Source organism: Trachurus japonicus, chromosome 14 (genome assembly GCF_045865225.1).
Source record: "Trachurus japonicus isolate A0001 chromosome 14, Traja_1.0".
Lineage (NCBI taxonomy): Eukaryota > Metazoa > Chordata > Actinopteri > Carangiformes > Carangidae > Trachurus > Trachurus japonicus.
The window spans coordinates 2,609,248-2,864,177 of NC_140920.1; the positions used below are offsets into that span (position 1 = coordinate 2,609,248).

General features: G+C 38.5%; 10 protein-coding genes and 1 long non-coding RNA gene across 18 annotated transcripts; 6 read left to right on the forward strand and 5 right to left on the reverse strand.

The window, feature by feature from the left end:
- Window positions 1-21,847: 21,847 nt before the first annotated feature.
- taf9 (TAF9 RNA polymerase II, TATA box binding protein (TBP)-associated factor) lies at window positions 21,848-29,467 on the forward strand. The gene is made up of 7 exons (XM_085796994.1): window positions 21,848-21,888; window positions 23,710-23,791; window positions 25,237-25,373; window positions 25,458-25,592; window positions 26,672-26,753; window positions 27,059-27,172; window positions 29,197-29,467. Exons 1-7 carry the CDS (start codon window positions 21,853-21,855, stop codon window positions 29,355-29,357), a joined length of 747 nt encoding a protein of 248 aa, XP_085653120.1. The 5' UTR covers window positions 21,848-21,852; the 3' UTR covers window positions 29,358-29,467.
- A 2,636-nt stretch (window positions 29,468-32,103) lies between these two features.
- Window positions 32,104-221,356, reverse strand: LOC146974014 (uncharacterized). Its single transcript, XR_015037584.1, has 2 exons — window positions 221,056-221,356; window positions 32,104-33,557 (listed from the first exon to the last, which is right to left on the reverse strand). It is a non-coding gene; the product is annotated as an uncharacterized LOC146974014 (long non-coding RNA).
- LOC146974015 (arrestin red cell) lies at window positions 38,359-75,190 on the reverse strand. 4 transcript variants are annotated; one of them, XM_085797053.1, is made up of 17 exons: window positions 74,968-75,190; window positions 55,119-55,149; window positions 54,926-54,986; window positions 54,784-54,828; window positions 52,492-52,589; window positions 51,511-51,609; window positions 50,737-50,796; window positions 49,186-49,253; window positions 48,335-48,470; window positions 47,034-47,118; window positions 45,565-45,637; window positions 45,296-45,433; window positions 43,573-43,656; window positions 41,800-41,826; window positions 41,042-41,118; window positions 39,637-39,691; window positions 38,527-38,755 (listed from the first exon to the last, which is right to left on the reverse strand). In XM_085797053.1, exons 1-17 carry the CDS (start codon window positions 74,988-74,990, stop codon window positions 38,668-38,670), a joined length of 1,248 nt encoding a protein of 415 aa, XP_085653179.1. In that variant the 5' UTR covers window positions 74,991-75,190; the 3' UTR covers window positions 38,527-38,667. The 4 variants fall into 4 exon arrangements, with proteins under 4 accessions (XP_085653180.1, XP_085653179.1, XP_085653178.1 ...); XM_085797052.1 differs by having other exon boundaries at window positions 38,527-38,758; XM_085797054.1 differs by lacking the exon at window positions 41,800-41,826 and having other exon boundaries at window positions 38,359-38,758; window positions 74,968-75,163.
- On the reverse strand, window positions 84,452-111,230 carry ap4m1 (adaptor related protein complex 4 subunit mu 1). Of its 3 annotated transcripts, none has more exons than XM_085797050.1 (16): window positions 111,182-111,230; window positions 109,996-110,054; window positions 108,385-108,470; window positions 108,125-108,231; window positions 107,770-107,866; window positions 106,502-106,612; window positions 105,960-106,037; window positions 105,153-105,215; window positions 104,327-104,393; window positions 104,184-104,237; window positions 103,744-103,850; window positions 101,961-102,052; window positions 94,412-94,456; window positions 93,143-93,193; window positions 86,995-87,112; window positions 84,452-84,671 (listed from the first exon to the last, which is right to left on the reverse strand). In XM_085797050.1, the coding sequence occupies exons 2-16, from the start codon at window positions 110,051-110,053 to the stop codon at window positions 84,480-84,482; spliced, it is 1,326 nt and encodes a 441-aa protein (XP_085653176.1). In that variant the 5' UTR covers window position 110,054; window positions 111,182-111,230; the 3' UTR covers window positions 84,452-84,479. The 3 variants fall into 3 exon arrangements, with proteins under 3 accessions (XP_085653176.1, XP_085653174.1, XP_085653175.1); XM_085797048.1 differs by lacking the exon at window positions 111,182-111,230 and adding an exon at window positions 110,613-110,959 and having other exon boundaries at window positions 109,996-110,057; XM_085797049.1 differs by lacking the exon at window positions 111,182-111,230 and adding an exon at window positions 110,613-110,956.
- rbmx2 (RNA binding motif protein X-linked 2) lies at window positions 111,263-117,598 on the forward strand. 3 transcript variants are annotated; one of them, XM_085796996.1, is made up of 7 exons: window positions 111,263-111,315; window positions 112,228-112,343; window positions 112,440-112,491; window positions 112,778-112,907; window positions 113,844-114,030; window positions 115,674-116,283; window positions 117,534-117,598. In XM_085796996.1, exons 1-7 carry the CDS (start codon window positions 111,311-111,313, stop codon window positions 117,589-117,591), a joined length of 1,158 nt encoding a protein of 385 aa, XP_085653122.1. In that variant the 5' UTR covers window positions 111,263-111,310; the 3' UTR covers window positions 117,592-117,598. The 3 variants fall into 3 exon arrangements, with proteins under 3 accessions (XP_085653122.1, XP_085653123.1, XP_085653124.1); XM_085796997.1 differs by having other exon boundaries at window positions 115,674-116,273; window positions 117,554-117,598; XM_085796998.1 differs by lacking the exon at window positions 117,534-117,598 and having other exon boundaries at window positions 115,674-116,300.
- slc13a2 (solute carrier family 13 member 2) lies at window positions 128,919-142,997 on the forward strand. The gene is made up of 11 exons (XM_085797046.1): window positions 128,919-129,070; window positions 131,208-131,344; window positions 132,996-133,255; window positions 135,251-135,431; window positions 136,723-136,845; window positions 137,855-138,067; window positions 138,772-138,872; window positions 139,028-139,143; window positions 140,860-141,021; window positions 141,667-141,804; window positions 142,798-142,997. Exons 1-11 carry the CDS (start codon window positions 128,972-128,974, stop codon window positions 142,924-142,926), a joined length of 1,659 nt encoding a protein of 552 aa, XP_085653172.1. The 5' UTR covers window positions 128,919-128,971; the 3' UTR covers window positions 142,927-142,997.
- Window positions 158,152-190,661, reverse strand: unc119a2 (unc-119 lipid binding chaperone a2). Its single transcript, XM_085797057.1, has 5 exons — window positions 190,524-190,661; window positions 162,288-162,401; window positions 160,586-160,685; window positions 160,318-160,490; window positions 158,152-158,338 (listed from the first exon to the last, which is right to left on the reverse strand). The coding sequence occupies exons 1-5, from the start codon at window positions 190,645-190,647 to the stop codon at window positions 158,226-158,228; spliced, it is 624 nt and encodes a 207-aa protein (XP_085653183.1). The 5' UTR covers window positions 190,648-190,661; the 3' UTR covers window positions 158,152-158,225.
- Window positions 201,031-204,297, forward strand: LOC146974020 (beta-crystallin A1-like). Its single transcript, XM_085796763.1, has 6 exons — window positions 201,031-201,075; window positions 201,420-201,483; window positions 201,625-201,743; window positions 202,270-202,411; window positions 202,617-202,759; window positions 203,885-204,297. The coding sequence occupies exons 2-6, from the start codon at window positions 201,445-201,447 to the stop codon at window positions 204,030-204,032; spliced, it is 591 nt and encodes a 196-aa protein (XP_085652889.1). The 5' UTR covers window positions 201,031-201,075; window positions 201,420-201,444; the 3' UTR covers window positions 204,033-204,297.
- Window positions 205,734-220,041, forward strand: LOC146974021 (Golgi SNAP receptor complex member 1-like). Its single transcript, XM_085796999.1, has 9 exons — window positions 205,734-205,838; window positions 207,868-207,991; window positions 208,185-208,257; window positions 208,974-209,081; window positions 209,175-209,266; window positions 212,203-212,277; window positions 217,474-217,503; window positions 217,792-217,874; window positions 219,528-220,041. The coding sequence occupies exons 1-9, from the start codon at window positions 205,808-205,810 to the stop codon at window positions 219,650-219,652; spliced, it is 741 nt and encodes a 246-aa protein (XP_085653125.1). The 5' UTR covers window positions 205,734-205,807; the 3' UTR covers window positions 219,653-220,041.
- Window positions 221,357-222,301: 945 nt separating the features above from the next.
- Window positions 222,302-223,982, reverse strand: LOC146974022 (trafficking regulator of GLUT4 1-like). The gene is made up of 2 exons (XM_085796764.1): window positions 223,539-223,982; window positions 222,302-222,539 (listed from the first exon to the last, which is right to left on the reverse strand). Exons 1-2 carry the CDS (start codon window positions 223,980-223,982, stop codon window positions 222,402-222,404), a joined length of 582 nt encoding a protein of 193 aa, XP_085652890.1. The 3' UTR covers window positions 222,302-222,401.
- Window positions 223,983-226,841: 2,859 nt separating this feature from the next.
- Window positions 226,842-232,132, forward strand: LOC146974023 (uncharacterized). The gene is made up of 3 exons (XM_085798911.1): window positions 226,842-227,119; window positions 227,637-228,096; window positions 231,986-232,132. Exons 1-3 carry the CDS (start codon window positions 227,103-227,105, stop codon window positions 232,130-232,132), a joined length of 624 nt encoding a protein of 207 aa, XP_085655037.1. The 5' UTR covers window positions 226,842-227,102.
- The last annotated feature ends 22,798 nt before the right edge of the window (window positions 232,133-254,930 follow it).

The following is a 254,930-nucleotide window of genomic DNA, read 5'->3' on the forward strand; positions in this document are numbered from 1 at the left end:
GCATAAGCCCCTCAAAAAGTTTTCAGATAAAACACAAAACCATTTTTTTGTGTGTGTTTTTTTGCACCCCAATATTTGTTAATTCATTTACAAAAGACATGACATCAGAGAGGGGGAATCAAAAGAATAGAAAGACAAAACTCATACATGCACGTACACACACACACACATTTGTTAATTGATGCAGCAGTTGAGGTGTGGTGTCCAAAGGGCGAAGAGGAACACTGGGCAAATAGAGCAGGATCCTGCTATCTGCTGCAGTGTGTGTGTGTGTGTGTGCGTGTGCGTGTGCGTGTGTGTGTGTATGTGTGGTCACGTCGCTTCACTCAGACCTTTGTCCTTCTGAGTCTTTCTTCCTCCAACAACAGTCCTATCTCAACACTGATAGAGACTATCAGCAGTGTGCATGTGTGTGTGTGTGTGTGTGTGTGTGTGTGTGTGTGTGTGTGTGTGTGTGCGTGTGTGTGTGTGTGTGGCGGACTTGGGCGGAGGAGCGCCATCTTTGAACTTCAGGTCAATTTAAAACGGTATCAAAACGAAAATCAATAAGTTGTGTGGTCTTCTTTGGGCTTCAATCAAACGCACAAACACACAAACAAACACACAAGCTGCTCTTACGGTCTTTAAATGTATTGTGATCTAGAATTGAGTTATTTATTTTTACAGTTTCACAGTTTCATATTTGACTACATGGAAATATGCGGTGGAGAAGAGGCCCCGGGATGGAGCCCTGAGGAACTCCAGTCCACTGGTCTCTTGTACACTCAGGGCCGGATCTACTAAGATCCCAGATAGCGGGCGCTGTTTGCGCCCGCTAAAATATTGCGTGTTTGGTTAGTGCACACAAAACAGGTGATCTGTGACCTCAGTATTCAAATGAGGGTTTTGCGCGTGGACAGAGAGCTGGATGGACGAAGGGACAGAATGACATTTGATCCGATGCCGGGACCGGGAGTGAGAGATTGCAGCCAGGTACTGGAGAGGAGAGGAGAGGAGAGGAGAGGAGCGCATTGCAGGACAGACGTGCGGCGTGCGTAACGGCGCGTAAAAGACTTTTAACACGGCTGAAAAACTGTTAAAGGGATAGTTCACCCTAGAATAATATTTCGCTCATTATCTACTCACCCTCATGTTGACTAAGGGCTGGAAGAAGTTTCAGATTCCTCCGTGGCTTCTCTGAGTTACAGGGGGTCTCGGCATAGCAGTGCATGTCCATATAACGGTTGCAAAGGGACACCGGAGCTCTTCGTAAAAAAACACACACAAAAAAACATCCAAATACCTCCATGATGCTCGTATGTAATGTCCGTCTTGTGCTGAAGCCCCAAATTGCGTAATTGTCCCGAAAAAAATTAAATAAGTCTATATTTTAAGCTTGTTTGCTTCTCGAAGCTCCTCTTCCTGGTCCGTCCAAATCTCGCGTGATTTGCGCCGGCGTCAGCATGCGTCAGTGCGGTTACTGCAAATCACGCGAGATTTGGACGGACCAGGAAGAGGAGCTTCGAGAAGCTTCCGCTACAAACAAGCTTAAAATATAGACTTATTTAATTTTTTTCGGGACAATTACGCAATTTGGGGCTTCAGCACAAGACGGACATTACATACGAGCATCATGGAGGTATTTGGATGTTTTTTTGTGTGTGTTTTTTTACGAAGAGCTCCGGTGTCCCTTTGCAACCGTTATATGGACATGCACTGCTACGCCAAGACCCCCTGTAACTCAGAGAAGCCACGGAGGAATCTGAAACTTCTTCCAGCCCTTAGTCAACATGAGGGTGAGTAGATAATGAGCGAAATATCATTCTAGGGTGAACTATCCCTTTAAAGAATTACCCAGATGTGAGGAAATGCAGAGATGTAAGATCATGGGGCTCTGACAGGTATCAAAACAATAAACGCATACATTTTGGCAAAGTTGTATCAGTTAGTACATGGTTTTCAGACGTGGTAAATAAAGACGCAAAAACAGCCACCGCAATCTCTTCCTGGTTTGGTAAATCACATTGCACGCGCTAAATAAATCATTTTGCATCTACTCCTCCCAGTATTTTGCGCGTTCTGGCAGAAACGCCCATATTTACATATTCATCAAGGCAAACAGGCTAAATGGATCGCACGTGCTATTTTGCCCGTTTGAGAGATGCAATCCTCGGTGCGCCCGGTTAGTAGATCAGGTTCCACGTGTGTTTGCGCGTGCAATCACGTTTGCACACGTTTTAATACACGCAAACCTTTAGTAGATCTGGCCCTTATAGTTTCATGTTATTTCTGATTCTATCTTTTATAGGCCTACTTTGGTAATTATCCACAAGTTTCCGAACGTCATCTATGGTTAAAACCGGAAGCTGGTTTTGCATTTCCGGTGGAATTGTACGTTTACGTTTCCATGGTTTTCAGTCGTTGTCATAGTTGCGGTTAACGCTGGCTTTTAACACCGATGTCAATTTGTGTGATATCCATTGTTAAAAGCTGGTGTGATGATCCATGTGTTTTACAGATTTCATTGACAAAAAAAAACAACAAAAAAAACATGCATTTACCGCGACTACCGAAACCATGGAAACGTAAACATAAAATTCCACCGGAAGAGCAAAACCGGATTACGTTTTTGACGTGCGGAAAAAGGTGGATAGATGTCATTAATATGCAAATGAGGGAGTGACATCAGCTTCAGATATTTAGCTACTTCCTGCTGAAAACACTTTGGACACAAACTGAAACCAACACATCACAAAAGTTTTTCTTAAAACTTCAGGTAACAGAGAAAGTCTGATATTTACACTACTGGACTTAATATTTCACAACTCATTATATTATAATTGCGTTATCTTTTATATAGACAGAGATATTGTAACACAACACTTCACATTTTTCATATTTTCATATTCTTGTGCATTTACACAAATGATAATGTTGGATCTGTTGCAAAATTAGCTGCATGTTTTATCAGTTTTCTTAAAGACAGAATCGATTTATTGTGTCCATCATGACAGAACGTGTGCTGGATGGACTGAAACAAGTTAACAATTAATGTTTTTGATTAATCCATCAAATCAAAGTTCATAAAAGTTGACATTCACAACTCAAAACTAGTTAGACTGATGGATAGAACTAATTTACAAAATCTGTGTCTCATTAATGACACAAAACAAACCTAATGAAGAAACTGCTGCATTTTATTACATATTTTTCATTATTAAATTGATTGTAGTTTTCACCCTGTATTGAATAATCTTATTTATTTAATTGTCTATTGTTTGTTTTTCAATATATTTCATCCAACTTGATAGATAATACTAACACCAATACTTACAACAATAACAATAATGATAATAAAAACAATACTGCTGCTAGCCTATGTGTCACTTGTTGAACCTCATTAATTAATGATTCTATAAACATTCACACAGATGTCTTTATGTCTTTCTAAACGACGGAGTGAAAGCGTCCTCCTTGTGAGTAGCAACTGTTGCATCGTGTCTTATTTTTGGGCAAACAGAGGGTAATGAGAGCAGAGCTGCAGCCATAAACTTTATTGTGGGGGGGTGGACGCAGTAAAAAAAAAAGGTTTCACCACAGAAACGCAGGTATGTTTGCTGAGGAGGCGTGAGTAGGATCCACTGCTGGAGTTTGGCCAAAGATGTTTTCAAAAGGTTTTTGTCGTGTGGAGAAACGAAACAAAGGTAAGGTCAATTAAGTTAGAGAGAAAACCTTATTCTACAATCTACAATCTACACTAGCCGTATTCAAAGTGGCTTCATCCAGATGTTTAAATAAAAGGATGCTAATTCTTTAATTAACCAGCCAATTAAATCCACTCTACTGCTGTCTGGGAAATATTTGCAGCTTCATGCAGTCGAGATGTAAATGTTCATATTGGAGCTCCATAGTGTATAAAAGATGGTTTTAAAGGGATAGTTCAACATTTTGGCAAATTTGCCCATTGCCATAATCCCTATAGTCATAGCAGTAGGTTCGTTACCTTTAATTGTCGGTGCAAGCTATTTTTAGAACGGCGGAGCAGAGCCGTGAGCTGCTCAGAGCTACGCTACAGAGGCTCATTATGGGATTTCTTGGTTTCACCTCATCAAACTCATCAAATACACAATCCAACAACTCCACAACGCTCTGGTGGACAAGTTGTGAGCTGCACATTCACCACGCTATGAGATAATAACACAACGTTACCACACAGAGTTGTTTTAGAGGGAAATTCATGCAAAACCGCTGATGCGTGTTGCCTTCAGGGACAGTTTTTCATCATCAGTCTCTGTATTTCCCTCTAAAACAACTCTGTCTGGTAACGTTGTGTTATTATGTCATAGCGTGGTGAATGTACAGCTCACAACTTGTCCACCAGAGCGTTGTGGAGTTGTTGGATTGTGTATTTGATGAGTTTGATGAGGGAAACCAAGAAATCCCATAATGAGCCTCCGTAGCGTAGCTCTGAGCAGCTCACGGCTCTGCTCCACCGTTCTAAAAACAGCTTGCACCGACAATTAAAGGTAACAAACCTACTGCTATGACTATAGGGATTATGGCAATGGGCCAATTTGCCAAAATGTTGAACTATCCCTTTAAGGCCCATGGACCACAAGCCCAATAAAAAAAAAAATTAAAAAAAACAGCCATCAGGACTTCTGTGACTTTGTGATGTCACAACAAAGCAGCCACAAGCCCCGCCCACCTGGACCGACCACCTTACACTTCCAGGATTTGGTTTCTCCGAGTGTTTTCCCTGAAATCGTCTCGTTTTTATAGGAAAACTCATAAAACAGTGAGCCAATCAGAGGAGAGGCCTATGTTTGTTGTAACTAAAGCTAGAGAGATCTAAGATAGCCTAGATGGTTTTTATATCTCAGTTTCATCAAAATAAAACATGGAAGATGCATCGAGGAGCTTTGAGCCGCAGGTCGGAGGAAGTTCAGAAAACAATTCTGCCTCGATTTCAAGTGTGAAGCTGCTCTGAGGAAGCACAGAGACTTTTTATGGCCTTTTTTTTTTTTTTTCCGCTCTGTGACTGACTGTGTTAATGAGGAACAACATCCTCGCCTCTTATCAGCCAGGTCAAATGTTCAGCCAGCGAAGAGCCAAGTGTCAAAGACGTCGGATCAACTGATCGACTGATAACGACACAAGAACTTACGTAACGGGGGAAAAAAAGGGTGATCGTCTTATTGTTTTAGGCTTTTCTTTTTCTTTTTTTCTGCAACAGTTATGACTTTCAGCTGTTGATATCAGTCGTATCATTATCACTATCCAATAGTCCTTCCTGTCGGGAAACCATATAGTCCCATACTTGTCAGTGTGTGTTTGAGAGCGGACGCCTCCAAACAACGACAGACGGCAGCCATTTCAGGACGCTTTTCATCTCCCAAACAAAATGGCCGACGGCTAAAACGCCGCCGTGTAGAAACTCTGAGCAGATCCCTAAGGCCTCAGGTCGGATGCAGCATTTATACCTCAACTAAACCTAAATAATAATGAAAAATCCAAGCATTCACATTGAAGAGGTTTGACATTAAACATGTGTACATTGTGAGACTGAGAAACGCCTCATTAAAACTTGTTTGCAGCCAATCAACTATCCTCAATTATCATCTGTGTGTTCGTCAACACAGATGATAATTAGAGCAAATAAAAAGAAAAAAAAAGAGCAAATAACTCTCACCTCTCGTCAGCATCCATAAACACTGGGGGAATCATCCCTCGCAAGCAAGCAGCTCATCCAGACTTATACAGCCGCGTGTTTATGGGCCATTTTACCATAAACTTTCATTTACAATACGCGCTTACTGCCCCTAATACGCCCCTGTATTGGCCACATTGATTGTGGATAAACAGTGGAGTTGTAAAGAAGCAGTATTGGAACGGTAGTGCGCCGTAAAGGGCAGATAATACTGAAGACACGACGACACGGCGGCCGAGACTAGACTACTGGTATTCCACCAAGACGTAAAATAACCTGCAGCAGTTTATCAATGAGGTTTGAAAACAATGCTACTTTCAGGAAAAACTGAAAAAACAATGACGCTAAACACATCTAAATGACATTTTATATGTAATTTTATGATGAAATCAATATAATGCAGCAGTTTTTTTGTTTTGTTTTTTAAGTTTGCTCACTTAGTGCAAAAATACAGCTTCTTGGGTGACAGTATTGAAATAATTACATTAGATAAGCATCTGAATTTAAGAATAAAAAAATATTTTTTGACACAATTTTTACGTGTAAAATATGAAATGTTATCAATAAGATATAGTAATTTCTTAATTAAGTTTAGTTGAAGTTACTGATGAGACCGTGGTTTATAAATTACAATCACTAACAGAACAAATGAAAATAAAAATTGATATTAGTTTGCAAGTAACAAATAATGGACAAAATTTAGTTACGAAAAGGCATAAGTAAAAAAAGAAAAGAAAAGAAAATTGACCATTGTATAACTGTTAAAATATCAGATAACAGCTCTATAGAGATAATAAACCAAAATTAAGTATCACAAAATTATTTATAATTAAGTCATAATTTACTATAATCGTACAGATACATTTTTTATTTATGCATTTTTATATGTTTTTTTATTTCCCTAACAGAGTGCATTAAATATTTATAAACAACGCAAATTGTACCGTGATATATATGTTTTTACGTTTCTATATATTTACACATCTACTGCTCACTTTCTCTGTGACATAAAATCCTCTGCACTCGAGTATTCTGGTTAAACAAGGAGTTTTATGAACGCAGTGATTGCCGTCAGTAATCAGCTCGACAGGTTATTGTCTCCAATTACATGTCATCATACAGTAAACTGCTGCAGCCCCATTAACCTATATCGGACAACAAACACACACACACACACACACACACACACACACACACACACACACACACACACACTTCGAGTGTCTCCCTGTATCAACTGAACTGTTCAATTAAGTCATGTTTATAATGTTGAAGTGATGACATAATTCACTGTTATTTAGCCTAAGTCTAATAATAAAATCACAAATGAATACATTAACTTGATTCAGAAGAGTTAGAACAAGCATAAAAAACATGAAAAGGTTTTAAAAAATCTGATTATAATAAAGAATATACAGTAATATGATAAAATGAATGAATGAAATTGAATCAATTTATTAATTTAATTGATTTCAACCAATTTTGATCACATTGACCATCCAAAGTGAATAGAAAACATCAAATATGAATAACAAACCAACACAAAAAGAATAAAAAAGAATCAGTTATTTTGATGTGGTGACGCTTTAAATATAATTTTATATCATTTGACCTCCCAAACTGCAGCTTTTTAATGTTTGAGACGTTTCACTCTGCAGCGCTTTAGCTTTATTTGCTTAATTGTGAGCAGCTGTGGGAAAAAAAAGGAAGAAGCGTGTGTGTGTGCCGGGACAATGTGCACTAGCTGTTATAACATCCATGAGCAGCAGCCATAAACACTGCACACATGTAAAGTGGTGAATAAACACCGGGCGACTCGGGAGCTGCAGCCGCTTGGTGCTGAGAAGTTTTTTGGGTTCTAGAATCTTCGGTGGTTGCCGGGGCTTTCTGAGCGGTTGCTATGGTGATTCTGGGTGGTTGGTTGTTAATGTGTTGCTAGGGGCTGAAGTGTATTTGCAGAAGCTTTCAAACACCGACTATTTAACGAGTTAGTAATGGGAAGGAAGAAAAAGACAAGGAAATGGAGGATGAACTGTGAAATATTACATTCATATTTTATTTATTTATTTATTTAAAGGTTTAATAATCAGGGTCAATGCACATTACAGTAATAAAACATTTTAACAATTGTAAACATGCCAGAATTAACCAAAAGGCTATTTTACATCCGCTGTCCCTGGACTGATGTTAAGTAGCCTAGCTGGTCACCCTAAAAGAGAATAAAATGATTTAGTTATAGACATACTGTAGCGTACAAATAATAGGCCTACATTAAAGGATTAGAAGGCTAAATCTGAAACTATGCAAAAGTCCATTCACAAGCTAACATAAAATTACACAAGAAACACTAACAAACTAGCAGGTCACAAACAAGCACAACACTAAACACATTAAAAACCACGCACAAAAAGCAACAGTAGCTACAATTAATAAGCTGATAGACAACATGGCGGATGGCATCAGAAAGCACCGACAGGCAGAGCAGCAAATGTGTGGGGAAAATTAAAATCTAATGTTGACAGCTTTGACCACTAATTAGCCACTTAAAAAAAAAGAAAGATGCATAGTTTGAAAGATTTCTAATGTGAGTTGGAAAGTAGCCTAGCCTACTTTTTCTGAACAGGAACACACTGTTAAAAGTGTCCCCAAAAAACCTATTACGTAACATTGACATGACTGTTGTTTCCAATGCCCTCCATCCTCTGAAGGATAATCCAAATGTCACGTCAAATAATACAATCTCTACTTCATTTAATGCCTTTGTGCAATTTTCAATTGAAATAAGTAGAAAAATCTTCCAGTGAAACAAGTTTTTTGCGCTTGTAATAAGAAACTTGCTCCACTATCAGATTTTTCTACTTATTCCAAGTGAAAATCAGCTTGAAAGAAGTAAAAAGTGTCTAAAAACAAGCTACTTTTTAATGTGATGAATTAGATTTGTTTTGACTAGAAATAAGACACATAGCCTATTCTCGGTAAGATTTTGAGTTTTTACAGTGCGATCAGACTCTGATCAGACATTTTAATCCAGCCATGATTTGAAAATGTATTGATTATTATTCCTTTCCATGTATCCTTGTGTGATCCATTGCACTATGGTCCATAGGGAACTGGATAAATAAAGTTGATTGATTGATTGATTGATTGATTGATTGATTGATTGATTGATTGATTGATTGATGATACGTCCTCTGAAAGACACATCCTCTGAACTAAACACAGCTACACAAAGTTACTAAAGCCATCGCTGAATTTTTCAACACATTCACCGAATTTGCTTGAACTTGACACAGATTCTTAAACTTCATCTACAGGTTCATTTCAACTCAGTATGATGAATATGAGTCAGTCATTCATTTGCTTTTGCAGAAACGTCTCAACTTTACAGTGCAGCAGAAAGATGAATGAATGAATCACATCGATTCAGGGAAACAACGTTCAGCCTTCAGTCAGTTTCCATTCTGCTGCTCTGACCTGCATTTACCTGCAGTTAAAGCAGGTTTACCAGAAGGTGTGTGTGTGTGTGTGTGTGTGTGTGTGTGTGTGTGTGTGTGTGTGTGTGTGTGTGTGTGTGTGTGTGTGTGTGTGTGTGTGTGTGTGTGTGTGTGTGTGTGTGTGTGTGTGTGTGTCCTTCCTGCCTTACCTTTCCCCCTCATTAACCTTCGTCCCTGTTGATAGCGTCGAGGGTTTCGACACGACATTGCAGAACTCTGATTCCTCTCCAAGTTCATGTTTGGCAACGACGACTCAACTCAACTCAACTCAACTCAACTCAACTCAACTCAACTCAACTCAACTCAACTCAACTCAACTCAACTCAACTCAACTCAACTCAACTCTTCTCCTTCTTGTTGCTTTACACATATAACCTGAATATATAAATATACTGTATATAGCGTGTATAGCATATAGCGTGAATAAAACCCAGAAATGTTGGAAATGCTGAATATAAATGAATTTGAACGCTGCTCAGTTCACCCACAGGTCAATGGGTCAAGCTGATAGCTGACGGTGCATTTGAAACATTAAATAATATGACATTTGAATATGAAATGTTTTAAAAAGCTGCAGTTTTTTCAGTTCAGTCACAGGGTGTGTACTGTACGGTATCTAGAAGGACAATATGGCATCTCAAGAAAACACAAGGGTGATGGGCTACATGGACTTTCAATCCAAAATGATGTTTTTTGATCTTGTCAGTTTTCTGTCTTTAGCATTTAGCTAAACTTTACTTCACTTTACTTTACTTTATTTGTTTATTTAGTCAAGACAGTGCATATTAATGGACAGTGAGTGCAAGAGTTCGCACTGTAAATACACTGGATTTAGCACTAATGCTAAATTACATCCGTAGCCCCCAAAACAATACAACAATTAACATAAAAAGTCCATAAAGACAGACAGAGGACCGATGGATAACAAAATAAGTGCATTTACATAATTGCAGGAGGATTGGACATAATTCATTGAAATATAAAACTATATATATCCATACAGTTGCGTTAGACATGATTCATTGAATTATAAAACATACAATTACACAAGCTCCGACTATAGATTTACTACGGTTGTATAACATTAAGTTCATAATGTGTTTTACATTTCTTCTGTGTCTTTCACAGTAGCTGTCGTTGACTCTTTTACAGTTTTATGTGACAGCGATGTCCTCGGCTCGACCCCGGTTCAGTTCATCCACAGCTTCGTCTGTGTGACTCAACGTCGGTTTGAAAAGCAGAAATCATGAGGCTTGTTCTTGTTTGTTCTCTTGATCTGTTCTGTTTGCAGCAGCAGATGGATGGTTCATTTCTACTGAATCATCTGAACCTGACAGTTTCTAAACTCACAAACACACAACTCTGAGTGTAAGGCTGCATGGAGTAAATGTAGAACAGTGATTCACTTTAGATAGATAGATAGATAGATAGATAGATAGATAGATAGATAGATAGATAGATAGATAGATAGATAGATAGATAGATAGATAGATAGATAGATAGATAGATAGATAGATAGATAGATAGATAGATAGATAGATAGCCTAGTTCTATTCATTTTTTATGCAAAATATAATGTTCACAAGACAAGGTTTTCAAATAATATTTAAAAAAATTGTGAATTCTTGTCTTCTTTCATCATAGAAATTGAAAAATCTACATCTGATATTTACAGTCCAGTTTATTTTTTCCTCTTTTTTTTTCTTTAATTGAAAATGTTTAGTTAATTTATTTGCTTATTATGACAAATAATGTGCAATGTTCATGCCTGTTCTTGTGCTGAACCCAAATATCAGCGTTTTTTTACCACAGTGTCCTGGTTTTAAAATGCAAAGAAACCATATGACACATACAGTATGTCCCAATATCATGAGTCACATTTATACAGCTACTGGGTATATTATGTAACTTTACTGTAAATCATATAGATAGATAGATAGATAGATAGATAGATAGATAGATAGATAGATAGATAGATAGATAGATAGATAGATAGATAGATAGATAGATAGATAGGAAGCAAAAGGAAATCTGCAAAGCAATTAGGCCTAAATAAAATACAAAGAGGCATAAAATATAATCCTACAATGTCTAAAACAATAAAAATATAAACTACTAGTGCAAAAGGAACAACCAAGACATAAGTAAAATACATTACTACAGAATTAGAATACAAAATATAATTGAAATACGATATAATACTAGTGTAAGCATGATATAAAAAGGGCATATATTATTGTATCATGTATTATTGTTTGATCCAGACTCATTATGTTCACCGTGAACCTTCATGTAAAGATAAAGATAAATCTGGTTCAGACGTTATTAAGATCAGTGAAGTACCTGCTACACACACACACACACACACACAAACACACACACGCACACGCACACACACACACACACACACACACACACACACATAAACACACTCATTAGCGACATTAAAGATCAAAGCCACGACCCCTCCCTGAGTGTACAATGTCACAAATTAGTTATGAATGTTATAAAATATATGATTGATTCTCTTTCTCTTTCTCTCTCTCTCTGTCTCTCTCACACACACACACACACACACACACACACACACACACACACACACACACACACACACACCTACACACACACACACACACACACACACTCATACACATCAAAGCGACCCCTCCCTGCTGTGTGTCAGTCAATGAGGCTCCATGAGGTTTCTATCTGTGTGTGTTTGACCAGAAAATAAATACTGTGAGTCTGCTGTAATCTCATCTTGTGGTTCAGTTTGTGTGTGTGTGTGTGTGTGTGTGTGTCTGTCTGTGTGTGTGTGTGTGTGTGTGTGTGTGTGTGCCCTGTAATAATAATCTCATAATTTCACCTCTAACACATTTCCCTGGGTGACACTTTAACGACTCTTCTCGTCTTACCTCACTCCGTGTTAACGCGGTCAAAGGTCACGACCCCGGTGTCGACCGAGGAACTGAGCGCTCGCACCTCTCGCTAAGAGAAGATGCTAATGGCTAATGACTCTTCTTTCCCCTTTAACCCCCTTCAGCTTTAACTTCCCTGCACCATTGTTTTTACCCAGACTGCACCTGGGGAGTGCTGGCCGAGATGCAGCGTGAAGTTTAACACTATAGGACAGAGGAGAGACGGAGAGAAGAGAGGAAGAGGCACGAGGACGTCGGATAGATAGATAGATAGATAGATAGATAGATAGATAGATAGATAGATAGATAGATAGATAGATAGATAGATAGATAGATAGATAGATAGATAGATAGATAGATAGATAGATAGTTCTGTTCATTTTTTATGCAAAATATAATGTTCACAAGACAAGGTTTTCAAATAATATTAAAAAAGTTTCATCATATAAATTGAAGATAGATAGATAGATAGATAGATAGATAGATAGATAGATAGATAGATAGATAGATAGATAGATAGATAGATAGACAGAATTTATTCATCTCATAGGAAATTCTTGCACTTTGCACATATCATACATCCTAAATGAAAAAGTGAATTCTTGTCTTCTTTCATCATAGAAACTGAAGATAGATAGATAGATAGATAGATAGATAGATAGATAGATAGATAGATAGATAGATAGATAGATAGATAGATAGATAGATAGATAGATAGATAGATAGATAGATAGAGAGATAGATAGATAGATAGATAGATAGATAGATAGATAGACAGACAGAATTTATTCATCTCGTAGGAAATTCTTGCACTTTGCTCCGAAAGGAAATCTGCAAAGCAATTAAATAAAATGCACTAGGAGGCAATATGATAAGTATATCCTAAATAATAAAGTGAATTCTTGTCTTCTTTCATCATAGAAATGGAAAAATCTACATCTGATATTTACAGTCCAGTTTATTTATTTACTTTTTTTTCTTTGATTGAAAGTGTATAGTTAATTTCTTACTTACTTTCTTTATTATGACAAATAATGTGCAATGTTCAAAGTTCAAAGTCATTTATTGTCATTCCACTTCATGAACGAAATTTGAAACCAGGTCCCAGATAAAAGTAAACAAATATAAAAACTAAGAACAGGCACAATCTAAAAACAGACATTTCTATAGACAGACACCTAAAAAAATATTCACAAAAATGGCAAATGGTCGGTGCAAGAGAGGCAGCATGTCTGTTCTTGTACATCTCAGTTCCCTCCTGAACTGGAAATGAATTACAAATCACACACATAACATGAGTTGTTATATTATTATGAGAGTGAGACTAAATGGCAACAATAGGAAAGATGAACCCAATAATCAGCGTTACATTTATCAGTATGGTTTTTTTTTTTTTGTTGGTTTTTTTTACCACAGTGTCCTGGTTTTAAAATGCAAAGAAACCATATGACACATAGGCTACAGTATCAAGAGTCACATTTATACAGCTACTGGGTATATTAAAGCAGAAGTAAGTGATATATTTGTGTTAATATAAGTCTTAAATAGTTATATCTTCCGACAGCAATCACTTCTATAGAGTGTTTGGACTGAAACACGGGTCTGTCAGTCACTCTGCTCTGCTCTGAGCCGAGGAGAAAACATTTATCGTATCCTACAGTTTTTATCCAATGAGGAGAGAGAACGGCATGCAGGGCTGTGTGTGCAGCCAAGGAACGCCGTGAATGTGGCGACGTAGGGACGAGGACTGTTATGGTGCGTTCAAGGAAACTCGTATTTTTCCGACCTGTGAAGTGGTACCAGTTCGATCTGGTACGAGTTCACCGGTCGGAAGTTACGAGTGGCCGTTATAGTGACTTTCACAGGTAAAACAGGTCGGAAAAACACGAGTGGGTTGCCTGGAACGCTACAAAGTCGTAAGTTGTGACTTGAAGCTGTAATTTACGATTTCAAAAACCTGCCTGGAACGCAGCATTAGCCAAAATGACCGGACCACTTACTTCTGCTTTAACTTTAAATCATGTATGAAATACTTAATACTAAAATAAATGTGTACACTTCTTCTACAAAATATCTAGGCTATATAATCATTTTTAGTGGGAACAGTTTAACTTGACATGACCACATTCAGCACATTATGACATGACTGAAATGTATTATAGGCTAGTTTTTATACAGTTGTAACTTTTACAGTTTTTTTTTTTTAATGTCCATTTCCGTAGATAGGCTAATTCATTCTATATTGTATTTTTCATTGACAAGATATAGTTTTATAATTTGAATGGAGGGGTTATTCGGGAGGATATGGTGAAGCTAAGCGCAGCGAAAGCTGCAGAGGAGACGGATGAATAAAAGAAAAATGGCATAAAAGGGCTCTCACACCATCCCAACAAATAATAAGTACACTGGACTTTTGCTCTCTGTCGATTGGACCACCTTGTGACTTTGTGACATGTCAGGCTACAAGATGAGACTGTTGTTCACTCATGACGGACTAATATGGACACATGTGCAGACACACGTAATCTGTATGTACTATAGAGCTAGACTTCAGCTCTGTTTACTACCTACTGCTGTAACATGTTATGTCTAAATGTCATAAGCAAAAGAAAATGTTATGTCAAAATGTAAAAAGCAAAAGAAAAGAAAAGATTATGATAAAGATTTTTATTCTGTGGGTAATGGAGGCGGGACTAGATCAGCTTTTGCTTCTCCCACTTTCCCTTTCGGCCATGTGTGTTGTATTATTTGATGAAGTGTGATGATGATGATTTAATGGACATGCCCGAAATAAACAAATTGATTGACTGATTGATTGTTATATTATTATTATTATTCACATACTTGAAATGGAGCACTGTGACTTAACAATTTCCCAATAATCTGATATTTTGTCTATGAAGGTAAATGTAAATGTAGATGAATTATGTTTGACTTGTGTGTGAATCTGTGTCACGTCGTCGTCGTCCATCTTTTCTTTTCTTTTCCTGGAGCTGGTTTACGACTCTGGGAGCTGAGTGGGATCGGAGCTGTAAAGGTTAAACATTGTAATAAACACACACACACACACACACATACACACACACACACACACACACACACACAGACACACACACTCGGCGGTGTACAGTTGCAGAGGTGTTGTGGTTCTCATGGCTTTATGGCGTCGATGTGTGTGTGAATGTCTCCATAAACGCTGCAGGTAAACACACACGGACGCTGCCCACCATCACCGTCGTCGTGTGTGTGTGTGTGTGTGTGTGTGTGTGTGTGTGTGTGTGTGTGTGTGTGTGTGTGTGTGTTTGGTGAGGAGATAATATTGATATTCGGTGGGAAAGGCAACACGTTTCATCACACACACATAACAACCACAGCTCAGGTTACAGCCGTCGGCACAGAGGTCAAAGGTCAAACGTCCACTTGGTGTTTTTATTATATATGGGAGAATAAATCTGACTCTCATCTTGTCTTGTATCACATGATGAGCAGCAGGCAGGTGAAGTTGTGTGGCAGCCATCTTGGACTTTCCAGTCTTTGTGCTTTAGCCCACATGTGTTTATTTATTTGTTTAAATGCAACTTTATTTTGTTTTGGTCTTTGTTTTTTTTGCTGGTCAAAACATGGCAACTTAAAGGGACAACGAGGAGTTTGTATTCGGTTATAAAAAAGTCTCACGTTAATGTGGATGATCATAAATGTAGTGTGAAAACACTTCGCTTTTCCAAAACTCCTCATTGTCCCTTTAAGAAGACACATATAAACTCAGAAAACATTGAAATCTCCAAGGGACTGGACTGTGTAGTCACGATCACGACTACACAGAGTCATAGCATCATCAGACAAAGAGCAGGCCTACATATGTTTTGCACTAGAATATTTTTAATTTATTTTATTGTAGACTATTTACATTTTTTTTTTATCACTTTTTCTTTCTTTTTTTTTACCTTTTTTTGTGCCTTTTGTGTCTGCACCTGACACCACGTCAAGTTCCTGGTGCTGTAAACTGACCTTTAATAATAATAATAACTTGTGTTTATATAGCCTAGTGCTTTAACATGTCTGATCCAGATTGAGGTTAGAAAATATTAGGCTACCAAGAGACTTGTAAAGCAATAGGGAACAAGCAAAAGAAATAGGTGGAAATGATTAGGCTACAAAGAAAAGAAATAATAGAGTATAAGGATTTTTTCTTTATTCATTTTTCTTAAAAATTTTACACATTGCTTCGCCTCTACATCTAGTTGGCTATTGTATTTTTAGCCAGCATCCTTACAACATGCAAAGTCTTTGCAAGAACAAGGATACAAATTGTCGTGGTTGCTAAGCGACAGGAAAGAAATGCTGCGTTCCATTTACCTCAGAAATCTGAATTCTTAATTAGGGATGACGTCACATCCGAGTCGACCATAGATCGACCACGAGTTGGTATTAGGAAAAGCTTTGTTGACGTTAAAGCTTCAGTTGGTAACAATTATTCAGTCATATTTGCTGGAACTGTCACTATATTCTGATGGTCAGACATTAAATGAGTAATTTAGGACAAAATCCAACTCCTCTGGCTCCACCTACAGCCTGTAATCGTATTTGCCAAAATCCACCGCGCCCGACGATTCTCCACCAGTCAGGTAGAGGGAGCAGGAGGAGCAGCCAATCGCCGCTCCTGCACGTCGTGCTATGGATACGGTACATCTTCTGTGGGTGCGTTTATGGCTACTTTGTGTGTGTCTGTGTGTGTGTGGGGCGCTTGGCAGAGGCAAAGACGGTTTATAAACTCTTTGGCAGAGGTTCATAAGGGGACCTGACGGAGTATTGTCTTGAAATTTCCGACCAAGTCGCGGAGTTTACTTTCACTTTCGTCAACTTACCAACTGGAGCTTTAACACCAGCAACGCGTGATTTATTTATGCCTTTATTTCAAACATGTAAAGTATAAAACTGAGACTGAAAATAAAATAAAATCAATAAATTATATTCATCAACAGCCTTAACATGCTTGAAAGGGAGGAAGAAGCAAAGAAAAACTTTTATGATCCTACCCCTTGTCCTTTTTATAATAGCCTATCCTCTAATAATTACTATTGTCAACATTAATTACTTATCAAGATAAAATATATAGGCCAATATAGAAATCTATTTGAAACCTCTTAGTCTACAGCCATATGCAGACCTACAGTACATTCATATTCAGCCAGTATGCATCGATGTACAACCCAAATAGCTATATGATGATTGTTTGCCCATGAAATAACATCTAATTCGTCTAATTAATTACGCACTGCAAAAACTCAAAATCTTTCCAAGAATATTTGTCTTATTTCTAGTCAAAACTAATCTCTTTCCACTTAAAATAAGACTCATCACTTAAAAGTTGACTTGTTTTTAGATAATTTCACTTATTTCAAACTAATTTTCACATGAAATAAAAATCTGCCAGTGAAAGCAGGTTTTTTGTGCTTGTAATAAGGAAGAAAAACTTGCTCCACTATCAGATTTTTCTACTTATTTCAAGTAAAAAATATGTTTGAAAGAAGTCAAAAGTGTCTAAAAACAAGCTATTTTTTTAATGTGATTTTACGTATAATGAGATTTGTTTTGACTAGAAATAAGACAAATATTCTTGGTAAGATTTTGAGTTTTTGCAGTGTGTCATCTTACATCTTAATGTGGTTCCATCTGTCAAAGGCAAAGCACTTTGTAAACCCTTGTTTTTAAAGGTGCTAAGGCTCTATAAATAAAGGAATTGTCATTATTACTGTAATCAATCCATGTTTAAAAAAGAAAAGAAAAGGAAAATAAAGTGTTGTGTCTGAACATATAGTTATAGCCCAGGGCCGTTGTATAGGGGAGAAAGGTGATGATAATTCTAGGGGCCCATAAAAAACCCCAGTAGTCTAATCTTTGTATGACTGATTTATTCTGCGTAAGACCCTGACTAATACTCATAGTACACTGTAAAAACTCAACATCTTTCCAAGAATATTTGTCTTATTTCTTGTCCAAATGTCTCATTTCTAGTCAAAACTAATCTCTTTCCACTTAAAATAAGACTCATTACCTAAAAATTTACTTGTTTTTAGATCATTTTCACTTAAATTCACAATAAATAAAAAAATCTGCCAGTGAAAGTAAGTTTTTTGTGCTTGTAATAAGGAAGAAAAACTTGCTCCACTATCAGATTTTTCCTACTTATTCCAAGTGAAAATCTGCTTGAAAGAAGTAAAAAGTGTCTAAAAACAAGCTACTTTTAATAAGATGTGTCTTATTTTAAGTAGAATGAGATTTGTTTTGACTAGAAATTACATTTTGACTAGAAATAAGATAAATATTCTTGCTAAGATACTTGTGTTTTTGCAGTGTAATGCTGCATTAGCATCAAAACAAAGAAGGCTAAATAAAAAACAATAATACATACGTAGTCTAAGAAAAAAAAAAAGGAAAGGTTAGGGGGAGGGGCCCACTTTAGTATTCTTTAAGGGCGCCCAGAATTCCTAGCAACGGCCCTGCAGCCTGTAACATTTGTGCAGCAGTCTGTCCTGTCCTGTGCTGCTGCTGTTTGTAGCCTCTAAGTCAACATCTTTTATCATCGTGCTCTAACCTCGGCTCTTCTGACTGGAGGAACAGTCATCTGAGAGAGAGCCGCGGCGCTTTGTCCTCTGTTTGCCGAGGAGCCGATAAGACTTCACTCATCGTTTATGACTTCTGAGAAGATCTCTTATCGATGTGTCACACTGATCATCACGGCTTCATCTGCATCATTCACTGTAACTCTCCTTGATACACGTCCATGAGAAAGATATGGCTTATATCATAGCCTGTATACATGAACAGGGCCGTTGCTAGGAATTCTGGGCCCCCTTAAAGAATACTAAAGTGGGCCCCTCCCCCTAACTTTTCCTTTTTTTTTTTCTTAGACTACGTATGTATTATCGTTTTTTATTTAGCCTTCTTTGTTTTGATGCTAATGCAGCATTACACTGCAAAAACTCAAGTATCTTAGCAAGAATATTTGTCTTATTTCTAGTCAAAACAAATCTCATTATACTTAAAATAAGACACATCATATTAAAAGTAGCTTGTTTTTAGACACTTTTTACTTCTTTCAAGCAGATTTTCACATGGAATAAGTAGAAAAAATCTGATGGTGGAGCAAGTTTTTCTTCCTTATTACAAGCACAAAAAACTTACTTTCACTGGCAGATTTTTCTATTTATTGTGAATTTAAGTGAAAATGATCTAAAAACAAGTACATTTTTAGGTAATGAGTCTTATTTTAAGTGGAAAGAGATTAGTTTTGACTAGAAATGAGACATTTCGACAAGAAATAAGACAAATATTCTTGGAAAGATGTTGAGTTTTTACAGTGCACTATGAGTATTAGTCAGGGTCTTACGCAGAATAAATCAGTCATACAAAGATTAGACTACTGGGGTTTTTTATGGGCCCCACTGGGCGCTGGGCCCCTAGAGTTATCATCACCTTTCTCCCCTATACAACGGCCCTGTACATGAATCTACTGAATCCGTTTTGCTCAATTAGCCTTATACAAGTGTTTTTTGTGCATATTTGTAGGGAATTGTTCTTTACTCCCAATGCAAGTTGCTTAAATTAATGAGAAATTTTAATCAGTTGTGAAGGCATGGTAAGGCAAGTTTATTTTTTATTTATTTTATAGCACATTTTCGCAACAAGACAACTCAAGGTGCTTTACATATTAGCAAAATAAGAACATAAAAAACAAACATTATTTGAAAACAGACAAGAGAAAGAGAATTAAAACAGATATAAAAAGAAGTAAAACAGAAAGGGAGACAGAACAACTAAAACATAGTAAAAAATATATAAAATAACAGAATAAAGTTACACTGCAGTTAATGAAAGGCATCAGCAAACATGAAAGTCTTCAATGTTGATTTAAAGGCACTGAGGAACTAAATGCTGCCTCACCTTGTTTACCTCTGACTCTATAGATAGAAGACCAGATGATCTGAATTACAAATTAATTCTTCAGAGGTTTGAGCTTCATGTTTTGAAAATTGCTTTTCTCATTTGAGAATTGAGCCAAAGTCAATGAGAAAATCGCAACAGTTCAGACTGAAAGCAGGAAGAGTCTGCTCAGTCTCATTGAAGCCCCCTAATGGTATTAATATACCTGCCACACAATTATAGGCTATATAATATAATCATATTGGCTAATAAAACACTTTGTTTGAAGTTGATCGAGTTTACTTCTCTGCTTTCTCCTGAGACTTTGTGGTTTTGTTATTGTAATGTTTCAGCAAAACACTGGAAAGAAAGAAAGAAAGAAAGAAAGTAAAAGACTCTCATGGAGTTCAATGTGTTTTATTGTAGCGCCACCTGCAGGTTTTCTGTTGTTAAAGCTGTTCCAGTGCCACTGGAAACACTCAATACTTTATCAAAAGATTCCAGATGTAATTCAGATGCCATTCATGACTTTTTTTTCTCACTTTACTCACTTCATTTCATAGATATATTTATCCAGTATTTATTATCTCATTGCACTCATTGTTTATTGCACTACCAACTGGACACCTTTATTCCGCCAGCCACTTAACGTAATTATAGGTCTCTATTCCTACTTGTATGTGTTCTCTGTTGTATTATTCCTCATTCTGTACGTCTTTATATAGTGTGTGTGTGTAGCTTACAAGCGGGTGGATAATCCGGAGTCACAATCCTTGTATGTCTGCAGATACTTGGCAAATAAATGTAATTCTGATTTAATTTTTACATCGCGCTCTAAGGCTCATACATGTATTAGGCCTATGTATAATTTCATCCACTTCAAGTTTTATCAATGTTATATCAGTCACCGTTTTAATGTTGCCCTTATCATAAATGTAAATTATTCTGAAAAGAAGCCAGTAGCATCAACAAAATAAAAAGTTTAGTAATGAGAGTAAAAACTACATTAAAACGTATGCATCTGCACATGCACACAGAGCATGACCTGCTTGGGTTGATATTGCTTTTACTGTATATTGTTTCCTTGCACTTATATATGAAGAGTTCGTTTGCAAAAGCAGATAACTCTGTTTTAAAAAAAAAAACATATTTGCACATTTTTAATTATTATTTACACCAGGTGATATCAGTCAAACCAAAGATGAGTGGCTTTGACCAAGCAGATGAGATGTACAAAAACAGATGTAACTCAAAAAAATAAAGCTTTATTGAAAACAACACTATGTAAAGAATAATTCAAAAGCATCAGCTCATTTTTTTCAAAATGGCATTTATCTGCTTTTGCAAATGAACTCTTCATATGTTTTTTTGTATTTTTTATTTATTTATTTATTTTAATGTTCTTTGCTACTACCTGAGACAGACTGTCAAAATAAAATTTCGTTGTAAATGCAATGAATGACAGTCTATGGTTTAAATGTATGTTTATTGTCATTCATTGCATTTACGACGAAATGTATTTTGACAGTCTGTCTCAGGTAGTAGCAAAGAACATAAAAAAAAAATTAAATACAAAAAAATACAAAAAAACATATGAAAAGTTCATTTGCAAAAGCAGATAAATGCCTTTTTTTGTTGCTATCAGCTGTATGGGCATGTATGGTATGTATTGTATGTGGTAAATCTCGCGAGAGTTGGACCATACTCTCCCTGACCAGCGGGCGTCGCTAACGGTTTGCGCGGGAGTTGCTGCAGCAGAAGCAGAAGAAGCAGAAGCCGAGAGGCGGCGGCGGCGGCGGCGCTGTGGGAACTGGAGATCAGTGTTAAGATGTCTGCTCCCAAAACCATCCCGAAAGACGCTCAGGTAAACGCCGTTACCGCGGTCAGGTGGGCGGCTGTGTGTCGTTAAAAACTAAAACTAAAATTACACCTGGTCGCGATTTGTCTAAAAACCCCACAGTTTATCGCCAGAAACGGAGGAAGCTGCAGGTTTATCTCGTAGCCGCCAACGGCTGTTAGCCTAGCTGCTAACGTTAGCATCGAAGCGCCGTTCACTACAGTAGGAAACCGGCTAGCGCGTTAGCATGTCAGGCTGCTGCTGCTGCTGTTGTTGTTATTGCTGATTGATTGGTTGATTATGGAGGATTAGAGGTCGGTTTTGAAGTCGTTATATAAAACACAGCTGGACACTGAACGAGTTGTTTATAAGGAACAACTCTCTGACATCGGCTCGGTCTCTATTAGCTCCAGTTTAGCTCCGTGTTGACATGACAGCGGCGCATCGTTCACGCTGCCTGACTGTCCGCCAGCTGCTGCAGAGATGGATGCAACCACCGCTCCACATCTGGACACCAGAGGGTGGAGGGTTTCTGAAAATAGAGCCACAACACATTAATTAACTATAGATTAAGTTAAGATTAAGTGTTTTAGTCAAGACCAGCTAACCCGACCAAGACCAGAGCAATACCAGACCGTTTACCAGACCATTACTGTAACTTAGCGTATTCAGTACCAGTACTCATAATAATCATATGGATTGATATTTACATTATTCCCCAGATGAAAAGAATATTATAGAATTTTACATGAAATCTAAACCATATTTAATTGAAACAAAGTTTAGATCACGACAGAGACCAGAGCAAACCAAGACCAAACCAATACGAGACCATTTTCAAGACCATTAAGTTACTGTATTCACTAGCCTACCAGTACGCATAATAATCATGTGGCTTGATATTTACATTATTCCCCAGATGAAAATAATGTTATAGAATTTTATATAAAATCTGAACCATATGTAATTGAAACAAAGTTTAGATAAAGACTAAGACCAGAGCAAACCGAGACCATGACCATCACTGTATTGAGTACTTACCAGTAGGCATAATAATCATGTGGATTGATACTTACATTATTCCTCAGCTAAAATTGAGTTTTGTGTACCATTTTATATCAAATCTAAACCATATTTAATTGAAACAAAGTTTAGATCAAGACCAAGACCAGAGCAAACCAAGACCAAACCAATACGAGACCATTTTCAAGACCATAAAGTTACTGTATTCACTACCAGTGCATATAATAATCATGTGGATTGATATTTACATTATTCCTCAGCCAAAATTGAGTTTTGTATTATACATTTTACATAAAATCGTATACAGTATAACATTTTATGTAAAATGTAAACCATATTTAATGTAAACAAAGTTTAGATTGAACAGAGTAAGTTTCCTCTAGCTGTCGACACTGGTGCTACCAAGGTTTTCAGATGGTTACTTACACACATGCAGATACTTTTGTAGGACATTTTTATTTATCCCAAAGTTATTGAATTATATTACATAAACCAAAGTGAATGAGTGACAGAGAGACATTTGTGGTCTTGAGAAGAAATCCAGAGTCCAGCTCGACCGAGACAAGACCAAGACTTTGAAAACATGTAGTCGACATATAGTTAGCTCATTGGTTGTAAACAGTCTGAGGTGGTTTCAGGCGGTTATGTGATCTAGAGTCGGCATTTCTGTATTGTGTGTTAGCTAATTGGCCAAATGTATTTTATTATTTTTGCACAATTGCCCCGTGGCCAGCTCCTCATTGCTCTAATAATAACTAACTAACTAGCTAACATCTCATCTGTGTTTGTCATGTTGATTCTTCATCCTGTGACTGTGGTTTGCAGGTGATGATCCAGATCCTGAAGGACATGGGGATCACAGAGTACGAACCCAGAGTCATCAACCAGATGCTGGAGTTCACCTACAGTAAGTCAGCAACAACCCTGCTGGAAGTACGGTGGCCCCGAGGGTTCAGCTCACCACAACTTCAGAAAACACGTCGTGCAAAGACACGAAGATGTTACAATTTATGCTCTGCAAAAACTCACAGCACAACAGAAGTGTTTCTAGAGACACAAAAGAAGCGACAGACCCGTCGATGCTTCTTGACTTTAGAAGTTGAGAAGGTCACAATGACTGAAAGCTTGCAATAAATTGATATAATATGTGTTTTGCACAGTGTTTTGAATGTGCATTTGCTATTTTGTTGTTTTAGAAGTTAAGAAGTTAAAATGGATTAGATTAGATTGTGTTTAATTCATCATGTTGATTCAAAAGGGTTGTAATGTTTCAAAAATGAACAGTAGATGTTTAAAACTCACATTGAAGTCTCTTATTACAAGAAGCCGTAATTTTAGGAAAAAAGAAATAGTGTAACTTTACCAGGTAGGAAGTCACAGTCTTACACAAATATCGTTATTTCGTTATTTTACTCGCATACAGGTGCATCTCAATCATGGAAAAGTTTATTAATGTCAGTAATTCACTTCAAAATATGAAACTAATACATTATATAGCTCCATTACACCCAGAATGAAACATTTCATGTCTTTTTTTTTAATTGAATTTGTTTTATTTCTAATGATTATGGTTAATGAAGACCTAAAATTCAGTATCTCAAAAAATGTGTAGCCTATATTACAAAAAAGCATTTTTAATATGGAAAACTATCTCCATCTGTATGAACCCAATGCTTAGGGCTTTTAGACATAATATACTTTTCCATGATATTCTAATTTATTTTAGTCACATTTTAGTTAAAGTTAATTATAGTGTATATATATATATATATATACTGTATATATATGGGTATGTGACATAAAAGCCAGAAAAAAAGTTTTTTTAAAAACTTCAAATATTATCCCTGAAAATTACTTTTTTGTGTTGTTATGACTCTTAACTTTACACATATCTATGTGTTCTTGAAGATTTTGCATCATAATAACCATTTTTTCATCAATTTGCTGTATCACTGCCTAAAATTGTCATACGGTGTGACATGAAATCTATGTTATATAAAATGAAAATGGGGTACTTTTTTCTTTTCTAACTGACTTCATCATACATTTTAATCATGACTGATTTGATATTTAACATTTCCTCGTGAAAATTCACTATATTTTGGATTATTTTTCAAAATCATCATGCAAAGGAGGACATCACTCCTCAATCTTTCAAGATATTTTAGAATAATTCTGTTAAACCTTGTAATAACTCTAACACAATTATTGAGACTCTTGCTAGTTCTATTTTCCTTGTGTTCTATGGATATTTTCACAATTTATCACTAACAAAGCTGTTTTCTTGTCACAATTGTCAACGTCACACCACATGACATTGTTGCTCAGCTGTTGTGTGTCTCTTCTGTGCAGGATACGTCACAACTATAATCGAAGACGCTAAGATTTACGCCACGCACGCCAAGAAGTCCAACGTGGACGCAGACGACATCAAACTGGCGATCCAGTGTCGCATGGACCAGTCGTTCACCTCGCCGCCACCGCGAGACGTGAGTTCCCTCCCACATTGTGTTGTTCTTGTTCTTGTTGTTGTTGTCGTCGTCTGTGCTGATTGGTCGGTGCTGTGGTTCCAGTTCCTGCTGGAGGTGGCGAGGCAGAAGAACCAGACTCCTCTTCCTCTGATCAAACCGTACACCGGACCTCGACTGCCCCCGGACCGCTACTGCCTCACGGCGCCCAACTACAGACTCAAGTCCATACAGAAGAAGGTACTCGCCGACCAATCACACGTGTAGAGGCGTATTCTAGGGCTGCACAATGAATCGAACTTTAATCGCGATCACGATTTTGGCTGCCACGATTAAATTAAGATGATCGTTGCGATATTAACACATTAAAAAACGGGCTGTGCTGCATATCAACACTATAGTCTGTTAATTAAATGTTTTTAATTCGTTCCAAATTGCTGCTGAACCGTCCGTGCTGTGCTTTGGGCCATGCTGGACAGACTCTTTTATTTGAGTAAAGAATCGAGTTGAATCAGCAGCTACTTCTACCAGATTTATTTTTTATTTTTTTGTTTTTTACACAAGTATCTGTAGGCTACTGTACAGAATGACACCTCTGCACTCTGCAATGGCATTTATTTTTCGCTATAGCCCTTTGTCTTGGGTAAATGTTATTTTATTAGGCTATTTATTTTTATTTTACGTTTCATTTTGAACTGAAAGCCTTGTTCACATAGGCTGTTGTTTGTTTCAAATAGAAAGTGCGATAAAAACATGTTTTATCTAACATAATGTATAATCGTGATTTCAATATTGATAAAAATAATCGTGATTATCATTTTGGCCATAATCGTGCAGCCCTAGCATATTCTCTTCAATCTGGTAGAACTTGATATTGGTACTGCTAAAATTTCCAGAGTTATTGGGCTTTTTATTTTGCTGTCTGTCCATCCAAAAAAACACTTTGAAACCAAGGCAACGTGCAGCATCTGCAAAGAGTAACTGTACTCCCTACATCCTATAATTTACTCTCTATTTCCATTGGAGTAAAACCAAGGCAAAGTGCCGTATCTGCCATAAAAACGGTCAAAATTGGTCAGAAAAAGAAACTACAGAATACATTTAATTCAGTCCACCTTTATATAATCAATTATAGACTTGGTAGTTATTCATAATTTGATGCTTAAACCTGACAATGAAAAACACAAAAAGCTGTTTTTCTCAGTTAGTTATCAGGGGATAAATAAAGTTTTATTGAATTGAATTAGAAAAACAAGAAACAAATACCTGTTCCCCTCGTTTAATTCTCACACCTGTTCTTTTATTGTTATTTTTTCCAGGTGTCTTCGTCCGCTGGCAGGATTTCAGTGCCGCGTCTCAGTGTCGGCGCCGTGTCCAGTCGACCGTCCACGCCGACACTCGGTCAGTGTTTCTTTCTTTCCCACCAACTGGTTTCTTTCTCTGCCTTTCCTCCCTCTCCCTTTATTTTTTCATTTTCTTCATCACTGCTTTTCTTCTTGTACGTTTTGATTCTATTTTTTTAATACAGTTATTTATTATATTTTATCTGGCTGCTGCTATGAGAGATTGCTGCTAAACAAAATTTTAGTTGTATCTCGTACAATTATAATCAAGATTCTTGTTCTTTTCTTGTTTTCTCACAGTTTTGTTGAGAATAATTCGACCCGTGTGACCGTGTGTGTGTGTGTGTGTTTCCTCCTCTGCAGGAACTCCTTCTGTCCAGTCCGTCTCGTCTAAAGTCGGAGCCCCGGTGTCTCTGACGGGTCAGAGGTTCACGGTGCAGATCCCCCCTCCCTCTCAGACCACCACCACCAAGACCAGTAAGACTCTCAACTGATGGTTTATCAGAATCAGAAACACCTTGTCAGTTGTTAAAGGGAAACTTCGTTTTTTTCCAACCTGGGCCGGGCCCTGTTTTCATTGTCTCAAATAGTTACAATGAGTGTCTGACAACAAACTAGAAAGGAGAAATGAACGTAATAGTCTCTACCTTTAGCTGGAGGTCGCTGTTTGCTGTGATCTGTGTCCAAATCTCACCACGCTAGAAAAAAAAACAAAGTTTCCCTTTAAGTTTACGTTTATATAAAACAGGGTTCCTAGGCAAGTATGGGAAAGGAAATGGAAAATGGAAACTATCATATGGAAATCTACTTATCTATATATCTGGGTTTGGTCTGATCTGAAGTTATTTGGGTTAATTATTTTGCGCTATTATACCGAGCTACAATCTCCTGGAAATTGTTAGTTGACATAGTGGCGCACAAATTCAGAATAAGGAAAACAAAAGATTTATTGCATAATTTATTTTCATGATGCACATCTAAAAACTCAAATGTCACAAATTATTAGATTTTTTTTAATTTTTTTTTTACAGAGTAGTTTGGTAATTAGGGTCTGGAAAAAGTATGGGAGTTTTGTAATGTCAGATGTGTAAGAACCCTGATAAAAAAAAGAAAAAAAAAAGTAAAATCAATGATAGGAAAAATGTATTTAATGAAAATAGACAAATAAGGTTGAAGCATCTGCAGAGACACACTGATCAACATCAACTCGTTTAATTTACACTGGATTCATCCAGGAAAACTAAGACTTCTGTTTAATTTAACATAAATAAATACACTTTCTTTATAAAATATACTTTTTCAGTGACACATTGATTGGATTTGATCTTTAATTACTGTAAATGGCTAAAAGTTGTAGCTGTAGTTTCCTTCACATTGATTTAAATGTTCATGTTGCCTAGTGACCAGCAGGTGTCACCGAGAGAAAAGGTTCATTTCAGTCTGCTTCAGTTCAGTCTCTTTCTCACAGACAGGACCTCTGATCAGTTATAAACCTGTTAAAGGGATAGTTCAACATTTTGGCAAATTGGCCCATTATTGGTAAAAGCTACTTTTAGAACGGCAGAGCAGAGCCGTGAGCTGTTCAGAGCTACGCTACGGAGGCTCATTATGGGATTTCTTGGTTTTTTCCTCATCAAACTCATCAAATACACAATCCAACAACTCCACAACGCTCTGGTGGACAAGTTGTGAGCTGCACATTCACCACGCTATGAGATAATAACACAACGTTACCACACAGAGTTGTTTTAGAGGGAAATTCATGCAAAACCGCTGATGCACGTTGCCTTCAGGGACAGTTTTTCATCATCAGTCTCTGTATTTCCCTCTAAAACAACTCTGTGTGGTAACGTTGTGTTATTATCTCATAGCGTGGTGAATGTGCAGCTCACAACTTGTCCACCAGAGCGTTGTGGAGTTGTTGGATTATGTATCCTCACCTCTTTTTGTTTATTTACTTAGTGCTGTTATCGTTATTACTACTTGTATTTTTACTACCAACATCTTCCCTGTTTTTTTCATCTTTTTTAAATTTTATTATTTCTATACCTTGCACAAGGTATGTGATTATTATTTCTTTACTGTGCTTCAATTATTAAGATGTTAGATCAAGGTGAGGTCATGTTATAGGCTAAGCCTTTCGGGTTTCAGACCTCACCTTGTTTTATTTTTTATGTGCAAATAAATAAAAGTCTAAAAAAAAAAAGTCTAAGAAACCAAGAAATCCCATAATGAGTCTCCGTAGCGTAGCTCTGAGCAGCTTGCACCGACAATTAAAGGTAACAAACCTACTGCTATGACTATAGGGATTATAGCAATGGGCCAATTTGCCAAAAATATTGAACTATCCCTCTAAGTTTTAGTTAATTTAAATCTTCTTTTCATTCTTCTGCAGCAGCTTTGACAAGAAAACTAAACTAAAAACAAAAAAAAATCAACGTAAAAGTTCGAATCGAGTCCCAAACCTTCTCTGTTTTTTGTTTTTTTTCTCGTCCCGACAGCGACGCCGTCCACGCCGGCCAACGTGTCCAACGTCCTCATCAACCCGTCGCTGATCGGCTCCAAGAACATCCTCATCACCACCAACATGGTGTCGCAGAGCACGGGCAGCGAGTCGCTGAAGAGGAAGCACGAGGACGAGGACGACTACGACGCTCTATGACGGCGCCGGTGAAGACGAAGAGGAAGACGACTGTTTTTAGAATAACCTTTTTCAACATCCTGAAAAAAACAAAAAAAACTAAACAAACCCCCACACAGTTTAAAGGGATAGTAGCATTTTTTTTTTTAAAGTGGGGTTGTATGATCTCCAAATAGCCCCTAAGTACTTTAATTGCAGTAGAAGACTCTCTGCACTCCTCCCGTTAGCAACGCCAGCCCATAATAGCCCTGCCCAGAGATTTACAACATACAGTGTTGTGAACAGACCCAAAGAAACGGCCTATTTTCACAGCCTAAAAGAGGTTTTACGTGAAAAAGTTCCATTGTTGGCTATAATATAATTTTTTCCAGCCCCTCAAAGTGCAGGAAAAACACAGTTTTTATTTGGACCTAACCAACTGCTGATCGGCGGGCGCTAACCCTGGGCGGAGGGATACGTGAGTTGGTTCGGTCCAAATAAAAACTGTGTTAAAAAAGACAAAAAGTAAAATCAACAAGGAGAAATGTATTTAATGAAAATAGACAAAAAGGCTGAAGCATCTACAGAGACACAATGATCAACATTAACTTGTTTAATTTACACTTTTATTCATCCAGGAAAACTAAGACTTCTGTTTAATTTAACATAAATAAAGACACTTTCTTTATTAAATGTACTTTTTCAGTGACACATATTGATTGGATTTCATTTTAATAATGAGTATAAATGACGAAAAGTTGTAGCTGTAGTTTCCTTCACATTGATTTAAATGTTCATGTTGCCTAGTGACCAGCAGGTGTCACCGAGAGAAAAGGTTCATTTCATTTCTGGAAAAAATTATATTATAGCGAACAATGGAACTGTGTATTTTTTTTCAGGTAAAACCTCTTTTAGGCCGTGAAAATAGGCCGTTTCTTTGGGTCTGTTCACAACAATGTATGTTGTAAATCTCTGGGCAGGGCTATTATGGGCTGGCGTTGCTAACGGGAGGAGTGCAGAGAGTCTTCTACTGCAATTAAAGTACTTAGGGGCTATTTGTAGATCATACAACCCCACTTTTAAAAAAAAATGCTACTATCCCTTTAACAGTAAAAGACTGACTGACTCCTCCCACTTGTCGCTAGAAATGGTTAAATCAGTTTTTAGTTTTCACGTTCTAGTCAGAGGAAAAACCTGCTGCGTGTGATTTACATTAAACTGCATTAAAATAAAATAAAAACCAGCCGTGTGTGTGTCTGTATATGTGTGTGTGTCTGTATATGTGTGTGTGTGTGTGTGTGTGTGTGTGTAAAAGTGTCGCCATGGTTGTTTTGTCTATTAGTTTTTTGTGTCTTTGATGGTCACAGCACAATACTGACAAATCCTTCAAAATAAAGGTTTGGGTCCATTTTTCGAACACTTTGTCCGTTATTTTGATGATTCTTTGATATTTGAAGCAAAAAATGTCTAATATCTTATTAATCTATTTATATAATTAATCAGCTTCTTTAATGTGACTGAATTGAAACTTAAGTTCTCAAATTGTTTAAAAACATAATGACCTAATTAATCGGTCATCTATGATCTATCGTTTTATTCAACAAGCCGGGGAAACATTTGGCATTTAGAATAAAATAATATTTAAAGAAAACCATTGAGAGGAATCAGCTGGTTTACAAGATTATCTATCATTAAGTTGTAATTTTAGGACAAAATAAAATTCTATGTAAATTACATAGCTACATATTTCTGATTTTGTGACAAAATGTGAGAAGTTAATATAATATATAATATTGGTGAACCTTCCCTGCAATGAACACACACTATGCTCTTGGTAATTTTCATAACAAATGTAATTAAGTGAGCTGATAAAAAAGCTCTTCTTCAAAATAAGAGTCCTTCACAGGAACCTGTAGGGAAGGCAAAACTAAAATATATTTGTATAAGTGTTGTGAAGTAAAAGTCACACGTTTCTAAAAATTCAATTAACATGTAAAAATAAAGTAAAAATACTTTTTATTAAAAACATCATGACCTAATTAATCGGTCATCTATGATCTATCATTTTATTCAACAAGTCGATCCATGTGCCGAGGAAACATTTGGCATTTTCCCATTTAAATTCTCTTTAATGATTTTCCCAATAACTTATGTCCATAATATGACAGAAGAAGAATAAAATAACATTTAAAGAAAACCATTGAGAGGAATCAGCTGGTTTACAAGATTATCTGTCATTAAGTTGTAATTTTTAGGACAAAATAAAATTCTATGTAAATTACATGCTTATTTCTGATTTTGTGACAAAACGTGAGAAGTTCATATTTTAAAAAATTGTGGGATTGGTGAACCTAACCCTGCAATGAACACACACTATGCTCTTCTTGGTCATTTTCAAAACAAATTTAATAACTGAGCTGATAAAAAAGCTCTTTTTCAAAATAAGAGTCCTTCTTCTTCAAAATAAGAGCCCTTCACAGGAACCTGTAGGGAAGGCAAAACTAAAATATTTGTATAAGTGTTGTTTAGTAAAAGTCACACGTTTCTAAAAATTCAATTAACATGTAAGTATTGGAAAAATATTTTTTATTAAAATTTGTGTGATGTGTAGATAGAAACATTTTTTTCCTGTTGTAATATGTATGTATATTGTCATTTAAAGGCTCAAAATGATTAAAAAATAATAATAATTTTTAAAAAACTACTGAAAAATCTACATTCATTCAACCTGAGTGAAGAATTAAATTAAAATGTAATAGTTGTAGACAGTGATCAGACAGCAGTCGGGTCTGTTAGTTCATTTTACCTTTAATAATAAAAAGAAAACTAAAATAGAAATCTCAAAATAAAAAATACATGGCAAAACAATAGACTCTTAAATGATTATGAGAATAATCATGGTCGCAAATGATGATACAGTATAAGTAATAATAATAATAATAATAATTATAGTCACCATAATAATAATAATAATAATAATAATAATCAGAAGCATTATAGTTGTAATTCTATCTTTTGTGGTGTTCGTCCCACCAGCAGAATTCACCTCCTGTTTTATAGACATTATGGTAAAAGCATCGCACAGGCCGGGGCGTGGCACTTGTCAAAAATATTTTCACACTTATAGCAAAGTTACCCCACATATGCACGACAAAATAAGGACAGAATCACAGCTCGTACGATTCACAGCACTGCTTGGAGAAAAAAAATTAATAAAATAAATCTAAATTAAAAAAAAAAAAAAATCAAAAACATGCTCCATGTTGGTTTTTCTTCTTATTCTTCGTCGTTTCTTCATCCCTTCAATAAACTGACTGAGTGAAGGAGGCAGGAATTTGGCAGTTTCAAATAAAAACTAAAATAAAATCATCAACATGGGTTTTTTTTTTGCTTGAAGCAAGTCGACATTAATGAACTTCGAAAACAACAAGAAGCTAGTTTTCAAATTGGCCAAGCATCGATAAGAAAACAAACAAACAAATAAAATAAAATAAAATAAAATAAAATAAAACAAAAACAGATCAACATTCTTTGTTTCCTGAAATAAACTTAAAAAACAAAATAACGTCGTCTGCAGTTCTGTGGGTTTGTTTGTCCAATGAAAAGTGCAGTGCTCCTGTGTTGTCTGAAATGTCATCTGTGCAGTTTGTTTTATTATATATCTTATTGAGAGAGAGAGAGGGGGGGAAAAAACAAAACAAATAAAACAAAAAAATGTTAAAGGGATACGCCAACTTTTTTTTTTCGTGTCTTGCCTCACTCCCGAGTCCATGACCAGCAGATGGACACCATCCTTTCGACTGTGCGTGAAGTAACAAGGGAGATAGAGCCACATCGCCCGTAATTAGCTTAGCTCAAACACTGGAAGTGTATGGGTAGTGTTAGCCTGCCTCCACCTAAAGTCGCTAATTAGCTTAGCTCAAACACTGGAAGTGTATGGGTAGTGTTAGCCTGCCTCCTACCCATGCTGAAATCAGCAGTCAGAAGCTGATTTCATTTTAGCTCTAAACTCTGTAAATATATCACTTTATCCACATTTCAAACATGTTTAGGTGAGAAAGTAGCCGTTTAGATCAGCAGTGTGTCGTTAATTTGTCTAAATACCAGCTGTTTACAATTTTGTTTGGACGAATTCGGCGCTACTCAAGCTAGCCGTTGTGACCAACGCACTTCCGGTTACTTTCACAAAATAAAACACCCGTTGCCCTTTACATACAGAAAACCATGACGATAGAATTTGTGCTTTTACTCTGAAATAGGAAGCTAACCTACCCTCGATGTAGCTAGCTTGAACCAAAATAAAGCGTCTTTGCTTGAACCCTCCGTTTTGACCGATCTCGTCCCGTTAGCGGCATTTGACTGCTCAAGATGCCTTACCGGAGAGTTTTGTCAGCTCTGAGACGAAGATCGGCCCGCCGGTTTCCGTTTAGAGTTGCTGAAGAGTTTCTCTGATGACTTTAGGTGGAGGCAGGCTAACACTACCCATACACTTCCAGTGTTTGAGCTAAGCTAATTAGCGACTTTAGGTGGAGGCAGGCTAACACTACCCATACACTTCCAGTGTTTGAGCTAAGCTAATTAGCGACTTTAGGTGGAGGCAGGCTAACATTACCCATACACTTCCAGCATTTGAGCTAAGCTAATTAGCGACTTTAGGTGGAGGCAGGCTAACATTACCCATACACTTCCAGCGTTTGAGCTAAGCTAATTACGGGCGATACGGCTCTATCTCCCTTGTTACTGCACGCACAGTGGAAAGGATGGTGTCTATCTGCTGGTCATGGACTCGGGAGTGAGGCAAGACACGGGGGAAAAACAAGTTGGAGTATCCCTTTAAAGAGTTTGACGATGATGACGTAGAAACGTTGTAAAGAAAGTGAACGTAGAGAGGAGACGGAGGAAACCCGAGCTGCTTTAAGTCCTTCACATCCGGTCCGAGTTTGACCAAGACAATTATAATGAAATGAAACAGGGATGGCGGTTGGAGGAGGGGGCGGGGCCAGAGGGCGAAGGGGGCGTGGCCATGTGGATCTGGAGGGAAACACTGGAGCTGATTGGTTTATTTCAGTCACATCTCGTTTTGGTTTTTCTTTTTTTTCTTTTTTGGCGGAGGAGTTTTATCATGGCACAAATAATTTCTTTTTAAAAATTTGGTCATTTTCTTGTTTCTACAGTGACTTTGTGCATCAAATATTAATATAATAACATGACAAAAATATTTACCAAGAATACATTTATCAGTCAAATCATGAGACAAAATAATTATTTGAAAAAATAATACATTTAATGAGCAAAATAGCAGATGATATAGCTTAATAAGGCAAAACAGTACTTTAACTTCAATTTACACATTGTAGCTGGATTAAACGGTTTTAATGTTTCAATAATAAACAACGGTGAATGTTAACAAAAAGTGTTTTTTTCTTTTTTTTAAGAATAAAATCATCACATTATTCAAAGAAACTGTAATTTTAGGAATGAAGAAATAGTTTTTTCCCAAAATTTACCAGACAGGAAGTTACAGATTTACAAGAATAAAGTTCATTTATTCATTTAAAATCAGGTAATCTGTGTTTTTTTTCTTTTTCCTTCTAACACATTTTGAAAAGTCATTTTGACACAAGTCACTGAGTCATTACTCGTCTTTTAGTTTGTTTCCTGTGATTTAGTGCCGAGCAACGAACAAAAAACAAAAAACAATGAAAAAAATAAAAATAAAAATCACAAATTCTGGCAATTGTCATGGCAACAGTGAGCTGGAGAAGGCACAGAGCAGGTTACCGTGTGAACGCGACGACGACGTGATGGAAACGATAATAAACCAAACACAACCTCAGTATTTCCCCTCGAACGAGGACGAGGAGGAGGAGGAGGAGGAGGAAGAGAAGAGGAGGAGGAAGAGGAGGAGGAAGACGAGGAGGACGAGGAAGAGGAAGAGGAAGAGGAGGAAGAGGAAGAGGAAGAGGAGGAGCTGCTGAGTCGACAGGTCGTCGTCGTCTGGTGTCGCCATGTTTTTCTTTCCATCAACAGAAACCTTTAAACCCAAAGTGAAGTGATGCAGGAATTAACGACTGTGCCACCTGCTCCACTAATAATAATAATAATAATAATAATAATAATAATAATATTATTATTATTAATGATGAATTTTAAGAAATCCACTTTGATTTCATCTTTTATCAAGAGACGAAGCTCAAGTCAAAACATCATGGAGATATTTTTTTTTGGTGAAACTGAGAAAATGGAATAAAAAAACTCCTGAAAACAAGAAGCTCCTTTATCCATAACCTCAAAACATGAGCCAAATTCAAATTTCTCAAAATATAAATGATAATTATTCCATCATCTTTAGAAAAAGAAGCTTCGTTATAACGAGTAATTGTGGAACGAGTGTCTCAAACGTGACATTTTTTCTCTATTTGAGGAACATTAGAGACAAGATTATTTTTGTGAAACTGAGAAAACATACTCAAAACTGTTCTCTGAAAAAAAAAGAAGCTCCATTATCCATAACCTTTAAACATGAGCCTTAAAATTAGGTAATTATCCAAATTCCATTATTCCATTATCTTTAGAAAAAGAAGCTTCGTTATAACGAGTAAATGTGGAACGAGTTTCTCTCAAACGTGACATTTTTTCTCTATTTGAGGAACATTTGTTTAAACCGAAAGTGAAGTTATCCAGGAATTAGTCGACATTACGACTGTGTCACCTGCTCCACTAATAATGATAATAATAATAATATTAATGATGATTTAATCTTTTATCAAGACACGAAGTTCAAGTCAGAACATTAGAGACAAGATTATTTTTGTGAAACTGAGAGAAAACGTACTCAAAACTTGTGTCATCCTGTTCTCTGAAAAAAGAAGCGCTATTATCCATAACCTTTGAACATGAGCCTTAAAATTAGGTAATTATCCAAAATTATCAAAATATAATCATCATTATTCCATTATCTTTAGAAAAAGAAGCTTTGTTATAATGAGTAGGCTAACTGTGGAACGAGTTTCTCTCAAACGTGACGTTTCTTCTCTATTCGAGGAACATTTGTTTAAACAAAAACGTCTCCGATTGGATTGTATATTTGATGAGTTTGATGAGTTTGAAACCAAGAAATCCCATAATGAGCCTCTGTAGCGTAGCTCTGAGCAGCTCACGGCTCTGCTCCGCTGTTCTAAAAACAGCTTGCACCGACAATTAAAGGTAACGAACCCACTGCTATAATGACTATAGGGATTATATAGGCAATGGGAACAATTTGCCAAAATGTTGAACTACTATCCCTTAAAGTTTTAGTTAATTTAAATCTTCTTTTCATTCTTCTGCAGCAGCTTTGACCAGAAAACTAAACTAAAACAAAAAAAAATCAACGTAAAAGTTCGAATCGAGTCCCAAACCTTCTTTTGCCAAAATGTTGAACTACTATCCCTTAAAGTTTTAGTTCATTTAAATCTTCTTTTCATTCTTCTACAGCAGCTTGGACCAGAAAACTAAACTAAAACAAAAAAAAAATCAACGTAAAAGTTCGAATCGAGTCCCAAGAGTCTTTTGCCAAAATGTTGAACTATCCCTTTAATATTAAATCATCTGTGTTTGTGCCGTGTGCCTTTAAAATAAAAACCCTAAATGAAGAACTCTGCTGCAGGTGCAAGTTTACATATGAACATGTGCATAAATATTTCAGTTTCTAAGTTGATTGATGGTTTTGGTGACGACAGAAAGAAAAAACACTGACGACCAAACCAGACTCGACCAAACTCGCTGGAATGACTCGGAGGGGAAAAAAGGAGGAGGAGGAGGAGGAGGAGGAGACGAATCATTTCTTTTCTTTTCTCTTTTTGAATTTTCTTTTTTTTACAAAAATGGACCAAGGGGGGCGGGGCTTAATAAGATCTGGGTGTGACGAGACGAGACGAGACGAGAGCGGGAGAGAGATGGATGCTGGTGAAATCAAACTTCAGTCGCTTATGTAAGACTGCTGTGTATGTATATATGTCTGTGTGTGTGTGTATCAGGGTTCCTACACATTTTAAATTTCCAAATTCCATACTTTTACTTTTACTTTATATCTTTACTTTTCCAGACCCTAATTTCCGGACTTCCACTGCAAAAAACTCAAAATCTTACCAAGAATATTTGTCTTATTTCTAGTCAAAATGTCATTTCTAGTCAAAACAAATCTCATTATACTTCAAATAAGACTCATCACATAAAAAGTAGCTTGTTTTACTTCTTTCAAGCAGATTTTAACTTGAAATAAGTAGAAAAATCTGATAGTGGAGCAAGTTTTTTCTTTCTTATTACAAGCACAACAATCTTGCTTTCACTGCTTTCATTTTTCTACTTATTTCAAGTGAAAATTAGTTTGAAACAAGTGCAAATTATCTAAAAACAAGATAATTTTTAGGTGATGAGTCTTATTTTAAGTGGAAAGAGATTAGTTTTGACTAGAAATTAGACATTTTGACAAGAAATAAGACAACTATTCTTGGAAAGATTTTGAGTTTTTGCAGTGTCTCAGTAAAAAAATTCAAATAATTTGTGACATTTGAGCCAATAGATGTGTTTCATGCTAATAAATTATGCAATTAATTTGTTTTCATTATTCTGAATTTGTATGCCACTATGTAACCAAATAATTTCCAGGAGATTGTAGCTAGGTAGCCTACAATAGCGCATACAAAATGTGAATAAGACTGAATAAGTATTAAGATAAGTATATTTCCATACAATAGTTTCCATTTTCCATACTTTTCAAGACCTGGAAATGTATAAAATCAAATTCCATATTATTCCATACTTTCCATACTTGCGTAGGAACCCTGGTGTATGTATATGTGTGTGTATGTGTGTGTGTGTGTGTGTGTGTGTGTGTGTGTGTCCTCCCTTTGCGGCCATGATGTAAAAAGCATCTACAGTATTTTACTTGAAGAAAAAACGAACAAAAAAAACGAACAAAACAAAACAAAAAAAAACCGGCGCTCACCACTGAACACAGACCTCAACTCGTAGAAGAATTATTTTTTTCTATGTTTCAAATATATATCCTGTTTGTACAAGACCGTGTTTGATCGAAAAATGGCGGCGACGGGCGGCGGCGACGACAACGGGCTGCTGCGGTGGCGGCGACGATGTGACGAGACGAATGGCTGAAGAAGCAAGAAGAGAGGAGGGAAAACACCGACCTCTAACACTCATCCATCCATCCATCCATCCATCCATCCATCCATCCCCTCCACCGGGGAATGTAACGTGAAGTGTGTGTGTGTCTGTGTGTGTCTCTGTGTGTGTGTGTGTGTGTGTGTGTGGTGGGTTTCTGAAGCGAGCGTTATGATGGGATGGCGAGCTCCTAGCAGTCCTCGTCCTTGTCGTCCACGACGCCTTTGAGCCGCAGGCGGGCGAAGTCCTCGAAGACGAAGTCGTCGTCCTGGGAGATGCTGCTGAGAGAGACGGACGGAAGAAAAAAAAACCTTCGTTAGTATCAATAAAGATTTTATAGTTTTTAGATGTTAAAGGGATAGTTCGACATTTTGGCAGATTAATCCCTATAGTCATTATAGCAGTATAGGTTCGTTACCTTTAATTGTCGGTGCAAGCTGTTTTTAGAACGGCGGAGCAGAGCCGTGAGCTGCTCAGAGCTACGCTACGGAGGCTCATTATGGGATTTCTTGGTTTCAAACTCATCAAATACACAATCCAACAACTCCACAACGCTCTGGTGGACAAGTTGTGAGCTGCACATTCACCACGCTATGAGATAATAACACAACGTTACCACACAGAGTTGTTTTAGAGGGAAATTCACAGTTTTTCATCAACAGTCTCTGTATTTCCCTCTAAAACAACTCTGTGTGGTAACGTTGTGTTATTATCTCATAGCGTGGTGAATGTGCAGCTCACAACTTGTCCACCAGAGCGTTGTGGAGTTGTTGGATTGTGTATTTGATGAGTTTGATGAGGGAAACCAAGAAATCCCATTATTAGCCTCTGTAGCGTAGCTCTGAGCAGCTCACGGCTCTGCTCCACCGTTCTAAAAACAGCTTGCACCAACAATTAAAGGTAATGAACCTACTGCTATGACTATAGGGATTATGGCAATGGGCCAATTTGCCAAAATGTTGAACTATCCCTTAAAGTTTTAGTTCATTTAAATCTTCTTTTCATTCTTCTGCAGCAGCTTTGACAAGAAAACTAAACTAAAACAAAAAAAAATCAATGTAAAAGTTTGAATCGAGTCCAAACTTAATTTATTATAAACTTTTGTTGTTTTTTTCTTCATTTTGTTGTTTTTGAAAGTCGTCTGAGATCTGAAACTCACTTTGTGTCGAACTCTATCAAGTTGGTGTCGATGGGCGGGTCCATCTCTGGAACGGCTGGAAAACACACACACACAAAACACACATTAGCGTGTCTCATAGTTGTTTCCATGGAAACTGCCTCTTCAGCCTGTAAACCTAAAGAATATCAAGAAGGATCAACGTGGACTGGGATGGTGTCTGTTTCCATAGTACCCAATGATGAAAGGTGTCAGGGTTATTATAGTTAAAGGGATAGTTCACCCTAGAATGATATTTCGCTCATTATCTACTCACCCTCATGTTGACTAAGGGCTGGAAGAAGTTTCAGAGTCCACCGTCCCTTCTCTGAGTTACAGGGGGTCTCGGCGTAGCAGTGCATGTCCATATAACGGTTGCAAAGGGACACCGGAGCTCTTCGTAAAAAAACACACACAAAAAAACATCCAAATACCTCCATGCTGCTCGTATGTAATGTCCGTCTTGTGCTGAAGCCCCAAATTGCGTAATTGTCCCGAAAAAAATTAAATAAGTCTATATTTTAAGCTTGTTTGTAGCGGAAGCTTCTCGAAGCTCCTCTTCCTGGTCCGTCCAAATCTCGCGTGATTCGCAGTAACCGCACTGACGCCGGCGCAAATCACGCGAGATTTGGACGGACCAGGAAGAGGAGCTTCGAGAAGCTTCCGCTACAAACAAGCTTAAAATATAGACTTATTTAATTTTTTTCGGGACAATTACGCAATTTGGGGCTTCAGCACAAGACGGACATTACATACGAGCATCATGGAGGTATTTGGATGTTTTTTTGTGTGTGTTTTTTTACGAAGAGCTCCGGTGTCCCTTTGCAACCGTTATATGGACATGCACTGCTACGCCGAGACCCCCTGTAACTCAGAGAAGGGACGGAGGACTCTGAAACTTCTCCCAGCCCTTAGTCCACATGAGGGTGAGTAGATAATGAGCGAAATATCATTCTAGGGTGAACTATCCCTTTAACTAAAACTAAGACTAAAACTAAAACTAGCAGTGAAAAAATAATTTACTAGACTGAAATAAAAATGGAAAAAACAAAATAAAAACTACAATGAACAATGTAAAACTAACTAAAACTGAACTGAATCAGCTTGGTTTTAGTTTTTTTTTTAGAGATGGTTAAAGTTGCAGGAAGAAAACGCCACAGCTCAGTGTGGACTTCCTCCTAATACCTAAAAAAAACTAAAACTAAAACTAAGACCTAGCTAATAAAAGCTAAATAAAAACTAGTCACTTCCTCAAAAACTAAACTAAAACCGCTTCACCATCACTTTTTGAACTAATGAAAACTAAACTGAAACAAAAAATCAAATTGGAAAACTAAATAAAAATGAAAAACTAATTAAAAAAAAAAAGTAAAACTATAATAACGTCGGTGTGTTGGCGAGGACTGACCTGACTGTGGGCGCGACAGCGGCGGCTCCACGGGTTTAGGATGCATTAAGATGAACGGCAGCTCCACCGACACGTCCCTGAAACACACACACAGACACACACACAGTCAGCGCTCCACAAGACGTAGGAAGTTTCAAATAAGTTTAAAAAGTAGTTTCTCTCTCATTAAAGCAACAGTTTAAACCAGATTTTTAAATTAATCTCTGGTTTAAACATGTTTAGTTCATGTTTTGTTACAACTTTAGACTTGTTTGTCAGTTTTTCCACTCAAATCAGTTTTAACTCTGGTTTAAATCCAGTTAAAACCACTTTAAACGCATGTTAATCCTTTGTTTTCACAAAACTTTGGGTTTTCAAGTCATTTAACTGCATCAATACAGTTATTAGTGGTTTCACATAACATAACAGAGGGGTATAAACCAGTTAAAACTTGGTCTTTTTTAATTGAAAACCAGTTTAAACCCTTTAATCCTTATTTAAATAATTCACCCCAGGTTTTCACCAGATTCCAGTTACAGAACTAGTTCAAACCGGTCTTGTAAATTACTCAGTTTAGCTCAACATTTATCTTTCAATCAATTTAAACTGGTTTTCAAACCAGTTTTAAACCAAACAAACAGACACCCAAAGCCTGTTTTAAAACTGGTTTAATCCAGTGAATTGAATCAAACCAGTTTTAAAGCAGTTTGCAGACAACAACACTAAAAAAAGTGGGATTGAGACTTTAGTGAAAAGCTGAGGCCGTCGGGCAGATTTACCTCTCCAACAACATGCCTCGCAGCATCCTGGAGGAGGGAGGGAGGGAGGGAGGGAGGGAGGGGGGGGGGGGGGGACACAAAAAGCCAAAAACACAGAGGGAGATGAAATGAAAAGCAGGAGGAGGCAAAACATCGACAACAAAACTACAACACACAGCAGCGCAGAGGGGATGAAGAGGAAGAAGAGGAGGAAAGAAGAGGAAGAAGAAAGAAGAAAGAAGAGGAAACCGGAGACTGAGCTGAGCCAAGATGGCGTCGATTTAACCCCAGAGTCTTAGAGATTAGTTTATACAGTTATCAATCAATCAATCAATCAATCAATCAATCAATCAATCAATCAATCAATCATCTGACAATTATTACGATCCGACTCCATATGATTAAAAAGAAATTAAAGGACAATTCCGGTGCAAATTCACCTCAGGGCTGTATTTTCCTAACATTTTAGGTCTAAAAGAAGGAATCTGTAGGTTTTCAGTTTAATGTCTCCTGTTTTGCGGTAGTTGTGTCTGTCCCTGCGTCGCCACGGCAGCAATGATGAATGGGAGCGGATTGAAGTTCTGCTGTTTAGGCTGTTTCCATCCCTCAAAGCCGCAGACAGCGTCAGATGGAGACTCAAACATGCAGCCAGAAGTTTATTTACTTCAACAAGCCGACATGTTTGTAAAACTAGATCTAATTCAAAGTCTGGCGGAGTCGAGACCCAAGTCGACGCTCGGTGTGTTCAGGTGCAGTGGGAAGCTCCCGTTTGTGTCAGAAACACAGGAATATCAACTCTTGACTTGCTTGAAGTAAATAAACTTCTCGGTCAGGGCTGTGATGATACGCTTTTCTCCCGATTCGATTCTTCTACGATTTAAATTGCGATTCTATCTCGATTTTTAGTCTGCATTTTTAACACCAATGAAACAGTTGAATGATTATGATTGTCTACAGACTATTCCAGGAACCATATTTCCCCCAAAAGTCAGTTTTTAAGATTTATTCAGCAGCAATATACATGTTTACTCTCTTTTCAAAAGCCTGGACTGCATAAAAGAGGCAAAAATAAAAGAGTATAGAAAAAACAGGCTTCTGAAACCTTTCTGACAAAATGAGATATAGACTGAGGCAAACTGCTACATTTTAACATTTATCTGCACACAGACACTGTAGGAGCCTATAAATTAACATACTCCATTATAAAGTGAACTTACATAAACCCGTTTCAAAACCTGGACTCTCTGTATGTAAAAAAGGCGAACAAATACAAATGCACAAAAAAATAATGAATAATCGATTTTTGAATTGATTTAAAAATCGTCAAAAAATATATTGCGATACTTATGTGAATCGATTTTCTCGGTGCATGTTTGAGTCTCCATCTGACGCTGTCTGTGGCTTTGAGGGATGGAAACAGCCTAAGCAGCAGAACTTCAATCCGCTCCCATTCATCGGTGCCGTGGCGACGCGGGAACAGACACAACCACTGCAAAACAGGAGACATTAAACTGAAAATCTTCAGATTCCTTCTTTTTTAGACCTAAAATGTTAGGAACATACAGCCCAGAGTTGAATTTGCACCGGAATTGTCCTTTAATCCTGTTTTCATTGAAGTTGTTTCGTTCTGGTTCAGCTCAGCCACAAACGTTTTCATGGTTTGTACAGGAAACACCGAGAGGACAGGAAGTGATGTCAGAGTGGAAGGAGAGAGAGAGAGTGTGTGTGTGTGTGTGCGTGAACGTGTGTGTGTATCTGTGTGTGTGTGTGTGTGTGTGTGTGTGTGTGTGTTACCCTCCACGTGAGACCACCAGCTTCACTTTGACTCTGTAGGAGACCAGGATCCCCAGAACCTCTTTGTTGGTGACGTCCTTCACACTGCAACACAACAACAACACAACAACAGCTCAACAACAGCTGTGGTCATGAGACTGCACCAACACATCTGTGCACATCTGTGTGTGTGTTTGTTAACCTTTATTTATTCTCCAGAGACATTGATTGATTTTCAATGCCGTCGAGTTACAAGCCAAGATACAAGACATAGGCTACATTGAACAAGAAACAGGAAATACAACCATTTAAAACAGCTACAACCAGAGACACAGCTACGTATCCATAACCAAGCTCCAAGAGTTAGGTAGGTGCATCATAACAAAAGACAGTTTCACCAATACTTGTACAGACTCGAGGAACTTAAAGTAGCAGCAATAGGACGAAACTACTTCCTGGTAGAAAACCAGCATTCGAACAATAGTGACGGACGAGAGTTTCTCTATATATATCTACTTTTTCATGTCACTATATCACCGTTTAGACTAATCTGATGTTTGTAAAGTCTATACTGCGCCTACAACGCAAGAAAGGGGTAACTCATTTTTTGTCAAAAATTAGATTTTGTTATTTTTGGGACATTTAAGGTCTGCTACGTCATGTGGATAAATATCTTGACTCAACATTATCTTATTTGGGATATATTTGTGGGTGGTTTTCACAGTAACTCCCAAAAACTGGGGTGAAACAACAAGAGAACACAGTCACTAGAGTCACCTTTTTCTCTCTGTGTATAGAAAGCACAACAGGCCTACTGTACAACAGGCTGCTACCATTTTAGAACCAATGGGAGTTAGTTTCCCCTTTCTTGTGTTGTATGGCCAGCTTATATTTTGCCTCAATGCACAAACAGACAGAGGTAACTCTGAAATAAGGGTAAAATGTTAAGTTTGAGTTAAATATTTTTACACAGCTATAGACTACTACTCGCAAAAGCAAAACCAATTTTCAGAATCCTAAGTTCAATACAGTTGACTGGACAACAAAAATACTTTAAACTCATTTTTCTCAGAACTGCACTCTGAGGAGTTTTACCCCTTTCTTCCATTGTAGGGCAGTATAAAACCAATGATTGGACAAACATTACTATTTCTGTGTGCACGTTTTTGTAATTAGTCATGGTTATCATAGATTAGCCGGGCTAACGGTTAGCTACCTGTTTAACTTTAATAACTCAGTGACTCAATAAACGGTCCATGAAAAAATATTTTCTCCAGCGGATATCTGAGTTCCAACATGACTGAGCTAACTGGAGTAGTTTCATGTCGTGTCCCACAACGGGAGGGTTTTAACAGCTGACGTCCTGGTGTTAGCTTAGCTACCGCCGTTAGCTTAGCTACCGTTAGCTGTCCCTGTCAGCTGCAGCCACTGATGCTTTCTAGACACTGTGATTCCCCCAAACTGAATAAATACAACACATAGCAACACAAAACACACACACAGAAATAGTAATGTTTCTTCAATCATTTCAGATTTGTCTAAACGGTGATAGGGCCTGAAAAATATGATATATAGCTAAACTCTCGTTTGTTACTATTGATCTCATTCAAATTACGTGCTGGTTCTCTACCCGGAAGTAGAATGTAAACAACAAGGAGATTCGGTCTATACAGTATAAAATTATGTCATCCGCATAAAAATGTGTGTGTGTGTGTGTGTGTGTGTGTGTGTGTGTGTTGGTTACATGGTGGACGAGGCCAGGTTGGTGTCTTCGTGCTTGAGTTTCCCGTCCAGAGCGAGTCCTCTCTTCTCTCTGTTCTTGTCAAGCGTCGGGGTGAGAGTGTAGACCTTACAGAAGGTGGAGCTGGACGACACCTGGTCGCTATGGAAACACGACAACACGTCTGTCAGTCACACTGCTGCACAGACTGTAGGTGTGTGTGTGTGTGTGTGTGTGTGTGTGTGTGTGAGTGTGTGTGTGTGTGTGTGTGTGTGTGTGTGTGTTGGACTTACTCTGCCTCGAGTTGAGCCACTGGACATTTATACTGGGCAGTACTGAAGAGGCAGATGTCTGCATACTGACGCACTGAGGGAGGGAGAGAAAGAGAGAGGGAGAGAAAGAGAAAGAAAGAGAAAGAAATAAAGAGAGAGAAGGAAAGAAAGAAAGAAAGAAAGAAAGAGAAAGACAGAAAGAGAGAGAAGGAAGGAAAAAAGAAAAGAGAGAAAGAAAACAGAGGGCAAGAGAAAGACAGAAAGAAAGAGAGAGAAGGAAAGAAAGAAAAAAGAGAGCGAGAGAGAGAAGGAAAGAAAGAAAAAAGAGAGGGAGAGAGAGAAGGAAAGAAAGAAAGAGAAAGACAGAAAGAGAGAGAAGGAAGGAAAAAAGAAAAGAGAGAAAGAAAACAGAGGGCAAGAGAAAGACAGAAAGAAAGAGAGAGAAGGAAAGAAAGAAAAAAGAGAGCGGGAGAGAGAAGGAAAGAAAGAAAGAGAGCGAGAAAGAAAGAGAGAGAAAGAATGAATGAAAGAAAGAAAAAAGAGAGAAAGAAAGAAAGAGAAAAAGGAGGAAGGAAAGAAAGAAAGAAAGAGATAGAAAAAGGAGGAAAGAAAGAAAGAATGAAAGAGGAGGAATGAAAGAAAAAGGAGAGAAATGAAGAAAGAGAGAAAAGGAGGAAGGAAGGAAAGAAAGAAAGAGAAAAAGAAGGAAAGAAAGAGAAATAAATAAAGAGAGAGAAGGAAAGAAAGAAAGAGAAAGACAGAAAGAGAGAGAAGGAAGGAAAAAGAAGAGAGAAAGAAAACAGAGGGCAAGAGAAAGACAGAAAGAAAGAGAGAGAAGGAAAGAAAGAAAGAAAGAAAGAAAGAAAAAAGAGAGCGAGAGAGAGAAGGAAAGAAAGAAAGAGAGAGAGAAAGAAAGAAAAAAGAGAGGGAGAGAGAGAAGGAAAGAAAGAAAGAGAGTGAGAAAGAAGGAGAGAGAAAGAATGAATGAAAGCAAAAAGAGAGAAAGACAGAAAGAAAGAGAAAAAGGAGGAAGGAAAGAAAGAAAGAAAGAGATAGAAAAAGGAGGAAGGAAGGAAAGAAAGAATGAAAGAAAGAAAGAAAGAAAGAGGAAGAATGAAAGAAAAAGGAGAGAAATGAAGAAAGAGAGAAAAGGAGGAAGGAAAGAAAGAAAGAGAAAAAGAAGGAAAGAAAGAAAGAGAGAGAAAAAGGAGGAAGGAAGGAAGGAAGGAAAGAAAGAAAGAGGAAGAATGAAAGAAAAAAGAGAGAAATAAAGAAAGAGAGAAAAGGAGGAAGGAAGGAAAGAAAGAGAGAGAGAAAAAGGAGGAAGGAAGGAGAAAAAGAAAGAGAGAGAGGTAAAGACATTACTTTCATAATTCAACAAAAGCAACAATATAAAACCTGAGTTGAGCTGGACTTTCAAAATAAAAGCTGGAACAGTTTCACCGCCAGAATAAGACAAGAGGTGTGTGTGTGTGTAGACAGACACACACCTGAGATCTTGACTCTCTTGACCGTCTTGGTGGAGTTGTTGGTGACGTGAACATTGACGCTGATGGGCTCGCCGTGGTAATACAGCTGCAGCACGGAGGAGAGGAAGAGGAGGAGGAGGAGAGGAAGAAGAGGAGAGGAAGACATTTAAAACTGTGTATTTAGTGAGACAATGGTCTTCCATCGAGCTGTACAAGCATTCTACTGTGAAGCCGAGCATGTTCAGCCTGTGTAATAATGTTTCATTGTTCTCTAATGTTACAGCTAACACCCCTGATGTTGTTGTTGTTAAAGGGATAGTTCACCCAAAATTCAAATTTCACTGAGTTACGGGGGGGTCCGCGCAGCAGTATTTGTCCATATAATGGTTGTGAATGGATACCAACTTCTTCGTCCAAAAAGACACACCAAAAGTGTTCGTAGTGCTCGTCTGTAATGTCCCTCTTGTATTGAAGCCCCGACATGAGAAATTGTTCCGCCGGTCAGTGCAAATCTCCACAGGAAGAGCAGTGACCTGAGACACTGGGAGCTTCTGCTACAAACAAGCTTGAAATATAGACTTATTTAATTTTTTTTTCGGGACAATTTCTCATGTCGGGGCTTCAATACAAGATGGACATTACATACGAGCAGCATGGAGGTATTTGGATGTTTTTTGGTGTGTCTTTTTGTTACGAAGACAGTTGGTATCCATTCACAACCATTATATGGACAAATACTGCTGCGCGGACCCCCCCGTAACTCAGAGAAGGCACGGAGGACTCTGAAACTTCTCACAGCCCTTAGTTGACATGAGGATGAGTAGATAATGAGTGAAATTTGAATTTTGGGTGAACTATCCCTTTAATGAAAAGCATAAAGAGGTGCTCATTTTGGAGGTCGGCTGTCCCTTTGATTACAGCCTTGAAGAGGCCTTTCTAACCAAAGTGCTAAAATACCAGCAGCTGAAGCAGATCATCTCTCAGCTGGGCTACAAATGTAAACTTTTAGTTTTTATATTTGGCAGTCTGGGGCATGTGAGGGGCCTTCAGACGGCCGGCCTCTCTAAAAGAAGAGCTAAACAGTTGGCCAGGTGCTGCTCAGTATCGGCTCTTGTTGGAAACTGCTCAGTCTCGATGTTTTCTGCTTCATATCTGACCTGTAGATCATCATGTATGTAACCGTGTGCAGCCGTCCAGGCGCTTTCTTTGTATCTGACCGACTCCTGATGTCGACTGCACCGGCTGTGTTTATGTCCCTAGTGCAACAAACCCTTGTACTTTTTTCTCATGTGGACATAAATAAATAAATATTTCAGCTGCACCTCCTTGTCCAGCGACGCCTCCAGGTGCAGGGATCTGTCCGACATCAGGAAGCTGCGAGTCGTCTCCACCATCGGCTGAGGACCGGGTTTCTCCGGAGCGTACTGGACCTTCCTGATCACCAGACGCACTGAGTTCCTGAGAGAGACGGAGAGAGAGAGGGATGGAGGGAGGGAGGGAGAGATTTTTTTTTATTTTTACAACCACACTTTATTTACCAATCACAGGACATTATCAGCTGTTCCTTCTACCCAACTACAGACTCATCTATTTATTTAAAACCCACACCATAAACACACATACATGCATACATACATAAACACAGAGAGAGAGGGAGAGAGGGGGGGATAAAGAGAGAGAAGGAAAGAAAGAGAGAGACCGAGAAAGAAAGAAGGAAAGTAAAAAGAGAGCGAGATAGTGAAAAAAAGAAGGAAGGAAAGAAACAAACAGGGAGAGAAAAAGAAGGAAGGAAAGAAAGAGAGAAAAAGAAGGAATGAAAGAAAGAAAGAAAAAGAGAGAAAAAGTAGTAAGGAAAGAAAGAGAGAGAGAGAAGGAAAGTAAAAAGAAAGAGAGGGAGAAAGAAAGAGAGAGAGAAAAAGAAGGAAGGAAAGAAAGAAACGGAGAGAAAAAGAAGGAAGGAAAGAAAGAAAGAAAAAGAAAGGGAGCGAAAAAGAAGTAAGGAAAGAAAGAGAGAAAATAAGAGAGAAAGAAGGAAAGAGAGAGAAAAAGAAGAAAGGAAAGAGGGAGAGAGAAGGGGGCGGGGCTTAGGTCAGCTGACGTGTCCTGTCATGTGACCTCGGTGCAGCATCAGCGGTGTTAAACAGCTAAACAGCAGCAGCAGAGAGATTCTCACCTCTTGTGAATCTTCTCTTCTATCGACTTGGCGCAGAACGCTCTGATCTCGAAGTCGACGCCGCACGCCTGAAGAGAGAGAGAGAGAGAGAGAGGGAGAGAAGGAAGTAAAGAAAGAGAGATCACTGACTCCGTCAACGCTGCAAGGAACTTTCCAGGATCCATTTAAATAATTAGTTCTCAGCTTTTATTAAAAACAAAACTGACTGTATCAGCGTTTACTAGGATTTTCATAGTCGAATCTGATTTGCCAGATTTTGCCTTTAGTCGACCAATCGTCAAATCATGTCACACATAATTTAGTCAAATCTGATTTTGAGACTGAGTTCCGATGGCATTGAATGTAATATTAAATGGCTATTGAAACTTATTGTGTGACACTAAATATAATATAATAATATAATAATATATAATGTAGACATGTATTGACATTATGATATGTAAGTAAATTCTGCGTACCACTACTGACCTAGGGAGCTGTCTTGTATTGTCTGTGTACTGTTGTGTTGTGCATCTGTTTGTATTTTTTATCTTTTATTTTATTTTACTTTATTTTTTGTGTTTGATGTTTTATTTGAACATGGATTATATTGTATGAGACATAAATTGCATTGATACATTGTAAAGATGTTGTATGGACCCCAGGAAGAATAGCTGTGGCATTGCCATAGCTAATGGGGATCTGAATCAATCAAAATCAAAATGTTGTTTTCCTCATTGATTCATGATCTCATTTGCGTCTTTTCCGCTCCAGAGAAAAAAACTGAAACACCCGTGTATCTTATATGTATTTTATATATATGCATATTTTGTTTTTATTCTGTGTATTCTGGTTTTAATATGGTGGATTTGTTTGTGTTGAAGTTTGATCTTGTCTTTTGTATGATGTTTGACATAAGAAATTGAATAAAAACTTAAAAATGACAAAACAGTCTCACATATACATGTGTTTGAGTACAATGACATTACATTTTTTGGGTTTTATTCTATCAACTACTGACAACATTTCTCCCAAAGTTGAAATAAAAATATTGTCATTTAGAGCTTTTATTGGCTGAAAATGACTAAACTAGTCTAAATAACAAAAAATATCAAGTCTTTTCAGACCTTGAATAATAATAATGCAAAGAAAAACATGTTCATATTTATTCCTAAACAACACAGCAAGAATATTTTAACTCAGGAAGAGTTTATAAATCAGTTTTTGTGGGATAATGTCCATATTTAATCCCAGCAGTGGTTTTTATAATCTTCCTATAAAACCAGATGTGGTTCAGGTGATGAGCTCATCAGTGTCTCATTAAGGAGAATGAGTTGTGTTTGTGTTGGTGTTTAAAAAAGAAAAGAAAAGAAAAGAATGACTGTCATACATGTAGAGATCCTTTAAAAAACATTTGTGAAAGTGGTCTCTTATTTTTTTTCCAGAGCTGTATTATAAGAAAACAAATAAATTCTCTGTAAAATCAGATGTTCAGCAGGAGGAAGGTCCTCACACAGTCAAATAGTCGACTATCCGGGGTAATAATTAAATCTGTGTGTGTGTGTGTGTTACCTTGCCAGTGTCCTCTGGGCCGGGTTGTAAAGTGACTGAACAGGGGAGGTTCTGAGGAATCTGAGAGAGAGAGAAAGAAAGAAAGAAAGAAAGAAAGAAAGAAAGAAAGAAAACAAACTTCAACTTTGAACCCTGTGATTCACGTCTCTGACCAGCGGGGGCAGCGCTCGCCTGCAACAGGACCGACCAGTTCATCACAATTCAGCATAACTATTTGTCAGATGTGATATTTTACTGCTCATTTGTTGAATAAAAACAAGATCATTGATGTCAGTCCATCCATTTAAATCCATTACACTACAGGTGAATAGGGTAAAAAAAAACATTTAACTAACAGATATCACTATGGAACTTCCCAAGTTCATCACTTACATGAAGACAAATATTTTTTGTATTACAAGTTTTGTCAAATTTTATGTTTAAATATGTAAATGAGGAAATATCTGATGAAATATGCGCTAATTTCCAGAACCAAAATCTATCTGAACAATGGATAAAGCCACTTTCACAATTCTTGTTTTATTTTGTTGACATATTAGAGTCAGAAGTTTTTACAGAGGAGGATTTTGGATTTCTCTTTTTAACACTCAGTAAATGAGAAAATACTGTCACCAGCCCTAAAAACATCTAATTTCTCCCTGTTTTTAGTAATAAAACGTTGTATAAATGAGGCTGTGAATGATATATCAACAGTCCCCTCAGTAAAAACCTTCAGAATATAGTCTCGTCTTAAAACACACAATAATCAATAATAAAAAACATTGTATCGCTCACAGTGAAGTAGAAGGGATGTGCGTGCTGGCCGAGCTTCTTCAGCAGCCTCTCCTGCAGCCGGCTGTTTGGTTTCCGCTCCTCAGGCACCGGAGGGAAGGCCTGAAGTAAAAAAAACACATGAAATAAAACATGTTAACCTTTATCTAAATCTTTTATAACGTCCCTGCTGTTTGTGTAAAGCGATTTCAATGTCGATGCCGGTGCCCCAAGATGTATTATTATGGGAAAATGTAGTTAAATGTTCATCACAGATGGTGAAAAGTGCAAAAAGTTATCTATTGTGTAACTTAACTACACAATTGTTACTTTGGGCCAGTTTGAAATGATTAATAACCATTTCTCTGCTTTTAATTCCCACTTAAAGTTTCTTAAAGGGATAGTTTAACATTTAGGCAAATTGGCCCATTGCCATAATCCCTATAGTCATAGCAGTAGGTTCGTTACCTTTAATCGTCGGTGCAAGCTGTTTTTAGAACGGCGGAACAGAGCCGTGAGCTGCTCAGAGCTACACTACGGAGGCTAATGGGATTTCTTGGTTTCCCTCATCAAACTCATCAAATACACAATCCAACAACTCCACAACGCTCTGGTGGACAAGTTGTGACCTGCACATTCACCACGCTATGAGATAATAACACAACGTTACCACACAGAGTTGTTTTAGAGGGAAATTCATGCAAAACCACTGATCAGGGACAGTTTTTCATCAAGCAGACTCTGTATTTCCCTCTAAAACAGCTCTGTTGAAACCAAGAAATCCCATAATGAGCCTCCGTAGCGTAGCTCTGAGCAGTTTGCGGCTCTGCTCCGCCGTTCTAAAAATAGCTTGCACCGACGATTAAAGGTAACAAACCTACTGCTATGACTATAGCGATTATGGCAATGGGCCAATTTGCCAAAAATGTTGAACTATCCCTTTAAAATGTGCCACAAATCAAACTGTAAAACATGTAAATGAGGTAACTCCAGGTGACCTCTGACCTGGAAGGTGGAGATGTAGAGATCCTTCCTGAACGAGAGGCCGAGCACGTCCAGGTCCTCGCGGCCATATCGGAACGCACAGGTGAGTGTGACGAAGACTACGGGGAGAGGAAGAGGAGGAAGAGGAGGAAGAGGAGGAAGAGGTGAGTGAAACCAGGAAAACTAGATGTCTGTTTTTGTTTATTTATTTGAATACATAATGGATTTATCTGAATTTTCCATTTGGTTTTAAATCAGAGGCAGAAACTGAAACTGAATCTGAATCTGACAGCATCTAAAACCATCAATTCATTAATGATTCATTTAGCTGGAGATTCAATTGTCTGTTGATCGACTCAATTACAACCTGGTTGGATTCATTAATTACAGCCTCGATTATGTCATTACAATCTGGACACAGCGGCTTCACAGTCTGCAGGCCCCTTCGCTTTAATAAACCATCAATAACCTATAATCAGTCAGCTGTCTTTACACTGCAGGCCTGGCCTATATCCGATCTCTTTGACTGTCTATTTACATGTTATATGCATATATAACAACTCACTGAAGAGGAAATGAGCTAGTGAACTTTTTTTTAAAGATAGGAGATTTATTCAGTCACGTTATAATTAATTCCATGATAATTATAAACGAAGGTGAGTCAGAGTTTATATCCAACACTTCACTGTTTACACATTTACAACTGTAGTCCTCCGGGAGGATGTTAAAAAGACCTCAGGTCATTAAAATACACAAAACAAAACAAAAGACACAGAGGTCGAGACGTCCATAGAAACACGATATATGTATCCACCTAGAGAACAGAACCGGACCATTACACTAAATGAGAGACATCCATACAACGCTACAGAAACAATAACAAGTAGACAGTAATATAAAACGAAACCAATACACACAGGGTAATATAATACGGTGCAATATTACTGAACACAGGTGTCACTCTGTACCAGTACATTGTCTGTTTTTTCTCTTTTGATTTCCAATCGGTTCGTTTCAGTTATTGCCGGTAGGAAAACGTGAAAGCTGCTGTTTCTCCGGCGCGTCTCTCTCTTTCACCACATATAAATGTCATATGTAGTGAGGGGGGAAAAAAACAGACGCACGGACACCACGAAAATGAACCACTGTAATAATCCTGTGACAGTGACCACAGCTGGCCATGGTCGTCCCGGTCAGACCCACGTGTCAATCACAGGCTACAGAGTAGAGGTCTTCATGGGTCCAATCTGACGGACCCGAACCGAAATGGACCCGTGAAAATTGTACCTGGAGCCGACTGGCCCCGAGCTGTTATTATAAATATGAGTTCCGGACCCGAGCAGCACCGAGATATGTCGGAACCGGCTCAGAATAGAACCGTGACACAATAATGGCACTTTTCCACTACACTTTCACAGCACGGCACGGCACGGCACGGCTCGGTAAAGGTGCTTTTCCACTACAGCGGAGTTCTCTAGTTCCTCCTCAGCGGGGGCGGGGTCGGCACGGGGGTCTTGTTTCTCTCCGCTTGTCAGCTCCAAACTCACTCGTCTGCACCTTGTTAACAGACCACGGTGGTTTTACACACAGCAACATTTAACTCAGGTGAAGGAACAACAACAGTCTCGGTACAGATCAGCTGGCGCTGTTGCCGCTCTGTTTTTGAAATTTCTGGGTTTGATTCTCATGTCCGACGTCGCGCTCGCGCTGACGCTCTGCCCAATCAGTGGAAGGCAGTCGGCTGACGTCACGTTTTAGTATCGCTTCGGCTGCTTGGAACCAGGGCCGAGGAGGAACTAAAAATGGTACCTGGTACCAGGTACTAGGGCCAGTGGAAAAGCAGGAAAAGCGGGCCGTGCCGCGCCGTGCCGTGCCAGTGGAAAAGTGCCATAAGAGACCCGACCCCCGAGACAAACTCTCCCGGTACCGACCCGGCCTCAGAGTCACTTCTTGTGAATGGAGACCAAGACCCGAGTCGGGTCGGGTCGGAACCTCTGGTTTTTCCGAAGACCTCTACTACAGAGGTTCAGCAAAACGTGTGGGCATGGGAATTAATATTATTGATGACGTATGACTCGCATTGCCAGGAAAGATCAGATACCCGTTTAGACTACAGACGCATCGACAGATATCCGATTCGTATCTGATTTATTTCCACATACGACGGGGGCCTGAATCCGATTTACACGTTCATTCAGGTCCGATCTGAGCCACTTGAACCTCGTAGTGTAAAGACGGACAAAGTGAAAACGGTCTGAAGCGTCTGGAGACCGAGTGGCTCCGGAGCTCAAGAGGAGGAGGAAGTGGACTCACCTTTCCTGTCCTTCAGGTACTCGGGGTCGACGAGGATCACGCCGTCTGTCGGCAGAAAGGAAGAAGACAAAGACGTGTCATCATCATCATCATCACAAAGGTCGGCCCACCACAAAGCGTTCAACCCCCCCGATTCACTCACCTACTGGGTCCACATGGTCCAGGTGGTCCACAAAGTCCCTCTTTCCCAGGTAAACTGTCACCTGAGCCAATCACAGTCGAGGAAAACAGAAAACAGAGAGTCAGAGTTATAGAGTCAGAGCGACACATCAGCACTTTGTCCTTATTGGTCGGACGCTTCGGCCAACCAGCTGCTGCTTCCTGGCCTCACTCACCTTACAGTTGGGGCTCGACTTCTTGAAAACTCTTGAAGTTTGGAAAGAGGAAGAGAAGAGGAGGAAGGGGGGAAGAGGAGAGAGAGAAGAGAGAGTTAGTAGGGTTTATACAGGAATCTTGAAGTTAATTTTAAAACCTTTTTTAAGACTTTTTCAAGACCTTATCAATATTTTTCAACACCTCACCGCCACTTCAAGCTGTAACCATTTACATCAGTGACACTTTTAACTTAACAGTTTTAGTTTGTGATAAAGACTATAGACCACTATGATACAACAGAATTCAAGGATAATAAATCAAAGGCAAAGTTTATTAAAAAAAAAACATTGCTCCACTCTCAAAAACAAAAAAAACCATCTTCTTTTCTTTTTTATGTACCAGTTCATCTTTGTTTTTTAATAAAATGAATAAATTCACACACTTTTACAATGTTTTTTAGGACTCAAACTCTTGGACGGCTAATTCAGAAAACATACCTTCAAAATTTAAGACTTTATAAAGTCGTGAAAATACTTTTTAATACTTTTTAAGGGTCTTAATTTTCCCCAAATTGATTTATCACCTTTTAATACTTTTCAAGACCCAGCGGATACCCTGGTTAGTTTTATTTTGAAGGGCAGGGCGACGTGTTTTATTTTGAAGGGCAGGGCGTGTCGTTGGTGTCGGTTTCTGCAGAAAAGTGAGAAACGTCAAACTGATGTGGAACGAGGAAATGAGCAAATTGTTTATTTCTACAGGGGCAGGAAACCCAGGAGGAAGTGGTTTTTTTTAAAAAGAGGGCCTCGTGTCTCTATGGCCCGGTTATTATGGGATGTCACCGCTGAGGTCTGATTGAGGGGGGGTGGGGGTGGGGAGGGGCAGGTGGAGACTTCCTATTCGTTCTGCAACAGCCCACAGAACCCGATGACGGCCACAAACGTTTCACTTAATGAGGACGAAGAGACGAGCACACGACAAAACTTAAAATAAAAACACAGCTGCTTTTTTTTTTTTTCTTTTTTTCACACCTTTTATATATTTTATGCAGCGGCGATGACATCACAGCTGCTCGTTAATACAAACATGTAATGAGGCGGCAGCTCGGTGCATTAATTAATGCATCGACGACGGGTTCAGAGGAAATTAACCTGCAGCTCTTCGTCATTTATTATTCAGCTGTTTGAGCTGCACATCTGTTACATCTGTATATAGATCAACAATTACTTATGAATAATTAAGCTTTATTACCTTTGGATTTAAAAAAAAAAAGTGGGTAACACTTTAATGAGTTATAATGCAGTTATAGCACTGTATAACTATAGTTATAAACACTCATAAATGATCATAATGCTTTATAACAATAATCATAACACACTATAAAGCATTTTATCATGACTTATAAGGTCAGGTATTATAATATGTTATAATTGTTAGTAACTCACCAACTGCCCACATCAATAATGCATTATAAATATAGTTATAATGTGTTATAATTGGCTTATAGACATGTATAACCATTATAAACACGCTTTATAACAATAAGAATAACACATTATAGAGCATTATAACTCTATTATAATACTTGACCTTATAAGCCATTATAAAATGTTCTGATATGTTATGCTTATTGTTATAAAGCCTTATGGTCATTTATGAGTGTTTATAATGATAGTTATACACGTCCATAAGCCAATTACAACACATTATAACTATATTTATAATGCATTATTGATAATAATTATAACGTATTATAATACCTGACCTTATAAGTCATGATAAAATGCTTTATAGTGTGTTATGATTATTGTTATAAAGCATTATGATCATTTATGAGTGTTTATAACTATAGTTATACAGTGCTATAACTGCATTACAACTCATTATAAGTATGGTTATAGTGCGTTATAGAGATAGGCGTCAAGTAAAGTGTTACCAAAAAGTGTTCAGCAGCAGAATCAATAATACCAAGTACGATTATCAGGGAGTTAACAGCTTCTTCTGCAGCTTCTTCTGCATCAGTTTCATTCCCGCTTCACACTTCACTCACAGAGGTGTGAGTTCTGGTCACTTCCTGACACGCGATAGTCGGTGACAACAAACAAACAGGAAGTGACAGAAAAACCCTGTGGCCTCCTCAGTTCAAACAAACTGTGGTTGAGGAGCTCAGGGGAAAAACTGATGCCGAGTCGAGTTGACTTTCACCGTTTTCAGCGATGAGCGTTCAGACTCAGTAAATTCAGATCAACTCCACTTCAAAAGCAAAAAAAAAAATCAAAAGTTTCTGTGACTCTAGTTTCAGCTGTGACCTGAACGCAGCTTTATCATCTTTGTTTTGATTTAGTTTGGTTGTTTTCCACATATTTAGAAAGCAAAAACATTATTTAGAGACAGGTTGCTAATGTTTTTCAGGCCAAGGACCCAAAACTGATAAACAAGGTGCAAGGTACAGTGAGTAGAGTAGATCACGCCTCTGCCTTTCATAAACAGACCTTGTAAACTTAGAGCTGCAACAATTAATCGATAAATCACACAATAATTGATAATTAAATTAATCGTCAACTATTTTGCTAATAGAATAATCGGTTTGAGTAGTTTTTTAAGGAAAAAAAAAGTCCAAATTCTCTGATTCCAGCTTCTTAAATGTGAATATTTCTGGTTTCTTGTTTCCTTTATGACAATAAACTGAGTCTCTCTTTGGTTTGTGGACAAAACAAGACATTTTCAAACATTTTATTGACCGAACAACTAATCGATAATGAAAATAATCTTTAGTTGCAGCCCTAATGCCAGTATCAACTATGTCTGTCAACTGCATGATAATGATGCAAACAAACTATTCAAACTGACCTTTTTATTTGAAACATACATGTGGAAACTAAAAGATATAAAACATTGTCGACTCAACCAAAAATTCCACGACCCCCCTGCTAGGGCTGGGTAAAAATATCGATTCAGCAATGCATTGCAATTCTTTTCTCTGCAATTCAATATCGATTCAGCAATCTTCTGAATCGATTCAAGCCCCTGGCCAGTGGGGGCGCTGCGAGCAACACCCTCGTGTGATTCGCGCTGTACGGACGGGGGCCGCACTAGACCAAACCATAACAATATGGGAGTGAGTAGCAGCAGCAGCGGGGATCGATCGTCGGGGGAGGGACGCACCGCGCCCAGAGCGATAGATATAACATATCTATCGCTCTGACCGCGCCGTGCCGTATTAACTTTCGCTTTCAACACGCGCTGCTGTTATGCATGCGTGCTTCTCTGTGGTGTGTATGTGTGTGAGAGGATGCGGCCATCGTCCGACGGGGGGGGGGCGGCGGCGGCAGCAGCGAATATCGCTACTTTTTTTTTTTTTTTAAGACGTTAGTTTAGGCGGCAGCTCTTTGTTGTTAAGGCGGCCGCCTTAACAGGAAAGCGCTGCGGGAAACCCTGAACTTATCTGACAGCTGCTCTCACTTCTTCCTCTGCTCCTCCTCACTCACTCACCTACACACAGACAGGACTCTGTCTTCCTCACACTCACCCCAGCCCCTCAGTTTCTCATCCCAGCCCCTCAGTTTCTCATCCCACCTGCCCGTACCATACACATTGACAGTCAGTCAGAAATCACAGAACTTAAACATCATAACAAGAACATTACTGCGGGGTCGCTACAATATTTTCAGTTGTGCAGTCAACTATTATTAATAATATTGTTTTGTATTGTTTTATTACTCAAAATGTTATGAGTTATTTTCCAAGAGGAAAGTATCACATAGCCTAATTTAAATTTAGCTGCACTGTAGTTCAGTGTTAAAGCAGTGTCATATTTTGTTATGCTATGAGTTATACTATGGCTGTTCATAAGGCATGAAACTAAACAAATAATTATTAAAAAAAAAAAAATCTGGTACTCTTATTTGTGTATTTCTGCTTGATACTGAATCGATATCGAAGCATTTCAATCAATATCGAATCGAATCGATATCGAATCGAATCGTGACCTAATGAATCGAAATCGAATCGAATCGTGAGATTCTCAACAATACCCAGCCCTACCCCCTGCAGCAGCACCTCCGTGGTGGCCCCCCCGATGAAATGTGCAACAGCTTTAAAGGGGAACTATGCAAGTTCCCTCTATTTCGCTAACCCTCCTCTCCTCCATGTGCATTTATTTTTGACAAAGCCGGTGAGAAATCAATCCATGGAGCAGATAGACACCATCCTTTCGACTGTGCGTGCAGTAACAAGGGAGATAGAGCCGTATCGCCGTAATTAGCTTAGCTCAAACACTGGAAGTGTATGGGTAGTGTTAGCCTGCCTCCACCTAAAGTTGCTAATTAGCTTAGCTCAAACACTGGAAGTGTATGGGTAGTGTTAGCCTGCCTCCACCTAAAGTTGCTAATTAGCTTAGCTCAAACACTGGAAGTGTATGGGTAGTGTTAGCCTGCCTCCACCTAAAGTCGCTAATTAGCTTAGCTCAAACACTGGAAGTGTATGGGTAGTGTTAGCCTGCCTCCACCTAAAGTCGCTAATTAGCTTAGCTCAAACGCTGGAAGTGTATGGGTAGTGTTAGCCTGCCTCCACCTAAAGTCATCAGAGAAACTCTTCAGCAACTCTAAACGGAAACCGGCGGGCCGATCTTCGTCTCAGAGCTGACAAAACTCTCCGGTAAGGCATCTTGAGCGGTCAAATGCCGCTAACGGGACGAGATCGGTCAAAACGGAGGGTTCAAGCAAAGACGCTTTATTTTGGTTCAAGCTAGCTACATCGAGGGTAGGTTAGCTTCCTGTTTCAAAGTAAAAGCACAAATTCTATCCTCATGGTTTTCTGTAAAGGGCAACGGGTGTTTTATTTTGTGAAAGTAACCGGAAGTGCGTTGGTCACAACGGCTAGCTTGAGTAGCGCCGAATTCATCCGAACAAAATTGTAAACAGCTGGTATTTAGACAAATTAACGACACACTGCTGATCGAAACGGCTACTTTCTCACCTAAACATGTTTGAAATGTGGATAAAGTGATATATTTACAGAGTTTAGAGCTAAAATGAAATCAGCTTCTGACTGCTGGTTTCAGCTCAGGTAGGAGGCAGGCTAACACTACCCATACACTTCCAGTGTTTGAGCTAAGCTAATTAGCGACTTTAGGTGGAGGCAGGCTAACACTACCTATACACTTCCAGTGTTTGAGCTAAGCTAATTAGCGACTTTAGGTAGGAGGCAGGCTAACACCACCCATACACTTCCAGTGTTTGAGCTAAGCTAATTACGGGCGATACGGCTCTATCTCCCTTGTTACTGCACGCACAGTCGAAAGGATGGAGTCTATCTGCTGGTCATGGACCCGGGAGTGAGGCAAGACACGTAAAAAAAAAAAAATGTTGGCATATCCCTTTAAAGTCATTCATTTAACCAGCACTAGGACTCTGGAGCTGGTTCATTAAAGTACAAATGTAGCATAGTTAAAGTAAAAATCCTGCATCGTTCGTTCCTGACCTCAGTCTTTTAATTAGGGAATCACTTAAAGTCAGTTAAGACTTCTCTTCCTCTGTTCATGTCTAAACTCAACAACACGTCTGTTCTCTCTTCACATTTGCCTTAAAGTTTTCCCTTACAGAGTTCAAACCAGACATGTTGAAGCAGCATTTAGCCGTTATGCTGCACACAACTGGAACAAACTACCAGCAGAACTGAGAGCAGCCCCAACTGTGAGCTGCTCTTGCTTTTAACTCTGTTTTTTGTGTTTTGTTCTGTTTTATGCTTCTTTTTTTTTTAAAAAGGGACGAGTTTTGTTTTGGAAAAGCGAAGCCAAAGCGTTTTCACACTACATTTATGAGCCACCGGCGACTCATGTTTTCATTCATCAAGAATTAAAGTCGGAGGTTCGAAGACAATCACATACCGTCGTAGTTCCCACCATAAACGGCGATTCGGCGGCGTTATTCTCATGACTCGCCACGAAACCGAAAGTAAAGAAACGCTGGTCGGCTCGCCCAGCATTTCCACCACCACTAATAATAACAAAATAACCATAGAGACAAAACGATATATTTATAGAAAATGGGCCCATTAACAAGTGGTAACGTAGATTCATCCACATTAACGTGAGACTTTTTTATAACCAAATAGAAACTCCTCGTTGTCCCTTTAATGTTTTGTCTTTATGTAAAGCACATTGAGTTGCCTTGGTATGAAATGCGCTATATAAATAAAGATGCCTTGCCTTGCCTTAAAGCAGAAGTAAGTGGTCCGGTCGTTTTGGCTAATGCTGCGTTCCAGGCAGGCTTTTGAAACCGTAAATTACAGCTTCAAGTCACGACTTACGACTTTGTAGCGTTCCAGGCAACCCACTCGTGTTTCGCCGACCTGTTTTACCTGTGAAAGTCACTATAACGGCCACTCGTAACTTCTGACCCGTGAACTCGTACCAGATCGAACTGGTACCACTTCACAGGTCGGAAAAACACGAGTTACGGGTTGCCTTGAACGCACCATAACAGTCCTCGTCCCTACGTCACCACATTCAGGCGCATCCCTTGGCTGCACACACAGAGAGGACTGCCCCTTTATGCCGTTCTCTCTCCTCATTGGATAAAAACTGTAGGATACAAGGAAAGTTTTCTCCTGGGCTCAGAGCAGAGCAGAGTGACTGACAGACCCGTGTTTCAGACCAAACACTCTATAGAAGTGATTGCTGTCGGAAGATAGAACTATTTAAGACTTATATTAACACAAAAATATCGCTTACTTCTGCTTTAAATAAGTAAAAGTCTTTAAATGGTGCAGCAGCTTTAAGCAGCTCCCTCCTCTGCTGAGGAGAAACTCAAGCTCAAGTGTTAAAGCTCGAGTTGTTGTGTGTGTGTGTGTGTGTGTATGTGACCTCTGACCCCTCCGCCTCCTCCCACTTAACGCCACCACACACCCGCGTGACGACACCGTGAGGTCGAACCCGTAACCCTTGGCGACTGCCTGGCTCGGTGAGTAAACAGGCGGCTGCATGTAAACACCGTTTAACGCTCGGCTGCTGCTGCTGCAGGCGGAGGAGGAGGAGGACGGTCCACGGGGACGCCGGCTCGCCAGGCGTCGTCTCCCGTGACGACTGAAGCTTCATGTCTGGACAGGTGAGGCGTGTTTACCATCAACCAGTCAACAGGTTTCATTCATTAACGCTTCAGCTGATTTGAACTCTGTGTTTTCATCCATTTGCACGAATAAAAGTCTCCTGAGAGATAGTTCATTTAGAGATATTTCCTTCCCACTCTCTTCTTGAAATCATTTTCATCCGTTGCAGTCTGACAAACATTTAGTTATCGCGCCAAACACTAACACATCCCCCGTCCCATTCATGCTTTGTGCTCTTTTCAACAGTTGTAAACCTACTTTGTACATTTAACAAGTTTGTTTCCATGTTTATTCTTCTCTCTCACACCCAGAAGTCTGATTTAAAGGTATAGTACGTAGGAATTCCCCCCATCTAGCGGTGCGGTTGCATATCTGAACGTATTCTTGATGTTGCATTCAGGTGAAATGGGGCAGACGTCAGACGGACAACAGACGCTGCATGTAACAGGATAAACAAGTGGTCCGCCAGCACGAGGCAAAACAATACAGGCGTGACAACATGTTGTCATGGTGATGTGGTAGCTATTGTTTTACCGTCTTTCTCTGGTGGAGTAAAACGACATCCGGTTGGTTTGCCGACGGCCGTCTGCCTAACTGCACCTGAATGAATGGTTACCTACGGTCACGATGCAACATGGCCGCCTCGGTTCGGTGCGTCACCCACTTATGTATTTGTAACGACTTGTAACAACTCATTCTAAGGAACCAGAAAGCTTTCATTTGGATGCAGCTGAGATTCCACTTCAGTGAAATACGGATTTATGAAAGACATGTTTGGTTTTTGCTAATAAAAAGACAAATAAGTTACACACTGGGGCTTTAAAGGTGCAGTCTATGGCTCTAATTTATGAAATAATCTCTTACATGCTTAGAAATCCAGGTCCATACTTTTTCCAGACTTTTGGTGGAAAAAAAATTCAAATAATTTGTGACATTTGTGTCATTAGATGTGTATCATCATGTAAATAAATCATACAATTAAATGTTTGGTTATTTTAATTCTATGCCATTATGTCACCAATAATTTTTTATAGCTAATAGCGCATAGCCTACTAAATAATTAACACAAATAACTTCACATAAGACCAAACCCAGATAGGTATTACAGTAAGATGAATATATTTCCATACAAGAGTTTCCATTTTCCATACTTTTCCAGACCTGGGAATGTACAAAATCAAATAATGCCATACTTTTCCATACTTGTGTAGGAAGTGAACCCTAGAAATCATAACAAATTTATCATAGAACACAAATACGTCGTTTTTGTTGCTGCTGCTCCTCTACCTGTCACTCATCGACTCAAAATTGCTAAGTTTTCGGCCCGTCTTTGGAAAAGAAATCCTTACCGAGGTCTGAACAAGTCAAACAGAGCTCTGGTGGCTGTTAATTTTCCAGGAAAACTCAAGCTTTTTTGATTGGTCAACGACCATTTTCCAGGTTTTCCAGGACATTTAAATACCAATTTGCTTGGTTATGAGAGATTTTCCACCAAAATAAAGCTGCAAATTGTTCAAAGATGGAAACTCTCTAACCTGGTGTATTATTAAAAACATTCATGTTTACATTAAATGGACTGAAGAGCAGTTACTGCACATAAATACACATTTATTCAACATGACCCACTCCAGAAGTAAACTTTTATGAATTGATATCGGATCTTTCAAATGAAGATCGATATTAATTGGAAAATTTATTATTTTTTCCACCCAGGCCTGGTTGGAGCTGTGATTTATTTATTTTTATCTCCGGTGACCGTGCAGTCAAAGTCCTGTGTCTGTGTTTCTGCCGAGTCAGCTGATGTCTGGACTTTACACTCTGCAGCTTCTCCACGTCACTTCCTCATGGCGGCAACTACTTCCTCTCTGCACTTCCTCTCTATCTCTCTCTCTCTCTCTCTCTCTCTATCTCTCTCCTCTTTGACACTTTGGCCTTTACCCAACGCCCGCCCGACCGACCGAGGCTCAGGTTTCTGGGCCGTGAACGTGAACGCAAACACGTCTGCTGCTGCTTTTCATCTACAGAGGAAAATTCCACTTCCTCTCAGCACTGCGCTTTATTTTGGTAGTCCAGCCCTTTACTTCCTTCCTGTCCTGGCGGTGACATTTGACTGTGTGACACTGTGGCTGCGGACAGAAAAACCAACCGCCGTCACAGCTGCAACAACTAATCACTGATTTTTTACTATTATTGATTATTACCCTGATGATTATATTTTACTTAATGACTAATAAACAACTTAAAAGTACGATATAACACAACCGTTAACGCCGTATGATGATGGTAAATGAAGCTTCCAGCCTATTGATTTTCCTTTTTCCTCATATTTCACTGAAAACTCAACATGATCAGCTTTACAATCCTTTTTTTGACCAATCGATTGATAGAAGAAATGTACCCATCACTTTCTAAACGCAGCTGCTGGAGTCAGAAAGATTACACTGTTAAAAAAAATATTAATAAACTAGTTCAACAGGACTTGGTTCTCTTTTTAACTATGACTTGGCACTTTAATACTTTCTTCAGAAGTTGGTTTTGCCTCTCTCGTGCTGTGCTTTCATTAATTTATTAACCTTATTAGCTAATTAACTTTCTTTAAAAAGGGATAGTTCAACATTTTGTCAAATTGGCCCATTGCTATAATCCCTATAGTCGTAGCAGTAGGTTCGTTACCTTTATTTGTCGGTGCAAGCTGTTTTTAGAACGGTGGAGCAGAGCCGTGAGCTGCTCAGAGCTACGCTACGGAGGCTCATTATGGGATTTCTTGGTTTCCCTCATCATCAAACTCATCAAATGCACAATCCAACAACTCCAAAACGCTCTGGTGGACAAGTTGTGAGCTGCACATTCACCACGCTATGAGATAATAACACAACGTTACCACACAGAGTTGTTTTAGAGGGAAATTCATGCAAAACCGCTGATCAGGGACAGTTTTTCATCAAGCAGTCTCTGTATTTACCTTAATAAAGGTAACAAACCTACTGCTATGACTATAGCGATTATGGCAAAGGGCCAATTTTGCCAATTTGCCAAAATGTTGAACTATCCCTTTAACCAATTATCTTTTTTTTTTTTTAATTGACTGTCTTCTGCCTCTTCTTTTTAAACTGTTGCTTGTTTCGGACAACTGAATCTAAAAATAAAGGTTTCAATCGCTCAACCTCATCTCATCTGTGATAAATACTATAGCAACTGTCCGTCACAACAAGAGACCAAAACTACAAAAACAACATGGAGGAGAAAAAAAAGACTGAAAATTAAGGGTCCAGAAAATCGAAACTAGGATATCTTATATCAAAATAACTATAAAGACAAAACGATATACAGTATTTGTCGAAAATGGACCCATTAACAAGTGGTAACGTAGCTTCATCCACATTAATATGAGACTCTTTATGACCAGAAGCAAACTCCAAAACTTTTCCAGACCCAGACAGCAAGAAATATTTTATCATGCCATGTTATAAATACTTATATTGATAAATGATGAACACACAGGTCTTAATTTGTGGCGTTCAGTGTCATGAGTCTGAAGCTTTTATGATGATATAACAGACTAGTATAATCCTCACTAACACTCGACTGAGAAATTAATGAATTAAACCAGCTGCTGTTTCCACCGTTTCATCAACGTTGAGCAACAAACGACAGGAAAACAAAGTAATTCACCCCACGGTTTCTCATGTTCCCAAAATATAAAAGAAAATAAATATATAAAACACAATTGTTGCTGCCTGCTATAGTACGTGACCTCACCTGGGTTTCCATTTAACTCACATATATTATTATTATTATTACAGGGTTAGGGAAGTTGATGTGAATGAGTTTTGTTCTTGACCAACAGACGGCTGACGTTAAACTGTTGAGTTGTGTCACCGAGTCTGTGATAATAACACAACAACAACCGCAGCGTTGCACAAACTCAAACTCAAAAGCTGAACCAGAGAGATGAGATGAGATGAGATGACGACGTCGATTCAACTCGACACCTCGACACCTCAGAGACACGGTGAGATGCTATCAGCAGAATGAAAACTCATAGAAAGAGGAAAAGACAATAGAGTTTGTTGCTGCTGCTCCGTTAAACAGCTGACGACACCACACACACACGATCACAACACTTAATATCATCATCATACGGACAGAACGAAGCACCTGTAACCATAGAAACCATATAAAACAAAACAAAACCAAAAAAGCAATACACTTTTTTTAGATCTATAGTGTGTAACTTCCTAGAGAAATTCTGCATAATTACAAAAAAAACCTTTAATTGTTGTTGATGCACATTGCTGTTGCAGTTAATTTAAATGGATAGTTCAACATTTTGGCAAATTGGCCCATTGCCATAATTCCCTATAGTCATAGAAGTAGGTTTGTTACCTTTAATTGTCGGTGCAAGCTATTTTTAGAACGGCGGAGCAGAGCCGTGAGCTGCTCAGAGCTACGCTACCTATGGAGGCTCATTATGGGATTTCTTGGTTTCCCTCATCAAACTCATCAAATACACAATCCAACAACTCCACAACACTCTGGTGGACAAGTTGTGAGCTGCACATTCACCACGCTATGAGATAATAACACAACGTTACCACACAGAGTTGTTTTAGAGGTAAATACAGAGACTGCTTGATGAAAAACTGTCCCTGAAGGCAACGCGCATCAGCGGTTTTGCATGAATTTACCTCTAAAACAACTCTGTCTCGTAAATTTTACTTTTTTTGATTAAAAAAAATGAGGGAAATTCATGCAAAACAGTTTTTCGGCAAGCGGTCTCTGCATTCGCCTCGAAAACAACTCCGCCAAATTTGCCAAAATGTCGAACTATCCCTTTAAAACCAAAACCAAAAAAGCAGATGCTGCAGGTGCATACAGAAAATGCATTGTCTATTAGTTTATTTTGTTAGTTTTGGTCGTAGGCCTAGTTGACATTCAGTAAATCGACCTCAGGCTGCACTTTTAGCTGAATTTTGATTCGTAATGACAGATTAGAAAAATGAAATAAGTTTATAGTAGGAGTGTAAATGATCAATAATATGTATTATTGGCAGTAATAGAGTTTTAGCTTCGGGCCGCGTGGAGACTGTGAGGCTGCAGGTCAACACAGCTGATCGACCTCTGAGCCGTTTCCTGTTGAAATGTTCCAACACCGAACGTCAAACGGCCGCGTGACGTCCGAGTTTCCTCCCAGTTTCCCACCTGTTTCCTATAACAGGAAGTAACTGGGAGTTCATTGTACACAGAGAGAGAGTGAGACGGATGACGACGCCCAATTATAAAACCTGAAACTCGAAGCAGCCAATCAGGAGAGAGAGAGAGAGAGATAAAGATCAGTTGTTGTCAAACTTGTTTCTATGGATAAAAGAAAAGCAAAACAAGCAACATGTGTTTAAGAGTCAGCAGTTTAATCTCTCAGTCAAAGCGTCTTCGTTCATTCAGCTGCTTTTTACTTCTCTTCAACTAAACACCGCAGACCAAACTCTTACTGTACCGACTGTGTCGACCGAACCGATGTGGGTTTTTAATGCTACGTTTCCTGGTTTTAACAGCTGAACTAGTAGGACTCTCAAAATGAGCTGAAACTATTTAAATAAAGGGACAACAAGGAGTTTGTATTTGGCTATAAAAAAGAATGAATGAATGAATCTACGTTACCCACACTTGTTATTCCATTTAGTTAGTCTATTTTCCATAAATATATTGTTTTGTCTTTACAGTTATTTTATTATTCTTATTTACTTTTTACTACTTTATTACTACTTTATTTAGTCGGGACAATGCATATTAATGAACAGTGAGTACTAGAGTACCCACAGTATATGCTAAATTACATCCGTAGTCCCCAAAACAACACAACAATTAACATAAAAAGTCCATAAAGACGGAGGACCAGTAGATAACAGAAAAGGTACATAGTTACAGGGTTGGGCATGATTATTTAAATTGTAAAAAAAAAATATATATATATATATATACGTATATAATCTATATAGCTGCGATTAACATGATTCATTGAAATATAAAAATATAAATCTACACAGTTGTGCTTAACATGATTCGTTGAATTATTTATTATTATTATTTAGTGGTCGACTCGTGCAGCATTTCCTACTTTCGGTTTTGCAGACGCTGCTCGGCGGGTCAAACGGGAATAACGCCGTTTATGGACGGAACTACGACGGTATCTGATCGTCTTCCAACCTCAGACTTTCATTCTTGATCAATTAAATGAGAGAGCGAGACAACGACGCGGCCGTAGCCACGGTGATATGACGACCGCATAACTGCTGAGGAGGAAATGTGAAAAACTGTAGTGGGAAAGGACCTAAACCGAGTCGAGCAGAGCTGTAACTGTGTAGTGGAAAGAGGTGCAAAGTAATGGCAACTGGTAGTGGAAAACCTGCTTTACATTGTTTTAAAATCTAAAAAAAAGGACCGCTAAGGATCCACCTGTCCAGGAAAAGGACCCACACACATTAAAGGAGAATTCCGGTCATTTTTGACCCCTAAATCGTTGTCCTGATGGTCACCCAGTGTTTGATGGAGCAAAAAACGTAACTAAAATTGATGCAGGCAAACCAGAGTTACCATGGCTAGACGGCGCTAGGGATAGCCACAACGCTAACCCATGGGGGCAATTCTTTCAACCACAACAAACACTCAGAAAACTATCAAATATCTCTGGTACATGACTGGAATCCTTAGAGACACCACTGAACTCATAAAGTGTACAGTCTAACGATTTAGGGGTGAAAAATGACCGGAATTCTCCTTTAAGGAGCCTTTAAAATAAAACAGGCTGTGGCTTGTGACACAAACCTGTTCTGCCATAACGGTGACACGTGTTTTTTAACTTTACCTTTTGGCTACAAAGTGTCATTACTTCTTTATTTTATCCCATTAGACTCTGGTGTTCAATTGTGTCATTGTCATAACAGATGATTTGCAAACAAGTGTTTTTGTTCTGACAGCGACCTTTGACAACCAGTTTCCAGCCAACGTGTCATCAGGTCCATCGTAGGGCGATGAAACCATCCCCAATAGACTGAATCTCCTTGTTGTTTACATTCTACTTCCGGGTAGAAAACCAGCTGTAATTTGAATGAGATCAATAGTAACGAACGAGAGTTTAGCTATATATCATTTTTTTCACGCCCTATCACCGTTTAGACAAATCTGAAATGATTGAAGAAACATTACTATTTCTGTGTGTGTGTTTTGTGTTGCTATGTGTTGTATTTATTCAGTTTGGGGGAATCACAGAGTCTAGAAAGCATCAGTGGCTGCAGCTGACAGGGACAGCTAACGGCAGCTAAGCTAACGGCGGTAGCTAAGCTAACGGCGGTAGCTAAGCTAACGGCGGTAGCTAAGCTAACACCAGGACGTCAGCTGTTAAAACCCTCCCGTTGTGGGACACGACATGAAACTACTCCAGTTAGCTCAGTCATGTTGTAACTAAGATATCCGCTGGAGAAAATATTTTTTCATGGAGCGTTTATTGAGTCACTGAGTTATTAAAGTTAAACAGGTAGCTAACCGTTAGCCCAGCTAATCTATGATAACCATGACATTACAAAAATGTGCACACAGAAATGGTAATCGTTGGTTTTATAGACTTTACAAACATCAGATTAGTCTAAACGGTGATATAGTAACATGAAAAATTATATATATATAGTGAAACTCTCGTCCGTCACTATTGTTCTCATGCTGGTTTTCTACCCGGAAGTAGTTGTAAACAACAAGGAGATTCGTCCTATCAGGATTGTGATAAAATTATGGCATATATTTTTCCTAGATATCAGCAGCCTGTCAGTCTGCCGTTTGTACGTAGCAAAGAAATACACGGCCTCCTGACGTTTGAGCTGCAACTAAAGCTAAAGGGAGGAAGCTAAATGAGTAGAAATGGAGCCGATGGCGACTGAACCGATGGTGAACACATGGAGCGGTTTAATGAAATGATACGACGGTGAGAAAGTGGAGGAGAAAACAAACTCTGTGTCGTTTATTCTGCGTTAACACGTCTCGTACGTTGGCTCGTCCGTCTGTCAGCGCTGCGGTGAAGTGAAACACCAACCTGCAGCAGATCACCTGAGCCGACGTGAACTCAGCTCAGAGTTATTCAGTCAGAGCAATAAAACTGTCAGAGCAGGAAGATAAATATTCACCAACAACCTGTTCAACCTACAGAAACATTGACATGCAGGAAATGTTTTACTATGATAACAAACAGGTGGAGATGTAGATGCTGCTTCCTCCTTCTCTCTGGCCGGTTCAGTCCTAACTAACACAGTCTAATGTAGTGGAACAGAGAAACACGACCGTCTTTACTTTGAATAAAATGACACAAATAGAGAAAGAGTTCGGCCTGGTGAACTCATGTCGTCCTCCCACACTGAAACACAGTCAGCAGCAGCAAGAAAATACACATCGTAATAAATACCGAGAGAAAAAAATAGGTAAAATGTCCGATGTGCGATGACGATATGACGTACAATAAATAAGCAAATACTCAGGTGTGTATATTGACCGTACAGTTCCTTGTGTCAATTAATCGCGGTATTAAACACCACAATTAATTGATCACAAAGATTCCTAAATACTGTCACTTTCCAAAAAAATAAAAGATTATGTACTATGAACCGTGTCGGCAGATGTGGCGCCAAAGTAAAGGGTAAATGCACAGATACCGGTCCATTTACCTACAGTAACGTAGCATTGAATTGGTAGGAGTTTAAATGCTAGAGTGTCATTTGTAATTAAAAAAAAAAAAAAAGATTAAAATTAACTTTTGGTAAAACATTTGGTATCGATGACAATTAATGACTTGAATATTTCAAATACTTCCCCTGGCGGATTAATAATTGGTCATATTTTAATAGATATTTAAAATATTTTATCATTAGTAATGTATATTTTAAAGGGACAACGAGGAGTTTTGTAAAAGTGAAGTGTTTTCACACTACATCTATGAGCCTCCGCACCGTGAAATTCTTTGACCGGCGCAAGACAGACTCATGTTTTCATTCATCAAGAATTAAAGTCAGAGGTTGGAAGACGATCACATACCGTCGTAGTTCCCACCATAAACGGCGATTCGGCGGCGTTATTCTCATGACTCGCCACAAAACCGAAAGTAAAGAAACGCTGGTCGGCTCGCCCAGCATTTCCACCACCACTAATAATAACAAAACAACGATAGAGACAAAACCATAGATTTATCTAAAATGGAGCCATTAACAAGTGGTAACGTAGATTCATCCACATTAATATGAGACTTTTTTATAACCAAATAGAAACTCCTCGTTGTCCCTTTAACTAGTATTTGATTTTACACATTAATAGTGTTGTGAAATTAATTAATTCATAATAATCGTGATAAACCGTGATTATTTCTCTGACAATAATCGTACCAAAAAAATCTATTACCATGACATCCCTAGATGAGGATGAAAATAAGATTAATCGTGCAGCCCCAGAAACAAATACATCATGATAAGATTTCATGCCTCAAGTCCAGGAGAGGGATGGACAGCTTGAAGACGAAGAAAGCGCCTCAACGTTCGCCATCGGCAACAATAACAACCTGTCTCTGCTGCAGCCACAACACAACGTCAGTCACTGAAAACATTGTGTTCAACAGCTACCGATCAGGATGAGTGACTGATCATTTAATCAATTGATTGATTAGTTGATCCACTGACACTGTTATTTATTTATTTATCCATCAAGATGACAATGACTAGGCCTCCTGTTCTGCAATGTGTAGCCTATATCTCTGAGCACAAATGTCAATAAACTGAGCAGTTTGCTGTGTTAACAATTAGCATTGCATTATTAGCTCACAGTTAAACTGAACTGTGCAGGTCGAACGTCACAGTAAAACTTTGGGGTTGTACTTTTTGAGCAGCGGTCTTTCTTCACCCAAACAACTGTTAGAGTTCATGTCGAATTAAGACTAAAAACAACAAACAGGGGCAAAACCTGAACAAACAGGACTTTAATCCTGTACAAACTGAACTAACTAACGCGGTTAAACACACAGCAGCAGCAGCAGAAACCTGAGCACCAGTCAGTCAGGATGGAAGTATTATTAATAAATAAATATATAAATAAATACATATTAGTGTTGTAGTACTTCACACATATTCTAAAGGACTTGGTCTTGTCTCAGTCGAGCTGCAGTGACTTCTTCTTTTTATTTTTTTTAAACCGCAAATGTCTCTATCTGTCACTCCTTCACTTTGGTTTATGTGACGTAATTCAATAACTTTAAGATAATTAAAATTGTAGAACAAAAGTATCTGCGATGCATGTGTATAACCACTGTAAAAAGTTGTTTGCACCAGTGTACAACAGTAGGAGGAGACTTCAGCAGGTTTTGTGCTGCTGCCGTGTTATTCTGTTCAATCCAAACTTTGTTGTGACAGGTTTACTAGATTTTATATAAAATTATCTTTTATTTTTAGCCGAGGAAAAATGTAAATATCAAGCCACATGATTATTATTACGAGTACTGGCACTGAATACAGTCATGGTCTCTTTCTTAAGTAAAAGCAGTCTCATATGTGCTTTAATTAATTATTTAAATGTATGGTTTGTGTATATTTATATAAAATGTATTTTCAATGGCAAGGGTAACTTATGGTTAAGTACTGTACAGTGTAGGCTACTTCCTCCCATTCTTTGTCTTGTCTTTAAATTTTCTTAATTGTCATATGGACTGATGTGTCTGAAATTAAAAATGATATAGATATAGGAATCCAAACTAACTTTTTTTCTTAAAACAAGCAAACAATTTTAGGAGTGCAAGCAGACAAATTTAGGGGGCACACACTGTAAATGTAGTGTGACGTCCGTTTACTTCCGGCTGTCAACTTCACCATAGCGCTAAGCTGCATTTAGATTTCACATCACACTCTTTATTCTTCACTCTTCATAGTTATGTTTGTACATATTGTTAAAAATATAGTAGGTTCAGTTTTGTATACAGTGTTTCAAGCATTTTTTATCATTTTTAATCATCAATCGCTTTAGTTGCCCTGTACCTGGAGGAGCTGCCAAAGCTGAAAGTGACTGATGTCCATAGTGTTAAAGCCACTAGTAAATCCCCAATACAACCCCACTGCTGGATAAGGGATTTAAACTTTATGTGTCCAGCTGTATCTGTACCAGTCTTTGTCACTTCAATTTGAATATGTCATGTAACAGTATATCCATGCTATTTTGTGTTACGTGAAATATTCAAATTGAAGTATTACATTAATGGAGCAATGCTGTTGAAAGTCACACTACATTGTGCAAGTGGTCAATTTCACCAGTGTTACCCTAAATATTCTGTGTAATAAACTGTTTTCTTGTCTGTAACAACATCTATTGCAGGTCTGTTGCTCAACCTGAGCCGGTTTCTCTAATAGCCTATCTTTTCCCTGTTAAAAGGGTTTTCCATGGAGTTTTTCCTCAGTGGATGTGAGGGTTTAAGGGCAGAGGATGTTGTTATGATGCTGTGTACAAACTGTTTGTAAAAAACGAGCTATAGCCTACAAATAACACTGCCTTGCCCTTTCTTGCCTTAAAAAAAACAAAACAAAACAAAAACCTGCAAATTTCGTGGTTGCACATGCGCAAGTAGATGAGTCTCAGTCAGATTTTAGGGGTAAAATGCCCTCGTTTAGGAGCCCTGATAGAAACGCAGGAGCTGTCTTCTCTCTGCGAGCTGCTGTAAACACATCTGCAGCTGATGAGCACCAGGCTGCGGTACCAAACACAGGCTAACCGAGCAAACACTGCGATGATGGGGGGGAATAATGGATTTTTTTCTTTTTCGAAATAAAAAAACGAAATAAAACTATTTTTTTTACGCATTGCATTGCATTGAATCCCTAAATGCTTCCGCCTCAATCGGCATCGACACACTTCATCTAATATACGGTCCTATCTCTATTTCAGTACAAAAAAAAAAAAAAAATCCTGAGTTGAAGCGGTGGTGGTGCGATTCCGCCCACTATACGACCCGGTCCGTCCGTGTTTTCTTGGAAAAAAGGCACCGTGGGAATCATATTATTATAATATTATAACACATTCAGTAACAAAACGTCTTTTAAAAACCATAAAACACGCACAAAAAAAACCAAAACAAAGCACTGAGGTAGCAGATAGATGCATTTAGTTGGGTGTTGTGTTGTGTTGTTGCAGCAGATTGAATAGTTTGTGTTAATTAAATAAAGGCCTGTCAGCTGCTGCTACTCCTGCTGCTGCTATGTTTTGCATTAAAAGACAAAAACAGAGAAAAACACCGAGCTGAAATAACGAAATAAGCAACAACATGTCGAAATGTGACAGCAGCTTTCTAAGCAGCAGCAGCAGCAGCGGTGGTGGTAGCTGGTTGGTGTTGGTGGTTAGCTAACCCCACCCTGCTGAGCTAACTTCGCCTCCTGCGGACGAGGTCATCGTGAAGCCTGGTTCATCTGCTTCTCCGTGTTAAAATCTGCTCCTTTTTTATTTTATTTTATTTATTTTTTACCCATAAAGTGTGCAAATCTCTGACAACTGACATTAACTAACGGCCGCGGCCCAACAACCAACAACTGTAAGTTACCGTTGGTTGCAACTGTAGGTTAGCAACGGTGGTGGTAGCAACGTAGCAACGGTTGCTCGGCTATGGGCTAACGTTCGATAAGTGCGTTCGGTTTGGATCGAATGCTAACTAGCGCTTAGCTTAGCTTAGCTTAGCTTAGCTTTAGCCTAGCCTAGCCGTCCTACCTGGTGCCCGCCTTGTCCCCCATCTCCTCCTCGGCAGACGGCAGCAGCAGCAGTAAGATCCCAACAAAATGAGTCCGGGCTCCTCAGCGGTGGCTCGACTTTTGTAGGTTAGGGAGGAGAGGTGTGTTTAGTCCGTCAGTCTGTCAGTCAGTCAGTCAGTGTGTCTGTCTGTCTGTCTGACTGTCAGGCAGGCAGCAGCAGCAGCAGCAGCTCAGCTCCGTCCATCCACATCCACATCTACAGCAGCTAACTAGTTAGTATGCTAATTTAATTTAGCGCCGCCCGCCTCGGCTGCTCTGCGCTGCTCCGGCTTCCGCAAAGGCAGGATCAGTGTGTGTGTGTGTGTGTGTGTGTGTGTGTGTGTGTGTAGGGCTGCAGATCACGTTGCAGAGTCTCCAGGAACATGACAACACAACATGAAGCATTGAATGTTAAAACGACACAAGAAGATGATTCAACATTAAGGGGATTGATTGATTGATTGATTGATTCACAGAACCACCAGAAGAACCATGGATGCAGATTCATATCCAGCTCCCAGGTCCCAGGGCCTCGGAGGTCTTCACAAGCTCTGTAAATCTATAGGGACTGTTAAAGATGTTTACTGTGAATGCTTAAAGACACAAAATGACAATTAAGAGAGGAAATGACACTACTAAGATACAGTAGGCTAAATGAGGAAATTGGATGTAAATCAAAAAAAGAGACAAACAGGTGTGGAAACACATGCAAGAGACACAAAATGACCCCAAAAGACAAATAAGACAATTACAAAGGGACCATACAAATATGGAAAAATTAATACAAATTGATGTAAAATGACGACAAAACATCAAATGTCCACAACAGGAAGAGATATGACCACATAGATCATGTTGCAGAGTCTCCAGGAACATAACAACATGAAGCATTGAATGTTAAAACGACACAAGAAGATGATTCATCATTAAGGGGATTGATTGATTCACAGAACAACCACCAGAAGAATCATGGATGCAGGTTTGGTCCCAGGTCCCAGGGCCTCGGAGGTCTTCACAGCCTCTGTAAATCTAGGGACTGTTAAATAAAAGCTTAAAGACACAAAATAATGACAATAAAGAGAGGATATGACACTACTAAGATACAGTAAATGCGAAAATAGGATGTAAACAATGCAAAAAAGAGACAAACAGGTGTGGAAATACATGCAAGAGACACAAAATGACCCCAAAAACAAATAAGACAATTACAAAGGGACCATACAAATAATGGAAAAAATGAATACAAATTTATGTAAAATGACGACAAAACATCAAATGTCCACAACAGGAAGAGATATGACCGCACAGATCACGTTGCAGAGTCTCCAGGAACATGACAACATGAAGCATTGAATGTTAAAACGACACAAGAAGATGATTCATCATTAAGGGGATTGATTGATTCACAGAACAACCACCAGAAGAACCATGGATGCAGGTTTGGTCCCAGGTCCCAGGGCCTCGGAGGTCTTCACAAGCTATGTAAATCTATAGGGACTGTTAAATATGTTTACTGTGAAAGCTTAGAGACACAAAATAATGACAATAAAGAGAGGATATGACACTAGTAAGATACAGTAAATGAGAAAATTGGATGTAAACAATCAAAAAAAAGAGACAAACAGGTGTGGAAATACATGCAAGAGACACAAAATGACCCCAAAGACAAATAGGACAATTGCAAAGGGAGTCGACCATACAAATATGGAAAAATGAATACCAAATTTATGTAAAATGATGACAAAACATCAAATGTCCACAACAGGAAGAGGTATGACCACACAGATCGCGTTGCAGAGTCTCCAGGAACATGACAACATGAAGCATTGAATGTTAAAACGACAGAAGAAAATGATTCATCATTAAGGGGATTGATTGATTCACAGAACAACCACCAGAAGAATCATGGATGCAGCTCCCAAGTCCCAGGTCCCAGGTCCCAGGGCCTCGGAGGTCTTCACAGCTTCTGTAAATCTATAGGGACTGTTAAATATGTTTGCTGTGAAAGCTTAAAGACACAAAATAATGACAATAAAGAGAGGATATGGCCCTACTAAGATACAGTAAATGAGAAAATAGGATGTAAACAATCAAAAAAAGAGACAAACAGGTGTGGAAATAGATGCAAGAGACAAAAAATGACCCCAAAGACAAATAAGACAATCAAAAATGGACCATACAAACATGGAAAAATGAATACCAAATTTATGTAAAATGATGACAAAACATCAAATGTCCACAAAATGACAATAAAGAGAGGGTATGCCACTACTAAGATAGACAAACAGGTGTGGAAATAGATGCAAGAGACACAAAATGACCCCAAAGACAAATAGCCTAAGACAATTGCAAAGGGACCATACAAATAATGGAAAAAATGAATACAAATTTATGTAAAATGACGACAAAACATCAAATGTCCACAACAGGAAGAGATATGACCACACAGATCACGTTGCAGAGTCTCCAGGAACATGACAACATGAAGCATTGAATGTTAAAACGACACGAGAAGATGATTCATCATTAAGGGGATTGATTGATTCACAGAACAACCACCAGAAGAACCCTGGATGCAGGTTTGGTCCAAGGGGGCAGTTGTCGGTCTGAGAAGTGAAGCTCACTTCCGCGTTCAAAAAACTGCAATCCCCTCGGCTTCCTCTGGGGGCTGGTGTCAGAAGGGAGCATTCCCCATAGACCCCCATGTTAAAATCGCCAACTTTACATCCTCAGTAAACATGTTAAAAGCCTGGTGTCAGAACGTTTTTTCGTCTCAATCGATAGTTTCTACCCCCGCACACACTCTGAGGGGGGTGAATTTTTTTTTAACTCTGCCGTTTTACTGTTATAAGGTTAAGACTCTGGCCAATTAGGGCGCGGAAACGTTGAGTGACAGGTCCGAGCAGCTCCGTGGACAGCTGCTTCGAGGCCAGTGGGCGGGTTCTCGGCCGGCCAATCCAACATGGCGCTGTTCAGGCCGCCATATTTGAGTCACAAAAACGACTCCCCAAAACCAATGGGTGACGTCACGGACGCTACGTCCATTCTTTTTACAGTCTATGGTTTGGTCCCAGGTCCCAGGGCCTCGGAGGTCTTCACAAGCTCTGTAAATCTATAGGGACTGTTAAATATGTTTACTGTGAAAGCTTAGAGACACAAAATAATGACAATAAAGAGAGGATATGACACTAGTAAGATACAGTAAATGAGAAAATTGGATGTAAACAATCAAAAAAAAGAGACAAACAGGTGTGGAAATACATGCAAGAGACACAAAATGACCCCAAAGACAAATAGGACAATTGCAAAGGGAGTCGACCATACAAATATGGAAAAATGAATACCAAATTTATGTAAAATGATGACAAAACATCAAATGTCCACAACAGGAAGAGGTATGACCACACAGATCGCGTTGCAGAGTCTCCAGGAACATGACAACATGAAGCATTGAATGTTAAAACGACAGAAGAAAATGATTCATCATTAAGGGGATTGATTGATTCACAGAACAACCACCAGAAGAATCATGGATGCAGCTCCCAAGTCCCAGGTCCCAGGTCCCAGGGCCTCGGAGGTCTTCACAGCTTCTGTAAATCTATAGGCACTGTTAAATATGTTTGCTGTGAAAGCTTAAAGACAAAATAATGACAATAAAGAGAGGATATGGCCCTACTAAGATACAGTAAATGAGAAAATAGGATGTAAACAATCAAAAAAAGAGACAAACAGGTGTGGAAATACATGCAAGAGACACAAAATGACCCCAAAGACAAATAGGACAATTGCAAAGGGAGTCGACCATACAAATATGGAAAAATGAATACCAAATTTATGTAAAATGATGACAAAACATCAAATGTCCACAACAGGAAGAGGTATGACCACACAGATCGCGTTGCAGAGTCTCCAGGAACATGACAACATGAAGCATTGAATGTTAAAACGACAGAAGATGATTCATCATCATTAAGGGGATCGATTCACAGAAGAAGCATGGATACAGGTTTATATCGGTTGTTGCTAGATGGAAGTACATTATCTGCAGAAAGTGACGTCATAGATAGACAACATGCAAACTTTACTTATCTGTGCCTAAACCCAAACCAATGGCTTCACTTACTTTTTGCTTTTTTCCCTCCTATTTTACACCTGTACATGTCAGTTTTACTAAACTTCACCAGTCGGGAGTTCGATACGATTTTTGGTGAGATTCTACGTCACGTCACTTCCTGCAGATCATGTAGCTACTCCATCGAGCCACAACCGTTTATATCCCACACTCCAGCTCCCAAGACATAAAATGACAATAAAGAGAAGAAATGTCACATTAAATGACAAAAAATTGGATGTGAACAACTACAACGTAACAAATAGATGCAATAGACACAGAGAGACACAAAATGACCCCCTTAGACACATAAGACAAACACAAATTGACTATACAAATATGAAAAAATCAATATAAATTGAAGTAAAATGACCACGACATGAAGACATATTACCACAAAGACACAAAAACAGAGACAAACAACTACAAACTGATGTAAAATTAATGAAATATACACACACAATGTCCACTCAGAGACACAAGGAGAAATATTAGATGAATTAAACACAAAATAATGACAGAAAGGACAAAAATGACAACAAAGAGACTCAACATTGTCATAAAAATGTGAAACCATCACAAAGACACAGATTCCAAAGTGTTTTATCTGCACTTATCTCCCATCAGAAGATAAAAAGAACAAACCTGCTCAACCTGTCAGACCTGCTGCTACAGTCGCTCAGGTCAGAGGTCGCTGCTGGCAGCTGTTCTGCTCCTAAACTTGAAAAGTTTCTCTTGACTCATTTACCTGAACACTAAAAAACCTTGCTAATGTTTTTGTTGTAAAAAACTTCAGCGAGTGGCAAGGCAAATTTATTTGTATAGCCTGTTTTTACAAACAGTTTGTCTCAAAGGGCTTCACATGGCATCGTAGCAACATCCTCTGTCCTTAGACCCTCACATCCACTGAGGAAAAACTCCATGGAAAACCCTTTTAACAGGGAAAACCAGGAGAAACCTCAGGGTGAGCAACAGAGGAGGGATCCCTCACCCAGGACGGACAGACGGGACATACGTAGATGTTGTTCAAGGTTCCTACAGCTTAAGCCTAGTTAAATTTAAGACTTTTTAAGACGTTCTTAATGCCACTTGAAATGAAATTTAAGACCGACTTCACATTAAACACAAATGCAAAAAAAAACAAAAACAAAAAAACAACATCACCACATACATAGGTTTAGGGACAGTTTTACCCACTTTCCTATGTGGTCCAAGGTAAAGTGACTGCTAAATGAATAATTGGGGGGGAGGGGGCTATGAGTGAGTGAGTGACATCATTTAACAGCTGTGTAGTTGTGGAGAGGAGATGATGAACTAAAAAGGACATGTTTGCTCGTAGGTACTGTTTGTTTCCATCCAAAGTGATTCAAATAACTGGGAAATGATGCGCATTAAAATAAATTTGAGTTCTGTGTGTTTCCATTAAAAGTACGGACTTTGGTGAAAACTACAAACTCGCACAAGTTTTCCGCAGCTGTCCTTTCAAAATAAATGCATAAAAAGTCAGAAAAAAAAAAAACTGACTCGGGAGCTGGTGGCAGTGAGAGATTTAGCGGCCACTAACTTCTCTATGTCGGAATGTTACCAATTATTTTGAGATTTGAGACTAATTACAATCATAAAATCCCACTTACCAAGTGTTAACATTTGTAAGGCCTTTGAAAAATGTATTTATGCTAATTAAGGCCTTGTTTTTAGTTTAATGAATTCAATGCCTTTTAAGACTTTTTAAGGATCCGTAAGAACCCTGTTGTTACAGACAAGAAAACAGTTTACAACAGAGAATGTGAGAAACATGGACATGTTAACAACAGCTGAAGAAGGAAGCTTATAGGCAAGGGAGGCAGGGAGAGCAGGCCAGCTTAATGGGAGGACTGGATCAATCCACTGCTGAAAATAGACCCCATCAAATGTAAATGCTCTGATTACCTGTTAAAAACTACAATGATCAGCTGTTTGTGTGATTTTAGTTGTTTTTTTTATATATATATAAATGGTAAAACATGATTATTACCTAATGGGCTTGAAGCAAAAAGCAGCATAAACACACAAAAAACTAGATACAAACTGAGTTTTGTGCCAAAGTAAAACCACAACACGTTAAACACAAAGAGGAAATATGACTTCATAGACTTTATTATTTACAGGGCGTTCGGTACATTCATGACCGTGATCTGTCTCTGTCTGATTGGTCCGAGCCTCAGAGCGCCATCGTTTCCAAAAATGTATTTAAAAACATCATTGAGTCATACACATGTTCCTTCGTCTGTCACACACACACTGTAATTTACTCTGACTCAGTCTCACACACACACACACACACACACACACACACACACACACTGAAAATAATCCCAAACAAGCATAGCGTACTATTTCCTCCGGTTGGTTAGAAACAGCAGAGAGCAGCTGTTACTGAGTTTTATTTTTCAAATTAAATGACATTTTTGCTTGGCGTGTTGGTTTTACAGTAGGGATGTCACGATTACACATTTTCTTGGTACGATTAATTGTCAGAGAAATAATCACGGTGTTACGATTATCACAATTATTATGCATTAATTCATTTCACAACACTATGAATGTGTAAAATCAAATATACACTGCAAAAACTCAAAATCTTTCCAAGAATATTTGTCTTATTTCTTGTCAAAATGTCTCATTTCTAATCAAAACTAATCTCTTTCCACTTAAAATAAGACTCATCACCTAAAAATGAACTTGTTTTTAGATCATTTTCACTTGTTTCAAACAAATTTTCACTCGAGTTAAGTAGAAAAATCTGCCAGTGAAAGCAAGTTTTTTGTGCTTGTAATACTGTAAGAAAGAAAAACTTGCTCCACTATCAGATTTTTCTATTTATTTCAAGTGAAAATCTGCTTGAAAGGAGTAAAAAGTGTCTAAAAACAAGCTGCTTTTTATGTGATGAGTCTTATTTTAAGTAGAATGAGATTTGTTTTGACTAGAAATAAGACAAATATTCTTGGTAAGATTTTGAGTTTTTGCAGTGTAGTCAAAATATAACTACATTACTCATTGTCTACACAAAATATTTCAAGTATCTATTAATATATGACCAATTATTAACCCCCCAGGGGAAGCGTTTGACATATTCACGTCATAAATTGTCATCTATACCAAATTGGTTTTTGTTTTTAAATACAAATGACACGCTAACATTTAATTTCCTACCAATTCAATGTTACGTTAAATAAATGGACCAGTTATCTGAGCATTTACCTTTACTTTGGCTGCACATCTGCCGATACGGTTCATACATAATCTTTTTTTGGGGAAGTGACGGTATATTTAGGAATCTTTACGATTAATTAATTAATTGTGGCGTTTAATACCGCGATTAATTGTGAAAACAAGTAATCGTGACATCCCTAGTTGGTTTGTCTCAATTCAGATGAGACGTGAACTCAAGTCCAGTTGTAGACAAAAACAAAACACAACAAGGGTTGCAAAGGGGCGGAAAATTTCCAGTAAATTTCCTGAAACTTTCCACGGGAAGTTAAGCAGGGAAATATTCCAAATTGGAAACTTTCCATGGGAATTAATGGGAATTTATAGGAATTAACTGGAAATTGGGGGTAATTTAAACAAACTGTATCATATCCAAACACTCAAAGGAATTTTAAATCTAAAGCAACTGGACTTTGGTCTTTTATTTGTGTAGTTGCTTTCGATTTAAAATTCCTTTGAGATACTATGACCTAAATGAGAATATGCACAGGCGCATAAATGTAATTTTTTTTTTTGTCATAAGCAGACATCCATGAAAAATAATACAATTAAAAAACATGACATTTCAACAGATTCATTTGTAAGTAGAACTTAATAAAGTTTTAATTCTTGTGTATGAACAATCAATTATTTTACCGAACAAATAAAAACATGAATGTTCAGTAAAGTATTACTTGTAAATTTCGGATTTATTCCCATACATTCCTGTTAATTCCCATATATTCCCGTTGTTATCTTTCTCCTTAGTGTTTGAGTTTAAAAAAAAAAAAAAATGTTATTCTCAATATTTTGTCCTATATTTCTATTCTGCATTTTATTCTATTCTATTTTATTGTTGTTAAAAGTTGTTATTTTATTTATCTATTTTCTATTGCTATATTTTATTTTATTTCATTGTTGTTTTTAATCTTCATGCATTAGTCTCCATGCTATTTTTCTTGTTTTACCTCCTATATATATACAGTATATTGTTCAATCAAAATGTAAAGCACTTTGAACGGCATCTATTTGCTTTGAAAGGTGCTATATAAATAAAATTTGATTGATTGATTGATGGTTAATTCCCATGGAAAGTTTCCAACTCTGAAAATTCCCGGAACTTTGCAACCCTAAACACATTACAACAGACAATAAATCCACAAATAGTCTACTTGCCAACAATGAGTACCCGGAAATGTTGAGTACCCCAAAGTTTTATGTTAGAAATAGATAGTATGGGTCCCCAGTATTCAGAAACTGCCGGATGCTAACTTATATATATTGGGCAATTAGCATAATTGACATAATTAGCATACATTAGCATAATTGCTATGGGCAATATTTCAACAACTGCTTGATCTGGGCAATATTGGAGTGGTTTTAGAGGTTATTGATGATGCTGAATCCATTTCTGACATTTTCAAAATTCAAAATGGCTGTCTAAACCGGAAGTGACCAGATTTTAACCGCCAGTGGGCCGATTTTGATGGATTTCAAAATCTGGTCACTTCCGGTTTAGACAGCCATTTTGAATTTTGAAAATGTCAGAAATGGATTCAGCATCATCAATAACCCCTAAAACCACACTAATATTGCCCAGATTGTATATAGTGAACAATTATGCTAATTGTTCACTATATTAGCATCCGGCAGTTTCTGAATGCTGGGGACCCATACTATATATTACTTCAAATACATGAGTTATATGTCCAACCAGCGTCCTCTAAAACTTAAGATTTGGCTTAAAATCTGGTCACTTCCGGTTTAGACAGCCATTTTGAACTTTGAAAATGTCAGAAATGGATTCAGCATCATCAATAACCCCTAAGACCACTCCAATATTGCCCAGATCAGCCAAGTCAATTTTGTTGAAATATTGCCCATATAGGCAATTATGCTAATTATGTCTGTTATGCTAATTGCCCTATATAAGTTAGCATCCGGCAGTTTCTGAATACTGGGGACCCATACTATATATTTCTAACATAAAACTTTGGGGTACTCAACATTTCCGGGTTCACAATGGGGCCCTATGGGCTGGCAAGTAGACTAAAACACATAAATTATTTAGAAAGGTAAGATAATTTACATGATGTCTTTCATTTCTTTCTTTCTTTCTTTCTGTGTCTCAGGTGACACGTTGTTTCGTTCCGTTACACCCGGATGGTGTAGGAGTCGGAGTGCGTGACGTAGCGGACCCAGCGCTGCGACGGTCCGGGCTGGACGGGCGACAGGCGGAGGAAGCGGATCTGCAGCCCCGTGGCCGTGATCTTGGGCAGCTCGAAGCTCAGACCCACCGGTCCCACCTCCAACATGGAGGCCGAGCTGAGGCCGGGCACCTCCAGCTGGCCGCAGCACGGAGAGGGAGGGACAAGGCGTTAAAGGGATAGTAGCATTTTTTTTAAAAGTGGGGTTGTATGATCTCCAAATAGCCCCTAAGTACTTTAATTGCAGTAGAAGACTCTCTGCACTCCTCCCGTTAGCAACGCCAGCCCATAATAGCCCTGCCCAGAGATTTACAACATACAGTGTTGTGAATGGACCCAAAGAAACGGCCTATTTTCACGGCCTAAAAGAGGTTTTACCTGAAAAAAATTACACAGTTCCATTGTTCGCTATAATATAATTTTTTCCAGCCCTTCAAAGTGCAGGAAAAACACAGTTTTTATTTGGACCTAACCAACTCACGTATCCCTCCGCCCAGGGTTAGCGCCGCCGATCAGCAGTTGGTTCGGTCGAAATAGAAACTTTTTCCTGCACTTTGAAGGGCTGGAAAAAATTATATTATAGTGAACAATGGAACTGTGTATTTTTTTTTCAGGTAAAACCTCTTTTAGGCCGTGAAAATAGGCCGTTTCTTTGGGTCTGTTCACAACACTGTATGTTGTAAATCTCTGGGCAGGGCTATTATGGGCTGGCGTTGCTAACGGGAGGAGTGCAGAGAGTCTTCTACTGCAATTAAAGTACTTAGGGGCTATTTGTAGATCATACAACCCCACTTTAAAAAAAAATGCTACTATCCCTTTAAGATAAAGAATTAGCTTGAGGAGGAGGAGGACAATGATCAGTTTTTAAATAATTCCCCAGGATTCAGAGTTGGACATCATGTGACAAACAGGAGGGAGATACGTAATGTGGCGTTAAGGTGAAAGGTCAACAGAGTCGTTCCTCCTCTAGTGACCATGAAAGCCGGAAGCTAATTTCACGGCATCACAACTCAACTCATCTAAAAGTGTAGTTTCACATCTCCTCTCTCAGTTTTCTCTCTGGAGCTCCAGTGACCACAAGTTAAACACTCAGAAAAACCAAATCCTAGGCTTTGATACTTTCACAGTATTAATATAGAATCTAGAGCTGCTTTATAATCACACTACACATGGACATCTACCTTTATACTGTATGGAGCTTTAACACAAACATCTACCTTTATACTGTATGGAGCTTTAATACAAACATCTACCTTTATACTGTATGGAGCTTTAACACAAACATCTACCTTTATACTGTATGGAGCTTTAATACAAACATCTACCTTTATACTGTATGGAGCTTTAATACAAACATCTACCTTTATACTGTATGGAGCTTTAACACAAACATCTACCTTTATACTAGGGCTGGGGCGATATGCTTTTCTCCCGATTCGATTCTTCTACGATTTTTTGGATGGCGATTCGATTTAAATTGTGATTCTACGATATTGTCGATTCTCTCGATTTTTAGTTGCATTTTTAACATTTATCTGCACACAAATACTGTAGGAGCCTATAAATTAACATACTCCATTATAAAGTGAACTTAAACCCTTTTCAAAACCGGTACTCTCTGTATGTAAAAAAGGCAACAAATGCACATTGCACAATATAAAAAAAAAAAAATCCCCCCCCCCCCCAATTTTTTTTTCAAAAAACAAAAGAAAATTCAAAGAAAAAATCGATTTTTGAAAAAAAAAAATCGATTTAAAAATTGTCAGAAAAAGATATCGCAATATTTATGTGAATCGATTTTTTCTCCCACCCCTACTTTATACTGTATGGAGCTTTAACACAAACATCTACCTTTATACTGTATGGAGCTTTCAAGAGAATCATTTAAAACAGAAGTAAGTGGTCCGGTCGTTTTCGCTAATGCTGCGTTCCAGGCAGGCTTTTGAAACCGTAAGTTACAGCTTCAAGTCACAACTTACGACTTTGTAGCGTTCCAGGCAACCCACTCGTGTTTTTCCGACCTGTTTTACCGGTGAAAGTCACTATAACGGCCACTCGTAACTTCCGACCGGTGAACTCGTACCAGATCGAACTGGTACGACTTCACGGTCGGAAAAATACGAGTTTCATTGAACGCACCATAACAGTCCTCGTCCCTACGTCGCCACATTCACGGCGTTCCTTGGCTGCACACACAGCCCTGCATGCCGTTCTCTCTCCTCATTGGATAAAAACTGTAGGATACGATAAATGTTTTCTCCTGGGCTCAGAGCAGAGCAGAGGGACTGACAGACCCGTGTTTCAGACCAAACACTCTATAGAAGTGATTGCTGTCGGAAGATATAACTATTTAAGACTTATATTAACACAAATATATCACTTACTTCTGCTTTAACACAATCTGGGTGTGTGTGTGTGTGTGTGTGTGTGTGTGTGTGTGTTCGTGTGTATGTGTGTGCACCTTAAACAGAGCAGAGAGCTGCGTTCCTCCAGGAAAGCGAGGTATCTGCCAGACGACGGCTCGGCTCTGCGGCTTCAACTCGGCGCTCTGATCCGGACTGCTGAGCTCCTGAGACAAACTGAAGCCAAAGAGAAAAAGAAAGACAAGTTAACATAGAAAAATGAAAGATACTGAATTAATAAAAAAACAGTTTACATATATGAAAAAGGAAAAAAATAATTAAATTACAAATTGACAAATCCAGAAATGCTACAAATCTTAACTAAAAAATGATTTTTTTGAACAAAGCCAGAGTGGATATTGGGCCTCATTCACGAACCGTTCTTAAGAACAAATTTGTTCTTAAGTCCTACTTACGAAGTTTTTACGAAGATTGTGGCATTCATGAATGTTTTCTTATCCAGAATTTGTTCTCAACTAAGAACAAAATCTACGAACAGTCAGGAGTATACTTACGCACTTTTAAGTGCTGAGACTTCTGCAAAAATAACCGATTATAGTGTTTTCTTTTGTTCTGCAGTTGTATGATATTATATGATTTGAATAAGAATTATTTTCTCATCTTTTATGATGTTTTTAATAATTATATATTAATAATAATAATTGACAAATCATTGCAGTTTCTTAAAAAAACATTATAGACACTTAATTCATATCAGTTTGTTTTTTTTAAGTGTTCACACTACACACAACTGTTTTTTTTTTTGTTTTTTTTAAATATATGATAATATGATGATATTTATGATGGCACACGTGAGAGTGTGGTCTCTCTGATAACAACCCAAAGAGCTGCATCCACTGCTGGCTACTAAATATAGCCTAAATATAAATATAAATATAAAAATATAAACTAAATATAAGCCTTTTGTTTGTTTCTTAGTTTCATTCCTGCCACAGTAGCGCCACTTCACTACTTAAGTTCTTTTTATGTTTGGAGTCTGGTGCTCCCTCCCAGATTTCCATTTGAGCATTTCAACTTTCTTTCTCACTTCACCTTCTCTGCTCAGTGCCTGTGGGTTCTGTTTGCACACGGCCCTGCAGTCTCATGCCCTTTTATGGGCATTGATGGGGCTGTTACCTATGCTAATCCTATGTTAATTAGACTCACCTGGCACACGCCCTCAACTTACGAGGAGATGGCATTCATCAAGTAGGAACACAGCTGCGAACAATTCTGAGGCTTACGAACGCGTTGATGAATCTGACGTAGGGTTTTCTTAAGGAACTTCTTAAGAACAACTTAAGAAAGAATCTAAGAAGGTTCTTAAGAAGATATTGGTGAATGAGGCCCATTGATCTCAGTGATGTAGGTACAGTAGATTGTTCCATAAGGACGGTCCTCTGTATTTTAAAGTGCGTTGATTGTATGAAGTCCGACAAAAAGGAAGGTGGAAGTCCTTTGAGTGTCTTGTCTGATATAAATGAATGTCTGAGGAAAACTTTTTAAAAACTTCTGGAAACTAAATGGCAGATCATGAGATAAATATACATACTTATACATGAACACACATGTTTGGAACAGGGTAAATACAGGAATCTTGAAGTTAATTTTAATACCTTTTTAAGACTTTTTCAAGACCTTCTTAATATTTTTCAACACCTCACCGCCACTTCAAGCTGTAACCATTTACATCAGTGACACTTTTAACAGTTCTAGTTTGTGATAAAGACTATAGACCACTATGATAAAACAGAATTCAAAATAGGCTAGGATAATAAATCAAAGGCAAAGTTTATGAAAAAAACAACAACCAAAAAAACATTGCTCCACTCTCAAAAAACAAAAACAACAATCTTCTTTTCTTTTCTATGTACCGGTTCATCTTTGTTTTTTGATAAAATGAATAAATTCACACACTTTCACAATGTTTTTTAGGACTCAAACTCTTGGACAGCTAATTCAGAAAAAATACCTTCAAAATTTAAAGGGATAGTTCACCCAAAATTGCTTGAAATATAGACTTATTTAATTTTTTTCGGGACAATTTCGCATTTCGGGGCTTCAATACAAGACGGACATTACATACGAGCAGCATGGAGGTATCTGGATGTTTTGGTTGGTGTGTCTTTTTGTTACGAAGACAGTTGGTATCCATTAGCAACCGTCATATGGACATGCACTGCTACGCCGAGACCCCCTGTAACTCAGAGAAGCCACGGAGGACTCTGAAACTTCTCCCAGCCCTTAGTCCACATGAGGGGGAGGAGATAATGAGTGAAATTTCAATTTTGGGTGAACTATCCCTTTAAGACTTTATAAAGTCATGAAAAGACGTTTTAATACTTTTTAAGGGTCTTCATTTTCCCAAAATTGATTTATCACCTTTTAATACTTTTCAAGACCCCGCGGATGGATACCCTGTGGAAGATGTTCACATTGAAAACAGATAACAGATTAAATTCCCTAAAAAGAAGAAGTGGTGTTGAGTAGGCTTGGGCGGTATTACGGTAATACCGTATACTGCAGGTGTTTAAAAATAGCAACGGTATCAGTTTCAATACCGTCATGAAAAAATGCAATGCACTTATACAGGAGATAAGGATTAAATATTAAATAAAAGTAATTTAATGTCTAAAATTGATTATATGTCCAGTAGCACTTTTTTTAGTTTCATATGTTTTACCCTGTAAAAAACTGTATCTGGCCCTTCAAAATAAAAGCCCTATAGCCTTTCATATACAGTTCGGTCATATTGATTTTGACTTAAAGGACAATTCCAGGCGAATTCAACTCAGGGGTGTATTTTCATATCATTTTAGGTCTAAAAGAAGAAATCTGAAGATTTTCAGTTTAATCGCTCCTGTTTTGCGGTAGTTGTGTCTGTCCGCGCATCGCCACGGCAGCAATGAATGGGTGTGGATGTAAGTTCCGCTGTTTAGGCTGTTTCCAGCCCTCAAAGCCGCATTTTTTTTCCACAGACAGCATCAGATGGAGACTCAAACATGCACCGAGAAGTTTATTTACTTCAAGCAAGCCGACATGTTTGTAAAACTAGATCTAATTCAAAGTCTCCCGGAGTCTCGCACGAGCCCGAAGTTGCAGTGCTGGTGTGTTCAGGCGCAGTCGGAGCTACCGCTTGTGTCATAAACACAGGAATATCAACTCTTTACTTGCTTCAAGTGTACATTTTTTTCCACAGACAGCGTCAGGTGGCGACTCAAAGATGCACCGAGAAGTTTTTTTTACTTGAAGCAAGTAAAGAGTTGATATTCCTGTGTTTATGACACAAACGGGAGCTTTTCCCACTGCACCTGAACACACCGTGCACGGCAACTGGGTCTGGCGCGAGACTCTGGGAGACTTTGAATTAGATCGACTTTTACAAACATGCCGGCTTGCTTGAAGTAAATAAACTTCTGGGTGCATGTTTGAGTCTCCATCTGACGCTGTCTGTGGCTTTGAGGGCTGTAAACAGCCTAAACAGAAGAACTTACATCCACTCCCATTCATTGCTGCCGTGACGACGCGGGGACAGACGCAGCTACCGCAAAACAGGAGCGATTAAACTGAAAATCTTCAGATTCCTTCTTTTAGACCTAAAATGATATGAAAATACACCCCTGAGTTGAATTCGCCTGGAATTGTCCTTTAATTTTGACAAGACAGGGCTCCAAATGTGTTTTTTTTTTTCCTGAGACCAATCGACCAATGAGATTTTGGTCTGCTAATGTTTAGCCCTAGTATTCAGTTTCTGATTGGTGAAGACAATGTTTGGTAATGCCACTTACGTCATAATTTTTAATTAGTCACGGTAATACCGTATACCGTGGTAAAATGTGGAGGAAGTTTGACGGTATCAAAATTTGGATACCGCCCAAGCCAAGTGTTGAGACTCTACAGGTTGAGACTGTCTGAGTCTTAAAGGGGTCAGAGGTCGTCGGGTTGCAGATGTTCCTACAGTGGTGTTACAGATGTGAAGCACTGAGGCAGAAACACTTTCAGAGATGAGCTCACACACACACACACACACACACACACACACACACACACACACACACACAGGTGATTTGAAAGATAATCCCAGAGCTTTGATCTGACGTAACGTCGTCACTTTCCACAACAGTGATTCCTCGAAGGTGTTTGTTAATCATCAAGGTTCACGAGGTCGCCGCAACCTTGACCTTCGGCCACAGAAATCTAACCACTTCATCCTTTCAGCCCTATTCAATGTTACATTATTATATATATATATATTGAAAAACATACTTTTAGACAATTTTGCTGATTTATTACAATCAATTGTTACCAAGGCTACAGACTAGGGATGTCACGATAATAGTAATATGTTTTTTGGTACGATTATTGTCAGAGAAATAGCCACGGTGTTGCGATTATCACGATTATTATGCATTAATTACAGTAATTTCACAACACTATGAATGTGTAAAATCAAATATAGTTAAAATATACATTACTAATTATAAACTATTTTAAATATCTATTAAAATATGATCAGTTATTAATCCGTCAGGGGAAGTGTCATCGATACCAAATGTTTAAGTAAATTTTTATCTTTTTTTTAAAATTACAAATGACACTCTAACATTTAATCAATGCTACGTTACTGTAGGTACAGTAAATGGACCGGTATCGGTGCATTTACCTTTACACTGCAAAAAGAATATTTGTCTTATTTCTTGTCAAAATGTCTCATTTCTAGTCAAAACTAAACTCTTTCCACTTAAAATAAGACTCATCACCTTAAAAGTAACTTGTTTTTTAGATCATTTTCACTTGTTTCAAACAAATTTTCACTTGAAATAAGTAGAAAAATCTGCCAGTGAAAGCAAGTTTTTTGTGCTCGTAATAAGAAAGAGAAACTTGCTCCACTATCAGATTATTTTAAGTGAAAATCTGCTTGAAAGAAGTAAAAAGTGTCTAAAAACAAGCTACTTTTTAATGTGATGAGTCTTATTTTAAGTAGAATGAGATTGTTTTGACTAGAAATAAGACACATATTCTTCTATTCATACATAATCTTTTTTTGGAAAGTGACAGTATTTAGGAATCTTTGCGATCAATTAATTGTGGCGTTTAACACCGCGATTAATTGTGAAAAGTAAAGTAAGAAAGTAATCGTGACATCCCTACTACAGACATTGATCAACTTTGACCTGTCTCTCAGTTACTTTACACACTTCCTGTCCAGTCCAGGTGAGGATCGAGGTGTGAATCTATAATAATCAACATCATGTTTTCGCTTTGTCTGATGGTGACCTGTTCCTGTTTTCACTGAAGACGCATTTCTGATTTGTTGATCTGTTACTAATCATTATATACTGTCATTTTAGTCCCAGCGTTGACCTTTGTGGCCCTACTATGGTTGTTTTGTTTTGTTTTGTTTTGTCCCAATGTAGTTACAATAACTGTGGTTTGTCCTTGTTTGTATTATTGTTTTTGTCTTTTGGTTTGCTTGTTTTGTTTGTTTATTTGTCTGTTTGTTTTTCTATATTGTTGAGAACATGTTTGTCTGTTGAATCTATGTTTGTCTATATGTTTGGACCCCCTCGAAAACGAGATGATACATCTCAAGGGGTTTTATCCAAATAAACAAATTTTTAAAAAAAATGGAAATGAAAGCAGCAGCAGCAGCAGCAGCAGCAGCAGCAGCAGCAGCAGCAGCAGCAGCAGCAGAGCGAGGCGACTTCATGAACTGACTGCTCTGTCTCATCCTGCTGATGTCACGTATTCAAATCCGTCGCTTTATGGCCTTTTGGCTGCATCATTAAAACAAACGTGTTTTATTCTTCAGGCCTTTATGCAAAAAAAACATTTTATATCTCACAATTCTTATGAACCTCTGATGTGTTGTTTAATATAACATGGTGGTTCGCCATTGACGGGTTTTTACAAGGATAACAAGCAAATATTGTCAATTATTCCCCATTTCCTTAACTTTAACTAACAAATAAGACGAGTTTGCGTCTCTTCAGCTGAGACGCTTCTACTTTGCAAATGTTGTTTCTCATTCAAAAACACACACACGTCCAATTTCCTCAGAGCGATGTGGATTACTCTGCACTTCCTGTTTGTGCTCTCACACACACACACACACACACACACACACACACATAGACGGACTCAGTTTTTACATACAGACTCATTTTCATAACAAACAGCAGCAGCATTTGCATGGGTGCGTCTCACCTCACGGAGCCTTTAGGGACGGGGATGGTGGCACAGACTTTGATCGCAGCACTGCAACAACAAAGGAACAACGACATCATCATCATCGTCTGCTAATCCTCCATATGTTTATTAACATTATGTCATCATCACTCAGCTGGGACGCAGCATAAAAGCTTTACTTTAGTACTAGTGCTTTAGCTTCAGAGGAGCGGTTCATGTTCATGTTCATGTTGTTGTGGCCCTTTCGTGTGTCAGCTACTTTTTCCCTTTAGTTCAAATTAATGTCGACGTGAATCGTGTTACTGCTCCTTTAAAATTCAATGAAATATATCTAAATCATTGTGGCTTTTATGTGTTTATGTCTTATGTAGAACAGGATGTAATACTGTGTAATAGTAGAAGTTTTTCTCCAAAAACGAGTGTTGTAAAACTTAAAAAATGCACTCTCCCTGCTCTCTGAAATTTTTTTTAACACTTAATCATACATTAATTTATGTGTCATAGGCTACTTAAACATTCTAAATAGATCTGTAGTTTAAAATTCAATATAGACACTTACTATGAGGGTATTCTTGGTCCGGGTCAAAATTGACCCGTACCATACTGTGAAAGTATCAAATTTGAACAGTATGTAAGGGTTAAATTAAAGGCGGCGCTGCTTTCCCAACTCAACACGGTCAAATGAAAGGTCACTGGGGCCTGATTTTTGGCGAGGAGGTGCATCTCTGGGTAAACTCTGGATGTCCCGAGTTTCAGAATGAAAGTCCATTTTTTTGGACCCATAATGCATTTTAACGACATCCATGACCCTTCAAGTGGACAAAAATGTATGTCCACCTCCGCCTATGGGTTTTTTAATGTATTTTAAAGTAAAATTTTTAACTAACAGATATCATCATGAAACTTCCAAAGTTTATCACTCACATTAAGACAAATATTTTTTGTATTACAAGTTTTGTCAAATTTGATGTTTAAATATGTAAACGAGGCAATATCTAATGTAATATGCTAATGCTAATTTCCAGAACCGAAATCTATCTGAACAATGGATAAAGCCCCTTTAAAAATTCTTGTTTTATTTTGTTGACATATTATATTATAGTCACGAGTTTTCACTGAGGGGATTTTGGATATCTCTTTTTATCACTAAAACATTGTCACAAGCCATAAACCCCATAGAGCCCCATAGAAATTTTGTGTTTTTGCAGCTAAAACAACTGGCCAGGAAGGGGTTAAACATTTTGAATGATGTGAATGATGATGATGGATGGTGATGTAAACACTGACCTCTTTGGTGGCAGGTCACAGCGAAGCTTCATGTACATCAGCAGCCTGCGGAGAGAAGGATTCACCTGTAATTAATAAAACACTTTGAACACTTTGATTCACCATAAGAAAACCACAGTGTCACCTGAACGCAGCACCTTCAAAGGGATAGTTCAACATTTTGTCAAATTGGCCCATTGCCATAATCCCTATAGTCATAGCAGTAGGTTTGTTACCTTTAATTGTCGGTGCAAGCTGTTTTTAGAACGGCGGAGCAGAGCCGTGAGCTGCTGAGAGCTACGCTACGGAGGCTCATTATGGGATTTCTTGGTTTCCCTCATCAAACTCATCAAATACACAATCCAACAACTCCACAACGCTCTGGTGGACAAGTTGTGACCTGCACATTCACCACGCTATGAGATAATAACACAACGTTACCAGACAGAGTTGTTTTAGAGGGAAATACAGAGACTGTTGATGAAAAACTGTCCCTGAAGGCAACGTGCATCAGCGGTTTAACATGAATTTCCCTCTAAAACAACTCTGTCTGGTAACGTTGTGTTATTATCTCATCGGGGGCGCAGATTTTAACTCTTCAACTGTTTTTTTTATTCTACCTTTAACATTTTTACTGGGTTTTTTTTACCTTTAAAAGCCATTCATCTCATATTACAAGTTATATGTTTCAGCTTTAGCATTAGCCCTTTTCAACATTGCTTTAGCAGTTTCTTCAGCTAATTTAGCTTTGATTCAACAATTTCTTCAGCTCATTCAGCATCGCTTCAGCCAATAGCGTTCAGCTGTTTTCAGCATTCACACGCATTTTCTGAAGGAAATGCTATGATCTTTTTCTAGTTATCTCATAGCGTGGTGAATGTGCAGGTTGACCTTTGACACAACAGACCTCAGAAAGTGATGAGGCGAGACAGGCCAAGGGTTTCTGGTCAGCAGACTAAAACATAAATTACATTACAGAACTTACACACCGCCCCTTTAAAACCACAGGCGATAAGCAGCGAACATTAGCAGCTATATAAACAGTTAGAAAGGTATGAGCTATTCAACCTCAGATACGAGCTACAGAGTGGGATTTTTCATAACTTATTATACTATATATTGGAATTAACATAGGGAGAAGGGGTGGGATTTAATAAGCTTCTTCCCACTCCTTCTGAACATGAATAATTGTTTCATTGTTTTATTTTGCGTTGTTGTCTTGTATCTACTAGGGGTGGGAGAAAAAATCAATTCACATAAATATTGCGATATCTTTTTTGACGATTTTTAAATCGATTTTCTTTTTCAAAAATCGATTTTTAAATATTGTGCAATGTGCCTTTTTTACATACAGAGAGTACAGGTTTTGAAAAGGGTTATAAGGGTATAAAGTTCACTTCATAATGGAGTATGTTAATTTATAGGCTCCTACAGTATTTGTGTGCAGATAAATGTTAAAAATGCTAAAGACTAAAAATCGAGAGAATCGGCAATATCGTAGAATCGCAATTTAAATCGAATCGCCATCCAAAAAAATCGTAGAAGAATCGAATCGGGAGAAAAGCATATCGCCCCAGCCCTAGTATCTACTGTTGTTTGTTTTTATTTTTGTTCTTCTTTTATTCTGTGTTCAAATAAACTTTGATTCATTCATCCAGTGAAGACTTTCAATCAAGATGTTACTAAAACCAGACCTGCAAATGAAAATGTCCACTGCCTGTGACTGTGTCGCCCGTGAAAACAAAATGAGGAAACACGGAGGGGGAAGTGTCGTGTAATTCAAACTGCTGAAGCCTTATATTATATTCCTAATGTGCACTTCATGGTTTAAAGACAGATTTGTCCTCAAAACATCTCCAGTAGTTTAGTTTCTAACACTGACTGAGGTGTGTGTGTGTGGGCAGGCAGACAGACAGGCAGGCAGGCGGATGATTTGCTTCAGAGGTTCAGACAGAGGACACAGAGGTTTATATGGGACGTCTCTAAAGCTGTGCAGACACTGTTTTGTCAACAGTGTTGACAGAGACTCTGAGAGGCAGCGACAGGGTGCAAATCAGCCGAGGAACTGCAGCAACAACACGAGTCTGGTGTGTCTGTGTGTGTGTGATGCAATGATATCAAAATGAACTCACCACAGATTATAATAACAGATGTTTACATAGCAACCAGAAGTGACTGTGTGACCTCTGACCTCAACTGAAACCAGACCGGTCTAAAGCGGTGACGGAGAACAGACACAAGCTGCAGTTCCTAGGGGTGTGCCAAAAAAAATCGATTCACACATAAGAATCGCAATTCTCATTTAATACGATTCAGAATCGATATAAAATGTCCAAAAATCGATTTTAAAAAATAAAAAAATTAAACAAATCTGCTGGCTGTCGGCCTCCATTGTCTTAAAATTTAAAAGGCAGCCTGTTTATCTGCACTATTTTTTTTAATAAAAGGGGCACTTTTAATTTTGTTACTTAAAGGGATAGTTTGTGTTTGATGAGTTTGATGAGGGAAACCAAGAAATCCCATGAGTCTCCGTAGCGTAGCTCTGAGCAGCTCGCGGCTCAGCTCCGCCGTTCTAAAAACAGCTTGCACCGACAATTAAAGGGAACAAACCTACTCCTAAAACTATAGGGATTATGGCAATGGGCCAACTTGCCAAAATGTTGAACTATCCCTTTAAGCAATATGTGGTATTGCTTTTATCCAACAGTTTCAACAATTGACCTATGGCTAAGCCACGCCCCCAAACGCGATGAGCCAATCACAGTGCGCATAGCTAGCCCATACACTCGGACATTCTCTGCTTCCACGTCCATTGAAATGCATTGCAGTTAGTCAGTTTTCATTCATTTTTATATGTTTTTTCTTGACATTTTAAGTTTAAATTGGTCAAACAGTGTGCATGGGGCACATGCAACTCCAACACTAGGTATCCTGAGAGGCTGGGGGCCACGGGGTGGATTATTTTACCTTTTCCTAAGCCACATCTCAACCGAGAGAAGTGTCTGCTCTGGATAAAGTTATGCAGTAGACCACAACACCAACTAAACCTGGATAAACTTAACAAGGATGTCTACATCTGTTCTAAGTTAAGTCAACAACGTATTTGAGGCAACATATTGTCAGAGATGTTTAGATGTTAGCCAGTATCACAACTAAGCATAAAGTCCGCTAGCTTAATGCTAACGTATAATGTAAAACTCCATAGACAGGCTAACAGAAATTAGCCCATCGCTATCGGCGTTTCGCGGCAAACGGCAGCCATAGCAGTGAAGTCAAGTGAAGTTTTGGTGACTTTGAGACAATATTTAATCTTTCTGTCTCCAAAAATCATCAATTGCCTCCTATGAAATGTCTCCTACTGTGACAGCTGCCATAGCAACTGTCACCGAATGTTGACTGTTTGTCCGAGTGAGTGGACGGGGCGTGGCTTAGCCAGAGGTCAATTCCATCTAAGCGTGGATAAATGTTTAAAACTCAATAAATGTGAAAAAGTTTAGACACTTTAGTCGTTCTGTCTTGCAAAGCAGACTGGAGTCGATCATGAGGATCTTTGCACCGATAGACTGAATCATTAGGAATCAAATCGTTTTGAATTGAATCGAAAATCGATTTTGAATCGAATCGTAGCCCCAAAAATCAGAATCGAATCGAATCGTGAGATAGTAAAAGATTCCCACCCTTAGGCCAGTTCCTCCACTGACCACTAGACTCTGTCTCCAACACCGAGTCAGCTGTTAAAATGTCCAACGATCGGCAGCAGGAATAAACACTGAGGTTAACAGCCTGGTACAAACCTCCTGATCCTGTTTATCCAAAGTCCTGCTCAGGTTTTAGTGAAAAAGGACAGTTTAATTTTTTTTTTCGTCCTGTCTGTGACATTTGCGAGCTTGTTCTTCATGAGTCGATGCTGCTAAACACTGTGTTCCTGTCACAACAGCAGACTCCGTTTCCTGCTCTCCACTTTCTGCTTCAGTTCCCATGGTACAAGGAGATGATGAAGGAAAGTAAAGAAGAGTTTTATACGTCGTCTTCAGCAGCGCGACACAAGTCCACTCAGGAACCTGTGGCTTTACCCTGAGTGGAAGATGCCACAAAGAAACACAGACGACATCAAACGATGAACAAATGAAAAAACCTAGTCACTCCATATGCAGGGCCGTTGTATAGGGGAGAAAGGTGGTGATAATTCTAGGGGCCCAGCGCCCAGTGGAGCCCATAAAAAACCCCAGTAGTCTAATCTTTGTACGACTGATTTATGCTGCGTAAGACCCTGACTAATACTCATAGTACACTGTAAAAACTCTACATCTTTCCAAGAATTTTTGTCTTATTTCTTGTCCAAATGTCTCATTTCTAGCCAAAACTAATCTCTTTCCACTTAAAATAAGACTCATCACCTAAAAATTAACTTGATCTTAGATCATTTTCACTTGTTTCAAACAAATTTTCACTTGAAATAAGTAGAAAAATCTGCCAGTGAAAGCATGTTTTTGTGCTTGTAATAAGGAAGAAAAACTTGTTCCATTATCAGATTTGTTCTACTTATTCCAAGTGAAAATCTGCTTGAAAGAAGTAAAAAGTGTCTAAAAACAAGCTACTTTTAATGTGATGTGTCTTATTTTAAGTATAATGATATTTCTTTTGACTAGAAATGACATTTTGACTAGAAATAAGACAAATATTCTTGGTAAGATACTTGAGTTTTTGCAGTGTAATGCTGCATTAGCATCAAAACAAAGAAGGCTAAATAAAAAATGATAATACATACGTAGTCTAAGAAAAAAAAAAGGAAAAGTTAGGGGGAGGGGCCCACTTTAGTATTCTTTAAGGGGGCCCAGAATTCCTAGCAACGGCCCTGTCCATATGTGGCAGGTTTATCTGAGTTCATCTTTATCAGAAGAATCTTACACAAACACAAGATCTAGGTCAAACTCAACCTCAGACCTTAAAGGGATAGTTCAACATTTTGTCAAATTCGCCCATTGCCATAACCCCTACAGTCATAGCAGTAGGTTCGTTACCTTTAATTGTCGGTGCAAGATGTCGGAGCAGAGCCGTGAGCTGCTCAGAGCTACGCTACGGAGGCTCATTATGGGATTTCTTGGTTTCAAACTCATCAAACTCATCAAATACACAATCCAACAACTCCAAAAAAACGCTCTGGTGGACAAGTTGTGAGCTGCACATTCACCACGTTATGAGATAATAACACAACGTTACCACACAGAGTTGTTTTAGAGGGAAATACAGAGACTGATTGATGAAAAACTGTCCCTGAAGGCAACGCACATCAGCTGGTTTTGCATGAATTTCCCTCTAAAACAACTCTGTGAGGTGAAACGTCTTCAAGAATCAAAAGAAGTCCAGTTGCCTTCAGTTTCAGCACTTAAAGGGATACTTCACCCAAGTGAACTCTTTTAAAAATAGACTCGATCAATGTTGGTCAAACAAGGACTTTTATATAACTACAGGGCAAGGGTATGAATTATTTTGTTTTGTTGTTTCTTTCTTTCTTTTGTTTGTAGTTTTCTTGAGATTTTTGAGGTTATTCTGTTATAGGATTTTAGTGATTATGTATGGGTTGGTATATTTGTGTTTAATTTTTGTATGTTGCTATTTATTTGAGTCTGATGTAGAGGATTTATATCCTGTATCAGATGTTTTTCATTAAATTTCATTAAATTAAAATCAATAATTCACCAATTTTCTACTCACCCTATTGCCAACGAAGGGTTCGGAGAACTTTCGGAGTCATCAAAACGCTTTTGGAGTTTTGTTGTAGTAGTAACTCCCAGTGGCTGATGTTCTTTACATCAAACATCCAATGGTTTACAACATCTCGCAGCAAATCTCGTGCATGCACACTGGGAGCTGCTGCTACAACGAGGCTAAAAACAGAGATCAAATTAATTTTTTCTAAACAACTTTTCCATGTGGCGGCTTCAGGACTCTTGGGTCAGTACAGACGAGCAGTATGGAGGTATCTGGATGTTTCATAGTGTGTGTTTTGGACGATTCAAAAGTTTAGTTTAGTTTTATTATGGATCCCCATTAGTCCTCACCTTGGTAAGGACTATTCTTCCTGGGGTCCAGACACTCATACTCGTCACGTATGAGTGTCAAACACATCAAAATACAATAAATTACAGAATTAGATAAATGAAAAACAACAAAATAAAACAAAATAATAAAAATAAAAAATATTTTACAAATACAAACCAACTTTGACTTTTCAAAACCTTAAAAAAATAAAAGCTCTTTACTAATAATGGCCTCTTTTATTTTCTTTTTGAATCTCCATTTATTTTCAGTGTTGGTCATATATGGTGGGAGCCGATTCCAATACGTCACTGCTCTGTTACCGTTCTCCTAATAGGTAGAGGCAGGGTAAAATGAGCACTCAAGGCATGCCCGGTTGCATAGCCATATCATTAGTATTTTGTAGCTGCAACAACAAATTATTAGGTTTTCCCACATGATAAATATTAAACAAAACTAAGTTAACTGTATCCGCGAAAGACTTACATATATAATCAAACAAAAAAGCCACATTTTTCATGACATATGGAACTCATTTATCATATTTTTGGAATCAAGACCTGACTTACTAAATCCTTAAATAAGACGATACCCTTTTAATTTTTATTTTATTTTATTTATGTCGGTTTTGTATTATTATACGCTTTTGTTGTTTTTTTAATGTTACAAAACAAACAAAAAAAAACAAAAAAACAAAACATGTATAGATATATTTTGAATATACTGCATGTATGTTTCTCTCTATTTTTATTTTTATTTATTTATGTATTTTATTTGATTTGATTTTATTATTATTATTATTATTTTTTTTTTTTAATTTTTCCATCTTTTTCTTTCACTTGTGCCTATTTATTTCAATTGATTATGCAAAAAATTTAACTAGAAGACAGGCAGATGTACGGTATATTGTTTTTGTATTTTTGTTTTTAATTTTTCAAAGGAAATGTCATTTTTCATGCTGTTTAACTGTTGGCTCCAGTTCAGGGTTGGGGGGAAGAAGGGGAATTGTGTAAAGACTGAAAAATCAATAAAGATATGTGTTAAAAAAAAAAAAAGTTAACTGTATCCGCCGCCATTATATGAAAATCCATAGCCGAACCCTTCCTTGGCATGACGGTAAGTAGATGATTGGTGAATTATCGATTTTGGGTGAAGTATTCCTTTTATTTAATGACAGTGTGGGCTAAATGACAAACTCCATATACCAACCATATGAAGCTTCAAAGGCAAAGAGAGGTGGTTTACTCCTTCACATGTAATTCAGGGAAATAATGGTTTTTTTTTTTCAGTGTTTCATGGTGATGTTGATGAAGAAAACTCCCATGATCCCCCGTTGTTTCATGATGTCATCGAGCGCTTGTCTTTTGTTATTGTTTTGATAGGAGCAGGGGGAAGTTTGAGACGGTTTTAAATGAGGGGAAACTCACAACAAAACAAATAATAGCGAGAGTGTTTCTTTGTGCTGCTGCTGCTGACTAACAACAATCGCCCAGCCGGGAGCGGAGGAGAGAGGATGTTTCGTCTTCTTTACCTTCCTCCGTTGTCTCTCTCGATGGTCGGGAAGAGGCGGAAGGGAGGAGCCGAGGGCAGGTCGTCGCTCAGCTGGTACTGCATCACCGTTTGCTGCAGCAGGAGTTGGAAGACAAATTAGCGATTAAAGGGATAGTAGCATTTTTTTTAAAGTGGGGTTGTATGATCTACAAATAGCCCCTAAGTACTTTAATTGCAGTAGAAGACTCTCTGCACTCCTCCCGTTAGCAACGCCAGCCCATAATAGCCCTGCCCAGAGATTTACAACATACAGACCCAAAGAAACGGCCTATTTTTGTGGCCTAAAAGAGGTTTTACCTGAAAAAAAATACACAGTTCCATTGTTCGCTATAATATATAATGGAACTGTGTATTTTTTTTCAGGTAAAACCTCTTTTAGGCCGTGAAAATAGGCCGTTTCTTTGGGTCCATTCACAACAATGTATGTTGTAAATCTCTGGGCAGGGCTATTATGGGCTGGCGTTGCTAACGGGAGGAGTGCAGAGAGTCTTCTACTGCAATTAAAGTACTTAGGGGCTATTTGTAGATCATACAACCACACTTTAAAAAAATGCTACTATCCCTTTAAGTTGAGGAAGAGGAGGACAGAGATGAAGAGAGTCAGAATAAACCACTGCTTTAACATAAAAAAGAGTGAGCAATGAGCGATACAAAATAGCACGATCGCAGCCTGAAGTTGACAGTGTTGCTGCAAATATTATATGACGAGAGAAGAGGCTGAACATTATGCTACTTTTAAATATGAAGCTTTAACCATTTAAACAAAATAAACTAGGGCAACAACAACTGTCATTTTTAAATTGTGTTTTATATTGTTTTCATATAATTTACTGATCACAATTATAGATTGAGAGTGTGTGTTTGGTGTGCGTATGAAAACCTACAGTGGAGGTTTTTTTAGCTGCTGTTAGGCTAATGAACAGCTGAACTGCACTGCTCTGACACTGTAGCATTTATTTGCACTCAACTGTTTTTTTTTTTGGTTTTTTCTCTCTCTTCTATTTATTTATCCAGATTCTTACTTTATTTTTACAAATTCTTTTACTCTACATTTTATAAGTGAGTGGGTACTGTATGTGTGGGGGAAATGGAGGTGGGAGTGTGTGTTGTATTTCGAGTCCCTGAGAAACGTCATTTCATTTTGTCTACATTACACTGGAATGGAGCAAATTGGCGACGCCGGCACTAGATGAGTTAAATAGTGAAACAGCGGCGCTTTTATACAGGGTATATACAGGAATCTTGAAGTTAATTTTAATACCTTTTTAAGACTTTTTCAAGACCTTCTCAATATTTTTCAACACCTCACCGCCACTTCAAGCTGTAACCATTTACATCAGTGACACTTTTAACTCAACAGTTTTAGTTTGTGATAAAGACTATATAGACCACTATGATACAACAGAATTCAAAATAGGCTGGGATAATAAATCAAAGGCAAAGTTTATAAAAAAAAAAAAACATTGCTCCACTCTCAAAAAACAAAAACAACAATCTTTTTTTCTTTTTTATGTACTGGTTCATCTTTGTTTTTTAATAAAATGAATAAATTCACACACTTTCACAATGTTTTTTAGGACTCAAACTCTTGGACAGCTAATTCAGAAAAAATACCTTCAAAATTTAAGACTTTATAAAGTCGTGAGAAGACTTTTTAATACTTTTTAAGGGTCTTAATTTTCCCAAAATTGATTTACCACCTTTTAATACTTTTCAAGACCCCGCGGATACCTTGTTATAGCCGATTTTAAGACCTCACTCACCTCTCCCTGGCTCGGACACAGTCGGAGAATCCGGTTATTGTCGAATTCATCCAGTCGGACGGCCTGGTGGAAGCTGCACTCGTCGACTCGAACGGCTGCACCGTAACCTAGGCAACAAAAAACCACAGTCCCCAATCAGAAACCGCGACACCGAGCGCAACAAGTGAAGCAATATGTCATAAGACTCATATCTGTTGTTGTTCATCATCCAACACTTTGCAGGATTTGGTTTCTCTGAGTGTTTTATCTGTAATCTGCTCTATTTTATTTTATTGGAACACAGTCAGCCAATCAGAAGAGAGAGAGACTGAGAGGAAGTCTTCTGATTGGCTGACACTGACTTGTTGCTACTAGAGGGAAATTTAAAATCTGAGTGTGATCAGTTTAAACAACCGCTTTATGGGAATGTATAAATGTGTGCGTGTGTGTGTGTGTGTTACCTCTGAGCTGCGACTTTCCAATGCTGAACTCCTCATTCAGACCAATTCTCATCTCTAGTGAACGAGAAGACGTGAGAAACCTGAAGTCAGAGCTCTGAACAACTACAACTACAACTACTAAAGAGTTAATCTGTGTTCCTCACCTGAGCAGGTCGGCATGTAGCACTTGACTCTGATCTCTCCCTCCACGTCGGCCTTCATCAGAACGCCCTGCAGCACAGACAGAGTTTTACTGTCAGTTCAGACTCGTTTAAAGGGATAATTCAACATTTTGGCAAATTGGCCCATTGCCATAATCCCTATAGTCATAGCAGTAGGTTCGTTACCTTTATTTATTGGTGCAAGCTATTGGATTTCTTGGTTTCCCTCATCAAACTCATCAAATACACAATCCAACAACTCCACAACGCTCTGGTGGACAAGTTGTGAGCTGCACATTCACCACGCTATGAGATAATAACACAACGTTACCACACAGAGTTGTTTTAGAGGGAAATTCATGCAAAACCGCTGATGCACGTTGCCTTCAGGGACAGTTTTTCATCAAGCAGTCTCTGTATTTCCCTCTAAAACAACTCTGTGTGGTAACGTTGTGTTATTATCTCATAGCGTGGTGAATGTGCAGCTCACAACTTGTCCACCAGAGCGTTGTGGAGTTGTTGGATTGTGTATTTGATGAGTTTGATGAGGGAAACCAAAGAAATCCCATAATGAGCCTCCGTAGCGTAGCTCTGAGCAGCTCACAGCTCTGCTCCGCCGTTCTAAAAACACCTTGCACTGACAATTAAAGGTAACGAACCTACTGCTATGACTATAGGGATTATGGCAATGGGCCAATTTGCCAAAATGTTGAACTATCCCTTTAAGTGTCTGATGATGAGCATCGTGGTGATAATATTTTATCAGAATCTATCAGAATTTCAACTTTACTCAAACTTAAATCGCTGAAGTCTGACTGATGTTACTCACGTTGGAGCCGATGACGACCGACAATCTCTCAATCACGTCCACGAATATCTCACTCTTTCCTCCCTGGAAAAACACACACACACACACACACACACACACACACACACACAGACAAACACAGACGTATGGGAAACTGTGAGGTCTGTTGCTCATGATCAGTCGTTTTTTTTTTTCCAGGATGTGTACAGTGTCCAGCTGGGTTCGGACTATTTACTGGAACATGTCGGGAACATTTTAGGTCAGACTGTGTGATGGAGCAAAACTCTTACTGAGCTTTGTTTATTATTATGAATTAATACAAATGAATCTGCTCAGACTCAGGTTGTGACACTGTGGTCGTGTGACAATGTTTGTGCAGAGGTTAGAGCTAATGGTTTTCATATCTTCTTTCTTATTTATAATCAGTGTGAGGAGGCTGAACATATGAAGTCAGGAGCTGAGAGTCTGAAATGGTAGTAAAGACGTTTTTCTCAGTTTTTTGATGATTAATGACCAGTGACAGACAGAATTACCGTGGCCCTGAGACTGAACCATTAAAACAAATGGCCTGACTTCCACAAATGTGTGATATCGTTGAGCTGAACTCTGTGTCATTAATAGCGTCATCACGTTTAAACCTCGTCGATTATTACTATTATCTGTGATCTGTGGTATGTCTGTCTGTTTTTTAATGTGAGGACTACGGACGGAAACTAGCTTTGAGCTAAATCTGGCACACTTACATGACGCCATGGCGTTAAACTGTTCATTAATGTGCATTGTCCTCGACAAAAAAACAATAAATGAAATGAAATGAACAGTGTTTACCTGCTCCCTGCTGGACTGGATGGGTCTGGTGGCTGCAGAACTAGGAGCCACTTTACTCTGTTGAGTCTCTGCTCCAAACTGCAACAACAACAACAACAAACAACAATAACAACAACAGGGTGAAAATAGAGATTCACATCCTACAAAGTAAGTTCAACAAACCCAGGTTAACTCTGAGTTATAATACTGATCCTGGTCCTGATAACTAAGCTAAAATAGAAACATTTATATCAGTATAAAAATATGACGTACTTCACAGATATAAGGACATTAAATATTGTACAGCGTTCATCTACAACTGTGCTAATTTCTCAAATGAAACATGATAACATGACTCCATCATATATAACATTATCATAAACTATATTGTCACTCATTATCTGTTTAAATCATGGAGCTTAGAGTAAAGTGCTACAGGATAATACTTCAATAATTCAATGACTCAATGAAGACAATAAGGGCTTTTCTTTTTGTGTTTGGTCACAGGTTTGATTGACGTGACGTGACGTGACGTGACGTGACGTGATGTGATGTGAACCCACCAAGCCGACGTTGCTGAGGTCAAACAGACTGAAGGGTCGAGAAGAGACGGCCTCAGTCTGGATGAAGTTCTTCAGGACGTCAGAGGACGTCGTCTGGATGTAACCGTAGTCCTAGGAGACAGAGAGAGAGAGATGAAGGTTTATACAGTCACTTCTGGTTCACTTTCAGATTACATCCCAAAGTATGGCAGCTTGACACTACAGGCCTTGATGCACAATTCTGATTTGTTGCCTATATCCAATTTTTTCGTTTTAACATTTAAAAGCCAGACTGGATATGTGTTGCAGATATCTGTAATTCAGTTTTGCCTCATCAAAAATAACATTGATGTATTTATATGTATTTATTATTGTTCTTTTAGCCCTGAATGCACATTATATTTTATATTTTTATATTCTTACATCTATCTGTGCTTTTTTTTTATGTATATGATCAGTGCTGTGCTTCTGCTGGAACCTCAATTTCCCTGAGGGTAACCTCCCAAGGGATTAATAAAGTACTATCTATCTATCTATCTATCTATCTATCTATCTATCTATCTATCTATCTATCTATCTATCTATCTATCTATCTATCTATCTATCTATCTAAGATATCCACAACTACATTCTTCCCTGGACAAATTACATCACTTTTTCCATTCATGTGTATGAGGTTTGTCATCATTACAGATATCTACAATTCAGTTGCAGATATCCACTATTGTGAATTATGGATATCTGTAACTGAATTACGACTAGTCATAATTCCAGTTCTAGATATCTTTAATTCACCTCAATTAAAGATATCTACACGTCCCTTTTCAGATATCTTAAATTAAGTTTTGACTAGTAGGCAAAGTGACGTTGTAGATATCTGTAACTGGAATTAGGAATAGTCATAATTCAGTTATAGATATCCATAATCCCTTCAGTTATTAGGCTGATGAATGCCAATTTTAATGAGTTAGGTTTGTGCTTTGTTATTTTATTTATTTATTTAACCTATTTATTCATTCTTTTCCATGTTGGAATACTTATTTTGCATATCTGCACATGTAGCCTACAAGACATCGCTGCTGGGAAAAGTTTAACTGATTTACTAACTGTCAAGGTTATACGTCCAATGAATGATTGTTGTGTGTGTTGTGCTTTTCTTTCTTCTTCTAAATTCATTGAACTGTGCGCTGTGAACTGAACTGCCCGTATGTATGGGATAAATAAAGTTTTCTGAACTGAACTGAGTCAACTGAACGAGTCTCTGATGAACAGATGAGACCTGAACTCACCACGACCTCGTCCAGCAGCTCGTAGATGAGGGCAAAGTTCATCTGCACCGACCTCTCCGACAGACTGCCACAGTAATCTTTAACCAGAGCCGTTAACCTGAGGACACACACACATATATACACAAACACACACACACACACATACAAACACACACAAAAACACACACACACTTATCTGATCTTGTGTTTCACCACAGAGTGAGTTGTGTTGATGCGTTAGAGATGAGTGTGTGGTTGTGTGAAGGTGCAACAATCCTCTTTTTCTGCACACACACACACACACACACACACACACACACACACACACACACACACACACACACACACACACACACACACACACACACACACACACCTGTTCAAGAACTCGATGACAGTGAAAGGTGAGGAGCTGTCTGTTGTCGTGGCAACCCAGTACAGTCCTCCCTGCCGGACGTGGACGAAGTGAAGGTCTTTGTGACTCTGAAGGAAGAAAAAAAAACAAAAAAAAACCCAGAAAAATAAATGAAACTTAATCACACAGTCAATCACAACTAATAATAACTTAATATATAATTAATATATATAATAATAACACAGTAATTATCAGAGAGAGACACGTGGTGGTGGCGTTACCATGACAACCGGAGGCTGGTCTCCCGTCAGCGCCGTGACCTTCTCGTAAAAAGTGTTGACGACATCACTTCCCGCCTCTCCGCGGACTGGTGGTCAGGTTAAGAAACACGAGCTGCTTCATTATTAACTTGTCCCTCTTTTTTAAATAATCTTCCTGATTCAGCAACTTTGGTTTCCTCTGGTGAAATTACACTCATGAATGAATGAATGAATTTATTTATTTAAAACAGGGACAATGCACAAAAAACATTAATCTTGTAAAACAAGAAGAGATGCTTTGAGCCAGGTTATAGCAACAATTGCTAATTTCCGCCTGTTAGTCCCTGGGCAGGTAAAGTGCTAAACAGATACAATATTAAGATTAATTGAAATAGGACATAATAACCATAATATTTAAAAAATATTGACAGAATGCACTAATAAAAGCAGGGAAACAGGAGCGCCAAATCATAAAGTGCACAATAGGGACTAACAGCACATACACTCTCTCTCACTCTCATCACACATTCAAACACATACACACATACAAAACACAGATAACAATCATCCTCCTCTAATAACCACACTCATTACCAGACACATAAACACACTCACATAATACTCAACAATGTGCAAACTTGCTTACTCAGTAACCAGCGCTTTGACAAGCATGAGAATGTGTGAGGATTTGTACATAGAATAAGTTCTGTGGGAAGGACATCCCACTGACTCATCTCTCCCCGATAGTCGGTTCAGCAGCCGGGCGTCCAAACTATTGATTATTATTCTCATTTTAAATATGATTAAACAGAAAGTAAAATTCTCAATGTCTGTTGATTTTGTTGGGGGTTGAATTAATGAAATAAAAAGAGCTCAATGCACTGCTGCAACTTATGGAAACACATGCAAAGACATTATTCTCTGTTTTTATTTCCAACATACTCAATATGCCTGCTCAACACCCCCTGATCTCTGGTTTGTTCTGTCTCACTTTGTTTGTCAGTTTGTTCTGTAATCGCCCTTCGTCCCATATGGTTTTGTACATGCTTAGCTGTCTGTGTAACTGGCTCGTAATGTGTTTAAATGTTCAATAATGCAATAATAGTTGCTGTACGCGCTTTGGGTATTGGGTAACAATAGAAAAGCGCTATATAAATGTAATCCATTATTATTATTCAATAAAAAGTAAAATAAATAAATAAAAAACATAAATGTGCAACAGCTTTTATCCTGGAGCTGTGCACAATCCATATATAAACATTTTTTACACTGTTTTTTTCACTGTGTTTTTTTTTTACAGAACTGTCCTTTTTGTTTTTCGGTGCTTTGTTTTTACCTTATACTTTTTACTTGCACTTTAAACCGCACTGAATCGAGAGCTGCTACCTCAATTTCGTTGTGTTAAGCAATGACAATAAAGAGATTCTGACTTCTGAAGTTCAGAAAACTACTTTAAGTTGTGAAGATGCCGCCTGTTAGTGGCGTTTGAATATAAGGTGAGTTTGTTTGGTTTATTATGACGTCAATATCACATGTTCCAGATATTATTAATACTAATAAGTACTTTTAGCTTGGCTCTGGCTCACTTTTTTTCATCAGTGGACAAACATGTTTATTTTTTGGTGAGGATACAGTCTTTGTAGATGAGGTGGTCGCCCTTCGAAGACAAGATGAAGACCTGAGAGATCATCCTGCTGGAGACAAGAGAGAGAAACACAGACAGAAATCAAGTCGACTGCATTTCTAATTTAACTAAAAACCTATTTTAGCTTCTTCCAGCTTTCAGAGAAATAACTGTGGTACAGCTGCTCCCCCTGCTGATGACAGCCAGTACAGACCATAGACTGTAAACATCTAGTTATGTGCAGCTGCAATGTGTGTGACTAACATTTTGTCTTTTGGAGAAAACCTGACACCAAACTCCAGTCAATATTCTTCCAATTGTAGATATTATAGTGAATAAACAAAACTGCTTTGAGCCGCTGTGACTAAAACTGACATGTAAACTAAAATAAACCCAGAAAATTCAGTCAAATTAAAACAGTAATTGTCAATAGCAAATTATTATTTATCTTGAGTCGAATTTATTTAAAGTTTCAGACGACTCACCGAGATTTTAACACGCACCCGAGGACTCAAAATAAGCCTGTTAAGTGTGTTAAATTGACAAAAAAAACAAAATGCAACTGTTTGTAGCATGTAGCATTGATTTGAAGAGTTATACACATTTCAGTAACTTGAACACTTACCCTCGGGAGGCTGACAGGCTGTGAAGCGGCTTTATATCAATTAAAATGTTGAGTTTATTAATCCATAAATGGCATTTAAAGTTAAAGCTAAAACAATCTCACTGCAGCTAAGTTAACATTAGCCTGGTTAAAAGCTACTGCAGAGTATTTAAATCTAATCTTCTCCACACAAAATCCACAAGAGATGACCCACGCGTTGTAAACTGATCAACGCTGAGAAGATTTTTATAGATAAAACAGAAAACTCATTAAAATATAATCTGGAAAACAAACGAACGAACAAAATTCATGTGTTATTCTTAGTTAGCCGCCTAGCTTAGCTTAGCTCTGCTCTGACAGACCGGTGTTTACCATCCGGGTTAACCGGCAGTTGGCCGTTAGCCGTTAGCCGACCGTTAGCCACACAGCGCCACCTGTTGTACGGGCGGTGAAGCTACTCATAGTTAATGAGGCCATAATTCTACAAGTTTGCACATTTTTACGGATATTTATACTCTTTTTGCTAAATATATTATTTTATACACACTTAGAAAAGCAGTTGTTTGATGATTTAGTCCTATTTCACTGACCGTTGGCTTGTAGTTGCGACATCCGACCAGCAGGGGGCGATGGACAGGAGAGAGATTCAACTGCAAGTGGTTCATGTTAGCATTTCCGCATTAGCATTAGCGCCGTCGGCTCCTGTTGTGTAGTTCACCATGAAGTAAGTGAATATTTATACTTTTAAACAGGGTTATTTGCTTTTCTGTTTTACTATTTGTACTTTATTTAACATGTCACTGGTTCTATCTTCTGTTGTACGTCAGTCTGCTAACGTTAGCTGCTGCTAATCGATGACAAATGTTGATGGATAAGTTACATTCTGAGCCGCCTTCACTCATGGTCCTCTGCGTTGGTTTTACTTTTTATTACGAGTCAGTTGCCTAAATATTTATCAAAGTATAACATTTTGAATCCAAAACTTGTGGTAAAAATGTTCCTAAACTGATCAAACAACAACAACATAAAAATTAGCCAAAATGTGAATGGAGTTAGTTGGGTGTGTTGGTTTCACTAAGCTATTTTCATGAGCGATTTCTTATAGTTTCTCATCTGTACGTCTTGTAAGTTGTTGTGTATATCTGTTTTAAACAATGAACAAGTCAATTTATTTTTTGCAAACACATCATTTAAACTGCATACAGTTGCAAAATATCTGGGTAATACCCATAAATTGTCATTTTTAGTGTTGCACATAACGTATTATCTTCATCAGTATAGGTTTAAATACTTTTTCAGGATAATTTACCCAACACTGCTTGGTCTAAATCTTTATTTTTCACCATGCATTTTCTTGTATGTGTAATTGATTTGCATAATCTCCTCGCCTTTAGTCACTCTGGGGTGTAAAAGTAAATAAATACATAACTATTTTACTTTGTTGTGTCTTAGCCACAAGGGTTTAGATTATATCAATCAGACCATCCTCTTCCTCTTATCACTGTAACAAAAATGAATGGTGCATTCAGGTGCAAGTAGACATCATATCATTGGGCAGATTCTATAACACCGGATTGTACACAACATTTCACTAGAGATCCCAAATAAACTCTGTGTCCTCCTTCTCTCTCCTCAGTCCGCTAACGAAGGTGAAGCTGATCAACGAGCTGAACGAGCGGGAGGCCGATCTCGGGGTCAAAGACTCTGTTTCCTGGCACAGCGTGTACAAAGACAGCGCCTGGGTCTTTATCGGTACGTTGGATGATCCTCTTTCTTTAGTGAAGAAGGTCTCGCTCCCCAACACGTGGATGATGCATTGAATTTCCTTTTTTTTCTCTCTCTTTGCAGGAGGATTTCCATACGAGCTGACTGAAGGCGATGTCATCTGTGTCTTCTCCCAGTACGTACATCCACATCCACATCCACTCTCTCTTTCTATCCAGTCCAATCCAACTTTATTTGTTGAGCATAACATTACATATAAAATACAAATAAAATAAATGAAAAGGCATACAATATGTGGAAAAATCAGAGCCGTACAATAAAGAAAACAAAAGTACAATAAAAATCACATCAAATGAAGTCAACGTCTTACTAGTGATCAAATACCAAGGAGAAGAAGAGGTGGGTTTTAAGTCTTTAACACCGTGAGAGTATGAACTTACTTTCTCTGAAAACACACGCAGGTACGGAGAAGTCGTCAACATCAACCTGGTGCGTGACAAGAAGACGGGGAAGTCCAAAGGTTTCTGCTTCCTCTGCTACGAGGACCAGAGGAGCACCATCCTCGCTGTGGACAACTTCAACGGCATCAAGGTGAAGAAACTCACCGGTTTTAGTGTCTCGTCTTTATGTTAGTAGCAGGAGTTGTAGTTTAGTCGATCTTGTGTACAAATCTAATATTTTAGGTCTAAAAGAATGAATCTGAAGGTTTTTGTTTGAATTGCTCCGGAGCTGTAATACAAAGTCAAAAACAAACAGGAGCTTCAGACGACCTGTAAACATACTGAGCCGCCAACTTGACTCTCTCGCAAGACTTTGTATTAAAGCTCTGTTTACAAGAAATTTTAGACCTTAAAATGGCGGCGAATATCGCTACATTTTATTTTATTTTTTTAAGACGTTAGTTTAGGCGGCAGCTCTTTCCTGTTAAGGCGGCCGCCTTAACAGGAAAGCGCTGCGGGAAACCCTGAATATTTTTGGACAGGTCTTAAATTTTCTTATGCCCACCATGGGCAAGCATTCTAAAAAAATACATGTGCGAACCGGGAAAATGATTTAGGCGCACAGTGTGCGAGTAAAGATCACAACCTGCGATCGTTCAAAAACTACAAACCCCACAATTCTCTGGCCTCAACGCACCAATAACAGCAGTTACGCTGTAGGTGAAAAGAGGAAACAACGCCACACTGGTCCTGTTCTATGTTGTTCTTTCACACCGAATTTTCGCTTTGTGTCCGGTGAACACACCGTCACGTGTCGTTTATTCGTTACGTCCGCAGTGTGAAAGGCGAGACGCGATACACACACATTTTTTTTTGCGACGCGATACATGCAATTTTTTTTTTTTTCACTAAGTCAGCGAACTTTAATACTCTCAATGTGATAAACAGATTATTGTTGTGGTGATTGTATCCTGCATCATTTACTGTCCTTATATAGTAGTAGTAGTAGTAGTAGTAGTAGTAGTAGTAGTAGTGGTCGGTCGGCCGTTGGTTTGGTAAAAAGCTGAATTTGTGCTTCTGTCGTCAGATCAAAGGTCGGACGATTCGCGTGGACCACGTCAAAGACTACCGTCCCCCCAAAGACCACGAGGACATCGACGACATCACCAAGCAGCTGAGGGAGGACGGCTGCGCTCCCAAACTCCGTCAGCCGTCCTCGTCTTCCTCAGAGGAAGAGGAGCAACACAGCGTTCCCGTGAAGAAGCCCAAGAAAGGTGAGGAGGCCACTTCCTGTTGTCTTTGATCCACCCGACGCCAGATTTATGAGATTTACCAACACTGCGGATTCGTGTGCGCAACCTGACTGCAGAAAGAACCGGTTGTCATGGTTACAGCTATTTAACAGACACTAATGTTCAGGAAAATACTCTTAAACGATTACAAAACTATGTGGCTGTGAGGATTGATAGTTAAATTAAGCAATATACCACGACAGGCCGTGGTATAGCTCATTATACCACGGCTAAGGGGCGTTGTTCGGTCCGACGCGAAGCGGAGGTATAATGTATAATTAGAGTGGTATAATGAGCATTTATATAACACGGACTGGAGTGATATATTGCTTTTATAAAACAGTTACCAATAATGACAATATGAAAGAGGGATACGCAATCAATTTCATGTAGTTTTATTCAACCAGAAATACATATTATCCAATAAAACAGCCTCACTGTGGAAAACTAGTCCCCCCTCTCCAGACGTTAGCTCCAAGTAGCTCTGCATCTGGTCTTTTCCTCTGTCACTGCTCAGTCCCCTCTACCATTGTTAACCCTCTGGAGGTGAAAGTTTAAACCTTAAACATGTCAATTCAACTACTTTATTCCGTTTTTTAACATCGTAAAAACACCAACTGTCTTTTGCTACGGACTGCAATAGTCCGTTGCCATGGATACATGACAACAACTTCCATTCATACCAGTCATACGTGCCTGAGGCGGAGTGATAGCCTACGCTGTGATGAGGCTTTAGAATAGTAGCCGTGGTATATTATGCTCATTATACCACCACCATCAGATCGCCGGATTTCACCTTTCCGTTTTATAACGTTAATTAATCTTAGCTTGCTTTCTATTAGTATGTGACCTCGTCTTCAGTCACTGTCGTAGTAAACATTTCACAACTCATTGGCTTAAGTTATAACGTTACAGCTGTGTCTGTGGGCATATTTAGCTTCATCACCATTCAAACCAACGTACAGTACAGGTCAAAAGTTTGGACACACTCGATGCATTTCCTTTATTTTCATGACTATTTACATTGTAGATTCTCACTGAAATTCCACTAATGAACCCTGACAAGGCAACACCACCTGTGAAGTGAAAACCATCTTCAGGTCAGGTTCACCTCTTGAAGCTCATCAAGAGAATGCCAAGAGTGTGCAAAGCAGTAATCAGAGCAAAGGGGGGCTACTTTGAAGAAACTAGAATTGGTGGGGGCAGAGATAGAGGAGGAGGAGGAAGAAGGAGAGGAAGAAGAAAGAGAAGACAAAGAAGAAAAGACGTGTTTTCAGTTATTTCACACTTTTTTGTTAATTCCACATGTGTTCATTCATAGTTTTGGTGCCTTCAGTGAGAATAAAGGAAACACATTGAATGAGAAGGTGTGTCCAAACTTTTGGCCTGTACTGTATCTAACACGTTATATTGCTCGAAATTAATCGCCAATGTACTATTTTCTCTCTCGTTTGCCTTGAAAGGGGTGCGAGTTGACTGTATTCTGTAAAAAATTGCGCGTTTTGTTATTTTTATCAAAACAATTAGTGCAACTAACAGCACAAAAAGACACGATCGCTGCTCTCTTTTGCTCTCTCAGTGACGTAGACGTCTAATCCCTCTATACTTCCTGTTTCGTTTTTCAGACAAAAAGGAGAAAAAGAAAAAGAAGAAAGAAAAGAAGGAGAAGAAGAAGGCGGAGAAAGAGAAGGAGAAAGAGAAGAAGAGTCGGGCGACCTCCTCCTCCTCCTCCTCTCCATCGCCGCCGCCTCCTCCTCCTCTTCATCGTGTTCCTCCCACGACCGCCGCTGCCGCCGTCGGCCCGGTCAGAGTGAAAGAGGAGAAGGAGGACGTCGGCTACGACAAGTACAACCAGAGGGGGGCGTTGCCGGGGCGACACGAGAACGGACAGAGAGCGAGGGACAACGAGAGACTATGGAAGGAAGAGGAGGAAGAAGAAGAGGAGAGGAGGAGGAGAGATGAAGACAGGAGGAGGAGGGACAGAGAGGGAGAGAGGAGAAGAGAGACGGACTGGGACCGAGATTATGACAGAAGAGACAGAAGAGAAACGGACAGAGACAGAGATAGAAGGAGAGATTTAGACAGAGAGGGAGAGAGGAGAAGAGAAACGGATAGAGACAGAGACAATGACAGAAGACGAGAGATGGATAGAGACAATGATAGAAAAAGAGAGACAGACAGAGACAATGATAGGAGAAGAGAGACGGACAGAGACAGAGAAAGCAGTAGAAGAAGGTAGACAGAAGACAGAGAAACAGAAGAAAGGCCAGCAGCACTCGTGTCCTTCTCATTGTCCTTTATTACATACTGCGTCGGCGCCAGGGGCGTTGCTAGGAATTCTGGGCCCCCTTAAAGAATACTAAAGTGGGCCCCTCCCCCTAACTTTTCCAGTTTTTTTTCTTAGACTATTATCATTTAGCCTACTTTGTTTTGATGCTAATGCAGCATTACACTGCAAAAACCGAAGTATATTACCAAGAATATTTGTCTTATTTCTAGTCAAAATATCATTTCTAGTCAAAACAAATCTCATTATACTTAAAATAAGACACATCATATTAAAAGTAGCTTGTTTTTAGACACTTTTTTAATCCTTTCAAGCAGATTTTCACTTGAAATAAGTAGAAAAATCTGATAGTGGAGCAAGTTTTTCTTTCTTATTACAAGCACAAAAAACACGATTTCACTGGCAGATTTTTCCACTTATTTCAAGTGAAAATTTGTTTGAAACAAGTAAAAATTTATCTAAAAACAAGTTCATTTTTAGGTTATGAGTCTTATTTTAAGTGGAAAGAGATAAGCTTTGACTTATGAGACAAATATTCTTGGAAAGATGTTGAGTTTTTACAGTGTACTATGAGTATTAGTCAGGGTCTTACGCAGAATAAATCAGTCATACAAAGATTAGACTACTGGGTTTTTTATGGGCCCCACTGGGCGCTGGGCCCCTAGAGTTATCATCACCTTTCTCCCCTATACAACGGCCCTGGTCGGCGCTTAACATGCACAGACCGGTTTGGACAACGTCTTCCTCAGTGTGCAAAATTCAGCAGGAAGTGATGCATTTAAATACTCACAGGTGTGGTTAATCACTTGATTGATCAGTATAAACATTCGAGACAAATAACAAATTACAGACATAAGAAAAATAGAAATATAATGTAGAAAAATGTAACAATATATAGAAAAATATAACAAATATTCAACAACCCATGAACGACATGATTAACCACACCTGTGAGTATTTAAATGCATCACTTCCTGCTGAATTTTGCACACTGAGGAAGACGTTGTCGAAACCGGTCTGTGCATGTTAAGCGCCGACGCAGTATGTAATAAAGGACAATGAGAAGGACACGAGTGCTGCTGGCCTTTCTTCTGTTTCTTTAAGTTTATCTTTTGGCCGTGCACCTCTTTAGTTTGTTCCTGAGAGTTTTGTTGGTGCTGGAGTGCGTGTTTTTCTTTGTTTTTTAGACAGAAGACAGAGACAGTGACAGAAAAAGAGAGACAGACAGAGACAATGATAGAAGTAGAAGAAGGTAGACAGACACCACGGATTCGTCAGCGTCTCTCAGGTTCCTTCAGTTCTGTGTAAAAATGTCTCTGTGTGACGTCAGGGGGACACGTCCAAAGTGTCCCTGCTCTGTAAAGTGAAACGTTTATGTTGTTGGTTGATTTAATTTTTGTAATAAAAAAACAAAAACAGTTTATTCATTGGCTGTTCATTGCTATCAGAGTGAGTTTCAAACTGGATTCATGTCGGACGTTCAGCAGAGAAACGTTTTAAAAGACAAACACGGACACGATGACGTCAGCCTGACTGATGTTTTGAAAGGTGCAGGTGAACTGGATCCTCTATTACTTTATTGATCTCTGGGATGAAATTCAGAATTATTTTATTGATCCCTGGAGGGAAATATTTCTTTGTTGCAAACTCCTGAATAGTAAGAGAAGTCGACACAAAGTGAGATATACATACATAGATCAATAATATATTATTACTAACATAAAAGCAGAATAAGAACAGAATAAATAAAAATATGTACCGGTACTCATATGTACCTACATGTATTTGGCGTTTAGTAGCAGCCGGTGACTGAGTTCGATGAGGTTGTGAATTCAAGTTGATAGTGTAAAACTGTGATGATATTAATAACCATTTTCCAGGCTGAGACGTGTACTCCTGTGTCGACTGTCGAGTGTTTTTTGACTTGAAATGAGTCAGTTTTTACTTTTGTGAGACAGTTTTTCTTGCTTTATTAACTGGTTTTTACACCGCAGACCCGTCTTCAACACCTCTGTGAAACACCACCATGTAAAACTTGTCTGTGGCCTCAGGACATATGATACAACTCAATGTCCTTTGACACGTGAGTGATATGTCAATGTGTGTCATTTTTACAGGGTTCCTACGCAAGTATGGAAAGTATGGAAAAGTATGGGATTTGATTTTATACATTTCCAGGTCTGGAAAAGTATGGGAAATGGAAACTATTGTATGGAAATATATTTATCTTAATATTTATCTGGGTTTGGTCTCATCTGAAGTTATTTGGGTTAATTATTTTGTACGCGCTATTGTACCTAGCGACAATCTCCAGGAAATGATTTGGTGTTTTAATGAAAACAAATGATAAATTGCATGCTTTTTTTTTATAATATGCACATCTATTTACTCAAATATCACAAATAATTAGATTTTTTTTTACCGGGAAGTCTGGAAAAAGTATGGAATTTGGAAATTTCAAATGTGTAGGAACCCTGTTTTTAAATAGTCACAATTTATTAAAATGAATGAATTGTATGTTCATGAGGTCCCCCCCCCCCCCCTGAATTTCTTAAACACTAAATTAACAAAGTTTAACCCTAAACAGTTGTCAGCATCTAATTACAGCTTCAGGTTCAGGTTCAGGCTACTTTATTGACACCCATGGGTAAACTAGTTTCGCAGTCGAGAGTTGAAACAACCAACACAATTCGAACAATCAACACAAGAAACAAATTAGAATCGACAGACAGTGCTGCAATCCATGAAATAAATATAAAAGCATGAAATAAAAACAAATAATTGAAATAAAGTCACCATTTTGCAAAAACTTTTTCACTCAATAAAACACATTGTGCATAATATTAAGCACAGGTTGTAAAGGTCAAACATAATTGAAACTCGTTTTTGCCAATAACGAGATGAAACCAGACCAGAACCTCTAGTAGGCCTAGGTAAAACTGTAACTGTTACTGGGTTGTTGTGAGTATAAAACATAAAATAATTATCTTTATAGAATAAACTGCAGCTACATACTCTGATCATTGTGTTTTTATTTTTTTATTTCACTATATAAAGTAATGACCAGTGGTGCTCTGATCTTGATCTTGATCTTGATCTGAGTTGGATTTTGAGCACCGACTAAACGGTTTTACAGCGTGTGTACACACATATCACACATGAAACTTCCCAGGTTTATCACTCACATTAAGACAAATATTTTTTGTATTACAGGTTTTGTCAAATTTTATGTTTAAATATGTAAATGAGGCAATATCTGATGAAATATGCGCTAATTTGCATACATTTCCAGAACAGAAATCTGAACAATGGATAAAGCTACTTTCAAAATTCTTGTTTTATTTTGTTGACATATTAGAGTCTTTAGTTTTTACAGAGGAGGATTTTGGATATCTCTTTTTAACACTCTGTAAATGAGGAAAATACTGTCACCAGCCCTAAAAAAAATCCAATTTCGCCCTGTTTTTAGGGATAAAATGTTGTATAAATGAGGCTGTGAATGATATATCAACAATCCCCTCTGTAAAAACCTTCAGAATATAGAAAGGGATCAAAGTGGAAGGTTTGGTGTCTGTAAGTGCTGCTGAAGTGGAGATTTCTAGCTCAGAGTCTGAGTCTGAAAAACTCTTTTTGAGAAAACGGCCTTTAAAGACTTGGACTGTAAAATTACATAGGTTGCAGATATGGAGGAGATGACAATGATGACAATTTTTGGAGCCTACATCATTGTTCAGGAGAGAAAAAAGCTTTACAATGATACCTGACATGACATGTGTTAACTTTTTGTAAATTTAGGAGAAATCTACAGACGAAAGAGACAAAATGAAGTAAAATAACCAACTGAATGTGGATTTTCTACCATTTCTTTTGACTTTTCTGAAAGAATACATCATGTTAAGGAAGAAAACTAGCCCAAAATCTCAAAACTGAACAGTGTTTTTGCCTGTTAGTGTCTCACAAGAAAACTGTGTAATTGCAACTTCTTACCCTTGCAGTAAACTCTCATTTACTGCAGCAGTTCATGGATTTTTTTTTTTTTTTTGCTGACTGTCGTAAAACAATGAGAGTCATAAAACAATTACAAAAGAGTTTCAGTCTGGGGCTCCTGCATGCAGCAGCAGCAGCACACTACAAAAACTCTTGTCAAACTAATCTCTTTCCACTTAAAATAAGACTCATCGCCTAAAAATGAACTTGTTTTTAGATCATTTTCACTTGTTTCAAACTAAATTTCAATTGAAATAAGTAGAAAAATCTGCCAGTGAAAGCAAGTTTTTTGTGCTTGTGATAAGAAAGAAAAACTTGCTCCACTGTCAGATTTTTCTACTTATTTCAAGTGGAAAATCTGCTTGAAAGAAGTAAAAAGTGTCTAAAAACAAGCTACTTTTCAATGTGATGAGTCTTATTTTAAGTAGAATGAGATTTATTTTGACTAGAAATGACATTTTGACTAGAAATAAGACAAATATTCATGGTAAGATTTTGAATTTTTGCAGTGCAGGTCTGTCATTCCCAGTCTGTCTCCAGCCTTCTGCATGCAGCACCTTTGACCTTTGACCTTTGACTCCTAGCTACACCTGCCAGAGCTGCACTCCCTCACATGATAAACCTGCGTATTGTTCCTCTATCGCTCCTCTCCATCTCTCCCTCCTCTCTCTCTCTCTCTCTTGTCAAGGATTGTGACTGTGATCCCTCTCTGCTGTCGAGTTAATGTTTGATTCGCCACCGCAGATATAAAAGCCCCTCTTTGCCCCAGCGGCTCTCAGTGAAGCTGCTTTTCATCACCTGAGTCGTATCGTATCTTGTGCTCATCTGACATTAAAGTTCCTCCGGTCTTGTCTGGTGTCGGAGAGACATCTGGATTTTCTTTCTTTTTTTTTTAATTTTCTTTTTTGGTTTTGTTGTTCCTTGTGTTTTCCATCATGATGCGGAGACTGATGCTCATTCTGAGGTGGATTTGGTTCCACAGAAACTACCTCATCATCCTGTTGACGCCCCTGTCCATCATCGCTCTGCCGCTCGCATGCCCCAGCTCGGTGAGTTGGTGCCATTATTGTCAGAAAAATAATCGTGGTATTACGATTATTATCACGATTATTATGCATCAATACATTTCACAACACTATGTGTAAAATAAGAAATAGGCTAAATGTAATTACATTAGTCATCTCTTAATATAGGACCAGTTACTAAGTGTTTGAAATATTTAAGTCATTAATTGTCATCTATACCAAATATTTAAGTTTATTTTAATCATTTTTTAATCACTAATATTTACATACCTATCAATGAAGTGTTACGTAAATGGACTGTGCATTTTCCTTTATTTTGATGCACATCTGTCGATATATACACTGCAAAAACTCAAAATCTTTCCAAGAATATTTGTCTTATTTCTTGTCAAAATGTCTCATTTCTAGTCAAAACTAATCTCTTTCCACTTAAAATAAGACTCATAACCTAAAAATTTACTTATTTTTAGATCATTTTCATTTGTTTCAAACTAATTTTCACTTGAAATAAGTAGAAAAATCTGCCAGTGGAGCAAGTTTTCTTTACTTTCTTATTACAAGCACAAAAAAATGATCTAAAAACAAGTGAATTTTTAGGTGATGAGTCTTATTTTAAGTGAAAAGAGTTTAGTTTTGACTAGAAATGAGACATTTTGACAAGAAATAAGACAAATATTCTTGGAAAGATTTAGAGTTTTTGCAGTGTATTACGATTATTATCACGATTATTATGCATCAATACATTTCACAACACTATGAACGTGTAAAATAAGAAATAGACAAAATAATTACAATTACATTAGTAATTAATTTAATTTAATTCAGTTTATTTGATAGGGACAATGCAGGTTAACATAGTGACACTTCCACTCGTTACAAACAAGTCAATGTGACTGATGTTCTGCATACAGAGTCTCTGTAATCTCTTAATATAGGACCAGTTCATTAATTAATCCCCAGGGGGAAGTGTTTGAAATATTTAACTCATTAGTTGTCATCTATACCAAATATTTAAGTTTATTTTAATCTTTTTTTTTAAAATTATTTTATTACAAATGACACTGATATTTAAATTCCTATCAATTACTGTAAGTGTTACGTAAATGGACCAGTATCTGTGCATTTTCCTCTACTTTGGCTGCACATCTGCCGATATATAATCTAAATTGTGGCGTTTATACTGCGATTAATTGTGAAAACAAGTAATCCATGACATCCCTATGTGTGTGTTATTTGTGTGTGTGTTGTGTGTGGAGGTAACATTGTGTGTTTCACTGTGTGTGTCCTGGCTGAAACAACATCACCGCTGTCTTTACAGATTCCTGTTTGCATGTTCATGTTTGCTCTGTCGCTCAGTGTCACAGAGATTAGATACAAGCTGTTTTTTTTTAACTCATTGATAATACTTGTTCACTTTATCAACACCTGTGTGTGTGTGTGTTTGTGTGTGTGTGCACCTTTATACTGACCTTCACTGGGCTGCTATAGTGCTACTGACTGACACTTTTACATTATTACGTACTGAATGCACCAGAAACCAACCGGCAATGAGCAGCAGCTGAAATGATTAGTCAGTCAGTAAGTTATAAATTAAAGTCATAGCTTATAAATTAATTAATGGGGAAAAATGCCAAAGGACTGACTGGCGCCATCGTCTCAATGTCAATGTGAACTCAACAGGGGGTTATTAACTGTAATAATGAATAATAAAGTGGCAGAAAATGACAGAAAACAACACATTTATGCATACAAAACATAAATTATTTAACTTTCATAACTTGTAGTAGTTGTTTCTAAAAGTTAATAATAATATATTGATGTACACACTGCAAAAACTCAAAATCTTTCCAAGAATATTTGTCTTATTTCTAGTCAAAACTAATCTCTTTCCATTTACAATAAGACTCATCACCTACAAATGAACTTGTTTTTAGACAATTTTCACTTGTTTCAAACTAATTTTCACTTGAAATAAGTAGAAAAATCTGCCAGTGGAAGCAAGTTTTTTTTGTGCTTGTAATAAGAAAGAAAAACTTGCTCCACTGTCAGATTATTTTAGGCGAAAATATGCTTGAAAAGACGTAAAAAGTGTCTAAAAACAAGCTACTTTTTATGCAATGAGTCTTATTCCTATAATGAGAGATTTGTTTTTGACTAGAAATAAGACAAATATTCTTGGTAAGATTTTGAGTTTCTGCATAGTGCATGTATCTGTGCATACATTTAAATGTTTTTCATGCCTTTGCAAGTACTTGAAAGATGCAATAATCACATATCAACACACTTCAATAGCAAAGAGACTCTGCTGGAGGATAAAGTTGGTAATTTACATATTTAACGGATTACAATGAGTTATGGTGTCCAGTTTAAAGCACTTGATCCTGCAGAAAAGAACTCGTTGTGCTGTCATGTGACCTGCATGTACCTAATACTGTACATCACATGTGCATGATGATGAATGGATGCTGTAAATGGACAACAGCTTAATTGATTAGTGATTACTTTATGATCGGATGAAGAACAAAAGTGCAAATCATAAAGATGGCTGCCTCAATGTTCACTCCAACACAACACAACATTATTGCAACAACAATTTTAACCACGCACTGCAAAAACTCAAAATCTTTCCAAGAATATTTGTTTTATTTCTTGTCAAAATGTCTAAATTTTAGTCAAAACTAATCTCTTTCCACTTAAAATAAGACTCATCACCTAAAGATTAGCTTGTTTCTAGATAATTCTCACTTGTTTGAAACAAATTTTGGTAACACTTTCTATGAGGCCCCTCCTTATAACGCATTATGATGCGATCATAATGCAGTTATAATGAGGTTATAATGATTTATAACTAGTGTTATAATGACTTATACATGTTCATGATGTGTTATAATAACAATTATAAGCAGATTATAATGTTTTTTTATAATGTTTTATAAGGGCTTAAGCATCATAATGTATCATAAAGTATTATAACTATTCTCTCATGAACGCATTATAATCACAGTTATTATACATTATAACATTATAATAATTTATTATAAGTGTTATGTCAAATAATGGCTGTATGAAATGGTATAATGCTTAAACAGTGATTATAAACCATTATAAGCGGTCAGTGGATGCGTTAAGTAAAGTGAGGACACTCTGGTGGGTTATAGAAAGTCATGATACATTATAAGTTGTTTATAAGCTGTCATTGGATGCTTTAAGTAAAGTGAGGACACTGGTGGGTTATAGAAAGTCATGATACATTATTAGCTAGTTAAAAAATCAATACAAGTGGTCATACTTTGCCTAAGGTCCATGTCCCTCTGGCACCCTCTAGAGGGCACTTCTATCCAACACTTTATTTTCCCATGATCCATTGCGTCACACCACAACGGAAGTCGGTTTTCAACCCCGTAGTAGCATTCTAGCGAGCGGCTAACTGGTAGCGTTAGCCACCGGTGTAGGCACCAAATGTGGGGGCTCCGGGCTGCCAAAACCGCCCTGACTAATCTGATGTTTTGTCAAGTCTACAAAACGAATTACCGAACAAACACCACCGCTTCTGTGTGCACGGCACGCCTCTGCAACTAGTCATGGCTATCGTAGCCGTTAGCTTTGCTGCTGCTGACGGCTAACAGCAGCAGCAAACATACATCAGGACGTCAGCTGTTAAAACCCTCCCGTTGTCGGACACAACATGAAACTACTCCAGTTAGCTCAGTCATGTTGGAACTAGGATATCCGCTGGAAAAAATATTTTTTTCATGGGCTGTTTATTGAGTTATTTAAGACACTGCTAACGGCTAACAGCTAACGTTAATCTAAAATGTAATGAATGGAGTGTCATGGCGACACCCAGCGTCGTTCTCCGGAAAGTGGTGGATAGGGTCAACAAGAAAACAGAATTATTAAGTGCCTGGTCAAAAACAGAAAGTGGGGATATAACATCTGTTAAATTTTAACTACAGACAACTTTTAATCTTAAAAAAAAAAGAAGGGTGCCAGAGGGACATACCTTAGGCAAAGTATGACCACTTGTATTGAATTTTTAACTAGCTAATAATGTGTCATGACATTCTATAACCCACCAGAGTGTCCTCACTTTACTTAAAGCATCCAATGACAGCTTATAAACAACTTATAATGTATCATGACTTTCTATAACCCACCAGAGTGTCCTCACTTTACTTAAAGCATCCAATGACAGCTTATAAACAACTTATAATGTATCATGACTTTCTATAACCCACCAGAGTGTCCTCACTTTACTTAAAGCATCCAATGACAGCTTATAAACAACTTATAATGTATCATGACTTTCTATAACCCACCAGAGTGTCCTCACTTTACTTAACGCATCCAGTGACCGCTTATAATGGTTTATAATCACTGTTTAAGCATTATACCATCTCATACAGCCATTATTTGACATAACACTTATAATAAATTATTATAATGTTATAATGTATAATAACTGTGATTATAATGCGTTCATGAGAGAATAGTTATAATACTTCATGATACATCATGATGCTTGAGCCCTTATAAAACATTATAAAAAAACATTATAATCTGCTTATAATTGTTATTATAACACATCATGAACATGTATAAGTCATTATAACACTAGTTATAAATCAGTATAACCTCATTATAACTGCATTATGATCGCATCATAATGCGTTATAAGGAGGGGCCTCATAGAAAGTGTTACCCAAATGGTCACTTGAAATAAGTAGAAAAATCTGCCAGTGAAAGCAACTAGGAAGAAAAACTTGCTCCACTATCAGATTTTTCTACTTATTTCAAGTGAAAATCTGCTTGAAAGAAGTAAAAAGTGTATAAAAACAAGCTACTTTTTAATGTGATGAGTCTTATTTTAAGTATAATGAGATTTGTTTTGACTAGAAATGACATTTTGACTAGAAATAAGACAAATATTCTTGGTAAGATATTTGAGTTTTTGCAGTGCAGCATTAGATAAGACAAAAACATTCACTTTGTCTCTTTTAGACGTTTTAACACAGTTGATTAATTTCAAACTATCCTTTATTGTTTCCCTCTTTACAGTGTTCATTAATAACAATTAGTGTCTAATTGTTTTAATTCATTTACTTTATATCTGATTTGTCTTGTCTTGTCTACCAATCACAGAGCAGCATTGTTCAGCCTCTCTCTCCGCTGTGTCCAGTTGGTTTAACGATGAACCTGGCTACTTTTTTACATTTGGCCCTTGTTATTCCTTAGAATAGATAACCTAATATACCTCTGTGACTTTATTGACCCGGTACCACCGCTTTACAACTTGTGTCAAAGGGTGACACAAGGGATTTTTGCTTTTGCTGCACTCTGCACACGCTAAGCTAAGTCCTTTACAGCTCGTTTTAAATCCCATCTCATCTCATCAAGTGGTTTATCGATTTAACTTCATCTGTTATTGTCCTTGTTAAGCTTTTTATAATATTGTAGGCTATGATATGAACACTGCAAAAACTCAAACTCTTACCAAGAATATTTGTCTTATTTCTAGTCAAAACAAATCTCATTCTACTTAAAATAAGACTCGTCACATTAAAAGCAGCTTGTTTTTAGACACTTTTTACTTCTTTCAAGCAGATTTTCACTTGAAATAAGTAGAAAAATCAGATTTTGAAGTTCAGTCCATTGGTCCATTGGAGCAAGTTTTTCTTTCTTATTACAAGCACAAAAAACTGCTTTCACTGGCAAAACAAATCTAATTATACTTATAATAAGACTCAAATAAGACTCATCATATAAAAAGTAGCTTGTTTTAAGACACTTTTTACTCCTTTCAAGCAGATTTTCACTTGAAATAAGTAGAAAAATCTGATAGTGGAGCAAGTTTTTCTTTCTTATTACAAGCACAAAACAGTTTTTCTAGATTTTCTACTTATTTCAAGTGAAAATTAGTTTGAAACAAGTGAAAATTATCTAAAAACAAGTTAATTTTTAGGTGATGAGTCTTATTTTTAGTGGAAAGTGTTTAGTTTTGACTAGAAATGAGACATTTTGACAAGAAAGAAGACAAATATTCTTGGAAAGATTTTGAGTTTTTGCAGTGAAAGGTTCTATTATCATTTACTGTACAGATATTAAACTGTTTTTATCTCTCTCTAACTCTCAAGAAAGCAAATAGGTGCATTTGTGGAACTTTTTCTTTGAAATACATGGTGAATATGACACAAGATAACCTAAGACCTATTCACTATCATGCAGATAGTAGGCTATACTATATTATACTAATGTAAGAGCAAAAATGCAGTTGCAGAAACTTCAGTAATTCGTTTTCCATTTATCTGACTTTCTCTTCAGTTTATAAAACTAAAGTTTGTGAGCTGCTGAGTTGAGCGAGGTTTCCCCCATGTTGCGTTGCGTGGCAGTGGAAAGTTTTGCATCGTCGGGGAGTTTAAACAGTCTTTAAAGAAAGAGGATTTAGTTTTACAGTGAACCCATAAAGAGTTATCATCAGAGACAAGAGCACGACAAACTGTTTGTTTTTTACGATCAAGGGTTGCTGCTATCTGCACGGGTAAAACTCTTATTGCCTTTAAAGAGACGCCGAAGATAAGGCGAAGGACGCGAAAGATGAAATTCTGCAAATGCTTTGTGTGTGTCTGCAAAGTCATGTCATATATAATATAAAATCTTTTGGTAACACTTTAGATTAGGATACACATGTTCACCATTAACTAGGTGCTTATTAATATTATATAAGTAGCTTACTAGCTCCTTATTAGTAATTATTAAGCACGTATTAACACCTTATTCCACTACATAGCCTTATTCTACCTAGAAATTAAGATTTTTCCTGATATTAACTCCTAATTATGGCTTATTCATTGTAAATTAATGCATTAATGCTATACTAATTACTGTTCTTGTGCTACTGCCCCTGTACAAGGCCCCAATAACCCACTGGTTATTCACATTCACATTATTCAGAAGCAACAATGCATTAATTTACAATGAATAAGCCATACTTAGGAGTTAATATCAGGAAAAACCTTAATTCATGCTGTAATAGAGGTAGAATAAGGCTATGCACTGCAAAAACTCAAAATCTTACCAAGAATATTTGTCTTATTTCTAGTCAAAACAAATCTCATTCTACTTAAAATAAGACTCATCACATTAAAAAGAAGCTTGTTTTTAGACACTTTTTACTTCTTTCAAGCACATTTTCACTTTAAATAAGTAGAAAAATCTGATAGTGGAGCAAGTTTTTCTTTCTTATTACAAGCACAAAAAACTTATTACAAGTGAAAATACGTTTGAAACAAGTGAAAATGATCTAAAAAAACAAGTTTGTTTTTAGATGATGAGTCTTATTTTAAGTGGAAAGAGTTTAGTTTTGACTAGAAATGAGACATTTTGACAAGAAATAAGACAAATATTCTTGGAAAGATTTTGAGTTTTGCAGGTGTTAATACGTGCTTAATAGTTACTAATAAGGAGCTAGTAAGCTACTTATATGCATATTAATAAGCACCTAGTTAATGGTGAATATGTCTTTTTTCACTGTTTCATTCAGAATATTTTTTACTTACCTGTCATAATGTGTGTATGTGTGTGTGTGTGTTGACAGGAAGCCAGATGTGGTTTTGCCATCATCCTCATGGCTCTGTATTGGTGTACAGAGTGCATGCCGCTGGCCGTGACCGCCCTGCTGCCGGTCGTCCTCTTCCCTATGATGGGCATTATGGAAGCTGGAGCGGTACGGACCTTATATATATACTACAATATAATATTTACCTGTGAATATGTAACTGCGCCCCCTGACTTTGACCTCTTAAAAACATGAATCTGCCTCTGCTTTAACCAAATGGACCAATACAATGTATACAATGTAAAAAATAAAAAAAACTCAGTTGTAAGTCAGAGTTGTATATTTTTATTCCCTTTTTATTGCTGTGGAAGATGTTAGATGATTTATTATGTCATGAAGAGGAAAGGTTATCTTCTAGAAGTATCGGTGGAACTGCAAGACGTCATTTTCAAGTTTATATATATAGCACATTTTTAAAAAAACAACCGCACTGCAAAAACTCAAATATCTTACCCAGAATATTTGTCTTATTTCTAGTCAAAATGTCATTTCTAGTCAAAACAAATGTCAATATACTTAAAATAAGACTCATCATATAAAAAGTAGCTTGTTTTTAGACACTTTTTACTCCTTTCAAGCAGATTTTCACTTGAAATAAGTAGAAAAATCTGATAGTGGAGCAAGTTTTTCTTTCTTATTACAAGCACAAAAAACTTTTTCTAGATTTTTCTACTTATTTCAAGTGAAAGTTTGTTTGGAACAAGTGAAAATGATCTAAAAACAAGTACATTTTTAGGTGATGAGTCTTATTTTAAGTGGAAAGAGTTTAGTTTTGAATATTCTTGGAAAGATTTTGAGTTTTTGCAGTGCGTTGTTGACCAAAGTGCTGTACAAGTCATATCAGACACATAATATCGAAACACATTTAGACTCCAGTTCCTCATGCAATACACAAATAAACAGTTCTACAGCATACATAACTGAGTTTCCCATAGTAAAGGGATAGTTAGATAGATAGATACCCAAAATTCAAATTTCCTCCGTGCCTTCTCTGAGTTACAGCAGGGCTCCGTGCAGCACTGCATGTCCATGCATGTATGACGGTTGAGAACGGAGCTCACTTTTCTTCGTCCAAGAAACATCCAAATACCTCCATACTGCTCGTCTGTAATGTCCCTCTTGTATTGAAGCCCCGACATGAGAAATTGTTCCGAAAAAAAGTTAAATAAGTCTATATTTTAAGCTTGTTTGTAATGGAAGCTCCCAGTGTTGCTCTGCTGGAATCTCGCGCGATTTGCGGAGCCGTGAACTGGGTTTCAATGCAAATCGAGCGAGATTTGGACGGACCAGGAAGAGCAACAAACAAGCTTAAAATATAGACTTATTTAATTTTTTTCGGAACAATTTCTCATGTCGGGGCTTCAATACCAGAGGGACATTACAGACGAGCACTATGGAGGTATTTGGATGTTTTTTGGTGTGTCTTTTTGGACAAAGAAAAGTGAGCTCCGTTCTCAACCGTCATATGGACAATGGACATGCAGTGCTGCACGGAGCCCCACTGTAACTCAGAGAAGCCACAAAATTTGAATTTTAGGTGAACTATCCCTTTAAGGCCAAAGAGAATAGGTAGGTATTGAGCAAAGACATCTTCAGCAGGTTTTATGTGGGTAGGATGAAGCTTATTCCAGAGTCTTGGTGCTCTGTCACCTTTACTTCTGCATCTCGATCTAGGTGATTTGATGACTTTGTTACTCTGGCTGCAGTTTGAAGGCTTAAAGGCTTAAAAGGTTGCATAAATAGGGTGGGGCAGGGGCGAGGCCATTTAAGAGCTTAAAAACAGACAATAAAATCTTAAAATCAATCCTAAATTTGACAGGAAGTATGAGTGAGTGTAGCATTTTGACAGATAAGGCCTTTTATTGGCGACCACAACCATAAGAATTGGGCGAGAAATAAGAAAGAAAGATGAAATATAACTCTATCAAATTAAAATTTATACTTTAATGTTCAGATTAAACATGTCTTCAGCTTGAGATAAACTGGAGCACATGACTAAATTTGCTTTATCTCGCCCAATCAAACGAGGCATAATGAAAGTTTTACAATCAGACAGTTCCTTTTCAAGATGTAACAGAGCACAAACCTGTGCGACCTCATATAGCGTTTAACTTTTATTGCTCATAAAACAAATTGAATGATACAGTACATTACCTCTCTCTGCTTGCAATGCACACACGCCTGCTCTGTTTGGTTTGCACATGTTTGGGTTATTGATTATTCCACTGGCTGGTGTGTTTCTCAGGTCAGCATCGAGTATCTGAAGGACTCGAACATGCTGTTCATGGGCGGCCTGTTGGTGGCCATCGCCGTGGAGCAGTGGAACCTCCACAAGCGCATCGCTCTGCGCGTTCTGCTGCTGGTCGGTGTTCGTCCGTCCCTGTAAGAGCCTTTAACATCTTTCACATCACATCTATTCACACTCACTAACCATTTTTGAGTATTTTTTAAGTTCAACAACATCTTAACAAGTTGTTCAATATTATTCATGCCGTGGCCCTGAGAGCAAATTATGCAAATACACAAAACAAAAGCAAAAAAAGCATAAAATCAGGAATTCATTGGGGAAAAAACTGTAACCCTTTGATTTACAGGCCGTTAATTACGTGATAATGTCAAGAAATACCAATGAATCCTGAGTAATATCAAGAAATAGCCTTTAGAAATAACAATCAATTGCATCGTAATGTCGTGTTTTTCATAAAGGCAAAAGCTTACACATGCGCTTTTCATGCTTTTGGGAAAGGCCAGGGTTTTTCTCCACCAAGTCCTTGCAATTGTCAATAACAATCAATCAATTCTGGGCTATTTCTGACATTGACATTATGAAATTGACCATTATTTCTAGGCTATTTCTACTTTATGATGCAATTATTTCTTGATTCTTGGCTATTTCTAGACATTATGATACAATTACTTGTTATTTCTTGGCTATTTCTACTTAATGACGCAATTACTTGTTATTTCTTGGCTATTTCTAGACATTATTATGCAATTACTTGTTGTTTTTAGGCTATTTCTAGACATTATGACGCAATTTCTTGCTTTTCTTAGCTATTTCTAGACAGTATGATGCAATTTCTTGTTATTTCTTGGCTATTTCTAGACATTATGGCGTAATTTCTTGCTTTTCTTAGCTATTTCTAGACATTATGATGCAATTACTTCTTATTTCTTGGCTATTTCCAGACATTATGACGCAATAACTTGTTATTTCTTGGCTATTTCTAGACATGATGACGCAATTCCTTGTTATTTCTTGGCTATTTCTAGACATTATCATGCAATTACTTGTTGTTTTTAGGCTATTTCTAGACATTAAGATGCAATTTCTTGTTATTTCTTGGCTATTTCTAGACATTATGATGCAATTACTTGTTATTTCTTAGCTATTTCTAGACATTATGATGCAATTACTTGTTATTTCTTGGCTATTTCTAGACATTGTTATGCAATTACTTGTTGTTTTTAGGCTATTTCTAGACATTATGACGCAACTACTTGATATTTCTTGGCTATTTCTAGACATTATGATGCAATTACTTGTTATTTCTAGGCTATTTCTACTTTATGATGCAATTACTTGTTTCTCTTAGCTATTTCTAGACATTATGACGCAATTACTTCTTATTTCTAGGCTATTTCTAGACATTATGACGCAATTTCTTGTTTTTCTTAGCTATTTCTAGACATTATGACGCAATTACTTGTTATTTGTAGACATTATGATGCAATTACTTGTTATTTCTTGGCTATTTCTAGACATTATGACGCAATTACTTGTTTTTAGGCTATTTCTAGACAATTAATGACCTGTAAATTAAAGAATTACTGGAATAAAAAACTGAAAAGTGAGAAAACACATTTATAGTTACAGTATTATTACACTTTAGACAGAGAGCCAACAACAACCAGATACAGAAATGGTGCAAAAACACACAGAATACAGAGATATTTGGAGAATTGACCCATGAATGATGCTGATTATAAGTAATAAATGCAAAGTTAATCAGTCCTCTCCGTCCTCTCTCAGGTTGATGATGGGCTTCATGCTCGTCTCGTCCTTCCTGTCCATGTGGATCAGCAACACGGCCACCACGGCCATGATGCTGCCCATCGCCTCGGCCGTGCTGCAGCAGCTCAAAGCCACTGAGCTCCGCGCCGACGAGCGAGACTTCGAGGCTGCGGCGGCGGCGGCGGCGGCGGACAACCAAGGGTTTGAGATGGAGCTCAGTGACACCAAGCAGTACAAGAAACAGATGGAAACCATGACTCAGCAGCAGCACAGAGATGGTGAGTCAGTTGCTACCACATCGTTAGGTTTAGGGATGTGTTTTCACAATTAATCGCAGTGTTAAACGCCACAATTAATTGATCGCAAAGATTCCTAAATACCGTCACTTTCCAAAAAAAGGATTACCGTAGATGACCATTTATTAGCCCGGGCGTTTAATATGCTAAATCGACTTGGACCCCAGGCGTTTATAAGAACCAGGCGCGTATTTGCAACAGGCTACAATTTATTTTTGCAATGAGCAGCACCAGACCATCATGCAAAGAACAAGGAGCTCACCATAGCACCACTGGAACAAAACTACTTTTTCCCCCCGACGCATCTTTATTGACATCAGACAATAAATACAAAGACAGTTTGTCTGTGTAACCGTGACACAGGGAGCTGATCAGAGCAGTGTTATGAATGATAGCGGAAGGGGGGGTCGATCGCGGTAATTTCAACACTGTACATTAGCGCATTTATCTATATCCCTATATCCCTCAGTCTAGCGCGCCTGTGTTTGTGTGTCTGTGTGTGTGTGTATGTGTGTGTGCGCGCGCCTGCATGCGAGAGAGAGAGAGAGAGAGCGAGAGGAGGGGCTGACTGACAGAAGAGGTGAGAGCCGGTGAAGCGCTGTTAAAAAAAACTTTTGTTTTCTGTGCAAGACTATGGTAAACACTTAATCGCCCGGGCGTTTAATTGAACCGGCGTTTATTTTGCCAAATGAGGTCGGACCCCGGCGGCTATTAGAGCACAGGCGCGTATTTGCACGCGGGCGATTATTTGGTCATCTACGGTATGTATGAACCGTATCGGCAGGTGTGGCGCCATTGAATTGGTAGGAATTTAAATGCTAGAATGTAATTTGCAATTTAAAAAAAAAGATTAAAATTAACTTAAACATTTGGTATCGATGACAATTAAAGGGATAGTTCACCCAAAATTCAAATTTCCCTCATTATCTACTCCCCCTCATGTGGACTAAGGGCTGGGAGAAGTTTCAGAGTCCTCCGTGGCTTCTCTGAGTTACACTGCAAAAACTCAAAATCTTTCCAAGAATATTTGTCTTATTTCTAGTCAAAACTAAACTCTTTTCACTTGAAATAAGAATCATCACCTAAAAATGAACTTGTTTTTAGATCATTTTCATTTGTTTCAAACACATTTTCACTTGAAATAAGTAGAAAAATCTGCCAGTGAAAGCAGGTTTTTTGTGTTTGTTATAAGGAAGAAAAACTTGCTCCACTATCAGATTTTTCTACTTATTTCAAGTGAAAATATGCTTGAAAGAAGTAAAAAGTGTCTAAAAACAAGCTACTTTTTAATGTGATGAGTCTTGTTTTACGTATAATGAATTTTTTTTTGACTAGAAATGACATTTTGACCAGAAATAAGACAAATATTCTTGGTAAGATTTTGAGTTTTTGCAGTGTACAGGGGGTCTCGGCGTAGCAGTGCATGTCCATATAACGGTTGCAAATGGATACCAACTGTCTTGGTAACAAAAAGACACACCAAAAAACATCCAAATACCTCCATGCTGCTCGTATGTAATGTCCGTCTTGTATTGAAGCCCCGAAATGCGAAATTGTTCCGAAAAAAATTAAATAAGTCTATATTTCAAGCTTGTTTTGTAGCGGAAGCTCCTCTTCCTGGTCCGTCCGAATCTCGCGAGATTTGCGCCGGCGTCAGTGCCGGGTGAGTAGATGATGAGTGCAATTTGAATTTTGGGTGAACTATCCCTTTAATGACTTGAATATTTCAAACACTTCCCCTGGTGGATTAATAATTGGTCATATTTTAATAGATATTTAAAATATTTTATAATTGGTAATGTATATTTTAACTGTATTTGATTTTACACATTAATAGTGTTGTGAAATTAATTAATGCATAATAATAACCGTGATCATTTCTCTGACAATAATCGTACCAAAAAAAAATCTATTATCGTGACTTCCCTATTTCAAACTTTACATTAACTGTGACTTTTCTTTGGACGTGTCTGGCAGCGGTGGACCAGGAGCGGGGGTTAAGCGCCGAGCGAGAGGCCCGGTTACAAGAGATGGACGCCAAGTACGAGCTGCTGACCAAAGGGATGAGTCTGAGCGTGTGTTACTCCGCCAGCATCGGGGGCACGGCCACGCTCACCGGCACCACCCCCAACCTCATCCTGAAGGGACAAATAGATGAGTAAGTAAGGCATGAACACACAGACACAGAGGAGGCATAATCCAGATGTGGAGATTTGTATTTGTATTTATTTATTTGCACCGTAATAAAAGACGATTACAAAAAACAGAAATGAAACAAGAATACACTGCAAAAACTCAAAATCTTACCAAGAATATTTGTCTTATTTCTAGTCAACATGTCATTTCTAGTCAAAACAAATCTCATTCTACTTAAAATAAGACTCATCATATAAAAAAGTAGCTTGTTTTTAGACACTTTTTACTTCTTTCAAGCAGATTTTCACTTGAAATAAGTAGAAAAATCTGACAGTGGAGCAAGTTTTTCTTCCTTATTACAAGCACAAAAAACTTGCTTTCACTGTGCCATTTTATAGCACACACTCAAAGAAGTCAGAAATAAAAACATGGGTACGTATAAATATAAAATAATTGTATTTGACTGAGTGATTGTATGAGCATGAGCAAGAGATAAAGATCCAATGACAAATATACTGGAAAAGAAACTATTAGGAACTTTGATTTAACAGGTTTAAGCTTTCAGTCTTAACTTATTATATTAGTATTGAGGGATGAAGATAATTTAACTACATAAAGATGAGAATTCCAAAGTATGGAGCCTCTGTAAGCAAAAGAAAACTGAGATGGCAAAACTGTTGCCACAAGAGTCTTTTGTATAGATTTAATGTGGCTTTGTTGTCTTACCTTGTCTTTTACCTCTCTCTCTTACCTTAGTCTCTGTTGTGTCTTCGTCAAGCACCATGCTGTAACACTATTTGTCCGTTTCGGGACAATAAAGATTTACTTTACTAGACTTTATAATCCAGATAAATGAAAAGTCACCGCGGTAACGCAGTGAGAAGGAATGGAGCGTTACACTGATGCTGCATTCACCTGCAGTCGGGCAGACGGCCGTCGCTAACAAACCAGATGTCATTTTAGTCACAGAAGTCCAGAGAAAGCCGGTAAAACAATACGACATCGCCATGACAACATATTGTCACGTGTATTGTTTTGCCTCGTGCTGATGGACCACTTGTTTACATAGAGGCTTGTTTATGCCGTTACGTGCAGCGGCTGTCGTCCGTCTGCTGTCTGCCCAATTTCAGGTGAATGCAGCATGAAAAATACGACTGAGTTACTTGAGTTGATATACAACCACAACGCTAGATGGGAGGAATTCCTACACAATGTACCTTTAAACAGATGTTTCCCTCTGGATGTATGACTGAATATATTACAGTTAAACACAAGAGGATTGTCCTTTTTGTCCCTCTCTATCTCTTGTAAAGGCTCTTCCCCGGTAACAACGACGTCATCAACTTTGCCAGCTGGTTCGGCTTTGCTTTTCCCAACATGGTCCTCATGCTGATATTCTCCTGGTTCTGGCTTCAGTTCATGTTCCTTGGCTTCAAGTAAGGAAACTTCAGTCTGGTGGGAAACAGAAAGTCACCATGGGTAGTTTTGATAAATAAATGCCAATGGGTTGGGTCCAAATGGGTCCAAAAACAGGTGCTCATTGGGTCCAAGTTAACATCATAACAGAAGGCATTAAGCCAGTGAATTAAAGGCTTTTTAACTTTCAAAGCAGTGCACCTTGGTAATATTTTTAGGTTTTGGGAAAGGTGCAAAGTTTTTCTCCACCAAGTCCTTGCCCTTGTCGGTAACACTTTATTTGACGTCTATCTCTATAACGCATAACCATACTTGTAATGAGTTATAATGCAGTTATAGCACTGTATAACTATAAACACTCATAAATGATCATAATGCTTTATAACAAAAATCATAACACACTATAAAGCATTTTATCATGACTTATAAGGTCAGGTGTTATAATAATTGTTACAGTAGTAACTTTCTGACAATGCCCACATCGATAATGCATTATAAATATAGTTATAATGCGTTATAATTGGCTTATAAACATGTATAACTGTAACTGTCATTATAAACACTCATAAATTATCATAAGACTTTATAACAATTAGCATAACACATCATAGAGCATTTTATAATGGCTTATAAGGTCAAGTATTATAATAGAGTTATAATGCTCTATAATGTGTTACGTTTATTGTTATAAAGTCTTATGATAGTTTATGAGTGTTTATAATGATAGTTATACACGTTATACCCAATTGGTAATTACAATCAATTATTTCTGGGCTGTTTCTATGCAATCAATCAGCTATATTTCTCAATATTTCTATGAAACTGACTGTTATTTGTAGACGTTATGATGCAATTACTTGTTATTTCTTGGCTATTCCAGTGAAAACTAAACTGAGGAGCAGTCTAACCACTCTTTTCGATCTTTTGGGTATTTTAGTCTTTCTTTTTTTCAAAGACGAAGCTGCATGAAACATAAATCCTTCAACTATATCTACTGACCAAAGTTCTTTCCTCCCCCCTCCATTCCAGCCTGAAGAAGTCCTTCGGCTGCGGCAACAGCGACAGCGAGCGAGACAAGGAGGCGTACGCGGTGATGAGGCAGGAATACCGCAAACTGGGGCCCATGAGGTTCGCGGAGGGGGCGGTGCTGTTCATCTTCGTCCTGCTGGTGATCCTGTGGTTCACCAGGGAGCCGGGCTTCATCGACGGCTGGGCCACCGTGCTCTTCAACAAGGACGGGCCGTGAGTTTCTCCCACTTTCCTGCTGCTTGTGCATCACATTTTACAGTAATGGACATTTTTGGACACTTTCCCAACTCCCCCACGGTCAAATGAAAGGTCACTGGGGCCTGATTTTTGGCAAGGAGGTTTATCTTTGGGTAAACTCTGGATGTCCCAAATTTCAGAATGAAAGTCCAATTTTTTGGGACTCGTAATGCATTTTAACAAAAATTATCCACCTCCGCCTATGGGTTTTTAAAAAAATGTATTTTAAGGTAAACTAAATTTTAACTAACAGATATCACCATGAAACTTCCCAAGTTTATCACTCACATTAAGACAAATATTTTTTGTATTACAAGTTTTGTCAAATTTTATGTTTAAATATGTAAATGAGGCAATATCTAATGAAATATGCTAATGCTAATTTCCAGAACTGAAATCTGAACAATGGATAAAGCCACTTTCAAAATTCTTGTTTTATTTTGTTGACATATTATATTATAGTCATAAGTTTTCACCAAGGGGATTTTGGATATCTCTTTTTATCACTCTGTAGATGAGAAAATACTGTCACCAGCCATAAAGCCCATAGAGCCCCATAGAAATTTAGTGTTTTTGCAGCTAAAACAACTGGCCAGGAAGCGTTAAAAATTTTGAAACCCATGTCAAAAGTCAAGACAAACATCTTATCACATGTGTTGTTTCCTTCTGCTTCCCCTCAGGTTTGTGTCGGATGGAACCGTAGCCATCTTGATCGGGATGCTCTTCTTCGTCGTCCCCTCCCAGCTGCCCACGTGTGGAGGTTATGGTTATGATGAAGAAGGTAAAACAAAAAGAAAACCCTAACTACAATATGTTCCTCTTGATATTCATGTGACCTAAATATGAGTTCATTAGAGAGAGCTGGGTGGTAATTACACCGACGCTGCTCTGTGGTAATGTGATGTGTAATTCTACTGTTTGATGTCTCACACACAGGGAAGATGATCAGAGCTCCTCCCACGCTGCTGAACTGGCAGCTGGTGCACGAGCGGATGCCCTGGAACATCATCCTGCTGCTGGGAGGAGGCTTCGCTCTGGCCGCCGGCAGCGAGGTACGTTACTTTACCACAGTTTCCTGCTTTTTTGAGACTTCATATGTTCTGTTTATATGTATATTGTCCTGGACGGATTGGGCAAATACTTTTTTTTCTTAATCTATTTTAAATGTGAGAAGTTTCTGTGTTTTGTATCTCTATAAATTGAATAACTTTAGTCAGAAAATGAACTATTTTAAGAAATCCTGCTCTGCTTTGGGACCATAACATTAGATGAGTGGGCTATTTGTTATTGTCCTTTAAGAGTTTTTAGAACAAATGACTGTAGTAACTATAAATTAACAAACACATGATAGATCAATGCATATCTGAGTGAAACTTAGTTCTAGCCCAACATATTCCTGGGTCTTTGGCCCAATATGTCTCCACACATGGGCAGATTGTGTATGAATGGAGCGTTACACTGATGCTGCATTCACCTGCAGTCGGGCAGACGGCCGTCGCTAACAAACCAGATGTCGTTTTAGTCACAGAAGTCCAGAGAAAGCCGGTAAAACAATACCACATCGCCATGACAACATATTGTCACATGTATTGTTTTGCCTCGTGCTGACGGACCACTTGTTTACATAGAGGCTTGTTTATGCCGTCTGCCCAATTTCACGTGAATGCAGCATGAAAAATACGATTCAGTTGGTTGCGATATACAACCACAACGCTAGATGGGAGGAATTCCTACACAATATACCTTTAAAGAATAAGAAGAAGTGATAAACATTTTTTTTATCAGATTAATTGTCATTGGATGTTAAGAAATCTTGTGTTTTGACGACCAAGAACCAACATGGACTGTTTGAAGACGTCTGATCGGACCAAGAATGTTGTCAATTCATGAATCAATAGTGAAAATAAATAATAATTACATCAAACATGAAGATGTTAAAACCGTAGTACTGCTGATTTACCTACCTACGTGCAGCGGCTGTCGTCCGTCTGCCCAATTTCGGTGAATGCAGCATGAAAAATACGATTGAGTTACTTGCGATATACAACCGCAACGCTAGATGGGAGTAATTCCTACACAATGTTACAATATTACAGTTAAAGCCAAAGTAAATGACAATACATCCAGTTGTTGATGTATACAAATGGCAAACTCATGGGGTTGCTACGTACTGTAGCTACCAGTCAGGCTGTGAAGCAGCTGATGACACAGGGGATCATCCATCCGTGAACATGATGATAAATGCACCAAATATTATGGAGATCCACCCAAATTTTATCCATACACTGCAAAAACTCCAAATCTTACCAAGAATATTTGTCTTATTTCTAGTCAGAATGTCATTTCTAGTCAAAACAAATCTCATTCTACTTAAAATAAGACTCATCACATAAAAAGTAGCTTGTTTTTAGACACTTTTTACTTTTTTCAAGCATATCTTCACTTGAAATAAGTAGAATAATCTGATAGTGGATCAAATTCTTCTTTCTTATTACAAGCACAAAAAACTTGCTTTCACTGGCAGATTTTTCTACTTATTTCAAGTGAAAATTTGTTTGAAACAAGTGAAAATGATCTAAAAACAAGTTGATTTTTTAGGTGATGAGTCTTAGTTTTGACTAGAAATGAGACATTTTGACAAGAAATAAGACAAATATTCTTGGAAGGATTTTGAGTTTTTGCAGTGTAATACTACTAGCAAGGCCAAGTGGCATCTCATCAGAGTGGAAAAGGCTGAACTTATTAAAAGAGATGAACATTTCTTGCAGAAATCGGGTCTGTCCACGTGGTTGGGAGAGAGTCTGGCTCCCCTGCAGTCCATTCCTCCCTACGCCATCTCGCTGCTGCTCTCTCTGCTGGTGGCCACGTTCACCGAGTGCTCCAGCAACACGGCCACCACCACGCTCTTCCTGCCCATCCTGGCCTCCATGGTGAGATCAACACACAACACAACACACAAAACCTCCACAACCTAATTCCTCTCTCTTCATGTATGAAACCACATCCCTCTGTCTTTTTGTTAATATTTGTATTAGGAGGTAAGGCACATTAGAACAGAAACCAGTGTTATAATTACATCGAGTATCGCAACACATCTGCATCACAATTGAAAATGTAAACATACTAGTTAGCACATTATTAAGCATTAATATATAAACTAATGTGTTAATTAATGCTGAGTAATGCATACATAATGATAACTAATTACATTATTATGCTTAATAATTTATGAACTAACTTTGAGTGGTAAACATTAATTAACTGCTTACTAATAGGCTACATTATTTAATGTGTTTCCTAATGCTAAGTAATACATAGTAATGATTGTTAATGTATCTGTAAACAGTTAATTAATGCTTAATAATGTACTAACTAAGGTTAATTAAGGGACCCTTATACAGTCTGCCTCCTAGGATGTTTTCTTATTTTATATTTGTGGCCCAATAGGAACATGATCGGGTGACAAACAATGTACAAATAAAAATAATAATAATGATAATTAAAAAATAATTTATAATAATTTATGTTATAAAATATATCAGAGTTCATTCCTCTGTCTGTTTATTTTATTTTAGGCCGTTGCTATAAAGATCCACCCGCTGTACGTGATGCTTCCCTGCACCATCGCCGCCTCTCTGGCCTTCATGTTGCCCGTGGCGACGCCTCCCAACGCCATCGCCTTCGCCTTCGGAAAGCTCAAAGTCTTCGACATGGTGAGATTCACGCACACATGATGAGTATCATTCACATGGGTCTAATTGAGAAGTCAATACAGTAATAAAGTATGTCCAAGCAAACTGTTGTTAAAGGGATACTTCACCCAAAATCCATAAATTCACCAATCATCTACTCACTGTCATGCCAAGGAAGGGTTTGGAGAACTTTCAGAGTCTTCAAAACGCTTATATATCGATAATATCGATTTTGGGTGAAGTATCCCTTTAAATAGTAATAGTTTGTATGAATTAAATTCAACCTTTATTCCCACACTGACACGATACATGAGTTTAGTGATGGGGCTGTTCAATAATTACACCAGTTTTCAATTAAAGGGATAGTTCAACATTTTGGCAAATTGGCCCATTGCCGTAATCCCTATAGTCATAGCAGTAGGTTCGTTACCTTTAATTGTCGGTGCAAGCTATTTTTAGAACGGCGGAGCAGAGCCGCGAGCTGCTCAGAGCTACGCTACGGACACTCATTATGGGATTTCTTGGTTTCTACACGTATCTATTACTGTATTCATATCCTATTTCAAGCACCAAAACAGTTCATTCTCATGACTGAAGGAGTGTTTTCACAAGGGATTTGACATTTTTCAAAAAGCAGACCTCAAATTTCCAGCATTTGGCCTAAATTATTATTTTTATTTCTTTCTACAGTGTTCTAGGACAAATTGGCCTCAGTGTGCTTACAGCGGAGGTTCTAATATTTAGACATAAAACACTTGAGTATTGTTACATCTGCAAGTATCTTAAAAAGATACATTTAAGAAAATATGTAAAAATCGAGAAAATGGCCTCAAACCTCAGAGGGCATAAACACGTCTGTATTCAGTTTTAACCAGTGATTTGGTGTTTGAGCTTAGAGTGCAGGGCCACAAACAAAAACCTTGTTTAGGGGGCCACCAACATCCTAGGGCCGGCCCTGGATATACTAGACTCATAATAACCGATCATGTGTCTTGTCCTGTCTTGTTCTTCCAGGTGAAAGCCGGATTCATGCTGAACATCATCGGGATTTTAACCATCAACTTGGGCGTCAACACCTGGGGATACGCCATGTTCGACATGGGCAACATGCCTTCGTGGGTCAACATGACCACTAAACCCTGAGCCAGATGATATAAGACGGAGAAAGAAGAATATGTGAGATGAAGCCAGCTGACGTACTGTAGTGTGTTATCGTTTTACAACAAGAAGTGCAGTAAAGGAACGGTCGGCCACAGGGAACACACTACACGTGGTGAAGAAAACAAAGAATTCAAACACCTCAACAACTGTTTTGTTTCCTCGTTATCTTCTGTAAAGGAACAGTCCTGAACAAAACTTCCCAATGCACTCTCTCGGAGATAAACTATCAGTCCTATCGGTTTAGTAGCTGCACACTCTCACCCCGTCAGCGTTCAGCACTTCCTCGTGTCTTTCCAGTGAATGAACGACAGAGAAATGATGTGGTTCTTTCTTTTTTCTTTTTTTTTCCTTTAAAAAAAAAAAGACTGAGGTCATTTCCTTGTGCTATACTTTTCCCTAAATGTGATGTCATCTCATTAATCTATTTATCATTGACCGAATGATGCAGAGGTGAGTGATTATTCTGCACTGCAAAAAATTCAAAATCTTACCAAGAATATTTGTCTTATTTCAAGTCAAAATGTAATTTCTAGTCAAAATAAATCTAATTATACTTAAAATAAGACTCATCACATTTAAAAAGTAGCTTGTTTTTAGACACTTTTTACTTTTTTCAAGCAAATTTTCCACTTTAAATAAGTAGAAAAATCTGACAGTGGAGCAAGTTTTTCTTTCTTATTACAAGCACAAAAAACTTGCTTTCACTGGCAGATTTTTCTGCTTATTTCAAGTGAAAATTAGTTTGAAACAAGTGAAAATGATCTAAAAACAAGTTAATTTTTAGGTGACGAGTCTTATTTTAAGTGGAAAGAGATTAGTTTTGACTAAAATTGAGACATTTTGACAAGAAATAAGACAAATATTCTTGGAAAGATTTTGAGTTTTTGCAGTGTGAGCGATAAATGAGGTGAAATTGAATTAATTGTATCAGTTAATTTAACTTATTGGTCGTTGTTTTTTGTTTATTTTTATTTTTATCTTTTATCAGTGTTTTTGTCACATTAACAAACATTGACTCTTTACATTTAATTTGTAAAGAAGCACATGGAAGTGGCTTTTTGTAAAAAGTTTTAAACCAAGTTGGAACTAGTAGCTCCTTTGATGAATACAGGTTTTTTTTCCCCTGTCAAGCATCACAGATCACACACAAGAAGATTGATTGATTTGATTTGATACCACTCTCATGACTTTGGCTGCTAAATATGATGAAGCTACCTCCAAACGCATTCTAATTAAAGGGATAGTTCAACATTTAGTAGGTTCGTTACCTTTAATTGTCGGTGCAAGCTGTTTTTAGAACGGCGGAGCAGAGCCGTGAGCTGCTCAGAGCTACGCTACGGAGGCTCATTATGGGATTTCTTGGTTTCCCGTCATCAAACTCATCAAATACACAATCCAACAACTCCACAACGCTCTGGTGGACAAGTTGTGAGCTGCACATTCACCACGCTATGAGATAATAACACAACGTTACCACACAGAGTTGTTTTAGAGGGAAATACAGAGACTGTTGATGAAAAACTGTCCCTGAAGGCAACGTGCATCAGTGGTTTTGCATGAATTTCCCTCTAAAACAACTCTGTGTGGTAACGTTGTGTTATTATCTCATAGCGTGGTGAATATGCAGCTCACAACTTGTCCACCAGAGCGTTGTGGAGTTGTTGGATTGTGTATTTGATGAGTTTGATAGGGAAAAAATAGCTTGCACTGACAATTAAAGGTAACGAACCTACTGCTATGACTATAGACTATAGGGATTATGGCAATGGGCAGATTTGACAAAATGTTGAACTATCCCTTTAATTAACGCCTGGAAACATGAGGAAACAGATAGATAGCACGACTCTTGTCTGTCCAAAGGTAATAACCATCTGTCCACCTGCACCTCTCTCTCTCTCTGTCTCTCTAAAGTTTACTGATTAACACGCTATATCTTGTTTCTTTAATGCAAAAACCGAAGCATAAAACTTTTACATGCTGGATAAAGTCTTGGCATCGGCGCTCGGTGACTTTCCAGAAGCCACTCCCCCGCGGCCTTGACCCTCAATTATTATTTCCTGACCTTTAAGTTCCTGTAGCAACAAAAGAAACAAGATCTAACGTGTTGACTTGTGACTGCACTGCAAAAACTCAAAATCTTACCAAGAATATTTGTCTTATTTCTAGTTAAAATATCATTTCTAGTCAAAACAAATCTCATTCTACTTAAAATAAGACTCATCACATTAAAACGTAGCTTGTTTTTAGACACTTTTTACTTCTTTCAAGCAGATTTTCACTTGAAATAAGTAGAAAAATCTGACAGTGGAGCAAGTTTTTCTTTCTTATTACAAGCACAAAAAACTTGCTTTCACTGGCAGATTTTTCTACTCATTTCAAGTGAAATTTTGTTTGAAACAAGTGAAAATGATCTAAAAACAAGTTCATTTTTAGGTGATGAGTCTTATTTTAAGTGGAAAGAGATTAGTTTTGACTAGAAATAAGACAAATATTCTTGGAAAGATTTTGAGTTTTTGCAGTGTATCTAGGAGAGAAATGAAATTAAGGTGATTTACATTATCACAAATCCACTCCAGTGATTATTTGTATTATACGTCTACCACTGAAATCGAGGAAGGTGAAACACAGAAAGAAAAAAAACGCACAAGTCGATAGCAGGGAAGGTGTTACTTGTATAGTGAACAATGAGCACAGATGAAACGCTTGGTTGAAGGATAACTTGGAGATAAGAGGCTGCCAGTAGGATATACAATCTGAGTGGAGGTCAATATCTATCCAGTTTATTATGTTAAATGTAATAAACTGCAGATACAGATACAGAATGTCCCGGCAGGATGATGTATGATGTTTTTTTCTTTTTTTTTCTCCACATAACATTTTCATGTACTGTAACGGAGCTGTTTATATATTCTGATACTGTAATAAAGCTTTATTATCATGTGAACAATGTCTCTTGGTCTTTTCAACTAAACTACTTGGTGTAATGTTGGATGAACAATTGTCATGGATAGTAGCCTACACTGCAAAAACTCTAATCTAATCAAGAATATTTGTCTTATTTCTAGTCAAAATGTCATTTCTAGTCAAAACTAATCTCATTATACTTAAAATAAGACTAATCACATTAAAAAGTAGCTTGTTTTTAGACACTTTTTACTTCTTTCAAGCATATTTTCACTTGAAATAATCTGATAGTGGAGCAAGTTTTTCTTTCTTATTACAAGCACAAAAAACTTGATTTCACTGGCAGATTTTTCTACTTATTTCAATTGAAAATTTGTTTGAAACAAGTGAAAATGATCTAAAAATAAGTTAATTTTTAGGTGATGAGTCTTATTTTAAGTGGAAAGAGATTAGTTTTGACTAGAAATTAGACATTTTTACAAGAAATAAGACAAATATTCTTGGAAAGATTTTGAGTTTTTGCAGTGTAATACAGTCCTTGGTTTTCTGTCATCTGCATTAATACGGTTCTGTTATTATGGTCTGCAGCAGCAGCAGCTAAGAAAGAAATACATGTATTGCAACTGGTTCAAAACAGAGCTGTTAGACCGGCACTTCACTGCTCAACACGTACAAATGTAGCGGATATGCACTTCCGGCTTTCCTGGTTCGCAGTAGAAGTTAAAGGGATAGTTCACCCAAAATTCAAATTTCATGTAAGTCAGTTTTTAAGATTTATTCAGCAGCAATATATATGTTTACTCTCTTTTCAAAAGCCTGGACTGCATAAAAGAGGCAAAAATGAAAGAGTATAGTAAAAACAGGCTTCTGAAACCTTTCTGACAAAATCAGATATAGACTACTACAAACTACTACAACTGCTATATTTTAACATTTATCTGCACACAAATACTGTAGGAGCCTATAAATTAACATACTCCATTATAAAGTGAACTTAAAGGGATAGTTCACCCAAAATTCAAATTTCACTCATTATCTCCTCCCCCTCATGTGGACTAAGGGCTGGGAGAAGTTTCAGAGTCCTCCGTGGCTTCTCTGAGTTACAGCGGGGCTCCGTGCAGCAGTATTTGTCCATATGACGGTTGAGAATGGATACCACTTTTCTTAGCGACTCTGGCCGGCGGCCAGAGCGACTCTGGCCGCCGGCCAGAGTCGCTCCCGCAAACCGTCCTTTTTACCCAGTTTTAGCGTTTTTATCTCAACTTCTTGACAACCCACTTTCAGTAACTGGTTGGCTTTAAGTATATATTTGACCTGGGTGAAATATACTAGCAATCGGACGTGTGGATTTCACTCCTTCGGCGTTTTAAACCTGGCTAGTGTTTGCACAACTAGCAAACAGGCCCCGACTGCGCTGGCACTGATTTTATCAAGAACTGTCTCTTATTCGGTGTGTATCCGGCTACATTCATCAATCAATGCCCCCATGGATTAAACAAACATCTGGGATTACATCGGCTACGGACTGGAACTTTGCAACCAAGACCTACCTGAGTTCTCCACCAATAGCGGGCCTCTTCCCAGGCCCTCGCCGGTAGGTCTCCTCTCCGTGCTGTTGATCTGATCTGTTATTGTTCTGCTAATCCACCGCTGCGGGCTCCTACGGAGCCCTGGTGTGTAAGTGTCCTACACGGCACAGTCCAGTCATCATTTCAGACTGCCCTCTGTTCGCTCCCGTCTGGTGTTGTTGGCTGCCTGCTGGCCTCTGTCCTCTCTGTTTCAGCCATGACTCCACTCCCATCCGGCTGTGTCAACTGCACCTGTCTGGCTGAAAAGATCCAGGAGCTGGAGAAGAGAATCTCCAGGCTCTACCAGATCCAGGAAGACGAGAAGCTGCTGGACACCATCATCTTCGCTCTTCCGCACCCCGACCTGACTGGCACACCGGAGCCTGATCCCGCCGCCGCCGCCGCCGCCGCCGCTCCTGCCGCTCCTGCCGCCTCTCCTCCGGACCCCGCTGCTGCTGCGACCGCCGTTGCCGCCTCTGCCGCCGCCGCCGCCGCCGCCTCTGCCGCCGCCGCCGCTGCAACCACCTCTCCCCCGGAGCCCGCTGCTGGGAAACCTGCTTCACCCCCTGAGTCTGTCTCCATTCACCGTGATCCCACGGCTGCTCCTCCACCCTTCATCCATGACGTCTCCTGGACAAGGTTCGGAGCTAAACCTAAGGCTCCGGTTAGCTCCACTCCATCTCACCAGGAGCACTGGTCCCAGATCAGTGCCCGCACCGGGAAAACAAAGTTTCCACCACAGGCTCCAGTCTTCCACCTTCACCTGGAGAACAAGTACAGCATCCTCGACCTGCACGATTTCCCCCCCTTGCCCCCGGGATCCCAGCCTGCTCCTCCGCCCCCGTCCTGTCCACCTGCCGCGCCGGAGCGCTCCCTCACCGGGTCCCGCCGGCTGTCAATACCGTGCTTCACACCTGCACCGCAGCGGGCCCGTGTCCCTCCTGCCCTGTCCCCACTGTCCTCCCCGGAGAGGCTGAGCTCCCCTCCATCGTCCTGTCCCTCTCCGGTCACGCAGTCTCCACGTCCTCTTTTCCCTCCGACGACTTTAATTGTAGGTGACTCCATCGTAAAAAACATCCGCTTTTTCAACGCAGTCACACGGTGTTTCCCCGGTGCGAAGGTCCTTGACATTTTAACACATCTCCCCACTCTGTTGAAAACTCTGCCAACCTCCATCCAGAGAGTTATAATCCATGTCGGTACAAATGACACATCCCTCCGCCAGACTGAGCTGACGAAGAATCACTTCATCCGACTTTTAAATTTCCTGAAAAACTCTGAACTCTCTGCATTCATCAGCGGCCCCATCCCCACTTCTGGCCGTGGATGTGGGCGTTTCAGCCGAGTCCTCAGTCTGCACACCTGGCTCCAGTCTGCGTGCCAAGCTCACAGCATTGCCTTTGTGGACAATTTTAATCTTTTCTGGAACCGCTCATCCTTTTTTAAGTCGGATGGAATACACCCTAGCTACGTAGGTAGCCGCATGCTAGCGGCTAATCTGCAGCACACTGTACATTCCTTCCCACATGACTGACTGTTTACTTCCCCCCCACTCACGCCCCCCTCTCCCTCTGTGGTGCACTCACTGTCGACAGCTTCTCCCCAGAGCTCCCCCTGCTGGCCACACCTGTCATTGTCTCCCTCAGCTGCTGGCCTCTCCATCATTACTCTATCCAATAACCACAGCAACACCCAACCACTCCCTATTCCTGTCCATATTACAAACAGACACCACTCTGGCAGAAACACCACCCGGACTGTTAATCACTCTGTACTAGCCAGCCCATCTATGCTGGCTTCCACTCACACCAAATATGATAACTCATCTGTCAGCTTTGGACTTCTCAACATCCGCTCACTTACAAACAAAGGACACCTCATCCATGACCTCCTCACTGACCGCAAGCTCGACTTCCTCTGTTTGACTGAAACCTGGCAACAACCAAATGACTTCTCCTCACTGAACGACTCCACCCCACCGGACTTTACTTACCTCTCCCACCCCCGTAGCCACGGCCGTGGGGGAGGTATTGCAGTCATTCACCATAAGAAATGGAAAGTCCTGCCACAGTCACTGCCTGTCTTCTCCTCATTTGAACATCTTGCACTTACACTCCCTGGACCCACTCCCACCATCATTGCCACTTTCTACCGCCCTCCCAAGCCCCACAGTGACTTCTTAAATGACTTTGCCATCTTACTCACCCATCTATCCACTCTATCACCAAACATCATATTACTAGGGGACTTCAATATACACATGGACAACATTAATTCACCCCTCACCAGAGACTTTTCATCATGCCTGGACAGTTTTGGACTCCATCAATTCATCAACTTCCCAACACACACAAAAGGACACACTCTGGACCTAATCTGCTGCTCTGGCCTCACCCCCTCCAACTGCACAGCTGACGATCTCCATGTGAGTGACCATTTCCTCATCTCTTTTAGCACTGCACTCTGCCTCTCAAGAATCAAGTCACCACGCTTCATTTCATTCCGGAACTTAAAGAACATCAACATTGACACTCTCTGCTCCAACATTGACACTATTCTGATCCCGGACTGTTCTACCACCTCTGACGAAATGACAACCCTCTACAACACAAGTCTAAGCAACATCCTCAACTCCCTCGCTCCCCTCAAAACACGCTCTGTCTCCTTCTCCACAACTGCCCCCTGGTATACCCCTCATCTCCGCTCCATGAAAACTAAAGGCCGCCAACTGGAACGACTCTATAAGAAAACTGGACTCACCATTCACAAAGAAATGTACATAACCCACATACGCCATTACAAGGACTCAATCATCCAAGCCAAAACAAACCACTACTCCGCTCAGATTATCTCCAATGAAGGAAACACCAGATCACTGTTCACACTGCTCAATAGAACTCTCCAGCCACCTGACTCCTTACCTCCCCACCTCTATTCAACTGACACCTGTAACTCCCTAATGCAGTTTTTCAATGACAAAATCTCCATCATTCACCAACACTTAGATTCAGACTCACTTCCCTCTCTCCCACCTGCACTTCCTCTCCTCCCACCAGCACCTCTGCCACACTGTCAGCACTTCTCTAGTTTCCAACCTCCCACTGACCTTCAAATCTATGACCTCATCCGTAAATCCAAACCCTCTACCTGTCAGCTTGACCCCCTTCCCACCACCCTTGTCAAATCTTGTCTCCCCTCTGTGCTTCCCCTCATATCTGCCATCATTCACTCTTCACTCACCACTGGAACTGTTCCCTCACCCCTCAAAACTGCAGCTATCACCCCTATTCTGAAAAAACCTGGCTTAGACCCCAACAACTACAATAATCTCCGCCCCATCTCCAACCTACCTTTCATATCCAAAATCCTTGAAAAAATAGTCGCCACCCAATTACACACCCACTTAACTCAAAACTCCCTCTATGACCCTTTTCAATCTGGTTTCCGCCCCCGCCACAGCACCGAAACTGCACTCATAAAAATCACCAACGATCTTCTCACTGCAGCTGATTCCGGTTCACTTTCCATCCTCATCCTCCTCGACCTAAGTGCAGCTTTTGACACCATTTCCCACCCCATCCTCCTTCATAGACTCTCCTCCATCGGCATCACCCACACCCCCCTTCACTGGTTCCACTCCTATCTCTCAGGCCGCACTCAGTTCATCCAGCTCAAATCATTTAAGTCTGACCCCTCCCCAGTCACTACAGGTGTGCCCCAGGGCTCTGTCCTGGGGCCCCTTCTCTTCATCACTTATCTCCTCCCCCTTGGCACCATCTTCCGTAAATATAACATCCATTACCACTGCTACGCGGATGACACCCAGCTCTACCTTTCCAGTAAACCAAACTCCGCACTCCCACCCTCTTCCCTCATCACCTGCTTAACCGAAATCAAATCCTGGTTCACTTCCAACTTCCTCAAATTAAACAGTGATAAAACAGAAATCCTTCTAGTTGGCACCAAATCTACACTATCCAAAATTGACCGTTTCCCCCTTCTTATCGACAGTTCCTCAGTTTCCCCCTCCCCTCAGGTTAAGAGTCTGGGTGTCATCCTTGACAGCACTCTATCATTCAAATCTCACATCAATAACACCACTCGGGCTGCCTACTTTCATTTACGTAATATCAATCGACTCCGTCCCTCCCTCACTCCCAACACCGCCTCCATCCTTGTCCACAGCCTCGTCACCTCCCGTCTTGATTATTGCAACTCGCTCCTCTTTGGTCTCCCTCACAAGTCTCTCCATAAGCTTCAACTGGTTCAAAACTCTGCTGCACGTGTCATCACCAAAACCCCTTCTTCCCACCATATCACTCCCATCCTACAGCAACTTCACTGGCTCCCGGTCACATTACGAATCCAATTCAAAATCCTTCTGTATACTTTCAAAGCTATCCACAACCTCGCCCCTCCATACTTGTCTGATCTTCTCCACATTGCCACTCCAGCACGCTCCCTCAGATCTTCCTCCTCTCTCCACCTCACTGTCCCCCCTGCTCTCCTCAGCACCATGGGGAGCAGAGCTTTCAGTCGCTCTGCTCCCCGACTCTGGAATTCTTTACCATCTCACATCCGTAACATTGACTCTCTCCCTCTTTTCAAAACAAAAATCAAAACCCACCTGTTTCAAATTGCCTATCCACCCCACCCCTCACCCTAACACTTCCCTTTTATTCTGCACAGTTTTATTTATTTGCTCTCTTCATTATTCATTCTTACTGATGTGTTTATTGTTGTTTATTTTGTGCTTTTTAATGTTGTCTATTCCGTGCTGTGTGTTTTGTTTTGGTATTATTTATTGATGATTTATTCTGTGTTTTTGATGATTTTAACTGCTGTAAAGTGTCCTTGAGTGGCGTGAAAGGCGCTTTCTAAATAAAATTTATTATTATTATTATTATTATTATTCATTCAAAAAGACACACCAAAAAACATCCAAATACCTCCATGCTGCTCGTCTGTAATGTCCGTCTTGTATTGAAGCCCCAACATGAGAAATTGTTCTGAAAAAAATTAAAGAAGTCTATATTTTAAGCTTGTCAGTGCAAATCCCGGCGGAACAATTTCTCATGTCGGGGCTTCAATACAAGAGGGACATTACATACGAGCAGCATGGAGGTATTTGGATGTTTTTTGGTGTGTCTTTTTGTTACGAAGACAGTTGGTATCCGTTTGCAACCGTCATATGGACATGAACTGCTACGCCGAGACCCCCTGTAACTCAGAGAAGCCACGGAGGACTCTGAAACTTCTCCCAGCCCTTAGTCCACATGAGGGGGAGGAGATAATGAGTAATGAAATTTGAATTTTGGTTGAACTATCCCTTTAAAGGTCTAGTGTGTGCAATATTTGTCAAGGTTTATTGGCAAAATCTGAATATACTACCAATGAATATATTTGCACAAGTGTGTAATCGCTTTAAAGTAAAATCTGTTTGGTTTCCATAGCTTTATAATTATTCTTTTATATATATACATATTGCAAGAGTTTCAAGAGTTTCACATTCATAAATATTATTAAAATTATTTCATAGATAAATAATAGAATGGGAATGCTAGAAGTCACTGTTTTCCCCTCATTTCACATTTTTGAACTGTGGGTGAACTATCCCTTTAATGCAGCAAACCGACCGTATGACTGGGAATTCATTATTGGTATTAAAATTAGGATTATTATGATAGAAGTGACAGAAAATATATAACAAATGTAGGGTATTAATACATTATATATATGAATTGTGATGTTTTTGATATGCATTGTGGTAGTATGCATGTATACACTGATGTGTGTGTGTGTGTGTGCGTGCGTGTGTACTGTACATGTGTATTGTTGTTTTTATTATAAGTGTTTATTATATGTGAAGTGTAGTTATAATTGGAATATATGACTGTATGTATTCCTACTTTATGTTCCCTATGGACGCCAGGAAGATTAGTGGTCGCCATGGTGACAGCTAATGGGGATTCATACAATATAAAGAGTCAACACACTGAGCTATTTCAAAAAAAGTCCCATAAATCTTTATTTATTTCACTTTTGTTCAGTCACACTGACATTTGAATTGTTCAAAAACTTTACATCAATTCAAAGCAATTTGTACACACACGAGTCACAATCGATCATAAATAAATCTGCTCTACGCACGACGTCGTCTTCTTCAAGTCTTTCCACTGTAAAACATTCAAGTCAAATCTGAGCCCGTAATCCCGTCTCGTCCCGTTTCACAACAACGTTTAGCCGCACGTTTATTAATTTTTGTCTCTCTCGACCTTTGCTCCTCGTAAAACTCAACAATCAGCAACAAAAAGAACAGAGTCATTCAGTTTGTTAATCGCCTCGAGGGACAATCAATCTCAATCAAACAGGTTTCACACTGCAAAAACTCAAAATCTCACCAAGAATATTTGTCTTATTTCTAGTCAAAATGTCATTTCTAGTCAAAACAAATCTCATTCTACTTAAAATAAGACTCATCATATAAAAAGTAGCTTGTTTTTAGACACTTTTTTACTTCTTTCAAGCAGATTTTCACTTGAGATAAGTAGAAAAATCTGATAGTGGAGCAAGTTTTAGTCTTTCTTATGCACAAAAGCACAAAAAACTTGCTTTCACTGGCAGATTTTTCTACTTAACTCAAGTCAAAATTTGTTGAAACAAGTGAAAATGATCTAAAAACAAGTAAATTTTTAGGTGATTAGTCTTATTTTAAGTGAAAAGAGATTAGTTTTGACTAGAAATTAGACATTTTGACGAGAAATAAGACAAATTTTCTTGGAAAGATTTTGAGTTTTTGCAGTGCATTCAAGTAATAATTTCCTTTCATCCACATCTGTCACAAATACAGATGTTTTTTTTATGTTTTTTTTTCTCTTCTTTGCGAATGATTTGCAGCGTTTTGAACAGACAGATGGGTGGAGTTTTACTGCAGTTTTTAAGTTGAATCTCTCAACTGGTTTTTCAAGTGCAATTGAACCAGGACAGTACACTGCAAAAACTCAAAATCTGTCCAAGAATATTTGTCTTATTTCTTGTCAAAATGTCTCATTTCTAGTCAAAACTAATCTCTTTCCACTTAAAATAAGACTCATCACCAAAAATTAACTTGTTTTTAGATCATTTTCACTTGTTTCAAACTAATTTTCACTTGAAATAAGTAGAAAAATCTGCCAGTTAAAGCAAGTTTTTTGTGCTTGTAATAAGGAAGAAAAACTTGCTCCACTGTCAGATTTTTCAACTTATTTCAAGCGAAAATATGCTTGAAAGAAGTAAAAAGTGTCTAAAAACAAGCTACTTTTCCACGTGATGCATCTTATTTTAAGTATAATGACATTTATTTTGACTAGAAATAAGACATTTTGACTGGAAATAAGACAAATATTCTTGGTAAGATTTTGAGTTTTTGCAGTGTATGTATGATATGTTGGAAATAAAGCCGGAGATTCTTCATCTGGATACTGTTTGAGTACCGTAGGTTGTTGTGCAGCACAGCAGCACAGATAAAAAGCCCAGTGTGCATATTACAATTTAGAGGCAAAAACAGTTCAGTTGCTTAATTTTTCTTTCCTGTGTGATCTGTGCAATAAAAAAAATGCCCTTGAATTTACAGCAGATCAACACACTCAGGTCCGAAACTGACTGTAATTGTGTCAATTGTGGAAATAATGGATGGATGGATGGAGGATGAGAAATTAGAAATACAGTCAGCACAACACATGTACACTGCAAAAACTCCAAATCTTTCCAAGAATATTTGTCTTATTTCTTGTCAAAATGTCTCATTTCTAGTCAAAACTAAACTCTTTCCACTTAAAATAAGACTCATCACCTAAAAAGTAACTTGTTTTGAGATCATTTTCACTTGTTTCAAACACATTTTCACTTGAAATAAGTAGAAAAATCTGCCAGTGAAAGCAAGTTTTTGGTGCTTGTAATAAGAAATAAAAACTTGCTCCTCTATCAGATTATTTTAAGTGAAAATGTGCTTGAAAGAAGTAAAAAAGTGTCTAAAAACAAACTACTTTTTAATGTGATGAGTCTTATTTTAAGTATAATGAGATTTGTTTTGACTAGAAATGACATTTTGACTAAAAATAAGTCAAATATTCTTGGTAAGATTTTGGATTTTTTGCAGTGTAGACATTAAAACAGAAATTTCAGGATGATTTGCCCTTTTTAAAAAAGAAAAAAAAAGACTTCTGCTACATTCCCCATTGTATCTTCCTCCACATTTTCCTTTTTTTCTTCTCTCCCACATGAAGACTTTGCAAAAAAAAACGGTTATTAAAAGCTCGAACTTGGACAGATAGGGTTGACAAAGTTCAACAAACGACTTCTTTTTATGGTCTAAAAAAAAAAAAACACAAAGCAACATGACATGAGGCTGGACAAGAACAGTTTATACAGTACACACTCACATGCACACACACACACACAGAGAGAGAGAGAGATGACGAAGTAAGTTTATGGTCTGTTCAGCTCACTGTTTCCTTATTGTTGTCTTTGTGGAGCTGTGTGCTTTGATCCAAGTCAATAAACGCGTACGCCCTATTGTTAATACAGGTTACACAACTCTGAGCTCTAAGGAAGGAACACAGGATTAATAAGGAAATACGTAGGAAACAGGTTTCATAAAGTCAGAATGACTCAACTACTGCTTACCAGTGTAGAAAATGTGCTATAACAGATGTTTTTTTCTGTTTTGTTTTGGAAATCTATTTGAACCGTTTTTAAAACCAGATGAACCACGTTATTACTGACATTTACAGTAAATTCATATATTTCTACCAGACCAGTAAATCATGCTCCGACACATTCAGTACAGAGAGTCATATACAAAGTACAGAAACACTGCAAAAACTCAAATATCTTACCAAGAATATTCGTATTATTTCTAGTCACAAGGTAATTTCTAGTCAAAACTAATCTAATTCTACTTAGAATAAGACTCATCACATTAAAAAGTAGCTTGTTTTTAGACACTTTTTACTTCTTTCACTTGAAATAAGTATAAAAATCTGATAGTGGCAGATTTTTATACTTATTTCAAGTGAAAATTTGTTTGAAACAAGTGCAATTATCTAAAAACAAGTTGTTTTTAACGTGATGACTCTTATTTTAAGGGGAAAGAGATTAGTTTTGACCATGAATGAGACCTTTTGACAAGAAATAAGACAAATATTCTTGGAAAGATTTTGAGTTTTTGCAATGCAAAATACAGAAACGCTGCAAAAACTCAAAATCTTACCAAGAATATTTGTCTTATTTCTAGTCAAAATGTCATTTCTAGTCAAAACAAATCTCATTATACTTAAAATAAGACTCATCACATTTAAAAAGTAGCTTGTTTTTAGACACTTTTTACTTCTTTCAAGCAGATTTTCACTTGGAATAAGTAGAAAAATCTGATAGTGGAGCAAGTTTTTCTTCCTTATTACAAACAAGTGAAAATTATCTAAAAACAAGTAGATTTTTAGGTGATGAGTCTTATTTTAAGTGGAAAAAGATTAGTTTTGACTAGAAATGAGACATTTTGACAAGAAATAAGACAAATATTCTTGATAAGATTTGGAGTTTTTGCAGTGAACACACACACACACACACACACTCCAGGAAGCATTCACACACACACTCGCTGAGAAATAATTTCTTAAGAACTAATGTGAAGGATTTATTACAGCATCTATTGACTCAGACGCACTGTTTTTCTATTAGCTTATAATAAACCTCATATGTACAAGGTGAACCAGAGTCGTCATGTTACCTGTCTACTTGTTTCTACAGGAGCCCACAATGGACAAAACAAAACAAACAAAAACATATTTTTGGTCACCTCAAGGCCACCGTACATACAGTACATGTACAGTCGATGCTCCTTCACTCTTCGCCGGTTGTAATTTTACAATCTCGCCACTAGATGTCACTAAATCCTCCACACTCGTCCTTCCACACTGCAATAACTCAAAATCTTTCTCTTTCCACTTAAATAAGACTCATCACCTAAAAAAGGAACTTGTTTTTAGATCATTTTCACTTGTTTAAAACTCATTTTCACTTGAAATAAGTAGAAAAATCTCCCAGTGGAAGGAAGAAAAACTTGCTCCACTATCAGATTTTTCTACGTACATGTATTTCAAATGAAAATAGACTTGAAATAAGTCAAAAGTGTCTAAAAACAAGGTACTTTTTTATGTATACTATGTATAAATATACATATTTTAGGTATAATGAGATTAGTTTTGACTAGAAATGACATTTGGACTAGAAATAAGACAAATATTCTTGGTAAGATTTTGAGTTTTTGCAGTGCACGTTCCTAAAAAAAAACACAAGATTTGATTTTCCCTAACATCTACAGGAATGAAATAAAAATAAAAATAATTTCTATCATTATTTGATATTTTTTTAGACTTTTTACACTTCACAACGTGGCGAGAGAACGAAGAGTCGTCCGGTGTTTCCTTTCCTTCCACTCGCCAAAAAAAGTTGCTCACTTGCTGGTTTCAAACACACTTCTTTCTTCTTTTTTTTTTTCTTTAAATCCTTTGTGTGTGTTTGGTGTGAACGAGGCTTTTCTTTTACAGACACACACACACACACATCTGTATATGGGTGTTTTCTGGATGGTTTTCTCTCGGCCGCAGGAGGAAACAGAGAAAGAGATAGAAGAGGAAGAGAGAAAGAGAGGATGATAAGCCCACACCAGTTGTCCTCTGTTCAGTCCGTACTTGTCCACCTTGTCCCTCGTTGCTGGTGTGTGTGTGTGTGTGTGTGTGTGTGTGTGTGTGTGTGTGTGCGTGTCGTCTCTTATGTCCCGCCGTTGTACGAGTAGTCTGCCTTGTTGTGCATCACCAGCTTATTGTCCACAAAGTAGAAGCTGTCGGACTGCGTCTCGTACGGGTGCAGCACCATCTCTCTGACTGTCAACACACAGAAAAAAATAAATAAATAAATAAATAAATAAATAAATTAATAATAAAATCATGTTGTATCCACGAGGCCTTGAGACAAATCTGAGGGAGGATCAATAAAGGAATCTTTCAGCATTTATTCTACTCATTGTTTATTAATGAGTGTAGGCTAAACCAGTGGTTCTCAACGTGAGGTCCGGGGACCCCCAGGGGTCCTTGAGTGGGTTCAAGGGGGTCCCCAACTTTTTCTTGAAATTTTACCACTTTTTACTGAATTTTTAATTTTTTTTTGAGAAATTCTACTTCTTTTTTTTTAAAGGGACAATGAGGAGTTTCTATTTGGTTATAAAAAAGTCTGATATTAATGTGGATGAATCTACGTTACCACTTGTTAATGGCTCCATTTTAGATAAATCTATGGTTTTGTCTCTATGGTTATTTTGTTATTATTAGTGGTGGTGGAAATGCTGGGCGAGCCGACCAGCGTTTCTTTACTTTCGGTTTCGTGGCGAGTCATGAGAATAACGCCGCCGAATCTCCGTTTATGGTGGGAACTACGACGGTATGTGATCGTCTTCCAACCTCTGACTTTAATTCTTGATGAATGAAAACATGAGTCCGTCTTGTGCCGGTCAAAGAATTTCACGGTGCGGAGGCTCATAAATGTAGTGTGAAAACGCTTCGCTTTTCCAAAACTCCTCGTTGTCCCTTTAAAGACATTTCTATACCACTATGTTTTCTAGAATTTTTAAAAAACTTTATTGAGAAGTTTTACCACTTTTTTCTAGAATTGTTTTTTTGAATTGATCGCTAATGTTTAATAGTGTGTACTTAAGTGTTACCATATTGTCTGATATGAAGCACGAGAAATTACACAGTCCTTTATGCGATGGGTACAAATTGTTTACAGCAGATTTTACTTTTGAACCATATTGGCTACGGTACGCTAAGACCTACTGAAAGGTTGTGTAGGCCTATGTCAAGATTTCGCTGTGGAAACTACTGTATAAATTGTGGGTTTCAGAACGCAGAAAATCTTGGATGTGTTTTCCTTTTTATGTTGTCCTTAGGGAGGCTTCAAAAGGAAATATATCAAATGAAAAGGATTTATTGTTGTACTAGTATCCAAAATAACATATATTTTAAGGTGTATCTAATAAACTGACACCTGTATAACTGCAGCTAGGACCAGATGACACTTCCCCTCACCTTAAAGGGATAGTATCATTTTTTTAAAGTGGGGTTGTATGATCTACAAATAGCCCCTAAGTACTTTAATTGCAGTAGAAGACTCTCTGCACTCCTCCCGTTAGCAACGCCAGCCCATAATAGCCCTGCCCAGAGATTTACAACATACAGTGTTGTGAACAGACCCAAAGAAACGGCCTATTTTCACGGACTAAAAGAGGTTTTACGTGAAAAAAAAAAACACAGTTCCATTGTTCGCTATAATATCATTTTTTCCAGCCCTTCAAAGTGCAGGAAAAACACAGTTTTTATTTGGACCTAACCAACTCACGTATCCCTCCGCCCAGGGTTAGCACCCGCTGATCAGCAGTTGGTTCGGTCCAAATAAAAACAGCGTTTTTCCTGAACTTTGAAGGGCTGGAAAAAATTATATTATAGCCTGGAACTGTGTATTTTTTTTCAGGTAAAACCTCTTTTAGGCCACAAAAATAGGCCGTTTCTTTGGGTCTGTTCACAACAATGTATGTTGTAAATCTCTGGGCAGGGCTATTATGGGCTGGCGTTGCTAACGGGAGGAGTGCAGAGAGTCTTCTACTGCAATTAAAGTACTTAGGGGCTATTTGTAGATCATACAACCCCACTTTTAAAAAATGCTACTATCCCTTTAATATTACAATGCTTTACTTTTAGCGATTGCAAAAAATATGTTAACATTGTGAACATTTTTGCAAAGTATTGACACTTGATTGATTGATTGATTGATTGATTGATTGATTGATTGATTGATTGATGAGACTTACTGATGTCCTCGGACAGCGGCGGGAACTCGTAGATGTGTTCGCAGGTGTTCTTGCTCGCCGGCATGCAGAAGCCGAACTCAAAGTCGAAGCTCTTGAGCAGCTTCTCTCTGAAATAATGTCTCTCGATCATCCTGAAGTTTTCTATGGGCATGTCGCCGACGGTGAACTCCACGCTGGAAAGAAAGAAAGAAAGAAAGAAAGAAAGTTGAGTTTGGCGTCCATGTGTGTATATAAATAAAGATTTGCACGTGTTCTTTCTCTCACTTACGTGGCTCCAACTTGCCGCAGCCGGAGGAAAGCCGGGGTGAACTGGTAACGGACGAAGCGGCCGGCGTTCGGGTCGATTTCTCTCTTTTCTCCTGCTTTATCTACAGTAAGATGTGGATTAAATATAACAGTATATATAACAGTAAATATAACACATTCTGTTTCACACTGCAAAAACTCAAAATCTTACCAAGAATATTTGTCTTATTTCTAGTCAAAATGTAATTTCTAGTCAAAATAAATCTCATTATACTTAAAATAAGACTCATCACATAAAAAGTAGCTTGTTTTTAGACACTTTTTACTTCTTTCAAGCATATTTTCACTTGAAATAAGTAGAAAAATCTGACAGTGGAGCAAGTTTTTCTTCCTTATAACAAGCACAAAAAACTTGCTTTCACTGGCAGATTTTTCTACTTATTTCAAGTGAAAATGAGTTTGAAACAAGTGAAAATTATCTAAAAACAAGTCAATTTTTAGGTGATGAGTCTTATTTTAAGTGGAAAGAGATTAGTTTTGACTAGAAATGAGACATTTTGACAAGAAATAAGACAAATATTCTTGGAAAGATTTTGAGTTTTTGCAGTGTAATAAAAACAATATCAATGATAAATCTGACATTTATCCAGTGTCTGGTGTAGTTTAATTAAAAGGTACATTGTGTAGGAATTCCTCCCATCTAGCGTTGCGGTTGTATATCTCAAGCAACTGAATCGTATTTTCATGCTGCATTCACCTGAAATTGGGCGGACGGCAGACGGACGACAGCCGCTGCCCGTAACGGCATAAACAAGCCTCTATGTAAACAAGTGGTCCGTCAGCACGAGGCAAAACAATACACGTGATGATATGTTGTCATGGCGATGTGTTATTGTTTTACCGGCTTTCTCTGGACTTCTGTGACTAAAATGACATCTGGTTTGTTAGTGACGGCCGTCTGCCCGACTGCAGGTGAATGCAGCATCAGTGTAACGCTCCATTCCTCCTCACTGCGTTACCGCGGTGACTTTTCACAGACGCCACCTCCACCTGAGCCGCTGAGTTTCCGTGCACTGCAAAAACTCAAACTCTTTCCAAGAATATTTGTCTTATTTCTTGTCAAAATGTCTCATTTCCAGTCAAAACTAACCTCTTACCACCTCACCACCTATAAAGTAGCTTGTTTTTAGATCATTTTCACTTGTTTCAAACAAATTTTCACTTGAAATAAGTAGAAAAATCTGCCAGTGAAAGCAAGTTTTTTGTGCTTGTAATAAGAAAGAAAAACATGCTTTCACTGGCAGATTTTTCTACTTATTTCAAGTGAAAATGAGTTTGAAACAAGTGAAAATGATCTAAAGACAAGTTAATTTTTAGGTGATGAGTCTTATTTTAAGTGGAAAGAGATTAGTTTTGACTAGAAATGAGACATTTTGACAAGAAATAAGACAAATATTCTTGGAAAGATTTTGAGTTTTTGCAGTGCACTGAACGTAAAAACATGGCGACACCACATGGCAGCAGCACCGAGCTTACCCGCTCCATGTAGATATGAATGATATGAATGGCTCATTCAGAGCTGAAAGGAACACTTTTTTCAGTTTGTTGATGGGGGGGGGATTACTGGTTAATGAAAAACAGACTGAAGAACCAAATAATCGATTTTCCTGAATAGATAACAGGAGAAGTTACACAATGTCCCTTTATGTACAAAGAAGTGTCACCTGTGGACGGAGGCTTGGTGATCTCAAACAGCACCGTGCCCGTCTCCATGTCTCTGATCTTGAACCTGGTGAAGTCAATGTTGAAGACGTTTTCCTCCGGGTTGCACAGGTAATCTGACAGAGAGAGAGAAAGAGAGGATGGAGAGAATCAGATTAGACACGAGAAAGAAACTTTAAACTATTTTTTGGACTTTTATCTTCTTTCTGCAGACGAGACCGAACACCGACCGACATGAAAACAGTCAGTAAGAGTCGATAAACTGATAAACAGATTCACATTCACATATCGCTGTGTGGTGTTTATTATTTATCAAGTTTTGGTTATGTGCAATGTTCTCAAACTCTGAATGCACTTTCTGCTATTTTATTCCTCTTAAAGGGATAGTTCAACATTTTTTTTTACAAATTTGCCTCCTATATATTGCCATAATCCCTGTAGTTTTAGGAGTAGGTTTATTACCATTAATTGTCGATGCAAGCTGTTTTTAGATCGGTGGGGCAGAGACGTGAGCTGCACGGTACTTTCGTATTTCCCTCATCAAAATACACTACACAATTCAACAACTCCACAACGCTCTGGTGGACAAGTTGTGACCTGCACATTCACCACGCTATGAGATAATAACACAACGTTACCAGACAGAGTTGTTTTAGAGGGAAATTCATGCAAAACCACTGATGCGCGTTGCCTTCAGGGACAGTTTTTCATTAACAGTCTCTGTATTTACCTCTAAAACAACTCTGTCTGGTAACGTTGTGTTATTATCTCATAGCGTGGTGAATGTGCAGCTCACAACTTGTCCACCAGAGCGTTGTGGAGTTGTTGGATTGTGTATTTGATGAGGGAAAGTCCGGAAATACAGCACGCCGTGCAGAGCTCATGTCTCTGCCCAGCCGATCTCAAAATAGCTTGCACCGACAATTAAAGGTAACGAACCTACTGGGATTAAGGCAATAGGCAAATTTGACAAAAATGTTGAAATATCCCTTTAAATAAATCAATTTGTAACTTGTATGCACAGTGCACCTTGGCACCTACCTATTGTTTTAATGTGTTGTTGGCTACAGTAATTCTTCTATGGGGATAAATAAAGTATCTTATGGACTAAGCTCCCTATATGACCATTTTAGCAAGAAGCTGTGTTAAACGTTTCCTCACACACACACACACACACACACACACACACACACACACACACACACAGCCAGTTAGAGAGAGAAGAAGTGAGTTATTTTGGTTCCTCTAATCCTTCCTGCCCTCACCAGGCTGCAGTGTCACCGCTTATTAGCGTCGTCGCCGCAGCAACGGAGCAGCAGACACTTCCTGTTCCTGTCTGAGCCAATGAGGAGGAGGAGGAGGAGGAGGAGGAGGAGGGGGAGGAGGAGGAGGAGGAGGAGGAGAGGAGAGGAGGAAGAGGAGGAGGAGAGGAGGGGGAGGAGGAGAGGGAGGAGGAGAGGAGGAGGAGAGGAAGAGGAGAAGAAGAGGAAGAGAGGAGAGGAGGAAGAGAGGAGAGGAGGAGGAGGAGGAGAGGAGGAGGAGGAAGAGAGGAGGAAGAGAGGAGGAAGAGGAGGAAGAGGAAGAAGAGGAGAGGAGAGGAGGAGGGGGAAGAGAAGAGGAGGAGGAAGAGAAGAGGAGGAGGAGAGGAGGAGGAAGAGGAGGAGGAAAAGAGGATGAGGAGAGGAGGAGGAAGAGGAGGAGAAAGAGGAGAGGAAGAGGAGGAGGAGAGAAGAGGAGGAGGAAGAGGAGAGGAGGAGGAGGAAGAGAGGAAGAGGAGGAAGAGGGAGAGGAGGAAGAGGAGGAGGAGGGAGGAGGAGGAAGAGAAGAGGAGGAGGAAGAGGAGGAGAGGAGAGAAGGAGGAGGAGGAAGAGGAGGAAGAAGAGGAAGAGGAGGAGAGGAGGAAGAAGAGGAGGGGGAGGAGGAGAGGAGGAGGAAGAGGAGGAGGAGGAGGAGGAGGAGAGGAGGAAGAGAGGAGGAGGAGGAAGAGGAGGAGATAAGGAGAGGAGAGGAGGAGGAAGAGGAGGGGGAGAGGAGGAAGAAGAGGAGGAGAAGGGGGGAAGAGGAGGAGAGGAGGGGGAAGAGGACAGGAAGAGAGGAGGAGGAAGAAGAGGAGGAGGAAAAGAGGAAGAGAGGAGGAGGAGGAAGAAGAGGAGGATGAGGAGAGGAGAAGGAGAGGAGGAGGAGGAGGGAGAGGAGGGGGGGGAAGAGAGGAAGAGAAAGAGGAAGAGGGGGAGGAGAGGAGGGGAAGAGGAGGAGGAAGAGGAGGAGAGGAGGAAGAGGAGGAGGAGAGGAGGAGGAAGAAGAGAGGAGGAGGAGAGGAGGAGGAGGAAAAGAGGAGAGGAAGAGAGGAGGAGGAAGAAGAGAGGAGGAGGAGAGGAGGAGGAGGAAAAGAGGAGAGGAAGAGAGGAGGAGTAGGAGGAGGAGAGGAGGAGGAAAAGAGGAGGAGGAAGAGGAGGAGGAAGAGGAGGAGAGGAGGAGGGGGGAGGAAAAGGATGAGGAGGAAGAGGAGGAGGAGGAAGAGGAGGAGGGAGAGGATGAGAGGAGGAGGAAGAGGAGAGGAGGAGAAGAGGAAGAGGAAGAGAGGAGGTGGTGTACTCCAAATCAAATCAAATCAAAAAAACTTTATTTGTCCCACCAGTTAAGACAGCTGCCATGTAAAACATCCATACAATATATAATATACAATAGCCTACAGCAGTAACAAAGGCAAATGAATCCAAGAGAGGAGAGAGAAAGAAAGTGCGGGGTGCAAAAAATAAATACAGTAAAATACTTATGATACAAATTCAAATAAAAACATACTAAAAAACATGCACACACACACACGCTCAGACCTAAAACTGCAGCAGCGGCCCAGGTTCAAACGACCCCTGACCCCTTCTCTTCCCCTCCTTCCTTCCTTCTGTCTCTTCCTTGTCTTTCTCTCATTGCTGCTATAATGAAGGTAAAATAAGGTAAAACGTTGATGCTAATGATGAAAACCACCTCGCCAGATGTTCTCCACTGCATTTCCACTTCTACAGCCGGTCCAGATGTTCCCACCGCTCCCAGCTGTGTGTCTGTTTGACTGTTTTTCATATTTCTTTTTTTTTTAAGTATATTTTTGGGGCTCTGTTTTGCCTTTAATGTACAGGAGAGTCCAGAGAGAGACAGGAAACACATGGGGCGGCTGCTCTACCAACTGAGCTAAACACCGCCCCCCGTTTTTCATATTTCTACAGTAAATGTGATGTTCTATGTTAAAACTAATTGTGTTGGACCTATTCTGGAGAATTTGAAACTGTTATCACACTTTTTTTTCTTTTTTAACCAGGCCTACTGTACTGCTTCTCTCGTCTTTTACTGACTTCTCTTTCTTTTTTACGGCCGTCTCGTGTTTTTAGTAATGTTGGGTTTTTAAAATGCCGCTTATTAACCCTAACCCTAACCCCTTTCTCTTAGCGTCACATCCTGCTTTGAGTCTGACCAATCAGCACAGAGTAAATCTCGGCGTGATGCATTACTTGGATGATACCGCGGATGTTAGTGAAGTTAGTCTCTTCGCCTCAAAGTAAATATTGGACTCATCTGTCACAAGACACATCTCTTCTGAACAGTTTGACACGAAAATGGCAATTTTTAGACGAACAATTCAGGAGAAAATTAACTTAGTTCCAGACCTGTCTCTGTCTCAACAACGCACTCTCGCAAGATTTGGCTCAGATCTCCTAGGCAACGTCAAACAAACGTTCGTGAATGCCTGCGCTAATTACAGTATTTTAATCATTTTCGTCACTGTTAGTTGTGTAAATGTTTAATGTTATCATTAGAAAATATAAATAGCTCACTTCCGTCTACCTACAACTTTTATAAATCCTCACGACCAATCACGATGTGCCACGTCATCGCCGGTCGCGGGCCTGGACAGATCTGGCAGCCCGGACACATTTGGTACCTACACCGACCCTCTACGGTTGTGGAGCATGCACACATACATTGTCCAGCTTCGGTCCGACTAAGGTGTATACATGACGGAGAAAATCGAATTCCAATCGCATTATCTGGGTGTCTTATTCGGAGTTCTCCAAATCCGATTTCAGTCGGACTAAGGTGTTTACCTGCACTTCAGTTGTCCAGTTATAGTCGGATTAAGGCAATAATTCGTTTTTTTTTCAATTTTATGTAAACGTACTGACTGATGTAGCCTGAGCGTCACAACTCGCCATCGACCGTTATCGGTTCATAAACTGCCACATTGCTCCTGATGAATCAGATGATCTCTAATGGCACTGCAAAAACCCCAAATCTTACCAAGAATATTTGTCTTATTTCTAGTCAAAATGTCATTTCTAGTAAAAACAAATCTCATTCTACTTAAAATAAGACACATCACATTAAAAGTAGCTTGTTTTTAGACACTTTTTACTTCTTTCAAGCAGATTTTCACTTGGAATAAGTAGAAAAATCCGATAGTGGAGCAAGTTTTTCTTTCTTATTACAAGCACAAAAATCTTGCTTTCACTGGCAGATTTTTCTACTTATTTCAAGTGAAAATTTCTTTGAAACAAATGAAAATGATCTAAAAACAAGTTCATTTTTAGGTGATGAGTCTTATTTTAAGTGAAAAGAATTTAGTTTTGACTAGAAATGAGACATTTGGACAAGAAATAAGATAAATATTCTTGGAAAGATTTTGAGTTTTTGCAGTGCACACATATTTTGACCAACTAATATCATAACAATGTCTCTCAGTCAGCTCTATAATGAAACGGTTCGATAGCAGCAAAACATTTTAGAGTCGAGCACCTTCTCTAATGTTTATAGTCACTTCTGTTTTCTGCTTCCTGGATAGTGTTCATTTGTTTTCTAACGTTCAACTTCCCCCCGGAGGGATCGACGCTCGACGCTCACAACATCCCCATTATTCCCCAGCATGTTGTTGTTGTTGTTGTTGGTTTTTTGTTTTCATGTTTGTGTATTGACGGTGGAAGAAGCAAAGAGCCAAATGCCCTGAAGTCACAGTCTGGTGTCGGCTTCGTTCACCGTCACCAGCCGAGTGTCGCTGACAGCGCTGATCTGAGTCCTTCTGACCCCGATGCCTTTGCTCCTCTGTCAGTCTGGATGCTCTTCTACTTCTCCTCAACACACACACACACACACACACACACACACACACACACACACACACACACACACACACACACACAGCTCTGAATACGTCGCTCAGTTTACTGCGAGTCAGAGCAACACCTGAAGATGAACACTGCAAAAGCTCAAAATCTTACCAAGAATATTTCTCTTATTTCTAGTCAAAACAAATCTCATTCTACTTAAAATAAGACTCATAACATTTAAAAAGTAGCTTGTTTTTAGACACTTTTTACTTCTTTCAAGCAGATTTTCACTTGAAATAAGTAGAATAATCTGATAGTGGATCAAGTTTTTCTTTCTTATTACAAGCACAAAAAACTTTTTCTAGGTTTTTCTACTTATTTCAAGTGAAAATTTGTTTGGAACAAGTGAAATTATCTAAAAACAAGTTAATTTTTAGGTGATGAATCTTATTTTAAGTGAAAAGAGGTTAGTTTTGACTAGAAATGAGACATTTTGACAAGAAATACGACAAATATTCTTGCAAAGATTTTGAGTTTTTGCAGTGAAGACGACTCTGCAGCACACACACACACATAGACAAGACATACAGTATAGGGGTGGGAGAAAAAAATCGATTCACATAAGTATCGCAATATTTTTTTAAATTTTAAATATTGTGCAATGTGCATTTGTTCGCCTTTTTTTTTACATACAGAGAGTCCAGGTTTTGAAAAGGGTTCAAGTTCACTTTATAATGGAGTATGTTAATTTATAGGCTCCTACTGTACAGTGTTTGTGTGCAGATAAATGTTAAAATGTAGCAGTTTACCTCCGTCTATATCTCATTTTGTCAGAAAGGTTTCAGAAGCCTGTTTTTTCTATACTCTTTTATTTTTGTCTCTTTTATGCAGTCTAGGCTTTTGAAAAGAGAGTAAACATATATATTGCTGCTGAATAAATCTTAAAGGGATAGTAGCATTTTTTTAAAGTGGGGTTGTATGATCTACAAATATCCCCTAAGTACTTTAATTGCAGTAGAAGACTCTCTGCACTCCTCCCGTTAGCAACGCCAGCCCATAATAGCCCTGCCCAGAGATTTACAACATACAGTGTTGTGAATGGACCCAAAGAAACGGCCTATTTTCACGGCCTAAAAGAGGTTTTACCTGAAAAAAAAATACAGTTCCATTGTTCGCGATAATATTATTTTTTCCAGCCCCTCAAAGTGCAGGAAAAACACAGTTTTCATTTGGAGCTAACCAACTGCTGATCGGCGGGCGCTAACCCTGGGCGGAGGGATACGTGAGTTGGTTAGGTCCAGTGGCGGCTGGTCAATAGAGGGCGCTCGGGCGCCGCCCCCCCTGATGAAAAGCGATTTTTAATTTTTTCCAAAATAATAATTAAAAATTAATATTTTTTTCTTATTGTACCTGTGAATGTGATAGGAATTCTTAAAATCGAGCTGTATATAAAATAAAACCATTATTTAGAGGCTAATTTGCCTACAGGTTCATTACTGTCTCTGTTATATCTATCGCTCTGTGTCTGGGGCGCTGGAGAAGTCGCCCCAGCAGTGTACCGGCTCAGCCAATCAGTGACTGTTGCTAAGTAAAAAATATACGGAGCAACAGGTAATTTAGCCAATCAGCGTCGTCGGATTTTATGCCTTTGGGGCGCAGAAAATATCGCCCCAAACCAAACATTTTGGTCTCCCGTGGCAACCAGAAATCGAGGGGGAAATGAACCGAGGAGCTGTCCTCGGTACCAGGATGGCTACGGAGTTTTCATCAGTTTCAAATTCTGTTTCCCGTATAATTTACTTTTTTTTTAAAACAGTGAGGACAGATACCACACGGACTGTTACTGGAGTTAGAGACCTATTTATCTGAACGGATTACAAAACATGAACTCTCAAGGGACACATGAACGGTGCTGTCAGCTAACGTTAGCCAAGCTAGGCAGAAGTCAGGACTAGCAGCAGAGCTTCACAGCTGGATGAAAAACACAGTTTCACGGTGAGAAAATACAACCAACAGGTGGATAAAACTCTGTGGGCCGGTGGCGGGAGGCTGTTATGATGTGACAGGAGGCCGCGTAGTGTGTGAGAGGAGCACCGGAGGACCGGAGCACCGTTAACCGGCACGTCAGAGACGGCTCTCTCTTGATGCTCGGAGACAACTTCTGGACTACATGCTGTTGGTTCGTCCGCGGTGCGTTCACAGCTCGTCCCAGAGCGTTTTTATTAGTTCATCCAGCTTCTGGGACACTGGACTGGACACTGTTATTCCTGAGTGACACCAGGGGAAACTCATCACCCAGGCTGTGACAGGACGTCTGTGATGCGGAGCATCAGGCTGCAGCACTGTTCAATATGTTTACAGGTGTGACACAGTTAGACTCGTCATCAAACCTGATAATGCAGCAGTTAAGTTAACATCTCACATCAGCTAGGTCAGACCAAACTTAATCACGTTATGTTCCTCCTATAGTGTTCCTGTCACACTTTGTCTATAGTTAACATTAATCACTGTTGTAGGTTACATCATACACATGCCTTTTAATAACCATATTTTTGTATTAAGAGTATTTGCTAATATATTTCACGTCCACTGTGTGCCACCAGTGAAAGACTACTGTTTGTTCATTGTCATTATCTGTCAAACTGCTGATTTATGAAGGCAAATAAATAATTAATGTTTATCCCTAAAAATGGGTTTGGGGTTCTTTTATCAAGATGGTCACCAAAAACTTCAGGGACAAACAGCCCCACCTAGAATATTTTTCACCAGCCGCCACTGGTTAGGTCCAAATAAAAACTGTGTTTTTCCTGCACTTTGAAGGGCTGGAAAAAATTATATTATCGCGAACAATGGAACTGTATTTTTTTTTCAGGTAAAACCTCTTTTAGGCCGTGAAAATAGGCCGTTTCTTTGGGTCCATTCACAACACTGTATGTTGTAAATCTCTGGGCAGGGCTATTATGGGCTGGCGTTGCTAACGGGAGGAGTGCAGAGAGTCTTCTACTGCAATTAAAGTACTTAGGGGCTATTTGTAGATCATACAACCCCACTTTAAAAAAAAATATGCTACTATCCCTTTAAAAACTGACTTTTGGGGGAAATATGGTTCCTGGAATAGTCTGTAGACAGTCATAATCATTCAACTGTTTCACTGGTGTTAGTAAAAATGCAGACTAAAAATCAAGAAAATCTGCAATATTGTAGAATCGCAAGTTAAATCGAATCGACATCCAAAAAATCGTAGAAGAATCGAATCAGGAGAAAGGCGTATCGTCCCACAGCCCTACAAGACAAACAGACAAACAACCCTCAGCAGCCGCATCGTTTTAATTAATACCACACAATATCTGGAGCCTGCAAGTAATAAACAGTTGTGTATACTGTAGATGTGTGTGTGTTTGGTTGTGTGTGTGTGTGTCTGTGTGTGTGTAACATACTGAACCACAGCTGGTGTTGTCCTCATCCTTCCTCTAACCTCCTGCTAATTGTTACTTTTGAGCCTCCTAATGAAGTCCCACGAGTCTGAATTTAGTTTGAATAAGAGACAATGAGTTTGTTTTGTTATGTGCATGTATGTACAGTATGTGTGTGTCTGTGTGTGTGCAGTCAAGTCACACACACAGACACACACAGACACACACTTGGGACATGTTCTGTCTGGAGGTGTTTTACTATCGCGGCTCAGAACGAGAGCTGACAGTGATGAACTGGCTTCTAGCAGCAACTTATCCTCAGCTGGCTCAGTGTCTGTCTGTCGTTGTGTTTCTGTGTGTGTGTGTGTGTGTGTGTGTGTGTGTGTGTGTGTGTGTGTGTGTGTGTGTGTGTGTGCGTGTGCATGTCTGTCTATTTTTCTGGTTTTAAAAACAAAGTCATTGGGGGTCGTCGGGGGCAATGCAGTGAAGTGTCTGGTCACCGCGGTCGAAGCTGAATTATGCAACACATCATCATGTAAGTGGACTATGAACAGTCAGAGCTGCTGTAAACAGGAAGCTCGTCTACGATATGAACCACTTCTTCATGACTCGACTAATACTGTATTTCACATGGATAACGTATAATTTACTGTCATACGCTATGTTTTATTTAATTATGGTCATGTTTCGGTGGCTTTCTGCACTTATAAATGAAAACAATGGTTAATGTAAGTATTACATCCGTGTCTTGCCTCACTCCCGAGTCCATGACCAGCAGATAGACACCATCCTTTCGACTGTGCGTGCAGTAACAAGGGAGATACGGGCAGAGCTGGCGCACCGCTAATTAGCTTAGCTCAAACACTGGAAGTGTATGGGTAGTGTTAGCCTGCCTCCACCTAAAGTCATCAGAGAAACTCTTCAGCAACTCTAAAGGGAAACCGGTGGCCGATCTTGGTCTCAGAGCTGACAAAACTCTCCGGTAAGGCATCTTGAGCGGTCAAATGCCGCTAACGGGACGAGATCGGTCAAAACGGAGGGTTCAAGCAAAGACGGTTTATTTTGGTTCAAGCTAGCTACATCGAGGGTAGGTTAGCTTCCTATTTCAAAGTAAAAGCACAAATTCTATCGTCATGGTTTTCTGTATGTAAAGAGCAACGGGTGTTTTATTTTGTGAAAGTAACCGGAAGTGCGTTGGTCACAACGGCTAGCTTGAGTAGCGCCGAATTCGTCCCAACAAAATTGTAAACAGCTGGTATTTAGACAAATGGACGACACACTGCTGATCTAAACGGCTACTTTCTCGCCTAAACATGTTTGAAATGTGGATAAAGTGATATATTTACAGAGTTTAGAGCTAAAATGAAACCAGCTTCTGACTGCTGCTTTCAGCTCGGGTAGGAGGCAGGCTAACACTACCCATACACTTCCAGTGTTTGAGCTAAGCTAATTACGGGCGATACGGCTCTATCTCCCTTGTTACTGCACGCACAGTCGAAAGGATGATGTCTTTCTGCTGGTCATGGACTCGGGAGTGAGGCAAGACACGAAAAAAAAATGTTGGCGTATCACTTAAAGACATATCTGTGACATGCTTTGGTCAAAATAACCCAAGGATCAAACATCACAGCTCTTTTCATCCTCTCAAAACAGCCCTGTTCAGAACGGCTGGTTTCAGTGCCTTTCCCTTTAACTGCAAATGAGCCACTGCTTGCCCCGCCCCCTTCTACTGGTACCTGGTAGGGTTGGGATTATGCAAATCTGAGTCCTAGTTACATCACTGGAAGACAACTGAGGGAACAGCTGGTAAAACCACATGGATTTCAACCTAGGGAGCCTAAACATTACAGATTGTTTTGGTCAATTCTCACATTTTAGGGGCCGGAAGGCAAAACAAACACCCAAATATATGTTATAGAGCCTTTAAAAAGTGATATTTCCATAATACGACCCCTTTAAAGTTTCTCAGACATTCATCAGACAATAAATACAAAGTTCCCAGTGAGCTGCTGCTGTGCAAGAACTCAACTCAACGCTCCTCTGTTTTATGAAGTTATGGGTTGTCAAAGTATTCGCTCCTACAGCTGTAACAGAGCTATATTAAGTTTCTGCTGACGCTAGCTGAACATTTCCTTCTCTTCAACTCATCAGGCTGTTTTTCAGCAACTTGTATTTTGGAGCCTGATATCAGGTTGTGGTTGCTCGAGACGATGATGGAAGAGCAAATGTCAACTTTTGACTTCTTTATTAAAATAAATAACATGATTGTTTGGTCGCTTTGTGAAGAAGATGCAGAAAAGGCCCCAATGTTACTAAGAGCACTGCAAAAACTCAAGATCTTTCTAAGAATATGTCAAAATGTCTAATTTCTAGTCAAAACTAAACTCTTTTCACTTAAAATAAGACTCGTCACCTAAAAATGAACTTGTTTTTAGATCATTTTCTATTGTTTCAAACAAATTTTCACTTGAAATAAGTAGAAAAATCTGCCAGTGAAAGCAAGTTTTTCGTGCTTGTAATAATAAAGAAAAACTTGCCCCACTATCATATTTATTTTTATTCCAAGTGAAAATATGCTTGAAAGAAGTAAAAAAGTGTCTAAAAACAAGCTACTTTTTAATATGATGAGTCTTATTTTAAGTATAATGAGATTTGTTTTGACTAGAAATGACATTTTGACAAGAAATAAGACAAATATTCTTGGTAAGATATTTGAGTTTTTGCAGTGTACTAAGTCTATCTATCTATCTATCTATCTATCTATCTATCTATCTATCTATCTATCTATCTATCTATCTATCTATCTATCTATCTATCTATTTGGTCTGTGTTGTCTCTGCAGATGTGGCAGAAATCTCTCTTTCTTTCAATTTCAATCCAGTTTATTTTATTTAAAAGTGAAAGTGTGCAGCTCAAACATAAATGTCACCATTTGATGTACCGACCGTACCAAACTATACAGCTGCAAGCTAATTCACAGTCAGACCAGGTCAGTCCCACAGTTCAACACACACATACTGCATCACATGACCCAGATTCGGCAAAAAATAAACATTTCTGAGCCTGTTTTAGTTCTTCACCCAGATACAGTACTGATGGTGGGACAGAGCAGATCGTAGGAGCGTATGAGGGTTTAAGGTCATGAAACCATATTAAAGGCTTATAAACACAAGGTGCTCGCTGGCAAAAAATTATAGCTGACACTGATAATGGGATCTGGTTGAGCTGCAGATTGATGATGATGATGATGATGGTGGGTCCATCATCCTCACTAGAAGTTTCCACAGCTACAGGTCTGTTAGGTCTGTTGTCATGAATGAATGAATGCTATAGTTTGAAATGATAATAGCTCATTATCATAACTTTTCTTTTGTTTTAAATATTACAAAGCACCACAAACAAACTTGTAATTTACAAGTTTGAACTATTTTTAGGTCAGTATGGCATTAAAGTAGCAGCTCATTTTCATTTTCCAGCCATATTTTATAGTTCTCTGATGTAAAAAAGCATTTCCTGAGGAGATGTCATCCCTTCATGACGTACTCTGCTTTAAATTTGAGAAAAACTGACTAATTGTAGAAGAAAACATTCTGATTCACAGGGATACACTGCAAAAACTCAAATATCTTACAAAGAGTATTTGTCTTATTTCTAGTCAAAATGTCATTTCTAGTCAAAACAAATCTCATTCTACTTAAAATAAGACTCATCACATTAAAAGTAGCTTGTTTTTAGACACTTTTTACTCCTTTCAAGCATATTTTCACTTGGAAAAAGTAGACAAATCTGATAGTGGAACAAGTTTCTACTTATTTCAAGTGAAAATTTGTTTGGAACACGTGAAAATGATCTAAAAACAAGTTAATTTTTTGGTGATGAGTCTTATTTTAAGTGGAAAGAGATTAGTTTTGACTTGAAATTAGATATTTTGACAAGAAATAAGACAAATATCGAGTTTTTGCAGTGTATAGATCTGAGTCAAAGTGTAAAATGTTCACTATCAATATATATTATAAACCGATACAGTGACAAATAATGTCCTATACTTACAACCTGAAGGACGTCTCTTTGTATTTCTCTACCATTTACTCTTACTGTACATGGACTGTTCGTGTGGTCATGGTCGGTCATGTGACTTGGGGACAGAGGCGAGTGTGGGACGTAGACGTTTTTAACCAGTAATCCTCTGAGATTAACACGGATCGACGTGAACAAGTGATTCCTTAAAAAAAAAAAAAAGTTTCAGGTGCTCAGGACAAACAAACACATGTTCAGATGTATTAAATCTTTAGGCAGAACTGACCACAGCAAAGACAAGTCAGTCATTTCTATAGCAGCAGAGCTCCTGTCACAGCTGTTAGAGCCATTTGCACATTATAGACAAAGTGTTAAATAGGATTTTGCTGTATTTGATTTGATTTGTATTTTAAGATAATAAGCAGTACCATTGAATATTGCAGAGTGCTTATACTGTAATAACGTGACATGTACAGTATGTATTTTGTTAATTCATTGAAGCTAAGGAGCCGAGAGAGCACACAACCGTGTTTGTACAGGACAGGACTATAGTTTTTGTCACTTTGCTGCACAGTGCATAAAGAAAAGTTTTTGGTAACCCTTTAATTTACAGGCTGCTAGTGCTAATTACGTGATAATGTCAAGAAATAGCCCAGAAATAACAATTTAATTGCATCATAATGTCTACAAATAGCTACTGCAGCCTAGAAATAACGGTCAATTTCATAGTAATGTCGAGAAATATGGTCAAGAAATAACGATTGATTGCATGGAAATAGCCCATAAATATCGGACATGGAGGAGAAAGATTCTGGCCTTTCCCCAAAAAATGAAAAACATGACATTACTATTAAATACACTGCAAAAACTCAAAATCTTTCCAAGAATATTTGTCTTATTTCTTGTAAAAATGTTTCATTTCTCTTTTCACTTAAAATAAGACTCATCACCTAAAAATTAACTTGTTTTTAGATCATTTTCACTTGTTTCAAACTAATTTTCACTTGAAATAAGTAGAAAAATCTGCCAGTGAAAGCAAGTTTTTTTTGTGTGCTTGTAATAAGGAAGAAAAACTTGCTCCACTGTCAGATTTTTCTACTTATTTCAAGTGAAAATCTGCTTGAAAGAAGTAAAAAAGTGTCTAAAAACAAGCTACAGTACTTTTTAATGTGATGGGTCTTATTTTAAGTAGAATGAGATTTGTTTTGACTAGAAATTACATTTTGACTAGAAATAAGACAAATATTCTTGGTAAGATTTTGAGTTTTTGCAGTGTAGACTGTTATTTATTGGCTATTTCTTGACATTACGTAATTATAACGTAATTAAAGGGTTAGCGAGTTTTTCAGTGAACGAAGAACACGTTTTATTTTGAAGCACTCGTCAGCTACATTGCTTTGCCTTGTGCTCTACTGCTTGAGTTTCTCTGAAAGCTGTGGAGCGTTTTGCTTTGCTGAGCATCTCATGTCACTCTGAACTATTCTGCGATGCCACGATATTAATAATAAATAAATACATTTCCAAGAAACGTTTTCGTGCATCACTAAGTCTGTTAGTCATGTTTTCTTCTCCTTTAGTTCAACTACAGGATGTTGTGAAGTATAAAATCTGTCACAGGACACTCTTCATCATTTCCCATCAGCCCCCAGATGTTTTCAGTGATTCAACTGGCACATTTCACCATGTCTGTTAATAGCAAATATGCAAAAACGTAGAGATTAAGAATCTTATTAACGTGCAAACAACGAACAAACAGGAGGAAACAGTAACAGTAAGTAAGAGCTTTATGGGAACATGTTCCTGTATGAAGAATCATTCTGTGGAGCTTCGTGCCGTCATTAACACCCACGACTCTCAGGTTGTTTCAGCAGTAGGTTGTTGTGTTTTTTTTTGCCAGCAGCAGCATGATCGACTCCATTCATCCCACGTGAGCAATCAGAGCTGTGAGAGCTTCACAAGAGGACAAACACAGCTGATTTCCTATCACTGCTTCTAGACGAGGGTCCTCAAACTCACACACACACACACACACACACACACACACACACACACACACACACACACACAGTACAGTATAAATCAATACTATTGGATCACATGAATAAGCTAGTGCAAAAAGCCAGAAGGGAAAATATCCATTTAGTCATTATACTGAATGTTTTAAAATGATACTGAAGAATATTTGCATCACAAATCAAGAGAACCATATGAGATAAACTGTGTAACACATCAACTCATTCTCACATTTTCAGATTCATTCAGAAAATGACAATTTGAGTCGCAAATAAAGAATATATGATGTGTTTATCACAGATCACAGACATCCATGTGTCTTAACTGGTGGACATACACTGCAAAAACTCAAAATCTTACCAAGAATATTTCTCTTATTTTTAGTCAAAACAAATCTCATTCTACTTAAAATAAGACTCATCACATAAAAAGCAGCTTGTTTCTAAGACATTTTTACTTCTTTCAAGCAGATTTTCACTTGAAATAAGAATAAAAATCTGACAGTGAAAGCAAGTTTTTCTTTCTTATTACAAGCACAAAAATCTTGCTTTCACTGGCAGATTTTTCTACTTATTTCAAGTGAAAATTAGTTTGAAGCAAGTGAAAATGATCTAAAAACAAGTTAATTTTTAGGCGATGAGTCTTATTTTAAGTGGAAAGAGATTAGTTTTGACTAGAAATGAGACATTTTTGACAAAAAATAAGACAAATATTCTTGGAAAGATTCTGAGTTTTTGCAGTGTAGGCCCACATTTAAGATTAAGATATGCTTTATTGATCCCAGGCTGAATCATAGATTTGTTTTCAATTTTAAAACTTCTTGCAGGATATTGTCTGCGTGTGTCAATTTGAATATTTCAATAGGATTAAAGGGATACGCCAACATTTTTTTGTCCATGTCTTGCCTCACTCCCGAGTCCATGACCAGCAGATAGACACCATCCTTTCCACTGTGCGTGCAGTAACAAGGGAGATACGGGCAGAGATGGCGCACCGCTAATTAGCTTAGCTCAGACACTGGAAGTGCATAGGTAGTGTTAGCCTGCCTCCACCTAAAGTCATCAGAGACACTCTTCAGCAACTCTAAACGGTCCGGTGTGCTTGTTGTGACTTGCGTTATGTTACTACGTTATCTATTTTTAGACTAATATTAGCAGGTCATGTAATTTTCCGAACACGAAACTAGACCGCAGGGTGCATGCACGAAGAAAAAATGTTGCCGTATCCCTTTAACTCGTTGTCGATATAGAAAAGTGGCCACAGTAGCATGTGGGATGGCAGTCGGTCAGTCAGTCCACTACAAATGTCAAAATAACGACTGGATGTATTGTTAAACTCAGCTGTACAGTCCTGTCTAAATGAACACACTGCAAAAACTCAAAATCTTACCAAGAATATTTGTCTTATTTCTAGTCAAAACAAATCTCATTCTACTTAAAATGAGACTCATCACATTAAAAAGTAGCTTGTTTTTAGACACTTTTTACTTCTTTCAAGCAGATTTTCACTTGAAATAAGTAGAAAAATCTGATAGTGGAGCAAGTTTTTCTTCCTTACAAGCACAAAAAACTTGCTTTTACTGGCAGATTTTTCTACTTATTTCAAGTGAAAATGTGTTTGAAACAAGTGAAAATGATCTAAAAACAAGTTAATTTTTAGGTGATGAGTCTTATTTTATGTGATAAGAGTTTAGACTAGAAATGAGACATTTTGACAAGAAATAAGACAAATATTCTTGGAAAGATTTTGAGTTTTTGCAGTGTGCATGTCGATACTAAACATCATCCAGATCAATGTAAATGAATAAAACAGTAAACTATATGAATCATTAAATGAGTGAGTTTACTATATTTAAGCATTAGATGACATACAAACTGCACTTTGATATATAGACGTCGCCACAGTGCGGTGTGGTGTATTATATTTAGTAACCTTTGTTTCCAATTATAAATATTCTTGTTTTTTCGACTGTAAAACATGTTTAAAATGAATTTCCTCCTCTGAGCCGTGTGTGAACTGTGTGACTGAGTTTGGCATGATGGTTGTGGTGTAAGAGGAGGGTGACGCATCTCGCCTCGGCCTGAGCACCGACCTGAATTTGTCTCTCGATGACCACAGCGTCATGGCAACAGCTAGTGCCATGGCAGGAAAAAACTGAGAGAGAGAGAGATGCTTTTTACAACGAGGAGCAGAGGACGAGGTTTAGTGATTCAGTAGAGGAGGAGGAGACGCAGACAGAGATGGACAGAGTACTCCACCCCAGTACTTGAGTAAGAGTACAAATACTACTGGTCAAAATTTACTCCGTTACAAGTAAAAGTAGTACACTGCAAAAACTCAAGTATCTTACCAAGAATATTTATCTTATTTCTAGTCAAAACGTAATTTCTAGTCAAAATAAATCTCATTATACTTATAATAAGACTCATCATATTAAAAGTAGCTTGTTTTTAGACACTTTTTACTCCATCCAAGCAGATTTTCACTTGAAATAAGTAGAAAAAAATCTGATAGTGGATCAAGTTTTTCTTCCTTATTACAAGCACAAAAAACATGTTTTCACTGGCAGATTTTTCTACTTATTTCAAGTGAAAATTAGTTTGAAACAAGTGAAAATTATCTAAAAACAAGTTAATTTTTAGGTGATGAGTCTTATTTAAAGTGGAAAGAGTCTAGTTTTGACTAGAAATTAGACATTTTGACAAGAAATAAGACAAATATTCTTGGAAAGATTTTGAGTTTTTGCAGTGTAGCTCAGTCGACATGTTACTTGAGTAAGAGTAAAAAAGTACTTGCTTTTAAAGGTACTTAAGTATCCAAAAGTACATGCTTTTAAATTTACTTTAAGTAAAAGTAAGAGTAAGAGTAAATTTCTTATTTTTCACATCAATGAATTACTATAATTGTTTCTAAATGAATTTAAGGAGCTTTTAACTCTTGTTTGTGAGAATGAACTCTTTGAAAGCAGCTGCACTGATGTGCTGCTTTTAGGGGTTAGGGTTTCCTTCTCTGACAAACACAGCTTGTGTCCAATAGGATTTTAGAAATAAACATACATGGGATAATATTTCAGGTTGGGATCATCAACATTTGTTTACAAGACATCTTGAAGACGGTAAAAATATAAAAGTTAGGAAAAAAATGTCAATAGGGCGCACTGGGAAGGAGTTCCTGTGATAGAATTCTGCCGTTGTTTTAACTTTTTTTTGTGTTTTTTTGATTTTTTATGTACCAAACATGATTTAATCGTGGCAATCTTCATCTCTACCAATTCCTCATGCCAAGACAAAAAGAAAATGGGGTCAGTTGTCTCTGTAGGATGTATAGTTCAGGAGCTATATAGATTTAAAATTTTCATTTTTCACAGTCGGAAATCCAGGATGGCCACAAAAGATGATAAAAAAAAAACATGCATGGGACAATAATTGAGTACTTTTCAGCCTTCCTAGAAATTAACTCGAGTAATAAGTACCAAAGAAATCTAATACTCAAGTAAATTTACTCCATTACTGTCCACCACTGGACGCAGACACGACTTGTTGCCTTTGTTCGCCGTCAGCGTGAAGTGAAGTGATCTGACGTGATGAGACAGACGACAAGACAGGCGGAGAAATGTCATGTACAAACACAGAGGACAGGCTGTGAAACTCTCTAGTTGTTCTTTTTTTAAATCTTCGAACAAAAGACGGATCATATACAGTATCTACGTGTCGGGACTTCACAAACGTTATACGACCCATCTGTTTCACCTCAGCAGTGACTATGAGAAGCAAAAAATACAGGCGGCCTGGTTTCATCACAGTGCTGCTGCAGGCCTGTAACTGGGTTATTTGAGCTCTAATAGACTCTGTGGGTTGTAAAGCAGAGTTTATTCTCACAGATCATTGCATTGTTGTGTTGTGTTGTGTTGCCTCCACACCACAAACCTCACCGGCCTTTCACACCTACACGCCCTCTTCTTTTAAGTCACTGACAAAACGCCTTTTAAAGCTGTGAAACATGTCGAGGGTGACACACTGAATTCACACCAGCACTTAGCCTACTGTATTATACAGTTTCTTTGTGATGTGCTGCTTCTGTTTTTTATAGAACGACTCATCTTGTTGTTTGCACGTAGCTTAGCCTAGCTACTTCCAGGTAGAAAACCAGCAGCATGAGAACAATGACAGACGAGAGTTTTCACTTTATCTCATTTTTCATGTCACTATATCACCGATTAGTAGGGGTGGGAGAAAGAATCGAATCACATAAATATTGCGATATCTTTTTTGACGATTTTTAAATTGATTTTTTTTTTCAAAAATCGATTTTTATTTTTATTTTTTGAATTTTTTTTAAATTATTGTGCGATGTGCATTTGTTACAGAGAGTACAGGTTTTGAAAAGGGTTTAAGTTCACTTCATAATGGAGTATGTTAATTTATAGGCTCCTACTTGTGTGCAGACAAATGTTAAAAATGCAGACTAAAATCGAGAGAATCGGCAATATCATAGAATCGCAATTTAAATCGAATCGCCATCCAAAAAAATCGTAGAAGAATCGAATCGGGAGAAAAGCATATCGTCCCAGCCCTACCGATTAGACTAATCTGATGTTTGTTAAGTCTATAAAACCAATGATTGGACGATTCATGGTTCCAGTATTGTAAATTGGCAGAGCTAACCGTTAGCTACCTGTTTAATTTTAAAGGTAGGGTCTGGAGTTTTGTCCTGTTGCAGTTTGTAAACAAAACATTGAAACTGGGCTAAGCTGTGTAGCCTCCTGCCCCAGACAGCAGCGGTTGTCATGACAACAAAGGAAAGGAAATGCAGTCCGAGGGAAGCGCTGAGTGGAGCCGTGGGCCAATAGCCGACCGTAACCAACACCGGGAGCCTCCGGTGTTATGTTGTTGTGCCGTTGTGTTGAGCTGGGAAGACGGTGTTAGCGGCGGATGCTAACCGCTACCGCTAGCCGAAGTTAGCATCGAGCTAGCTCTAGCTCACCACAACGGTCCTAATACTTGTTACCAGTGTCGGTGACGGTGGGGAATCGGTCCGCGGCTCCAGCGCTTCACTCAGACTGTATTTCTTTGTCTTTGCCGTCCTGACTGCTGCTGCTGAGAGAGAGACGTGCTAGCTGCTAGCACTCGTTAGCATCAGAGACAGCTAGTGCGGCTAGCAGCCCTGAGCTACTACTCTGCTGCACGTAGCTTCACCTGAGCTCTGTCATTGGCTGGAGAGAAAACACAGACTCTCTCGCCATAGATATCTATGCTCTCTCGCGACTCTCTCGCTCCACCCAGAAACGTCCCCATGCACAACAAAACCTGAACAAAACATAGCAAAAGACCAAAATACAGGCAGGGGGAGGGATGCAGACACAGCCCCCACCACACAGGACTAGAAGCCCATAGGTGACGAAGTCTAATGTTTATTTTTGGGCACAAAACTCCAGACCCAACCTTTAATAAATCAGTGACTCAATAAACGGTTAATGGTTTCTCTCTGTTTGTGATGACAAGACGTACTGTAAGACATTGTCGCTCTACAACTTCAATTAATCCACATTTCATATCTCCTGCTGCTCATTTCATTTTGGTGTCGTAGCTATCGGCTATCACCGTTAATTAAGCTACTTTAATTAATTTGATTAATTTAGTCATTAGCTACCTTCATTTGATGAGGGATTTCACTCTCAAGTACAAGTACAAGACAAAACAGATTTGGCTTTGCTTGACTTCAATCAGTCGTCCAATAGCTGCATGTTGAGATTTCATTTCAGCTCACTATGATGTTTGCAAAGGCTTATTTGATCCTATGTACGGAGGTTAGGATCTATAAACCTCGGCAGCTTGTTTCAAGCCCTGCATGCATGAACCCTAACCTCTTTGTCACTTTTCTGAGTGACGTTTCCTCTCCTGTGATACTGAGACAGTTGTAGGTTTTAAACAACCACTGAGTAAAAGGAGAAAAGTCAGTGTGCTGCTGACTGAGCACTGCCACTTGTGTAAATGGTGCCACCTGGACAGGGAAACGATTTCAGCCGCTTGAGGATGAAAAACAAGAGACTGAGAAGGAATCACAGAGAGCGAGAAAGAGAGATCATGTTGCTGTTTCACTAACCACAAAACACCGTCAATAAACAGGTGTAGGCTACACTGCAAAAACTCAAAATCTTTCCAAGAATATTTGTTGTATTTCTCGTCGAAATGTCTAATTTCTAGTCAAAACTAATCAAAAAAAGTCTCATCACCTAAAAATTAACTTGTTTTTAGATCATTTCACTTGTTTCAAACTAATTTTCACTTGAAATAAGTAGAAAAATCTGCCAGTGAAAGCAAGTTTTTTTTGTGCTTGTAGGAAATAAGAAAGAAAAACTTGCCCCACTATCAGGTTTTTCTACGTATTTCAAGTAAAAAATATGCTTGAAACAAGTAAAAAAGTGTCTAAAAACAAGCAAGTTTTATGTGATGAGTCTTATTTTAAGTAGAATGAAATTTGTTTTGACTAGTAATGACATTTTGACTGGAAATAAGACAAATATTCTTGGTAAGATGTTAATTGATGAAGACAATATGGCAGCAGAGGACGACTGGACTTGTTTTTTAGTTCTTGAAGACATTTCAGGCTCTATACTGACGGCTCAGTCCGCTGTTACAAGCAAAGGGAAAAGTCGAGGTAGGTACTGTAGGAAGTGTGTGGGAGAACAGAGATGCATGTTCCACCGGCTGCTGTAACCAAGGGGAGAGATGCTTCACGTTGCCGTAGTGACTCAAGCGTGTCTCCACGTTGCTGTGGTGATTGCCTCCTCTTTGCCTCCAGCGATGACGCTGAGAGAGTTTCCATGCAGGACCATAATAAGGTCCAGTACAGTGTGGGAGACACAGAAAAACCATCACACACTGCAAAAACTCAAAATCTTTCCAAGAATATTTGTCTTATTTCTAGTCAAAATGTCATTACTAGTCTAAATAAATCTCATTATACTTAAAATAAGACTCATCACATTTAAAAAGTAGCTTGTTTTTAGACACTTTTTACTTCTTTCAAGCATATTTTCCACTTTAAATAAGTAGAAAAATCTGACAGTGGAGCAAAAGCACAAAAAACTTGCTTTCATTGGCAGATTTTTCTACTTATTTCAATTGAAAATTAGTTTGAAACAAGTGAAAATTATTTAAAAACAAGTTAATTTTTAGGTGATGAGTCTTATTTAAAGTGGAAAGAGGTTAGTTTTGACTAGAAATGAGACATTTTGACAAGAAAGAAGACAAATATGCTTGGAAAGATTTTGAGTTTTTGCAGTGCAGTACTGTAAGTACAACCCACACACACATGTGTCACCGACCGGACGACGATCGCCACACACACACACACACTCACACCACAACAAGGTGGATAGACACACACATACACACACACACACACACACACACACACACACACTAGCAGACTTCATGCTGAGTGTTAAATAAAGAGGGAGGACGAACACGAACACGAGCCAAAGGATGTTCCCAGAGCTCTTCCTCTTCCCTGTAGCCTAAGCTGTGATTATGTTGGACCCACTGGACGAGCGTGAACTCACTTCTTATTACCAAATAAACTTCCTGTTTTGTCCCTCAGCTATACAAAAAAATAAAAAAAAATAAAAATCACAATAGGAGAAAAAAGGATGAGGAAAGGGCATCAAGAGTGTTAAAAAAGACAGAGCAACAGGTGGAAATAAGTTCAGTTCACTGCAAAAACTCAAATATCTTACCAAGAATATTTGTCTTATTTCTAGTCAAAATGTCATTTCTAGTCAAAACAAATCTCATTCTACTTAAAATGAGACTCATCACATTAAAAAGTAGCTTGTTTTTAGACACTTTTTACTTCTTTCAAGGATATTTTCACTTGAAATAAGTAGAAAAATCTGATAGTGGAGCAAGTTTTTCTTTCTTATTACAAGGACAAAGAAATTGCTTTAACTGGCAGATTTTTCTACTTATTTCAAGTGAAAATTTGTTTGAAACAAGTGAAAATTATCTAAAAACAAGTCAATTTTTAGGTGATGAGTCTTATTTTAATTAGTTTTGACTAGAAATTAGACATTTTGACAAGAAATAAGACAAATATTCTTGGAAAGATTTTGAGTTTTTGCAGTGTAAAGCTGCATGAGCTTATGGGAGAAGGTCTGACTTGGCGTTTGCATGTTATCACACTGAGTATATGTATCTTAAGACTATATATAATGTAACCTGGTTGTGTAAGTAAAGTGTTCTGGCCCTTTAAATAGTCAAATACCCGGCTGGACACCTGTTAGCTAACCGCTGCTTTAAGACTGGCGATAGCTGCACATAAGAGCTTCCTGCCTGCTATTTTCCCCCCCTACACACACTTGTGTTTCACATGTAAGAGGCTTGAGGTTTGAGATTTACAAGTGTGACCAAAAGAAGCATAATAAGCAAAAAGAAAAGCTTTGTTTTAAGCTTTTTTTCTCCAACAGGAAGTCTGGTTGAGATGTGTCAAGAAGCTGCAGAAGAGGCTCTTTTGTTTATCAGTGAATGAGCAGCTCTACATGTCTAAAATATTACTTTGTGAGACACCTAGATGTCGGATTGTGGTGCAATTTAAGGAAATGTTTGGAAATTACCATGTTGTCCTACAGCAACAATGCGATACATAACTAGAAGAGTGCAGACGCCTGCCGATTTCAAACAAAGACCAGAGAGAAGACGAAGTAAAACACTGCAAAAACTCAAAATATATTTGTCTTATTTCTAGTCAAAATGTTATTTCTAGTCAAAATCAAATCTTATTATACTTAAAATAAGACTCATCACATTAAAAAGCAGCTTGTTTTTAGACACTTTTTACTTCTTTCAAGCAGATTTTCACTTGAAATAAGTAGAAAAATCTGACAGTGGATCAAGTTTTTCTTTCTTATAACAAGCACAAAAAACTTGCTTTCACTGGCAGATTTTTCTACTTATTTCAAGTGAAAATGTGTTTGAAACAAATGAAAATTATCTAAAAACAAGTCAATTTTTAGGTGACGAGTCTTATTTAAGTGAAAAGAGTTTAGTTTTGACTAGAAATGAGACAGTTTGATGAGAAATACGACAAATATTCTTGGTAAGAATTTGAATTTGAAGGAAACAAAAAACTCACAGTAAAGTATTTGGATCTTCCCCAGGATTTAATGGGATCCTCTCTGCATCATTACACATCCGTCTGACAAATTCTGGCCCAAATTGGCTTAGTGTTTTTTTTGCATAATCATCCATTTAAATAAAAAAATTTAACCTCGGCCTACTGTAGGACATCTGAGGTCGCTGTGCACTGCTAAAGTTAAAGAGAGCTACAGTTTGTCAGTAGTTTACAAACTGTGGTATAATACAACACTTAGCATTAGCCCCATGACACATTACTGTAATGTAACGGCAATATGCAACAATATGATGCTGTGTCTGCACAACGTTTTATTTGTGATTCAATAACGAGGTTTTTCAATGCAAAACTTTGACTTTTAAATGAAAAGAATAAACACTTTTTACAGTGTTTATACCAGTTTCACTTCAGTACAAGCTCTCAACACTTCCTCCACCACTGATATACAGTAACACCACTTCCTAAGATGATTTTACATCCCAAAATGCCTCACAAAGCGCAACCACTTCTTTCTTTCTTTTTCATACTGTAGATAACTTATATTTCACTCTCAGATATGAATTTGAGTTTGCCTGTTTCTTTTTTAGTAGGAATGAGAAGAAAGGCAAAACAAAGAGCATCAAACCGTTGAACTACCTCACTTACATTTGCACTTTTCTAGTAAAAAAAACAATCTTGCCACCTCGAATTGCTGCCTGGCTGCACTTCACACACACATGGATGTTTCTTTTATTTTATTTTATTAAGCACCACACATGCTTCTCTCTTTCTCTCTGTGCTAAATTTAACCTCCACACACACAACAATAACAGTGGTGGTGGTGGTAGGCAGACACTACTTCACCTCCACAGGTCACAGAGGAGGAGGCTCCAGTCTATACACTGTAAAATTCAAAATCTTACCAAGAATATTTGTCTTATTTCTAGTCAAAATGTTATTTCTAGTCAAAACAAATCTCATTATACTTAAAAGAAGACTCATTACATAAAAAGTAGCTTGTTTTTAGACACTTTTTACTTCTTTCAAGCAGATTTTCACTTGAAATAAGAAGAAAAATCTGATAGTGGAGCAAGTTTTTCTTCCTTATTACAAGCACAAACAACTTGCTTTCACTGGCAGATTTTTCTACTTATTTCAAGTGAACATTTGTTTGAAACAAGTGACAATGATCTGAAAACAAGTTTTTTTTTTTAGGTGATGAGTCTTATTTTAAGTGGAAAGAGATTAGTTTTGACTAGAAATGAGACATTTTGACAAGAAATAAGACAAATATTCTTGGAAAGATTTTGAGTTTTTGCAGTGTATTGTGAAGTTAATTAAAGTTTGGAAGCCATTTTTATTCTTCCCTGTTGAACTTCAGTGCCACTTCTGAGTCAGACGAACATGTAATGATAGCAGCTTATTCAGAAAGTCTTCAGATACCAAATTTATCTTTAGGTGATGAGTCTTATTTTAAAGCAGATATCAGTGGAATGTTTTTGTTAATATAAGTCCTAAATAGTCCTATTTTCCGTCAGCAATCACTTACATGAAGTATTTCAGCCTAAACACGAGTCTCTCCGTCACTCTGCTCTGCTGTAACCCGAGGAGAAAATTTTCCTTGTGGGATACAAGTGTTATCCAATGAGGGGAGAGAACGGCATGAAGGGCTGTGTGTGCAGCCAAGGGATGCGCGTGAATGTGGTGACGTAGCACGAGGACCAATTGATGCCTGACAAGGGCGGGGGCTGCTAACTCATGGTGCGTTCAAGGAAACTCGTACTTTGTGTTTTTCCTTCCTGTGAAGTCATACCAGTTCGATCTGGTACGAGTTCACGGGTCGGAAGTTACGAGTGGCCGTTATAGGGAACTTTCACAGACAACAGGACGGTAAAAACACGAGCTACGGGTTACCTGGAACGCTACCAAGTCGTAGTTGTGACTTGAAGCTGTAACTTACGGTTTCAAAAGCCTGCCTTGAACACAGCATTAGCCGAAACGGCCGTGCCACTGATATCTGCTTTAAGTGGAAAGAGATTCGTTTTGACTAGAAATGAGACATTTTGACAAGAAATACGACAAATACAGTATTCTTGGAAAGATTTTTAAGTTTTTGCTATCTTTAATATCTGACATTTTTAACTTTAAACCTGTGGTTCCCGCTTGCGCACTGCAAAAACTCAAAATCTTACCAAGAATATTTGTCTTATTTCTAGTCAAAATGTCATTTATAGTCAAAACAAATCTCATTATACTTAAAATAAGACTCATCACATAAAAAGTAGCTTGTTTTAAGACACTTTTTACTTCTTTCAAGCATATTCTTACTTGAAATAAGTAGAAAAAATTGATAGTGGAGCAAGTTTTTTTTTCCTTATTACAAGCACAAAAAACTTTTCTACTTCCTCCAACACTGACAGCATTAAAGCGCCGGCCTGCTCACATATTATAGACCTTATAAGGTCTATAATAAATGATCCGATGAGACTGAGAAAGGACCCATTCTGCATAATTAGACACATAAGTATGTTACACTACAATTGCTGTACTGTTACTTATGTCATTATGGCTATTTCCAACATTTAGCTTCTCATAATGTATGTTTATTTCACTATTCTTGGAGCAACTGTGACATAACGAGGGCTTAGAACCAAAAGGGCGTAAGTGACATTTGACAAACTTTACAGGAGAGGCAAAACAAAATTTTGACCAGACTTCAATCAACTGTATTCATTAACCCTATACCACAACATTGCAACCACAGACATGCTTATATGAATGAGTATTTATGTAATAAACTTATGACATATTAACACAATGAACATGTTCTTAAACATTTTAAAATCAAAAAAATATGTCAAAAACGTCACATACGCCTTTTTGGCACCAAACATTTCCAAGTCTTCTAGGACATATTGGGCGTATCTGCTGAACAATGCATTGAACTGATTGAATAATTAACACTTGAATAAGTAATTAATTGTCATGTACCTCATTCATTAATTATTTTAAAAGGGTCCTATGTTCCCCGCTGCTGCTGGTCGATGGACTCTCCCTACTTATCTGGACTCTATCCATCTATCTGGCCTGTCTAGCCTCTACCTGGTCTTTTTACTGTACTAAACTTAACCAACTCCTGTCTTTATTGCCTAAACCCAACCAATGTGACAATTACACTTCTCACTCAAAGTCACAACTCAACCTCTCACTAAAAAATAGGCAAAAATCTGCAAAGTCACAACTCCACTGCAGGTATGGGACAAAAAATGGCATGTTCCCCGGGTCCTTTTGGGGAAAAGCGGGGAACATAGGACCCTTTTTCTATGAAAGGGTTCTATGTTCCCCAGTCACACACAAAACAGCTACATAGGAGCTAGGGAACATAGGGATGACCCCAGTAAGGCTCTCAAGGCATGATTCTGTCTTACTGTCATCACTCTTGTGACGGCATACATTCAAAAACAACTCTGACTCATCTTTAACTTCTTTAATATAGGATTCATCAGTTTGTTTCATAATATTCATCAAAATCTTTTCTGCCTCAGACAGTTCCATGTCTGCAGTTTTCTCAGCCATTTTCAATGCTGTTTAAGGGCAACAACTACACTTACGCCCTTCTGGCTCTGAACCAACATGTGGGTCCAACATGTATTTAGATGTATTTTTCAGGGCCAGAAGGGCGTAAGTGCACTTACGCCCTTCTGGCTCCAAACATTACTCACATTTTTGAGTTAGGTCTTTATTGTTTTGTTGCTTTATTCAATACAGTTTGATCTCAGATGGGTAATTTTGGCATCATTGGATAGAGCTCATCAAGACCTTTCTTTTGATATATAGAACTCATTTTCGCCCAAAATGTCACTTACGCCCTTTTGGTTCTCACCCCTCGAAACTGTATTTCCCCCTGTGTGATCAATAAAGTTTACAGATTCTGATTTAATCTAGGTTATATTGCCACTTTTAGCAGCAATTTTTTTGCCTCTACACTGCAAAAACTCAAAATCTTACCAAGAATATTTGTCTTATTCCTAGTCAAAATGTCATTTCTAGTCAAAACAAATCTAATTCCACTTAAAAGAAGACTCATCACATTTAAAATAAGCTTGTTTTTAGACACTTTTTACTTCTTTCAAGCAGATTTTCACTTGAAATAAGTAGAAAAACTGACAGTGGAGCAAGATTTTCATTCTTATTACAAGCACAAAAAACTTGCTTTCACTGGCAGATTTTTCTACTGATTTCAAGTGAATATTTCTTTGAAACAAGTGAAAATTATCTAAAAACAAGTCAATTTTTAGGTGATGAGTGAAAAGAGTTTAGTTTTGACTAGAAATTAGACATTTTGACCAGGAAATAAGACAAATATTCTTGGAAAGATTTTGAGTTTTTGCAGTGTGTGTGTGTTTCCATAGGGCCTGCTATAAATAGATTAAATAAATAAGGGGACACGGGCAATGACGCGATATGTGAGTCATAGGATAGGAAGCCTAGACAGTGACATTTTAACACATTTTGTTCGCCTTTCTTTCTCACTCAACACACACACACACACACACACACCACCATCATCAGAGGAAGAGGAGTAACTTACTCTCGGTGATCTTCTGCAGCCCCAGCACGTCCTCGGGGCTGATCGCGGCGCTGGCCAGCAGGTCTTCCTCCGTGGTCATCGGGACAGACACGTCGGTCGAGTTGCATCCCTTCTTCACTTTCATCTCCTCCTCCTCCGCTGCTGCTGCCGCCGTTTGCTGCTTCCCGTTACTCCCGTTACTCCCGTTACTCCCGGTCTTCCCCCTACTGCTGCCGGTGCTGCTGCTGCCGGTGCTTGCGGCTTCTCTGTCTGGATTATCACCGACAGCAGACTTCTTCTTGTCCTGGCTGTTGCCCCTGCTGGTACAAGAATAGCTCATTCTCCTCCTCCTCCTCCTCCTCCTCCTCCTCTTCTCCCCCCTCTCTGGTCACCCAGGGCTTCCAAGATACAAAACAGTTGCCTCCCCCCCTCCTTCCTCTCCTTTCCTCTCCTCCCTCCCTCCCTCCCTTCCTCTCCCCTCTCTGGAGGATGCACAGTTGCTCTAGCTGTTCTGTTATCCGGTGCTTAATTCAAATCCGCTTCTTCGTCTTTAGCAGCTTCAGTCTCTGTCTGCTGCTGCTGCTGCTGCTGCTGCTGCAGTCTGAGTCTGCAGACAGGGTCGCTGCATGCATGCATCTCTCTCCCTCTCTCTCTCTCTCTCTCTCTCTCTCTCTCTCTCTCTCTCTCTCTCTCTCTCTCTCTCTCTCTCACTCAATTTAATTCAATTCAAACACTGCAAAAACTCAAAATCTTTCCAAGAATAGGATTATTTGTATTTCTTGTCAAAATGTCTATTTTTTTTTGGTCAAAACTCATCTCTTTCCACTTAAATAAGATGTATTACCTAAAAATTTACTTGTTTCCTGATCATTTTCACTTGTTAATATGAATAAGTTGCTATCATGACATGTTCGTCTGCTCTCAGAAGTGGCGCTGAAGTTCAACAGGGTAGAATAAAAATGGCTTCCAAACTTTAATTAACTTCACAATACACTGCAAAAACTCAAAATGTTTCCAAGAATATTTGTCTTATGTCTTGTCAAAATGTCTATTTTTTTTAGTCAAAACTAATCTCTTTCCACTTAAATAAGATGTATTACCTAAAAAATTAACTTGTTTTCTGATCATTTTCACTTGTTTCAAACAAATTCTCACTTGAAATAAGTAGAAAAATCTGCGAGTGAAAGCAAGTTTTTTGTGCTTGTAATAAGAAACTTGGTCCACTATCAGATTTTTCTACTTATTTCAAGTGAAAATATGCTTGAAATAAGTAAAAAACAAAGTGTCTAAAAACAAGCTACTTTTTAATGTGATGAGTCTTATTTTAAGTAGAATGAGACATTTTGACTAGAAATAAGACAAATATTCTTGGTAAGATATTTGAGTTTTTGCAGTGCACTGCAAAAACTCAAAATCTTTCCAAGAATATTTGTCTTATTTCTAGTCAAAATGTCTCATTTCTAGTCAAAACTAACCTCTTTCCGCTTAAAATAAGACTCATTACCTAAAAATTAACTTGTTTTCAGATCATTTTCACTTGTTTCAAACAAATTCTCACTTGAAATAAGTAGAAAAATCTGCCAGTGAAAGCAAGTTTTTTGTGCTTGAAAGAAGTAAAAAGTGTCTAAAAACAAGCTACTTTTAAATGTGATTCTAAGTAGAATGAGATTTGTTTTGACTAGATATAAGACAAATAATCTTGGTGAGATTTTGAGTTTTTGCAGTGTATATTACTGTAAATGACATCAATAATGGTTCTGATCAGCATTCGTGTACTTTTCTAGTATCGTGGCAGAATGTTACATATTGTGCAGCTAATTTAGTAAATTGTGGATCTTCTCCCAGAAATACTTTTAACTCTCTCTGTCTCTCTCTGTGCAGCTGCGTCCGGTTGTTGTGGTCAAGTGATGAAGTGAAGCTGGAGGTCTGAGGGGAAATAATCGGTTTGAAAATTAAAAAAAGGGGGCGGCAGATGGTCGCTGATGGAAAAGAGGAGGAGGGGAGGAGGGGAGGGGGGAGGGAGGGGAGGGGAGGGGGTGCGCACATGTCTACTCTGTTACAACTGACGAGGGCGCGCGCCAATGAAGATGACAAACAGCCCCATTCATACAAAAACACTCATACATAATTCATGCAGCGTGTCTGTGTGTGTGTGTGTGTGTGTGTGTGTGTGTGTGTGTGTGTGTTCGTCGGTTGAAGGACAAAACGTCAGTTAATGTTAATATCATTTCTTACCAACCTGGCATCATATCTGCAGTCACTCTGACTTAGTTATATGACATAATATGTGACATTTTTAAACTTTAAACCTTTGGTTCCCGCTTGCGCACTGCAAAAACTCAAAATCTTACCAAGAATATTTGTCTTATTTCTAGTCAAAATGTCATTTCTAGTCAAAACAAATCTCATTCTACTTAGAATAAGACTCATCACATTAAAAAGTAGCTTGTTTCTAGACACGCTTTACTTCTTTCAAGCATATTTTCACTTGAAATAAGTAGAAAAATCTGATTGACTTGTTTCAAGTGAAAATACGTTTGAAACAAGTTAATTTTTAGGTGATGAGTCTTATTTTAAGTGAAAAGAGATTAGTTTTGACTAGAAATTAGACATTTTGACAAGAAATAAGACAAATATTCTTGGAAAGACTTTTAGTTTTTGCAGTGAAACCTGTGGTTCCCGCTTGTGCACTGCAAAAACTCAAAATCTTACCAAGAATATTTGTATTATTTCTAGTCAAAACAAATCTCATTCTACCTAAAATAAGACTCATCGCATAAAAAGTAGCTTGTTTTTAGACACTTTTTTTAATTATTATTTTTTACTTCTTTCAAGGATATTATTACTTGAAATAAGTAGAAAAATCTGATAGTAGGGCAAGTTTTTCTTTCTTATTACAAGCACAAAAAACTTTTTCTAGATTTTTCTACTTATTTCAAGTGAAAATTTGTTTGAAACTAGGGAAATTATCTAAAAACAAGTTAATTTTAGGTGATGAGTCTTATTTTAAGTGGAAAGAGATGAGTTTTGACTAGAAATGAGACATTTTGACAAGAAATACGACAAATATTCTTGGAAAGATTTTGAGTTTTTGCCGTGTGTGACTCCTTGTGATGTCTAGTAGCTCTAAGTTGTGATGTGAGTATCTTTCTGTGCTCAGGTCCAGGGGTCAATAAGGTCAAGCAGAGGGAAGCATGAACAGATGTGACTGCATGTTAACAACGTTTATTGTAGATAAGCTGCAAAGAGACTCGACCACAAACACAAAAACATACACAATGACCACAAAGAGACACAAAGTGACTTCCATCTCTCTACTTCCTCCAACACTGACAGCATTAAAGCGCCGGCCTGCTCACATATTATATAGACCTTACAATGATCCGATGAGACTGAGAGACAATCCATTCTGCATAATTATGGCTATTTCCAACATTTAGCTTCTCATAATTTTATATCTTGTATATTTGCGTACCTTATCTTTCACTATTCTTGGAGTAACTGTGACATAACTGTATTTCCCCCTGGGTAATCAATAAAGTTTAGGCTACAGATTCTGATTTACTCTGGGTTGTATTGCCACTTTTATCAGCAATTTTTTTTGCCTTTATGTTGTGATTAGCTCTTAAATTTCACCTAAAAATGTATGAAGAGTTGTAAGTCTAAGGTAGAGCTACATCAACAGCCCCATCTGCTGCTCAAATCTGTTTCAATCAGCTGCATTTTATCCAGTTTTTACATTTCTATCCGTCAGTCTTATATTGGAAGAATATTTGTGAACACACCGTTGGTCCGTTAAAGTTAGTGCTATAAATAGTGTTATAAATAAAGTGGCAAACAGGTGTCGTGGTCACTGCAGCCCAGCAGGAGAAGCTCTGCGAGGGTTTAATCCTATTTCTGTGTTTCTCTCTCCACTGATGCTTGTAAGGTTGCATGAGTCACTGGAGATCTCAGTCACACACGACTACGACTCTCTATCAGAGCTTCACCGTGTGTGATAATAACAAGTGTCAAACCAACTGTTCAGTCTGAAGGAGACCAGTTAGGACAAAGGCCGAAATACTTCAGGTCTGATCCATCTGAGATAGAAACACATTTATCTTCAATATCAGCGTTAAAATCAGTGCATGGATCTGCACTGATTGAAAAGTGGGGAGCGTGCCTATGTTCCCTCAGCCTTATGGTCCCTAACTTTTAAGGTTTTTTTTTTCTTTCCAAAATTAGGCCCTACACTGCAAAAACTCAAAATCTTTCCCAGAATATTTGTCTTATTTCTTGTCAAAATGTCTCATTTATAGTCTAGACTTATCTATTTCCATTTAAAATAAGACTCATCACCTAAAACCCAACTTGTTTTTAGATAATTTTCACTTGTTTCAAACTAATTTCCACTTCCAGAATAACATGCCCCATTATTTTAAGTGAAAATATGCTTGAAAGAACTAAAAAGTGTCTAAAAACAAGCTACTTTTTATGTGATGAGTCTTATTTGAAGTACAATGAGATTTGTTTTGACTGGAAATAAGACAAATATTCTTGGTAAGTTTTTCAGTTTTTTGCAGTGTATGTTCCCGCATTTCCTATATCATCAATTTGCATCAGATTTTATCCCCATTTCTCCCAATTTGGTGGTCAATTTCACCCAACCTATTATCCAGTTGACTACAGATGTAATGTAGCTTTTAGCTAAATCTGGGAACACAGGGCTGACCCCTTCCAACACCAATACTCCAACATAGGGTTGAGTGACGAACCCTTATACTGAAATTAAACTCACCTCCATGCAGTGGCGTGCACAGACTTTTTGAAGGGCAGGGGCGATTGGGAAAAAAAGGGCACATATAGCGCATCCTCACCACTGAAGAGGGCATTTTAGCACGCGTTTTGGCTCCTAGAGGGCACTTTAGCATGCATTTTGGCTTCCATGAGGGCACTTTAGCACACGTTTTGGCTCCTAGAGGGCACTTTAGCATGCATTTTGGCTTCCTAGAGGGCACTTTAGCACACGTTTTGGCTCCTAGAGGGCACTTTAGCACGCGTTTTGGCTTTAAAGGGCACTTTAGCACACGTTTTGGCTCCTAGAGGGCACTTTAGCACACGTTTTGGCTTTAAAGGGCACTTTAGCACACGTTTTGGCTCCTAGAGGGCACTTTAGCACACGTTTTGGCTTCCAAGAGGGCACTTTAAGGCGTGTTTTGGCTCCCGGGGGCACTTGCCCCCCCCCAGTGCACGCCACTGCCTCCATGAGTTAGTGCAATTTAGACAACAAACTTCTACAGCATAAATAGTAGTAGTAAACAAAGCATTAGGAAGTTTGTACAGTAAGTACGTACCAGGAATTCCAGACATTATTAGTGGGGTAATTTAAGATAGCGGCTTGGTAACATTAGCGCCATTCGGTTAATAGCGGTAACTCGACCACTGTTCGAGCAAGAGAAAACAAGCTCCTGGGGGGGGGCGTTTGGCTCGAGGTCATGGTGCAAAGGACCCTAGGTTGAAATTACTCTGAATCATCCCTTTAAATGCGGTATAAAAATAAAAATGACTTGACTTAGAGTTTCATTTTGAGAAAATTTTTAGAAATAAGAAAAATCTTAGAAATGAGGCAACATAGGGCTGTGGGGAGGGCTGACCCCGAAAAGGGAATATATCCCTGAATGAATCACCTCAACAGAGCTGGGGAGTCGGACACGTTGTTTATGTGGAAAATGTTGCACCCTAGAGGACGGAAGCATTTACTGCAAACCAGTTTCTACTACTGTAAGAGAAGAGGGTTAGCTTTGTCCTGATCTGAACAGTTGGGAGTGTGGAGCGCTCAGTATCTTGGTGTTTTCCACTGAATTAATTCAATATTATATTATATTTACACTGACATTCAGGTGGGAAAACTTGAACGAGGGTTAATTTCCACTCACCGGCCAAACTGCCTCATGGAAAACACCAAACTGCTTTAGCCAAAAACAACTACAAAAGACTTTGAGAAACAACATTGATGAAAGTTTGATGAAAAGAAGATTAAAGCCAATTTCATCTTAACATCGATCCAGTGTGAACATCATTGCTCTTCCTATGTGTCATGGTTGTACCTAATAAACCTCTACCACTTCCAGGATTTTATTTTTTTTCCTACATCTTACAGCTGTGAGAGTTCATATAGACACAGGTGTGTCCTGTCCATTCAGTTTAAATGACCAAAGAAAGACTCTGAACGTCTTACAGGCGATTTGAGGAAATTTGGGGCGACCTGAGCTGAACTTAGTGTGGAGAGTCACAGGGTCTCAACCTTTATATACAGTCTATGGTCTCAACACTTATGTCAATGTTTGTATACATTCGCAAAACAAAAAATCTCCCAAAAATAGTTTTCACTTAGTCATGAGTGTAGATTACTGAGGCCAAAGGGGTCTGAAAACTTTCTGAATGCACCGATGCACTGTACAGAACTGGACGTAGCTACAACCTCCTCTCTCCTCTAGCTGCACTGAACAATAAACATGTAGGAATGGCTAACTGAGGTCAGCACATTGCCCAGACTCTCTGTCTGTGTGTGTGTGTGTGTGTGTGTGTGTGTGTGTGTGTGTGTGTGTGTGTGTGTGTGTGTGTGTGTATATTTTTGTGTGTCCACATTGTGTCCACTGCAGGGACGTAGAGCGCCGACCATGTGGATATATCACAAATCAGATCACAATTAGTAATATTCCTCTGAAAAAACACACACACAATCAAAGTTGGTTTGTTTAAGTGAGAACAAAACAGGAATATATGTCTGACTGTGTATCTGTGTGTATGTGTGTGTGTGTGTGTGTGTGTAGGTGAGAGTGTGTGTGTGTGTGTGTGTGTGTGTGTGTGTTTCTGCTGATGGTAGCAGCAGCAGCAGCTCAGACGTGACAAAGGGACGAGCAGACTCAGCAGGCCGATGTGAAGAGCGGCCACGGTGACCATATAGTCGACTCCCCAGTGTTGCAGCATATACAGACATCGCACACATACAACATAACACAAAAAAAACAACAAAAAAAACTAACAAAAACTCATGCAGCTCCTTCTGCGCACATAAAACAAAAACTAAAAATACCACCTGTGGTCCAGTCCAGTCCATCCACCGTGCAGCACAGAGACGGTCACTCACAGCCACACAAACAGCCCCGAGCTGAACTCACAACACATTCATGTTTTATTTATTGATTTATTCATTTACACTGCAAAAACTCAAATGTCCTACCAAGAATATTTGTCTTATTTCTAGTCAAAATGTCATTTCTAGTCAAAACAAATCTCATTCTACTTAAAATAAGACTCATAACATTAAAAAAGTAGCTTGTTTTTAGACACTTTTTACGTCTTTCAAGCAGATTTTCACTTGAAATAAGTAGAAAAATCTGATAGTGGAGCAAATTTTTCTTTCTTATTACAAGCACAAAAAAAACTTGCTTTCACTGGCAGATTTTTCTACTTATTTCAAGGCAAGGCAAGGCATCTTTATTTACAGTATATAGCGCATTTCATACCAAGGCAACTCAATGTGCTTTACATAAAGACAAAACATTAAAAAAAAGAAGCATAAAACAGAATAAAAACAAACAAAACACTAAAAACAGAGTTAAAAGCAAGAGCAAATAAAAGTAAATTAAAAGAAAATAGATAAAGTTTTAAGTTCTTATAAGAACGTGAAAAGAGAAATGTTCAAATGAAAATTAGTTTCAAACAAGTGAGAATTATCTAAAAACAAGTTAAATTTTTAGGTGATGAGTCTTATTTTAAGGGGAAAAAAGATTAGTTTTGACTAGAAATGAGACATTTTGACAAGAAATAAGGGAAGATTTTGAGTTTTTGCAGTGTATTGTGAGGTTAATTAAAGTTTGGAAGCCATTTTTATTCTTCCCTGTTGAACTTCAGTGCCACTTCTGAGTCAGACGAACATGTCGTGATAAAAAGCAGCTTGTTCAGAAACTGTTCAGATACCAAATTTATCTTAGAGAGAAATTGATGATGTGAATTTCACATTGACGTATACAGTAAGTTCAGCCAGAGTGGACATTCATGGTCACTTCTCTTATCTCTTATTGCCGACGTCATGTCCTTTATCTGAGCTCTGGAGACTGTCCTGTCCCCGATTTATATCATTTTATTATTTTATTATTATCAGATTACAACATAACAAAATGTGAAGATTGAACACTTTCTGAACGTCCTGTACTGTACCGACACTGTGACACGCAGTCAACGCACCTTTTAATCAGACATTTGTAATAATAATGATAATAAAATAATACATTTCCTTTCTAATAATTACCACAACATGTTCCCTGCATGTGTTTCACAACTACACCGTCTCATTGCTGCCAGTTTCTCTGCTCGGCGGTCGATGCCAAACCGTTGTCGTGCTGCCAGCGAGGCCTTTTCAGCCGTTGCCATGTACCGGCCGTCTGCTGTTACACCTTCATGGTTCATTCATTCACTTGTGCAGGTAGCTATCCCCCCAAAATACTGTAGTAACAGGTATTTTCATTCACAATTCACAATTAAATCACAATGTGGAAAAAACAAAACATACAAAAAAAACAAACATACTGCTGGTGTTCACTGACCGGGAAAACATGGGGATAGTTTTTTTATATACGTATATTTATATTTATAAGGATATGTATGTAGTATATTTTTATTTTTGTAATTATGTATTTATATAGATATTTATGAAGTGTATAAATGGTTTATTTTTATATAGGTGTATTATGTAGTTATAAGGATATCCGTGTAGTTACAAATTGAAGAATAGGTTAAAAAGGGGTGGGAAAATTAGAAAAATTTGTAGGCTACTTTACCTTTTTCGAACAATGTGCGGTGTTTTGCTATGTCTTGGCTCTTTTTTTTTCTTTCTTTTGTATGTACAAATAGTTACATGCTTTTTTAAATACATGTTCAAAAATTTCATGTTCAAATTCATTCATTCATTCAATCAATTGGGATTTGGATATGCAGGTTTTTGGCAAAAGATTTTACACTTCATTCACTCACAAAACTTCTTCCTTTGCACCAAGATCAATAAAGCAACATAATTATATATATATTTTTTCCTCTTTCAAATTTGGGTGCTATAGGTTAATATCAATGATTGATTTTGATCGGTCATCGTTACACACCGTGTTCAAGTTTCAGGGAATTAAGATTCATGTTGAAATACATTTTATCGACATAGAGCGAAGACGAACAACTGAGCACAACCATGATGTCTGATACATGTGTTTTAATGAGCTTGGACACTGGACAGAACAAACACATGCAATAATACAGAGTTATCATTAAATAATACAGTATAATATAGTATCACATAATTTTCACTTGTTCCAAACAAATTTTCACTTGAAATAAGTAGAAAAATCTGCCAGTGAAAGCAAGTTTTTTTGTGCTTGTACTAAGAAAGAAAAACTTGCCCCACTATCAGGTTTTTCTACTTATTTCAAGTGAAAATATGCTTGAAAGAAGTAAAAAGTGTCTAAAAACAAACTACTTTTAATATGATGTGTCTTATTTTAAGTATAATGAGATTGTTTTGACTAGAAATGACATTTTGACTAGAAATAAGACAAATATTCTTGGTAAGATATTTGAGTTTTTGCAGTGAGGGGGCCATCGTTTCTGAGATTTCCATGTGAATCTCTCGATGGGTTCCTGAAAAATGACATTGGAAGTATTTTGACTCTTCACAAGTACAATAAGTGTCATTTACTCATTAAATCACAACATACTGATTTATAAAAGAAGCTTCTGATAATCTAAAAGAAAGACTGAATCCTTAAACAACAGTTTGCAGCTTTACTTACACTGCAAAAATCTTTCCAAGAATATTTGCCGTATTTCTTGTCAGAATGTCTCATTTCTAGTCAGAACTAATCTCTTTCCACTTAAAATAAGACTCATCACCTAAAAATGAACTTGTTTTTAGATCATTTTCACTTGTTCCAAACAAATTTTTACTTAAGGAAGAAAAACTTGTTCCACTATCAGATTTTTCTACTTATTTCAAGTGAAAATCTGCTTGAAAGAAGTAAAAAGCGTCTAAAAACAAACTACTTTTTAATATGATGAGTCTTATTTTAGGTATAATGAGATTTGTTTTGACTAGAAATGACATTTTGACTAGAAATAAGACAAATATTCTTGGTTAGATTTTGAGTTTTTGCAGTGTAGCTTTAGTTAACTTTTAACATTTTACATGCATTTGTCTTATAATAGATCTCTTCTACACTGACAAGCAAAGTGACCCCTGGTTTTTCTTTCAACGTACACATTCACTACACAGAGGTACGTACCTAAGTATAGTATAGTATAGTATAGTATAGGCCGTTTTTTGGGGGTCTCTTTGTGTTTGCATGAATCAGTGTGTGCGTCTGTGTGTTAACCCCTCTGTGGCTCACACAACAAAACAATGGAGTCCAAAGCAAAGTGCTGACATGAGTCCAGGCGTTGCTGCCCCCCGGCCCCTGGGCATCCGCGGGTGTATAAATACCCCCACACACACCACCTCTGCAGACCATTCAGTGGACCCCCGCGACACACAGCTCACCAGTTTTGGGTAGGTCAAACTAGTTGACAACACAGTCGCCTCCCAATAGATCAATAGATGTGTGAATTAGGCTGTATACAGGCCTCTAATTCAATATATAATATACAGTATATTATTATTTCTTACTGTGAGATGTTTTATAGTGTATAGGCCTCTCTGGGCTTATTAGACCGTTGGATCAGTAGCCTAAAACAACTAAATGATAGTAAGATGACACAAAAAACAGAATAAAAAAAGAATTAGTGGTTTGTTTTTGGATACTTTGGAGTAAAAATAGAGTTTTTAGTTGAAGTGCTGTGATTTGTTTTAGTGTTTTGCCCCTCCCTGACTGTGTATTGTGTGTTTCCCCTCAGGTACTACTGATATAAAGAAGACAAAATGGCTCAGACAAACCCAATGCCCATGGGCCCTTGGAAGGTAAGTCTGTCCTCTGACGTGACGTGTATGTGCATCATTCATCACCTATGAACTCAGAGAAGTTTGAGAGCAGGATGTGTAATAATAATAATAATAATAATAATAATCTGTTTTGTTCTTTTTTCCCCCTCTCTGTCGCAGATCACCGTGTACGACCAGGAGTACTTCCAGGGAAGGCGAATGGAGTTCACCGCCAGCTGCCAGAACATCATGGAGTGCGGCATGGAGAACATCCGCTCCCTGAAGGTCGAGTGCGGCGCGTACGTATCCGAACAAAGCACAAACATAAACTTAACACTGCAAAAACTCAAATTCTTTACAAGAATATTTGTCTAAATGTCTAATTTCTAGTCAAAACGAATCTCTTTCCACTTAAAATAAAACTCATCACCTACAAATGAACCTGTTTTTAAAGAATTTTCACTTGTTTCAAACAAATTTTCAATTGAAATAAGTGGAAAAATCTGCAAATCTGTGAAAGCAGGTTTTTTGTGCTTGTAATAAGAAAGAAAAACTTCACTTCACTCCACTATCAGATTTTTCTACTTATGTCAAGTGAAAATATGCTTGAAAAAAGTAAAAAATGTCTAAAAACAAGCTACTTTTTAATGTGTATGGTCTTATTTTTTAGTATAATTAGATTTGTTTTTGACTAGAAATGACATTTTTAACTAGAAATAAGACAAACATTCTTGGTAAGATTTTGAGTTTGCAAGCAGGACGGTTCACTGTCTTTTGTCTATTACAACTTTATTAATCCACTCTCTCTCTCTGGTCTTCTTGCAGTTGGGTCGGCTACGAGCACTCCAGCTTCTGCGGCCAGCAGTTTGTCCTGGAGAAGGGCGACTACCCTCGCTTCGAGGCCTACAGCGGCAGCAACTCCTACCGCATCGAGAGGATGATCTCCTTCAGGCCCATCTGCTGCGCTGTGGGTCTAATCACACGAATAACACCCATAGTTTAGTTTAGTTTATTAGTTTATTAGTTTAATAAGGGACAGTGTGCAATTACATTAATCATTTGCAGGAAAAAATGAAAAGATGGTTGCACCAGATTTAGCTCACAGCTCATTTCCATCTGTAGCTCACTTGTGTGTTAAGACTTTCTTTCTTTCTTTATCTTCTTCTGTACAGAACCATAAGGATTCCCGTATGACCATCTACGAGAATGAGAACATGAACGGCCGTCAGTTCGAGCTGTGTGACGACTACCCCTCCCTGCAGGCCATGGGCTGGATGAACAACGAGGTCGGCTCCATGCAGATCCAGATGGGCGCGTAAGTTCCCACACACACACACACACACTGCATCAGCATCTGCCTGGATGGAGAACACAGATGTGTGATTATAGATATAAAAAAAAACAGCATAACGACGACTGTCCTAGTGCAGATCGAGTTTCACAAAGTAAAAGGCAGTCTAGAATCAGAAAACCTTTATTGTCCCGTGCAAGAAGCAATGGAAATTTTTCTTAGATGTGTGCATAAAAGAATTATAAGTTAAGAAAAACAAAACACAATTTAACATGACATAAAACAAACAACAAATATATACAGAATGACACAGGTAAATACAGAATAGAATCTTAAAAGTTTGTCCTGGCTAAAACTGAAAACTGAAAAGTCCGAGGCACTCTGGGGAGATAAAGGTAAAAAAAAATCCTTTAATTCTCAGGGATAATCAACGCGTTTCGACTTAGGAAGTCTTCATCAGGATATGAGCCGACTGATTGTTATTACACAGGTGTTTTAAACCATGTAGAGCCCATACTAAGAATCATTTAGAGATACTATACTAAGATACTATAATGTATAGACATCCGAAACATGCACATTTAAAAGATAAAGCACAGCAGCAGACAACAATAATATGTCCTCATTAAGACCAGGATATAATGTGGCTCCTCTCACACTGCAAAAACTCAAACTCTTACCAAGAATATTTGTCTTATTTCTAGTCAAAACAAATCTCATTATACTTAAAATAAGACTCATCACATTAAAAGCAACTTGTTTTTAGACACTTTTTTACTTCTTTCAAGCAGATTTTCAAATCTGATAGTGGATCAAGTTTTTCTTTCTTAGCCTATTACAAGCAAAAGCAAAAATCTTGCTTTCACTGGCAGATTTTTCTACTTATTTCAAGTGACATTTAGTTTGAAACAGGTGAAAATGATCTAAAAACAAGTTAATTTTTAAGGTGATGAGTCTTATTTAAAGTGGAAAAAGTTTAGTTTTGACTAGAAATGAGACATTTTGACAAGAAATAAGACAAATATTCTTAGAAAGATTTTGAGTTTTTGCAGTGCATGAAGGTTGTTGGGGAAGATTCAGGATTAGTGTGATTGTTTAAAAGTGTTTCTGTGAAGTTTAATTGGGATGTTGTATTTCCTGTTTCTGCAGCTTCGTGTGCTACCAGTACCCCGGTTACCGTGGTCACCAGTACATCATGGAGTGCGACTGTCGCGGAGGAGAGTACAAGTGTTACCGCGAGTTCGGCTCCCACTCCCAGACCCCCCAGATTCAGTCCATCAGGAGAATCCAGCACTGAGACGGGACCTTTTCACCTCCTTAACTCCTCCACTTCCACTTCCACTTCCCTCCTTCCTTCCCTCCTTCCTTCCTCCTCCCTCTGTTCCTCCTTTCTCCCTTCTCCTTCCTCCTTTCCATCCTTCCTTCCCCACGAAAACCTCCATCTCCCCAGCTCTGCCCTCGGGCGGCGAGCTGGTCTTCAGGTGCTTTACTGACGTCAGTTGTTTTAAACCACACTTTTTGTTTTTTAATTAAAAGAAACATCGCAAAAGAAAGGAAAAAAAGATGTCAGAAAGACAGAAAATAGGAATGAAACAGAGAGAGAAAGAGAGAGAGAAAAGCTTGAAACAGTGTGAAAGAGAAAGACCTCATCTGCCGAGTTTTTTTGGCTGAAGAGCGGCGAAGAAGAAGACACCTCAGTCTCTACGGTCGATGGCATCGTCATCATCGTCATCATCCTGATCATCGTCATTGTCCTTCTGCATCAGCACAACAAACCAGTGATACTTGTTAAATCCATGACTGCCTATGTTCAAGATGATGAATAAAGAGAATGAGCAAAGAAACAGAGAGATTCACAATTCTGACATGTTCCTCTGTCACTTCTGTGCCTTATCGTCTTTGTGTCTGGTTATCAAAACGGGAACTGATTAGAAGAATCCTATTTGTGCAACAACCAAAAAAAAAACAACTAAACAACTAAAAACTAAACTAAAATGAAATTAAAATGAATCTTATTGTGAGCAACATGCATGGGCGATATGAGGGATGAATGGTACACAAGTCTCACAACTCAAAGTATCCAGAAAAAGCCAGAAAAAGATGGTTAGTCTGAACAGGCATGCTGTCAAAAAGGGAAACAAAAACAGTGTCCAACAGTTACATACCACCAGAATCTAATAAAATGTCTTCATTCACAAAGAAATTACTTTAAAAGGGACATTTTTTCATAACCCAGCAGGTTACTTTATAATTCAGATGTTAGAAAACATGTTATAGATTAAATTACACATTTGAGCTTTAAAAATAAGTCAATTAACTGATTTGTCAAGCGACAAAAAAAACACAAATAAATGTGATACATTATAGTGTTGAAGTTCACAAAAACAGGGCGCTTTGCAATCAAACAAACAGTATAGGCCTACAATACAACATGAGCCAAAGGTATTGGTCAAAAAATCATTTATCAAAAGGTATGCAATATACTTTTGCCGCACCTTGCAGCTATCAGACATTGAATTATTTGTCATATAGCCTACCATTTAGCCTAAAAAACATAATAATCACAAAATGACTATACTAGACAAAGTTGCCAATAAGTTTTGTGTCAACTGGTTAATCAACTAAATAGTAATTATAGGCTACAATAAACTTTATTTTGACAGAACCTTCCAAAATAAAACCAACAAACAAAGTGCTTTACAATTAAAACACAACAACATTGAAATAATAAAGTCAAAGTCTTACTATTATTATTAATAGTAAAACAATAAGCAGATAGGCTAATGTATATCCCAAACATGAATTAGAACATTAACAAAACATAACAACAACAAAAAAGGTTAAGAAATGTCCAAACGATTAAAAAAAAGTCTTGTAATAATAATTAAAAGAGAAATGTTGTAATTATAATTAAAAGAGAAATGTTGTAATAATAATTAAAAGAGAAATGTTGCATTTCCCTGATACTGCTTAGTGCTACACTTCCGGGTCGTAAACACTAGAGGGCGCTGTCGTGTCCTCTGAGATTTACGACAGTTGCTTCCGCTTGACGGCCCCACGTCAACAACAAACATGGCAACCAGCAGCAGCAACTACTGGGAAGGTAAGTTGTGTTTTAACAGTATTTATTTTACACAACCGTCTGCGTTTAAGGCGGTTTGTTGCTCGAAGACAAATCAAATCAAACCGATTCAAAAATTATTGATTTAGTTTGTTTTGTTCGACGTTATATTATAAACTTTACGGTCTCTGTACGTTAGCCTGACTGTGCTAACCTGTTAGCTCGTTGCTCGTCAACGTCAAAAACTTATAAAGTTGTCACCTGAGCAGCAGCGACAGGTAAAAACATCCTCCGTTCATCAAATACAGAGTCATTAGTGGTCGTTTTGAGTCTCTTTGTGTTTTGTTTCTCGTCTTTTCGTGTGTGTGTAACGTTTTATTTTGGTTTGTAACAGTGGAACTGATTTAAGATATAAAAAAAACCAAGAAATACAACATTTAAGTTATTTAGCCTGTTCTGTCACCGACGTTATTAATATTGTCCTATCACTGGGTAAATATCACATCCATTGTGCCAAACCGTCCTTCCCTGGTTTTGTTAATGAATTTAAGTTAGCAAATATGCAAAGAAATAAAAGCCTGGACATTTTTTTGTTTGTCAAACTTTCAGTTTCAGTTTAATTTATTTGACAAGGGACAATGTACATTAATAAAACATTGTTTAGTTTCTGAATACAAATATCTTGGACTTTGGATCGACGACAAAATCACCTTCAAACATCATGTATCTAATCTGGTCATTAAACTAAGACAAAAAATAGGCTTTTTTTTTACAGAAACAAATCATCCTTTCCTTTTCACTGCAGGAAGAAACTTATTGAAGCAACTTTTATGTCAGTTTTAGATTATGGAGACATCTTATACAGACATGCATCAGCCACAACTTTACATCCACTTGACACCGTTTATCATTCAGCCCTGCTGAGGTTCATTACTGGCGACAGCTACAACGCTCATCACTGTGACCTGTATTCCAAAGTTGGATGGCCCTCACTATCTAACAGGCGTGATCGACACTGGATTTTATTTATTTTTAAAGCTCTTACTGGTCTCTTACCATCTTATATTAACTCACTAGTATCTTTTCATGCAGATCTCTATCGCACACACTCAATAGACTGGCTCACACTGCAGGTTCCCCCTGTTAACACCGAACTTAGAAAGACCAGCTTCTCTTATTGTGCACCTACAACCTGGAACAATCTGCAAAATCATCTGAAACTTACCTCACTTGTATCAATGGGACAATCTAAAGCCATAACTATTTTACCTCTAACTGCTCGTGTTTTTAACTATGTTTCAATTTACCCTAGTCACCTTAAATTCTGGTATTCTGTTATGTTTTTGTATGTTTCAAAAGTCTTGTCTTCTGTCCTTGTGTGTTTTGTGTTTCATCTCGGCTATATTGTAAATGAGGTTACTCCTAAATATATCTCCGAGTTTCAATAAAGGTTATGAAATGAAATGAAATGAAATGAAATTGTAAAAAAACAAAACAAATGTAAATGCACCCGAGGTAGCTAAAAAAAAAGAAAAGAAAAAGCTAGTTTTCATGGCCAGTCCCTCTGCCTGATGATAAAGGGCAATGTTAAAAAGAGCAACAATGAGGTAAAATACCAAAGACACATTCTTAACGTTATAATTTCTTTTCTTTATCATTTCGCTGCTCCGATTTATTAATTAAAATGCCTAGTATATTGTATCCTTAGCACCTTATCTGGTAAGGTTTGATGTTTTGTTTTGTTTTGCTTTCCTTCATGAATCCCCTGAATGTTTTTGCACTTTTATCCTGCACTTAATTTTTCCACCTGTATTATTATCCTCATTTAGAGTATGTAGGATATTTTTCAATTGCAAAATAAAACATCAACAACAAAAAAACAGAAATACAGGTTTACATTTACCATATGTAACACCAATCCTGGATATACAGTAACAGGTCAGTGGGCTGTGTGGGTTTCTTGTAGCTTTATCTTTGCAGTGCCCGTCTCCAGATGTTGGTTATCAATTATGCCAGATGTGTGAGTTTTTCCATACTCAGTTGTTTTGTCTCTTTCTGTTTCTGCACTCAGATTTGCGTAAACAGGCCAGACAGCTGGAGAACGAGCTGGACCTGAAGCTGGTCTCCTTCAGTAAACTCTGCACCAGCTACAGCAGCAGCAGCAGCAACTGGGACCAGAGGAAACGAGACAGCAGGTCAGTTCACTCCTCACTGCTGTTCACCAGACAACAAACATTTCTGATTAACATAAGCATGCGATTCTGTATTTAAAACAGCATTGTGGGCAACAGAATATCAAACTATTACAAATCAGAAATTGAAATTCTGTTTTTGCCTAATATAAAATAACATAAAATTAAATTTAATCAGCATTTTCCCTTTCATCAGGTCTGATTCTGGCTCAACTCAAGACAATATGCTTGTGGCCATGACCACTGAACTGGAGCAGCTCTTGGCCAATGTAAGTCAGATATAATGTTTTTTTGTGACAATATATGCAGTATATAAGTTTATTTACATAAGGTGATATCAGTCAAACCAAAGTTGAGTGACTTTGAGATGTAACAAAACAGACATATCTCAAAAAAATAAAGCTGTATTGAAAACAACACTATGCAAAGAATAATTACAAAGCCTCAGCTCATTTTTTTCAAAATGGCACTATCTGCTTTTGCAAATGAACTCTTCATATATACTGTATATATTGTCACCACCAGCCAAAGCTAAATGGGTCTTAGTGAAGCCTCAACTTATGTTATAACAAAAATGTCAAAGGTAATTTAGTTTAACTCGTAATAATCGCTACAATCAAAACTGATTGTGTCATCATGGGGTTTTAAAGCCCCAGTGTGTAACTTATTTGGCTTTTTACATGCAGTGTCTGTTGTCTGTCTGACGTCTGCCCGATTTCACCTGAATGCAACATCAAGAATACGTTCAGATATGCAACCGCACCGCTAGATGGGGGGAATTCCTAAACACTGGGACTTTAAATAATGAAATAATAATACTTTTATTATTGCAGTACATTCATGTTTGCTTTTAAATGTATAATATACATAACTGTAGTCTGATATTCTGAATTTTTTCAGTCATTCTTTGTGGTTATTCTTTTGTTCATGTAATCTTTGTTTTTGTGTTGCTTTAATCTTCTGTTTGTTTTTGTTTTTTTTCCAGCTTACAGCAGTCAACGACAAAATGGCAGAATACACAAACAGTCCAGGAGTTTCGTCACACAACGCAGCGCTGATGCACACCCTACAGAGACACAGGGATATTTTACAGGTGCATCCAGTGTTTGCTTTCTAAACTTTTTTTATTTATTTTTTTTTCCACTCTTCCTGACTCTTGTTCATAATGTCGTATCGTTTCCTGCAGGACTACACCCACGAGTTCCACAAAACCAAAAGCAACTTCTGCAGCCTGCGAGAGCGAGAGGACCTGCTGGGCTCCGTGCACAGAGACATCGAGTAAGCGACGTCGTCATGCATAATCTACAAAAGCTGCATGTGAAGTTACACTGCAGATGCAAAAAGAAAAATCTCTATTCAATCAGTATTAATATGTTTAAAAAGCTTAGTTTGGCTTTTTATGTCCTACCGTCATGAAACGTCATGTCTGTGACTAATGTCGTGTAGTTTACTGTAGCTTATTATCTGGTTGTATTTTACATGTTTTGCTGCATATATTTGTATATTAATGAGAAAAAAAACATTCCTTCCTGCTAGTACATCGATCACAAACTAAACTACTGTCACCAAACAATGTTCCTTTGTCACTGAGATCATGATGGAACAAAAAACAATTCAAATACCTTTAACAAATAGATTCATTGCAGTAAATAGCTTCAGTGCTAAATGATTTTGTCTCATCTCACTTGAGTGTGATATTTAATTTGTCAGGACATCTGCACACTACGTCTCCAATTAACAAGTAAATAAATGTAGCGTCAATAATAAACAGTGCACTACACCAACCACAGTGACACGACACGGTCCAAGGTGTTGACGGATTTAAATAGGCTGGTGAATATTAGGGAGAAGTTTTGTGATGAGCGAATTCACTGTGATTCTCAGAGCGACTCCATCAGGAGAAGTTCAGTCGTACGATTTATTTCATTTATCGAATAACGTCCTGCAACAAAACTTAAACAGCTATAGAGAGCCGAAGCGGAAGCAGGAAGTAGCGGCCCCATGGGTCCTCAATTCGAAAAAAGTCTCCATACAAATGAACGGGAGTCCAAGATTTATTTTGTGATCCGTTTGAATTGTGCCATGACAAAAAAATATAAATATGACCTCTACCTGTTTAAAACATCATGTTTCATGCCGAGAAATCAGCAGTTTATCGTAAAACGGCAACAGAAGAATGTATTTTGTGTAAAGACCGCTCCACGGACTACAGACTGGACTCCCGTTCATTTGTATGGAGACTTTTTTCGAATTGAGGTCCCATGGCGCCGCTACTTCCTGCTTCCGCTTCGGCTCTCTATGCTAAATATAGTTCTGACTCATCTAAGTATTTTAATACTATACATTATTTTATATGTTGTTGCACTGATTTCTTTATCTAAATCCGTCTTCCACACCGTTTATGACTTCATGGAAGTGCAACATCTCTGTAAACGCCTGACTTTTTCTCTTAGGTCTGTATTTCCCCTTATTTATTTCCTTCTTCTTCCTCTTCTTCTCTGTGGACATCTGCTGTGTTATCCTTAACCAGTGGGAGGCAGAAATGTCCACTAAGTTGCAGAGATTCCCCCACCCTTCCTTTCTTCTTTCTTTTCTGTCTGTCTATCACGTTTCATCCTCTAAAAGGAGGCTCCTCTTGTCTTTGTCTTTCTCTTTCTCTTTCTCTCTCTCTCTGGGGGTAGCTTTCCTAAGTGCCTTCTACAGTAAATCAAACCGCAAGGCTTTCATTTAGCCGAAGCTGGGGGGGAGAGAGTGGTTACATCTGGTGCTGCGTGATGCAGAGAAATGCCCCATCAGGGCCGGACGGACGGATGGACAGATAGAGAGAGACACGGGGACAAAGACATCGTCCTAACGTCTGCTTTTTGTTGCATGATGAAAAATAATTAAAGAGTATTTTAGTTAGCTCCTTTCGAGGTGAAAGGTGTGGAGCAACAGAGGGAGGAAGAGAGGGAGAATGGGGGCGGAGGGAGGAGATAATGGATGATGAATTGATGATCAGTCCAAACAGGGAGTGTAAATAAGAGATGGAGAACTGAGCTCTGGGTTAAGCAGAAGCTAATCGCTTAAAAGCCTTAACAGGAAGTACATAATCAGCATCCAAGGCATCGGTTAATAGGAGGGCGTGAAATACTGTACGTCGTTCAGACTGAAACAAAGACGGAAGAAAGAAGGAAAAAAGAAGAAGTGTCTTCCAAGGCAGATGTACGTAGGTTTTTATGACGCAGCAGCTCAAAAGAGAGAGGAGTTAAACGATACAAAACCAAACTAATAGAGAAGTCACACAGATTTTATATTTTTAAAAAGTATTTTCTGTCTTTAATTAGGTAGGAAAATAGTGTTTGTCATTTAATTTGTTGATTATTTTCTCAACATTTTGTATTTATTTATAAATCATTTGGAATTGAATGTCAGATGGTGGAAAATATCCCAACTTCCCTGTGTTTAAATAGCTAATATTTAAAGGGATAGTTCACCCAAAATTGAAATTTCACTCATCTACTCACCCTCATGTGGACTAAGGGCTGGGAGAAGTTTCAGAGTCCTCCGTGGCTTCTCTGAGTTACAGGGGGTCTCTGCGTAGCAGTGCATGTCCATATAACGGTTGCAAATGGATACCAACTGTCTTCGTAACAAAAAGACACACCAAAAAACATCCAAATACCTCCATGCTGCTCGTATGTAATGTCCGTCTTGTATTGAAGCCCCGAAATGCGAAATTGTCCTGAAAACAATTAAATAAGTCTATATTTCAAGCTTGTTTTATAGCGGAAGCTTCTCTTCCCAGTTCGCCCAAATTTGACGAACCGGGAAGAGGAGCTTCCGCTATAAAAGTTGGTATCCATTTGCAACCGTTATATGGACATGCACTGCTACGCCGAGACCCCCTGTAACTCAGAGAAGCCACGGAGGACTCTGAAACTTCTCCCAGCCCTTAGTCCACATGAGGGGGAGTAGATAATGAAATGGAAGTGAAATTTCAATTTTGGGTGAACTATCTCTTTAATTTCATCCACAATCCACATGTTTGCATTGTCATTGTTATGTAAATTAGGCCTCATGTTTGTCCAGTTTAGTTCACAGTGCACTGTCTGCTACTCTATCAAATAAAGACAAACAATTATAAAACAAAACTGAATTGGATTAACATTTCACTACCTGTCATTATGTTCATCGTCTGTTCTCGTCTCTTCTGTTTTCTTTTGTCCTTTCAGGTCGTACAAGAGCGGCTCTGGGGTGAACAACAGAAAGACTGAGCTCTTCCTGAAGGAGCACGAACATCTCAAAAAGTAAGAGATCTCCTTAAAAAACCAAAACTAACTAACATAATTACCGGCCAGATATTGGCTGATAATTACCGGCCAAAATACACATATAAGTCCGCCAACGTTGCCTTGATTTTGCTCATTTTCAGTCCGTTTGCCTCCTGATTTGATTTGAAACAATAATAAAAGTTGATAGCTGAAGAGTCGTAACAGTTATGAGAAGCAGGTAGTATTTCTCTAGAGCCAGTGAGGGAGTCACAGTGTGTTTCTACAGTCGACCCTTCGCTCTGCGGCTGGTGATTAGTAACCGTTAGTAACCATAACTAACTGCAGCTGAGCCTCAAAGCCACAAACCAACCAGAGGAACTTCCCACGAGTCGGACAGATCCATCGTCAGCGTCGTAAAACTCACTCTAATGTAATTATCACAGACTTAAAAACACAACAACTCCCCTCACATTTTCAGTATTTAGTTTGTGCATAATGTGAAGTTTTTGATCTGCAGACACAGAATCGGCTTCATGTAAAATGTGAAAGTAATAATAATAAAAGTGTGTTATATGTAAATCAACATTGGTCACATGATCCCCCGTTCCACACATGTAAAATACAAGCATGACAATAATATTTTATTGATTTATTTTAATGTTTATTAAACAGGGACAATACATACAACATTGCCACAGAAAATGGGAAAATGTGATGCATAATAAGACGTCTAGCTTCAGCTAATCTGCAGTCTTTGTCCCTGGTCAGGCTTTAGAATAGAATAAAATATGCTGAATACAATAGAAAAAGAAAAAAAAATGCTATGATACAAATACAGTGGATAATACAATGAATAAATAGACACAGTTGCAGTTGTAAATTTAAAGTCACGCAACTACACACACACACTCGTATATAGAGCTTGAAAGGAGGCAACTGAAGCGCTTTCTTACTCTCAACAATTTGCTGTGAGGAAACACCACAGACTGGCTAAAACCAAATAAATAAAATGAACTAAAAGTTATTATAAGTGCAAAGACATGATAAAAATAACTAAAATTACACAATAAATAGGCTAAGACTAAAAAATAAATGATAAATAAAAGGATACGAAAAATAGTAAAACAGTAAAACCTTTAAGTAAAATCTAATCACAAGCCAGGCTGAAAAGGTTTGTCTTAAGTTTGTTCTTAAAAATGTCCACATTTGCAGCTGCTCTTGTTTTATTTTAATATTAAAGAAAAATTAAAATACTAATTAATAGTGATAATAAAATGCAGCAACAAGGTAAAGGTCAAAATGCAGTGCAAGTGTCTGTTGCAAAGTTGGTCTGTGATTGTAGGCTACAAACCCGTTCACAGTCAAAAACAAAGACATATAATCGGCCTGCAGCATTGGTTCTAGACATTGAACCTACAAATGAATCAAATCGCATCAGATTTCAATCCTACTCTTTAAAGTTTTCATGATCCAATAGATTGTTTATTTATTTATTTATTACCCGATGCTTTAATATCAAATTGATTATGAATGATTTATCAGAGAGAGTTTATACAACAGGACTCACAGGTAATAGTTCAGAGGCAGGTTTGAACACATCACTGTCAGCAACAGTGAATAGAGATGTTACAGCCTCACTTCAGTACTTGCCGGTTTCTGGTTTCTTGGTTTCTTGGTTTCAGGCAACAGGGAAAGTTGGTAATAAAAACCAACAAGTGGTAATAAATAAAAGTCAAAGGCCTGTTTGAACACATTACATTTCAAAAGAATATTACTTCAGTATTCGCGCACGGCTGAAAATAGTTCAACAACGGACATTTTAGCAGTTTTGTGATATTTCATAAAGGCCAAACAACGATGCGATCTATAAAAGGGATCAACTGATTAACTTAAATTAACTTACAAACAAATTAACTAAAAGCAAATTGATTCATTTCTGTAGTTTGAATGTTTCAGATTTGTTGTCAACAAAAGAAAAAGAAAAAAAAATCATAATACCAACTGATATTTTCTCTTTTGATTCGATAATCTGGGCAAGGACACTCAGGATTTGGACCTGATGTTAAAGGGATAGTTCAACATTTTAGCAAATTCTCCCATTGCCATAATCCCTATTAGGGCTGACCCAAAAAATTCGAAGCTTCGTTCGTTGCCATGAAGTCCGTGATCGATTCTTTTTTTTTTGTGCCTTTTTTCCTTTTTGACACCAGTTCTCATCGGCAATTGTTACATTAAAATGAGTAGGCGACTTGGCATCCTGGAAACCTGCCTGATATTGGAGATATGCAGTGTTTGTTTGCCATTACTTTCATTATTTCTGTTACGATCGCACTTTTATGTCCACGAAGCTTCGATTATCAAAATATGATAATCGGGACAGCCCTAATCCCTAACAGTAGGTTCATTACCTTTAATTATTGGTGCATGTTGTTTTGAGATCGGCGGGGCAGAGACGCGAGCTGCTCAGTGAACACCATAAAAACTCATCAAATACACAATCCAACAACTCCACAACGCTCTGGTGGACAAGTTGTGACCTGCACATTCACCACGCTATGTAAGGGATAATGTATAGTTCGGAGGTTGTTATGGAGAAATAAACCCCGACAGGTTGTATGGAACCCCGACGCGAAGCGGAGGGGTTTCATACAACCTGAAGGGGTTTATTTCTCCATAACAACCGACCAACTATACATTATCCCGCTTAGAACACGGCCTACAACTAAATCATTCAATAATGTAACACAAAATAATGATAAAAAGAGATTTTATTCATGTAAAATTAGACTGTTGCTCGGGACGCCGCTCTGACCAGCGCAGCACAGAAAAGAGAAAGTATGCAGGATATTTACTTTATGTTTCATTTTTACCGTCATTAAATAGCTTCGGACTAATTGTGATGTCAGATAAACGACTTGTAACCTGTTACAGGGAGAGTGGAGGCTCCTAAGTTATTTCCACATCGTGGCTGAAAAGTAAACTTGCACCAGAAACTCTGACCGTGTCACAGCTCCTCTCCTCTCTGTAGCTCCGCGACACAAACGCACCCCATAATCTCTTGTTTATGACAGGTACGACTACACAAAATACACGTAACGTGTATGGTAATCCATCGATCCACTGATTGATTATCAAAGGCTTCAAATGCACGAACGGGAGGAGGCTCAGCAAAACAGCGGCCGTGACCGGACGCAAAAATTTTTTTCCTGCTATGGCCAGGCAAAGACCCGCCTTACTAGGCCTCTGATTGGCTTATCACGATGCCCTCTACTCTGACGGTTAGGTTTAGGCAAAGACGGTTGGTTTAGGCGTGTGAAGGGAGTGGTTAAGGTTAGGGTAAGATGCAGGGATAGGCTTAGCCTTGCAGAGGCAGCCAATCAGAGGTGGAGTAAGGCGGGTCTTGGCGGGTCTTGGCTGGCCGTAGTAGGAAAAAAAATATCGCTGACCAGACATGCAGAGTCGGCCGTTGCTATGGAGTCCCTAGCAACGGTCCGCTCAGCGGTGGTCTATCGAGAAATAAACACCGCAGAATATTGGTGATTGACCAATCAGAATCGAGTATTCAAGAGAGCCGTGTTCTAAGAGATAATAACACAACGTTACCACACAGAGTTGTTTTAGAGGGAAATTCAGCCAGAACTACATTCCAGACACGGCTGCTGCTGGGCGGAGGGATTTCAACAGCACAAAGTAGTTCCGACTATTTGCTTCATGTGTCGTAATGTTACATATAATTATACGTGATTGTCTCATAGCGTGGTGAATGTGCAGGTCACAACTTGTCCACCAGAGCGTTGTGGAGTTGTTGGATTGTGTATTTGATGAGTTTGATGAAGGACAGTGGACCGTTCACCTCCATTGTGTTCACTGAGCAGCTCACGGCTCTGCCCCGCCGATCTCAAAACAACATTGAGTTGAGTTAAGTTGAGTTGAGATTACTTTATTTATCCCATAGGGCAATTCTGTTTCTACAGCTGACCACCACACCACAATCACATACACAAGCATACATACAGTTGAGGAGGAAAGTGCAAGGACAGTGCAAAATTGAGATCAGATAAGATAAAAGTACAAAAATATAATAAATACATAAGTAGGGCAATATAAAAAAACTAAAAAATAAAAACACATTGTCAACAACAGTACTAAAAACTACAGCTTCAAGCCAGCTGAGCATTCAACAAACTAATGGCAGAACTGAAGGCACAAAAGACCTAGAATAACATGCACCGATAATTAAAGGTGATGAACCTACTGCTGTGACTATAGGGGATTATGGTGAGAGGAGGATCTGCCAAAAATGATGAACTATCCCTTTTAACACTTACACTTTACAAACCTGCGGTCGGGGGCTACTTTGTGTAGTTTAATGAGTTTTTTTCTGCGTATAAAAGCAAAAAGGTGCTTCGGCTTCGGTCTCCGCCGGCTAATGAAGGAGACGGATAGTGGAGTGGATGAGATGGACGGATGGATGGATGGATGGATGGATGGATGGATGGATGGAGGAAGTATTAAGCACAGTATTGATTTTCAGTTTCCAGTGGAGTCTGCCAGAGCGTTGCCCTTATATGCTCTGCTCTGCTCATTCCTCCAGTACTGAACAACGGCTCGTTTCTCCGTCAGTTTCTGTCTTTTACCTCGATGTTTAACATTATCTGACACAAAAACTTGTGCACGTCGAGTGTCCAGCATCCATATCTGTGTCTCCCTTCTTCTTTTAGCCTCATATATGCACCAAAAACACACATTTTAACGTATACATGTGCTGTTTTGCATCCACACATCAGATATATTGTGTAGATTTTCTGGCTTCTGGGTCGAATTTGACCAATTGGATTCTAACTTTATCAAAAAAAAAAAGCGAGAGAAAATCCTCCCATTAAGCAGCACTTTCATCCGGTCTCGTAGGAATCACAGGAAGTGCTCCTTTTATGATAATAGACCAAGAGAGCTGCGTGTGGTTTCATGCATGGGCTTTTTTTCCTTTCTTTTTTTTTTCTTCTGGACGTCTAATGCAGGAGAGAGAGATATCGTGTGCAACGCGTTCTGAAATCACATCGCAGCGGGTTATTATTTGTTTAAAGTGCCGATGCTGAGCAATGATTCGGATTGTAGATCAATCGATCGACTGTGTAAATCTTTGTAAAAGATACTTGATGAATGAAGTTATTTCATTTGCTTTGAACTGACTTTAATCTCCGTCTCTTTCTTTTTTCCATGTCGTGTTCACAGCTCAGATAGTCTCATTGACAATGCAATAAGGTAAGTGATATTGCTCCGATCTCTCTCCTCCCTCCTCCCTCCTCCTTTTCCCTTTTCCTTTTCCAATTACTCACTCACTCACTCCACTCAGCAACACACACACTCACACACACACACACACACAATAAAGCACAGTCATTCAGATCTCCCGCTACGTTTTTCTGGCATCTTAGCTGAAACAATAAAACCAGTTTAACGTGACACTGTGATGATAATAATAATAATAATTATAATAATGATGATGATGATGAATAATTATCCCCTCGTGGTTTTTCTCTATACCTCCAGTATCGCCATGGCTACCAAAGAGAACATCACATTTCAGCGTGGGATGTTGAAGTCCATCCAAACCCGGGTCACAACTTTGGCCAGTATCCTTTTTTATTATTCATCAATTAAATCGTGTCTCTTCCCTTCTTTCTCTTTTTTTCTGTGCTGATCTATATATTTATATAAACAGCTCTGGGAAAAAATTAAGAGACGACTCCAAAATGTTCTTAATAAATTAGTTTCTTTACATGTTTCGCAGCCGTTCGATTGAATATCAACACAAGCACAACTCACTCTACTTAAAGAGGCACAGAGGAGTCTCATATTAATGTGGATGAATCTACGTTACCACTCGTTAATGGGTCCATTTTAGATAAATATATCGTTTTGTCTTCATCGTTACTTTGATATTATTATTATTTAGTGGTCGACTCGCCCAGCATTTCCTGGTTTCGTTTTCCCGGACGCATGGGAATAACGCCACCGGATCGCTGTGAGTTGGCATCGTTTATGGTCGGAGCCACGACGGTATCTGATCGTCTTCCAACCTCCGACTTTCATTCTTGATCAGTGAAAACATTCTTGACAAATACTTGGCTTTCGTCCGTCTTGCGTCAGTCCAAGAATTTCACCGTGCGCGCAGAGGCTCATGGGAAATGTAAAAGTGTGAAAACACTTCACTTTCCGAAACTCCTCGTTGTCCCTTTGATGAGGCATTGACTAGTTGATCACCTGAACCAAATCATATTCAATTAAAATGCTAAAAACCACTGCTGCAATTAAAGATGTTGATTTCTTAACCCTTCCCAAGTAAAAAAAAAAAAAAAAGTATTGTGTTGTCTAAAAATGAATATGCATTATTGCATTATTTAAGGTCTAAAAACGGCATACGTTTTTTATTTTTTCATTTTCTACAAATAAATGCTTTAGAGCAGAAGTAAGCGATCCGGTGGTTATGCCTAACTTCCTGTCAGCTGATGGAGTTAGCAGTCCCCGCCCTCGTCCCTACGTCACCACATTCAGGCGCATCCCTTGGCTGCACACACAGAGAGGACTGCCCCTTTATGCCGTTCTCTCTCCTCATTGGATAAAGGTTGTAGGATACAAGGAAAGTTTTCTCCTCGGCTCAGAGCAGAGCAGAGTGACTGACAGACCCGTGTTTCAGACCAAACACTCTATAGAAGTGATTGCTGTCGGAAGATATAACTATTCAAGACTTATATTAACACAAATATTCTGCTTACTTCTGCTTTAAATGACAATATTTTCATTTCGAATTTGGGAGAAATGTTGCAGTAGTTTATAGAATAAAACAAAACATAAGTATTTATTTACTTAAACACATACCTATACAGTAAAAAAACCCTAAAACCAGAGAAACTGATCATTTTGAACGTCTCTTAATTTTTTTCCAGAGCTGTATGTATATATATATTTATATAAATAAAAGCCTACACTGACAGTTTTCTCCGAGCTGACCCTCCCTCAGCACACGCTGCCTCTCAGCAGAGATAACGTAACCACACTTAGAGTGAAAGCTGGCAACCAGACAGCAGTCTACACCATTAAGCTCCACTTATTCTTTTTTCCGAGTTGTGCTGATGTATTTTCCTCTGCCACTTTCTCTCCCTCCATCTCTCTCCATCCCTCTCTCTGTCTCTCCGTCTCTCCGTCTCTCTCTTACTCACTGCAAGGGAGGGAAACCCGAATTGGATCTTAATTATTTTCCTTCACCACACTTCCCCACCCCTCAGATCGTTTCCCTGCCATCAACAGTCTCATCCAGAAAATCAATTTGCGCAAGAGAAAGGACTCTTTAATCCTAGGCGGGGTGATCGGCGTCTGCACCATTCTCCTGTTGCTCTACACTTTCCACTGATCCACCGACCCTTTACTTTATTTTCTTCTTCGACTGTTGCCAAGACTTGTTTTTCATTTTTAATAAGGTTATTTCTTATATTTCTACAACTTCTGCTGTAATTTACTTTGCTTCAAACAGGAGTTACAATAAGAAAAGATTGAAGGTTAATGAATAAATAAATACGTAAATGGGTCTTAATTGAAAGTGAAATGGCTTCAACGCTCAGACTGAGAGTTTATTTATTATCTGAACTGTAACATTTCCATTTGGGAATTTATATATTACATCCTGTTGTAATTTTAACTCTTTATAAATGTATGAAGTAATATTTGTAATGTGTACTGCTTAGCACTGCTGCTGCTGCTGCTTCTTTTTTCTTTTTCTTTTTTAAATAAATATAAATATATTGTGTTGGCAGTGCCTGATGAAATAAATAAATAAATAAAGGTGATGAGCACAATCTGGAGTTATTATCATGCTCATTCAGGTTTATTTCAGACATGCAGAACTATGGCACAGTAAACCAGTCATACAGTATAAATGTATAAACATCAGCATCAGAGGTGCCAGGAAGGAAGGAACGGTGCATACAGGGAAGAAGAGGAGGAACCAAACCCCCATTCATTATCTTGCAGTTATATTGTAAACATAACGAGGTGTAGAGATCCAGGCAGACGGTTCGAGGTTCGGTAGAGTCGCAAAAGAAGCAGGACATCACACTTAGTTGTTGTGTTGGGGAGAAATAAATGTACACACAAGTTTTTTAAATAAACAGGATGTAAACGGTGTTAAGAAAACAGCTGACACATCGTCCAACAGCGAACATCCTTCCAACGAGGGGGAAGAAGAGGTCGGTCCGTGCTCGGTTTGCAAATGTTAAAATGAAAAGCTACAAGTGTGTGAGTCTTTGGGAAATCTTCTCAATCTTCTTATGTGTTTTTGTTAAAGGGATACACTAACATTTTTTTTGTGTGTGTGTGTCTTGCCTCACTCCCGAGTCCATGACCAGCAGATAGACACCATCCTTTTGACTGTGCGTGCAGTAACAAGGGAGATACGGGGAGAGCTGGCACACCGCTAATTAGCTTAGCTCAAACACTGGAAGTGTATGGGTAGTGTTAGCCTGCCTCCTACCCGAGCCGAAATCAGCAGTCAGAAGCTGATTTCATTTTAGCTCTAAACTCTGTAAATATATCACTTTATCCACATTTCAAACATGTTTAGGAGAGAAAGTAGCCGTTTAGATCAGCAGTGTGTCGTTAATTTGTCTAAATACCAGCTGTTTACAATTTTGTTTGGACGAATTCGGCGCTACTCAAGCTAGCCGTTGTGACCAACGCACTTCCGGTTACTTTCACAAAATAAAACACCTGTTGCTCTTTACATACAGAAAACGATGACGATAGAATTTGTGCTTTTACTTTGAAACAGGAAGCTAACCTACCCTCGATGTAGCTAGCTTGAACCAAAATGAACCGTCTTTGCTTGAACCCTCCGTTTTGACCGATCTCGTCCCGTTAGCGGCATTTGACCGCTCAAGATGCCTTACCGGAGAGTTTTGTCAGCTCTGAGACCAAGATCGGCCCGCCGGTTTCCGTTTAGAGTTGCTGAAGAGTTTCTCTGATGACTTTAGGTGGAGGCAGGCTAACACTACCCATACACTTCCAGTGTTTGAGCTAAGCTAATTAGCGGTGCGCCAGCTCTGCCCATATCTCCCTTGTTACTGCAAGCACAGTCGACAGTATTTTGGTTCAAGCTAGCTACATCGAGGGTAGGTTAGTTTCCTATTTCAAAGTAAAAGCACAAATTATATCGTCATCGTTTTCTGTATGTAAAGGGCAACGGGTGTTTTATTTTGTGAAAGTAACTGGAAGTGCGTTGGTCACAACGGCTAGCTTGAGTAGCGCCGAATTTGTCCGAACAAAATTGCAAACAGCTGGTATTTAGACAAATTAACGACACACTGCTGATCTAAACGGCTACTTTCTCAACTAAAAATGTTTGAAATGTCGATAAAGTGATATATTTACAGAGTTTAGAGCTAAAATGAAATCAGCTTCTGACTGCTGATTTTGGCTCGGGTAGCAGGCAGGCTAACACTACCTATACACTTCCAGTGTTTGAGCTAAGCTAATTAGCGGTGCGCCATCTCTGCCCGTATCTCCCTTGTTACTGCACGCACAGTCGAAAGGATGGTGTCTATCTGCTGGTCATGGACTCGGGAGTGAGGCAAGACACAGACAAAAAAAAGTTGCCATATCCCTTTAATGATCAGACTTGGTTGGTGCACCACTGGTTTGAGCTGTGAGGAGTTAACAACTCTTCTTCCAGACTCTGAGCAGCGGCCTCCATCTTCCTTCCTCTAGTTCCTGAGTTTGTGGGATCAATGGTCGTCATGATTGGGAAAAAAAAGAAAGGAGAAACGGCCTGCGACTTCATTCCCTTTTTATTTCCCCCTTCTCTCTTTCATCCAGATGTTCGAGTCTCTTCAGCTTGTTTTCAGCGCAAGATTTTGCTTGTTTGTGCTTTATCATCTTCGAGAGTCACCTCCTCTCTCTCTCTCTTTTTCTCTTTCTCTTTTTCTTCTGTGCAAATTGGAGATGAGATGAAGTTAAAGGAGAGCTGTAGTGTGACTCCTCCCATCCTCCACATCAGTTCACTGCTGGAGCTCTGAGAGTTGAGAGGAAAGAGAGGGTTTTTTCTTTAGTTTCATGGCTTTACACTGACATCTGAGTGTGTTTGTGTGTTAATGTGTGTGTGTGTTTTCCTAGTACATACCTATTGTAAACACTATGAAGATGATGACGGCCACACCCAGCAGTATCGCCAGACAGCTGAACAGCATCGACCGTCGCCCGTATTTCCTCGCTGCCTCAACATCTCCTGTGTGGAAAACAGACCTGGACTAAAAAAAAAAGAGGAAAGGAGATGAGGAAGTGATCAATGGTGAATCATTTCTATTCAACACAAGCACCTGTAGTGATTGCAGTGATTAAAAGAAAAGAAAGAAGAAGATCAACACTATAACCAGTGGTGTAGTGTAATTTGTTGCAGTGGGTATACTGCTGTTTATAGGTGGGTACACTGTTCACATCTGCATCACATAGACTATATAGTTAGATAGTTTTGTTGTAGGCAGAGCAAGGCAAGGGAAGCTACCTTTATGTACATCGCACAAGGGGCAACTCAATGTGCTTTTCATAAAAACAAAACAAAACACACACACACACACACATACAATAAAAACATGTAAAGCACTAGATTATTGTATTGTTTGTTTGTGTGTCTGTTAAATGTTTTGTTGTTTCTGTTTGGGACCTAATTCCCTTGTTTTATCTATTTCGTCTCGTTCTTTTTCTTCAATGTTGTAGTCTATGTGCCCTAGTGTCTTTCTCCCATGTTTTTAGTCCATGTGTTGTGTGTTTGTCTTCCTTGTTTTTAAATCCATGTGTAGGCTACTGTCTACCATCAAATAGGACCACAAGGGAAATAAGCCTTTGGGCTTTATTGTGTTTTAATCCTTTTGAACACTTGTCTAATGTTGTTCAATAAAGTTTTCAATTCAATTCAATTCAACATTAAAATAGAGCATAAAATATGAGTTTGCAGCATGAAAATATTGATTAGTATTAAAACAATTTAGAGGACTTACAGTGCGAATCCAAGATTAGGATTTAGCTCACATGAAAACATGAATGTTTTTAACCTGGATTTAAAAATGCTTAGAGTTGGGTCTGATCTCAGTTCTGCTGGTAGACCACATTTTCAGTGGGTATAGCCTACTGAGTATACCTGAGTATCAAATAGACTACACCACTGCCTATAGCTGTGTTTAAGTGCCATATTACAATGATGATACGTTAATGATGGAGAGAATTAAAGCTGCACATCGACATCGACTCACCACGTTGGCGTACCACAGCGCGCAGATGTTGAGCGGCACCGCGGGGCAGAAACACGACAGCACGGCGAGCCAGAGGTAGGTGGGGGGGGGCACCGAGCCGTGCGGGGGGACCTGGTAGGAGGAGGACAGCGCGCCCAGACTGAGCCGCGACCCGGACCTGGACCTGCTGCCCGGTGGGGTCGCCAGATGCCCCACGGACCCGGACTTCAGCGGCGCGCGGTGCCCGTTCTGGTCCGCGTCCAGGGAGCGCACGCTGCCGCGGACCGTGAGGGAGAAGGAGTCGGACGGCTTCATGTTCATGTTGTTGCTCTCCCCGCTGATCGGCTCGCACGTCCCCGCCGCGCTCAGCAGCATGTCCGTGTCCGTGTGGAAGTTGGTGGGATGGGAAACTTCCCTCTCGCCCAGGGCGCTCTTCCCGAAGGCGGCGTCGGTGTTGATCGCCATCACTGGGAAAGAAAATCTATCTAACCTCTAAGTCTGTGTTGTTTTGTTTCTTTTCTTTTCCTTCTTTCTTCGGTGCCGCTTTCCTTGCAGGATGGATGGAGAGGATGAAGAGATGCTGCTTCTTCGCTTCTTCCTTCAGATGTCCTAAAGGTACTTGGTCTGGACCTTCAGAGGGAAAGAAAATCTATCTATCTAACCTCTAAAAGTCTGTTTGGTTTTGTTTCTTTTCTTTCTTTCTCTCTGGATGGAGGAGATGCTTCTTCTTCCTTCAGATGTTCTTCTCCATTGGGGCTCATCAGATTCACTATTATAGCTACACTACAATCAGAGTCCTATAATACAAGGCAAAGGCAAAGGCAAAGGCAGCCTATTTAATTAAGTCTATAGCTCCATCTAAATGTCTTATTGATGAGCTGGACGTTATTGATGTCTGAGTCCCTCGTTGCGTTTAGGCGAGTTGGCCGTGAGAGAGTCCGGACGCACGCCTTTGCCTTTGCCTCCATCCTCACCCCACCTCTCCATCCCCACCCCTCCCTCCCTTTCCTCCTCCTCCCCCCTCCTCTCTAATAATATGTAGTGAGGTTATTGCCGCATCTCTTACATCTCCACGGCGCGAGGAGGCGGCGTGTGACAACGCAAAAAAAGAAAAGATAATCAGCAATTAAACCGCTTCTCAAGTGAAGACGCGCGGTGCGTAAAAGCTTTCCATTTACGCGCGGGGGAGGAAGCAGCAGCAGCAGCAGCGTGGTGGTGGTGGGGGGGAGAGGGAGAGGGAGAGAGGTAGGATGAACTCACGACATGCTGACTCAGGTCATATTTTATTATTCTGCCGTATCACAGTTTCATCAGGAACCAGAGAGTTTATTTGTCACATACAATAATACAAGATCATTGCAGTGAAATGATATGTAAGAGGGGGGAGGAAAAGAGGAGAACAAGAAGAGAGCACTGCAGCAAAAAACTCAAAATCTTACCAAGAATATTTGTCTTATTTCTAGTCAAAATGTCATTTCTAGTCAAAACAAATCTCATTATATGAAGAAGTAGCTTGTTTTTAGACACTTTTTATTTCTTTCATCACTTGGAATAATTAGAACAATCTGATAGTGGAACAAGTTTTTCTTTCTTGCTTTCACTGGCAGATTTTTCTACTTATTTCAAGTGAAAATAATCTAAAAACAAGTTAATTTTTAGGTGATGAGTCTTATTTTAAGTGGAAAGAGATTAGTTTAGACTAGAAATGAGACATTTTGACAAGAAATAAGACAAATATTCTTGGAAAGATTTTGAGTTTTTGCAGTGAGGACTGTCCATTTATATTAAAAAATCATCACCAAGGTTGATGGTTCATTGTTTGATTTGTTTTTTTATTTTTTATAACAGATTATGAGTTTATTGTTTTTTCTTTGTCTTTTTTTAATGCACAAGAAAAAAAATGTCTGGGGCAACCATCATAATTAAATCTTTACATACAGCTCTGGAAAAAATTTAGAGACCACTTTCACAAATGTTTCGTATGACAGTCATTCTTTTCTTTTCTTTTCTTTTTAAACACCAACACAAACACAACTCATTCTCCTTAATGAGACTCTGATGAGGTCGTCACCTGAACCACATCTGGTTTTATATAAAAACCACTGCTGGGATTAAACATTGACATTATCCCACAAAACCTGATTTATAAACTCTTCCTGAGTTAAAATATTCTTGTTGTGTTGTTAAGGAATAAATGAACATGTTTTCTTTGCATTATTATTATTATTCAAGGTCTGAAAATACTTGATAATTTTTGTTATTTAGACTAGTTTAGTCATTTTAAGCCAATAAAAGCTCTAAATGACAATATTTTTATTTCAATTTTGGGAGAAATGTTGTCGGTAGTTGATAGAATAAAACTTTACTCAAACACAGACCTATAAACAGTAAAACCAGAGAAACTGATCATTTTGAGAGTGGTCTCTTAATTTTTTCCAGAGCTGTATAAATGAAGAAGTTTCAGATCATTTAAGTGTTTCCTTGGATTCAAAGTCAATAAAGCAGCACTGTATGTGTTATTTCATTATTACTAGTGTTAACAATAATGCTTATCATTGGAGGAAACTTGGTTTAAGAGTTAAATATAATCCTGTAAGGTTTATTTCCTTCCTTTGTCTTGCTGCTACAATACCATGGTAAACTCTATCCCTCTATAAGGAGACTTTTCATTCACAGTGATTCAATCCAAAACTGAGTGAGGTGAGTAATTCACTTCTTGAAACTACAATGTAAATTTAGGCTACAGCACAAAAACAAGTGTCCCATTTATCAACAGATGCTGAATGCAGTCAATGTGATTTATAAACATCATATTTTCTCTTATGAAGCAAAACACTTATCATTAAAAACAAATCACCAACATTTCCATGCTGTCTAGATGCAATTTATGTATTATCAGATTTTTGTTTAGATGACTGAATTTCTGACTTTTGACCATTTCATCACAACAGCTGCCCGGGCACTGGCTCACCTGAGTGGATAAATGAAGCTACACAGCAGGTCTCACCACCAGCTAATTAGCTCAGCGAGTTAGGAGCTGGTTCTTGCAGCAATGTGTAGCAATGTGTCACTTATTGAATCACAGTCGGGGTAAGTGAACAATACACTCACAACAAGGCTCGAACTCACAACCTGAGCACCACTCTGCTGGTCAGAGAGCTGAATGATTGCACCATTGCAGCCTCTGCAGGGCCGACAAAGGGACACAGGCCAGAGTTGAAGCTGTCTGCAACAGGGTCTTTTCTTTTGGTTGTGTTTCTTGTTTTTGTATGTGGTATTAGTGGTACAGACCACAGGCTGTTGATTGGCAGGTCAACCAGACAGGTTCACATCCGGATGTGCTCTGTGACGACTCTCTGTGGTCAGAACACGTCTCATTTTAAAGTTTCACTGACTTACTTCAGCATCTGTTTCTCTTTGCTCTTCCTATCGAGCATCACTGTGTAATAGTTAACTTACAGCGGTAAACTTAGATATTGGAGTGACTTCTGCACTGACATCATCCCAGAGAGAAAAAGAGAAGGAGAGAGAGCTGAAGGAGGCTGAACAGGGCAGTGGGTCAATAAAAAGCTGGATCAAGCCAGGATGGAACAAGGCAGCAGGTAACACACACTGCAAAAACTCAAAATCTTACCAAGAATATTTGTCTTATTTCTAGTCAAAACAATCTAATTCTACTTAAAATAAGACTCATCACATTAAAAGCAGCTTGTTTTTAGACACTTTTTACTTCTTTCAAGCAGATTTTCACTTGAAATAAGTAGAAAAATCTGATAGTGGAGCAAGTTTTTCTTTCTTATTACAAGCAGAACAAACTTGCTTTCACTGGCAGATTTTTCTACTTATTTCAAGTGAAAATTAGTTTGAAATAAATGAAAATTATCTAAAAACAAGTTAGTTTTTAGATGGAGAGTCTTATTTAAAGTGGAAAGAGATTAGTTTTGACTAGAAATGAGACATTTTGACAAGAAATAAGACAAACATTCCTGAAAAGATTTTGAGTTTTTGCAGTGCATACATAATACAACACTGGTGGATTTCTTCATTTTTATGCCTCTCTTCCACATTTTAAAATATATTTTATATCTTTTTTCATGTTGAACACTCGCTCCTCAAAAGGTCTGCAGTCGTGGAGAACTTCAACATGAGTACTGAACCTCTGGAGGACGGACCAGAGACAGTCATCCAGCAGCACGGAGACGATTCAGCTGAGACAGGAACTGAGTCTCTGCCTCCAGCCTCCACCAGCCCTGAAGACCAGCTGAGATCCTTCGTCACCCTGCTGATGACGAAGATACTGACAGTGTGCCGCGTTCTCGAGAACCAGAGTCAGGTGATCAGGATCATCTACATACTGCACCTGGTGAACCTGACGATGGAGGGTCTCAGGGACACAGAGGGCGTCTCCCTTGACATGAAATACATCGACAAGATCTGTGAAGCTGTCCTGAGGGATTTAAAGAAGAAGGTATGTGACGGGCAGCAGCTGGAGATTCAAGACTTCGAAGCAACCATTGTGCAGTCTGCGCAGACTCACATCAAAGCTCAACTTGCAAAGGGACAATCAAGCAGTTTATGGGCAAACATAATTGCGGGTTTCTTCACCCTTATTGTAATCCTACTAGTTATATACATAAAGCATTAAGAACGCTGAAGTACGACGTTCCCTCTCTGCCTTATCTCAATAAGGTCCGTACAGCTCATGCAGTGCCTTAACATATATGTTTGTGCTATACAAGTAAATGTGAAGTGAAATGTCTTTTATCTGCTCACTATGAATCCTTGCTAAGGTGAAAAACCCAAACCACAATTAACTGATTAAACATCTGCCACAACAGTAGCAGTGTGTCACTTATTGAATCACAATCTCTGAGAGAGCGAACAATACACTTACTGTACAACAAGGGTTGAACTTAAAACCTCGACGTCTCTCTTCTGGTTACTCTGCAGGGCTGACAAAGGGACACAGGCCCGACTTGAAGCTGTCTGCAACAGGGTTTTTTTTGGGTTGTGTTTCTTGTTTTTTGTTGCAGCAGTACAGACCACAGGCTGTTGATAAGGAGGTAAATCAGAAAACAGGTGATCTTCACATGTGATGACTTTCTGTGGTCAGTACACGTCTCATTTTTAAGTTTCACTGACTTACTTCAGCATCTGTTTCTCTTTGCTCTTCCTATCGATCATGACACTGTGTAATAGTTAACTTACAGCGGTAAACTTGAGAGAAGGAGAGAGAGCTGAAGGAGGCTGAACAGGGCAGTGGGTCAATAAAAAGCTGGATCAAGCCAGGATGGAACAAGGCAGCAGGTAACATGTTAAGAGCCTTAACATGTTTGTGCTATACAAGTAAATGTTAAGTGAAATGTCTTTTATCTGCTCACTATGAATCCTTCTGGACCATTTGATTTGCTGAGATAGGTGAGAAGAAAGAAACAGAATTAACTGATTAAACATCTGCCACAACAGTAGCAGTGAGTCAGTTATTAGGGTCTGGGCAGACCGGGAGACGCAAAACACTTATCGCTAAAAACAAATCACCAACATTTCCATGCTGTCTAGATGCAATTTATGTATTATCAGATTTCTGTTTAGATATTGCAATTTGTGACATTTTGACCATTTTTGAAATCTGCCTTGACAGCCTGAGTCTATTTGAGGAGACACACAGCAGGTCTCTCCACCAGACAATTAGCTCAGTGAGTTAGGAGCTGGTTCTTGGTGTTGGAGGATGTGGGTTCAAGACCCAACAAGGGAGTTGACTAACATACCAGATGATCTTTGTGAAACAAATATACAAAATTTTAGAGTCACAGACACAGTAGATAGCAGAGTGAACATTACCAGGTCAACTGTCTTGTCTTCCTATTCTCCTGTTTGTTGTTCAGAATTTGCCAAAAAATAGCCCGGACCCAACCCATCGCTGCGCAGCAGCTATAATTTATTGTGAATTCACAGCGAAAAAATTTGCAGTGTGACCTACACTGCAAAAACTCAAACTCTTACCAAAAATATTTGTCTTATTTCTAGTCAAAACAAATCTCATTCTACTTAAAATAAGACTCATCACATGAAAAGTAGCTTGTTTTTAGACACTTTTTTTTTTACTTCTTTCAAGCATATTTTTTACTTGAAATAAGTAGAAAAATATGATAGTGGAGCAAGTTTTTCTTTCTTATTACAAGCACAAAAAACTTGCTTTCACTGGCAGATTTTTCTACTTATTTCAAGTGAAAATGTGTTTGAAACAAGTGAAATTATCTAAAAACAAGTTAATTTTTTAGGTGATGAGTCTTATTTTAAGTGGAAAGAGATCAGTTTTGACTAGAAATACAACAAATATTCTTGGAAAGATGTTGAGTTTTTGCAGTGTATAGCCAAAATATATTGTTTAATTTAATAGTTGTGTCATGTATAGGCTACATTTCATTCCTCCCCCACTTCATTTTAAATGTAATGCAGTAGGCTAATTTTTATTTACATAGTTTCTATTTAACATAATTTCAACTTGATTATAATTTTCCGAAACCTTTTCCATCTCCGTTTAAGATATTTAACATGTTCATCAACATGGGGTGGAAACAATCTGAACAGTCCAGTCTGACTTTATTCCCTTCACTGTCCTGCTGTCATGTTTTCCCGCCATCTAGTGGTGATTTAGAGGAAATGCATCAAAACCCTGAAATTGAAGATTATATTCCTGTTCTGCCTCGTCTTGCCTTATATTACTTGACACTGTTTTACTGCAAGTTTCTACTGGTCCCTTGGAATAAAAGCAAGTAAATCCAGTATAAACTGACTTCTTAATTCTGCACTGTAAAAACTAAAATATCTTGTGTTGTGAGCAGTTGGACGTCTGTGTGTCTTGAAAAGCAGCTGGTCAAACCGTTCGTCCCCGATGAGCAGCTATGTGTTGAGTTTTTCTTCTTTGATCCAACACAGGAAGTAGCAGTCCTGGCTAAATGTTGCAGCTTTAGACTATAATTCATGTGACAATTTGCCTCCCAGAGAACAAACACCTTGAAGTTATACATTCATTTCATAGTAAACTTAATTTACTCTGATCTCCTTTGTTCCCCTTGCAGAGACTTAAATGTTAAAAGGGATGAGTGTGCAACATCTTGCGTAAATTCATCATTCATCTGTGCAATTTTTTATTTTTTGGAAGATGGGAGTCCTCAATGATGAGATGTGTTTTATTCAACAAACCATGAGTCGGGGGAGAATATGTTGTTCTTTATTGTAGGTAAAAACAAAAATTAACAGTGTTCACCAGGTTAAAATGTAATTATTTTCTAAAAAAATAAAACTGATTTGGAACGGCTGAGAATAAAATGTCAAAATGATTAATGAATGAATCATTAAAACATACAGTAACAAGGACCTGAATAAGCAGCAAATGGATTCATCATTTAAAAACAATCATTTGTGAGGGGGAGTTGAATGAATTGATTTTTTTTTAAACACAATTTTAAAAAGTTGTACACTTTCCAAAACATTGTATAATCAACATGACCACCTAAAGTAAACAGGGAAACATATTCAAGACATATAGTGCATGAACTTTAAAGGGATAGTTCAACATTTTGGCAAATTGGCCCATTGCCATAATAATCCCTATAGTCATAGCAGTAGGTTCGTTACCTTTAATTGTCGGTGCAAGCTGTTTTTAGAACGGTGGAGCAGAGCCGTGAGCTGCTCAGAGCTACGCTACGGAGGCTCATTATGGGATTTCTTGGTTTCCCTCATCAAACTCATCAAATACACAATCCAACAACTCCACAACGCTCTGGTGGACAAGCTGTGAGCTGCACATTCACCACGCTATGAGATAATAACACAACGTTACCACACAGAGTTGTTTTAGAGGGAAATACATGCAAAACCGCTGATGCGCGTTGCCTTCAGGGACAGTTTTTCATCAAGCAGACTCTGCATTTCCCTCTAAAACAACTCTGTGTGGTAACATTCTGTTATTATCTCATAGCGTGGTGAATGTGCAGCTCACAACTTGTCCACCAGAGCGTTGTGGAGTTGTTGGATTGTGTATTTGATGAGTTTGATGAGGGAAACCAAGAAATCCCATAATGAGCCTCCGTAGCGTAGCTCTGAGCAGCTCACGGCTCTGCTCCTCCGTTCTAAAAACAGCTTGCACTGACAATTAAAGGTAACAAACCTACTGCTATGACTATAGGGGTTATGGCAATGGGCCAATTTGCCAAAATATTGAACTATCCCTTTAAGAGAGACATAAGAAGATGCTTAAAAGTCTTAAAGGGCAGTTAACTGTGAGAGAAAAAATACAAAACAATCAAGCATGTGACCACAAAAACAAAAACCGTGTCCTGCCTAAAAATGAAAAACACCTTACCTGTGATTTACACCAGACTATAAACAATGGTGGCTCGGGTCCAGCAGGTTATTGAAGTCCGCTCTGAGTCGTTGAGTGTGTGAAACGCTGCCTTCCTCAGCCTTCCTCAGCCTTCCTCAGCCTTCCCCCTCCCCACCCCGGCTTCCTCTTCTGGACTCTGGACTTTCACCCGGGGTCAGGGCTGACCAGAACAGTTCTTCAGCTGGCAGCTTTAGCATGTGTACAGGAACATAAAGCTTGCCAGTGAAGAACTGCTGTGTGTCAGCCAGAAACACACACACACACCGGCTGCCTTCTCTCTTTTTCTCTCTCAGTCTTCTGCTTTTAGATGATGTCTTGTATGTATGTATGTATCCCTGCGGAAAGAGAGGAAGGAAAAGAAGAAATCATTTAACTTCCCTTTTCCAGAACTCCCTGCTCCGCTCCGCTCCGGCTGTGTGGGCGCTCGGTGGCCCGCAGCCAGTCACACATGTACAGTTAGTGGGTGCTGTGGTGTGTGTGTGTGTGTGTGTGTGTGTGTGTGTGTGTGCAATCAGCTGTGAGTAAGTGGGTGAAATGAGCTGATAGGTAACAACGGCACAAGATCATGCATCAGATTTATACCAAGTTGCAGGAGGAGGAGGGTTTAGATGCATCAGCAGCTCCGTCTCTTAGGAGTGGGAATCTTTTACTATCTCAGGATTCGATTCGATTCTGATTTTTGGGGCTATTCGATTCGATTCAAAATCGATTTTTCGATTCAAAACGATTTGATTCCTAATTCCTAATTTCTGCTTCAGTCTATCGGTGTGCAAAGGATCCTCACACTGCAAAAGCTCAAAATCTTTACAAGAATATTTGTCTTATTTCTTGTCAAAATGTCTCATTTCTAGTCAAAACTAATCTCTTTTCCCTCAAAATAAGACTCATCACCTAAAAACGAACTTGTTTTTAGATCATTTTCACTTGTTTCAAACAAATTTTCACTTGAAATAAGTAGAAAAATCTGCCAGTGAAAGCAAGTTTTTTGTGTTTGTAATAAGAAAGAAAAACTTGCTCCACTATCAGATTTTTCTACTTATTTCAAGTGAAAATCTGCTTGAAAGAAGTAAAAAGTGTCTAAAAACAAGCTACTTTTTAATGTGATGAGTCTTATTTTAAGTAGAATGAGATTTGTTTTGACTAGAAATAAGACAAATATTCTTGGTAAGATATTGAGTTTTTGCAGTGCATGATCTACTCCAGTCTGCTTTACAAGACAGAATGACTACAGTGTCTAAACTTTTTCACATTTATTGAGTTTTAAACATTTATCCATGCTTAGATGGAATTGTTGAAACTGTTGCATGAAAGCAATATCACGTATTGCTTAAGTAACAAAATTAAAAGTGCCTCTTTATTAAAATAAAAAAAAAAATAGCGCAGTTAAACAGCTGCCTTTTAAATTCTAAGGAGATGGCAGATTTGTTTCATTTTTTGAGAATCGATTTTGGGACATTTTATATAGATTCTGTATCGTATTAAATGAGAATTGCGATTCTTATGTGAATTGATTTTTTGGCACACCCCTAGTTATTATTATTATTATTATTATTATTATTATTATTATTATCATTATTAAACAGAGCACACATAGTAAGTAATTCCTATAGCTGTGATGCTCAAAAATCACAGGCTGGCTTTTGGAAAGAAAAGAAAAAGAAAAAAAAACCCCACTAATGTCAGTTACCGTGGTTACACAGCACAAGGATGAAGAGGAGTAGACGGTTTTTATCTGACAGCAGAGATCCTGGAGTCCTTTCACAAGTGCAAAAAAGGTGTTTGTTTTAGAAGGAGAAGGAGAAGAAACGTTCAGGTGTTTTTCCTCAGCTCCTCCCTGAGAGGAAAAAAGAAAAAAAAAAAACCTGCAGCTGCACTGGCTAGATCTGTTTTGCTTTTTTGCTTTGAACTGAACTTGTGGCCGTTTCACAACACACAACTTTGTATTTGTCTGAAAGTTGGAAGTGTAAGAAGAAGTAGCAGGAAGTTGAATGTAGTAGCTATAGGCTAACTGGCCATCTGGAGTTTGGGATGTGTGTGTGTTGGGACAGCAGCTTTCTGTTGATGAAATTAAAACCGGCTTGTTCACATGGATTTAAAAGTTAAATAGTAGCCTATACACTGCCCTTCCAAAAAAAAAGTCTTTAGCTTTGATTTCGGCACACATTTGCTGTGGCATCGTTTCAATGAGCTTCTGCAATGTCACAGCAAAGTTGAATTAATTTTTCAAAGATTCCCAGTGGGATTAAAAGGTCTGGACTCTGTGGTCACACTGGACCACGTTTCCTTCTTGAAGACGATGTTTCCCCACTCTCCTTCCAGTTTTTATTAATAATGCGTTGGACAGTTCTTAATCTTAACCCAGTTTTAATAGTTTCAGAAATCTCCTTAGATGTTTTATTTGCTTGATGCCAATAATTTGACCCTTCTGAAACAGATTAACATCTTTTCCACGACATTCTGATATGGTTGTTTAAGAAATGAGACGACAACTGTTGGGGTTAAGTGAGTTGTTTCCAGCTGAAACATCACCATCCATGCAGTAATTATCCAATAGGAGGCTCTGACCTATTAGCTTAGTTAAATCCAAGTTGTTGGACAGGCAGTGTATATAAACTATAGGAGTGATTGTGTCTGAATTAAAGCCATTATATTTATATTTATATTTATATAAGTCAACCATGCAAACAGCAGCAGTGTCAATGCAACAAGTTCTTGATGCATCATGAAGCTCAAACACATAAAAAGGGTTAAAAAGTGCATCTCTACACAGGTACGCACTTTACTTGAGTTATTAGATTTCTTTGGTACTTATTACTCTTACTTGAATACATTTCCAAGACAAATATTTCTACTTTTACTCGAGTTAATTTCTAGGAAGGCTGAAAAGTACTCGTTACTTTCAGGTCTGCTCTTTTTTTTATTTTTTCTAAAATCCTATTGGACACAAGCTGTGTTTGTCAAAGAAGGAAACTCTAACCCCTAAAAGCAGCACATCACTGCAGCTGCTTTCAAAGAGTTCATTCTCACAAACAATAGTTAAAAGCTCCTTACATTCATTTAGAGAAAATTATTATTGATTATTGATGTGAAAAATAAGAAATTTACTCTTTGGATACTTAAGTACCTTTAAAAGCAAGTACTTTTTTACTCTTACTCGAGTAACATGTCGACTGAGCTACTTTTACTTGTAACGGAGTAAATTTTGACCAGTAGTATTTCTACTCTTACTCAAGTACTGGGGTGGAGTACTCTGTCCATCTGAGTTCATCAGTATTTTAGCATTGTCAACTTTAGCAGCCGATGATTGTGTTATTGCTGTAGCTACGTAGCTCTACATCCTGACAGCTATAATAGCTTCACTCCTCCTGTAAGTCTTGTTTTTTTTTCTTTTCCCCCCTTTCAATTCATTTTTTATTGCACATCTTTAAACTAAAACCTTAAAACGACACACAGTAGTGAAGGCTTCACCTCTTAAGCACTAACATGTGTGAAGCTAAAGAAGCTGAAGCTGAAGCAGGTTTGTGCTTTTCTTTTCTTGCCTTCAAAAGAATGTAATCTTGTGGCGATCCCCGAGATATTGAGGACATGCTCCACTTCTTTGGTTTTGACGATGAATAACACATGCTGCTGCTGCTGCTGCTGCTGCTGTACATTCCTGCAGTAAAGAGAACCAGAATAATCTCAGGTATTTGAACGCCCCGTAGCCCCGGTAGCCTTTAGCTCTGTAGACTGTAGACAGGTCACAATCAACAAGACTTATAGGAAGATTTTTTTTTTTGCTGCAGGGCTGAAATCTTTTCCTCTCTCAACTTTGTTTTTCAGATTCAGCTCCCAGACGGACACTCATCTCATACCGACAGTCATCAAAATAAGTAGACACGGAAAAACACTAATAGGATTTTCTTCCACGCCCTGCACGAACTCATCTACATGACACATATCAGTCGTTTTTTTTAAAGGGTGAGTCAGTCAGCCTGGACGGCCTGTTCTGACTTGTGACTGATGTACACTAAAAACTATTTATGTAACCAAACAGACTACTATTATCTTTTTTTTTTCCCTTTTTCCTTTTTCCAAAAACCACTTTAAATTTCTAACAAATCAATTATTATGTTTCTGTAAGTAATGAATCATATAATGGCACCACTGACGTTTTATTTTGCCTCTCTACAGGTTTTTACCTCTTCTCTTTTTTTTCTAGGACTCAGTTTTTTGGAGCTTGAGCTTATTTATTTATTTATTTAAAAGGGACAAGACACATTAATGAACATTCGTACGTGTGCACAAATGTAAATGCGTCAGAGTTAGCAATTTGCTAATTTGCATCCGTAGTCCCTTGGCAGGTAACACACAAACAGACAGAAATACACAAGAATTATACAGTGGTTCACAATACACATTCATACCTATACATAAAGTGCATGTGATCTATAAAGTGCCTGGTATAAAGTGCCAGTTTCTAAAGTGCAAGTGCAAGTTTAAATAGGTAAAGTGCTAGTCTTCTTTGGCTCAACGTTTCTAAACCTCCACTTCTCCAGTATTTGATCTCATTGACTTCTTTTTGCTGTTTTGTGCCACTGAAGCAGCTGACTTCCACACACACACACTAACACACACATACACACCCATTGCTTATCCTTTGGTAAACAGTTTGTTTATTCAAAATGAAATATTCATTAGTGCGTCAACACTGACTGGTGTGTGACGCACTTTGAGCCGCTGTGTGACAGTTGCTCACCGCGTTCATGGGGCAACAAGGAAACAAAATGAAACATCTCTCTTTTGTTTGGTTTTATCTCCACTTTGCATGGACAATTGCACTGAGCAAACTCAAGTTAATCGGTTTTAATGACTTTATCTTGTTTTACATTTTGAATTTGTATTTTATTAGGCTATTTGTACAATGGAAGTCAGTGCAATATAAACAGAGTTATTACTACGGTATACTATTGTTGGCATCTCACCCCATGAACTTCACATTGAGAGGTTATGCATATAAAAATGGGCGCTTGTTAATTAAAGGTACATTGTGTAGGAATTCCTCTCATTTAGCGTTGTGGTTGTATACAACCCTAACCCTGTATATCACAAGCAACTCAGTCATATTTTTCATGCTGCATTCACATGAAATTGGGCAGACAGCCGCTGCATGTATAACCATTCCTTCATTGTTATCTTTTTTTGACTTGTCTTGGTTGTCTTTGGTTTATTTGTATGAAAATGATTAAAAGGCTTTTATAAGCATGCTCTTTTTCCTTATCTCTCAGTGTTAAATGCTACAAAACAACAGATTTTATTGGTTGGAAAACATTTGTGAGAACATTGTACGACAGATTAAGATTATTTGACACCAAGCCAAACTTGTTCTTTAAAGGTACATTGTGTAGGAATTCCTCCCATCTAGCGTTGTGGTTGTATATCGCAAGCAAATCAATCGTATTTTTCATGCTGCATTCACGTGAAATTGGGCAGACGGCAGACAGACGACAGCCGCTGCACGTAACGGCATAAACAAGCCTCTATGTAAACAAGTGGTCCGTCAACACGAGGCAAAACAATACACGTGACGATATGTTGTCATGGCGATGTGGTATTGTTTTACCGTCTTTCTCTGGACTTCTGTGACTAAAAATGACATCTGGTTTGTTAGCGACGGCCGTCTGCCCGACTGCAGGTGAATGCAGCATCAGTGTAACGCTCCATTCCTCCTCACTGTGTTACCGCGGTGACTTTTCACAGACGCCACTTCGACCTGAGCCGACAGCTCCGGTGTCTCCGCTGAGTTTCCGTGGTTTCCTACCGTCATGCTGCCACTGAACGTAAAAACAAAATGGCGGCACGACATGGCAGCCAGCACCGAGCTTACCCGCTCCATGGAGATATGAATGATATGAACGGCTCATTCAGAGCTGAAAGGAACACTTCACTTTGTTGATGGGGGGGATTACTGATTAATGAAAAACAGACTTTTGAACCAAATAATCGATTTAAGTGAATAGATAATAGGAGAAGTTACACAATGTCCCTTTAAAGCAATACTAAAGCATAAAGCATAAACATCCTGATCTCCCACTCGCATGCAGTTGGATTGGAAATTAACAGAAGACGAGTCCAAACTACGTTTCTGTCTCCAGCGGCTGTTTGAGGGATGACTAGCAATGAGCTAATGTAGGTAACTGTGGCTAAACAATATCATATGACGATGTTGAAAATAAGAAATGTTTAACTTTGTTTTAGGCTACTGAAGCACTGGTGAGTTTAGAGCCTTGAAATTGATAAATAAAACGTTATGTTGGATCATTTCACAGTAAATACACGCACACAACCCGACAGGAAGGTGCTGCATTGTCTGAATATCACTATTATTTACAACAATGTAGGTGTTCGCATCAACTACCGTGTTTTTAACGAATGGGGAAAAGGGGAAGTGACGTACGTACGCCGTAAAGCAGTCAGCACATTTGTAGTTTTTTGTGTGGAGGGGATCCTACCATCCACCTGGAAGCTGCTTAGCGCCAGTGAAGGCGAAAAATATTATATGAAGGTTGAAAAGTTACTTAGTGTTGGTTTAACTTTTACACAATAAATTTTTTAATAGTTGCAGTTCCTCCATCTGCCACCAGGGAACAAGCGCATGATGCTAGCAGCGCCTTCATTGCTTTGCAGCTACTTTTTGCTTCTTTGCACCATATTGGTAGCATGCTAACATTCACAGTAAAGCTAAGCTGTCGTTCGTTTTGTAGATATTTGGTTATAAACCAAAGAGGCTGCACCAAATTTTCATGCTAACATTCACAGTAAAGCTAAGCTGTCGTTCATTTTGTAGATATTTGGTTATATAAACCAATAAAGAGGCTGCACCAAATTTTAACTTTACATTAAAAGTGATGGAACCTAAAAGTTATTAAAAATGTGTGTAATTTCAAAGCCATCCTTCCAATAGGCTACTTCACATTTGAATGAAAGTCTTTTGAACTCAAGGTGGCACATGTGGATGAGATGTTGAGATACTTCACTGGATAAGTTAAAATATTGACCGAATGTCGGCGCTATATTTCATAGCAATCAATCCAGAGGTGATTGAATCTGAATCTATCTATCTATCTATCTATCTATCTATCTATCTATCTATCTATCTATCTATCTATCTATCTATCTATCTATCTATCTATCTATCTATCTATCTATCTACAACTGATTACAGATCTTTCCTGCATGCTGAGTTTTGCTTTGGATGTATAGTAGCTCTGTCGCCAACAACAACGTTCTGGGATTCTTAACCCTCGGATGATCCTTCAATTTGTACCACATCCATGACCCCTGGACAAAATTTAGACATCAGTTACTCCCAAAATATGTGTGATACATATCGGGCTGGGTCTTGACTAAACATGACAATCACTTTTGACATGGGTTTCAACATTTTTAACCCCTTCCTGGCCAGTTGTTTTTGCTGCAAAAACACACAATTTCTATGGGGCTCTATGGGGTTTATGGCTGGTGACAGTATTTTAGTGATAAAAAAAAATAGATATCCATAATCCACTCGGTGAAAACTTCTGAGTCTAATATGTCAACAAAATGAAACAAGAATTTTGAAAGGGGCTTTATCCATTGTTCAGATAGATTTCGGTTCTGGAAATTAGCATTAGCATATTTCATTAGATATTGCCTCATTTACATATTTAAACATAAAATTTGACAAAACTTGTAATACAAAAAATATTTGTCTTAATGTGAGTGATAAACTCAGGAAGTTTCATGATGATATCTGTTAGGTAAAATTTTAACTTTAAAATACATTAAAAAACCCATAGGCGGAGGTGGACATTTTCGAAGGGTCATGGGTGTGGTAAAAATGCATTACGGGTCCAAAAAAATGGACTTTCATTCTGAAATTTGGCACATCCAGAGTTTACCCAAAGATAAACCTCCTTGCCAAAAATCAGGCCCCAGTGACCTTTCATTTGACCGTGGGGAGTTGGGAAAGTGTGAGAGGCAGACAGTAACAGTAGGCCTATACCTTTGATGCACAATGGCGAGGTCGAATAAAAGGGGAAATATCACCGGCATGAGGAAGCTTTAGCCACACCCATGACAGAAAACATAAAATTTGACAAAACTTGTAATACAAAACATATTTGTCTTATTGTGAGTGATAAACTTGGGAAGTTTCATGATGATATCTGTTAGTTAAAATTTTTACTTTCTGTCATGGGTGTGGTTAAAATGCATTACGCGTCCAAAAATTTGACTTTCATTCTGAAATTTGGCACATCCAGAGTTTACCCAAAGATACACCTCCTCGCCAAAATTCAGGCCTCAGTGACCTTTCATTTGACCTGGGGGGGGAGTTGGGAAAGTGTGAGAAGTGGACAAAAAGGGTAAAACCTTTGATGCACAATGGCCGAATGGTCGAATAAAAGGGGAAATATCACCGGCATGAGGAAGCTTTAGCCACCTCCCTCCTCGCTAACTTCCACCAGCGTTGGTCTGAGTGAAGTCGGGGAAGAGGACGTACAGTACGAGTACGACACACACACACACACACACACACACACACACAGGACCACTGACAGTCTTCGGCCACAACCTCAAACTGAAGCTGAATTAGTTATTTGTTCCATAGTGTGAACTCCCTTCCTCCCTCTCTCCCTCTCTCCGTCCTCAGACAGTGACTGTATCTTTATGTTCACGGCACCGTCGTCGAGCCCCCGTCGGCCTCTGCTGCCGTGCCACTCTTTCCTATATCACTTCTTTTTTTCTTGTCTTTCCTGACTTGTCTGTCCTATCCACACTGCAAAAACTCAAAATCTGTCCAAGAATATTTATCTTATTTCTTGTCAAAATGTCTCATTTCTAGTCAAAACTAAACTCTTTTCACTTAAAATAAGACTTGTCACCTAAAAATTAACTTGTTTTTAGATAATTTCACTTGTTTCAAACTAATTTTCAATTGAAATAAGTAGAAAAATCTGCCAGTGAAAGCAGGTTTTTTGAGACTGTAATAAGGAAGAAAAAGTTGCTCCACTATCAGATTTTTCTACTTATTTCAAGTGGAAATCTGCTTGAAACTAGTGAAAAATTATCTAAAAACAAGTTAATTTTTAGGTGATGAGTCTTATTTTAAGTGAAAAGAGTTTAGTTTTGACTAGAAATAAGACATTTTGACTAGAAATAAGACAAATATTCTTGATTAGATTGAGTTTTTGTAGTGTAGTGTGAACTCCCCACCCTACCCTCCTTCTCCTCCCTCTCTCCCTCTCTCCGTCCTCAGACAGTGACTGTATCTTTATGTTCACGGCACCGTCGGCCTGTTGCCTCTTCTGCTGCTGTGCCACTCTTTCCTATATATCACTTCTTTTTTTTCTTGTCTTTCCTAACTTGTCTGTCCTCTCCACCCTCTTTCTCTCTCTCTCTTTCTCTCTCTCGGTCAGATCAGACTGTCCTGCATTCCTCACATTCCTGCTGCATTTGTTAGAAATTCCATCCGGCTGCTGTGGGCTCGCATGCATGGTCTCTCTCTTCCACTCCTTCTTTTCCATCCCTCTATCCTTCACCCATCCCCTCTTCTCTCTCCTTCTCTCCTTCTCTCTCTACGTACTCATCTACATCTGGTCTGCACCACCAGACGAGGCGGACGTGGCTCCACCGGCCGCCGCCACCGTCCGTCAGGTTCACCCACACCTCCTCTGCACCCTATGCTATGCCTTTTTATTAAAGGGATAGTTCACCCAAAATTGAAATTTCATTGCACTCATTATCTACTCTCTACCCTCATGTGGACTAATAAGGGCTGGGAGAAGTTTCAGAGTCCTCCGTGGCTTCTCTGATTTACAGGGGGTCTCGGTGTAGCAGTGCTTGTCCATATGACGGTTGCAAATGGATACCAACTGTCTTCGTAACAAAAAGACACACCAAAAAACATCCAAATACCTCCATGCTGCTCGTATGTCTTGTATTGAAGCCCCGAAATGAGAAATTGTCCCGAAAAAAAGTAAATAAGTCTATATTTCAAGCTTGTTTTGTAGCGGAAGCATCTTGAAGCTCCTCTTCCCGGTTCATCAGAATTGGACGAACTGGGAAGAGGACGGACCCTGGTTCGTCCAAATTTGACGACTGAGCCGCTGGACTTTGTGATAGGTGTGTGCAGCAAATGACTGATTTCTATTCTCACCGAGCAGAGAACCGTGTTTCATGTAGAAATACCAGTGCACATACACCTACACTGCAAAAAGTCAAAATCTTACCAAAAATATTTGTCTTATTTCTAGTCAAAATGTCATTTCTAGTCAAAACAAATCTCATTATACTTAAAATAAGACTCATCATATTAAAAAGTAGCTTGTTTTTAGACACTTTTTACTTATTTCAAGCATATTTTCACTTGAAATAAGTAGAAAAATCTGATAGTGGAGCAAGGTTTTCTTCCTTATTACAAGCACAAGCTTCAAGAAGCTCCCGCTACAAACAAGCTTGAAATATAGACTTATTTAATTTTTTTCGGGACAATTTCGCATTTCAGGGCTTCAATACAAGAGGGACATTACATACGAGCAGCATGGAGGTATTTGGATGTTTTTTGGTGTGTCTTTTTGTTACGAAGACAGTTGGTATCCATTTGTAACCGTCATATGGACATGCACTGCTACGCCGAGACCCCCTGTAACTCAGAGAAGCCACGGAGGACTCTGAAACTTCTCTCAGCCCTTAGTCCACATGAGGGGGAGGAGATAATTTCAATTTTGGGTGAACTATCCCTACTATTAACCTTTTTTTTCATTGAGGCCACATGGCAGCCTAGTGTCCACGGCCTTGAGACAGCCTTTTTTTTTTCTCCCTTCATTTCATTTTTTGAGAAAGAGATAACACACAACACAAGTCTAATACACAAAAGGCCGCCGAGCTTATCTGGCGCTGTGTGGACGGACGTGCACTCTCGGCCATGGCAAAGGGGGATAAGAAAGAGTGAACAGGCAACGCCGGAGTTGAGCAGGCAGGATGTGCGTGTCAGGGAGCAATAGGAATGACGGTGTGCAAACAGGAGGGTGTGAATGAAACCGTGCACAAAGCAAAGAGGAATTACTGACATTTTAACTCTTTAGCAGGCTAGGTTAGCTTAGCTTATCACACTGCAAAAACTCAAATATCTTAACAAGAATATTCGTCTTATTTCTAGTCAAAATGTCATTTCTATAGTCAAAACAAATCTCATTATGCTTAAAATAAGACTCATCACATTAAAAAGCAGCTTGTTTTTAGACACTTTTTACTTCTTTCAAGCAGATTTTCACTTGAAATAAGTAGAAAAATCTGATAGTGGAGCAAGTTTTTCTTTCTTATTACAAGCACAAAAAACTTGTTTTCACTGGCAGATTTTTCTACTTATTTCATTGTTATATATTGTTTCAAACAAGTGACAATGATCTAAAAACAAGTTATTTTTTAAGGTGATGAGTCTTATTTTAAGTGGAAAGAGATTCGTTTTGACTAGAAATGAGACATTTTGACAAGAAATAAGACAAATATAGCCTACTTGGAAAGATTTTGAGTTTTTGCAGTGCATCAGGGGGCTTGAGTTCATTCATTCATTCATTCATTCATCCATCCAGGGAGTTTGAAATCGTGTCCCAGGTTTAAAAAGAAAAAAGAAAAAAAAGAAAAGCGGCACATTTCTGAAAAGGGTGGAGAACTAGAGCAAAAAAGGGTCATCGGTGAAAGAAAGACATGCAGGCCTCATTTCGCTCATCAATTCATTCAGGTAAGCTACATTACATTACATTACTTTCCTCCGCTGTGGGTGGGTGGGTGTGGCCCAGTTGGAGAGTTGGAGAAGTAAAGTGTTTACTGCCCCAGATTGTCTACTCTGTAATATAGAGAGATCATTTTAGACTGGGAATAGGGACAAAGACGGTGAAAGGGCGGTGGCTTTGGCAACACTCTGATGTCTGTGTTGCAGGGAGGGAGTCTCCTCTTATGTGCTGCTGCTGCTGCTGCTGCTGCTGCTGCTGCATGGCCGACTCTAAAGGCCAAACCACTTTAACCCCTGACTTCACCTCCGATAAGTTGCGTATTAAAGATTTGCAGAGAGAGGAATGAGAATAGCTGAATGCCGTTGTGAATCCATGACATGCTGCAGGGGGAGGGTAGATAGATGTGCTGCACGTTGTCGAGGCCTCGGGCACTCTCTGTCTCTGCCATTTTGTTTCAAAAAAAAAAAGAAAGAAAAAAAAGTAAAAAAATTTGGATTGTCTTTTTTTTTTTTTCTTTCCTTTCCCTAAATGAACATACGTACATACATAACACATCCCTTCTTGCCCCATCCTCCCCTTGACAAGGCACGCAATAGGAATGAAGGGTGTAACCCAAGTTGAGCAAGATGGCTTCACTTCTGCAAAAGCAAAAAAGGCAATAAAACAGCTCAAGGAGTTGTTTTTGTTTGGACAAATGCACTTTTTTAATGGATGAGCTGAGTTTCTTCTCCCAGCTGACACCCTGCTCTGCTATTTGCATGTGATCCTCATCGACATGGTGGCTTATGTCACACTCCTGGGTCGCAATGGCAGAAATGCAGCTCGTGACACACACACACACGCCTATTGCGCATTCCTACCAGCACGCTGAACTCTGGCTGTAGCTACAATTATGTAAGACAGAGATGCATTATATACTACAGTGGGTGAACTCCCCTCCACCTCTTCTTCCTCCTCTTCTGACCATTTATCCCACAGATAGGCTACTTCTACTTCTACTTCTACTTCTACTTCTACATAATTGCACTTTACTTTTTTAAAGATGTTTTATAAAAGTTTTCTATGAGTTGAGGAAGACCCGAGAGGCCGGAGCAGCAGCAGCAGAGAGAGACAGAGAGAGAGAGAGAGAGGCCTAAATTCTTTTGTTACGTCACCTCTGTTAATAATGTTGTTACTGAATCTCACAAACACGGTGTTTACAAACTTGTCTTTCCCTGGAAGAAGGAGGAGAAGGAGAAGAAGAAGCCACATGCCTTCTGCTGCTGCTGCTGCTGGTGGTGTCACCGACTGCGCAGCATTTTTCCGAGGAATGACTCGGGCCTTGCTTGCAGGCAGTTATCTTCCTGGTTTTCACCTATCCCCTACTTCAGCTCAGGCTTATTTCTTGGCCTGTAATGAACTCAGCAAAAATTTTTAAGAGGCTTTTTGAACGCTGACACTTTTTGACAGGTTTTGGATTACATAAACACGTACGTACGGACCTCAACTTGCAACTGCATGCAACATCTTTCTCGTATGGTCGACTCTACAGTATATAAATAAATCCAACATTAGACAGTCTTCTTGTTCTGTGTGGCAGCCATGACACATAGGCTACATATAATATAATATAATGCAGAAACAAACCTGTAAATCTTTTAAAAACACGCTGCTGCCTGACTGTGCATCTCTGCCGGCTCTTCTGTATTTATTTAGACGTAATCCTTTAGACATTTTTAGCCAGTACATTAGTAGCTCTGCTTGATTTCAGCCCCTTGCATGTGCATGCATGTGCAAATAAATATAGGCTGGGTACTTCCATGCAAATTTCCTCCACCGGCGTGCAGCACTTTAAAACAAAAAGCCTGTGTTGCCCACAATCCCACTGTGTCAATCATCTAAAATGGTGATTAAACTCCTGCAGAGGCTGAAAAAAGGTTGAGGTGAGGTGGGGTAGTGGCCAGATGTCACATTTCTGCCCATAAATCCCCACTCCCACCCCACCTACCCCCACTCTGTGTGAGTCTGTGTCAGTGTGGTGTGGTGTGGGCCTGCCTGGCTGCCTGCACGATATGATCTGTGACACTCAGACTCACACACACACACACACACACACACACACACAGGCCTTCAGCCAGAACTCAGACTCCTATAGGCTACTATCACATCCAACCTCTAGAATAAAATAACCTCGAATAGAATTAGACGACGACGACGACAAACTGAACTGTGCACACAAACCGCGTCATTACACATACACTATGGGAGCAGATAGATAGATAGATAGATAGATAGATAGATAGATAGATAGATAGATAGATAGATAGATAGATAGATAGATAGATAGATAGGCTATCAAACCTGGAGAGGTGAATCTAGCCTATCTGACTTTTCTTCTTTTTTTCTCTTTTTTTTAACCCCAGCTGCCGTTTCTCTCTACGCAAACTGGGTCATGAAGCCGCCACAGGCTAAAAAATGAGGCGGACAGGAGCAGAGAGCATTTATTTAGCCGGCAGAAACACACACACAGACACACACATACAGAGAAACACACACAGACACACACATATAAAGCAGCAGCAGCAGCAGCAGCAGCAGCAGACAAGACAGTCAAGTCATTTGCGCCCCACCTTGACCACCGATCGTCCTGTTCTGTGGAGTTGAGGCCTGGAGCTTCCAGCTGGGTGTGTCGGTGTGTCGGTGTGTCGCTGTCTCGGTGGGTTGATCCACGGGAGGAAATCTGTGTGGCAGTGGAATCAGCAGCAGCGTCTCTCTGTCTCTTTCTGTCTCTCTGTGTCTCTGTCTCTTCTCTCTGGTGAGTGGAGACTTTTCAGCGCAGCGGCGGAAGCATCGCAGGACTTCAGCCCCTTTTACACAACTCCTCTCTCTCTCTCTCCTTTTCTCTCTCTCTCTCTCTCTCTCTCTCTCACACACACACACCCAAGTCAGAGAGACACACTCCCGGCTTCCCACTCCACCAGTCCGATCAGCTGGCAGCGTGATGACGTAGGCGGCCACGAGAGCCGCGCGTCAGAGCGAGAGAGTCGGGTATGGATTTGACGTGCGCACGCAGAGTATGAGGATGAGTATGAGGCAGCAGATTGACCCGTTTATTATAATAAAAATAATATAATAATGAATAGCAGCTGTGAGATTTTCCTACTAAATTGTGAAATCGTTTTTTTTTTTTATTATATAGGCCTATTATTCTGGGAAACAGAAACATGTGTTGGAGTAGTAGTCTATAAGCTATAACAAACATATTTAACATCTTATATTTTACTATTTTAGTTTATATTCTTATTCTTTATATTCTTATACTATATGTTGTTATCGTCACTGTGTGTCTGTGTAATGCTGCTGCTGCTGCTGCACTGTCATTTCCCAGCTTGGGATCAATAAAGTTTATCTATCTATCTATCTATCTATCTATCTATCTATCTATCTATCTATCTATCTATCTATCTATCTATCTATCTATCTATCTATCTATCTATCTATCTATCTATCTATCTATCTATCTATCTATCTATCTATCTATCTATCTATCTATCTATCTATCTATCTATCTGCCCACTGCTCCTCAGGGATGGGTTAAATGCAGAGAAAGAATTTCACTGTACTAGCTGTATATGTGACAAATAAAGTACCTTTAAAAAAATCTATCTATCTATCTATCTATCTATCTATCTATCTATCTATCTATCTATCTATCTATCTATCTATCTATCTATCTATCTATCTATCTATCTATCTATCTATCTATCTATCTATCTATCTCATAAAAATATAAAATGTTCTGTAGCTACATTTTCTTTCTTTCCTCTCCATCAGATAAAAAAGGTAAAACAAAGGTCAGGCAGACTAATGGTAACAAGAGCAACAACAATTATGAAAAATATATATATAACAAACATATTTCATAAAAATATAAAATGTTCTGTAGCTACATTTTCTTTCTTTCCTCTCAAACAGATAAAAAGGTAAAACAAAGAACAAGCAGACTAATGCAGCAATTAACAACAATAATGATTATAAAATAAATAAAATGTAGTAGCCTAAATTCAAAAATGTAATATATGCCTATGAGTAATAATCTGCTTTGCTTCAAAACAGGTTAATTACAGACAATAGCTCAGTAGCTTGAAACTGTTAGTAGAAAATGTTATAGTTTATGTCATTTATAGGCTATCAAGACACATGTGGTGCACGTTAATCACAATTTCTGTGCCAAACCAGCCTAATGGTGACATAATCCAGCGAGGGGACGTTTTATAATGGGAATAATGATAAAACTAATCATGTATTTACTAGATTAGTTGTGTGACATCTGACTTTTCAAAAGCTACAGTAGCTATAGGCCTCGAAACTCTGTGTGAAGGTCACTGAACCCTGTCTGGCAGCCATCTCAAAAGGTGCAACACAAGTCTCTGATAATAATAATGTACAACTTTACATCCTCTTTTCATCCGTTTGACCATAACCACCGTCTGTCTGTCTGTCTGTCTGTCTGTCTGTCTGACACTTACACTCAGCAGTGGTTAACACTTTAAGCCTAGTCGTAGCTCAGTCGTAGCTCCCAACCAATCCCAACCAATGGGACAATTAGCCTACACTTCTCACTCAAAGTCACAACTCAACTTCTCACTCAAAAATAGGCAAAAATCTGCAAAGTCACTCACAACTCCACTTCCAGGTATGAGTACAAAAATTGCATGTTCCGCGGGTCCTTTTGGGGAAAAGCGGGGAACATAGGACCCTTTTTTAGAAAAAAGGTTTTATGTTCCCCTGTCCCATACAAAGTGGGGAACATAGGACCTGGGGAACATAGGGATGACCCCGCTAAATGTGGGTTTGAAGCATCTCTTGGAATAAAAAGATGAGTTAAACGAGCAGCAGCAGCAGCACAAGGTCCATGAACCCTGTAGGGGCCTAGTAAAACTGGTATCGACAGTAAATGGTTAGCGATCAGCTGACATCCACTGACACAGTCTAGAGGCGACTGAGATAACTTATATGACGAGATAACACTGACTAAATGTTGAATTTATAACCAATAAAACACACTGTTGTCCTTGCAGCCTTACTCATCCAGGTGTGACTATAGTTTATTCTGGCTTTAATGCTCCTTATTTTAACATGTCACTACTAAAATTTCTGCTCTATTATTGAAATATTTACAACCCAACATGCTAATGTAACAGGAATAATGTTAGAAAACTCACTGAGAAACGTCAGTAACAGTCACACCAGACCAAGCAACAGACAGAGGCTCTTATTGTGCTTTTATAACACATGCTACAGCTCATGTGTTATGTCTTAGCCGCACTTTAGGGTGTGCTGCGTTTCATTATCTCTGTTCTCCCTCGTTCTACATTCATAAATTCATATGTAGGCTTTAATTATTTTTGGATCGATCATCTAACCACGGTCAGAAATGAAATCTGAGTGTCACAGACAGATGAAGCACATGTGTGCAGCTTCAACGCAAAGCAAAGCAACACAACGCTGCCATTGACTGACGGCTGTTGAAAGTCTCAGGGAGAAAAGGGGAAAAAAAAAAAAATCACAAACTGTCAGCATTTACGGTGAAATGTTCAGGATGAGCGTGCATGCTGACAAAGCAGCTCTCAAGGTTTCAGTTTAAAAACCTGCATCTAATTGCACAAAAGTTTAGCCACTGTATGCATGTGTTAAAGGCAAGAAGACACAAGACACAAGAGTCTGCAAATGGCCGCCAGAGACACCAGCAGCAGCAGGTCGAAATGAATTTGTTATTACATCGACACTGACACACACAGACACGCAGCAAAGACTGTGAGGCCTATGTCTGTCTCTCTGTCTCTCTCTGGGCTTGTCACTCTGCAGCTTTAAGGTTGCTGCAGTTAGAGAAGCTGCGTCCTCGCTGTCACCTGACACAGCACACAGAGCAAATCCACACGAGACCAAATCCGCTGTCTCATCCCCGTGTCTTCTCGTCTTCGCCTTCCTCTCTCTGTTTTAAAACCACCAACCCCCACCTACAGTAGCTACACCCAACCAACCAATAGAAACACTACAGTAAAGCTATAGATTCCCTGTTCTGACCTCTCAGATTTGGAATAAGAATTAGTTAAAAATCACATTATTATAGTCTGTTTTTGACCTTGGTTGCGAGTTACTTCTTGCTCTTTTTTTTCCTCCCATCCAGGGCCGTTGTATAGGGGAGAAAGGTGATGATAATTCTAGGGGCCCAGCGCCCAGTGGGGCCCATAAAAAACCCCAGTAGTCTAATCTTTGTATGACTGATTTATTCTGCGTAAGACCCTGACTAATACTCATAGTACACTGTAAAAACTCAACATCTTTCCAAGAATATTTGTCTTATTTCTTGTCCAAATGTCTCATTTCTAGTCAAAACTAATCTCTTTCCACTTAAAATAAGACTCATAACTTAAAAAATGAACTTGTTTTTAGATAATTTTCACTTGTTTCAAACTAATTTTCACTTGAAATAAGTAGAAAAATCTGCCAGTGAAAGCAGGTTTTTTGTGCTTGTAATAAGAAAGAAAAACTTGTTCCACCATCAGATTTGTTCTACTTATTTCAAGTGAAAATATGCTTGGATGGAGTAAAAAGTGTCTAAATACAAGCTACTTTTAATATGATGTGTCTTATTTTAAGTATAATGCTATTTTGTTTTGACTAGAAATTACATTTTGACTAGAAATAAGATAAATATTCTTGGTCAGATACTATTTAGTATAGTTTTTGCAGTGTAATGCTGCATTAGCATCAAAACAAAGTAGGTTAAATAAAAAATGATAATACATACGTAGTCTAAGAAAAAAAACTGGAAAAGTTAGGGGGAGGGGCCCATTTTAGTATTCTTTAAGGGGGCCCAGAATTCCTAGCAACGGCCCTGCTCCCATGAGGCGTTTGTTAGTTAGTGACCTCCGACCGACGAACACACGGATACGATGCTGCGTCTGTGGAAATGCTAATCAGTCCAAAGTTGCTCATTGTTACAGGTGGCTCATTGCCTCACAGTCATGTGGCCTTCCTCTCCAAGGTTGCTGCTGTGTACATATTTGGGAATCCTTTGTCAGGAGCGCACCACTCTTTAATAGTTATACAGTAGTGGCTGTGTTCAGTAAAGTTAACTGTCTGTGGTGCAAAGTTAACGGTCATACACTGACTATTAGATCATCACCCACACTGCAAAAACTCAAAGTCTTAGCAAGAATATTTGTCTTATTTCTAGTCAAAATGTCATTTCTAGTCAAAACAAATCTCATTATACTTAAAATAAGACTCATCACATAAAAAGTAGCTTGTTTTTAGACACTTTTTACTTCTTTCAAGCATATTTTCATTTGAAATAAGTAGAAAAATCTGACAGTGGAGCAAGTTTTCCTTCCTTATTACAAGCACAAAAAACTTGCTTTAACTGGCAGATTTTTCTACTTATTTCAAGTGAAAATTAGTTTGAAACAAGTGAAAATGATCTAAAAACAAGTTCATTTTTAGGTGATGAGTCTTATTTTAGGTGAAAAGAGATTAGTTTTGACTAGAAATGAGACATTTTGACAAGAAGTAAGACAAATATTCTTGGAAAGATTTTGAGTTTTTGCAGTGCACATTGTAATTATGAACAAACACAGTCTATTCTAACGGATATCACAGGAATATTATTGTTTTACATCTGTATTGGGGGAAAAAAAATAACAGAATAAACATTCACAGAGTAAAAAGTATGAATCCTTCAGCTAATAACCTCAATAAAAGCTGACCGGGGGTCAGGAGTTATCAAAATCCGATTAGGCTCGAGCTATAAAACACAAATATTTTGATTTTGTTGTTGGCTCTGCTGATGTGAAGCATGACTTGCAAGAAAGAGATCTTGTTACTGTTGATGTGCATCAGGCTGAAATGTTTGCAGAGTCTTAAAAGGGAGAGAGTTTAGATATTCATCATCGGTTCTCTTAATGTGTATAAATGGAGATGATTTAGTTCTAGTTTAGAGTGGGCTTGGCGTCCTGCAATCGACGCCATGGAGGAAGTTACATTGTCAATTAATTTGATCAATATTTTATTTGAAACATTGGACAAATCATGTCTAAGAATGTTTTTGGGATGTTATTTTTCCACAAATGTGTGTCCCATATCTACAGTATCTTGTTCCCTCAGCTCGGCCCCTGACGGCGAAGCAGCAGCAGGACAATGACCCTGAACTTCAAAGTAAATCTACTAACAGAATGACTTCAAACAAAGAAAATCCACCATTTGCAGTAGCTCAGCCTGAGCTCAGACTCTAATCTGTAGGAAGAGGTGGTCAAAAAAATACCCCCCGAACCCCCAAGAAGCTCTGGTTGGAAGATTATGGTTGCCAAATGAGATTTAACCTGTTGGTTCAGATGCAGTTATAGACTCTTTAAACCGGCACTGTTAATGTTTATGGCTGTGTTACACAAAATATGAGTTACACTGCAGAACCAAGAATACCAAGAATATTTGTCTTATTTCTAGTCAAAAATGTCTCATTATACTTAAAATAAGACTCATCACATTAAAAAGCAGCTTGTTTTTAGACACTTTTTACTTCTTTCAAGCATATTTTCACTTGAAATAAGTAGAAAAATCTGATAGTGGAGCAAGTTTGTCTTTCTTATTACAAGCACAAAAAACTTGCTTTCACTGGCAGATTTTTCTACTTATTTCAAGTGAAAATTTGTTTGAAACAAGTGAAAATTATCTAAAAACAAGTTAATTTTTAGGTGATGAGTCTTATTTTAAGTGGAAAGAGATTAGTTTTGACTAGAAATGAGACATTTTGACAAGAAATACGACAAATATTCTTGGACAGATTTTGAGTTTTTGCAGTGTAGGGACACTTTTTGTCAACATTTGTAACTTAGATTAACACATTTTTGTAACTCCTCCTTATAATTCCTAGAAGTTCAACATGTCTACCACCAAATAACCTACTGTAATGTAATATAGTGCAGCTGCTCTGTGTGCAGTGCACAACTAACTGTTGTAAATGGTAAATAAGTGTGGTGTGAATTTCCTGTTGGGCTCTCATGTACAAGTCCCTGTCAAACAATATGTAATTTATGCATGTACGCAAAAGCTGTTGCACTTATTGCACCTGGAGATCTGCTTGTAACGAAGTCTGTGCGCCAGATGGAGAAGTGCAGTGTGCACGCCACATCTCTCTCCTTCTCTTCCTCCTCCTCTCCCCGTTCGTGACTCGCATTAAGCTCATCAGAACAAAATGTGAGATGATTCATGAAAATGCAACCACCAGTCACATGACCAAAGCAAATTCTATAGGTTATGGTTGTGAAATAAGTGTAGTTTTTTGTGCTTTGTAGGTCTATAGCCTGAACTATGAGTTTAAAGTGCATGGATTGTGTTATTGTGGTATAGAAGAGGCCTTTAAACAAACCACCTGTATCAGGTCTGCATCTCACTCTGACCTTTGTCACTCCTGCGTGGAGAAATGTGACGTGTCTTCTCTGACTCAGCATCGTGACTTAGCCTCCTTTTTTTTCTCCCCCCTCTGTAGTTCCTGGACTGGAAGAGCTCAGATAGCCTGTGAGAGGGGTGAGAGGGGGAAAGGGGGGAGGAAATGCAGAAGCAAGACAGACTTGTTTGAGCTCAGAGACTATTCTTAGCTCTGATTTAACAGCAGACGCAACATAGCATCAGGATTCCAGTTTAGTTAACCAGTATTAGAACAATTTCAATGTGTGTAATGCAATGTCAGTGCTTCAAAGAGCTGTAGCTACTTTAAAAATCTGTTGTGTGTGTGTGTGTGTGTGTGTATAGGCCTATATGTAATGTGTTTACGACTGAGGAACCCGTGGGGGGCTGGATTCTGTGAGACAGGAATAGGAAACTCCCAGGGAAATACCACACTGTGTGTTGCTGTGGATGTTGTCATAGGCGACATAAAAAGAAAAAAAAAAATCCCCATAATAAGACACAGTTCTCTGAAAAATAGTAAAAAAACAACAACATTTGCCTGATTTTTCACATCACTTACATGAATATGTAGCTGTCTTTTCCCCTTTAATACAGAAATAAAAAATACTAGTACATCAACAGTGTAAGATTAAGTAACAATAGCCTAGGTTTAAATGCATTGAAACAATAATCCAGGCTGTATCATACTGTATAAAAATGTGTAATAAAGATTATGTTTTTATGTTTGTCAGCTTTTTTTCAATAGGCCTACAGTTGATTTGCAGTATTATAATGTTACTGTAACTGTTCTTACTGTAGTCGAATGAGATTTCACCTCCCACTACAAAATAAATCAGGAAGGAGGAAATTAGCTGAAGAAAACAGAACTGTTTATTTGTATCAGGCTGTAAACTGTGTGTTTATTTCTGCTGATTGTCTCCAAAAATAATCGGTATCTAAACAAATTGTATAAAGTCATGTCCAGGGCAGGTTAAGTTTACATTTTCAAAGATTGTCAGCCCCCACCCCAAATGTTTGTTGCTTTGTTTTATTTTGTTATTTTATATCAACCCGCTCAAGCGATTCCCAGACAAATTTCAAATTCTGTAAATCTTCTTTTAGTTTCTCTAAAAATCAATAAAGTTGTTACCTTAAGAAATACCTGTTCTTTTAATTGCAGCTGTTTTTAATGATGATTGTAGGATGCTGTACTTGTACTCTGCTCTGTGTTCTGCTTTTCTTTCTTTTTTCTTTAATACTCTCGACATCATTTGACATAGGCCTAAAGGTTTACTATCAATAGCTTTTTAAACAGCCTAAAGGTTAAATGAAAATGAAAAATGAAAAAATATAGGCTATCCTATTAGGCCTACTCGTCCTCTGGTTTATTCAGTGATTATTAGGAGGGTTAGATAGATAGATAGATAGATAGATAGATAGATAGATAGATAGATAGATAGATAGATAGATAGATAGATAGATAGATAGATAGATAGATAGATAGATAGATAGATAGATAGATAGATAGATAGATAGATAGATAGATAGACAGACTTTATTGAGTGACAGAAATTCATCTTTGACAAGCTCGTATAAAAACCACTAAGAAACAAATAAACATTAAAAACAAAAATGTTGTGCAATCATTAAGCAAATTTGTTAGATAAAGAGAAATAAAACAAAATGAAAATCTTATTTCTGCTGTAAAGTTTAAACACTTTTACATGTTTTAACCATAGACTGTAGCCTATAGGTTTTAACCTCTATGGTTTTAGCATGGGAGTCAGTCTAGTCCAGGCGGATTGATTTGATTTGTTTTGTTTTTGGAGCCGAGCCCGCCTC

Excerpts from the sequence above, each read along its gene's own strand:
- taf9 (XM_085796994.1), top strand. The coding sequence starts at position 21,853 with ATGTCTGCTCCCAAAACCATCCCGAAAGACGCTCAG. Across the intron at positions 23,792-25,236 it reads GATGCTGGAGTTCACCTACA|GATACGTCACAACTATAATC; the intron begins GTAAGTCAGCAA and ends TCTTCTGTGCAG. Across the intron at positions 25,374-25,457 it reads CCTCGCCGCCACCGCGAGAC|TTCCTGCTGGAGGTGGCGAG; the intron begins GTGAGTTCCCTC and ends CTGTGGTTCCAG.
- LOC146974015 (XM_085797052.1), bottom strand. The coding sequence starts at position 74,990 with ATGGGGGACAAGGCGGGCACCAG. Across the intron at positions 48,471-49,185 it reads GAAGAGAAGATTCACAAGAG|GAACTCAGTGCGTCTGGTGA; the intron begins GTGAGAATCTCT and ends CGTCTCTCTCAG. Across the intron at positions 41,827-43,572 it reads CTGGTGGTCTCACGTGGAGG|GATGCTGCGAGGCATGTTGT; the intron begins GTAACACACACA and ends TCCCTCCTCCAG.
- ap4m1 (XM_085797050.1), bottom strand. The coding sequence starts at position 110,053 with ATGATCTCTCAGGTCTTCATCTTGTCTTCGAAGGGCGACCACCTCATC. Across the intron at positions 107,867-108,124 it reads GTCATCGAGTTCTTGAACAG|GTTAACGGCTCTGGTTAAAG; the intron begins GTGTGTGTGTGT and ends GTGTGTCCTCAG. Across the intron at positions 93,194-94,411 it reads TGTGACCTGCCACCAAAGAG|TGCTGCGATCAAAGTCTGTG; the intron begins GTCAGTGTTTAC and ends TTGTTGTTGCAG.
- rbmx2 (XM_085796996.1), top strand. Across the intron at positions 112,492-112,777 it reads GTCATCTGTGTCTTCTCCCA|GTACGGAGAAGTCGTCAACA; the intron begins GTACGTACATCC and ends AAACACACGCAG. Across the intron at positions 114,031-115,673 it reads CGTGAAGAAGCCCAAGAAAG|ACAAAAAGGAGAAAAAGAAA; the intron begins GTGAGGAGGCCA and ends TTCGTTTTTCAG.
- slc13a2 (XM_085797046.1), top strand. The coding sequence starts at position 128,972 with ATGGCTCTGTATTGGTGTACAGAGTGCATGCCGCTGGCCGTGACCGCC. Across the intron at positions 131,345-132,995 it reads GTCGGTGTTCGTCCGTCCCT|GTTGATGATGGGCTTCATGC; the intron begins GTAAGAGCCTTT and ends GTCCTCTCTCAG. Across the intron at positions 138,068-138,771 it reads CTCTTCAACAAGGACGGGCC|GTTTGTGTCGGATGGAACCG; the intron begins GTGAGTTTCTCC and ends GCTTCCCCTCAG.
- unc119a2 (XM_085797057.1), bottom strand. The coding sequence starts at position 190,647 with ATGAAAGTGAAGAAGGGATGCAACTCGACCGACGTGTCTGTCCCGATG. Across the intron at positions 160,686-162,287 it reads CACCAAGCCTCCGTCCACAG|ATAAAGCAGGAGAAAAGAGA; the intron begins GTGACACTTCTT and ends ATCTTACTGTAG. Across the intron at positions 158,339-160,317 it reads GCCGCTGTCCGAGGACATCA|TCAGAGAGATGGTGCTGCAC; the intron begins GTAAGTCTCATC and ends GTGTGTTGACAG.
- LOC146974020 (XM_085796763.1), top strand. The coding sequence starts at position 201,445 with ATGGCTCAGACAAACCCAATGCCCATGGGCCCTTGGAAG. Across the intron at positions 201,744-202,269 it reads CTGAAGGTCGAGTGCGGCGC|TTGGGTCGGCTACGAGCACT; the intron begins GTACGTATCCGA and ends GTCTTCTTGCAG. Across the intron at positions 202,412-202,616 it reads TCAGGCCCATCTGCTGCGCT|AACCATAAGGATTCCCGTAT; the intron begins GTGGGTCTAATC and ends TCTTCTGTACAG.
- LOC146974021 (XM_085796999.1), top strand. The coding sequence starts at position 205,808 with ATGGCAACCAGCAGCAGCAACTACTGGGAAG. Across the intron at positions 207,992-208,184 it reads CAGAGGAAACGAGACAGCAG|GTCTGATTCTGGCTCAACTC; the intron begins GTCAGTTCACTC and ends CCCTTTCATCAG. Across the intron at positions 209,082-209,174 it reads GACACAGGGATATTTTACAG|GACTACACCCACGAGTTCCA; the intron begins GTGCATCCAGTG and ends CGTTTCCTGCAG.
- LOC146974022 (XM_085796764.1), bottom strand. The coding sequence starts at position 223,982 with ATGGCGATCAACACCGACGCCGCCTTCGGGAAGAGCGCCCTGGGCGAG. Across the intron at positions 222,540-223,538 it reads CGCTGTGGTACGCCAACGTG|TCCAGGTCTGTTTTCCACAC; the intron begins GTGAGTCGATGT and ends TTTTTTTTTTAG.
- LOC146974023 (XM_085798911.1), top strand. Across the intron at positions 228,097-231,985 it reads GACAATCAAGCAGTTTATGG|CCTTCCTCAGCCTTCCTCAG; the intron begins GCAAACATAATT and ends TGCCTTCCTCAG.